A 238,909-nucleotide genomic window follows, 5' to 3' on the forward strand; every position below is an offset into this window, starting at 1 on the left:
GAAGAGGGATGATTAAGAGGACAGGTGGTAGGACTGGCCTTGTGCAGGAAAGGACCTCTCTCTCCAAGAAGGAAATTATATTTGTCAATATAATTTTATTAACAATTACGTACTTACTGGTCAAAGAACATAATCAAAATAACAGAAAATTTTAGAAAATCAATCATTTATTTTTCCGTGTTTCTTCCCAGTTCTAATCCTAATACTTTTATTATTTTTATGTGGTTGTAACCCCACCGCAAGTGAGAACTCAGGAATTCTCGGGTGGAGATGAGGGTTTCTTAATAGATGAGACCAGAGATGTGCCTTTTCCCCTTTATTCTTCAGTAACTAAAAGATGAGGTTGTCTGCAAACGAGGCTGCCCCCTTGGAGGTGAGGCTGTGCTATGAAGGCCTGGGGAGGGTGGCATATATGGATGAGGCTCGTGCGGGCACTGGGGCCTCTGCTGCGGGCCCATCTCGCGATGATGGGAGGGATGTTGCTGACGCAGTGAATTAAGGGTGAGAACAGGCCAAGTGCGGTGGCTTGCACCTGTAATCCCAACATTTTAGGATATCGAAGCAGGAGGATTGCTTGAGCCCAGGAGTTCGAGACCAGCCTGGGCAACATAGTGAGACCCTGTCTCTACAAAAAATAAGCAAAATTAGCCAGGTGTGGTGGCACACACCTGTAGTCCCAGCTACTTGGGAGGCTGAGGTGGGAGGATCACTGCTTGAGTCTGGGAGGTTGAGACTGGAGCAACCCAAGATCACACCACCGCACTCCAGCCTGAGTGAGGGAATGAGATCCTGTCTCAAAATCAAAACAAAACAAAAACAAAAAAAACCCAAAAAACAAAAAACAAAACAGTGAGAACAGTAGGATTTTATAATAAAGGAGTAAAAGGGAAAAGCTTGGGTTACCCCCAGGGATAATTTCTGAAGTATTGTCAGCTTAATTTTTGTCAATATAATTTTATTAATAATTATGTACTTATTGGCCAAAGAACATAATCAGAATAATAGAAAATTTTAAAAATCAATCATTTATTTTTCCATGTTTCTTCCCAGTTCTAATCCTAATACTTTTATTATTTTTATGTGGTTATAACCCAGTCAAAAATTGTGGCAGATCATATTTTCTAAGACTAGCCATAGCAGTATTTCCAGTCCTGTATGCTTTTCCAGAAACTTGTTGCTCTCCCATCTCCCATCACAAGGTGGCATCGCTTTTCTTTCCCTTTGAAACCGACAAGACTTTGTGACTCAGTGAATGGAAATGGAAATGACACTGCACAATTTCTAAGACTAGGTCATATGTGATTAACTGACTTCTACCTTGCTCTCTCGCTGAGATCTTTTGTCCTTGGAACCCAGCCACCATGTTCCGAGGAAGCCCAAGCCAAACAGAGGTGTCCTGGCCAACAGAGCCAGCTAAGGTCTCAGCAGATGACCAACATCAACTGCCAGACACGTAAATGAAAGAGCCTCATGTGAATCCAGCCCCTGACATTGTGGGCCCAGATAAGCCATACTGCTGTAAGCTGTCTGAATTTCTGACCCGTAATACATGGTTGTTTCATCCCACTAAGTTTTTGGGTAATCTTTATGCAGCTATAGTCACTGAAACACAAGAAGAGTTTTGTTTTATAACTTTTGCATTTGTTAGCATGAGGATTTTCTCCCGTTGCTTTATAGTCATCATAATTATTTTATTGGCTACAAAATATTTTGAGTTGATGTAGTATAGCTTATTTAAATATTGTGCTATTCTTGGCTATTTAGACTGTTTCTCGTTTTTCACTATTTAAGTAATGATATAAAAAGTTATGCATAGAGATTTTTCTTTTTCTTTGAATTGCTTCAGTGGGACAAATTCCCAGAAGTAGAATTACTTTTGGGTATGAACATTTTTGTGGCTTCCCAAACGTACTACCAAATTACTTCTCAAACAAAATTGCATTGATTCTGCCATTGGCTGTTTGGCAATATTGGTACATAAAACCACCTCAAATGTGTTTTGAATTAAAGAGGGTATAAATAAAAAACTGTATGAAAGAAAACCCTTTACTGTCTTTACGTCAGCATCAGACATCACCATCACTTTTAATTTTTTTGCTAATTTAGTCAATGGAAATTGTGTTTTTATCATTGTTATTCATTTGTGTATCTTGAGTGAGTACTGAAGTAGAGATTTTTCATATTTTAGAAATTGTTTTTACTCCTATCTGAAGCATCTATATATATTCTTTATGCAATAGTGTATTTATAAGAGCTCTTGACATCACTGTTTATTTAAATTATGTCATGATTTCATTAGTAGACTATAAAATATATTGTGGCTCATGACTAGTATTAAAGAAAAAAATAGAGTAGAATAAAATAGAAATATCAGAGCATTCTGCATATAGTAAGATTTTTTGTGTTAAAAAAATGTGTATACATTTCAGGGGTAAAAGTTCATCTTTTTAAAACGGATATATGGTATAGTGGTGAAGTCTAGGCTTTTCGTGTAGCTATCACCTGAGTGGTGAATACTGTACCCATTAAGTAACTTATCATCCCTTACCCCCTTCCATCTTCCCACCCTGCCACCCTTCCCAGTCTCCAATGTCTATTACTCCATTCTGTGTCCACGTGTACACATTACTTAGCTCGCACTGATAAGTGAAAGCATGTGGTATTTGCCTGTCTGTTGCTGAGTTATTTTACTTGAGATAATGACCTCCAGTTCCATCTACGTTACTGCAAAAGACATGATTTCATTCTTTTTTTATGTCTAAATAGTATTCCATTGTCTATACGTGCCGCATTTTCTTTATCCAATCACCCATTAATAGGCACTTAGGCTGATTTCATATCGTTGCTATTGTGAATAGTGCTGCAATAAACATACGCGTGTAGGTGTCTTTTTGATATAATGATTTCTTTTCCTTATACCCAGTTGTGGGATTGCTAGATTGAATGTTACGCTATGTTTAGTTGAGAAATCGCCATACTGTTTTCCATAGAGGTTGTACTAATTTACATTCCCATCAACAGAGTATAGTAAGGATTTTTTTTTGTATGAAACTTTTATTTTGATGTAAGTTTGTATTAAGTCGTGATACTCTTCTTCTTAGCAGAGATGCAACAAAGATGTTTTTAAAAGATGGGCCTTATAAAACATATTTATGAACCCCTTTTTATACTGATGTAAACATCTCCCAGGCTTCCCTTTTTGTATTGAATTATTTTTCTTTTGCAGTATTTTAATTTTTCATGTGGTTAGGCCCAACAATCTTTTGTAATTTCTTCTTTCAGTTGTAAACGAAATTCATCTTGTTTCTACAGAGGTGATAAATGATCTATCCTATTTTTTGTCAACTCAATTCTTAATGAAGCATTCTCTGGACACCTCGGAACTTCTAAAAATTCACGTTGGCTCAGCAAAATGCAAATGAAGAGCTCTGGCGCAAATGCTATTATGGAGTGGGTAAATCGAGAATGTGTGATAATCACGAGATCACGTGTCCCCATTCTCACTTCCAGTTGTCAGTTTATGCCGCATCAGCAAAATGAGTTTTGGGGCAAATGCTGTATAAGCAAATGTTATAATTGTTACCCAAAGATAGCTACCAAATGATGAAAAATATTGAAGAAGTCAAGTTGCAAATGCCTGAACACATGGAATAACTCAGAAAAAGACAAGAGAGATGAGTTCGGAGACAAAACTGTCAGAATAAAGACGAGTAAAATGATAACAACAATTGTTCTTGTTTATTGTGTATTTGCCCAGCTCATTTACTTGTCGCCACCATTATTTCCATTTTGCATTTTGCATTCCATTACCATTATTTCCACTTTACAGATGAGAAAACTGCAGTGCAAAAAAGCTATGTGACTTAGTCAAGGTCATCCAGCTTAAATAGGTGCCTGGAATTGGAACTTCAAACCCGGTTCTTAATCGCTGGCCCATGCCACCTCTGATGTGGGAGCTAGGGGTTGCAGCTAAGAGAAAAAGGTTAATACCTGGAGATAGCATCACTTACAACTCAAGAGTTATAAAGGGATATTTCGATTGTTCTATGGAAACTTTCCAGATTTCTCTCCCCATTCTGGAGAATTTATTTCAAATAACTGGATCTAGACATCTAGAATAAAAGCAGTTTCTGCCATGTACAGTGCTGGAGATAAAGACTGATATTTTGTATTCCAGCTGCGATTTTCCTGGATTCCATTCAGATCATGAAAATTCCTAACAAAGACATAGGAGAGACAGTGGGTCAGAGCACACAGGCAGCAGCCAGTGTGCTTGGATTTGCTACCAGCTCAGCCTCTTTGTAGCTGTGTGATGGGGGCACGTTTTCCTCATTTTTAAAGTGAAGACAATAATAGAACCAACTTCAGAGGGCTGTTGTAAGACAATGACTGTCCATAGCAAGTGATATACTAGTATTTATTTTATTATATGCTATAATTATTTCATTCGAAGCTGATATATTTCATATTAGTTATATTTTCTTCTGGTTGGATTTTAATCTAGTTTTATCAGTAGCATGTTTACAGATAGGGTGTTTCTATGTTGATTCTTGTAAATTACTTGGCATTTTCTTATCTAATTCTTCAGTTTCCAGAATACCTGATATTTGAGTGGGGTGACCATGTGTTCCTGTTTACTCTTGTTATGCTAGTATCGCTATCCATACTCAAATGTCCATGTTTGAAAGAGAAATCCTGTGGTCCTCCTATCTGGAGAAGTGCAACCCTCTTACCAGGGGTCACTGTTACATTATATGGGCTGGGTCATGAGGTGCAAAGCTGGCATAAAATCAATGATAGTGTGTTTTCTTTTAATCATTTTTCATGCCAGGATCCCCTTGGCAAGCTGCAGAAGCTTTTGGAGCCCTTCTAAGAAAAATGTTTTTAAGTATATAAAATGAAATGCACAAGATTACCAAGGAATTCCTTAGTTTTTGAAAGACTGCTATCACAATAATTTTTAAAACCAAATTTGTAATATGATAATATATAGGCTTTTTATTAATGATTAAATAACAGGTCTAGTGACAGGTTTAATAGCTCTGGTAATTTCAAAGTAGTGATGCACATGGATGACATCATGAGATATTCCTAGTAACAGCAATAGTATATAGTAAAAGCTGTGACTTTCTATTTGTGACAAAGTCACAGGCCCCACTTCTGTTTCTATATTCACAATATAATGTAATATTTTCCATGTCCATGTTCACAGATCTCTCGGATTCAATCCAGACCTTTTGTGGATGCCAGTTTAAGAACTGCTGCACAGGCCATGCACAGGGGCTCACACCTGTAATCCCAGCACTTTGGGAGGCCAAAGCGGGCAGATCGCCTGAGGTCAGGAGTTCAAGACCAGCCTGGCCAACATGGCGAAATCCCATCTCTACTAAAAATAAAAAAATTAGCCAGGCATGGTAGCAGGTGCCTATAATACCAATTATTCAGAAGGCTGAGGCAAGAGAATCGCTTGAACCTGGGAGGTGGAGGTGGCAGTGAGCGGAGATAGCACTGCTGCACTCCAGTCTAGGCAACTGCGTGAGACTCTATGTCAAAAAAAAAAAGAAAAAAAGAAAAGAAAGGAAAAGAACTACTGTGCAAGAGTGAATGTTTGAAGCAAGCAGGAGGGAGACAAATTGCACAAAGATCAGGAAGAAAAGAAAGGCTGGGATGGTCATAGATCTGCCGATAAGCACAACAAGTGAAGAGGAAAAATGACTTGGAAGATGCCGGGATGTGGACTCATGGAAGTGAAAAGGCAGGAATGGTGTGACAGATGTCTCTGTTGACAGAGGACACCCCACCCACAACACATCCTGTCAGAAACGGGAACGTTCACAGTGGCCCAGAGCGCGGACTTGGAAGCCTGACACACCTAGGCGTGAACCCCCGCCCTGCTGTGTTTATCAGCATGTATTTTACACAAGTCATTTAACTGCTCTGTGTCTTAGTTTGTCTTCTGTTTAGTGGGGATAACAATACATTCCTTACAAAATTGCTTTGAGCAGCGGTCCCTAACCTTTTTGGCACAGGGAACTGGTTTTGTGGAAAATAATTTTTCCACAGACCTGGGGGTGGTGAGATGGTTTCGGGATGATTCAAGTGCATTACACCTATTGTTCACTTTATTTCTAATATTATTACATTGTAACACATAATGAGATAATTATACAATCCACCATAATGTGGAATCAGTGGGAGCTCTGAGCTTGTTTTCCTGCAAATAGACGGTCCCATTTGGGGGTGATGGGAGACAGTAACAGGTCATCAGACATTAGAATCTGATAAGGAGTGCGCAGCCTAGAACCTTCGCATGCGCAGTTCACAGTGCGCTCCGAGGAGACGCTAACGCCGTTGCTGACCCGACAGGAAGCAGAGTTCAGGCGGTAATGCGAGAGGGGAGTGGCTGTAAATACAGATGAAGCTCTGCTCGCTCACCCACCGCACGCCTCCTGCTGTGCCGCCCCGTTCCTAACAGGCCATGGACTGGTACCTTTCTGTGGGACCCCTGGCTTTGAGGATTCAGTGAGACAGTGTATGTAAAGGGCTTTTTACTGCACCTGTTGTATTGTACCACTTCCATCAATAGCTGTGGCAACAGTATCATTGTCGTCGCTGTTATTAGGAAGGTCCACTTCCCAGCAGTAAGCAGGGACTCCCACCAAGGATTACCAGAAATCGTTGTTGACCATTTGTGGCCAGAAGGGGGAAGCATACACCACACTATAAGCTCAGGAGGCTAAGGACGGAGCGCGGCGAGCGTGGATGGAGACTTCCTTTTGTTCACACAGGCTGAACTCGATGACCGAGGCTTCCTTCGCCTCCTTTGCTTGGCCACGGTGCCCGTAAGCCAGCGGGTCCTTGCTGTAGGATCAGGCGCACCCAGACTGACTAGGCACTTTCAGGGATGTTCTGGTGAGGCAGGGGGGCCAGGGACCAGGCAGAGACCAGCTGGTGTGTATCCCAATCTAGCCAAGCAGCATTTGAATCACATACATCGAGAGGGCAGTTGCTGGGGTCAGGGAAGAATTCTACCAGACAGTAGTTGGAGCTACGTACTTCCGTCAACTCTTCATGTTGTCTAACTTTTCACCTGCCTTCTTTTTGGTAGGACTATCATCTGCTCTCCCCACAGTCCCAGGAACCAACCGGGTTTACACATGCTGTGCTCATCTTAGGAACATCCAACCTAGAATGGCCTGTTCTGTCCTCCCTCACACCACCATGAAGCAATTATTGCCCAGCCTGGGCCACATAGTGAGACTCTGCATTTAAAAAAAGAAAAAAGAAAAAAAGCCAGGTATGGTTGTGCACACCTATAGTCCCAGCTACTTGGGAGGCTTATGTAGGAGGATTGCTTGAGCTGGGGAAGTTGAGGCTGCAGTGAGCCATGATTACATCAGTGCACTCAAGTCTGGGTGACAGATCAAGACCCTGTCTCAAAAAAAAAAAAAAAAAAAAAAAAAAAAAAGGAAGAAGAGGAAGAAGAAGAAGAACAAGGAGAAGGAAAAAAAAGAGAAGGAGATTATTGTCGTATTTCTCCCTGTACAGAAAATTATGCAGTTTTTCACCTAGAGCTACCCATACACACATAGAAAGAAATCCCCTTTACTTTTGTGGCAGAAAATTAACAAGTTGCAGGGACCAAGATCTTATTGTATTATCCTTTTGCAACCCTTCTGCAGGGACATCCAAGAAAGGAGATGCAATTAAATAGGATGGTAGGAACATCGTATATGAAGCATTATATATAAAGCTGTTTCTAAGGGAAAATGCTACCGTTTTCCAAGGAACTACCCTATGAGTAATTTGCAGATCTGCACCTTGGGGAATAGAACAACTTCTTTTATTTATGTATTTATTTACTTATTTATTTATTTTTGAGACAAAGTCTTGTTGCCCAGGCTGGAGCGCGATGGTGCACTCTTGGCTCACTGCAACCTCCGCCTCCTGGGTTCAAGCAATTCTCCTGCCTCAACCTCCCGAATGGCTGGGATTACAGGTGCCCACCACCATACCTGGTTAATGTTGTATTTTTAGTAGAGATGAGGTTTCACTATGTTGGCCAGGCTGGTCTTGAACTCCTGACCTCAGGTGATCCGCCCTCCTCATCCTCCCAAAATGCTGAGATTACAGGCATGAGCCACTGCACCCGGCCAAATAATCTTTGTTTATGTCCCTTAGCATGTGCCACAATGCTAGGCATATAACTAGGACTCCAAGAATACTTATTGAATGGTACTAAAATCTGGGAAATGGACAGAGAGAGTTCAAGAGATCCAACTTGGTTTTCCATGGAATGGATTTTAATTTTTCTTAAAGTTTCTTAAAGGATCAGAACCCTTTTCACAAATAAAATCGTATATACAATTTCAACAAAAAAAGATAAAAAAGGAATTTGCTCTGGTTGAGGTGGTAAGGGGAGGGGGAGAGGACACCTATACCACCCCTTTCTTCCCCCTCAGCCCGGGGAGGAAATCCAGACCTTTTCAGAAACACAGTTTGAACCATATGGCCTCCCACTGGGTGACAAATTGATTTGGTCTCTAGTCCAGATTAGGCCACGAGTGGATGGCCTGGGGTTTTCAAAATCATGTGTTCAGACTAAAAGGTAGGTGACCTAGAGAAAAAGAATATTGGATAAATACCTGCAGAGTTCTAGCCCTGGCTGTTCTTGACAAAATCACCTGATCCTTCCTGTACAATGAAGGCTGGGACCATGTGGCCTCTGAGAACCCTGTCAAAATCCCAATCCGCTGATTTGCAGGGAGAGAAGGCCACACAATTCTCAATGCCCAGGTTTAGGCCCGGAAGCCTCTGCTGCAGGCCTGAGTGGATCTGTGCAGTGGGAGTGTATTAATGGCCTCCCTCTGCTTTCCTCCCATCGCTCGTTCCTGTCCTTTCTCCATGCTGTCCTGTGCCCTGTGGTCAGTACCCCATTCCCTGGTCCCCTTTGACTCTGTGCTCTATATCTAACAAAGCTTATCTGACTTTTGCCATGGGCCCCAAGGCTGGCTCTCCTTTCCCTGGGTCCCAGGTCTCTAACAGGTTGGGACACTCACAATTCTCATCCAAAACCTGTTGTCTTATCTCTGACTAACTCTCTAATACCACTGAAATTATTCCTGGCTTACAACTCTGGCAAACACCGTTTATCACTCCAAGCCAAGAATTGGAGACAAGATGAAAAGATAACTCTGTTGAAAGGACTTCACTTCTTTTGCTCAATGACAGGCAGTTGGGCAATCAAATTTTTCTGTATCTAGAGTTAAGATAGCAGCAGAGGTAGTCATAAAAAGTAGCTTCACTGTGATTCAGTAGAAAGGTCACGGAGTTTGGAGGTGAAACCGTTGACTAGCTGTGAGACATTTGGTATACCAAATGAGTTTTCTTGATTTAGTTTATCAACTATAAAGGAAGAATCACGTCACACACGAGTCTCACGGGACTGTTGTAAGGATCAAATGAGATAGTTTGCAAACATTTATTTATTATTATGAAATAGATCACATATAGGCCAGGTGTGGTGGTTCACGCCTGTAATTCCAGCACTTTGGGAGGCCAAGGCAGGCAGATCGCTTGAGCTCAGGAGTTTGAGACCACCCTGGGCAACATTAAATTGCCTTACGTAATTAATAAATGCCATATATAGTGTTTGCTGTTATTTTTTTCCTCTTTAACCTTTGAATTGATTGTAAATCTATTTCAAAATTTCCAAATTCATGTGGAGGGCAGTTTCCAGTTACTTTATTTTTTATAATTTTATGTAATTTTGACCAGAGGAATAATATTTATATATCAGTTCATTGAAATTTGTTGAGGCCAGCAGTTTGGCCTAGTATATCATTGATTAACATAAATGTTCCACATGTACTTAGAAATATGTGTTCTCCAAGAACAAGATTAGTGATTTTGCCATTTAAATCTGTACCCTTGCTAATAATTTTATCTGCTTGATCTAAAAAAGGTGCAGGCATTTTTAAAAGCAGGTAAGTAATCTAGGTGACATACTGGCTATTGTTTAGAAAGACCACTCTTACAAAGTTTTCTTTTAAGGCATTTTATTTTAGAATAGTTTTACATTTACAGAAAAATTGTGAAGAGATTTCCCATATATCCTACATCTACTTTCCTGTAATTAACATCTTATATTGCTATGGTACATTTGGTATAATGAACCAATATTGATGTTATTAACTCAAGTCCTTGCTTTATGCAGACGGCCTGAGTTTTTACCCAATGTCCTTTTTCCATCCCAGGATCCCATCCACATTACACTGAGGCATCCTGCCTCCACTATTCTTGGATGTGACCGTTTCTGAAACTTTCCTTGTTTTTGATTACCTTGATGGTTTTGAGGAATACCGTAGAATATCCCTCAATTGCAATTTGATGTTTCTCTCATGAGTGGACTAGGGTTTTGGTTTTTGGAAGGAAGATCGTAGAGGTCAAGTGTCATTCTCATGACATCATATCATGACTATACTATCAACATAACCCATCACTGTTGATGTTAACCTTGATTACTTGGCAATAAAGTTTTTTTCTTTTCCTTTTCCTTTTTTTTTTTTTTTGAGATGACATCTCACTTTGTCACTCAGGATTGGAGTGCAGTGGCGCGATCTCAGCTCACTGCAACCTCCGCCTCCCGGGTTCAAGTGATTCTCCTGCCTCAGCCTCCTGAGTAGCTGGGACTACAGGTGCACACCACCACGCCCAGCTAATTTTTGTTTTAGTAGGGAAGGGGTTTCATCACGTTGGCCAGGCTGGTCTCAAACTACTGACCTCAGGTGATCCATCTGCCTTGGCCTCCCAAAGTGCTGGGATCACAGGTGTGAGCCACTGTGTCCAGCCTGGCAAGAAAGTTTTATACATGTGTAAACTACTATAATTTTTATTATAATGGAATGTCATTGTAATAATATTATGATGCAATGCCACAGACTAGTTTCCACAGACCAAGATTCTAGCCCCCTTTCTGCCACTAAATTGCAGTGTGAGCTTTGGTTGGTCACTTCACCGTTCTGATCCTCAAGAGTTTTTGTTGTTGTAAATCTGAACATGTTCTTTTGAAGTATCATTTTCATGTTTACAGTTACTTCTGAAATGCCTTCTAAACAATGTGCAGTTTTCAGGTTACAAATTTTGGTAGTCACCCTCCGAGGTGTCCCCAGTGGCTAGGGCTGACCATTGTTACCAATAGGCTATTGTGGAGATGATGCTGTGTGACATCTGAGGTTAGATAATGAAAGACATTGTGGCTTCCACTTTGTGCTCTCTTTACTCACTCACTCGGAGAATCAGCCACTATGTCATGAACACTCTGACACCTCTAGGGAAAGGTACACATAGGAAGGAGATGAGGCGTCCTGCCAATACCCACTACTGACTTGCCAGTGGTTGAGTGAGCCATCTTGGAATCAGAGCCTCCAGCCCCAGTCAAGCCTTCATATAGAACCACCCAGCTAAGCTTTTCCAAAATTGCTGAACACCAGCAACTGTGTGAAATAAACCTTTGTAGGTATTAAAAACAAAACGCAAAGCGTTAGATTCCAAGACTTTGAAACTGTTCCAGCGTCCTCACGGGTGGAGGGGAATGTGGGAAGGGGTGCTGCTGGCTTGGCTCCCAGATTCCTCCCCCATGGAAACCACAGCAGCTCTGCCTGTATCTGTGTTACATATTGAGGACCCATGTAGATTTTCTTTTGAAGAATGGAGTCTGCTGCCAAAAATAAATTGGAAAACGCTGGCTTAGAGAAACAATGGATTAGATGACCTCTATAGTCTTTTCTGTCTCTCACATTCTGATTTCACCTATCAGTACGAAACAGATAACTCTTATAAGCCCATGGGCAGTATTTTCTTCTTGCCATGAAATACAATCCTAGGGGTAGGAAACAAAAACTGTGTGCTGCTCACTGATAAGTGTGTCAGGAGAATCCGTTCCTTTGTATGAGGATGGAGTGATGTTCCTGCGGAGAAAAAAGCCCCTCTCAGGGCATAGCTCTACCCTCTGGGGCACCACCTGCCAGCCTTGAGGGGCTGGATAGGTTTGCCTCTGTTGTCAATGTTTGATTATAATGATATTAACAATATCAACAATAATGGCTAGCATGTTTTGAGTGCTGTGTGCAAGGCCTTGGGACAGGGGGTTTTACATTCATTATCTCATGCAGTCTTCATGACCACGATGAGGTAGGCATTTTGTAGGATGAGGAAATGAAGGCTGATAGATTAAATGAATTAGAACTGCAATTAAGAGTCTATAGTCATAGAACTCTCGGCCACCATTCGGTGAATTATGGGCCAGGATCAGAACTGAACAGCTAGCATTTGTTAATATATGCTGATTTCAAAACTTGGGGGTTCTAATAGGCATTATAAGAAAAACTCTGCGTTTACTCACTTATTCATCAACTGACATTACTGAGAGTTTACTCTGTGCCTAGGTGGAATTCTAGAAACTGGATAGAAGGGTGTGGAAAACAGAAGCTGGCCCCTCAGGCTACACTGGGATTTGGAGCTGTAAGAGGACCTGAGGAGCCATCAGCTGCTTCCACTGCCTTCAAGGGACAGAAGGACTTGGTATAACCTAGGGGGCTGGATCCTAGAGAGCCGTGAATTCCCAGAACGCTCCTCCAGGGAAATCTTCCTGGGCTGAATCCAATACTGACTGTGCTCATCCTGGCTGGGCACCCTCCCAGGGTCCTGCCCATGAGCCCCGTGAGAAACCATGATAGACAGCAGCAAGGACATTGCACTATAGCAGTTTGTGCAATTTTATCAACATAAGGGACACAGTGTTGAGAAACCTTGTTCTTTGAAATCAGATCCTGAAAAATGATGGTTTGAAATCAAGTCTCTGGAGGCATTGTTCAGAGATTTTCCAATGCAGATCTTACTTGCCCATGTGATTTAATATTTAGTTCTGTCTTTTCATTGGTCTCATTATCTTAACAATTCTGCTCTTTGGAACATTATTTTGGTAAAATCTCAGTTTCATGAATGTATGTTGTACCCCCAACTTCACCAGAGGCAAAGGTCCCCAGAGATGAGGCCAGAACCATTGTTCTAACACTGCCACTGACTTTGCTCTCTGAAGGGTGACTTCATTCATCGTGACGAGTCCACCAGAGTCCTGAGGCTGGGCTGGAGTTTGTCCAGGAAGGTGTAGCGGTTTTGATTCCACAAGGGGAAGGAAGAATGGAGCTCTCCACTGGTGAATGAAGCAGCACCTGTTTTGATCCACAGACCTTCTTGCATCCATCTGCTCCTTGGATGAATTGTTAGTGGAATGAAGCTGGTCCCACTGAGCTCCACAGCCTCGCCTTCTGTTCCCTAAGCCACACTTTTCAGCATACAAGCAACAGGCCTTACCTGAGCCCGAGTCGCTGACTGCTGAAAATACGATTGCAGCTTCAAAATGCAGAACCAGCTGTTCTCCCTGTCATTTGTGGCATGACTTAATTCGCTTCCTCCTCCTCCACTGCAGGCAAGGCTCCTAAGGCACAGTCCTCAGAAAAATTCTGAGGGTTCTGTTGGAAAGTAGGGAGGGGAGGCAGCTTGCCTTTTATCTTGTTTATGCTCTTGGGCTGAGTCTCAAATTGTCATGCTATAATGGTCTATCCTAGGCAGAGATCTAGACGGCAGGTAACAGATTTAAACACTTACCAGTGACTACCTTATTTTTCCAAAGAGTGTTGAAGCCAACTGGGGACCAGTGGGGATCAGGTCAGATGATTTGATGTAACTGTTGTAACAAAACTAAAATCTACTCATCATCATGGTGACATAAGAGGCCTGCAGTTTAACTCGGGATAAGGTGTGACCTGCACACTCTGACAGGGGAACCTGGACCACTGTAATCAGCAGATGCCATGAGGGTCCCAGGCCCAAGGCTGCCAGGTAGTGAGGGCAGCCTGTGCAGTGGGGCTCTGGGTTCTCCACTGGGCTCAACCCCAGCTGCAGAAGGGCGAGGTGTGCCCTTCCATCCCTGGGTGAGGGCCAGGAACCACCACTGCCCAATTAACTATACCTTTAGAGGTACATCCTAAACACAGATCACCTGTAAAGCAGTTAATGTGACTTGATCATGGGGGTCCTAATTATCCAATAAACAAGGCCAGCCACAAAACAACCTAACTTGATGAAGTTTCAAGTCGGCACTTGTCTATTCCATTCCTTTCTTGGCCTTTGTCAAACTTAACTCTGGATAAAGAAACAGTAACAAAAACAACAGCATTCTGCCGCAAAGCCTTTACTTTTGCAGCCCTATTTCATCCTTATCCAATCGGAAGCTATTTATTTATGCTTGTCTTTCCTCTCGTCTAGACAACAGGCTTCAGGAAAGCAGTTTCTCTCAGGTTGTGATGCTTAGTAAACACCGACTTCGGCCTTCACACAGAGAAGGAGCAACCAAGGAATCTGTGGAATCGAACATGGGCTTACCCTAAAGCTGTGGCTCAGCCTTGGCTGCACACTGGAATCACCTGGAGAGCTGTACACTCCTGCTGTCCTGGCCATAGCCCAGACAATCAGATCAGCCTCCAGGGCGAGGTCCAGACATCACCAGCCTTAAACCCCCCGAAGGTGACCCGGTGTGCAGCCAGGATGAAACCCACGGCCCTAAAGCTAAATGGGTAAAGTACTGGGGTGGGGGCCCCCAACTTGTAGATGAGGACTTGTAGAAAAGCCAAGTCCTCACTCCTTTTGCATCACTGACGGGCCTGCTTTACGGGTTATCTGGAAAGTGATGGTTGAAAGTGAGTAGAAGGTTGCTATTGTTTTAAAAAACCAAAGCTCACAAAACCAAGCGCACAAAAGCACTTTTTATTTGAGGCAAAGAGAAGTCTTGCTGAAAGGATTACAGTTCCAAGCAGTCAAAACTCAACTGTTAGTAGCACTATTTTGACCTGGTAGATTTTGCTTCTCTTTGGTCAGAAAAGAGTATTCAGGTTGTACTTTCCCCAGCGGGGCAAAAAGAAGGGCAAAGCAAACTAGAAGAGACTTCTACTCTACTGACAGGGCTCTTCAGATCCAACATCAAGCTAGACACGCCCTCGCTGGCCACTCTACAGGTTGCTGTCCCGCTGCTGAGTGACAGAGGCCATACTACATTTTCAAGAAAAAAAAATGAGGCAGGAAACACAGGTATAGGTCACTTAGGGATGAGCAGGCATCCACAGCTTCAAAACTCCTCATGGAAGGGGTAATCCTTGTGGGAGGCACAGCTGTCAGGAGAAAGGAGAAAACAGTTGCTTTTTGAAGAGGTGATTTTGACTATACCCAACTCCCAACAGAGAAACGATGTGTCTCATTGAAGAAAGAAAACAGAACCTCAGAGGCAACAAGCTAGTTCTGAATCTGCAGATCACGGTTCTGCAGCTGGGGGAAGCAACTCACCCTGCAGACCCCTCTACCACTACTGTCACCAAGCAGCACACGTGTGAGGGACACCCCCTCCCCATGTGCCCAGCACTGCAGACCCCTCTACCACTACTGTCACCAAGCGGCACACGTGTGACGGACGCCCCTCCCCATGTGCCCAGCACTGTGCCTGGGCCATGCAGGATGGCAACACGATTTCTGCCTCCTAGTAACTCAGTCTAGTTGGCAGGACCAGACAGCATCTTGTGGTCTTAAACAATAAGAGGGTGTAATAATATCAGAAGGTAGGCCAGGCACAGTGGCTCACGCCTATAATTCCAGGCCGAAGCGAGAGGATCACTTGAGGCTAGGGGTTTGGGACTAGCCCGGGCAACATAGCAAGATTTCCATCTTAACAAAAAAATTTTAAAAATTAACCAGGCATGGTGGTGCACGCCTACAGCCCCAGCTACTTGGGAGGCTAAGGGGGGAGGATCGCTTGAGTCCAGGAGGTCAAGGCTGCAGTGAGCTGTGATCATGCCATTACATTCCAGCCTGCGTGACAGAGTAAGAGCCCATCTCAAAAAAAAAAAAAAAAAAAAAAAAGGGATGTTGAAACTCTGTATGTGACTGAATCTCTAAGGATAAGAGAAGCAACGGCAAGTGCTCTGAGGATGGAGGGAGCCTCCTTGTATCAGTGGGGGCTGAAGTGAGCACAATCAACGGTTGGAGATTTTATACTGGAAACAGGGCAGGGAGCACAGGTGCAGACGTCTTTGCCAAAGCTCACCCACTGTCCATCTAGTAAGGCCAATGGCTGTGCTGGGAACATAAAGGCAGGAACACTGGACAGATGGTTGAGCAAGGCATGCAAGGCCAGAGTTATGTAATCTGAGCTGGGTGCTTAGAGTCTGTAACTCTTATTCAAAACCATTCAAAAGTTCTCCATGGCCTGCCTTTTTTGTGTACCCAAGGAGAGTGACACTGACATCAGCAGGTCAGGCTCAGTAAAGCAGTATCTGCCAGAGGGGTGGCATGTGTATAGAGAAAACTCCCTGGGAGACCTGGGCATGTCAGGGCTAGTCTCTTCCTCCCACTCACCACCACACAACAGGATAATCGAACAGAAGTTTCTAGAACAATACTGGAGGGCAGAGGAGTCTAACTGTAAAGGGAGCAATGAGAAAACCACTGTGGTTCCTCAGCCCTAAGAGCTTCAATCCACTGTCTCAAGTGGGAGAGGAAAAGGAAGACGGATGAACGGGAGATTCTGAAAGGAGAACGAAAGTAGCTTGGTGACTGATTTATTCCTCTCCTCCTTGTCCACTAGATCCAAAAATGATTTCAATGTCTAAGGCTAAGTAGCATTAACAAAGACGTCTGAAAGGGTGCTGGCCTGGGGCTGCCTGTGACATGCTCTGTTTGTGGCCTGTTTTGAGTGTGAGGCCACAGTGTGGCAGCAGCAGGCTCTCCAGACACACGCATGCCTGAAGCAGGGCAAAGTTATTGTCCACGATGCAGGCTGGGCACACATCTGCCTGGGGCAGTGGCTGAAGCCACCAGCAGTGCAAACTCCGGGGAGGGAGAGGGGACAGACTGGAAAGGGAAAGCTGGTGGCCCACCCCATCTTAGGGAATGTTCAAATTTTGCTTAGAAGAGGAAGTACTAAAGGAGAGTGTGTGGAAACAGCTCAAATGAGAATAAGGGTAGTGAAAGAGAAACAGGGTCTTAGTCTCCACTGCAAAATGAGCAGTTCCTTCTTGAAAAGCAGGAAGTGACTTACACGCGTCACCTAGTTATTGTAATGGTAGGAAAAGAGAAAACCCCCAGAAAACCTTCCTAGGCAGCTCCTTCCAAACTACCACGCAGAGGAAACAGAACCAGAGGATGTATGGCTGGAGGGACGGAGGTGCCTGCTGCTCAGAGGGAGGGCCTGTTTTGGAGCCACGTGGCTTACCAGGGTCAGAGCTGGGACTGTCTCAAACCCCAGCCCCAGGGGCTTCCGACCAAACCCCTTTCATTAGGGTCATTAAGACAAAAAGTCACAGGCAAATTCTTCCAGAGTTTGATCCAGGGTCACCTGGGATCACCTGGTTTCAGATGAACCACTAGGATTTTAAAATTAAATGCCAAAATATGTAGTTACTTCAGGCCAGGCCAACAATGCCCCGTGGTTAGAAGAAGATATCAGGAGCGGATCTCTTGGCATCTTGGCTTCATGCAGTTCAGCTAATGTAAGGTCATGTGGCAGAGAAAGCAAGGTAATGTGCAAAGCAAGAACAGCTGTGACAGGAGCGCATGGGCGCTGAGGCCTGCAGGGATCACTCTTCTGCTCTGCAGTATCTGAGGATCTCCTGGGAACTGCTCCTCACGCTGGGGCTCACTCACCTCAACAAGGCACAGACCCTCCAGTTCCTGTTGTAGCTGAGTAAGGTGGTCATATCCTGGTTGCTCAGTTCAAAGTCAAAGACCTAAAAAACAAACAAAAAAAATCCAGTAAGCTCTGCAAATAAAAACAAAAGACGAAATACTGTGCAGGACCCAGATGTCTTCCATGGCTTTGAGCAGAGATGATAAACTGAACTTAGAAAAAGCTGATTATATTACTATTCAGGAAATGTGCATGTTGGGCTAGATAATATATGGAACGATGAAAACAGTCCTTCCTTTCCAGAACCTCCCAGGGAAATGATACATTTTATTTCATTTCAAAAAACACTACTGAGCACTTCTATTGTGATACGCTGCAGTGAGGAGTAGAATCATGGGTAAGATGTGTCTTTGCCTCTACTGATGAAGCAAACAAAGGGCAGAGGTATTTCTACAGCTGTGCCACAAATAACTAATCACACACTGTGTAAGGCACTCAACAGAGCACAGGAAGGGCAGAGGTATTCCAAATGCATTCCAGCTGGGGAACTGAACCACCACAGCCGAAGAGGAGGTGGTATTTGACATGGCCTAAGAAGCATAAGGTTCTGACAGGAAAGGCAAGAAAGGTATACTGGGAGAAGAGAAGCACCTGCATGAAGGCAGCAGATGGTACAGAACTCAGCTGGCATGGAGGCTGGGAGGGAGGCAGGCAGGCAGCACTGGGTGAGACCCACATGAGGCCAACACACACTCCCAGAGCCGAAGGGCTCTTAGCTTCAGATGATCACAAAATGTGCAGAAAGAGAGTCTGCTACAGGCTCTGTGATTACGATCACAGAAAAATGTGCAATAAGATGCAAAAATAAAATAGGTTAGCATTTTGAGATTAGTCATTTATTTTTTCTTTCCTAATTCCTTAAAAAATGAAATATGAAACAAAGGATGCATCTCCGGTGGGCTATGCCTTTCCCTCAGTGGCCACGGTTTTGCCACTTTATCTTGTGTACTCAGAACATCTACCTGCACGTAAGAAGAAAAACGTCTCCTCTACTCAACAATGGGCTCCACTTCCCGCTTCAGGGATCACTCTCATCCCTGTCTCACGCGTGACAGGTGGCAGGCATTAGGGCCACGGCCTCTGGGCAGTGGAATCAGGCAAAACCAGCTGCTCACCTGAGCTGGGGCCTGCCCAAGAGCCCCATGCCCATGGTTGTGCTGCATGCGGCACAGATCTTGGATAAAGACAGAGCTTCCCTGGCAGAGCCACTTCGCTCCATGAGAACAGAGCTTGGGCCATCAGGACTCCCCTGAGTTGCTCTCCTTTGGGCGTGCCCCCACCCCGACTCACCAAAGCTGCAAGGACGGGCGGGGAGGGAGGTGGTGCCCGGTAGCCTGAGCTGCTCCAGCTGCCACACTGAGCACTTTGCCTGTGCCCTGACACACGTCTAGGCTCTGTCCATCATCACATGAACTCCTTGCAGAGCTGGTGAGTGGGCTAAATGGTCCAGAGGGTCCTTTGCGGTCCCTGGGCTTATCAGCACAGCAACATTTCTCGATCACTTACTAAGGTATTAAGCACCATGTGAAGTGCTTTGATGCATCACTTAATCTTCGTAACAACCCTCAAAATGGGTATTATTTCATAGATAGGGAAGCTGAGGCACTGAGCAGTTAAGTGACTTGTCCAAGGTTATGCAGCTGGTAACTAACAGTTTCAGCGCAGGGCAGGTCCAGGCAGTGAAGCTCAAGAGCGAGATTTTCTCTGGGTAACCTCTCGGTGTGGTTGAAGGGCCTGAGCAAAGGTGTAGGTGTGTGTGTGCACAGCACGGGGCCCTGGAGGCACAAGGCCTGGCTCTGCACATGACCCCACCGGGGAGGTGTCCGTCTCAGTCTATGGCTCGCTCGCCATGGCTCCCTGGCCTCAGAGGAGAGGATGTGGGGATCCCACAGATGACACTCCAGGGACAGGATGAGCGGCTTCCTCCACCGCCCACTCCACGGAGGAGGGCCAGGCCTGACCAGCCAAGATCTTACCTTAAAGTTCTCAGCAATGCGTTCCGGTGTCACAGACTTGGGGATCACCACCAAGTTCCTCTGCATGGGGAACCGGATCAGGACCTGTGAGCCCAGGGAGACAATGAGTGTGTACACATGCCGGGCACTCGCACCATCATCACAGTGTCACACAACCCGCAGAAGGACATGCGAGAACTCCACAGGTGATCAGAGAGGGCCTCCAAGATGGCAGGTCACAGCTAGCAACAGGTAGGCGACGCATTCAGGTCCAGATCTGACTCCAGAGTCCTGCGCTAGCCACCGTGCCACATGCTTCAGTATCTCAGGCATATCACGAGACCACGTGAGGCCCTCCACTGGCTAGGAACGCACACTACCACTCAGGGGAAAGAACATTCCCTGCACAGCTGGTAAGAGCTCTTACATTTGTACAGAGATGAGCTTCCACATCAATGAACAAGTGCTGGCCCTCGTGGCAGTCACCCTTGGGATAGTGGGGGCAGGCACTATTACTCTAAGAGCCCATGCCACTCTTCTAAAGCCCCCATCTGTGCCCTGTCCACTCTGCACTTGAGGACCCTGAACCACACTTCCTGTGAGGGGGTAACAGGCTCAGTCACTTCCTCCTCTTGGCTAACAGGACCATCAGGAATGCAGGGAGTTCTGGAGAGTCAGGAACACCTGAAGTGGCTGTACCTGGGCTGTAGTTTTATTGTGCTTGGCTGCAATCGCCTTGATCCTGGGATCCTCCAGGAGGGAAGGGTCCTCGGGCTTGGCCCTGAGGATAGAAAGACAGTCCAGGTCACACCATCATGGCCGTCACTCATGGCAGCCAGAAACCCTAACCCTAATCCTCCCATCGACCTCAGAGGGCAGCCACCAGTCTCTTCCTCAGAGCTGGGTTAGGAACCCCCAATCCTTTGGAAAAAGACTAGGTGTCTTGCTACTAGAAACGCCAACCCTTCCAGGAAAACCAGCAAGAGACTCGGGGGAAATTTTGCAGATCAGCCCCAGAAACATCTTCCTTGAGGCTAAATTGTTCTTTTTAGTCATTTCTAATCTTCACCAAGTGACAAGGGAGCATGAGCCTGTGGGAAGCTCACCAGGGCCTGTCAGGAGAGCCGAGGGGGCTGTAGGCGGTCACCACGATGCCTTTGGAGTGGCAGTACTGGATTAACTTCTCCTGAGTGAGGTACGGGTGGCACTCAATCTGCAAATGCAAACACAAGAGCTGATGGGAGCACTGTGGCTACATGCTGATATGACACAGATGAAGCTTCCTATGCTAAAGTCCCTCCCTAGCCCATAGAGAAAACTATGTATAACAAACACCCTATTTCCCAGATAAGCTGTACCTTCCTACAATACCCAGGTAGTATCCCTGATGTTACCATGTTATTACTATCATCTTATTATAGATGTTCTCATGGGCCCTAGAGGCTTTTCCTGGCTTTAGCCACTTATCAGTTATCACAGGTCTGAGGATCTCATGGCTGCCTCTTTGTCAGAACCCAAATTGTCACAAGCCAGGCTCAAACCCTTTCTTTCCTGTAAATTTCCTCTCCCAGATGTGCTGTGTCATGCTGAATCATAACTCAGGACTCTGGAGCTGCCTCCTGGACACTCGCTGGGTGAGGTGGATGAGAAATCCCTACCAGCATCAGATAGTAAAACAGCATCGTTGCAATGCCAGTGTCCCTGGGGGACGTTTACCTGGTTAACTGCAGGCTTATATTTTAAGCCAGGTTTGTTTAAGATCGCCTCCACCTGGAGATGGTTGAAGTTGGAGATGCCAATAGCTTTCACCAGCCCTTCATCCACCAGCTCTTCCATGGCCTACAGAGAAACGTGTGTCTGTGTGGTGCAGAAACGAGCCCAGAAAGCACAGGATCAGAAGTGTCTTTTGCACCAGTTTAATGGGTCCTGCCCTCACTCTTCAGTGCCAGCGAATTCGACCTTTCAGAAGCCAAGAGACAGTGAGACGAAAGCCAGGCTGGCTTTAATGAGATAAGAAGAGCAAACAACAGGGACAGAATAACAAAATGCAATGTGAGAAATGGCAGGCAGATTGCTCCTAAGAGGAGGGAACCAGTCATGAAAACAAGGTCCAACCAGGGGCTGTCTTACCGCCCATGTGTCCAGAATGTTGGTGTCACTGGGAACCACATTGCCCGACTCATCCAATGGGAAAAATTCCTTCCCAGGCTGTCATTACAATAAAAAACAAACAGACAAAACAATCAGTAATAGTCCTTCACAGACCTGCTGAGGGAAGCTGGCATCTAAAACAATTCTAAACCACCACAGCTGGCTAGGGACCATCTGTGTGCCAGTATGAAAAGGAAATAGGTGGACAGCCAACACTTCTCTATCAAACGGGCTGGAGCTGGAGACACGGACACTACTTTGCCACAGAGATGAGCCCCGCCACTGACTGCAATGTGTGGATACAGGAAGGACTCAAGACCAGGACTCACGGGGCCCAAGGCCCAGCTGGTCACTGGCCTATAAAACTACCACCTGGCCCAGTCTCCCCGGCTTATCCCTAAAATCCAAAGATAAAAGTCAAGTCCCTCCAGCCCTGACATGCTGTGGTGCAATAAAACAGGGCTACAGGATAAAGCTAAATGCACACTTTGAACCCGGCTGACAGCAGAAAACTGAGGCAGCAGCTAGAAAAAAGGCAAAAGACATAATAACTCTCAAGTTCTTCTTGTGCAAAGAACCAGACAGCCAACAAATATTTATCAGGCCTCCACAGGATAGGGTATGTGTGTAGAATGTGGGTGGGGACTCATGTGTGTGTGGAATGTATGTGTGCACGTGCTTGGAGAGGAGGGCCAGGGTACTGACCGTGCCGCATGGCCATGTGCACTACAGACAACAGCCGTGTTCGCTGACAGTTTTAAATTGCACAACTAAAAACTGACAAAGAGCAGTGCTCCTCAAACCTGGAAGAAGTGTGCATGTGAGTCACTGCTGGTGCAGATTCAAATGACCTGGGTGGGGCCCGAGACTGTGATTTCTAAGACGCTCCCAGGTGATGCCAGTGCTGATGATTCACTGGCTATACCTTGAGCAGCAAGAACAGAAAGTCACCCACACATAACCTGCTAAGGGAGCTCAAAATACACCACAGGTTGCGCCTGAGCCCCGGGGGACCTGGTTTGCACCAGGCATCCCATACCTTAAAGCCAGTTGGCCAGTGAATAAGGTAGAGGTCCAGGTAGTCCAGCTTCAGGTCGCTGAGTGTCTTCTGGCAGGCTCCTTTCACCAGGCCCTTCTCATGGTACGTGCACCACAGCTAAGCCAGCGAGAGGGCACACGTCATCATTGCCAGCCACAAGGCAGCTTCCTGGCTGGAAGACAGAGCAGTCTCCTCTCCCCAAAACCCATTTGTTTCACCATGACGCTCTGAATGGTTGTGAGGGCATTTCCACTGTGTACTAGATCCTAACTTTCCAAAGGCAGGCAGGATGACCAGGTCACCGAGACCTCTTACAAGGACCAAACAGAGGACACAAAATGGAATGGACAGATTGGCCAGCCTGCCCTAAGCCTAAGCATGAACTCTCAGGGAAACTTCCCCCCCTGGCTGGTGTTTGTGGAGCCAGCCCCATTCTCCTGCCTCATATCCTTTGTGCATCGATATCTCAGGTCAAAGACAGTGGCCAGCAGTAGAGATTCAGCCTGCAGATGGGAACCAAGTTCCATCCTTGAAAGCGACTCCCTGGAGAGGGAGGGCCAATCCACAACCTCAGCCTCATCAGCATGGGGCTCTAAGCAATGGGCCCAGACGGAATGAACGTTCAACAGACAGCCAAGGATGGGCAAGCTCTGGAGCCCTGTATGGCCCTGAGTGACACGTTTCCCCTGGAAGAATCGCCCGTCAGTGAAAAGTGTAGCTGTATTGAGTGTGGACTTGGCTTTGGGCTGATGCACCAACAATGGGACCGAGAGACCCTTCCAGCCCCACCGTGGAACAATACCTTGCTGACAATGAAGAGCTCCTCACGCTTCACCACCTGCTCCCTGAGCTTCTCCTGAATGGCCACCCCCACCTCATTCTCATTCTGGTACACATGGGCACAGTCGATGTGGCGGTACCCGACGTCAATGGCCACCTTCACGGCCTCAGTCACCTGCCCTGGAGGGGACTGAAAGGAGAAAGTACATGAGCCCTGCAGAATGCAGAGTTTGCCCAGCAAGGAAGAGGGGCAGTGGCGGCCGCCGATCCCTGCTGACCAGCCTGCCGCTTTGTTCAGCGAAGACAGACCAGGTCACTTCCGCAGCATTCTGGACTACCAGCCTCAGATGTGGGGGATGGAGGTGAAAGGCCACACAGGATTGCCCTGTAGGAGAATCTGACAGCCACTGAAGCGCAGGTCAGATCACTTTTAAAAGATATGCTGAAGTCATCTCATTTTCTTGCTTCTTCACATCCACTGATTTGCAAACCACTGTATTAAAAACATTTCCCCACACTCTCAATGCTGAGATAGTAAGGGAAACCATTTCCTCCAAATATCTGAAAATATTTCAAAAAAAGCTGTCCTACGGACCCCAATTCCCACTTGGCCCCCCAGTTCAGCCAGCGAATGCCTGCCCCTTATGCTCTCTTTTCATGCATGGCTTCTGATACCAGCAATTGCTTGTTTTCAAGCAGTTCTGGGAGATTATCATGAGGTCAAGAACATCACTGATGTTGATTCAAAGGCCCATGTGTCAATTCTCACTGTATGAGGATCTGCTTCAAGAGGTATAGAGACAGGGGAGAGGGCCCCTCAGAGATATTAGCAGACAGAAATGAGTTAAAGGGAAACCAGGGGGAATGTGGATCATGGAAGATCACCAAATGGTTAGTGGTAGACCTGGCAAAATGACTGAATGGGTGTCCATGGCCAAGCCACCTGACCATCTGAGTGACCAGAACAGCTGTGGGGAGCCTGGCTACTGGAAGAGGAGGAAGTGCCTACAATGGCATCGTGCTTCACTGGCACCCAGACAGACTGCATGGACAAGTACCGCCCAACTTTCACTATCCTGCTACGATTACAGAGCTGAACAATAAACGTGCGCAGTGGGCTGTTGAATGAACAGAGTGCATTCCTTTGAAGAGCTGGGGTAGAAACAAATGAAAAGAAAACCCCCCCAGGGCCATGGCAGCTGCAGACATCTGTGTTTTGACATCAGCTATTTTCAACAGGTGTTGGGGAAGAAAGGCACCCAAATGAACAAGCCCATTACCAGAGCCTGTTAGCAAGGCGCTCACTCTCCACCTCAGAGGGACCAGCGAGGCAGGGTAGGGTTGCTCATCGAAGGTGTGGGTTAAGAGGAGACCTTTAGAGGACCTCAGAAGCTGCTCTTGCAGCCTTCCCCACTCTGCACGGTTGAAAGAACAGAGATTCTCAATTTCCGGAAAGAATGCCTTACCGCAGGCTCTGAGTGGTGTCCGGGCACAGTCACCACTGATGAGAGCAGGGAGAGCAGAGGACATCCCTACCCCAGAGAGAACAATTGGGGCCCAGGCAGGAAACTGCCCAGGACACATTGAACTTTCCCCAGGCTTGATGGTGCCTTGATTGATTTTTCTCTGAGGAGCTGCTGCAGCATGTACTATATATACTGTGCCTGCCCGATCCCTCGAAGCCTGGGACAGAGGGGAGGGCATACTCCGCAGGCTCGCCCTAGCCATGCACCGCCTGCCACGCAACTGGTGCGGGGGCAGGAACACGACTCAACCCAGGCCATGAGACTCAATCTTTGCACTTGAATTGGAACCACTAAGACCAGCCCTGGTTCTGCTGGGGTCACTGAGCTGGGAGAATGTCAGCCTGGAGCTGCTGGAGGGAAGCAGAGGGAGGCTGAATCCTGGTGACAACATTTAGAACCCTGAATCTCAGACACCTAACGTCAGCAGCTGTCATTTGGGAAGTCAATCAATCCCCACCCCAAACACACATTTTTTTTTTTTTCCTGCTTAAGATTAAAGTGGTTTTTCAGTTCTTTGGAATCCATAGAGCACAGACTAGGATAATCAAGGTTGTCAAACGGTTGGCACGAAATGAAAAAGAAAGTTGTGAGATGTTTTTCTAGAAAGTAAAGGACACAATGACTGCAAGAGGTCACGAGGAAGCTGCTGCCGATCGCTCCTTGGATATGTGCCATTCACTGAGACATGTATGCTGTGAGGCTGACCAAAGTGCTCAGGGAAAAAGTCACCTCTGCAATGAAAATGTAGGAGGATCCACAAGCACATTCAATGTTAATGATCTCAATATAGAGCCCTTCCCTGAGAGATACTAATTTGCCTTAGGACAAATGAAGCAGCCAACTTAAGCTATGGTGAGAAACTGTTCACTAAACTTGGGAATGCCAACACAGGATGACAACATCTCCCCATTCCACGTCAAAGAAGAGAAAATGCAAACAGAGGGAAGGGTCCAGATTGACTTCTAAAAAGAAAGTAAACTGAAAACATGCTGGGTGGCATCCAGGCACAGCCATTATTGATGAAGAGCTATAGAAATGCAGCATATGAAACACTCCAATTGCAACTCAATCATACAAATCCTACATGTTTCTAACCCGATCCTGCCACTAATCTGTGTGCCCTTAATGGGCAAAGCCATGCATGCCCATTCCTCCTGGAACTTCTGGCTCTGCAAAGCTCTACGTTGGGCAGTGACTTTGCAATGCTCTGGGCTGATGGCACCAAGTGATGGCAGTGAGAAGCCTCTGCCCTTGAGTCCTCCACCACCTCTTCAAGACAGGGGTCCCACTTCCTCCTTTGATAACACCGGTCGGCTAATACCAACTCTGAGACACTGATAACTAAAATCAGTGTCTCCCTCCTACACAGATACACACAACACTCCTTTTAAAACCTAGTCCTCTTCCCTTTTGCTTACAGGTCCTTGATAGTTACTTCAAGACACCCCTCGCTCTCTTCCCTCTGCAAGTCAAAAAGCAAGCCGCAGTGCCAAACAGGAAACCGTCACAGGACCGTGTTTATGGTAAAACCAAAGTATCTCGGAGACTGGATATTTTGCAATATTAACCACGGGATATCTGGGAAGAGGGAACTCTTCTTCGTCGTACGTTTTTGAAATGTTCTCTAGTTAGCAGGTGTTGCTACTGAAATGAAAGGGTAGGGGGACGGGGCAAAGGACACTTCACTTTGGGTAAAGGAACCGACCTGAGTAGGAAGCATGAGAATGGTATGCTGATAATCCTGGAGCAAGGAACAGGAAACCATCACTCAGAATCAGGTTTGGCAACAGAGATTAACTTCCTCCTGTTCTATTTTCATCAATTTGTCCCAAATTCTAAGACACTGCTATTTCTAACTAGTTGAGATGTGGATGGACCAGGACTGACCCTGTAGGGGCAGGGCTTATTTAAATATCTTTGGTCTTGAAGAGGAGGAGATGGGGGCTTTAGAGACACCAGGGAAGTGAACCGTAAATCTGGCTCCTGTGTTACTTCCATGCCCACAGCGCCTCAACCCTCACCCCATCCAAGGATCTTGGGCCATCACGAACTTACCCCACTTGGGGAAGGTGGAGCAAGTCTTTCTTGGCACATTTTCTTTTACCTCGTGCATTCTCAAAGTGGTTGCTATTGCCCCAAAGAGACAAAAATTAGTTCTTTGGGGCAAAAAAACCTCTCAGCTTATAGAATGGCTTGTGACCCTCTAGAAGGCTACTGGCCATAAGCAGAAGTACAATATTATCTGTGATATTATAATTTTATTTTGGGGCAACATTGCGGGGGAGTCACACAAGGCTCCTAGGTGGGAGGGAGGTAGTGATCATAGTAAAATATGGAGAAACATACTTGTACCTTCAGCCCTACGAGTATCCTGCGAGCATACATAAAAGACTTACAATGACTATTTACCTCCAACAATTTTTCAACTAGATTAAAAACTATCAGTAACAAGACACTGGCTGGCACCAGACACCATCTCTGTTTTAAAAGCTTCCTGGCTTTACAATGCTATGATGGTTTTTTGTTGTTGTTATTTGTTTCTGAGACGGAGTTTTTTTTTTTTTGCTCGTCACCTAGACTGGAGTGCAGTGGTGCCATCTCAGATCATTGCAACCTCCGCCTTCTGGATTCAAGTGATTCTCCTGCCTCAGCCTCCTAAGTAGCTGGGATTACAGGCACCCGCCATCATGCCACACTAATTTTTGTATTTTTAGTGGAGATGGGGTTTCACCATGTTGGTCAGCTGGTCTCAAACTCCTGACCTCAGGTGATCCACCCGCCCTGGCCTTCCAAAGTGCTGGGATTACAGGTGTAAGCCACCGTGCCTGGCCAGTGGCCTTGTTTACTATCCATTGTAGAAGGCAAGCCTGCCAGAAAGAAACCCTGTCCAAGCCACATGGGTCTGGGGCAGAGATGGTCTCTCCACCTGCCTGAAACCTCCACCTGAGGTGAGAATGGAATTTGAGGACCTTCAAGAGTAGAGACTACCAGAATCCTGCTGAGGGTCTGAAAGGTACAACACAGCCGCTACAGCATGGAAAGACCCAGGAAAATAAGGAACTGCACCTGCCTGCAGGGCCTTCTCCAGCTGTCACAAAGACAGGCAAAAGATCACCTTTTGTCAAGCATCTGTGAAAGAATACATACACACACACAAGGGAAAGGTTTTTCTGTTTTGTTTTGTTGTTTTTTTAGATGGAGTCTTGCTCCATTGCCCAGGCTGGAGTGCAGTGGCGGGATCTCAGCTCATTGCAACCTCCACCTCTGCAGTTCAAGCAATTCTCCTGCCTCAGCCTCCAGAGTAGCTGGGCCTACAGGTGCATGCCACCATGCCGGGCTAATTTTTTGTATTTTTAGTAGAGACAGGGTTTCACTGTGTTAGCCAGGATGGTCTCGATCTCCTGACCTCATGATCTGCCCGCCTCTGCCTCCCAAAGTGCTGGGGTTACAGGCATGAGCCACCGTGTCCGGCCCAAGGGAAAGGTTTTAAGTCATTAAAAAAGAAAAAAAGGAAGTTGCCTCCAAGTCCATCCTTATACCATTAATTTGACCCACGATTCCCTGCTGCCCCCACCATACAATTCTACACCAACCTGATCTCCTCATCCACAGAAATACAAGTGGGCGCTTTCACCATACAGCTATCTCTAAAGTCGTTTTACTTCTTCACGTGAATTCAACACATTAACTTTTGGATACCTACTACTATATTTGCCAGGCACTGTGAGAAGTGCTAGACATAATAATGAATGAAGCAGACATTATCCAAGTTCTCAATGAACTGTCTACTGGAATGCATAACCTAAATGTACAGATGTTATGATGTGATGCTATCTTAAACAAATACACAGCTTTTTGGGGCATGGGGTGCTCAAGTGAATGATCTGAAACCCTCTTCCATAAACTTTTACTCCTCCGCCTGGACAACATAGGGAAACCTGTCTCTATAAAAAATTAAAAACAAACTACCCGAGTGTGGTGGCATGCCTGTGGTCCCAGCTACTTGGGAGGCTGAGGTATGAGGACCGCTTTAGCCCAAGAGGTTAAGGCTACAGTGAACCATGATCATGCCACTGCACTCCAGCCTGGATGACAGTGAGCCCCTGTCTCAAAAAAAATAAACTTTTTCTCCTTATTTACCCTAGAGTAGTGATTTTCAAATGATGGGTCACAAAACTAGCTTCTAGAGTTACGACAATAATTTTTGGAAAAATGGAATAGAGTAAAAATATTGAAATGCTGCCCACATAGGTTCAGTACTGTCAGGTAATTTTTATTCCAGATACATGTATATATCTGTGTGCTGCATCATGCTTAGAAAGTATTTGCAATTGCCAAGAAAGCATCCTTCCGCATCCGTTCCAAGAGCATAACCTGCAACAGACGGAAATTAGCTTGGTGTCATGTTTGTAATTCAATTACACCCTCAGAGACACCACTGGACGTTTTGGAGGAAACAAATTATGTACCCTGATCATTCTGGCCAAGAAACACTCTCCCTGATGCAAATGACCTTTTTCTTACTCACCTCATATTTACTAATTTTCAACAGCAGGTTTTAGGGTACATGTAAACTCTTCTGTCCTATTTCAAACATCTCCCAGTTCACTCAGTCCTTTCTGTTGTTTTCTTCCCTTGGCTGTGTGTAAATATCCAGCGCCCAGGCCCATATTAAATTTTAAGAGAAAAACCTGGGACGTGGGCGTGCCAGATGGTTTACACCTGTATTTGGGAGGGGAGGTGGGAGGAGTGCCTTGAGCCCAGGAGTTGGAGATCACCCTAAGCAACAAGGGGAGACTGTCTCTGGGGGGGAGGGGAGAAAAAACATTAGCCAGGTGTAGAGGTGAGCACCGGTAGTCCCAGCTACCCGCAGGGCTGAGGCAGGAGGATCACTTGAGCCCAGGAGTTCTAGGCTGCAATGAACCATGATTGTGCCACTGCACCCCAGCTCGGGCAACGAGACCCTGTCACAAACAAACAACGAAAATAGAAACAGAGAGAAACCCAGGTTATGGCTGTGGAATATAATATACGATACTTAGTACTTAAAAATACTGGCTTTTGCCTCAGCTCCCATACCACCACATTTATTGCTCAATTTTCAGATAATTAGGCTATTATTTTTAGTTTTTCATATCATATTATCATCTGTTTCATATCCTATGGTGTTTCATGTCCTATTGTCATTTTCATCCGGCCAGGCACTTCTCCGGGACGCTGTGTGGCGTTGAGGTTTTCCAGGCAAAATGCTAAGCTTGGCGCCTGCTGAATTATCAACTGGCTATGGGGTGCCCAGATTTTGTCCCGAGCTCCAGGCCCAGGACATCCCGAGGCGGCGCCTGGCCGAGGAGCTCCGCACTGAGCCTTGTTAGCAGCTGGGTCCGGGCAAACTCGCCCCACCTAATTTAATTCTCTGCCCTCTACGCGCTTAAGATGCTTATTCCTGAGGGATGGCAAGAACGGAAACGACTGAGACAAACTATTTGCAAGTAAGGCAACGGGGCCACAGGTGCCGCGAGGGGGAGGAGGCTGGGGCCGCGCCCCCACACCTCGCCGACGGCTCCACGTCCCTGTTCTGCGCCGGAGGTCCACCGGTCTGCTAAGCCCACTTTCCCCGCCTCCCTTTCGCGTTGTGCCGCTTGGGGCGCCCGCTCGGACACCAAATGCGGACCGGGGGGCCGCCCATCAAGGGTTGCCCGCGGTGGGGCGAGGGCTCCCGTGAGCTGTTCCCAAACCCCACTCGCAGGATGTCTCCCCTGACGCCCAGGGCCAGCCCCGGGAGCCAAGGCCCGGGTCTCCGCAGGGCCGACCCCAGCCCGTTGGGGACCCTGCAAGCCGGCGCGAGTGACCCAGCAACCCGGGCGTCCGCCGTGCGGGTTTCTCAGGGTCACTCCGGGTCCCTCCCCGACACAAGCCGCGCGGAGAGTATGAGGCGAGCCCAGGGCCCGCGACCCCCAACCACCTACCTTCCAGGTGCCCAGCCCCAGGATAGGCATCTTGGCGCCGTTGTTGAGCACGAGGTGGCTGGCCATGGCTGCTGCGCTCCCCAGACCCCCGCCCAGAACGGTGCGGTCGTGGCCGCTGCCCGTATCTTTAAATAGCCCGTGAGGCCGGCAGAAAGGGCGCCTGCGGTTGGCGCGCCGCTACGCGAAGGACCCTTCTGATTGGTTGCGTCGAGGTTCCGCGGCCGCCTACCCCAGGGGTCGGCGGGGATGCCTCTTCCGCCAGGGATGCTTTTTCCGCCAGGTCCTAGTGGCACCGAATTCTTTCCGCCCCCATCGCTAGCCCCCGTCCCGCGTGGCAGAAAAGAGTTCCTCAGCTGCTGTATTTCGTGCGAAAGCGAATGCTTTAGCGAAAATAACAGGCATCCCATCAGTACATAGACTGGAAATAAGTTTTGGTTTCATTAAGAGCCCAGAAGAATGCCTTTGTCTATTGTCCAACCCCAGTTTGATGCTCTTTGGGAATTTGACGAATACCTTGTCCTTAATCTATGTGAATCATACTGACTACACATATAGTTTACCGTACTTTGTTCTTAGACAAAGGTGCATGCCAGAAAAATGGCTTGCAATCTTTTTGCAAAGCACCTTCACAAAATACAGGTTTGCCCAGCCTTTTTGTAGCCTTCTAGAGCTCTTTTTGCAGCCTTCTAGAGCTCTTTTTGCACCCCATTCTAACACAGCTAACAGGTGTTAGCTGTGTCTGTGCATACTAGGTGTGGTTCAGCAAGCCTTCCACCAAAAGCCAGCATCCTTTGATGCTCTTGAGGTTAGAAAGCCTTGATGAGCTTGATCCAGAACACTCAGAAGAATTTGGAAAGACTCTCCATTCAGAGTCAGTAAAACAAATTGCATCAGTCTTTGGAAACTGAGACTCTATCAAAGCAGTAACTTCCAGTACAGTAACTTAGCAAAACTCTCTAGAAGAAGAAAAATGAACTGACAGAAACCCACAGAAGAAAAAGTTAACTCTAATATTGTAGCTTCCAGTATTTCAAATTAGAAGGTACAAAATAATAAATTGATCAGCCCTAATTGGCAGGTAGAAAAACACATTTTTCCAAGATAGCCTCAGAAAAGTCACTTGAAGATCCTTGAAGACAATTTTGGTTTCTTTCCAACAAGCTCTCTTCATGATACTCTACCTCACCCCAACTGCTCTTTCTGCTCCATCACCCTCCAATCTTTCCCCTAATTATGCAAGTTTGGGAACTCCATCTGCCTGGTAATGACTCAAGCACTAGGCCTCTCTAAACTCCATGCTGGTGATTTTCCATTTAGTGCTTTCTTTAAAAGTGCTCCCTCCTGGAAAAATTTATACGGAACAGACTAGCCCAGATATTTTTCCATGTAACTTCTATAAAAATTGTTGCTACTGGGCAAATTCATTTGTCCCCAAGTAACAGAATTTGAACTTGAGCCTAAAACTGGGAACTTGCTTTGTGTAAAACAGCCAAGTTCCTTCTTCCATGAGAGTCCTCTTGACTTGGAGGTTGCTCTGCCAGTTGAAACTCCTGGGTCCAAATCCAAAGAGCTAATCTCTTGTGAAAATGATACACCTTGAGAGGCCAGGTTGGTACACACAGAAGGGTCATCTGTTAGGGACATGGACTCAATATCAGAGGCTTTGTTGCTGTTTTGATAATAATTGAGTATACAGCTTGATTACATGAAGGTATAACTGTGTCTAAAGTTGGAGTGATACCTATAGTCTCAGCTTCTCAGGAGGCTGAGGTGGGATGATTTCTTGAGCCCAGGAGTTAGAGACCAGCCTGGACAACATAGCAAGACCCTGTCTCTAAAATAAATAAATAAACCCAGAATATTTTGGCTGGGCCATGCAAATGTGAAAAGTTGTATCAGTGGAATTTCTATAGCAACAATAGCACTCTAGTTGAGACATGCTATTGTAATGGCCCCCAACATCCCCCATTGCCTCTGTAATCTTTGTAAAATGTACACATCTCAAGATTTTTGATCTCCCATCTTTTGATAAGTATACGTATCAAAATTTAGTTTGAAAAAGGGAAAAAAAATCTTCAATGGAATCCTCCTGAGAAACACTCTAGTAATTGGAATCTTAACATGCTCTGAACCAGTAATCTCCCATCATGGGAATTATTTCCCAAGGAAATAATTTAAAAGGAAAACACACACACACACACACACACACACACACACACACACACACACACACACAGGTATAGGGCTGGGCTGGGACCAAGGTAAGGCAAATGAGGTACACAGGTGCAGATTTTCATGCCAGAAGGTAGGAGCTTCCTTACATTTATGTCCTTGGCTCTTGCCTCCCCTTAGTCCTAGGCCTGCACACAGGTATACACATATATGTATGTATTTTTAAAATGCTGTATACGTAAAGTAAAACTATAAATATCCAACAAGAGCAAGAGATAAGGTGTAGCCATCAAAAGTAAAGATGATAAAGACACAGAGAAAAATATATATGAGGTAATGTTAAGGTGAAAGTGGAAAACAAAGTCATGTAACGATGACATGATGCTAAGAAGGAAAATACAACTTATAACATTTGGGAAAAATTAGGAAGAAGCCAGAAGCAAATGGGGAATACTCTTTGTCAGATTATTTCCTTAATAATCTGAACACATTTTGAATTAAAAGACAACTTCTTATGAACTGTCCAATTCACACAGGATAAAACTTAAACTCCTGAGCCTGGCATTCAAGGCCCTGCGAGATCTGGTACAAGTTTGAATATACAAAAAACCACCCAAATGTTTATTTAAAAAGGTAAATCATATGGTATGTAAATTATGCCTCAATAAAACTGCTATAAACAAACGAAGGTTACATGCTACATGTCCAACACAAGCTGGTGGAGCTGAGGGTGGCAGTAGGCTCTGTTCACATTGTCACTCAAGGACTCAAGCTATGGAGGTCCTACCACATTGTTTCCCTGCTGTCCCAACCTAAGGCTTCAGGGTTTGGCTTAGGAAGGCAAAAGAGAACCTGAGTGTCAAATGAGCAATCAATTGCTCAGGCCTGGAAGTGGCACACATCACTTCTACCTATAATCCTTTGACCAGATCTGGTGGTAGAGCCCAGTCAGGCCTATCTTCAATGGGATGGGGAAGTGTCATCCTCCTGTGTGCCAGAAAACAGAAGTGAATGGGTATGGTGAGCACCAGAAGTCTCTTCCACAATGACAAACCACTACTGAGTCTTTATTATCGTTCAGACACTGGATTATGGTTCAGCACTTGGCATATGTTATATGAAGGTGCTGCTGCTGCTGCTCATATATCTGTTGAGCTTTGTATATGGCCAGCACCATTCTATGAGCTTTATGTACATTAAATCATTTAATTTTCATAACCACCCCTTTCATGGATACCATTACCAATCCATCTTACATGTGAAGAAACTGAGATGCAGAGAAGTGAGAACAATTGCTAAGATCTCACATTAAGTAAATGTTAGGGTCAATATTTAAACCTAGGAATTTGACTATAGCACTCAAACTCTCAACTACTACCAGTAGCTTTCAAATTTTTAAACTGTGACTCACACTAAGAATTTTGGAATGAGTGATGTCAGGAAGAAGGTTGATTAGAAATGCCTAGTTCTTATCCCTGCCACAAGACAGGACCAAGGGAATGAATAAACCGCGAATATTTAACTGGAATTATGAAAAGAGAGCATTAAGGTGCAGTGGGGCAGTAGAGGGGAACTTGTAGTGATTGGAAGCCCAAGAGAGTACCATGGAGGCACATGGCATCTGTAGCCCCGTCTTGCCTGCCACAATTGCATCAGCCCAGAGACAGGAGGGAAGTCCCCTTGTAGGGAAAAGTTAAAAGAACTCCACCAGTCTCCATTGCCACTGTAAATGACCCCAGTCCTCATTATGAAATAATCCCACAGTCCTTGCAAGCCCTGTGCCCAGTTTGAAGAGCTTTTGGGAATCCATATAGCTGTATCACTCTGGATTAGGAGCACAGGGATGCACACACCCTTCCCGTAGTGAGCCAAGCTGCTGCAGCATGGCACCATCTTGAGATCAGAGCCATCTCTGGACTGTGCCTTGCTCTGGAGGCCATAGCCATTGCACTTCTCCAGCACTGGGGCTCCATCTTCATTCCACCAAGCCCACATGTGGGCCAACTGCACAAAGACTGGGCCCAGGATTGGCTGTGACTCTGGTCCTGCACCACAGTGAAACCAACCCCTGTCATCTGCAATACAGCTGAAGGAACAGTCTGGCAGTTTCACCCAGGGTGAACCTTCCTTTAAGCCAGCCAAATGGCTATGTGTCCTCCCTCAAGCAGGAGAGGGCCTAGCCCATCAAACAACTGACATGCCTACCCCTAGGCCAGCAGAGTGGCCATATGCAGATGTACAGAGCCTGAAAAAACAGGCCTATAGCACCTACTCCCTCCATGAACACACCCTTGGATTGCCTCACATTCACAACCAGGGCTTGGAGAAACGAGAAGCTGACTGAGTAGCTGTGTGAAGCCCACACAGGTGGCCGAATCCCACAACTCCAGCTGCATGGAGTCTGGGCCCAGGACTGCCTGTGACTCCGGTCCTGCACAGCAGTGAAACCAACCTACACACTGTCTGGTTTTAGAGTTGGAGGAAGAGTCTGGAAGTCTTGTCCAAGGAGAGCCTACACTTAAGCCAGCTAAACTGCTGCACACCCTCTCCAAAGTGAGAGGGGTCCTTGATCCACCTAACAGCCGACATGCCACTGGGCCCACAGAGCAGCTGTGTGCCCATGCCCAGGGCCTAAGACACAGGAGCAGCATGGGACCACACCCCTACCGTGAACATGCTGCTGACCTGCCCAAAGGACCTGCGTGTGTAATCAACACTTGAGAAACAGCTCTGTTGGCCACCCCCAGCAGACATGCACCCAGGCCAGCCAAGAAGGTGTGTGGCTGCATCCCATACCTGAGAAATGGCCCTGTGGATTGCCCTGGCAAACACACTTCCAAGCAGCTAAGCAGCCATGCACTCATATTTTGGGCCTGGGAGATAGCCCCATAGGCAATCCTTAGAAGGCAAGCAGGCGGGCCATCAAAGCAGCCACACACCTGCCCCCTCAGGCTTGAGAAACAGCCCCATAGCATGAAATCACAGTGAGCCAGACCCGAAGTTGGCCAACCCCGTGTGGTCACACATGCACTCAGACATGAGAAAGGCCTGGCAAGCCCACCATGGCAAAGCTACACTGCCACTGCCACAAAATCTCTCATCCTGGGACACTGAGATACTCATAAACATTGCAAGGAAAGAGTACAGTTGAAGAAACTATGCAGATGCTACATATTGCATCCACCTAGAAACAAAGCCAACACACTGCTCTGAACCTACTCCCCAAGACCGATCTATGAGAATAAATCTTTCCCTATAAAACCTACTCCATGAAATTGGAAGGGGTGACTGTTCCACCAGATGTGTAGAAATCAGTGTAGGGACACATTAAGCAAGAAGAAGCAAGGAAACATAATGCTTCCAAAGGAACACAGTAATTGTCTAGTAACAGACTGCAATAATAAGGAAATACACAAAATGCCAGGAAAAGAATTCAAAATAATAATCTTAAAGAAACTCAATGAAATAAAAGAGAATAAAGATAGAAAACTCAATAAAATTAGGAAAACAATTCATGATTTGAAAAAGAAATTCAACAATGAGAAGAACCAAACAGAAATCCTAGAGCTAAAGAATTCAATGAATAAAATAAAAATACAACTGAGAGCTTCAGTGATAGATGAGACCAAGCAGAAGAAAGAATTTCTGAACTTAAAGATAGGTCATTTGAAATAAAACAAGCAAATGAACAAAAAAAGAAAAAAAGAATAAAGGAGGCATACAGGAGTTATGAAGCACCATTAAGCAAACAAATATTTGGATTATGGCATTACAGAAGGAGAGTATAAAGGAAATGATATAAAAAACTTATTTAATGAAATAAGTCCAGGTGCGGTGGCTCATGCCTGTAATCCCAGCACTTTGGGAGGCCGAGGCAGGCAGATTTCTTGAGGTCAGGAGTTTGAGACAAGCCTGGCCAACATAGTGAAACCCTGTCTCTATTAAAAATACAAAAATTAACCTGGCATGATGGTGGGCACCTGTAATCCCAGCTACTTGGGAGGCTGAGGCAGGAGAATCACTTGAACCTGGGAAGTAGAGGTTGCAATGAGCTGAGATCATGCTACTGCACTCGCCTGGTCAACAGAGTAAAACTCCATCTAAAAAAGAAAAGCATATTTAATAAAATAATACCTGAAAACTTCCCAAGTGTTGGGAGAGAGACTGATATCTTGATTCAGAAAGCTCAAAGAATCACAAATAGGTTGATATGCCTCTCTGAGGCATATTATAGTCAAATTGTCAAAAGGCAAAGGCAAAGAAATAATTCTAAAAACAGCAAGAGAAAAGCATCAAATGACATATAAGAGAATCCCCATTAGACTAACTGTGGATTTCTTAGCAGAAATTGTACAGGTCAGGAGAAAAAGGGGTGATAATATTCAAAGTACTGAAAGAAAAAACAACCGCTCAAAAATTTTATACCCAGCAAATATATATTTTGGAAATGAAGAAGAAATAAAATCTTTCACAGGCAAGCAAAAATTAAGGGAATTCATCACCGCTAGACCAGGTTTACAAAAATGCTCAAGGGAGTCATACATCTAGAGGTAAAAAGACCCTAATCACCATAATGAAATCACGTAAAACTATAAAAGTCATTGGTAGGGCTGATACACAAAGGAAAAAGGGAAATCGAACCTTATCTCTACATAAAACCACCCAACCACAAAAATAAATAATAAGGGAGGAAATAAAGAACAGAGGATATACAAGACAACCAGAAAAGGATTAATAATGGCAGGAGTATGTCCTCAACTATCAATAATAGCCTTGAATGCAAATGGATTAAATTTCTCATTTAAGAGATATAGATTAGCTGAGTTAATTAAAAGAAAGAGGACACAACCATATGTTTCCTACAAGAAACTCATTTAACCAGCAAAGATGCACATAGAAAGTCATTGAAAAAGATACTCTACTCGAAAAGAAACAGAAAAATGAGCAGGAGTAGATACGTGAGACAAAACAGAATTCAAATAAAAAGCTAAAAAGAAAGGTAGATATTATGTAATAATAAAGGAATCAATTTAGCAAAAGAATATAACAATTGCAAATGTATATGCACCTAACACTAGAACACCTAGATATATAAAGCAAACATTAGATTGAAAGGGAGAGAGATACTCCAATAGAGTGATAGCTGAGGATTTCCAAATCCCACTCTTGGTATTGGATAGATTCATCTAGACAGAAAAACAAGTAAGCAACATCAAATTTAAATTGCACTATAGACTCAGTAGACCTAACAAATATTTACAGAATATTTTACACAACAGTTGCAGAATACACATTACTTTTATCAGGACATGGAACATTCTACAGTATTGACCATATGTTAGGACACAAAATAAGATTCTAAAAAAAAATTTAAAGGCCAGGTGCAGTGCTTCAGGCCTGTAATCCCATCACTTTGGGAGGCCAATGCAGGAGGATTGCTTGAGCCCAGGAGTTCAAGACCAGCCTAGGCAAAATAGTAAGATCCTGTCTCTACCAAAAAGCAAAAAAAAAAAAATAGCTGGGACTGATGGCACATTCATATGGTCCCAGTTACTCCGGAGGCTGAGGTAGGAGGATCACTTGAGCCCAGGAGTTCAAGGCTGCAGTGAACTATGATTGCATCACTGTACTCCAGCCAACCTGGGTGATAGAATGAAACCCTGTTACTATAAAACAAACATATAAATAAATAAATAAATAACTTTGAAATTATGTCAACTTTCTTCTCTGACCACAATGGAATAAAACTAGAACTCAATAACAAGCCCGGGGCCAGGTACCCGGGCAAGATTGGCAAGTAGACTTCACTCACATGCCACCCATAAAATGGTTCTTCTATCTTCTAGTCTTTGTCTGTACTTTCTCTGAGTGAGTAGAAACATTCACAACAACTTCAGAAGGTGCAAATATCATCACACACAAACTCTCATCATGTATATAATTCCCCATTTCAGGCTCCCAACATCCATCCAGTCCAATAACAGGCCCACCTTCATCAGTCAAATTACCCAAGGCATCTCTACATCCTTAGGCGTAAAATGGGTTCTCCACACACCCTACAGGCCTCAATCTTCAGGCAAAGTTGAAAAAGTTAACTCTGTCCTTAAAGCCCAACTCACCAAGCCAGCTCTAGAAACCCACCAGTCATGGACAAAAAACCTCTCTTTCACCCTCATGAGACTCCACGCAACACCAAAGTCACCCTCTTTTTATAGTCCCTTTGAAATCATGGATGGCTGAACTTTCGTCTTGGAGCCTCCATCCTTCCCAGACTCTGAGCCACTCGGGAATTACCTTCTCTCCTTAATCCAGACACTGGATTTTCATTCGTGAAGCAGCAAATGAGACCATGCCTCTCCCCGTCAACACCTCCTTGTCCTCTCAACATAACTGTCTTGCAGGCACAGACATGTTTATCTGCCAACCTGATGCTCGCAAAAAGCTACAACTGAAGTGGACAGGCCCCTACACTGTGGTACTCAGCACACCAACTGCAATGAGAGTCCAACGACTCCCCCACTGGATCCATCGCACCAGGGTCAAGCTCACCCCAAAGGCTACTTCTTCCTCTAAAACATTAACAGCTAAGTGGTCCTACAGGCCAGTTTCTCCTACCAAGCTTAAATTAACCCCCAAATTTTTCTTAAAACCAAAAGAATATAAAGCCTAAACATGAGGAAGACTAATCACCTTCTTCCAGAGATGGCCTGTATCTACCCAACCACTTGCTGTGCCTCACTTCCAACCAAAGGTCTTAATACAAGAATATCCCTCACCACAATCCTAATCCTGTCAGTAGCCACCCTGCTGTCCACAGCAGCCCCTCCAAGCTGCCGTGAGTGTTATCAGTCTTTCCACTATGGAGGAAAAATGCAACAGTCCTTTACTTACCATAATCATATAGAAAAATCCTGTTATGGAACCTTAGTCGAGGAAAGTGTTGAATCAGGGAAAAGTTATTATAAAGTAAAAAATCTAGGAGTAGAGTATCTGGCAGTTGTAATGGGGCTATATGTCCAAAAGGTAAGCAGTGGCTTTGCTTCACCAAAATTGGACAATGGGGAGTAAACACTCAAGTGCCAGAGGACATAAAGAGAGAACAGATTACAGCCAAAGCAAAGGCCAAAGCCAACAACTCCCCTCCAAAATAACCCATGGTATTTCCACCCCTGTATACAAAACTACAAGCAGGTGTATCCCTTCCCAAGCCAGGAAAAATACCTGTTTGTAGATCTGGGAGAATGCATCGTGCTTACCATGAATGCGTGCAATTGCTGGGTATGTGGGGGAGCTCGTACGAGTGAACAGTGGCCGTGGTATGGGATAGACATTCTCCCCTACTTACTAGCATCCCAAGACTCCAGCCTCACTTTCACTCCTCAGGAACACCCGCAGTCCTGGACACTTACCAACCCAGTAAGAGGGATGGCGTGCATACCGCAAGTGGACTAATAAAACCCATTGCACCATAGGTGAAAGTCCCTGTCACCAAACCCTAACAGTCAACACCTCCGCAGCAGAGTGGTGGCCAAGGTTACCCCACGGAGCCTGGTCTCCTAACTTAAGCTACCTCAATTGTATCTCGTCAAAAAGGGCCTGGAACTGTACAAACACCACTAACCCTTATGCCACATACCCCGCCTAAGTGCACTATGGGACAATCCTATGAACACCAGCCTACAATGGATTGCCCCTGATGGATTCCTTTGGATATGTGGAACCCAGGCTTACTTGTGGCCACCTTGTCACCGGCAAGGTACTTTCTTCCTAGGAACAACTAAACCTGGATTCTTTTTACTTCCAAAGCAGGCAGGCAACACCCTCGGAGTCCCTGTGTATGATAACCTAAACAAAGAAAAATGATCCTTAAAGGTAGGTCGAAGCCAAAGATGGCAAGAGGATGAGGGGCCTCCACAATGGATCATCGAATATTACGGTCCTGCCACTTGGGCTGAGGATAGTTATCGCACTCCCATATATATGCTAAATAGAGTAATTAACTACAGGCTGTTCTAGAGATAAGCACTAACCAAACCGCCTCAGCCCTGGAAATGCTCACGCAACAACAAAACCAAATGTGCGCGGCAATTTATCAAAACAGGCTGGCACTAGACTACTTATTAGCAGAAGAAGGTGGGGTCTGTGGTAAGTTTAATATCTCCAATTGCTGTCTTAACATAGACGGTAACAGAAAAGCAGTTCTAGGAATCACTTCAAACATCAGAAAAGTAACCCATGTACCAGTCCAAACCTGGAAGGGATGGGAACCGACAAACCTAGGAAGGTGTTTCTCTAATTTAGGAGGATTTAAAACGCTGGTAGGGGCAGTGATCTTCATCATTGGGTTCCTCCTGTTTCTCCCCTGTATTATCCCACTGATAATAAAAGCCATTAAAAGTCTTATTGAAACTACAGTCAACTGCCAGACAATCCTGCTACAACGACACAACAGATACCAACCCATCTCTCAAAAATACCTCAAAATTAAGTTTTTCTTTTTTCCGAGGTGCCCACACCACCCTCTATGTCATGCCTGAAGTCGTTATTTAAAAAGTCATCCCTTTTCCCTTTTTCTATAACCAAATAGACAGGAATGAAAGACTTTCCCCAGGTCCTGAAAGCTTGGGGGAATGAATAACTCCTCCTTTCTCAGGTCCAGTGCCAAGGCACAAGGTCACCTGCGCCAGCAGTGTGCGTCAGCAAGATAGCAGAAGCAGGAAGAGAGCTGGCCGGAAGACACATACCCCTTGAAGACCGAGAGAGAGGCCATGGAGGTACCACAGAGCAGTTACATCAGACTGGGACGCTTCCTGTTTACAGGAGACTATAAAACCTCTGCCCCATCCTCATTTGAGGCTGACACCATTTTAGGCCTCAGCCCATCTGCACCCAGGCGCTCATTAAAACAGCGTGTTGCTCCACACTGCCTTGTGCTGTTTGTTGGCGAGCTCTCGGGGTTCCGACCGATATTAGAATCTTGAACTTTCTGGCCACCAGCTCCTGTTTTCCTCTTTGATGGCCAGATCCATGCCTTTCATGAAGCATTCTAATATTGGGAGCAACTTTTGGAAACTGCTAGGGCCATGGCTACCTTTGAGATAGTGAAAATTTACTTTGCTAAGCAAACCTCCTGGAAGAAAAGATTTCTGTGCACAGGTGAGGAACCTGTGGTATTAGCAAGTTTGGCACCTTTATGGAAGAGGTGCATTCATTCAATTATTCAGTAAATTCATTCACTCATCCCACAAGCATTCACCATTTAATATCAACAGGAACTCTTTTTGGCCCTAGGATTACAGAGATGAAGAGAATAAGTCTCCAGACTCAGCGCAGTGGCTCACACCTGTAATCCCAGCACTTTGGGAGGCCAAGGCAGGCAGATTACAAGGTCAGGAGTTCGAGACCAGCCTGGCCAATATGGTGAAACCCCGTTTCTACTAAAAATATAAAAAATTACCTGGGTGTGGTGGTGGGGACCTGTAGTCCCTGCTACTCGGGAGGCTGAGGTAGGAGAATCTCTTGAACCCGGGAGGTGGAAGTTGCAGTGAGCCGAGATTGTGCCACTGCACTCCAGCCTGGGCAACAGAGTGAGATTGCATCTCAAAAAAAAAAAAAAAAAAAAAAAATCCAATTATATGAGGCTTTCTTTCTAGAGACTGGCCAAGACATTGGTCACTGCCCTTGAGCTGATGACCAAGTGCACCACCTGAAGCTCTGTTCATTGGGAGGACTTCACCTTGGCATTGTCTTCCAAAGTTATTCCCAAGTGGGCCATCGTGTAGCTGCCATCCATTTTTGACTTGCACCCACATAACCAATTCACCAACTCAGAAACCAAGCTCAGGCTTTTTCCTCCTCCATTATCTAGTTATAAGGCATCCCCTGCACCACCACTCAGGTAAAGCGATGGAGAGGTGCTGGTGCAACAGTGGATGACATGGCTCTGAGTCACCTGCTCACACGGCTTACTTGTGCCCTCTGGTTTTGCTCATGCTTGATGTTGGAGATACACTTCTGTTTTGGATGCATTGTTACTGAGCCTAACCAACCTATGGACTTGGGGGGTCTGATAGAACCTAGGACATGATGTGAATTGTGGCTACATTGTCACTTCTGTCCTGTGATCAGGCACTCTGCCTCTATCTGGGTCTGGTAGCGCACCAAAAGTTGTTTTTCAAAAGACATTAAATGATCTGCTGCTAATGGCATGGACTTGCTCCAGAGTTCCAGGTCTTCATTGTGATTCTCCCAATTGAGGCTTTCCATAAGTTCTACACACATCCTTTCCCACCATTGGTACTCTGATACTGATACCATAGGGTCTGCTGGGTTTTATGGCCCGAGCAGCATTGCAACCTTATCTGGCTGCTGAGCTCTTTCTTCCACTGGGCCTCACCCAAAGCTGGCTGCCTTGGTGACATCTAGGATATGAGTTGGAGCAGTATTCACAAGTGTGAAATATGCTGCCACCAGGGCTTGAAGAGAACTACCAAGAGCTATACTTCCATCTTCATTTATGACAGTTAGATTTAGATAGGGAGATGCAATTTATCCTTCTTGTACTTGGGGAAAATGTCCCAGAAAGTGCCAACCACCGGACTCCTAAAGGTTTTATTGGTGTGACATACATCCTGAGTCTTAATAGGATTTATTTCACCCCTCTGGAGTATGTTTCTTACCAAAGTGTCCAATGTGCTACCCATTTCTTGCTCATATAATCCAGTTAGCATCATGTTATGAACATGATGGATCAATGTGGGACGTCCAGAGAGTCTAGATATCTTTGAACTCTGACAATAGGTAGGAAAGCTAACCTAGCCTTGGGATGAGGCTGTAAATGCATACTATTGTCTGTTCTATCTGAATGCAGACTGTCTCTGATCCTCTTTATTGATTGGAACAGAAAAAGATGATTTGCCAGCTAAACATAAATGTAAGGAGTAACTACTGTGATCAATTACAGCATCTTAACTGGATAAAGAGGGACAAGAAGAAGTTGATTGTCCAGGAAGATTGTGACAGACAGTAAAATGAGATAAGATTAGTGGATCAGAGATCTTAATGGTGTCCAAGAATTGATAAAGGATGAGTGTTACAGGGAACAAGATGGAAAAGTAAGAGGTAGTGGTCAGAATATGTTGCTTACATTTGAAACTCAATGGTAGTAGATTTGTTTGTAATGACAATAAAGAGAGGAAAAGTTCTTAACAATTGAGGGGGTACATTAACTGAGATAACAAAGTCACTGAGAATTATATGGATATGGAAAGTCCCCAAGAATGATTACAAAAGTGGTAGCGAAATGCGATAAAATCTCTGATGAATGAGCGTGACCTTAAGGTCATTTAAAATAATAGTAGTGTGTATAGTTTTGATGCTGAGTACTTCAAAGTATCTGGGATATTGACAAAAAATAAACTAAGAACTGCAATATCCAAAGAGAATATCTACCTTACTTGTAGGATCATTTGTATGAGGATGGACAAAGAAAAACAAGCCAATTTTTAAGAGAACAGCAGGTGAAGCAATGTCCATAAAGGAATGCATGTTATCAGTTATAGCAAGAACAGGAAATGAACACTCAGAGAAGAGATAGAAGATAAGGTATAAGGAATGTTGACAATGAGGATTGTTGGCAGTGGTCTGTTGATAAATAAAGTTTAACAATCAGTTCTTTGGGAGAGGTGGGGTGGAGTCCTGATAAGCAGCCCTTGCCAGTTTCCAGGGGATTAATGCTCCCACAGTGGCCTATTTTAAACTGTCTGACATTCAGTGCCAAGACTGGGGCTAGGACAATCTCAGTAATCATGAGGACTAAGGTTTTAATGCAATATTCTAAAAAACCAAAATCAATGCAAAAAATCCATGACAAGCAAAGTATCAAAACCTGGACTAAAGATGGGCTGCTGTTTGTGTTTTTGGACCCGCATGATTGTGTAATGGCAACAGTTGTTTCCAGTCAGCCCGGGGCTCCTCAGTCTTAGTGGCTTTTGAGTTACCCAACAGGGGGTTTTATGAGAGTTGACAGTGGCATGGGAACAGATTGAATTGGGCAAATTTATATTTCTACATATCTCTAATTTACTTATGCAGGACTTTATACATAATCATGGTCTTCTGTTTGTTTTTTAATTTTTTTTAAGAGATGGGGTCTTGCTATGTTGCCCAGGCTGGCCTAGAACTCCTGGGCTCAAGCCATATACCTGCCTCAACATTCCCAGTAGCTGAGACTACAGGTATGTGCCACTGTGCCTGACTAATCCTGGTTTTTTTTTCTTTTTTCTTTTTTTTTTTCTTGAGACAGGTTCTTGCTCTGTCACCCAGGTTGGAGTGCAGTGGCACCATCTCGGCTCACTGCAATGCCTGCCTCCCAGGTTTAAGCAATTCTCATGCCTCAGCCTTCTGAGTAGCTGGAATTACAAATGTGCGCCACCACACCCAGCTAATTTTTGTATTTTCAGTAGAGATGGGGTTTCACCATTGTAGGCCAGGCTGGTCTTGAACTGCTAACCTCAGGTGATCCACCCACCTTGGCCTCCCAAAGTGCTGGGATTACAGGCATGAGCCACCATGCCCAGCCTGTTTTTGTTCTTTATCATACTACTTAGTTTTTTCCACTTGGTTTACCACATGACAGGATATTTTGATAACTATATAGGGGTGCCTGTTTTTTCGTCTTGACTCAGGTTCCGATATGATTTCATATGGCACTGCTGGTTTCTCTGAACATGGAGTCAAGGAGAGACGAGCCCAGTTGCCTCTCGATGGCCTGTGCAATGGGCTCCAGCGGGCCGGTGAGTGATGATCCTCATGGGAATACAAATAACTCTGCACACAGCTACAGGCATTGGGCTATAGCATGGCCTCAGGGGAACTTCCATTCTAGTGGCAGAGATAGATAAATGCTAAGCAAAGTAACAAATTTATTAACCAAACAAATACAATGATTTCATAGAATGATTACAACATCGAAAGGGTTAAAACAGAATGATGGGGTGGAGAATGCCTGGGGACCGGGGAGGGAGTGAGGAGGCCTCGCATTTCATTAAAACATTTCAAGTACTCTGCGGAAATCTTGAAAGAAGTCTTGTTTACTGTTGTGAGAGTCATCAGTTTCATTAGAATCAGGGCTTTGAATCACCATTTTTTGAGAGGTTTTTTGTCAAGAAATGAGAGCAGACTTTAAGAAACTCACTGACTGTGCAGAGGCCTTCTGGAGGCACAAAATTGAACTTCAAGCACTTTTCTCTTTTGTTGAGAGAAAAGGAAAGGCCATTGTTAAAACCATTTGCCAAGCTTGAACATTTATTGGTGTCACAAATTATTGTAAATATGTTTTCTATAATTTTTGTGAAAGAAATACATTTCCAATGTAATAAAATCCATTATGACTATAATTTGGAGTATATGTTTTCATGTACATTCTCCCAGAGAAGAGTTCTAAGCTTTCTTTCAGATCCTAGAGTGGGTTTCTGACCCAAAAAGGTTAAGATTATTAGAGAGCAGCCTCTATAAAATGTACATGCTAAAAGTACACACTACAAGTCCATAGACTGCAACATGCCTCTCTCTTTGTCTCTCCACATACACAGACACACACACACACACACACACACACACACACACACTAACATACACATACATAACTTGTCATATATACATGTGGCAAAATGCTTACGTAAGCTTCCTATTTAAAAGTTGAATTGTAAGACTGTTAGTAAATCTTTAATACAGCTTGTGGGAAATGTTTCATGAAACTGTATACTTAGTTCTGATGATCAGTGCAGAAAAATTCCTAGTAAGTTTTAGAGGAAGTAAAATTATAGTTGAGAAATCTACTCTAATGCCAACCAAGCAAGGGGAACTGAGTTTTCTAAGAGAACATTTCTTAGTAAACCAAGAAATCAGCAAAGTGTTGTTTCAACCCTTCTCTACCACTTCTTCCTTTCTACTGCCTGGAATGTGAATGTAATGGCTGGAGCTCAAGCAGCCAGTTGGGATTATGAGATAGCATGGTTAAAGCAGCAGAATAGAAAGAGACAACAACCTAAAGAAAGAAACGAATGCAAAAATTAATGTAGATAATTTATTTGGGCAAAGGTTGAGGACAACTGCCTGGGACACACTTCAAGTTGCCTTGAGGAATGCTCATTTGGCCTTTGTTACAAGCAGGGTATTAAAGGCAAAGGGGGATGAAGAGTATGCTGATAAAAATGTTGTTTGACTGGAATTCTCATTGGTTTACAGAGATAACATTGGCTGGTGATTGGTTTATGCATTGTCGAACTATAGGGTGTGAGCTGTGATGTCCAGCATATGGTTTTTTTTTTTTTTTTTTTTTTGAGACTGAGTTTTGCTCTTGTTGCCCAGGCTGGAGTGCAATGGCACAATCTCATCTCACTACAACCTCCGCCTCCCAGGTTCAAGCGATTCTCCTGCCTCAGCCTCCCGAGTAGCTGGGATTACAGGCATGCACCACCACACCCAGCTAATTTTGTATTTTTGGTAGAGATGGGGTTTCTCCACGTTGGTCAGGCTGGTCTTGAACTCCCAACCTCAGGTAATCTGCCTACCTTAGCCTCCCAAAGTGCTGGGATTATAGGCTTGAGCCACTGCATCCGGCCAGCATATGGTATTTTATGGCTATTTGGCATCAGTTAGTCCAGAGCGCACGTAGCAAGTGGCTTCAAGAGGTAATTATCTAGCTCAAGGGGGAGTGAGAGGTTACAGCTGTTGCATTTCAATGCTTCCCTGGGCCTGATCATTAAAGGGGGCTACCATTCCTCAGAAAGAAAATTTATTTTCTTTCATAGAACCTAGATTCTGTTAAAGGATGCAGCTGCCATGTCAGACTTGCCTTCCTCCAATCTCCTTTTTGGAGATAGAAGGAAAAAAACTCTCATCCTACTAATGTTACTCTTTTGGTGTCTGTATTACAGCTGAAACTGACCCTAACCTTTGAAGGATTACAATAAACTCTGCACACATTATCTCACTTATGCATCATTATAACCCACAGGTAAGTATTATTGCACCAGTTTTGTAATTAAGGAAACAAGACCTACAGGGCTTGAGTAGATGACAGAGTCAGGCAGCCCGGCTTTAGAACTGGTTCTGTTAATCCATACCAGGCATTATTCCAAACACTTAAGAAGTACAGAGATATTGTGGGCTTGACTGCAGACCACATTAATAAAACAACTATCATGATAAATCAAGTCACATGACGTTTTTTGGTTTCCCAGTGTAAATAAAAGTTATGTTTACATTACACTATACAATATACATTGTATAATATAATTGTCCAATAGCATTGTGTCTAAAACACAATGTGTCTACCTTAATTTAAAAATACTTTATTCCAAAAAAAAAAAAAAAAAAGCTAAACCATCATCTGAGCCTTCACCCGGTCTTAATGTTTTTGCTCTTGCCTTCATGTTGATGGTTGCTGCCTGATCAGGGTAGTGGTTGCTGAATATCGGGGTGGCTGTGGCAGTTACTTATGATAAGAACAAAGTGAAGTTTACTGCATCGATTGACTCTTCCTATCACAAAAGACTACTCTATAGCATGCAATGCTGTTTGACAGCATTTTACCCACAGTAGAACTTTTTCACAATTGAAGTCAGTCCTCTCAAGCCCTGCCAGTGCTTTATCAACTAAGTTTATGTAAAACTCTACCTAAATCCATTGTCATTTCAACAACATTGAGGGCATCCTCACTAGGAGTAGATTACATCTCAAAAAAGCACTTTCTTTGCTCATCCACAAGAAGCAACTCTACATCCATTCAAGTTTTCTCATAGGATTGCAGCAATTCAGTCACATCTACAGGCTTCATGTCTAATTCTAGTTCTCTTGCTGTTTCTGCCATATCTGCAGTGACTTTCACCACTAAAGTCTTGAACCCCTCAGAGTCATCCATGAGGGTCAGAATCATCTTCTTCCAAACTCCTGCTAATGTTGATATTTTGATTTCCTCCCATGAAGCATGACTGTTCTTAATGGCATCTATAATGATGATTCCTTTCCAGAAGGTTTTCAACTTCCTTTGTTCAGACCCATCAGAAAATAACTATCTATGGCAGCGATAGCCTTGCGAAATGTGTTTCTTAAGTAATAAGACTTGAAAGTTGATATTACTCCTTGATCCATGAGCTGCAGAATGAATGTTGTGTTAGCAGACAAGAAAAAAACACATGAATCTCCTTGTGTATCTCCATCAGAGCTCTTGGTTGACCAGGTGCATTGTCAATGAGCAGTACTATTTTGAAAAGGATCTCTTTTCTTGTTCTGGGTAGTAGTTTTCAACAGTGGGTTTAAAATATTTATGCTGTAAACCATGCCACAAACAGATTTATTGTCATCCAGGCCTTGTTGTTTCATTTACTGAGCAGGCTGAGCAGATTTTGCATAATTCTTTGGGGCCCTAGAATTTTCAGAATGACCCATGAGCATAGGCTATAACTTAAAGTCGCCAGCTGTATTCATCCCTAACAAGAGAGTCAGCCTGTCCTTTGAAGTTTTGAAGCCAGGCATTGACTTCTCCTGTCTAGCTATGAAGAGTTCTAGATGGCATCTTCTTCCCATATAAAGTTGTTTCATCTACATTGAAAATCTATTGTTTAGTGTGGCCACCTCCATCAATGATCTTAGCTAGATCTTCTGGATAACTTGCTGCAGCTTCTGTATCAGCACGGCTTCATCTTGCACTTTGTTACAGAAATGACTTTTTTGCTTAAACCTCATGAACCAATCTCTGTTAACTTCAAGTTTTTATTTTGCAAGTTTCTTACCTCTCTCAGCCTTCATAGAATTGAAGAGAGTAAGGGCCTTGTTCTGGATTAAGCTTTGGCTTAAGAGAATGTTGTGGCTGGTTTGATCTTCCATCCAGACCACTAAAACTTTCTCCATATCAGCAATAAAGCTGCTTTGCTTTCTTATCATTTATGTGTTTACTAGAGCAGCACTTTTAATTTCCTTCAAGCACTTTTACAAAGAAACTTGGCTAACTATTTGGCACAAGAGACCTTGCTTTCAGCCTGTCTCAACTTTTGACATTCTTTCCTTGCTAGGCTTAGTTATGTCTTAATCGACTTAGCTTTTGATTTAAAGTGAGAGATGCGAGACTCTTCCTTTCATTTGAACACTTAGAAGTCACCGTAGGGTTATTAATTGGCCTAATTTTAATATCCTTATATCTCCCTCCTACCCGGGGAGTAGGGAGGCCCGAGAAGAGGAAGAGAGATGGGGGAACGGCTGGTCAGTGGAGCAGAACACACAACATTTATCGATTAAGTTTGCCCTCTTATATGGACACAGTTCATGGAATCCCAAAACAATTATAATAATAACATAAAAGATCACTGATCAGAGATGATAGCAGGTATAATAATGATGAAAAAGTTTGAAATATTGTGAGAATCACCAAAATGTGACACAGATACTCAAGTAAGCACTTACTGTTGGAATAATGGCGCCAGTAGACTTACTTGACTCAAGGCTGCCATGGAACTTCGGTTTGTAAAAATGAAGTCTGTGAACTGCAATAATAAAGTGAAGCATCATGAAATGAGGTGTGCCTGTACAAATGGATGAAAGGTAGATGCGAAACTGGTTAAATTCATGCCATTAGTATTTCTCTATTTTACAAGTACCAGAGCTTGTTTGACAAAAGAACACTCATTTCATGTTAGGCAAAATATAATGTATGTTCATACACATGGAAATCTCTGGAAAACCAAACATAAAATTAATAGTCAACATGTATTTATCACCCTCTACTGGCAGTTGAGCGGGACTGCTCTTCCTTTCTTAAATTGATAATGAATTGAGTAACAGACGCCAGGCACATGAAAATCAAAATATCAGCTTGGTTTCTGACAAAGCTGAACCGCAGAAGGTAATTTGGTCTTTGTCTATAGACTCAATCAAATGCCCCCATGGAATGAATGTGCCCACCAGTGTCAGGTGAAACTGGACCACTGTGACTCCCTCTCAGAGGCAGGTCACCTGGGTGGAAAGTATGTGCAACCTGAAGATAGCATTCTTTCTCAGAGAGAGAGAGTGAGCAAATCCAAAAGAGGCTGTGCCAAGTGCACACAATTCCTTTTTCTGATTTCATCAGATAAAACACTCCACCACCCTCAGGGAAGAGTAAGTGACGAGCTGGATGAAAGATAGTAGATGTTATCTTGTAACGATTTTCCCAAGAGCAGAACGTTCTACTTTATGGGGGTAAAGTAGAATCTACAGAAATGTAGCAGAGAAGTCCCATGAAATGGTTTTCATGAAGGACAATATGCTAAGTATTTCATATGGCAAAGTGACAGGTAGTGAGATACTCTGAGTCTAGAGACTCCATACAAAAGCCCAGGCTGCGTGGACACTTCCATACCCTGAGGAAGGGCAGTCACAAGGGGCCACCTTGGATGAAGGGGCTGATCTCATCACAGGAGTGCCACATACACATCGCCACTGAAGCATAAGTGATGTACCTTTCTCTCCACCTTTAATGTCTGGACAAAGATGTTCTAAAATGGAGGAGGCGTTTTGTGAAATTGGCTCTTCCATGCAGCCTATTTCCATTCAGGTTTCTCTAGTCCTCTTGATATCCTGAAAGGTGGGCATGGTTGCTGTCTTACAGATGAGACATTTAAAGCCCAGAAGGGTTCAGTAGGTTGCCCAAGACCATACAGAGCTATTCAGGGAATGGAGCCAAGATTGAATGACTTTAGAAAGCTCCTTCACTTTTCACGTTATCTCATTGCCAACTAGAGAATCCTTTCCCAAGAGCTTGAAACTGGTTGGAGAGTGTGACAATACTAACTGATCTATACCTTAAGTGGGATGGGTTATATGATCTATACATAGAGAAGCCCCGTGGTGAGGGAGCTATGCATATGTGATGAATTTAGAATTTCTTTCTTTGCCTGTTTCACCTAAGTGCCTAGAACAAAAATGTGTTTCTTCTTTCATGAAATCTTCAGAAAGACACTTTGTTAGTTGTGTCATAGTCTTGAGTGTCAGGTAGTCATGAGAATACAAATCTGTCAGCCATAAATCTCCAGAGCTTTTTTGTGATACTAGCTTGAGGGCCTGGTGTTTCACAGTTACAGGTCCTTGATGGGCCAAGAAGGACTCAAGAAGAGAAACTGTATTAAGCTGGAAGAGATGGCAGTGATGGATAACAGTGGAAGGTGAATGTGGATATGACTTGATAGAACTTGGGTGTGGGCAATTCTTCCATTTCTTATTTATTTAAAAATTCAAGTAACTAATGGTTTATTAATTTAATGAAGAGTTTTAATTTTATAGGAAGACAGAAGCCCATTCTTTGCTGAGATTTTTGCCAGACACTGTTCATATATTATCCTTCTTAATCCTCATAAGAACCTACAAAAGTAGGCTATAATAGCTCTGTCTCTGTCTCTCTTTCTTCCTGTGTCTGATCTTTAGCACATGAAAATGTTTAGGCTTAAAAAAGATTAAGCAACCTAAGTATACAGGTCTAAAACCCACATTACTTTCAACATATAATACATTCCAAAAACTTAGCTTCTTAAAACACTATAGAGTTACAATGAGCAGTTCACATACATTGTCTTCTTAAGCCTTCACCTGGTCCCTTGGAGTTAGTCTTTATATTGCTCACTTTGTTGATGCTAAAGCTGAAGCTGAAAAAAGTTACTTCTTACAGCCAGTAAAAAGCAGAGTTGGAATTCAAATGCAGGTCTTCTGACATCCAGTATCAAGCTCTGTCCCCACTGTTCCACTGAAATCAGCGACACATTCCTTTTCACCCACAGGAAGCCTTTCTGTGTGAGTCATAACTTTGCTTACAGAACAAAGCTGGCTGCCTAAGGACAGATGGGGGGTTCATGGCCTTAGACCTTGAAAATCAAAATCTGCAAAGTGAGGCCAACGTCATTATCATAAAAAAAACCCTTTGGGACAAGTTATTGTGGATAGCAGCTCCAGAGTGCATTGTTAAAGGAAACTAGAACCTTTGGCATCATCCCAAATCAATTACAGTGATATTAAGGAAGATAACCAGGATCTTTCTCCACATATACCTGGTTGCTCTTATGAGATACATAAATAGATAATCATTACATCTGTAAAGTCTAGACATTGGCACTGATTTTGTATCTTCTTTTTCTCTCCCTATTTATTTTCTTCACACATCCATCTCCTACATTAAGCTGCCTCATAATTGCACTTGGCAGCACCTGCCCTGCTAAAATTAAATTTCAGGCCAGGCATGGTGGCTCATGCCTGTAATCCCAGCACATGTGGAGGCTGAGGCAGAAGGATCACTTGAGCATAGGAGTTCAAGACCAGCCTGGGCAACAGAGCGAGACCCCACCTCTGAAAAAAAAAAAAGACTGAGCCTGCAGGTCGAGGCTGCAGTGAGCCATAACTGTGCCACTGCATCCCAGCCTGAAACTCTGTCTCAATAAAATAAATAAAATAAAATAAAGTTTCACTGATAACAAAAGGCAGCATGTTATGGAAATTGACAAGGATTCTTTGCTTGGCCAAACTTCAGTTAGGCTTCCAAATCTTCTACTAGGCCGATCTGTGCACTTCCTTGTAAAATCCAGTTCTAGCAAACAGCTCTATTAAGTCAGTTGTGCAAGAAACCCCCATCCTCAATATCTGATCAACTCAATATTTGATCAGTTTCCTCCACAGCCCCAGGTGATGTCTGATCACCCTGGCCAGGAAAACAGTCAAGAGTTCCTGAAAGAGGATGGGGGAATAAGAGACATGGTAAAAATCATTTTTTCACAATAAGAAACACTGGCCGGTTTTGGAAGGCTCCGCATTGTCTGACATGCACCCCTCAGTCCTAGCTATCTGAAAGAAAAGGAGAAAGAGCCTTCAAGGATCTCAAGGCACATAAAATGGAATCTTCTCTACTTCCTTGGATCAATTTCTCACATCTAGGATCAACTGTCTATAGGTAGGGAGGTAGGTTTACTTCATTAGGTGAGAAATGGAATATTTAAAAATATCTATTTTAAAATAAGATTCTATTTATTTCCTGTGTGGAAACCAGAAGCAAGAGGAATACAACTTTGATACAGAGTAGTTCTCATGGAACTTAAACTTTTAAAATGTTCTTATTCTTCTTCCACGTTTTAAATACATCACTTCATCCTCGTAAACGCAATTTTAAAAAGCTGCCACAGGGGTTAAAAGTATAGCAATACCATAGGAGTGTGCAAAGTGGCAGGCTTCATAAAGCTAAATGAAACCAAACCAGGTCAAGTCAGTGTAGTTCAACTAACATGTATTGCAGCATGTGCCGGCCTCCTGGGCCTCAACGAACTTACAACCTGGCTTAGAGCAAACGTGCAGAGTTAGCCTCATGTATTAATCAGCTCTTGTATTTCTCACAGTGCTGAAAGCTCGAAGTTAAGGATCAACGTGTCAGCATGGTCCAGTTCCAGTGAGGGTTCTCTTCCTGCCTTGCAGATGGCCACCTTCTCACTGTGTCTTCCCGTGACTGAGAGAAACAAAAAGAACGAGCTCTCTGGTATCTCTTCTTATAAGGCCACTAGTCCCATAATGATAGATCCACCCTCATAACCTCATCTAACTATGATTACCTCCCCATTAAAATCATTACTTGGGAGGCCATTAGGCTGAAACAGCTCTACTACCTTGGGTTTCTGCATCAGCAAACTGAAGCCTAACTCAGTGTAAACAGTAAAACAAAACTTAACTAATCAGAGATCACCAGCTAACTGCCAACTAGCAACTGTATCAATCAGAAACTGCCAACTATCCTCTAACTAGGGATTTTCCACTTGAATCAATTAAGTATTTTCTTTGTCTTGCTTCTATAAACACCTTACAAAAGTTTCCCCTGTGATCTCTCGGTAGAGCCCTGAACTGCTTGGGGTCTGGTGCTGCCCAATTCATGAATTGCTGCTTGTTCAAATAAATGCTTCAAATATTTTATGTATCTAAGCTTACCTTTTAATACCCCCAAGGCCCTACCTCCAAATACCATCATATTGGAGATTATGGCTGCAATGGGGACACGGGGGAGTGGGGGTGGAAGGGGACAGTTTTCACAGAGGGGTCCTATTTGTCCTAGCTTTTGAGTAACACTGTGCAAAGAGTTTGGGGACAGCATCTAAGAAGGTACTGGGCAAAGGGAGAAGAAAATATGGCCAGAAAAGTAAACTGGTACAGATTGTTTAGGTCTTGAGTGCCAAGCAAAGGAGCCTTAACTTCTTCTTGTGGATATGGAATATTCTGGGAATTACATCAGAAAATCAGAGTGTGTGCATTGCAGAGTAGTATCAGCGATGCTGCCCTGAAGAAACAGTGATGGAATTTTCACTAAGTAAATAGATGGTTCTGTTGACTCAGCACTGATTGGTGTGAGTGTACATACCATTGGTTATTGTAGGTGTCCTTCTCTTTGTTTGAATGTTGGGGCTATTTCTTTGTTCAATTCTCCCAATGTTTTCTAAGTAGCTGGCAATAATTTCTAAAATTCTTGCCTAGCTTAGCTATGCTAAGGGAATCCAAAAGAAAGGATATTTTTGTTTCAACTTGAGCTAGAATTGTAAACTGTACTCAGGGAAATCTGGGCATGGTAGTGATGGGGATGGGAACACTAAATATTAGTCCTCAAAGTGGGAGGAGAAGCCTAGGGGACAGAGGTAGCTTCTTGGTCAACTTCTCCTCCCTGTCTAGAGTTTCCATTAATTAATTAATTTATTTACTCCTCAATAAGTGTGTATAAATATATTTGTATTCAGTTTTATAAATAATTTATATTATTTATATATAATAAATATCAAAAATGCAACTTTGTGGTTTCTCTTCTCTTTGTTTCTTTCTTTTTTCTTTTTCTTTCTTTCTTTTTTTTTTTTTTTTTGGAGACAGGATCCTGCTCTGTTGCCCAGGCTGCAGTGCAGTGGCATGATCTCAGCTCACTGCAACCTCGACCTCCTGGGCTTAAGCAATCCTCCCACCTCAGCCTCCAGGGTATCTGGGACCACATGTGTTTGCCACCATACTCAGCTACAAAATTTTTAAAAACATGTATGTATGAGGCATCTTTTTCTTTATGAAAAATTGTGTGGTTTTCTGTTATTTTTTTATTTTTATTTTTATTTTTTGAGACGGAGTCTTGCTCTGTTGCCCAGGCTGGAGAGCAGTGGTGTGATCTTGGTTCACTGCAACCTCTGCCTCCCAAGTTCAAGCAATTCTCCTGCCTCAGCCTCCTGAGTAGCTGGGATCACAGGAGTGTGCCACCACACCTGGCTAATTTTTGTATTTTTAGTAGAGATGGGGTTCCAAAATGTTGGCCAGGCTGGTCTTGAACACCTGACCTCGTGATCCACCTGCTTTGGCCTCCCAGAGTGCTGGGGTTACAGCCACTGCACCTGGCCTGTTTCTTTCTTTTTTTTTTTTAATTGAAAACCACAACGAGAATCGAAACTATCCACATCTCACAGCTTATGTGAATATAAGTTAGATTTCTTCATTACCAAACTCCTTTAGGAAATTCTTGCTCAAGAAATTAAAAATTGCTGTTAACTTTATTGTTGATCCTTGGAACTTCCTAAATGACTCATTAACTCTTCATCAGAAGAATTTGGTTAGCAAAACAAATAATTAATTTGGTCCAGAGAAAGTCAATTATTACATAACCTGCACTCATATGGCTGGTTAAAGTGGTGGGAAACTGAGATATATATTATTGAGAAACTATATAAGGCATCAAATGTTAGTTTAGTTTACACTTCAAGATTCCTTGAACCCTCTCCTCAAAATCTTTGCCTTGCTGCGTCTACCAATTCTAATCTATTATGTCATGATGCTTATCTAATTTTAATCAAGCTCCAACCCTTGCTCCCTCTTCTACTGAGAGACCTGCCTTAAACCAGACTTCAAATATCTCAATACATTTCTTCATTTCGACCTTTCCCTCTAAGATGCTGGTAAGACGTCACAGAGGTAGCGTTGTCTTATCAGCAGGATCAATAGATTGTTTTGGTGTTATTTTGGGGATCCAGCATTCCACATATGCCCTTCTCTTAAAGTAGTAGAAATATTGTACAGAGCACCCTTGACATAACTAACTCCATCCTAGGAAAATACTCCATTTTGTATTTCATAAGGTACTTTGCCAACAAAGATATGATGTTTTGTTTAATAAACAAATAAAAAATAAAGACTGCATCCAACCAGATAAGGACACTCTTCCACTATCAGTTCTCACCAGAGGAAACTGTGACTATCAAAGATTAGCTCTTCAGTATCTCAAAACGGCCATCTTAACTGGCACCATCTTGCTGTCACTTGTGATGAGAACTTGGCATCTGACCCCGAAGGCTCTGCCACCTCAAAGACTCTTCCTTGCAAGACCAACGGACCACCTGGCCCAGATCAAGACTCCTTTTGTCTTCTTTGTTCTCTGTGCACTGCCTTGTTACTCTTTCTCTTGTCTCTTTTTCCTCTTAATGTTAAATGTTACTTAGTTTGTTGTGGGATGTTTAACCTATAACATTTACATATTGATTAAGTATACAATTATATATGGTGTGTAATGTTGACTGACTGTGAAGTAACTTGAGTCTGTGTGCCCACAGCTCTGACTGCAAGTCAATGGGAAGTACTAAGGAGAATTGCCTCCTTAGGAACTCCATGTAGCTCGTGGATTTTGTGATTGAAATAGCATCAATAAAAGCTTGACATTGTGGAAAGACACAAACATGTGTGGACCTGGTTATTTCTAACCTTGCACAGCTCAGGACAAAATTGACACAGTTGGCTTACTAGGCACAATGGGCACAGTTGTCTTACTTGGCATAATTGGCATAGTTAGTTGATTTTAAGGCTGAAGTCCCCACTTAAACTGAAATTGGAAATCATGTCATTTGGCAAAACAAACTGCCACCCTCTCTAAGAAGAAATAATCTCTCTTCACCTTGAAAGTCTGTCTCCCCGAGGAAAACCTTGGGTGACAGGGGACCTTGCCCAGGTCATGAAGATAATGATGGCTCACAAGGTCTTGACTGATGCCAAGCTAGGAAGCTGGTGGAGCCAGAAAGGCTCATACCAAGCAGGGTCTCAATTTATGAGATGACAGTTAGCAAAACAAATATTTAATTTAGCCTAAAGAAAGTCAATTATTACATAACCTGCACTCATATGGCTGGTTAAAGTGGGAAACTGAAATATATATTATTGATAAACTATATAAAATAGCTACCAATATTTCATAATGTGGGCCCTAGGAAAGAAACTTAAGCAAGCATGCTGGAGGGCTTGTCACCTAAATGCAGTACCCAGTGTTGAGGATCCTTGGTACCCAACAGAGTTGGAAGCCAGGAAAAGACTCTCTGTATAATCTCCTGAGGACATACAGTCAGACTTGAGGGACCCAAAAATTATTCAGCTTTTAATTACCAGAGCCCCCAAAGAAGAAATCCCTGCACTTTTAATGCAAAGTATCTTACAAATAGACAGGGGTCACCACAAAGGCAAAGAGCTAGCTCACAGAATCCTAAGGAAAAGTCAATCCCTTTCAGATGAAACTTTTAAGGAGGAAGCCCTGGATCTTAAAGACCTCCATCTAGAGGACCTAGGAGAATCTGATGATCCCTGTTGGAGGTGGGATCTATAAGTCAAGACCTATGATAACTAGAAAAAGAGTTATAGATTGTAATCATGGAAATGGCAGACCTCAGGACGAGAATACACCAGAGCAGAATTACAAACACGAAGAATAGATTTTTGCCAAAGACAGACCACAGATGCAGACTGGCTCCTCCATTTATGGGATAATTGAACACCATAACACTCTCAGGCAGAGAAATGCATCCCTCTGAGGAGGGATCCTAAAATTCCAGATAGTCTCCCCCACAACAGGGCTTTGGGCAAAAATTATGCCTGTCTTATTGGTGAGCCTGGGTGCCTAAAGAAAGGAACAGAGTCCTGAAGTTTATACTAGAAATCATTCTTATAGGAGAAACTAGAAAAGCACCAGAGACAGGGAGTGGTTTTTAGAAGCAGGACTAGTCTTGGAGAAGAGAGGTGGGAGAAAGTTTGCCTGACAGGCATTAGGACCCAGGAGGCAAGGGTCAGGATAGATAGGATAGATGGGTGAGTCTCGCTTGGGCAACATAACTTTGAGAGTTACCCTCATGGCTGAGCATAACTTTTTGTCAGGACCCCGAGGCTGAATGGCTCAGCTTGGAAGTACAGGAAAAGTGGAAGCTAGTTCCAGGCAAAACAACGCTCCCAACTGTGAAGAGTCAGAGGTTGTTAGAGAGTCCCTTCCCAGAAAGCCTGACACTCGTGTCTGTAGTCCTGTGGCTGTGCTAGTCGCTTTTAACTGTCTGACAGGAGCCCGGTGTTTAGCCCCTGAACTCTAAGGAAAATAGGACAGAATAGCAAGTGAAAGGGGTCCGATGGTATTCACCATGTGGCAATATCCCAGACAAGCCCCCAAGATGTGTACAGAGTTGGTTCCTTCTGCTGGGTTTGTGGTCTTGCTGACTTCAAGAATGAAGCGGCGGACCTTCGCGATGAGTGTTACAGCTCTTAAGGGTGACACGGACACAAAGAGTGAGCAGCAGCAAGATTTATTGTGAAGAGCAAAAAAACAAATCATCCACAGTGTGGAAAAGGACCAGAGTGAGTTGCTGCTGGTGGCTGGGGTGGCCAGCTTTTATTCCCTTATTTGTCCCAGCCCATGTCCTGCTGATTGGTCTCTTTTACAAAGTGCTGATTGGTCGATTTTACAGGGTACTGATTGGTCCATTTTACAGAGTGTTGATTGGAACATTTTACAAACCTCTAGCTAGCTACAGAGCACTGATTGGTGTGTTCTTACAGAGCACTGATTGGTGCATTTTACAAACCTCTTGTAAGACAGAAAAGTTCTCCAAGTCCCCATTTGACCCAGGAAGTCCAGCTGGCTTCACCTCTTAGTGGCACATGCCTGTAATCCCAGCTATTGAGGAGGCTGAGGCAAAAGAATCACTTGAACTTGGGAGATGGAGGTTGCAGTGAGCCAAGATCATGCCATTGCACTCCAGCCTGGGCGACAGAGTGAGACTTTGGCAACAGAGCGAGACTTCATCTCAAAAATAAATAAATAAGTAAATAAATAAATAAGATCACTAACTAGAATAAATAAGTAAATAAATAAGATAATAAATAAGAAATAAATAAAATAAATAAATAAGTAAATAAATAAATAAGATCACTAACTAGCAAATACTCTGTAACCATAGACATGTCAGACATGTTCTTTGCCACACCAATAGACCAAGAAGACCAGGAATATATTACCTTTATCTGGGAAGGCAAATAATACCAATTTAAAAGATTACCACATGAATATTTAAATAGTCCAATAACAGCTCACTCCATTTTATTATCACACATAGATCAATCAAAATACACAAACTAATGATATTATACATAGATGACATTACAATGGTAAACAATGACCAAGAAAAACTTACCCAAAAGAAATCTCAACACACTTGAGATCACTGAGATAGATTATTAATGTAGATACAAGTCCAGACACCAACTGCAAAGTTTTAAGAGTACAGTGGTTATCAGAAGGGATAAAAATTCTGACCACAGTGATAGATGGCTCAAAAGCCCGTAGGGCACCAAAAAATAAACAGGAAGCATAGACTAGTAGGCTTCCTTGGATACTGGAGACAGCCTATACCTTACCTAAACATCATCCTAAAACCAATAAGATAACTAGGAAATCCCAAGACTTCACATGGGGACAAGAACAAACACAAGCACTTGAAACACTCAAAGACTACATCACCACATTCCAAACATGACGTTACCCATCTCCAGATTCAGAACTTAGGTTGGAAATTTCAACGAGCAATGAACATGGAACATGGTCATCATAGACAAAGAAATCAGATTCTAAATCCTACTGGTTAGATTTTGGACAACAAAGTTTCCATATTCTAACAACAAATACAGCCCATTTGAAAAATATATATGGGGCTGGGTGCAGTAGCTTATGCCTGTAATCCCAGCACTTTGGGACACCAAGGTGGGTGGATCATGAGACCAAGAGATCAAGACCATCCTGGCCAACATGGTGAAACCCCATCTCTACTAAAAATACAAAAATTAGCTGGGCGTGGTGGCGTGCACCTGTAGTCCCAGCTACTCAGGAGGCTGAGGGAGGAGAATTGCTTCAACCTGGGAAGTGGAGGTTGCAGTGAGCTGAGATGGCGCCACTGCACTCCAGCCTGGCGACAGAGTGAGACTCTGTCTCTCAAACAAACAAACAAACAAACAAACAAAAAATATATATATGGCTTACATACGAAGCCCTCAAAAACACTGAGCCTCTGACTGGCAACAGCAATATTACCATTAGATACCATATGCCTCTCCTTCATGGAATAAAACTGAGTCCTGAAAAATAAAAAAAATTGACATGTATCCAAATTGATTCAAAGCTGTTCACATGAAAATGGTATATCCAGGATGGAGACACAGGCTTTAAGGGTCAACCAGGTCTCCTCACTGAAGAAATTCAGAACACAGAAATAGATGTGCCAACATTTATTCCGAGAGTAGGTACAATTTATGCTAACATAGGAAAACTGGGCCCAGGCTAGTCAAACTTCTTACTCAACACTTGGTTTATAGACAAAAAGTCCTCTGTGACCCAAGGCCAGGCCCAATGGACAGCAGCAGCACTCAGACCTCAGGACCAACCAGTCCTGAAGGAGGCAGGTCAATCACTCTCAGCAGAACTAATTACAGCTGTTCTAGCAGTCAGGCACTCAGAAAATCAAAATAAAATTTACATTTTTACAGACTTGTGGGCATAACCCTGCAGCCACATAAAAGAAGACAAAATAATTTCAAAATTAACTTCAAAAAGAAGACAAAATGGTAAAGGTATATGGTCCAAATCTTACTGGGAGCAACATATGAATTATCAAACAGAATTAAGATATTTGTGGCACATGTTTCAGCACACCAAAAAGTTAATTCAGAGTCCATAAAATTTAATAAATAGGTAGATACATTAACAAGAAGTATAACCATTGATATTCAAAACATACCCAAATTAAAACTACACAGAAATCCAGACAACTCAGGGAGACATTCATTACACCTCCACAACTCAGGATAAAAATCAGATAGTGAATGGGAGAAACCTTAAGTAACCCTGGTAACTACAGTGAAACAAGATATGACTCTAAAATTAAACAGACACCAGACACCATTCCACAAACACTCCTACCATTACATAAGTAAAAAGGACATTTAAGCACACAGTCAATGTATAGGTGGCTATCAGACAGAAATCAAAAAGTGACATGGCACCAAATTAAAAAGGCCAAAGCTAATTGTCAGCAATGTAAAACTAACCTAGACAAATATAGATATGCTAAATTCATAGATACATAGTAATATACACCTGATGTCTTTAATTTCCGCTTCAAGATAGATTTTATAGCATCATTAAATCACTCCTATCCACAAAAATATGCAGTAACGATGATGGATACATATACAGGAATTGGTGCAGCAATAGCAGCTAGCCACCCACTTGCTAAATAAACCATCTCACACTTAGAAAATTGGGCAGCTACTATAGAACCCCTAATAAACTGAACATGATCAGGGAACTCATCTTACATTAAAAACAACAAAAGCATTGGCAGATCGATGGGATATACAATGAAATATTACCTACCCTATAATCTGACAGCAGTGGGGTATAGAGAAAGACTGAACGGACTACTAAAAAGAGAATTAAAAACCTTCGACAAAATGAGTACATTCCAATAAGCTTTTAACCTGGCATGTTTCCATTTAAATCAAAGAGAAAGACTTAACAAAAGCAGCCCCCACTTATATCTTAATCAACTGACCTTAATGGTCACAAAAGATAAGGAAGGACGTAATGCAACTCTTATATCTTATAAGGCAAGCACTAAACTAAATGACAACACTATCTCCCAACAGGACATTGTGGCCAATGGACACAGAAACACTTATTGGACAAAATAATTTCAAAATTAATGGTAAAGGTGTATGGTCCAAATCTTACTGGGAGCAGAGGAGAGGAGCAGAGGAGAATCACAATTACATAAAATCTTCAACCTCTCTCCAGATTCTCACTAAACTTAGACATGTTATCACACTTTCTGCAGTATTGTTACACTGTTTTCTTCCAGTCATGCATTAATATTTTCCATAAGAATAAGTGAAGGCATGCTTCAATTCAATACAATTTTACTTGCCACTAACCTAATATTTTTAACTTCAACATCACTTCAGCTGGGCGCGGTTGCTCACACCCGTAATCCCAGCACTTTGGGAGGCTGAGGCAGGTGGATCACTTGAGGTCCAGAGTTTGAGACCAGCTTGACCTATATGGTGAAACCCCATCTGTACTAAAAATACAAAAATTAGCTGGCCATGGTGGTGGGTGCCTGTAATCCTAGCTACTCAGGAGGCTGAGGCAGGAGAATCATTGGAATCCAGGAGGCAGACATTGCCGTGAGCCAAGATCATGCCACTGTACTCCAGCCTGGGCAACAGAGTGAGACTCTGTTTCAAAAAAAAAAAAAAAAAAACACCCAAAAAAACCAATGATGACTTCTAGTCATCACCAAAATAATTAAATACTGTACCCACTTAAGACACCAAAATGGCTACAAATTTGTGTCACTTCTCAACTGGTCTTATCACCTTTCTCGTTCACTTCATACTAGCCGTCATAGTGACTTTGCTGTCTTGTTACTTACATTGTCACCAGAGAGACTGTAAACAGACAAATGAGACTAACACAAGTAAACACACCCCTTGCAGGCAAATTACAAATTACACTGTCTGCTTCTTAAGAGCGTCATTTGATTAACCATTTGCAGACTGACAGCTGTAGTGCACTCCCAGCATACGGATTTAGCCTCTCCAAGATCTCCATCACCCTCATGTATCCCGTCTTGCCCTCTTTCCTCTTCAGCTTCAGCCTCATCTTCACCACCTACAGCTCTCAGACCCACTTCACTGATTTCTTTCAGGAATTAGCTAAAGCAGACTGGCCCATGCAGGCTGGCAAAGACTGGAATTTCATACTAGACTTTGCAGAACCTAAGTGCCACTGCCACCTTCCTACTCCTTACATTTATGAATTAAATGCAGCATCAGCAGCCGTTCAAGGTTTAGCTGAAAGTGTACACCCCAATGATTGCATTGGTCTTGCTTGAATGCTAACCCTTTATAGAAGTTGTATTGTTAAACTGCTTAATAGGAAAGAACAAACTCCACATAACTACCTTACTTTGTTGGATCTACGCCAATCTAACCCAGCAGCCATACCACTGCTGGAAGCAAACCTTAACTATAATATTAAAGAAGGAAATAATGACAATGAGATTTATACATAGATTATCATATCTTTGTTTGCAGTTAATACTACTTTGTTTGCAGTTTAATGCCTATGTATCTGATCATTAATACCAAACACAGGATTGATACAAATAGCTTAAAATAGGAGGTATAGAAGGGAAATAGTAGATACTATTACTACTACTACTATTACTTCTACTTCTAAAGAGACCATTAAAATCCCTAAGCTTCAAACACACACATATCCAACAATGCCAACTTATACAGCACCTGAAATTATAGGATTAACAGAACACATTTCATAATATATACTTTATGAAAATATACCATTTTTGAACAATTGTTGGAAAATCAAGGAACTGATAAAGGAATACTTAGAGCTTCAATTAGACCATTTTATTCATATTTGTTTGACCAAAGCGATGCCTGAAGAATTTCTACACACGCATCGAATCAATGCATCTTTTTTTTTTTTTTTTGAGACAGAGTCTCACTCTATCACCCAGGCTGGAGTGTAGTGGCACAATCACTGGCACATTGCAGCCTTGACTTCCTGGTCTCAAGTGATCCTCCCACCTCAGCCTCCCAGGTAGCTGGGACTACAGGCGCATGCCCCCATGACCAGCTAATTTTTTGTAGAGACGAGGTTTCACCATATTGTCCAGGCTGGTTTCTAACTCCTGGGGTCAAGCGATCTGCCCGCCTTGCCCTCCCAAAGTATTGGGATTACAAGCATGAGCCACCACCCAGCCAATGCGTCTTTATAGAAGCTTTGCACACATTTCTAAACACCCCTTAGAAGAATGTATAACGTGACTAAATGTGACACACCCAATTTATGCAGCTACAACCAAGCATTCAATAACACCTCAAACCAATAGACAGCACACATAATGGATAGCGAAGTGCTAACAGAAACAGACATATCAATCAAGACAGATCACTGCATAAGAAGCAATAAATCAGACCAAACAGCAATAATGATACCACAGATGGAATCATATATTGCAGGATCTAACATGACATGCTTGAATATAACACACTTCTACAAGTAAGTCATCTGTTAATACTTGATATGAATTATGAAAGAAACGAAGAAACCCAGGCTTGAAGGAAATGAAGATGATGATTATGAAGTAGGTCCAAGGGATGATACTACACCAGATATTGCTACCACATGAACCACTACATGTTACATATACCGACATTTCATACCTCCACAGGAAAAAGTGCCACTGTTACTGGGATACACATGAGACTATGTCAGAACAACAAGGATATGATAAACAGCTAATTTTACCAAATTTATCTCCACTAGGTAAATATCATCCAAGAAAACAGCTACAGATATTTGTAGCAATTGGAATTATTTCAATTATTACTTCAATTCTTTCCACAGAGATGAAAGACATAAAAAGAGGATAAGACATATTGTAACTATTATCTAAGTAACTTTTGTTCACTTTCCATTTTTAGAAAGTTTTGCTTTCATCCACCCTGTTCATCTTATGATTACTATGCCAAAAGGCAAGATTATTTGACAGGACCACAATTCTTTAGTAAGGCAAAAATAATTCTTACCAGCAGAACTAGATTGTAAACAAAGATTGTACCCCATAATCTTAACTGATCCTATCACTTTACACACACTACTTGTGAAATACACACTAAAACAACTTAAGATTGTGTAGATAAAGCTTGTCCTGAATACAAGCATATTGCTTTCAAGCGTACAAGTTAAACACCACAACTGATGAACTTACAATGTACAGAATCAATGCTACCCAACAAGATATATATTTTGAAGCACAACCAGCATTAATATACTTTAAACTTAACTTACATACACCAAAGCTACATTTCATTATCCCATGGGTGAAAAATCTTAGCCTCATCCATTCTTCAGTATAAATTACTTATCAACATGGCTACAGATGCCAAGACCAACAGGCTTTAAAAACCAAACTGAACCAACAGACACAGCCCAATTCAGGCAGCTTTGGCATAACACAACACATACTAAATTTACACTAGATAGAAAACTTCGCTATGATATATCAAAACTACATTTAGGCAAAGAGCTTATAGAAAATGTAGACAGATATGTTACCATAACTGGAAAGTCTACTGTATCATGGGATGCAACGGAAACCAAAACATGCTCATTTTGGACACAATTGTGAAAACTACACTGGCTCCCCATCATCATAGTAGATACAGCAACATGCAAAATACCTGCTAAATTTACTGACTGTTGGAAGTCAACATCTTCTAGAATCCTGGGTGGTCCTGGACATCATTGGAAACAAGTATTTTTGATAAATTATGACAAACAAAATAGGAACAATTAATATTCACATGTACTCACAGACCAGATAACTACAACTTGCTATTATCTAAGTACTTGGACCATTTATATGCACATATGAAACAACAGAGATAATTAGCATATTCTTTACAGGAAATGAACCAAGAAATATGACTATATTAAACAAATTTACCAGCAAAACCAAATATGCACAAAATCAAGATATTTTTTCAATGTGTCCATTGAAAATTCAGGATGATTTAAACAACAATATATAATTTAAATCAATTGGTTGGAAACACTAGGAACCAAAATAAATATGAACAAAGTCATAAAAATAAACCTAGATATGTCAAATTACTTTTTCTCCATGATCTAGCCATCTAATGGATCGTGGAATAAAGTTACGTGGTCAGTCCAACATCCTATTTACCAAACTATAACCAGACTAGACTCCCACTTACCTATATTTGTAGCTAAAGACACCTCTTTTGCAAAATGCTCTGTTAAACCCTGGAACTCTGGACTATGCATAATTGACAGAGGATGCTGGAATGAGGCACATTGCTTATGAACATACCATTGAAAACCACAGTGGACCAAAGGCATAACAAACTCTCCACCTAAATTATTAGACCCAAATTTATTGAAACACATTCTAATTAACTCATTAAAATTAATTTACAAACCAACAGCTAGGAGAGTAAGAATAATTTTCAAAATAAAAGAATTTAAAGTCACATATGTCCAACCACAATGTATACAGTTTGAGGGACAAGGATATGACAAAAAGGGACAAGGTATGACAAAAAGCTCATTTTACCAAATTTATCTCCACTAGATAAATCTCACCTAAGAAAAGCGCTATGAATATTTGTAGCAGTTGGAATTATTTCAATTATTGATTGAAATTATTATGTCTACTATTTCCACAGAGATAAAAGACATAATCTACAAGTAACTGCCTTAGAAAATCTACAAATAACTGCCCCAGTCATTTCAGGAATACAAGAAGCAGAAATTCAGGAAGTTAAAACGGACCTATTTGATCTTTAACATAAACAACTTATACATAGAATAGCAATACCAAACACAAATAACATAGCATTTAAACAAGATTTAGATGGTTTACACAGAAGATGCACCTTTCCAAATGATTAAAAAGATCTTTAGCCATACCCGTTGTGAAGGCTCATGGTCAAATTGAAATTCAATGGATATATTAAAACCTGGATTCTGGAATTGGCCTAAATATATTTGGGAGCATTCACAGAACTTTGCCATCTTCATTGCAACCACCGTCTTTGCTTACTATTTACTTAAAACCTGCCTTTGTAAAACAAAATTTGTAAACAAGCTGCCAAGAGGAAATTAATTCCCATGATGACTTGTCATTTTCGATTTTTGTAACACTCCCTCAAACATTGTTTGCATTGTGTTTACTAAAATCACGGGGTGGATTGTGTAGAGCCTCCTTGACACAACTAACTCCACCTTAGAAAAATACTCCAGTTTATATTTCACAGGGCACTTTGGCAACAAGGGTAAGATGTAGGGGTTATTTCTTGGTTCAATTCTCTCAATGTTTTCTTAGTGGCTAGTAATAATTTCTAAAATTCTTGCCTAATTGAGCTATGCTAAGGGAATCCAAAGTAAGGGTATTTTTGTTCCAACTTGAGCTGGAATTGTAAACTGTACTCAGGAAAATCTGGGCATGGTGATGATAGAGACGCTAAAAGTTGGCATTCATGAGATCAACATTTTTAGCTCCCCACATGAGTGAGAATATGCAATAGAAATATAAAGCCTTGAGTAGAAAACATTTGTGGGAAAAATTTTAAAGTAATTGAAATGAAGTGCAGGGTTATTTAGAAATCAGATACTGGTAGTAGGAAAAATCAGATGACTAGGTATGAAAAGAACACGAGAGATACATAGAAACTGACAAAGTAGGAAACTGTTGGCAACAAATGAGGAAAAGCAAAATGAGTTTAGGAATTAAATTGTTTTGGAAAATGATTAGCTGGCTTCCACTTTTACTAAACCAATATTGTAATTGTTATCTAATTACAGGCTGTGGACTAGGCTATAAACTGGGTTTGTTTTGAGAATAATCTAAGTAATCTAAAAATATCAGTACTAAAAAGTAGAGAAAAGGATTTGTTTAGTTATCTGGCTTTTGTAAAGGTCTAAACACTAAACAACTAAACAGATCTAAACTAAATTTGAACTTACACAGTTGTGAAACAATATCAACCACGTAAGTTCAAATTTAGTTAAAATAATTTAGTTTGCGTTGCAGTGTTCTTCTTTTTCAATTGTAATTAACTTTGCATTTATTCCAACATGTCAGTAACATAATTATGATAAAGCTTATGTAGAACCGATAAAAAAGTAAAAATTACTTGGAGATTGAAAATTTCCCCTTTGGTTTTTTTTGGGCAACCTCACACGTAAACTTCCTCATAGATATATCAACTTTGACATGACCCATTATAATCTTTTCCAGATAGTTTTTTGCAGGTAAATAATAGGCTTTGCAGGTAAATAATATGATGCTGTCAAGAGTATCAAACTTTTAGCTGGGTGTGGTGGCTCACACCTGTAATCCCAGCACTTTGAGAGTGTTGGAAGCCAGGAGTTTGAGACCAGCCTCAGCAATAGAGCAAGACTCTATCTCTATTGAAAAAACAAACAAAAAATAGTATTGAACTTCTAGTTGAGGATTAATGAATCTTGATTATGGCAAAAAAAAAAAAAAAGAGAAAGTAGAATGATGCTTTTAGATTCTGATGAATTCACATGTCTATGCTTTGTACCCAAGTAGCGTCGTCTTAGCCCTGCCCTGAAAGGGGAGAGTGTGGCTCATTCATGCAGTATTATTAGGTTGATAAATTGGGTTGATGATATCAGACTACAAAGGGTTGAAGTGTATCTGGGATCTAGAGATGCTCTCAGAGGGATTCAGGAGACTAAAACCATTTTTGTAATGATACTAAAAGCATTTTTCTTTTTTATTGTCATTCTCTCACAAGTGTATAGTGGAGTTTCCAGAGGCCACATGGTGTGTGATATTCCAATAGAGTGAATAAAGAAGGTATGAAAATCCAGCTGTCTTCTATTAAGCCATACATTAATGAGTTTTATAAAAATGCAAAGTAATGTCATTCTTCTCACTAAAGTTTTGTTTTGGAAAATACAGTTGTATTTTCATAAAACGTTATTTGTATAACATATAATGCTTATTTTTAAAAATTATTAATACATAAATTTGTTTAAATTTCTGAGTTTTAGTTTTTAGTATGGTAAATATTGATATATAACCCACATTAAACAAAAGCTCTTTGGGGTCTTCAATAATTTTTTTTTTTGAGGTGGAGTCTTGCTCTGTACCCAGGCTGGAGTGAAGTGGTGCAATCTCGGCTCTTCTGCCTCCCAGGTTCAAGTGATTCACCTGCCTCAGCCTCCCCAGTAGCTGGGAGTACAGGCGTGTGCCACCAAACCCAAGTAATTTTTGTATTTTTAGTAGAGACAGGTTTCACCATGTTGGCCAGGATGGTCTGGATCTCTTAACCTCGTGATCCACCCACCTTGGCCTCCCAAAGTGCTGGGATTACAGGCATGAGCCACCGCACCTGGCCTCAATAATTTTTAAGAGTATAAAGTGGTCATGAGACCCAGAAGTTTGACCACTGCCGTAAAGTTCCACTGCTATTCCTCGTTCAATGAGGAAACATCCACAGCATCCCTAATAGTTGGTCACTCAACCTAGGAACAAGTAATTCCATTCTGTTTTTTTCTACTTTCAGATCTACAGTAATAATTAACCTTGTATTGTTTGATGCCAACTTTTGTGTTTTTACATGTAAGTAGATGAAGATGATTATTTATATACAATATGTGAATGTAATAGGACTCTTCAGGTAGTGGTTAATCTCAATATTCTTAAAACAGTATTATTAGTACTACTTTAAACATTTTTTAAAAAACTTTTATTTTAGCTTTGGGGGTATATGTGAAGATTTGTTATATAGGTAAACATGTGCCATGGGGGTTTGTTGTACATATTATTTCATCACCCAGGTTTAAGCCCAGTACCCCATAGTTATCTTTTCTGCTCCTCTCCCTCCTCCTACCCTCCCTGCTCAAGTAGATCCCAGTGTCTGTTGTTTCCTTCCTTGTGTTCATAAATTCTTATCATTTAGCTCCTGATATGGTTTGGCTGTGTCCCCACCCAAATTTCACCTTGAATTCCCATATGCTGTGGGAGGGGCCCATGGGGAGGTAATTGAATCATGGAGGCAGGTCTTTCCTGTGCTATTTTCATGAGAGTAAATAAGTCTTATGAAATCTGATGGTTTTAAAAAAAGGAGTCCCTGCACAAGCTCTTTTCTCTTGTCTGCTGCCATGTGAGACGTGCGTTTCACCTTCTGCCATGATTGTGAAGCCTCCCCAGCCATGTAGAACTGTAAGTCCATTAAACCTCTTTCTTTTGTAAATTGTGCAGTCTTGGATATGTCTTTATCAGCAGTGTGAAAATTGACTAATACAGCTCCCAGATACTTTCATTCTTAATGAGTGCATGGATTTGGGAGGCAGCTTGTCAGTTTGTCAGACAATCTTAATCATCATGTCTTTATTCCATGCCCCATAGAACTCCTGGAACCATCCTCTTTCTGGTCTTAGTGCTGTCATAAAAGTTTCATAACAGTCCTTCAAATTCTGAAGACAATATCATATCTCACCCAGTTGTTTATTCTCCAAACAAATCATTTCCTGTTGTTTTGACTGTTCTCCATCTGACATGACTTTTAATCTTCTCATTTGTCTGGATTTTCATGGTCCTGGCACACATAGCAAGAAGAGAATTTCTTTGGGAAGGATCTTACTGGAGTCAAGAGCAGTAAGAGTATCAGCTTTCTCAGTTTGTCATTCTATATTTCATACTATTGTTCTTACTTAATTACCGGTAGCAAAAACCTTATTTCTTTTTATTGAGTTTCTCCGAGGATTAAGTCTCTGCCATTCTGTTTGTACATTATTTATCAAATCCCAACTGTCATTCAGACCTTGGGTTTATTCCCAAATTTCAGCCTATCACATTTTAAGTCTCCCCCCAAATCAAAAGCGGTAAAACTTTCTTCTATCTTCTCCCATTCTTGGAATAAAGAACGTGAATATGACATTTTAGGGCAAGTAAGCCAAGTAAAAATTCAAAGTTATATTAAAAAGAGAAAGATGAAATAGTAATGATAATAATGGCCTACTTACTCAGTGCTTATAGAAAGGATAAAAGACAGAATGAAGAGCAATCTCACTTCTTTTAAGGAAAAGAACAAAACAATCTTTATTGTCTTTTAGGTGAACTGCCTGAAATGATTGCACATGAAAAAAAAATCTCTTATTGGCTTTTATCTCCAAAGAAAATGTTATGCAAATCACTGTCCTCAATTCCCCCATTCCTATATAATTTTAAGCACTGAGTATACCAAGTATTCATGGTTACTTTGGCCCCCAGATTAATTGATCTCATAGAAATTGTTAAATTAGCCTTTGAGTCTCATCAACTTTGTTGTGGGTCAAGTGGAAGTTATTCATTGCGCTCAACCGCCAAAGGCAAACGGCAAACTCTTCAAAGTGTCTCAAAGTGAATCCATTCAGGTGATTTAACAACTTCATTTTTGAAAGTGAAAATCCAAAACCTATGTACACACATTTTACACACACACACACACACACACACACACATATAGGTTCCTCTATATAGGTTAACATATATAGGTGATTATATGTGTGTGTGTGTATATATATATATCTAGAGAGAGAGAAATATTTAATACAACTATGTTTAAAACATAGCTAGTGTTCTATACTATTCACTTTTGAGTGAATTACTCTGAAGAATAGTCACTTAAAGATTTAAAGAGCCTGGCGCGGTGGCTCACGCCTATAATCCCAGCACTTTGGAAGGCCGAGGCGGGTGAATTACCTGGAGTAAAGAGTTTGAGACCAGCTGGTCAACATAGTGAAACCCCGTCTCTACTAAAAATAAATTAGCTGGGCATAATGGCGTGCCCCTGTAATCCCAGCTACTCAGGAGGCCGAGGCAGGAGAATCGCTTGAATTCGGGAGGCGGAGGCTACAGTGAGTCAAGATTGCGCCATTGCACTCCACCCTGGGTAACAAGAGTGGAACTCCGTTTCAAAAAAAAGAAAGATGTAAAGATGTTGGTAAATTTGAGTAAGCTAAAACCACATGAAAGTCTATAATGTTATTAATTGTTATGAATAACATGTTATAAAATGTTATTAATGAAAGTATTGAGAATTGCTGTTCTTAATTTTGATGGGGTCCTTTTTTTGAGATTGATACTGTCTCTATATTCACTGAACATCCTAACACATGTGTATGTGTTATATACATATACATATATATGCATTATAAATGCATACATATACATCTATAAGAGCATGTGTCTTAGTCAATTTCCTTTGCTATAAAGGAATACCTGAGGCTGGATAATTTTTTTAAAAAGAGGTTTATTTGGTTCATGGTCTGCAGGCTGTACCAGAAACATGGTGTCAGCATCTACTTTAAGGATTTCTGCTCATGGTAGAAGGGGAGAGGGAGCAGGCATCACATGGCAAGAAAGGAAGGAAAAGAGAGGGGAGGGAGGTGCCAGACTCTTCTTAGCGATCAGACCTCAAGGGAACGAATACAGTGAGATTTCACTCACCACCACAAGTATCCACCCCCATGACACAAACACCTCCCACCAGGTCCCACCTCCAACATTGGGGATCAAATTTCAACATGAGATTTGGAGGGGAAAATGTCCAAACTATATTAGGATTTTTAAAAACTTTTATTTTAGGTTCAGGGGTACCTGTGCAGGTTTGTTAAATAAACTTGTGTCGTATGAATTTGTTTTACAGATTATTTCATCACCCAGGTATTACCTGGGGAGAGGATGAGAGCTTTTGTCGTATTTTCTGAGAGGTGATGGCAAGGGAATGATACATGAAAGGCTGAAAGCTTGATAAAGGAAGTAGTGGACTGCGAAAAACGGCAAGTGATACTGCTTCAAAACTGAGACTTTGCCCTTAGTGCAATTTTCAAATCTATTTTGCAGCATCTAAAGATCTTTCATTTTAGAATTGGGAAATGTTAAGTCATTCAGCTCAGCCTTTCACAAGAAACCATGATGGTCTCAGTCATTCAGCCTCTGAATATCTCTAGTGATAAGGATGTTACTACTTCCTGTAGCTACAATATTCTTTATTATGTGAAACCCAAGTCTACCTTAACTAATCACCTTAACTAAGACTCATTGTCTTAAAGGGAGAGCATCAGGATAAATAGGGGCTTGATACTTAGGTGATGGGTTGAGAGGTGTAGCAAACCAGCATGGCATATGTTTACCTGTGTAACAAACCTGCACGTCTTGCACATGTACCCCAGAACTTAAAAGAAAATAAAATTAATATAAAAAGAAGGAAAAAAAGAAAAATCCTATCAGTTTTTTTTTTGGGGGGGTGGGGGGGTAGAAATTGACAAACCGATTCTAATATTTATATGGAAGGACCTAGAATGGCCAAAAAACTTTGAGAAAGAACATTATTGGAGGACTAACACTAACAATTTTAAGCTACAGTAGTTAAGGCAGTGTTGTATAGTTTTTAGAAGATTAAAAAAAGAGAATGTCTTCCCAATCTCATGTAAAAGAAAGCATCTTAGAGAAGATATAAAGAGCACTAAATGAAAAGATTGATAAATCTGATCCCATCAAAATCCAGCATATTTTTCATATGAATATACCGTAAAGAGCATACAAATTTGAGCCCCAGAATGTTTCAGGATATTCGCAACACATATATAATTAACAAAGGACTGTTACCAGAATATATAAAAGACTCCTACAATCATTAAGGAAACAATAACCAAATAAAAAAATCGGAAAAGACTTGAGCAGATATTTAATAAAACTGGAGACCCCAATGGCCAATAAACATATGAAAAAGTATTAAACTTTATTAGTCATCAGTGAAAGGCAAATTAAAATCACAACCAGATACCATTACAAACAGCCTAGATTGGGAAGAGTTACAGATGGTTTTTATTGTTTGTGAGCAACATAATTTTTCATATGTACTTGAGGAAAGCACATTGGTAATCATTTTGAAAAATTATTTGTTATTTAGGAAAGTTGAAGATATGAACATTTGTACTTCAGCAATTTCTGTCCTAGGGAAACTTACACATGTGTATCCTAGTGCCTATGTGTACAAAGATGTTCACAGCAGCATGGGTAGTAACAGCGAAAGCCTAGAAACCACTCAGATGCCTATCGGCAAGAGATTGGATAAGTACATTGCAGTATAGTTATACAATGGACTATCAAGATGAAAATAAAATTATTAAAAGAATTAAATTACAATTAAATGAATGAAAGAAACCTCATCTTTCATGATGAAATGAGGCTATTTATGCTGTAAATAATATAATGTAAATGTTAATATTAATATATAAATAATACATAAGTAAATAATATATTATATTTTAAATATTTAATAACATATTTAATATATGTTATATCTATCCTTTATATATTATATTAGGGTTCTCTAGAGGGACAGGATTAATAGGATAGATGCAAATATGAAAGGAAGTTTATTAAGGAGTATTGACTCAACATGATCACATGGTGAAGTTTCACAATAGGCCATCTGCAAGCTGAGGAGCAAGGAAACCAGTCCAAGTCCCAAAACCTCTGAAGTAGGGAAGCCGACAGTGCAGCCTCCAGTTTGTGGTGAAAGGTCCGAGTCCAAAAGCTGAAGAGCTTGGAGTCTGATGTTTGAGGGCAGGAAGCATCCAGCACAGGAGAAAGATGTAGGCTGGAAGACTAAGCCAGTCTAGTCTTTCCACGTTTTTCTGCCTGCTTTATATTCTGGCTGTGCTGGCAGCTGATTAGATGGTGCCCACCCAGATTGAGGGTGGGTTGTGCCTCTCCTAGTCCAACTGACCCAAATCTTAATCTCCTTTGGCAACACCCTCACAGACACACCCAGGAAAAATACTTTGCATCCTTCAATTCAATCAAGTTGACACTCAGTATTAACCATCACATATATTTGTATCTTTCATATATCTTCTTTTTATATACATATTTATATATATTTATATCTTCTATATATAGAATATCTTCTATATATCTTTCTATATATAGAATATCTTCTATATATCTTTCTATATATTTTTTCTCTATATATTCTCTCTATATGTTTTCTATATATATTTCTATATATCTATTTCTGTACATATCTTCTATATATATAGAAGATATAAATATATATTTAATTTTACTTTCTGTAGAACCCCCGAGGGTACCTCACAGCCCTTGCTGACTGTGTCAATGTCCATGGGCAACTTATTCCCAAAACCATCAGTCCTCAAGGAGCAGAGGGAAGCTGGGTTCCATACAAAAGTGGAGAGATAGTTCTCTACCCACTGTATTTTGTACTTTGTTACATAGATACCAAAGCACCACTATTTGAGCCCCAAGTCTTACAAAATCTCTCACCAAAACAACTTCTCCAATTTTTACTTCTAATTCCTTCCTCCAAAGGGGTTCAAAACAGTCCAACATGACTGAGGGTGAAGAGGGAGGCAGGCGGTGTGGTGAGGACAAGAGACAATGCCATCTTCTATGAACCTCATCTCCAATTGCCAATGAAAAACAACTGTCCTGACCCCAAATAAAATCAGCAAACCTTGCTCTCCTCTTTCTTTGTTCAACAACAACAGCAGCAGCAGCAATAAATATACTCATTCTTAGAACAGTTAGAATTTGCTTAATAATTTTAGAATTTGAGCTGTATATTTGCCTTGGTAAATTATCATACACATTTTCTCCCTGGCTGGATTTCCAGAGGCAGGCTCCCCAAACAAAATACATCTTTCTTGCTTCCTTTATTTTTATCCAAATATTCTCTGAGACTCACAGATTTCTTGTTCAGGTGTACTTTTTTCTTTCTTTAGCATCTAGTGTTTCCGTGAAATGTATTTCTTTATAAGAACGCACGCCCTTGATTAATCAAATTCCAATTGATTTGTATTAAACTGTCCTCTTTTTCTCCATGCAATACTATTTGGGTACCTGAGGTCCATAGGTAGGGTGGCCAACTCATCCTGGTTTGTCTGGGACTTTTCTGATTTTAAAAGCAAAAGTCCTGTGATTTGGGAACCCCTCAGGCTCAAGCTAGCAGGGAAAGTTGGTCACCCTAGTCAGGGTTTTTCCTAGTAGGTGATCCTATCCTGTTTACCCAAGAATTTTAAGTTCATCCCTTCTTCGATGCTTTCTGTCATTTTTGTTTTATTCATTGTATCAAATTTTTACTGGTTTCTCCATAAAGTTCCCTGTTTTTTCAAAATTATAAGGTTCACAATCCATTATATTTGGAGGAAACTTACATAATATCTGGTCAAACTCATTGATCTACAGATGATCAAACTGAGGCTCAGAGAGAAATAATCTGCTAAATTCAAACATCTTAAATCCAGAAGTGGTTATACATCACAATAATAGTATCTATAATAATAATAGTGACGAGGCCGGGCACAGTGGCTCATGCCTGTAATCCCAGCACTTTGGGAAGCCAAGGTGGGTGGATCACGAGGTCAGGCGTTCAAGACCAGTCTGGCCAACATGGTAAAACCCTGTCTCCATTTAAAAATACAAAAATTAGCTGGGCGTGGTGGTGCGTGCCTGTAATCCCAGCTACTCAAGAGACTGAGGCAGGAGAATTGGTTGAAACCAGGAGGCAGAGGTTGCAGTGAGCTGAGATCATGCCATTGCACTCCAGCCAGGGCAATAGAGTAAGACTCCATCTCAAATAAATAAATAAATAAAACAATAGTGATGAATACTTCTGTGTCCCGAAGTCTTCCTGTTTCCTGGGTACGACTTGTTCTTTAAGGCCAAGTAAAAATTTCCTCAAACTCAGATCTCATCTATGTCAAGTAACATGGCTCCTTTCCCATCTCTAGTATCCTTGGGGTTCTCACAGTTCCGCTGGGTACCTCTGGCACCGGGCCCTAGGCTCTGCTGATTTAGGATGCCTGACCTGCTTTCACCTTCTGCATGTGCTTTTTTCCACACAATGTTGCTGGAGCCCCACTGCAGGGGACCTTGGCAGCTGAGGCCCTAATTTCCCTTCCAGTATCCCTCCTTCCAAAGTTGTCATCACCATGGGTGACCAGGTCAGTGGACTAAGGTCCTCTTCCTACCATTGTTAACATTTAAAAAAAAAAATGGATCATACGCTATCTGGACTTGCACTCTTAGTTTTTTAAAACCATTTTTCTGGCTGGGCGCAGTGGCTTGCGCCTGTAATCCCAGCACTTTGGGAGGCCGAAGTGGGCAGATCACTTGAGGTCAGGAGTTCGAGAGCAGCCTGGCTAACATGGTGAAACCTCATCTTTACTAAAAATACAAAAATTAGCTGGGTGGGGTGGCACATGCCTGTAATCCCAGCTACTAGGGAGTTTGAGGCAGGAAAATCACTTGAACCCAGGAGGCAGAGGTTACAGTGAGCCGAGATCATGCCACTGCACTCCAGCCTGGGTGACAGAGCCAGACTCCGTCTCAAAAACAAAACAAAACAAAAAACAAAAAACCAACCAACCAACCAACAAACAGAAACACTATTTTTCTTTACCTCATCCTTCAGTGACACACAGGCACAAATCTTCCATACCTTGGAACTAGTTTCACTGGTCTAGGGTAGAGAACCATGTGAGAGGCTCCACAGAGCACCTTCCCTGGCAAGGCTCTGTGGCTCACGCTTGCAATCCCAGCACTTTGGGAGGCTGAGGCGGGTGGATCACCTGAGGTCAGGAGTTTGAGATCAGCCTGGCCAACATGGTAAGACCCTGCCCCTACTAAAAATACAAAAATTAGTCGGGCATGATATCACACACCTATAATTCCAGCTACTCTGGAGACTGAGGCAAGAGAATCACTTGAACCTGGGAGGCTGTGGTTGTAGTGAGCCCAGATCATGCCACTGCGCTCCAGCTTGGGCAACAGAGCGAGACTGTCTCAAAAAAAAAAAAAAAAAAAAGGCACCTTCCCTGAATCATACTTCAGGTACATATGCAAGCACACAACTCGTTGCTACCTTTAAGAGAGTACTCTGCCCACCCCACGTACTGTACAAGAAATGAGCAGTCATCTTTCCTTCTCTTTTTATACCTGGGTCAGAAGTCTTTGTTATGGGACTATTGCTTCCAACACATCCCATCATGGCTTTGTCCAGGAAATGGGTCAAATCCATGCAAAGAGGTTCCCAAGGCCCCTAGAATTTACCTGCACATCACACCTTCTCAGGATCCTCACTATGTTTAATTATCTATAATAATATTTAAAAATATCTATAATAATTCTTAGGACCCTACCTTAGTTGCACTGGTACAATTTTCATGATATTAGTATGAAGATAGAGCAATTTCTACCCCAAGCTGTGCTCATATGATTTATGTGGTATTAATATAAAGATGGGTGCCAGGTGCAGTGACTCATGCCTGTAATCCCAGCAACTTGGGAGGTTGAGGTGGGTAGATCACTTGAGGTCAGGAGTTTGAGACCAGCTTGGCCAACATGGGGAAACTCTGTCTCTACTAAAAATGAAAAAATTAGCCAGGCGTGGTGGCGCACGCCTGTAGTCCCAGATACTCGGGAGGCTGAGGCACGAGAATAGTTTGAATCCAGGAGATGAAAGTTGCAGTGAGCTGAGATTGTGCCATTGTACTCCAGCCTCAGCAACACAGTGAGCCTCTGTTTCAAGAAAAAAAAAAGATGGCTATTATAATTATGGAAATATGCTACAGTGATGATTTTCTTCCTCCCCTGAGGGAGAGGGAATGAGCTTCTTCTTTATTCTGCAATGAATACATGATTGTCTTGATCTCTGTACTGTTGCTTTTCTGTTAATTTTTAGATAATAAGAAAGTCTATGTTCAGCTCTCTCAAAGTGGGCCTAACCTGAGTGCACAGCAGCCTCCTGGGGAGCTGCAATGAGCACCCTGGTGGACTACAGAGGGAAGCTGGAGAGGATGGAGGGATAATGCTATGGTCTGACGGTTGGTGACCCCCCAAATTCATATGTTAGAACCTAATCCCCAATGCGATAGTATTAAGAGGTGGAGCCTTTTGAGAAGTGATTAAGTTAAGAGGGTTCCACCTTCATGAATGGAATTAGTGCCCTTTCAAAAGAAGTTCAAGCAAGCTCCCTTGCCCCTTTCTGCCATCTGAAGACATAGCAAGAAGGCAATATCTTTGGAATGGAAAGCAAGCCCTCACTAGATGCTGAATCTGTTGGTGTCTTGATCTTTGACTTTCCAGCCTCCAGAATTGTAAGAATACATTTCTGTTCTTTATAAATTACCTAGTCTGAAGTATTTTGCTATAGCAGGCCTCACAGACTAAAACAGATTCATGTTCCTTGTCACCCCTGGCTTTGTCCCAAGCTTTTAACCTTTATTCTATACCTAAACAATTCCCAGTGAATAAATCACAGCAACTTTTGGGACAGTGTCTCCCTGGGCCAGCCTGAGCCTGGCCAATGCATCTTCCCTCTGGAAGTCACAGCCAAGCACTTTTAGGGGCGTCCTGAGCCTTCTGTCTTAGTTCTGCTCCGCGTCTGGTGTTCTAGCAATGAGCAGACTTGGGCCTGGCTGCATGTAAATGTTTCTCCTGGGAGAGCATTTATTTTCAGTAACAAAGACACCCCCAGTGACAAGGTTCTACTTCAGTAAGTCTTGGGGCCATCCAAGGAGGTCTGGCTCCATGTCAGCTCCTGCCCACAGGATCACACTGTCTTCATCTTGAAGAACTGATGAACGACTCTGACGTATCGCTTGGAGACAGGCATTGGCAGAGGAAGAGGAAGATGTTCTTAAATATCATGTGCTATGCTCACCTGTGAACAAAGCTTTGCACATGCTGCGTGAGGTTTGGCCCATAAGATGAATGTTGTACAAGTCAGAAGTGATTAGGAGAGCCATCAAGATGCCATACTGAAATTTAGACACAGGCTGTGTCCATAAAGAAGCACAGGTTTTATTAAAAAGGACAAGTTGTATCTACCTCAAGTGTTTTTTGCTTTTGAAGAATGACCACTTAAATGGCTTGTCAACATCTTCTTGGTTCTCTTCTGTAAGGCCTTTAAAGGTCATCTGGAAAAGTACCCGTGGTCTCTCTCATTTTTACCCATTCTTGCCGTAGGAACTGTATCTGTTCATTTACTAATTAATTATTTACTCATCAAATAATACTATCTTCGCAAGAAACTGTGGTGAGAGAATATAACTGTGCTTGGTTCCTGCTCTTAGGAAGCTTTCAGACTCAAGGAAGAGGATAAACACTTATATAATGTATAATGGTACAGGTGGTCTGAGTAAAATGCTAAGAAAGCACTAAGGATTTCGTGATTAACTCCCGCATTCTACCTGCAGGGGTTGAAAAGGACTGTATTAGTCTGTTCTCACACTGCTATGAAGAAATACCTGAGACTGGGTAATTTATAAAGGAAAGAGGTTTAATTGACTCACAGTTCTGTATTGTTGGGGAGGCCTCGGGAAACTTACAATCATGATGGAAGATTGAAGGCAAAGGAGAAGCAAGCACCTCCTTCACTGGGCGGCAGGAAGCAGTGAGTGCAAGCAGGGAAAGTGCCAGATGCTTATAAAACCATTAGTTCTCCTGAAAACTCACTCATTATCAAGAGAGCAGCATGGGGGAAACCACCTCCCCATGATCCGATTATCTCCACCTGGTCCCACCCATGACATGTGGAGATTATGGGGATTATAAGAGATGAGATTTTGGGTGGGGACATTGCCCAACCATATCAAGGACTTCACAGGGGAAGGTAGACCTGGATAGATGAGAGGGCCTTGTCAGGCAGGGAAGGCAAAAACTGTTACAGAGACCACACCAATGGCAGGACCGACACTGTTCATGACCAGGCAGTCTCTAACCTCAAACCAACAGCAATGGTGTGAGCACACATGTGCCGTGTGGTGGCCAAAAACAATGGCTGCCTCCTCTTCCTCACACCTCTTGCTGTTAGGCATTTTTCTATCCTTAGCAGGCCAAAGTGACCCTTCCTGGAGAACATAGGAAGCAGATGATTTTGGATTCATTCATTCCACAGGGAACTGCACTTACTATATAATTACACTGTCCCAGGCCCTCTGGGGGAAACAAGGAAGCATTAGGGACTGTACTTGTGCAAGAAGAATTTATAGTCTTATTAGGAACAGCACAATACCAAGGCAAAGTTGAAAGTGTGAGTCACATAAACAAAGGCCAGAGCTTCTGTTCACTATGGGTATGTGAGGCCTTCCATATTTTATGAGATACAATACTGAACCTCATAAGCCCAAAAAATAGCTCTCTAAACTTTTCTCTAATTTTCTCTAGGAAATTAAGCTCAACTTATTTATAAAAATGTGCTCACACTGACTAAAGCTTGTTAGACTCTGAAATTCAATGATAATAGTTATGATGCTGATGGCAACATATACTAGTGATGAGTAACCAACCATCCCTGATGTTGTATCAATAATTCAATGTCAATAGCATCAGTTGTTTTCTTTTTCTATATATACCCAAGAACTTACCGTCACCATCACAGCTATAGTTTTGATGACACTATAAATTCCAACTTATTTTTTATTTGAAATATTGATTGTCTATCCTAGGTCCAGCACTTTTTCAGGTGGGAAAATTCAAAAGAAAATGACAGGAATAAGAAAATACCCTTTGGATGGGACATATTTAGTATCATCTCCGCATATACTCTACCTTGGGATGGAGACGTCTCTGTAATTGGAATAACAGAACCTCTTCCCTCACTTTCTACCAATTCACCTTCTCTACCAATTCACTCTCAAGATTTCAGTTCAGGTTCCAAGCTTTGAAATGGAAATGTCCTGAGGGAGGTAGCTGTTGGGTCTGGGTCATCAGGGACTCATGGATCATTTAGCTCCAAATGAATAAGTTTTCAATGGGCTTAATTATAAAGAAGGGAGCAGAGAACCCCCCTCATGGGGACTGGGTCTGGGCTTGGGAGACCTGAAACAGCAAGGTGGGTAGTGGAGCAAGGAAGGATTGGGGGAAGCTGTAGGTTGAGGCAGGCCCTGTGAATATAGTGAGTGTGTGTGTGTGTGTGTGTGTGTGTGTGTATATATATGAATGAGATGGAGCCTCACTCTGTCACCCAGGCTGGAGTGAAGTGGTGCAATCTCAGCTCACTGCAACCTCCACCTCCGGGGTTCAAGTGATTCTCCTGCCTCAGTCTCCCAATTAGCTGGGATTACAGGTATGTGTCACCATGCCCAGCTAATTTTTTAGTAGAGACAGGGTTTCCCCATGTTGGCCAGGCTGATCTCTACCAAGCGGGTAGTGATGCACCCACCTCGGCCTCCCAAAGGGCTGGGATTACAGGCATGAGCCACAGTGCCTGGCCATGAGTTTATATCATAATTGCTTCTTAGCACAGAGGAAACAAGAGAGTGCGCAGTATGCGCGAACAAGGTTGCAGAGAGGAAGGGAGAGTGCTAGAGCGAGAGTAACAGAGAGACAGAGGAGCTAGAGAATGCACTTATTTTAGAGATACCTCCAGGGCTAGATCTAGGGCAGGCCCTGGTATCAGTTCCTCCCCTTCTCCTCCTGCTTGTGGGTCCCTAAGGAAATTCACAAGAAATTCACATAGTGAATTTCTTCCTGTCCTATGCTCTGTTTTCTTTCACCTGTGAAAAAGGGAGAGGGAAAGTAAGATAGAGAATAAAGGCAGGGCCAAGGGTAATGAGGGAAAAAAAGAAAGCCTGGGGAGGCATCAGCAGGCCTTGGCCTCTGTTATCTGTTTCCTGAGAGCACAGAACGTCTCATTCCCATGGGTGCTCATGCCATTCTCTGTGGCCTTTATAAAGGCCGTGCAGTTTTTCAGGTCAGTGCAGTAGATTCCTACATCATTATCACAAGCTCCCACAGTGACGGCTGTTCTTCCCGAAGGGCATCTCACCTGGCCCTGGGCCCAGAGCCACCTTCAAAGACCTATCTGTGGGGCCTGGGAAGCCTTCTCTTCTCTCTCTCCTTTTTCTTTTTCTTTTTTTTTTTTTTTTTTTGAGACGGAGTCTTGCTCTGTCACTCAAGCTGTCTTGCTCTGTCACTCAGGCTGGAGCGCAGTGGTGCCATCTCCGCTTACTGCAAGCTCCGCCTCCTGGGTTCACGCCATTCTCCTGCCTCAGCCTCCAGAGTAGCTGGGACTACAGGTGCCTGCCACCGTGCCTGGCTAATTCTTTGTATTTTTAGTAGAGACGGGGTTTCACCGTGTTAGCCAGGATGGTCTCGATCTCCTGACCTCGTGATCTGCCCTCCTTGGCCTCCCAAAGTGCTGGGATTACAGGCATAAGCCACCGGTCCGGCCGCCTTCTCTTCTCTTACCAAAGCAACTCTGAGACGACGACTCAAAATGTCTTATTCTGCAGAAAGACAACTATCCCTCAGAGGCTTTGAGCACCAAGGAAGAGCATGGCTTCTCAGCCTTGGAACATGAGTGCACAGCTTCTCAGCTGACCTCGGTGTGTGTTTGTCACAGGCGACACATAAGACTTTCTTTCAGAGCCAGGACGTAGGCACGCAGCTTCTCCATCAGCCTCTCAAGTTTCTCAAACCTTGATTGTGGGTGTGGGGACTTTGTGCAAGCCAAGGGTATGCTCATGGAGCGGGTAGTGTTGAAGGCCTGTTTTTCAGACCCTGGACATCTGCACATAGCTGCTCCACTGGCCTAGGGGCATGTCAGGTGCTTGGTGGGTTGAGGACCTGTTCTCCTTGGGGGAGAACACATAGTCATTTGGCTGGCACAAGAGCAGGTTCTTCCTGGGTGAGACTGCTAGATTATTCTTCCAGCTGTATTGCAGATAGCATGGGTTTGTTTCACTGTTGTGCAGGACGACAGTCATAGCCCATCCTGGGACCAGCCTCTGTGCAGCTGGGTGCCATGCGGGCTTGGTGGAATGAAGATAGAGCCCTAGTGCTCGAGAGGCACAATGACTATGACCCCAGAGCAGGGCACACTCCAGCAGTAGCTCTGTTCTCAGGATGGTGTCATGCTGCAGCAGTGTGGCTCAGTGAGGTAAGGGGGAGTGTACACCTTATGCTCTTCACCTGGAGTGACACAGCTGAGTGAATTCTCAGCAGCTCTCCAAACTGGACTCAGGGCTTACGAGGATGTGGGATTCTTCCGCAGTAAGAATTGGATGTGTTTGCAGTGGCAAGGGGTGACAGGGATTCTACTGTTTACCTTTTTCCACTAAGAGGTAGTCCTCTTATCTCTGGGCCGGTCTGATCCAGGTGGGTGAGATGGGGCTGCAGAGGCCAGGTGCCTCCATCCTGTTCTCCTGGGCCTCCAACCACCTCAGAAGCATCTCCACTCCCCTGCTTCACTCCATCGCTCTCCTTTTGGCACTCCAGTCAAATTTTAGCTGTCTATTTATTGCCTCGGTCCTTTCTTGTAGGGAAGATAAGGGTCAGGTGTCTCCAGTCAGCCATCTTGCTAATGTCACTCTTCTATTCAATCAAAGTTGTATGTGAAACAGGAGCCTTCAGAAATAAAACCTCCAAAACCTAGGGAAAACTGTTTTTATGCTTAGGTTTGATGAAGAACAAACAGCTGTTTAGAAATGTGATTGCACAAAAGGATGTGCTCTAATGGCAGTATACTAAGAGCGGGTAGGAAGCCCAGCAAAGCCAGTCTGTTCAGATTCTTCTTGGCCACTCTGTTGAGCATTCCTTCCTCCTGGCCATATGGCAGGACCCCTACGGAATGAGTCTTATGGCCTACTATCTGATAAGGCAGATCAGCTCCTACACAGAAAGGCGGGAGAAAGGTTAGAGTAATATTTTTAGGTTTTATGACTCACCTTGGGGAGAGGAAATTCTGGTTCCTATGACTCACTTCAGGGGAGAATGAGAGGCAAGAGACAGGAGGGTAGGAGAAGATCAGAGAGAACTTGTTTCTGAGCCTGCTTTCAGCCCTTCCAATTTTCTTTTGTTCAAAGTGCTAAACTTGAGATATGGTTTTCTGAGCCCCAACAATCTTTTTGCGGCACGTCGCCCCAATGTTCCCTTGCTCAGCTGTCATGTGAAGACAAATATAGCAGGGTGGTTAAAAACACACTATGAGGTCCCTAATCACCTGAAGAAGAAATCTCAGGTCTGCGCAGCTAAGGCCATACGAAGTGCTTCCCCTTTGTGAAGGCTGAAATCAGCAGAAAGCTTCCCCTGTGGGGAGCCAGGCTGGCACAGGCTGAAATCAGCAGGAAGCTTCCCCTGTGGGGAGCGAGGCTGGCACAGGGAACAGGGTAGGTTTCCAGGCAGCATGTGTGGGTAGGGAAGGGGTGCTGCCATCGCTGCTTCTCAAACATCAACATGAACAGGTATCACAAGGGAATCTTGTGAAAATGTAGAGTCTGACTCAGAGGGTCTGGGGTAGGGTCTGAAATTCTGCTTTTCTGTCAAGTTCCTAGGTGATGCCAATGGTGCCAGTCCTCTAAACATACTTTGAGAAGCCAAAGAGGGACATGGAATGGGAAATGGTGAGGAGTCAAAGACTAAGTTTTCCTGCACTGGGAGATTGGCTTGGTCCACCTCTGCACCTGGGCTTGAGTTCCAGATTATGTTCTAAATGGATTTTAATTTTTGATGCCCATGTAGAGTTCGTTAAACCTTGTTCCCTTTCTCCGGAAAGCATGATCTCAGGGCAAGTTTTGTGACTTTCCTGGAAAGCCTGGGACATAGGTATGTGCTGCCCTCTGCTGGTTGTAGTCTGACATGCACACAATCCACCGCAGCTCTGGATTTGATATTGGATGGGGTTTCCCGATCACACCTGAAATTGTCAAGGCAGTTCTAGGCCAGGAAAGGGAATGGATTCACTCCTTTAATCTTGTAGGTTTGCTCTGTAACAAATCTTTATTTTGTTTTTTTGTCGTTGTTGTTTTTTGTTTTGTTTTGTTTTGTTTTGAGATGGAGTATCGCTCTGTTGTCCAGGCTGGAGGGCAGTGGCGAGATCTTGGCTCACTGCAACCTCTGCCTCCGTAATTCAAGCAATTTTCCCTGCCTCAGCCTCCTGAGTAGCTGGGATTATAGGCACCTGCCACCACGCCCAGCTAATTTTTGTATTTTTAGTAGAGATGAGGTTTCACCATGTTGGCCAGGCTGGTCTCGAACTCCTGACCTCGAGTGATCCACCCGCTTCGCCCTCCCAAAAGTGCTGGGGTTAGAGGTGTGAGCCGCCATGCCCGGCCTTGCAACAGACCTTTAGATACACACCTTTTCTGAGCTTCACCACAGTGGTGAGAACTTGTGAGCAATGGGTCTAGGGTGAATTGATCTAACGCAAAGGTCTAACACATCTTCAAACGATGTGTTAGATCTGTTAGGGCACTCGCAATCATCTAGTATTGGGTGTTTCAGAAATACTTTGAAAGTTTTTTTCGCCAAAGAGAAAAGAAATAATATGTATGCTGAAAAAGCATTTCACATTATTCTGGTATGCCATCCCTTTTCTCTGCTGAGAACCACCACAGTATCATTTTACATATGAAGAAACTGAGGCTCCAAGCGGCTAATCAATAGGTCACATTGATAGCAGAAAAGCTGCCACTAGGACCTAAGTCCTGGCACATGCTGCCTCCCTGGGATTCCCAGGTCACTTCCAATGCTGCCTCGCTCTGTGTGAGATGGTGATGACACTCCTTCAAGACCAGAATGGGTGACTCTCCAGAGCTTTACAACCCTCTCCTGCCCAGTAAGTCAACTTGGCAAAAGTAGCTTCTCTGGTCAGAAGGAGAAGAAAGAGGTGACAGCAGGGAAGACTACACCAATTATTTTTAATAGAAGTTCTGTAGGAATAGACCCAATTGTGGCTCTTTCCAGGCCTAGTTTGACAAGGATGATGCTGGTATATATATACAGCTCCCGAGAGACCCTAGAACTGGGAATTTAAGCCCAGTTCTTCTAAAAGAAGATCACTATGGAAGATAGGGATAAATGAGATGGTGAGTAGTGCCACCTCCATCCCCTTAGTAAGTAATAAAACAATATCCTTCCAGGTTCCATCTTAAAACAGACAGGGACTCCAGTTGTGACCTTAATACAGCAGGTTTCTTTACATAACCTAGTTAGTAGAGATTCATCAGCAGACCACTAGGGGGAGTGTGGTCTGATTATGGGGAAAAGCGCCAAGAAGAAAGCAAAAAACAACATGGCTACAAGTAGCCACCAGGAAAAGAGGGTGGAGAGTGATAGATAGATAGGGGGAAAAAATCTAAGCCGACAATTCTGCCTCTCTGTTCTTTACTGCCTGCCCTCCTCTGAAACAATTTTACATCTTCTTCAACACCTTCAAGTTCAGCTGAGGATTTCTTTGCATATTTCAAGATGTCAGACCCATCATGAAAATAGACAAGTGCCACCTACTCCTCCGACTGTCAATTCCACCACTTCCTTCCGTCCTCTGCTGTTCTATACACAAAAGAAGTTTTCCTCCTGTTACAGAAGGAGGCATGACCGTGGTCCTACCCAGGACTTTCTAAGGGATGGGGGAACAAGAATAGGTTCAGTGCATCTATTCTCAGATGCTCATGGAGTCTAAGCTGGTGCCTCTTATAACCTGCTGGTCATATAGACATATTCTTGCCATATAATCAGCCCCAGGGCCAGACTTCTCTGGCGAGAGGGGGGCGGGTCTTGCCCATGCCAGGTGCAAGTCATGCATCTCATCCGGGAGTTACATTTCTGATTTCAGTTAGACAGTTCAGGTGATTTCCAGGCCTGCCAGAAAGAACCCTAATAGTACAATCCACCCTAGACCCATGGTCAGCCTTTTTACAACAAAACAATTACTCTTAGTTTGACAGCAATGTCAAACTCTGCCTCTCTCCTCCACTTTATAAGGACCCATCTGATTACATTGGGCCCACCTCAATAATCTGGGATAATCCCCTCATCTCAAAGTCAGCAGATTGGCAGGCTTAATTCCATCTGCAACCTTAATTCTCCTTTGCCCTGTAACCTAATATGTTCACAGGTTCTGGGGATTAGGGCATGAACATCTTTGTGGCGGTGGCATTATTTTGTCTACCACACCCTGTGTTATTTCTCTTAAGAGTATAAACTTCACTTTGAGAGGCCAAGGTGGGTGGATCATGAGGTCAGGAGATCTAGACCATCCTAGCTAACATAGTGAAACCCCGTCTCTACTAAAAATACAAAAAATTAGCCTGGCGTCATGGCGGGAGCCTGTAGTCCCAGCTACTTGGGAGGCTGAGGCAGGAGAATGCTGTGAACCCGGGAGGCGGAGCTTGCAGTGAGCCGAGATCATGTCACTGCACTCCAGTCTGGGCGACAGAGTGAGACTCTGTCTCAAAAAAAAAAAAAAAAAAAAAGTGTAAACTTGAGGCTATATCTCTGTTATGTCTGGAGTACACAGGATTCAAAATGTTTGGAGTACAAGTCAAACTCCTTTCCTCTGGGTATATGGCTTTAACAAATATTGCTTCCCACGGAAAGAGGCTCTACAACAGGGCCCATCTATTCCCCATGGGAAACACTCTAATCTTTTCCAAATTTGTCAAATCACCATGAGTCACACTATAAAAAGAATGGTTTGCACTGAGTCATGGTGCTTAAGCCATGGAAGAACACGTTGGTAGGTTGCTTTCTCTAATTAAACATTTTCATTGACTGGGTGGCTTATAAGTCTTCCATAAGTATGTAACTTGAAATTCTGCTGTGAGATGCCCTGGTCATTGTGTCGGGGATACCTCAAACTCCGTTTGAATTAAGACATCTAATAACCCAGATGTGTTGGCATGCAGGCTCATTCCCATTTCTGGATTTGGGCATGTCATCTTAATAGCTGCTATAATTGTCAGTCCTGTACTGTCATGCCAGGTAACTTGCCATCTTTGTCCTTCATCCTGAAATAGGATGCTTCTAGTTTCTCTATTTATATTAGAAGGTCTGTTTCTTCAACAGTCTTTCCTTATTAAAAATGAATTCTGCCTGGTCAACGATTTCTAGCCCAGTTTGCAATCCTACCAAAGCTCTCTTTCTTTGGGTGGGCTGATGCTGTTTGAGCCACCAGACGCATTGTTGCCATTGATTACTCATTGCTTTAGTGCAATTTGGAAATAAAGTGGAGATCCAAAAATGTTGAATTCTTCAGGGTGAGGATGTATAAGTAGTAGTGACCCGTAGGTGAATTTTGGTTTGTATATATTGTAATGCTTCTCAGAACCATGCACGTCTAATTGCTGGCTTTTCATTCTCAGGAATGCAGGATCACCAAGTTGTATATCATTACTGTCTCTGTCAGTGATCCAAGTATTTTAATTGTGCCTTCACCTCTTCATGGATTTTCTTTTTCTACTCACAACAGCTTTTTTAAAAACATAATTTTATAACAGATGGAGCATTCAATGGATAATTTGTATCCCAATACCTTTCTTAAACCTTCACTAATCACAATTAATGGTCATGCAATGTTCATTCAAAAGATTATTGATCAGTGTTCTCTGAATTTGACAGGGGAAATATTCTGCTGCTTTCTAACATAAGTCCTTAGTAGGCTCATTAGTTTGACTTTGAAGCAGCTCACGTCTTGGTTTTTTAAAAAAGGAGGAGTTCTCAGCAGACAGAGTTCTCCCTCTCAAGGGGAATCTGGATCAAAACTTATGAGAAAATATTATTCTCTTGCTCTAGCCTCTGCAAGGCACCAAATTGCAGGTAGATACCACAATCATTTGTTGACTTTTTTCTCTCAATGACAATCTTACCTTTCTTTCATTTATCATTAATTTTCATCAAAACATTTTCCCACAAATGAGGTCCCTGTCTTCAGTCACTGGACAATTCCTGTTGTTGGTAGCAGTGTGGGACATGCCAGGGCTTCCCTTTACATTCATTTGCAATCACTGAGGGTCAGACTAAATAAGTACGGAGAAGAGGGCCATCTTTTCCACTAAGCAACAAAACAATTGCAATAGCCCCACTTTAGTGAGGTGTAAAAAAAGAATAATCCTTTTTGGTAATTCACACAAGGATAATTGTATCAATCCCTAGGGAATTCTTGCAATTAGGTTCTATTTTATAGGTATAGTCTCTTGTTTTGGAGTATTACATGCCTGTGGGACCCTTTGCTGTATGAATAGCTCTGGTTCAGGGACTAGCAGGTTTGACATTCAACAAAGGAATTGTGGTGAAGAAAGGAAGAGTTGGCTTCGAGTTTCTGTATTGTCTCCTATTTCCTAATCCATCACAAAAGTGTAGCAATTTATCTAATGGAAACTTGCCTTTAAATATTCTCATGTCAGCTTGCAAAACATATCGCTGAAGATTGTAGACCAGCTTTTCAATCCTTTTGAAAGCAGATGCTTTAGTTGTTCATTCGAACTTTCTATAAACCTATTAACTTGATAGTGATAAGAAATACAATAAATTCATTGAATGTGATGCTTCTTGGGCCCTTGTTGTACTGTGTGGGTAGTGAAATGTTTGCTTTAATTTGATGAAATATAACTAGGTGGGCAAAACTGATGTAGAATGCTTTTTTGTTGTTGTTAGTGTTCTTTTTTAAAATTGTAGGTCCTAAGGGAAAAGAGGCTACTTGCTGGTAAATAAAATGTATCCCTCCTGTGCTTTGCCTGATAACATGTTCCTGTATGTATCATTTCCCTTTCAAGATGGAACTTCTTTGAGCTTTGCACTCCTGTTGGAGTGCTTTGCTTTTCTTCTCTTCTCTCTTCTCTCTTCTTCCTTTCCTTTCATTTCCTTTCTCCTTTCCTTTTCTTTGTCCCAGGTCAGACTCTTGCACTGTCACCTTGGCTGGAGTGTAATGGCATGATCTCAGCTCACTGCAACCTTTCCGCCTCCCACCTTCAAGTGATTCTCCTGCCTCAGCCTCCCATGTAGTTGGGATTACAGGCGCCCGCCACCATGTCCGGATAATTTTTTGAATTTTAGTAGAGACGGGGTTTCACTACGTTGGTCAGGCTGGTCTCAAACTCCTGACCCCGTGATCTACCCACCTCAGCCTCCCAAAGTGCTGGGATAACAGGCGTGAGCTACCACGCCCGGCCAGATTGCTTTTCTGACGTCACCCATGGCATGATGGGTATTTCCAGTCTTTATGTTCTTCAGTTATTTGGGTTATCTCAATGCCCAGTAACAAACAAGTAACTGTTTTCCAGGAGTACAGCAGAGAGCAGCATTTGGTAATGCTCTAGTCCCCCAGTTCAAAGTTGGAGAGTAGCAGTCATGGACTTCCGCTGGAGAGTTCACACAGCTTGAATATGGGGAGCCAATAGTCATATCATTTTAGCATGATGATTGTGTGTTCCCAGTGGAACCACTGCCTCCTGCAGTCATAAGAAGGCTGTTTTTTGGGTTCCCAATCAAATACATCCTTTTCCGCAGTGATTTGATGTATTGGGACCAGCAGTGTTCATAACTCAGGGATATGATTTCTCCAAAAGTCAAATAGACCCCCTGGGCACTGAGCCTCTTAGTTAGTCTGAGGGTTAGTAATTTGTTTTTGGTGGTCTGTGGTATGTTATGGGTTATTCCAGCACATATTATCTCCCCAAAACTTCCACAGTCTGTGCATGGCCCCTCGATTTTAGCAATCATCTCCAATTAGAGATATGCTTTATACGCTTAATTACTTTTTTCTTAGCTTGATCTTCAGTTTCAGAAATAATCATGTCATCAATATAATCTATAATTAGTATATTGTCCAATTGTATTAGATTTCACTAACAGTTAGTGAAAATACATGGGAGAGGCTGGGCATGGTGGCTCATACCTGTAATCTCAGCACTTTGGGAGGCTAAGGTAGGTTGATCACGTGAGGTCAGGAGTTCGAGACCAGCCGAACCAATGTAGTGAAACCCCGTCTCTACTAAAAATACAAAAAATTTAGCCAGGTGTGGTGGCATGTGCCTGTAGTCCCAGCTACTAGGGAGGCTGAGACAGGAGAACAGCTTGAACCCAGGAGGCAGAGGTTGCACTGAGTCGAGATCATGCCACTGCATTCCAGCTTGGGTGACAGAGCGAGACTCTGTCTCAAAAAAAAAGAAAAAAGGAAAGAAACAAAAGAAAGAAAGAAAGAAAGAAAAGAAAGAAAGAAAGAGAAAGAAAGAAAGAAAGAAAGAAAATACATGGGAGAGTTGAAATATTTTTGAGGTAGTACAGTAAACACATGAGGGTGATCATTCTACATCAGAGAAAATTGTTGGCTCACCTTGGTGACTGATATGGAGAGAGGCGAATTAGCCAGATTAATTACAGATCAGTTACCAGTTGTCTTTACTTTGTTGTATCAGTAGAAGAGTCTGGACCAGGTAGGGCATTGGTAAGGCTGTTGGGGACACAGTTTTGCTTTTCCTCTACTCTATTGTGCAGTGAACTGCCATGCCATGAACAGGTCAGCCTTTCTTACTGAGCACGCCAGGCTATTATACATGGTGTTTGTGTACACTAACACATGTGCATCTAGTATTTCCCTAGTTAGGGCTGTCGTCTTTTATTGTTTGTTGATATTGTTTCAGATTTACTATTTGAGTTGGCTTAGGCAACTCTCAAGGCTCCCAGTTTCCATGTCCAATTAATACTGAACAAAACCAAATCTACAAGTTATTTTTTTTAATCTTACCCAGTAGGGGGAGGAATTTCCTTTTAGAGATTATATCCATACCAGTTGTATTTTCCGATAACAGAAATACCAGTATTCCATGCATTTTATCATATATTCTGATATTAATCAGAGTTTAATTTGCATTCTTTCCAGTCACATCCCCATGTCTCCCTAAATGAATTCTATTACCCCAAACAGCTCTTTACCAGGGCTAGACAGTAATATACAGTGTGCCCTTGCATCGAATAGAAGTAAAAGAAGTTGAACAATAAGAACACAAAGACACAGGGAGGGGAACATCACACGCTGGGACCTGTCGGGGGTTGGGGGGCTAGGGGAGGGGTAGTATTAGGAGAAATACCTAATGTAGATGATGGGTTGATGGACGCAACAAACCATCATGGCACATGCATACCTATGTAACAAACCTGCACGTTCTGCACATGTATCCCAGAACTCAAAGTATATATATATATATGTGTGTGTGTGTGTGTGTGTGTGTGTGTGTGTAAAGAAGTAAAAGAAGAGTTTCTTCTCCATCCCAGGCCACTTTCACATTTGTAAAAGGCCTTGGGTTCCACAGCTAGATGGGATTCAAACGCTAAGCAAGGCTCTCATGATCCAAAATGGCAAGGCTTACAAATCTACAGGTGACTATAGGAAAAGAAAACAATAGAGAAACAGCCTAGAAGTGAGACTGTTTGTAATAGTCAAAGGCTGTCTCCAGCAAGGGGTCTGGAGGAGCTGGTTTGGGCTCCAAGTTTTCTTCCTTTCTCCAAGGGTTGTACCAGGACATTCTTGAATCAGAACCACAAATATATGTACAGAATCCATTGGAACTAAAGAGTCAAAAATGGAATCTAATCTTTCTGCCTACATCAGAATTTTCTTGTTACATAACTAGAAAGAAGGACAGAGCCCTGTAAGAGTTTATACTGAGATGCACATCACCAATTTCAATGTTATCAACAACAAAACTGACACAAACTGCAACTCCTCAGACCCAAAGTCACAAAGAAACACCGCTAATCATTATGGTTCACAGCGTATGCCAGGGAGTTGCCTTTATTATTTTAATAAAATGTATCAGGCTAATTCAGGCCTGATGAAGTTAACTCTTACAGCACTTGCAGATATAAATTAATTTTTTTAAAAAATCTCCATTTATGTTACATAGAGATAAAGTTCCCGTGGAATTTTATATTAGATGTTTAATGGTTTATCAAAAATTTAAGTATTTATGCTTAAAAATTATTTTTGTATAAATACTCATTTTAATAACTTGATTCAGAAGAAAATATTTCTAACCCCTAGAACCTTATGATCACAGGAAATAAAGCATAAACATTTTAATGATTGTAAGTCATTGCGGGATAAATTTTCTGAGGCTTTCATGTGTATGAATATTATTATAGTCTCCCATTTAAATGGCAGTTTGGCTGGATAGAAAATTCTGAGTTTAAAGTTCTTTTTCTTCACGACTTAAGAAAAATATTTCTCCATTGCCTTTTTGCATTCAGTATTCTGACAGGGGTAAGAAGCAGACTGCTCTGAAAATAACCTGATTTGTATATTTGAATTTGAAACTATGCATATTTGGCTTTGGAACATAATTCTAAAACAAAACATTTGAAAAGGAACCCCTGGAATTTAAAACCAAAATAGAATTGTCAAAAAAATACACCTTAGGCTCCTGAAATCACTAGGCTAAAGGGAAATGCCAAGCTGGGAACTGCTAAGACAAACCTGCCTCCCATTCTATTCAAAGTCACCCCTCTGGGCCCGGTGTGGTGGCTCACATCTGTAATCCTGTCACTATGGGAGGCCGAGGCAGGTGGATTACCTGAGGTCAGGAGTTCGAGACCAGCCTGACCAACATGGCGAAACCCCCGTTTCTACTAAATACAAAACATTAGCCAGGCATGGTGGCACATGCCTGTAATCCCAGCAACTTGGGAGGTTGAGGCAGGAGAATCACTTGAACCCAGGAGGCAGAGGTTGCAGTAAGCTGAGATCGCACCATTGCACTCCAGCTTGGGCAACAAGAGCGAAACTTCATTTCAAACAAACAAAGCCACCCCTCTGCTCACTGAGATAAATGCATATGTGATTTCCTCTTTTGGAGAGGCTAATCAGAAACTCAAAATAATGCAGCCATTTGTCTCTTATCTACCTATGATCTGGAAGCCCCCTCCCTTTCTGGATGGAACCAGTGTTCATCTTACATATGTTAATTGATGCCTCATGTCTCCCTAAAATGTATAAAACCAGGCTGTGCTCTGACTCTCTTGGGCACAGGTCATCATGACCTTCTGAGGCTGTGTCGTGGGTGTGTGTCCTCAACCTTGGCAAAATAAACTTTCTAAATTAACTGAGACCTGTCTCAAATTTTCAGGGTTCACAGAATAAATAAGCCTAAAGGCTCTTAAACTGTTTTCAATACTTTAAAATTGTTTTCAGTAATTATAATGTGTAGGTTGTGTTGTGTTTTTAGCACTATTGCATGTACATTGTGAAATCAAGCAAATTAGCAATTATGTTTGTATCTTTGGGAAGTGAGATAGTCAGTGTGAGAGAATGAAGAAACATAAGACAGGTGAGATTAAGCCTTGCAGTTCTTAACTTGAATCAGAAATGTCCATTTGAAGTCATGATTTTTTTTTTTTTGAGATGGAGTTTCACTCTTGTTGCCCAGGCTGGAGTGCAGTGGTGCGATTTCGGCTCACCGCAATCTCCACCTCCCGAGTTCAAGTGATTCTCCTGCCTCAGCCTACCAAGTAACTGGGATTACAGGCGTGCACCACCATGCCTGGCTAATTGTTTCTTGTATTACTAAACATACATGGTAGGTTTTTAAAAAGTTATTTCCTACCTCTTTCTACTGAAAAGGCCTGGAAGCAAGATTCGATTCAATTGCAAAGAATGGTTCTAGTTCCCAAATTGTGGTTTCTAAATATGTTTCCACTAAAAGGAACCAAGTCTCCTTGGATAAATGTAGGTCTGGAACAGGAAAGCAATGAAGTTACCAAAGACTATAAAGAGTACATGAAAAGAATGCAAAAGCCAATTTGAAGTGCTCTTAGTGGCAAAGAGGATAATTTGAGCATCAATAAGAACAGCATTAGATTATAACATTGAATATATTTAAATTCATGAATTCAAAGAACACTAAATGACAACTAATCGGTCATCTTGGAGGGTGCTTGGAAACCTCATTTTAAAAACTAAAATAAAAGAATGAATCAATCATTATTCAGTATTCCTATACAAACTATACCTCAGGGTAGCCAAATAAATTTCTCCTTAAAGAAGTATGCCAGCTAATACATGAAGAAAGAATGGTGGAATTAGTATTTCGCTGTTTTGTAATGTAATGAAATAATGGATTTAAGGAATGATCATCAATGACTACTATAAATAATACAAATAAATAAATACAAACAAAGAGGCAGCCAGTCATTCCACCAGAACAGAAGAACACAGCATATAGGAAGTAGCCAAAAAACAAAACAAAACAAAAATTGGATCTGAATTTTATCAAGCCTCTAGGTCTTATTAAGTGTTGCCAAGACATTCAGGGGATAGAGTGACATGATAAATAAATTTCTGGGAATGCAATAATCAGCAGAATCTAGAGGGTGGGAAACTAGAGAGAGAAAGTGATTTTTTTTTTTTTTTTTTTTTTTTTTTTTCAGACAGTGTCTTACTCTGTTATCCAGGCTCCCGGGCTCAAGCAATCATCTGGCCTCAGCCTCCTGAGTGACTGAGACTACAGGCATGTGCCACCATGCCTGGCTAATTGTTTATTGTATTTTTCATAGAGACAGGGTCTCACTATGTTACTCCTGGCCTCAAGTAGTCCTCCTGCCTCAGCCTCCCAAAGAGCTGGGATTATAGGTGGTGTGAGCCACCACACCCAGCTATGATACGATTTTTAAAACAAATAGAGCACAAGGAGAGAAAGTGAGGACCTTGCATATTTTCAAAATATTTCATAATAAAAAGATTTTTGAAAAATAAAAAGCAAAACTTTGGTGCTCTCAAATAAAGACAAAAAATGTTAACATACAGGTGGATTCAGATTTTGTGATCCTGATGTTGTATAATTAGGGTTTTCTTTTAAAGAAAAAGAATACAAAATTAAGAATTCAATGTTAGGTACAAAGTCTAAGATGGTGCTCAGGCAAGTGAGGGCGACTGAAGGTCAAGTTTTGTTAGTTTCATGGTAAATCCACCTCCGTGATCACAGCTTTGCAGCTCCTGACTCTCTGGTACCTGCATACCACTCTAGCTTTAACTCTGCTGGGCACCCCGTAAGTCCACTCTCTGATTGTCCCCACACTGGCTTCCTCCATTCTTCCAATGTATCATAGTCCCTTCCACCCCTTGGTTCACATTGTTCTGCCCAGAAACTTCTCTTCACTCCCACAATTCTTGGAATTGTTCTTTTCCTCCCTGTTTCGGATATATTCATTGCTGTTTCCTCTGTTTCTTAGAGAAATGGATGTGAGAATGAAAAGTGGTACTACTCCTCATTCATTTTCCTTCTACAAAATAATTGTCTCTCAATTTGTATATATTTCTTTTTAACAAAGTAAAACTTCTTATGCACATAGATTCATCGGATTGAAAAAATGAGAGTTTCTTAAAGGTAGAAAACCAGGAATACATTGGTAAATTCATGAAGCTAGAAAGTAGCTAATCAAAACTCTTATGACAACTTCTGGGGTTGATTAAGAATAGCCATAATTCTTTGTAACAAATCCCCTCAAGAGGTGGAATCTATTTCCTTACTCCTTGGCCCTGTTCTGGCCTTGAGACTTGCTTTGATCAATAGAAGGTGACAGAAGTGACTCTGCACACATTCCGAGAGTAGGCCTTCTACGATGCTGCTACCTATGAACAAGTCCAAGTTAGCCTCATGGAAAACGAAAAACATGTGAAGAGGAGTTCCTGCCTTCCCTGACATCCCAGTCCACCCCACTGAAGCACACAGAGGTGAGGAAACCCAGCTGATACCATGTGGTTCTGAGACCAGCTTATCAGCTGATTCCTGCCCAAATTGCCAACCCACAAAATCACGAGCAAATAAATGGTTGCTGTTATAACTAGTTGGTTTGTTACACAGAAACAGCTAATCGATATGCCTTCTTAATCTCAATTATCTAAAAAAGATCTCCCTCCTCACTGATTCATAGCTAAGTGGTTCTCCAAGAAATATTATTATGAACAATACACATTTCTTTCTTTTGTGCATCACGTGAAAATGGTCAGAATCAAAATGGAGTCACTAATATTAAAAAACAAACAAAAGACTCTAGCAAATACAGCTGGGAAGGCCATGAAAGGAGGGTTCTAATGTTGTACACCTGAAAGCCAAAACTACCAAGACTGCAAAAACCACAACCTTGAACAAAGCCCACTGCAACTGAACACAAAACACACTCTGCAAGGACCTCTGAACAACTGCGTGTCCAACCTCACACTAACACTTTCATGACCGATCTTTGTAGCCAAGGCTAATTATTTCAAAGCAATTAGATAATCCTCATTTTTTCCTTGAAAAATTTTTATCTTCCTTTATTTCCCCAAAAATACACATACTTTCCTCTGGCATGTGTATTCCCATTGCAGTGCTCTACTCCCAGAGAAATATTTTTCTTTTAGGGACCTCTCTCTGTTATTTAGCTTGACAGTCACTAAGGATTTACTATTTCAACAATACTAGCCCTGCATGTCATCCAGTATACACTGGGAAAATAAGGTGCCCCATGTGCAGATCCAGGAGACTTTGTGGCCACCAGATGATGAGGCATGTGTGTATTTATGTATCTATTTTTGGGACAGTCTCTCTCTGATGCCCAGGCTGGAGTGCAGTGGCACGATCTTGGCTCACTGTAATCTCTCCCTCCCAGATTCAAGTGATTCTCAGGCCCCCCAAGCAGATGGGACCACAGCTATGTGCCAGCATGCCTGGCTAACTTTTGGATTTTTAGCAGAGACAGGGTTTCACCATGTTGGCCAGGCTGGTCTCAAACCCTGGAGCTCTAGTGATCCACCTTCCTCGGCCTCCCAAAGTGCTGGGATTACAGGTGTGAGCCACCATGCCCGGCCCATGCATGTATTATTAATGTTGAAGTAGATAATTTAACAAACATCAATGAAGTGTAAGATCTTTCGCTCATAGGTGCAAAATATCATGCCAATGGCCCTCTATGAGCTGTCACAAGCCACAGCCCAGAGATTCAAGTCCATTTCAATTTTCAAGCCAACCCACCTCATAAACAAGAACGCGAAAAAAACAGAAAAACCCACTACCCGCAAGCCGAAGGTGATGCTGTGACGTGGCCCTGGCCTGTCACGGCGTGTTACAGCATGGCCCAGGCCTGCATCATGTTCCCTAGATTGCTGACTACCAACTAGTTACAGCTGACTCTAATCAGCCCAGGATTTGACCATCTCTGCATTGAACCTGGAATTGCCACTTTTAAAATGGAAACACTGCTTCTTACCTCTCCTCCCTACACTCCATTTCACAGAGGAAAGCATCACGAGGAAAGAAAGTCGCTGTTTCTTCTTCCTTCTTTGCTTTTGTCTCTTTCTTTTCTCTCTCTCTTCTCTCTCTTTTACGTTCTTTCTCTTTTTTTGAGATAGGGTCTCACTCTCTCGCCCAGGCTGGAGTGCAGTGGCACAATCTCGGCTCACTGCAACCTCCGCCTCCCAGGTTCAAACAATTCTCCTGTCTCAGTCTCCCAAGTAGCTGGGATGACAGACATGTGCCACCGTGCCTGACTGATTTTTGTAGTTTTAGTAGAGAGGGTTTCACTGTGTTGGCCAGGCTTCTTTCCCTCCCTCCCCCAACTCTTCTTTCCTTCCTTTCTCTCTCCTGCCTACATTCCAACTTTTGGGTGTGCTGAATTTGTTGAGTCATGGTGAACAAGCAGAAACTCCAATGATACTGTTACTGAACAGAGAACTTTGCACAATGTTGCGGTGATTAATAATTCATTCATACAATCCTTAATCTCACAAAAGCCTGGAATGGATTTCCTGTTTGCTTATGGCAGGAAAGCTACTGTGGCCAGGCTCCAACTCCTCCCACTGTAGACAACAACAGCCTTCATAAGCAGCATGTAGCCGGGCCAGTAGCTCACGCCTGTAATCCCAGCACTTTGGAAGGCCGAGGTGGGCGGATCACCTGAGGTCAGGAGTTTGACACCATCTCTACTAACAATATAAAAATTACCTGGAAGTCGCAGTGGGCGCCTGTAATCCCAGCTACTCGGGAGGCTGACACAGGAGAATTGCTTGAACCGAGGAGACAGAGATTACAGTGAGCCGAGATCGCACCACTGCACTCTAGTCTCGGCGACACAGCAAGACTGCCTCAAAAACAACAACAAAAAGCAGGATGTGAGACTGCTACCTGCTCACTCAGAATCATTTCTGCACCAACCATGGCCACCTTTGTGGAGCTCAGTACCAAAGCCAAGATGCCCATTGTGGGTCTGGGCACTTGGAAGGTAAATATGCAACTCTTTGCGCAGCCTTCTTCCCTGGAGGGGCGTTTGGGTGTTTTCTCTTTCTGCATTCAGCCAGGAAAGCCTGCAGGTTGGGCAGGGGTTTGGAGAGGTGAGATTCAGTCCTGGAGCCGGGACTCCGGTTGCTTTCTTTTCTCAGAGCTGATTCAGGCTGCAAAGCTCCAAGGCTGGCTTTCCCAGCAGCGCTGAGAGCTTCTCTAGCAAGTATCAAAGTTCAAGGAGCTGTTGGACCTAAAATTGTATTCCAGGGCAGTTTCTCTCTCTGGCTCTAGGACACTTAATTGGGCTCAACATTTCCCCAGAGTCTTGGCTGTGGCTTTGTTGTGGGCTGGGTGGTTGCGGAGAGGATGCAAAGCCGGAAGTCCCTGGCATCCCTTTGCAGATCAGGGTGTGGGACTTGGGCTAGCAGAATCCATATGAGCTGGGAGCTTGTTAGAAATGCAGAACTGGCCGGGTGTGGTGGCTCATGCCTGTAATCCCAGCACTTTGGGAGACCCAGACAGGAGGATTGCTTGAGCCCAGGAGTTGGAGACCAGTCTGGGTAAGATGGTAAGACGCCATTTCTACAAAAAATAAATAAATTAGCTAGGCATGGTGGAATGCACCTGTAGTCCGAGCCACTTGGGAGGCTGAGGTGGAGATTGAGTGTTGAGCCTGAGAGGTCAAGGCTGCAGTGAGCAGTGATTGTGCCACTGCCCTCCAGTTTCAGCAACAGAGTGAGATCCAAGAAAGAAAGAGAGAAAGAGAGAGAGAGAAAACACAGAGTCTCAGACTCCACCCCAGGCTACCTAATGGGCATGGGCACTTTAACAAGATCCCTAGGTGGTTCCTGTACACACTGAAATCTGCAACGTGCTGGGGCTGCCGAGAGCCTGGGCTGGGAGTCCTGGGCTCCACCCAGCTGCGTTAATGTCAACTGGCAAAACATCATAAGGCACATCCAGGACTCAGTGAGGCAGGTTCCTGAGCCTCTCTTAGGCTAAGTTTGAAGTGGTTCCATCACCACCTCACTCTGCCTTCTTTGCCATTTCCATCCATGATGGCACTACCGTAACTAGCGACCGGAAGCAGTCTTTGGAATTCCTCTTCTCTCCTGTGCCTTGTGGCTAATGTCCCTGCGGGGTCTTCTGCCTACGGCGCTCTTTCCTTTTGTGCACCCTGATTTTTCCCCTCTCTTGTGCCGAGCTGGAGGGTAGGACACTCTGTTGCCACACTGGGTCATTCTCAGGATACATTCTAGGTGTATCTGGACGAACAGATCACTTCCAGCTTGATTCATGCACAGCGTCTCTTGCTTGAATAGCAAGATTTGCCCAAAATCGGATCTTCAATCCTAAATAAATGGAACAAATAATCACTTCCAGAATTTCAGGGAATCTGCCCACCCTGGGTAAGTTCACCAGACAGTTTCAGAATTTTGGTATTGAAAGTAAAAATTATGAAAAGAGCTGTCTTCAACACGTGGAGATGATAGATAAAGGATTATGAACTTAGCGGTGGAGGTGAAGGATGGTGTAGCATAGCGGTTGGGGGCACAGGGGTGTTTCTGGATGCCTGGCAGAGGCCTGTTTCTTGTCCAGGTGGTAGGGCAGCTGTGCATCTCGGTTTTGTGTTCTTTTCAATGTTTGTTATCTCACAATAGAAGAGGATTAAAAGACTATTCCGTGAGAGATCAAGTTTTAAGTGCTTTTTGCCCCCATCATTGGTTTGGTTAGGTTAGAACAAATATGTGATAATTCTATTGCCTTTCTTTTCTTTTTTTCCTTTCTTTTCTTTCCTTCCCTTCTTTCTCTCCCTGTCTCTCATTCTCCCTCTCTCCCTCTTTCTTCTTATAGGAATGGAAAACAAACTCTATTCCTATAAGGTTTTCTATTTCTCCTTTTTTTCTGAAAGGATCCTTATATAATGAACGGCCTCTACTGAGCCTTACTGTGTGTCAGGTGATGTGCTTAACTTAACATTCATTGCAGCATGTCATCATCACAAAGGCCTCATGAGGCTGGTGCTATTATTTTCTTTTTCCATTTTGCAGACAAGGTTTAGAGAGATTGAATCACCTGCTTAGGCCCACACACCCAGTAAGTATTGGAATCCGAATTGATGCTGTAATGACCATTATCCAGATCCTTATCACCATTTGGGGATATTGTCTGAAAATTCCTCTGGGTAATTTAGAGTCAAGGTTTTATCTGGGTCTTCAGAAAGTTGCAGTGGAGCCATCTGCACTCCCCGACACACCTGAAGACATTTCAGGACTAACCTGGATGAAAGGGAAATGACTTTTACTAGGACAAGACATAAGGACATAATCATAAAATTAATTCACTTTCCTCCATTTCTTTTGAAAACTTTTCTAAAGTGTGTATCCTCCCGGATATCCCCTGGCCAAGGAGACCCCAGTGAGGCCTTGGTTTGGAGAAACTGAGCCATGTGGGGCAGCCTATTGAAGGTGATCTGGGGATAAGAGAATATGTTGGTTGCTGAATGTGGTGTAATTCCAGCTACTCTGGAGGTGGGAGGATTGCTTGAACCTGGGAGTGAGAGGCCAGCCTGGGCAACATGGCAAGACCCCATCGCTTAAAAAAATAATAATACATGTGTGATGGGCTTTTCTTTTGCTATTCAGTCTCCTCTCGGCAAAGTGAAAGAAGCGGTGAAGGTGGCCATTGATGCAGGATATCGCCACATTGACTGTGCCTATGTCTATCAGAATGAACATGAGGTGGGGGAAGCCATCCAAGAGAAGATCCAAGAGCAGGCTGTGAAGCGGGAGGACCTGTTCATCGTCAGCAAGGTGCACATGGCGCATTGGGTGGGAGGCCTTCACTTGAGGGCAGGCAGAAGTGTCTGGGTCGGGTCAGCAGCCAGAACTCTGTCAGCCTTTTCTACATTTAGCCCTTTTCATCCCTGCCTTGACAACATCTGTGGATACAATTCTATCCATACTCCAAGCCGCTATTGATATTTGAACATGTCGTTGCTGCGCCACCTGCCTGGGGGTTGGTTTTCCCACAGTGGGCTTGTCTCCATGGAGCCCTGCACTGCCCTGGGCCTCCCTGTTCCCCATCAGAGGGATCCACCATCTGCCCAGAGGCAGTCAGAGGCCAAGGGTGCAGGCAGGGCTTGATGTGTGGCCTCCCAGTCAGCACTGTGGTCTCAGCAACTGTGACCCTGAGGTTGTCAGCCAGAGGGCATTTTGGAAACAGTAGGAGCATTTTTCTATTGCCACATATGATTTTCTTCATTAAGTCTATTGAAAGGTGAGGTACACAATGTTATAAAAAAGAAGAGGGTGTTGGGTGTGAGGGGGTTGAGAATCACTGGATTTACATTATACACAACTTGCTGAGAAAACACTAGTTCTAGGTACGTGGATATTGCATACATCTGGTGGGACAAATAGACCCCACTGTGTAGCAGCCAAGTGTGGATAAAGCCCTTATAAAGTTATCACTTGGGGCCTGACAGGCTTCATAAGGGACCTATCAGATAGGTCAGATAAAGGACCATCTTTTCCTGAAGGCCTAGGAATGCTTGACATTTAAAAGTTACACACAAGTCCCCCTCTCAGAGAGCCCACAGTTGAGGACGAGACTGAGACAGGTAAACACATTTCAAATCTGTGGCCATATTTACTTAAATGATCTGAGAGACATATAAAGTACTAGGAGAGTTGAAAAAGTAAATTGGTTTTAACACTTAAGACATGTCATTGACGTGCTGAGCCCTGGTGATCTTCCACACTGTGTCGTGGATTTTAATCAGCTTTGTTATAAATGGCCTGTGCCAGGTTAGCTCAGGGTGCAAATCAAAAGGCAGGGACAATGGGTATAACGTGGCCCTTCCTTCTCCAAATATTAACAGCCTATTGCTACACTCTTGCAGTTGTGGACCACTTTCTTTGAGAGACCACTTGTGAGGAAAGCCTTTGAGAAGACCCTCAAGGACCTGAAGCTGAGCTCTGGACCTCTATCTTATTCACTGGCCACAGGGATTCAAGGTTTGAGCGACTCCCTTTCTCAGCCTCTAGATTCTGAGCAGCTGCCGGAAAATAGTAGCTGTACCAGGGCTAGGGGTGGTGTGGACTGGGGCAGGAGACCTTGTAGTTCATAATTGGGAGTGTCAGGTGGTCAGGAAGAGACCTTGGAGCAGAAAGATGCTGGCGTGGAAGGGAGGCTGAGGCCATGTGTGCTGCTGAGGTGGCCACATGCCTGCGTTTTCTTGCAGTTATGTCTGAGAGAAGCCATGATTTCTGGCAGCCCAGACAAGTTGCACCTGCCCTATCACCTTTGTCTTGATTTTGCACCCCAGAGTTGCCCTCCCAGCAAATCCCTTGGATTAGACTTGCATAACTATATTCCAGGGCCTAATTATCTTATTAAGCAAAGCACACCCTGGGAGTGGCATCTTGGAGAAAAGCCCAAGTGCAGTGATGCTGGAAGGAAGCCAGTAGTCATCGCGGCTCCCATTGCCTGGGGCTCTGCTCTACCTGCTCCTGAGGGGTGGGAGAGACAAATTTCCAGCTCTCTCCCCTCCTGACCAGCGGGAGTGCTGATGGCCTGCCATCCCTTATTCCATGTCTCTTGTAGAGGCTGCAAGGATAGAAGCTGGCCAATATCTTCCCCAGAAAACCACACCCTGGAGATCTAATCCTTATCCAGTGATACTGAAATGAAAGTTTGCCCTTGGGTGTACACAGGATCTAGGTGTATGAGGTGAATGTCCATGGTGATAAAGGTGGCTTCTGGAATGTACTAACAGCAGATCTGAACATCAATCCAGTGGTTTCTAAAATATATGGATTAATATGCCATAGTAGAGATAGAGATATTATTTTATTTTATTTTATTTTTTATTTATTTATATATTTTTTGAGACGGAATCTCGCTCTGTCGCCCAGGCTGGAGTGCAGTGGCCGGATCTCAGCTCACTGCAAGCTCCGCCTCCCGGGTCTACGCCATTCTCCTGCCTCAGCCTCCCCAGTAGCTGGGACTACAGGCGCCCACCACCTCGCCCGGCTAGTTTTTTGTATTTTTTTTAGTAGATACGGGGTTTCACCGTGTTAGCCAGGCTAGTCTCAATCTCCTGACCTCGTGATCTGCCCGTCTCGGCCTCCCAAAGTGCTGGGATTACAGGCTTGAGCCACCGCGCCCGGCCGATATAGAGATTTTATTTAAACTCACCTTCTTGTAGTATGTACTATACAGAGCCTGAAAAACTGGTATGCACATGTGGTATTTAGCAAGAGTTAGGACCCTGAAACCTTGTTTAACAGAACCAAGTGTCCTGATAAAGATTCCAGTAAACTTTTCATTCTGTATTTACAGTCTGGAGATGACTTTTACCCCAAAGATGATAAAGGTAATGCCATCGGTGGAAAAGCAACGTTCTTGGATGCCTGGGAGGTAGGTTCCAGCTTCCTCTAAGTGTGCTGGGAGAGAAATCTTCAGTTATCCATGAGACTTCCCATTGACATGAAAGAGGCCGTGTGCCTGATGCTTTCTAATTTCATCATTGTGATTCTCTAGCTCTTCTAATATCTTCCTCATCACCTTTGGCTTTTGGGTGCATCTGATACTATTTAGATTTCAAGTCTAGAACTGAGTCTTCAAATAAGACTGAAAATACAATGTACCCCACTTTGGGGAATATACACGCTGTTCTCAAACCAGAGCGAGCCATTTGGAACAGGAGGTTTGGGCCTGGGTATGCTCATAGCAGCTGAGTAACCTAGGGTCAGTTTGTAACGTTTTTAGGGCTCAGTTTTCTCTTCTTAAAAAAGAAGTCTTATAACACATACTACTACTATGTATTTTTGAGGGTGCGATAATGATTAAGATGGTTTACATGCCAGGAACATTAGTCACAGTAGCCATTTAATCATCTAAACCTATAAGACAGGGTTAACATCCACCTTTATAAATAATGACATTTGAAGCCTAGATTGATTGGTGACTTGCGCAGGTCATGTCACAATGTGTGTGGCAGAGCTGGGATTGGACCCAGACTCATCTGAATCACAAGTCCAACCACTAAAGCCATCAGCGTGGTGCTTGGCAGGCAGTGAACACACATCCAGAAATCAGGGAACCTGAGTGCCCTGCTTCCCAGATCACATCATGACCTGTTTCACATCATTCACATTCAAAGTGAATTAAGGGATCAGTGTTTTCTCTGATCATTTTTTATTACACCATTCTATCCTTTTGCAAATGCTAGTAGAGAACGAAGTGGAAGAATGAGTTATAAATGATCAGTGGCATCTGACTCCAAGAGTTAATGGTGTCATAGTGGCAGCTGTCTGTGTAGGGGTACATGTAGTTGCGAGTTTGTATTGTGTTTTACAAGGGAAAATATATTAAGCCTCACCTTTCTGAAATGCTTAGAATGGACAAGATTCAATTAAATGTAGCTTTTTCTGTGTATTGTTGGTTCAAAAACATTAATCCACAAAACACAGCATTCTTTTTTAAAGACAGAGTCTCACTTTGTCGCCCAGGCTGGAGTGCAGTGGCTTCATCTTGGCTCACTGCAACATCCCTCTCTCGAGTTAAAGCCATTCTCCTCCCTTAGCCTCCTGAGTAGCTGAGACTACACATGCATACCACCATGCTCAGCTAACTTTTATATTTTTAGTAGAGACAGGGTTTCACCATTTTAGCCAGACTGGTCTCGAACTCCTGACCTCAGGGGATCCACCCATCTCAGCTTCCCAAAGTGCTCAGATTACAGGTGTGAGCCACCGCAACTGGCAGTTTGGGTTACATTTGATCAGTTTTGTTGCCTTAGCTCCTATGATGATACTAAGTATGGCAAGTATGTAAGTATAGCCTGTGTCTCACAGTGCTATGTTTTCTGAATGAATACGAGAATGACTGTTAAATAAAACATTTGAAAGGCATGAAAAGATATCGGTGATCAAGGTCAGAGGCTCTGATTTGAAACGAGCAGGCTTGAATATGAAAGCGCTGGATGTTTCTGTAGACCCACAGCCAGTTCAGTAGAAACCTCATTGACCACCCTGAAGCAGACGGGAGGAAAAAGTATAAAGAAGTCAAGTGGGAAGACAGGCAAACTAACCTGACCTATGATGTACAATAGCTTTTAAATTATCTAATTGCTCAATCGGAAGTTTTGGGGAACTTTATGATTTCATAGCTTTTAAACTCTACTACCCAATTGAATAACTTCGTCTACGCTAGTGGTTCTCAATGTCGGCTGAGCATTAGAATCACCTGAGGAGTTTACAAATCCCAATGTCTAGGCTACAACTCAGACAAAATCTGTAAGAAACTCTGGGGGATGAAATCTAGCCACCGATATTACTTTTTTTTTTTTTTTTTTAATTTAGACAGAGTCTTGTTCTGTTGCCTAGTCTGCAGTATAATGGCAAGATAATAGCTCAGTGCAGCCTCGGACTCCTGGGCTCAAGCAATTCCCCCAAGTAGCTGGGATCAGAGGCACATGCCACCACATCCAGCTAATTAAAAACAATTTTCTCGTAGAGACAGAGTCTTGCTATGTTGCCCAGGATGGTCTGGAACACTTGGCCTCAAGCAATCCTCCTGTCTCAGCCTCTGATAATGTGTATCAGAAAGATATATATTATTAGTATGTATTATAAGACTTTTTTTGAGAAGAGAATACTAAGGCCTACAAGAGTTAAAAACTTACCCTAGGTTGCTGAAACCCAGGCCCAAACCCCCTGTTCCAATCCTATCCCAAAGTGCTGAGATTACAGTCATGAGCCACTGCATCCACCGGTAGTTTTTAAACTTCCCTGGTGATTCCAAGTTGCAGCCAAAGTTGAGAAGGGCTGGATTAAGAGTTCCCTGAACATGTCATGTTCATCCCTGCCTCTGAGTTTGCTATTGCCTTCCTGTCTCATATGCTCATATTTTTCCCCTCTTATCTCTCTCTCTCTTTTTTTTTTTTCTGAGGTGCAGTTTAAACTCTACCTGAAGGTCTGCCCTGACAGCTGCAGGCTGTGTGAATCTCTTCCTTCTCTTTCCTTTCTGACTCTGTCTATGCCACGGTCATGTTATCTGAGGCAGCCTCACGGTCATGGTTGATGGTTCCACAGAAGGGAACCCTAGCACTTTAATTGGACTATAAGAATCCCAGAAGAAGGAAGCACATTGTATACTTTTACATCCTGACAACTTCTGGAACATGTAATAGATGGCTAATAAATACATGTTGCATTGGAGGCTGCTGCTAACATATATGATATCTTTGGGCAAGTTTGGAAAATGCCCAATATAGGCTAAAAGTTATACAAAGATTCCCTTCCTTGGGGGTCCCTGTAGTTTCTGTACCGGGAAGCATGGCTGGATATGCAGACGGTGGGTCAGGTTTCAGCCCCACACAACCCCTTGCCCAGGTGCCCCTGCCAGGGCATAATCTATATGCATGACCTTCCTGCAAACCCAAGCACGGTTGGTGTGGGAGAAAGTGACTCAGGACCCACAAGTGAGGCTTCTCCACATGCTGCAGCCTCTTCCTGACTAACACAGCTTGCCTAGGTTTGGGTGTACAATGCACACAGCAGTAGCTAACCGCTGTCATTTGGATTCATTAAAAATAAAATCATCTCATAAGCTTGCAAATGTTCATTTTTTATTTAGTTTTTTATTTTTTGCATTACAAAACTTTCATATTTCCCCTGTGTACAGAAGTATATTTTGAGTGTGTTTCTTTACGTGTAAGGTGAGAGTGGCAAGAATATAAATCTTTACCTGTTACTCCTACTTTTTCTTGGGCTGGGGACGGGCAGTAGGGCTGGAACCAATCACTGATGGGCACCCAGGCCCTGGACTGAAATTTCCTGTGAATGCTTCGGCTAACCCTGTTGTGGTGGATCCTTTAGCAATTTCTGTCCCAGGGAGGACTGAGGCAAGCCAGGGTCCCTATAGTCCCTCTGGGGCTGCCCAAAAGGTCTTCCTTTCTATGACAGGCCATGGAGGAGCTGGTGGATGAGGGGCTGGTGAAAGCCCTTGGCATCTCCAATTTCAACCACTTCCAGATTGAGAAGCTCTTGAACAAACCTGGACTGAAATATAAACCAGTGACTAACCAGGTAAATTCTGTTTAGTATAAGGGTAAATAAAGGTCTTGCCCTATTACTTCTTATACGTTGGGAGGAACGTTCAATGCTATACCCTGAGTCTCATCTCAGGGGTCAGTGATCAGGACACTTTCGGGAGCTGTGAGGCTGATCTCATGGGTGTGTTAGCAAGAATCTCAGTGGGTAGATGTTTGGCCTTTGCTTGGTGGTCTTTGGGTGTCTGTGTAGAACTCCCTATGAACAACTCAAAAAGCCAGAGAGCTTTCCCCATGATGAGGATTGTTTGCTGTTGCAGGTTGAGTGTCACCCGTACCTCATGCAGGAGAAACTGATCCAGTACTGCCACTCCAAGGGCATCACCATTACGGCCTACAGCCCCTTGGGCTCTCCAGATAGACCTTGGTGAGGCTTCCAAGCAGTGGATCCTTCTCTTGATAATCTTAAAAACATTATTTTATGTTTGGTAAATATTGGTATGAGACCATAAGTCACTCTAAAGAAAAACATGTGTAAAGTAATGCGTTTAGTACAACCAAATGGGATGACAGTGGGAACAAATGGGAATTGAAAAGCAACAACAACAGCAACAACAAAAACATGGGCGACGTGTTTGACCCTCTGGGAATATTTCCAGTTCAGCCACCCAAGCATGAACCAGGCTTTGCAACATACTGAGGCTTCAGAGCCCAGGGGAAGGACCCAAGCTTCCAGGTCCTCCTGCCTGTCTCCCAGATGGAGAGGCTCTGATGATCAGTCTTGAGACCTTCATTGAAGTGGTGTCCATCTGTACATGGTAGCCATGGTGATTGTTCACATCAGCATCTTTCTGCCTCTAGGGCCAAGCCAGAGGACCCTTCCCTGCTGGAGGAGCCCAAGATTAAGGAGATTGCTGCAAAGCACAAGAAAACCACAGCCCAGGTGCCATATTTTTATTTTTCTTGTTATCCAACAACTCTTTTGTCCAGTCTCATGTTTCATTTCTTGTGTTGTCCTCAACTAACTCCTTAAAGGGGAAGAACACAGGAGCTGAAGCCCTCTAAAGTGTTTCCTTCGAAGTCTGTTGGAACCTCCAGGAAACATAAGAGCTGTCACTGAAACAAAGATAGCCTCTGCCTCACAGCTTCCTGTTAAGCCCTACAGCCAAGTCGTAAAGCATGGCTTTGAAGTCTAGGGATATGGGTGCAGATGCCAACTCCACCTCTGATCAGCCTTATGATCCAAACTGCTTTCTTTATTCCTAAAAAATGAAGATCACAGAGTTGTCCCTAAGATGAAGGGAGAGAATGAAGCGAGGGGCTGGCACAAGTCTAATAGCTGCAAAGGGCTCAGTCAGTATCAGCGATTGTACCTGAAGCCACAGTGAGCTGCAGGGATGTTTTATTCTTCCTTTCCATAAAAGGAGGGGTCCTTGTAGCTGAGTGAAAACATGATGTCCCCTTTCCGCACAGGTTCTCATCCGTTTCCATATCCAGAGGAATGTGATTGTGATTCCCAAGTCTGTGACACCGGCACGCATTGTTGAGAACATTCAGGTAAGATCCCGGCTGGTTGGCCCTGGTACTTCTCCGTGGGGTGGGGCAGAGGCAGACCCTCTCGCCAGGATTCTTAGCTCATTCCTGCACTGTCTTTGGCCCCCTCCGTTCCCACTACCCTATCATTTTCCAGTCTAGGGTGCTAGGCTCAGTATACCTGAGATGAATGATCCATGGGCTGAGGACATGCTGGGGACAGTGCCTGCTGAAGCCCTGTCTAGTGTGAGCACAGCTGTGCCTCACACCACTGAGAAGACCCTCAGTTGCCCCTGAGCAGCTAAGCCCTGGGCCACCACATAAGCAGACTGTCCTGGCCTCCCTGCTTATCTACCGGCAGCAGAGGAGGTGTGAACTGTCCTTGGAGAACTGTCTTCTAGAAGGGCGCATCATGGAGCACAGGGCCTGTGCACACCTGGGGCTTAGTGCCTGTGAACCTGGTCTCCCTCCCCTAGAACACTGAGCAATACAAATACTGTGGTCTGTGTGTAGGACTTAATTTAGAGAAAAATTTATACCCTGTGGATATAATGGGAAAAACACCTGTGACCAGTTTGTGCTGCTAGAACTCCCTGCTAGCATGAGCGGCAGTCTCCAGTCACAGCAGTAACGGCCTTACTGATGATGTCCTGGAACTCCTATCTTTCCAGGTCTTTGACTTTAAATTGAGTGATGAGGAGATGGCAACCATCCTCAGCTTCAACAGAAACTGGAGGGCCTGTAACGTGTTGCAGTAAGTGGCATGGAGTTAACTAGGAGCATTGCCAGGAGTTTTTCTAAACTGGTAGAGGGTTAGTTGGAAGAATTAGAAGGCTGCTGGGACTACTTGTGTCTTCAAGTACAATTTTGGGGCAGTTCTGAAACTAAAATTGGGGTACCTGGGAATCACTGCGAGGGACACATCTCTAATTGCTGCTCATTGTCTGAACTTCTGGATGTAGAGCTAGAATTGTAACAGAAGGTGTGTTGTCAATAGGCAGAAGGTGAGCATTCATTTATTCCTACATTCAATAAATATCTAGTGGTCCTCTATGTGCCAGGCATCTTCTAGGTGCTTGGGTTATCATACTATGCAAAGCTGCTGCCTCCACGTGCTTATGGAGGGAGGGAAGAAGACAGAACAGAAATAAATCAAATCAAAATACATGTGACAGACAGTAACAAATGCTAGACAGAAAAATAAAGTAGGGCAAAGTGGATAGGAAGTGGTGGGTGGTAGTGGGACGGATCCTTTATACAGGGTGGTTCAAGGGAGGCTTTGCTGTGAGGGATATGCCATATGCATATTTGGGGGAAGAGCATTCTTGGCATTGATAACAGCAGGTGCCAAGGCCCTGAGGTGGGATTGTGTTTAGAGCATTCAAGCAAGAAGGCCGGGGAGGCTGGATTAAATAATCTCCAAATGCCTCTTAAAGGAGGTGGTGGTAACTCTAATTTAAATGTCAGATAAATGGTTGAAAGAAAGTTTTCACTCTGGCTAGGTGGGAATCCTAAATCATCTCTTTACAATCAATACTTTCTGATTAATGTATCTAATTAAATATATCAAAGAGAGTTGTCTGGCATTTATTACTTCGAGGTCTGTAATTCAATGCCAATTTGAATTTCTGCCAATGTTTCTATAGCCAAAATGATTTTTCAGCTTTTAAAAATGGTTTCAGTATCTCAAGCACAGCTTGCTTGTCATGATATTCCATATCTATCCTGCCCACCTTTAGTATCACAGAAGCCTTTCCTCATCTTATAATGGCTTATTTTTATCAGTGTTTAACAAAGTAGCAGCTGCTTAGTGTAAAAAGGCAGGGTGAACATAAAATGGGACTCTCCCCCAAACTGAACGGCTGACCTTCCAATGAACATATCCAGTGGAGGCAATGGGTTGGTGGCTCAGGAGTAAGTGCACCTGGCCTCAGATCCAACACTAACCCTGGTTTCTTAGCTGTGTGACGTTGGGTAAATTTCCTAGCTTTTCTTAGTTGGTTTCTTTACCTATAAAGTAGGATGATAATATGAGTAGCAGCTAACATCCATTGAACCTTCGCTGAGAATGTGCCAGGGTCCTGAGCCCTTTGCCAGTGCTATTATCTCATTTACTACTCATAACAATCCCCAAGCTGTCAATTCTGCTGTTGTTTCCTACCTCAGCATGTTGTGACAGTGGATTGGGACAAGACTTGTCAGTTGCCTCACCTGACACCAGGCTAACCATGAGTTGTCATTCCGAGTTGTTTCCCGTGCCCTGGTCACTGTCTGTCCTCCTTCCTAGCAAAGCCCTCGTATCAGTTTGAGGGAAGATCAAGGTGTGAGCACCCTTCTTGTGTTCTTGCAGGGAGGAGGCTGAGAGAGCGCAGATATGATAGAGTCCACCAGAGAAGAATGCCTTCTCAACGAGAGTTTTTGCTGTGATGGAACAGAGTTTCTCTCTTTTTTTGTTTCTGCAGATCCTCTCATTTGGGGGACTACCCCTTCCATGCAGAATATTGAGGTTGAATCTCCTGGTGACATTACACAGGGGATTCTCTTTCTTCGCTGAAGTGTGACTATCTCCACTCACGTCCTATTTTAGCCAAGCTTATCTGAGATCACAGTGAACTTCGTCCTGCTGTAGACCAGAATCGAGGTGCTGTTTTAGACATGTATTTCTGTATGTGCAACGAGGATCAGAATATCACAGAAAAACATGGCTTGAATAAGCAGAGGACAATTTTTTCCACTTCTCTGATCTGAAAAAATATTTGTTAAGCACAAGAAATTCTGCCAACACTGAGGATGTAAAGATCAATAATAAACAATAATGATGGTAACCAAGATGGATTGAGAGTGGACTATGTTCCCACACAACGTGAAGTGTTTTCCTGTGGGGGAAGTCACTGAATCCTCAAAATAACCCCACTGTGGTAGGTACTCTTAACATCTTAGGAGGGAGAGAGGAGGAACTTGTCAATGCCACCCAGGTAATAAGTGATTGAACAAAGTTTGAAAGGCAGGCAGGCTCTGGGAGAGCTCACAGCGATCGATGGTCATCCTCTTCCTCCTGAGTCTTTTCCTGCCACCTTTCCTCCTTGCCTGTCTCCACTCATTCCCTGTCTTGCTCTCCTACCTTGTCTTCAATACACCATCATGCCAAAGAGTCAATGGCACAGCCTGCAAACTCCACAAAGATCCTACTCTTCACTGAGAGAGATGTGGCATTTCCTTGGAAAGCAGGGTGGAAATACAATAAAGATGCTTACTGTTGCCATTAATCTGGAACATTTCTGTTTGTCCTATAATAATCGCTTCTTATGAAATATTCCAACTATATAGAAATGTACAGAAAATAAAGTAATGAGCCTCTGGTCACCCACATTATAATGTTATCAGGTGTTAGCTGGGTGTAGTGGTGTGCACCTTAGTCCCAGCTACTAGAGAGGCTGAAGTGGGAGGGTCGCTTGAACCCAGGAGGTGGAGTTTGCAGCGAGCCAGACTTGCACCACTGCACACCAGCCTGGGTGACAGAGAGAGACTCTGTCTCAAAACAAAAAACAAAAACAAATGCTAACATTTTACCATATTGTCTCCAAACCTTTAAAAAAAATTAAAGAAATTAGGAGTTACCAATATAGTCAAAGACCACTTTGTGCACATTCCCCTGACTACCTCTCCAGAGGCAAATGCCTATCCTAAATTGGCGAGTCCCCTCACCTTCTGATTGGGGCTGGGGGGTACACCTACATTCCCAGGCTTCCTTGCTATGTTATAACTTCCCCTGGGTTTGCTCAGTGAGAGGTACTGTTAGGAGCTTGAAGGGCTGGAGAAGGGAAGAGTCAGGCATTTCTCTCTCCCTCCCTCCCTGTCTCTTGACCTTGAGTGGCATCTCCAGTAGAAAGCACATTCCTCTGTGGGCCCAGCTTTTTCCAGGCAGCCTCCACCATGATTCTATCTCTTACCAGACAAAGCTTCTGGGTTGAGGGAGCAGCACCCTTTCTTTGTCCTTCTTCCTTAGGAGCGAGGATCTCTTCCTGCTGCTGCTAAACTGAGTTGCCTCTTCTCCTTTCCATAGCCCAGCTATTCCATCACGTGTAACTGATCACCTATTATAACCAATTATTTGAATCAAACATCCAATATTTAAAAATCTTAGCACAGTTTCTTTTCTCCTGGCTAGACCTTTCCCTGGTATACTTCCCATCCACATTTTTGTATTTTTAGTATATATGTTCACATCCATACACAGTGTCATAGACGGGGTACTTTTACAATGTATATGGAGGCACGCCCATGATGGCTGAATAGGAACAGCTCCAGCCTCCAGCTCCCAGCATGAGTGACACAGAATATGGGTGATTCTGCATTTTCAACTGAGGTACTGGGTTCATGTCACTGGGTTGGGTCGGACAGTTGGTTCTGGTCTGTGGGTGCAGCCCGAACAGCAACAGCTGAATCAGGGTGAGGCATCGCCTCACCTGTGAATCGCAAATGGGAAGTGAATTCCTTTTCCTAGCCAAAGGAAAATGAGACACAAAACACCTGGAAAATCGGATAACTCCCACCCTAATACTGCGCTTTACCAAGGGTCTTGGCAAACGGCACACTAAGAGATTATATCCCATACCTGGCCCAGAGTGTACCACTCACATGGAACCTCCCTCGTTGCTAGCACAGCAGTCAGATCTAACTGCAGGACGGCAGCAAGGCTTGGGGAAGGGCACCCGCCATTGCTGAGGCTTAAGCAGGTAAACAAAGCCACCAGGAAGCTCGAATTGGGTGGAGTCCATCACAGCTCAAGGAGGCCGGCCTGCTTCTGTAGACTCCTCCTCTGGGGAGAGGTCATAGCTAAACAAACAGCAGCAGAAACCTCGGCAGAGGTAAATGCCCCTGTCTGATAACTTTGAAGAGAGCAATGGATCTCCCAGCATGGAGGTTGAGATCTGAGAAGACAGACAGCCTGCTCAAGTGGGTCCCTGATCCCTGAGTAGCCTAACTGGGAGACATCCTCACTAGGTGCAGACCAACACCTCACACCTCACACGGTGGACTATACCCCGGAGATGAAGCTTCCAGAGCAAGAATCCGACAGCAACACTCACTGTTCAGCAATATTCTATCTTCTGCAGCCTCCGCTGCTGATACCCAGGCAAACAGGGTCTGGAGTGGACCCCAAGCAAACTCCAACAGACCTACAGCTGAGGGTCCTGACTGTTGGAAGGAAAACTAATAAACAGAAAGGACACCCACACCAAAACCCCATCAGTATGTCACCATCATCAAAGACCAAAGGCAGATAAAACCACAAAGATGGGGGGAAAAGCAGTGCAGAAAAGCGGGAATTTCAAAAAATCAGAGCGCATCTCCCCCTCCAAAGGAATGCAGTTCATCGCCAGCGATGGAACAAAGCTGGAAGGAGAATGACTTTGATGAGTTGAGAGAAGAAGGCTTCAGTCAATCAAACTTCTTAGAGCTAAAGGAGGAACTACATAACCAGTGCAAAGAAACTAAAAACCTTGAAAAAAGATTTGACGAATGGCTAACTAGAATAACCAATGTAGATGAGTCCTTAAAAGAACTGATAGAGATGAAATCCATAACACGAGAACTACGTGACAAATACACAAACTTCAGTAACTGACTCGATCATCTGGAAGAAAGAGTATCAGCGATTGAAGATCAAATGAATGAAATGAAGTGAGAAGAGAAGTGTAGAGAAAAAAGAGTAAAAAGAAATGAACAAAGCCTCCAACCAATATGGGATTATGTGAAAAGACCAAATCTACATCTGATTGGTGTGCCTGAAAGTGACGGGGAAAATGGAACCAAGTTGGAAAACACTCTGCAGGATATCATCCAGGAGAACTTCCCCAACCTAGTAAGGCAGGCCAACATTTGAATTCAGGAAATACAGAGAATGCCACAAAGATACTCCTCGAGAAGAGCAACTCTAAGACAAATAATTGTCAGATTCACCAAAGTTGAAATGAAGGAATAAATGTTAAGGGCAGCCGGAGAGAAAGGTCAGGTTACACACAAAGGGAAACCCATCAGACTAACAGCTGATCTCTCGGCAGAAACTCTCCAAGCCAGAAGAGAGTGGGGGCCAATATTCAACACTCTTAAAGAAAAGAATTTTCAACCCAGAATTTCATATCCAGCCAAACTAAGTTTCATAAGTGAAGGAGAAATAAAATCCTTTACAGACAAGCAAATGCTTAGAGATTCTGTCACCACCAGGCCTGCCCTACAAGAGATCCTGAAGGACGCACTAAACATGGAAAGGAACAACCAGCCATTGCAAAAACATGTCAAAATGTAAACTCCATCAATGCTAGAAAGAAACTGCATCAACTAGCGAGCAAAATAACCAGCTAATATCATAATGACAGGATCAAGTTCACACATAACAATATTAATCTTAAATGTAAATGGACTAAATGGTCCAATTAAAAGACACAGACTGGCAAATTGGATAAAGAGTCAAGACTCATCAGTCTGCTGTATTCAGGAGACCCATCTCACATGGAGAGACACAAATAGGTTCAAAATAAAGGGAGGGAGGAAGATCTACCAAGCAAATGGAAAACAAACAAAAACAAAAAGCAGGGGTTGCAATCCTAGTCTGTGATAAAACAGACTTTAAACCATCGAAGATCAAAAGAGACAAGAAGGCCCTTACATAATGGTAAAGGGATCAATTCATCAGGAAGAGCTAACTATCCTAAATATATATGCACCCAATACAGGAGCACCCAGATTCATAAAGCAAGTCCTTAGAGACTTACAAAGAGACTTAGACTCTCATACAGTAGTAATGGGAGACTTCAACACCCCACTGTCAACATTAGACAGATCAACGAGACAGAAAGTTAACAAGGATATCCAGGATTGAACTAAACTCTGCACCAAGCGGACCTAACAGCCATCTGTAGAACTCTCCACCCCAAATCAACAGAATATACATTCCTCTCAGCACCACATCCCACTTATTCCAAACTTGACCACACAGTTGGAAGTAAAGCACTCCTCAGCAAATGAAAAACAGCAGAAATTACAACAAACTGTCTCTCAGACCGCAGTGAAATCAAACTAGAACTCAGGACTAAGAAACTCAATTGAAACTGCTCAACTACATGGAAACTCAACAACCTGCTCCTGAATGACTACTGGGTACATAACGAAATGAAGGCAGAAATAAAGATGTTCTTTGGAACCAATGAGAACAAAGATACAACATACCAGAATCTCTGGGACACATTTAAAGCAGTGTGTAGAGGGAAATTTAGAGCACTAAATGCTCACAAGAGAAAACAGGAAAGATCTAAAATTGACACCCTAGCATCACAATTAAAAGAACTAGAGAAGCAAGAGCAAACAGATTCCAAAGCTAGCAGAAGACAAGAAATAACTAAGATCAGAGCAGAACTGAAGGAGATAGAGACATAAAAAATCCTCCAAAAAATCAATGCATCCAGGAGCTGGTTTTTTGAAAAGATCAACAAAATTGATGGACTGCTAACAAGACTAATAAAGAAGAAAAGAAAGAAGAATCAAATAGATGCAATAAAAAATGATAAAGGGGATATCACCACCGACCCCACAGAAATACAAACTACCATCAGAGAATACTATAAACATCTCTACGCAAATAAACTAGAAAACCTAGAAGAAATGGATAATTTCCTGGACACTTACACTCTCCCAAGACTAAACCAAGAAGAAGTTGAATCCCTGAATACACCAACAGCAGGCTCTGAAATTGAGGCAATAATAGCCTACCATCCAAAAAAAGTCCAGGACCAGACGGTTTCACAGCCAGTTCTACCAGAGGTACAAGGAGGAGGTGGTATCATTCCTTCTGAAACTATTCCAATCAATAGAAAAAGAGGGAATCCTCCCTAACTCATTTTACAAGGCCAACATCATCCTGATACCAAAGCATGACAGAGATACAACGACAAAAGGGAATTTTGGACCAATATCCCTGATGAACATCGATGCAAAACTCCTCAATAAAATACTGGCAAACCGAATCCAACAGCACATCAGAAAGCTTATCCACCATGTTCAAGTGGGCTTCATGCCTGGGATGCAAGGCTGGTTCAACATATGCAAATGAATAAATGTAATCCAGCATATAAACAGAACCAAAGACAAAAACCACATGATTATCTCAATAGATGCAGAAAAGGCTTTTGACAAAATTCAACAGCCCTTCATGCTAAAAACTCTCAATAAATTTGGTATTGATGGAACGTATCTCAAAATAATAAGAGCTACTTATGACAAACCCACAGCCAATATCATGCTGAATGGGCAAAAACTGGAAGCATTCCCTTTGAAAACTGGCACAAGGCAGGGATGCCCTCTCTCACCACTCCTATTCAACATAGTGTTGGAAGTTCTGGCTAGGGCAATCAGGCAAGAGAAAGAAATCAATGGTATTCAGTTAGGAAAAGAAGAAGTCAAATTGTCCCTGTTTGCAGATGACATGATTGTATATTTAGAAAACCCCACTGTCTCAGCCCAAAATCTCCTTAAGCTGATAAGCAACTTCAGCAAAGTCTCAGGATACAAAATCAATGTGCAAAAATCACAAGCATTCTTGGCCGGGCACAGTGGCTCAAGCCTGTAATCCCAGCACTTTGGGAGGCCGAGGCGGGTGGATCACGAGGTCAGGAGATCGAGACTATCCTGGCTAACATGGTGAAACCCCGTCTCTACTAAAAATACAAAAAACTAGCCGGGCGTGGTTGCGGGCGCCTGTAGTCTCAGCTACTGGGAGGCTGAGGCGGGAGAATGGCGTAACCCGGGAGGTGGAGTTTGCAGTGAGCCGAGATCACGCCACTGCACTCCAGCCTGGGAGACACAGCGAGACTCCATCTCAAAAAAAAAAAAAAAAAAAAAAATCACAAGCATTCTTATACACCAGTAACAGACAAACAGAGGGCCAAATCACGAATGAACTCCCATTCACAATAGCTTCAAACAGAATAAAATATCTAGGAATCCAACTTACAAGGGATGTAAAGGACTTCTTCAAGGAGAACTACAAACCACTGCTCAGTGAAATAAAAGAGGACACAAACAAATGGAAGAACATACCATGCTCGTGGATAGGAAGAATGAACATTGTGAAAATGGCCATACTGCCCAAGGTAATTTATAGATTCAATGCCACCCCCATTAAGCTACCAATGACTTTCTTCACAGAATTGGAAAAAACTGCTTTAAAGTTCATATGGAACCAAAAAAGATCCCACATTGGCAAGACAATCCTAAGCCAAAAGAACAAAGCTGGAAGCATCAGGCTACCTGACTTCAAACTATACTACAAGGCTACAGTAACCAAAACAGCATGGTACTGGTACCAAAACAGAGATATAGACCAACGGAGCAGAACAGAGCCCTCAGAAATAATACCACAGATCCACAGCCATCTGATCTTTGACAAATCTGACAAAAACAAGAAATGGGGAAAGGATTCCCTATTTAATAAATGGTGCAGGGAAAATTGGCTAGCGATAAGTAGAAAGCTGAAACTGGATCTTTTCCTTACTCCTTATACGAAAATTAATTCAAGACTTAAATGTTAGACCTAAAACCATAAAAACCCTAGAAGAATACCTAGGTAATACCATTCAGGACATAGGCATGGGCAAGGACTTCATGTCTAAAACACCAAAAGCAATGGCAACAAAAGCCAAAATTGACAAATGGGATCTAATTAAACTAAAGAGCTTCTGCACAGCAAAAGAAACTACCATCAGAATGAACAGACAACCTACAGAATGGGAGAAAATTTTTGCAATCTACTCATCTGACAAAGGACTAATATCCAGAACTTTTAAAGACCTCAATCAAATTTACAAAAAAAAAAAAAAAAACCAAAAAAACAAAACAACCCTATCCAAAAGTGGGCAAAGGAAATGAACAGACACTTCTCAAAAGAAGATATTCATACAGCCAACAGACACATGAAAAAATGCTCATCATCACTGGCCATGAGAGAAATGCAAATCAAAACCACAATGAGATACCATCTCACAACAGTTAGAATGGCAATCATTAAAAAATCAGGAAACAACAGGTGCTGGAGAGGATGTGGAGAAATAGGAACACTTTTACACTGTTGGTAGGACTGTAAACTAGTTCAACCATTGTGGAAAACAGTGTGGCAATTCCTCAAGGATCTAGAACTAGAAATACCATTTGACCCAGCCATCCCATTACTGGGTATAAACCCAAAGGATTATAAGTCATGCTGTTCTAAAGACACATGCACATGTATATTTATTGCAGCACTGTACACAATAGCAAAGACTTGGAACCAACACAAATGTCCATCAGTGACAGACTGGATTAAGAAAATGTGGCACATATACACCATGGAATACTATGCAGCCATAAAAAAGGATGAGTTCGTGTCCTTTGTAGGGACAAGCATGCAGCTGGAAACCATCATTCTCTGCAAACTATTGCAAAGAACAGATAACCAAATACCGCATGTTCTCACTCATAGGTGGGAACTGAAGAATGAGGTCACTTGGACACTGGAAGGGGAACATCACACACCGGGTCCTATTGTGGGGAGGGGGGAAGGGGTAGGGATAACATTAGGAGATATACTTAATGTAAATGATGAGTTAATGGGTGCAGCACACCAATATGGCACATTATACATATGTAACAAACCTGCACGTTGTGCACATGTACTCTAGAACTTAAAGTATAATTTTTGAAAAGGATATAAAATGTATACAATTGATACACAGGAAGCAATTTCACCCCAGAGCCCAGTGATATCTCCTTAGTGAGCATTTGGTGAAAATTTTCTTCTTCATGTGACTGTGATTATGACTTGCTTGATAAAACGTTTAGGTTATAGGAGAAAATGATTGGGTTTCTATTAAGTGGCATTTTTTTGTTCGTTTGTTTCACTTGAATTTAACCAAACAGAGGTAAATTTGAAAAGCTAATGTGGGCCGGGCGCGGTGGCTCAAGCCTGTAATCCCAGCACTTTGGGAGGCCGAGACGGGTGGGTCACGAGGTCAGCAGATCGAGACCATCCTGGCTAACCCGGTGAAACCCCATTTCTACTAAAAAATACAAAAAACTAGCCGGGCAAGGTGGATGAAGGGTGGGTGGAGGATACATGGATGAGGGTTAGATGAATGATGGATTGATGGATGGATGGATGGATGGATGGATGGATGGATGGGTGGATGGATGGATGTGTGGGATATGATGAGGTTTCTCTTCAAATAATGTGATCAATCTTTTATTCTCTAATTCATAGTAACCCCTACACCTTTTTTCCTTTTTCTCCTTTTTCCCTTTTTGCCTTTTTTAGATGCCCAGGCATGACACAGTACCAGGCATTATCAGTAGTAGCTCACATTCCATTCCCTATTTGGAAGGAGGACTAACTTTTGAGGTCTTTACAGACACTCCTTCCCCTTTATTCTCTGCTTTTTTCTTTACATGCTCACTTTATCTTAAAAAATCAAATGTTTAGTCAACCAGGATGAGTTTAGATTGTACAACCCGACTCTGGCCAATGGAGGAAGGGTACAGGGGCAGAACTTGTGTCAGGAATAAAGGCTCTCATGCCCTTTTGTTCTTGTGTGCTCTCATGGCGACTGCCCAAGGAGGCAACCCTCGGTGCAGAAGTAAAATTGCTTTGCTAAGAATCCTTTGTTCAAGTGTTCAATTTCCTTAAGGTTTTGAGCATTACTCCTAACAGTTCTGGCGCCCAACTTTGGGGCTCGAATATTCTCCTTAGGGAGGGAGGCCTACGGTCACCCCACCCAAAGGGGATGCATCCTACTGTCTAGTTACCATGCCCCTAGCATGAGGGAGATCACGGCCCACCTGTTATAAGGAATAAATCTGGATTCTCAGCAAAGTGGTGAAGAGAGCCTTGCAAGACCGTGGCAATAAGAGGAGCAGGTAATTCTTGTGCACGGAAGAAGGTAGGAGACTTCAAGAAGGTGACAAAGTATTTTCTAGGTGGTCGGGATAAATTGGAGGCTGAGAGTGTGTTAAGGGAGGAGACCACCCCTCATATTGTCTTATGCCCAATTTCTGCCTCCAAAGAAAGAAGAAGTGAAATCTAAAAGGCAGAAATGAAATCCACAGGCAGACAGCCCGACGCCGCACCCTGGACCTGGTAGTTAAAGATCGACCCCTAACCTAATTGGTTCTGTTATCTATAGATTACAGACATTGTATAGAAATGCACTGTGAAAATCCCTATTTTGTTTTGTTCCGATCTAATGACTGGTGCACACAGCCCCCAGTCATGTACCCCCTGCTTGCTCAACCAATCAGGACCCTCTCACATGCACCCCCTTAGAGTTGTGAGCCCTTAAAAGGGACAGGAATTGCTTACTCCGGGAGCTCGGCTCTTGAGACAGAAGTCTTGCTGATACCTCTGACGGAACAAACCCCTTCCTTCTTTATTTCGGTGTCTGAGGAGTTTTGTTGGCAGCTCGTCCTGCTACATTTGGATGAGACTAAGTATGGTGGTTGTGTGGAGTGAGTGAGTCTTGTCCGTGGCCTCATGCTGCCATCTATCAACTAGAGGCAGGAACAGACAGAGCAGACCAAGAGGAAGGGGGAGGGTAGAAAATCCAAACAGGTGGGGTTGGAGCCTTTCCCCAAAACCTCAGTAAGCCTCCAGGAAGGGGGAGGGTAGAAATCTCTAACAGGAGGGGTTGGGCCCCCTCCCATAATCCCTAAGACGGAGAACGTTTCAAGTAAGATGGAAAAACTAGAGAGTCTAGAGAGGATGAAATTCCTTCTGATAGCCCCTTGGGGCTTCTGCTAAAGTCTTGAAAAGATAATAAGAGAACCAAGTAAAAACAAAAACAGTAGATGATAAAATATTGTTGTTTTATTTTAGTTCGAGAATCCACCCTTAAGCCTTCACTTTTCTGGCCAAAATTTAAGTCTGAAGAAGAGCAGATTTGTCATCTCCAAATCGAACATGTTAATGACAAGAGCCCTGTCTCTCAGGAAAAATCGATTCCGCCCTCTGCTGGCGGCAGGGACCAGTTCTCCTTTACCCTTCAGACTCTGGAGGGAGAAAGTCAGAAGCTAATGCTTCTAAAAGGGAAAGAGTTCCCATGCCTAGACAACCCACACCTACTAACCCATGGGATCCTGTAAATCATCTTCCTTCCTTCAGCGCCCCCAATCCCGCCCCTGCGGTTCCTGTGTCAGGTCCCTCTGGCTGCGGTTTCAGGTTACTCCACAGCCTTTTCAGGCCATGCTCCAGGCTGTGCTGTCCCTCCAACTGCGGTTTTAGGTTACTCCCCAGGGGCTTCAGGCCACGCCCCACCAAGTTACAACTGTATTAAATCAAAAAGCAAGGAGGTAGATCACTAACTCGAAAAATTTAAAATATGAGGCTATCTTACTGGAAAAAGAGATGATTTAATATTAACTACTAATAATGCAGTTCATCCAGCAGGCTTTTTAACGGGGGATCCAAACTTAAAATGAGAACATGCATGTTTCAATCTAATTAATTACCATACCAAAGTTCAAGCAGACTTAGGAAAAACTCCCTTCAAGACAGGAGGGCACTGATTCATAGGTAGATCCTCCCATGTGATTTAAAAAAAACATAATAGGTATTCAGTGATTAATGGAAAGACGCTTGCAAAGTAAAACCAGGAAAGTGGCCTGATAATTGGTCTGCCCAAGGGTGTGAACTGTTTGCACTCAGCCAAGCTTTAGGACATTTACAAAACCAAGGAAACACTCTCTGTACTGACTCTAAGTATGCCTTTGGGGTGGCGCACACATTTGGAAAAAATTGGATGGAGAGGGGTCTAATCAATAGTAGAGGCCAAGATTTAGTTCAAATAGAACTGATGCTCGTGTCCTCAACAATCTCCAACTGCCAGAAGTGACGGCTATTGTACATGTCCCAGGGGACCAAAAGGACTTGCCTTTCACAAGTCGAGGAAATAATCCTGCAGATCAAATAGCAAAACAAGTTGCCATTTCTTCCATTTAACTCCATGCCTTCCTTCTCCTACTGCAACCCCCGTTTTCTCTTCCATTGAAAAAAAGAAGTTGATAAGAATAGGAGCTAAACAAAATGCAGAAAGGAAACGGATATTACCAGACCAAAGGGGAATGTTGTCAAAACCTCTCATGAGGGAAATCTGTCTGAATTATGTCAAGGGACCCATTGGGGACCCCAAGCAATGTGCGATGCAGTTCTCCGGGTTTATGGGTGTATAGGAATTTATACCCAGAACAAACAAGTTATAGATAGTTGCTTAATATGTAAAAAAACTAATAAGCAGGTTCTAAGTAAATGTCCCTTTGGAAGAAGAAATCCGGGGCTGAGACCATTTCAAAATGTTCAGATTGATTACACTGAAATGCCTCCAGTTGGTCGGTGTACTTATTAGTAGTAATAGACCACTGTACCCACTGGGTAGAGGCAATCCCCTTCTCACGTGCAACTGCCAGCAATGTAGTGAAAGCATTAAGTGAAAACATTGCACCCAGATTTGGACTAATAGAAAATATTGATTCAGATAATGGAACCCATTTCACTGTGCATGTCATTAAGAAGTGAGCCCAGGCACTAGATATACATTGGGAATACCATACCCCTTGGCATCCATCTTCCTCAGGAAGCCTAGAGTGGATGAATCAGACTCTAAAAAACCACTGAAGTTAGCTTTAGAAACTTGATTGCCATGGATTAAATATCTTTCTGTTGCTTGTTAAGAATCCGGACTGCCCCTCAGAGAGATATTGGCCTGTCACCTTATGAAATGCTCTATGGAATTCCCTACTTACACTCCACTGCTGACATCCCTACGTTCGAAACAAAGGATCAGTTCGTCAAAAATTATATGCTTGTTCTATCCTCTACCTTCTCTTTCCTTAAGACTGAAGGTCTCCTAGCACAGGCGTCGCCCCTGGAGTTTCCAGAACATCAGCATCGGCCTGGAGACCACGTTCTCATCCAAGGTAGAAGGAAAGGAAGCTCAAACCAGCCTGGGAAGGACCCTACCTAGTGCTCCTAACTACTGAGACTGCAGTCTGGACAGCAGAAAGAGGATGAACTCATCACACCTGAGTCAAGAAGGCGCCACCACCTCCAGAGTCATGAACTGTCACTCCAGGGCCGACCCCCACCAGTTAACTCTAAAAAGAGCTTAATAATCACTTATTTATTCTCTTTTTTTTTTCAACAGAAGGTCATCCTGTCATCAGTGTAACTCAGGCTAGTCATTTCTTAACCCTTCTGTTCCATGCCTGTTCAGTCATCCATGTGGAGAGGAGCAGGTTCAAAGGAAGCTATCCCATGTTGATAAGTGTCTATGTCCATACCACAAAACATCAAGCAAGTATAAGTATGGAGATTAAAAAGTCCCTGTGGTGACTGGGCAGATGTTTGGTGGACTACTAAGTACAAAGGGTGGACAGCCGAGACCCCTGCTTCAAATAAGTTATGAGGACTGAAACAAAAAACTCCAATTAGTCTGTGGTCCCACCCCACCAAATTGTAAGCCATTACACTGTAACCCCTTGTGGCTGATTATAAATAATCCCCAGAACATGACCAACAGCCACGTATATTCGAACAGTATGGGTTAGGAACAGATGTTGAAGGACAGATCCATTTCTTAGAGAAATGGATGTGAGAATGAAATATGACAATACTCATTCATTTTTCTTCTACAAACTAATTTTCTCTCAATTTTTTATGTATTTATTTTTAACAAAGTAAAGCGTCTTATGGACATATATTCATCAGATTTAAAAAATGAGAGTTTCTTAACGGTGCAAAACCAGGAACAGATTGGTAAGTTCATGAAGGTAGAAAGGAGCTAATCAAAGTTCTTATGAAACCTGGGGTTGATTTAGAATAGCCAAAATTCGGCCAGGTGAGGTGGCTCACACCTGTAATCCCCGCACTTTGAGAGGCCAAGGCAGGCAGATCGCAAGGTCAGCAGATTGAGACCATCCTGGCCAACATGGTGAAACCCTGTCTCTAATAAAAATACAATAATTAGCTGAGTGTGGTGGTGTGCACCTGTAGTCCTAGCTACTTGGGAGGCTGAGGCAGGAGAATCACTTGAACCTGGGAGGCAGAGGTTGTAGTGAGCCGAGATTGTGCAACGGCACTCCAGCCTGGGTGACAGAGAGAGACTCTACCTTTAAAAAAAAAATTAGCCAAAATTCCCTGTAACCAATCCCCTCAAGAGGTGGAATCTATTCCCTTACTCCTTGGCCCTTTTCTGGCCGTGAGACTTGCTTTGATCAATAGAAGGTGACAGAAGTGACACTGTTCACATTCCAAGAGTAGGCCTCCGACAATGCTGCTACCTATGAACAAGTCCAAGAAAGCCTCATGGAGAACGAAAAACATGTGAAGAGGGGTCCCTGCCTTCCCTGACATCCCGGTCCACCCCACTGAAGCCCACAGAGGTGAGGAAACCCAGCTGACACCACGTGGTTCTGAGACTGCCTTATCTGCTACTTCCTGCCCAAACTGCCAGCCCACAAAATCACCAGCAAATAAATGGTTGCTGTTATAACCAGTTGGTTAGTTACATGAAAACAGCTAATCGATATAGCTTCTTAACCTCAATTATCTAAAAAAGATCTCTCTCCTCACCGATTCATAGTTAAGTGGTTCTCCAAGGAATATTATTATGAATAATACACATTTCTTTTTTCTGTGCATCATGTAAAAATGGTCAGAATCAAAAGGGAGTCACTAATGTTAAAAAACAAACAACAAATACAGCTCAGAAGGCCATGAAAGGAGGGTTCTAATGGTCGTACAACTGAAAACCAAAATTACCACGAAAGACTGCAAAAACCGCAACCTTGAACAAAGGCCATTGCAACTGAACACAAAACATACTCTGCAAGGACCTCTGAACAACTGCCAGTCCAAGCTCAGACTAACACTTTCCTGACCGATCTTTGTAGCCAAGGCTAATTATTTCAAAGCAATGAGATAATCCTCATTTTTTCCTTGAAACATTTTGTCTTTCTTTATTTCCCCAAATATACACATACTTTTCTCTGGAATGCGTATTCCCATTGTAGTGCTCTATTCCCAGAGAAATATTTTTCTTTTAGGGACCTCTCTCTGTTATTTAGCTTGATGGTCACTAAGCATTTACTATTTCAATAATACTAGCCCTGCATGTCATCCAGTATCCACTGGGAAAATAAGGTGCCCCATGTGCACATCCAGGAGACTTTGTGGCCACCAGATGATGAGGTTGCGTGTATTTATGTATCAATTTCTGGGACAAAGTCTCTCTCTGTGGCCCAGGCTGGAGTGCAGTGGCACGATCTTGGCTCACTGCAATCTCTCCCTGCCAGATTCAAGTGATTCTTAGGTCCCCCAAGCAGGTGGGACCACAGCTATGTGCCACCATGCCTGGCTAATTTTCAGATTTTAGCAGAGACTGGATTTCACCATGTTGGAGAGGCTGGTGTCAAACCCTGGAGCTCAAGTGATCCACCTTCCTGGGCCTCCCAAAGTGCTGGGATTACAGGCATGAGCCACCATGCCCGGCCCATTCATGTATGGTTAATGTTGAAGTAGATAATTTAACAAACATCAATGAAGTGTAAGATCTTTCACTCATAGGTGCAAAATATCATGCCAATTGCCCTCTATGAGCTGTCATAAGCCACGGCCTAGAGATTCAAGTCCATTTCAATTTTCAAGCCAACCCACCTCATAAACAAGAACGCGAAAAAAACAGAAAAACCCACTACCCGCAAGCCGAAGGTGATGCTGTGACGTGGCCCTGGCCTGTCACGGCGTGTTACAGCATGGCCCAGGCCTGTATCATGTTCCCTAGATTGCTGACTACCAACTAGTTACAGCTGACTCTAATCAGCCCAGGATTTGACCATCTCTGCATTGAACCTGGAATTGCCACTTTTAAAATGGAAACACTGCTTCTCACCTCTCCTCCCTAGACTCCATTTCACAGAGGAAAGCAACACAGGGAAAGAAAGCCGCTGTTTCTTCTTCCTTCTTTGCTTTGCTTTGTCTCTTTCTTTTCTCTGTCTCTCTCTCTTCTCTCTCTTTTTTGTTCTTTCTCTTTTTTTGAGATAGGGTCTCACTCTCTCGCCCAGGCGGGAGTGCAGTGGCACGATCGGCTCACTGCAACCTCCGCCTCCCAGGGTCAAGCAATTCTCCTGTTTCAGCCTCCCAAGTAGCTGGGATGACAGACATGTGCCACCGTGCCTGGCTAATTTTTGTAGTTTTACTAGAGAGGGTTTCACTGTGTTGGCCAGGCTTCTTTCCCACCCTCCCCCAACTCTTCTTTCCTTCCTTTCTCTCTCCCTGCCTACTTTCCAACTTTTGGGGGTGTTGAATTTGTTGAGTCATGGTGAACAAGCAGAAACTCCAATGATACTGTTACCGAACAGAGAACTTTGCACAAAGTTGGCGTGATTAATAATTCTTTCACACAATCCTCATTCTCACAATAGCCTGGAATGGATTTTCTGTTTGCTTACGGCTGGAAAGCTACTGTGGCCAGGCTCCAACTCCTCCCACTGTAGATAACACCAGTCTTCATAAGCAGCACGTAGCCGGGCCAGTAGCTCACGCCTATAATCCCAGCACTTTGGAAGGCCGAGGTGGGCAGATCACCTGAGGTCAGGGGTTTCAGACCAGCCTGTCTCTACTAACAATATAAATATTACCTGGAAGTTGCAGTGGGCGCCTGTAATCCCAGCTACTCGGGAGGCTGACGCAGGAGAATTGCTTGAACCCAGGAGACGGAGGCTGCAGTGAGCCGAGATCGCACCACTGCATTCTAGCCTCGCGACACAGCAAGACTGTCTCAAAAACAACAACAAAAAGCGGGACGTGAGACTTCTACCTGCTCACTCAGAATCATTTCTGCACCAACCATGGCCACCTTTGTGGAGCTCAGTACCAAAGCCAAGATGCCCATTGTGGGCCTGGGCACTTGGAAGGTAAATATGCAAATCTTTGCACAGCCTTCTTCTCTGGAGGGGTGTTTGGGTGTTTTCTCTTTCTGCATTCAGCCAGGAAAGCCTGGAGGTCGGGCAGGGGTTTGGAGAGGTGAGATTCAGTCCTGGAGCCGGGACTCCAGTTGCTTTCTTTTCTCAGAGCTGATTCAGGCTGCAAAGCTCCAAGGCTGGCTTTCCCAGCAGCGCTGAGAGCTTCTCTAGCAAGTATCAAATTTCAAGCAGCTGTTGGACCTAAAATTGTTTTCCAGGGCAGTTTCTCTCTCTCGCTCTAGGACATAATAGGGCTCAACATTTCCCCAGAGTCTTGGCTGTGGGTTTGTTGTGGGCTGGGTGGTTGTGGAGAGGATGCAGAGCCCCAAGTCCTTGGCACCCCTTTGCAGATCAGGGTGTGGGACTTGGGCTAGCAGAATCCATATGACCTCGGAGCTTGTTAGAAATGCAGAACTGGCCGGGTGTGGTGGCTCATGCCTGTAATCCCAGCACTTTGGGAGACCCAGACAGGAGGATTGCTTGAGCCCAGGACTTGGAGACCAGTCTGGGCAACATAGCAAGACTCCATTTGTACAGAAAATAAATAAATTAGCTGGGCATGGTGGGACACACCTGTAGTCCCAGTCACTTGGGAGGCTGAGGTGGAGATTGAGTGTTAAGCCTGAGAGGTCAAGGCTGCAGTGAGCAGTGATTGTGCCACTGCCCTCCAGTTTTGGCAACAGAGTGAGATTTAAGAAAGAAAGAGAGAAAGAGAGAGAGAGAAAACGCAGAGTCTCAGGCTCCACCCCAGGCTACCTAATGGGCATCTGCACTTTAACAAGATCCCCAGGTGGTTCCTGTACACACTGAAATCTGCAACGTGCTGGGGCTGCCGAGAGCCTGGGCTGGGAGTCCTGAGCTCCACCTGGCTGTGTTAATGTCAGCTGGCAAAACGGCGTAAGGCACATCCAGGACTCAGTGAGGCAGGTTCCTGAGCCTCTCTTAGGCTAAGTTTGAAGTTGTTCCATCACCACCTCACTCTGTCTTCTTTGCCGTTTCCATCCATGATAGCACTACCCTAACTAGCGACCAGAAGCAGTCTTTAGAATTCCTCTTCTCTCCTATCCCTCATGGCTAATGCCTGTGCTGAGTCTTCTGCCTCTGGCTCTCTTTCCTTCTGTGCACACTGATTTTTCCCCTCTCTTGTGCCGAGCTGGAGGGTAGGACACTCTGTTGCCACACTGGATCATTCTCAGGATACGTTCTAGGTGTATCTGGACGAACAGATCACTTCCAGCTTGATTCATGCACAGCGTCTCTTGTTCAATAGCAAGATTTGCCCAAAATCAGAGCTTTAATCCTATGTAAATGGAACAGATAATCATTTCCAGAACTCCAGGGAATCTGCCCACCCTGGGTAAGTTTACCAGACAATTTCAGAATTTTGGAATTGAATGTAAGAATTATGAAAGGAGCCTCTTCAACACGTGGAGATGATAGATAAAGGATTATGAACTTAGCGGTGGAAGTGAAGGATGGTGTAGCATAGCGGTTGGGGACACAGGGGTGTTTCTGGATGCCTGGCAGCAGCCCGTTTCTTGTCCAGGTGGTAGGGCAGCTGTGCATCTATGCTTTATGTTCTTTTCAATGTTTGTTATCTCGCAGTAGAAGAGGTTTAAAAGACTATTTTGTGAGAGATCAAGTTTTAAGTGCTTTTTGCCCCCATCATTGACTTGGTTAGGTTAGAACGAATATGTGATAATTCTATTTCCTTTCTTTTCTTTCCTTCCCTTCTTTCTCTCCCTCTCTCTCGTTCTCCCTCCCTCCCTCTTTCTTCTTATAGGAATGGAAAACAAACTCTATTCCTATAAGGTTTTCTATTTCTCCTTTTTTTCTGAAAGGATCCTTGTATAATGAACGGCCTCTACTGAGCCTTACTGTGCGTCAGGTGATGTGCTTAACATTCATTGCAGTATGTCATCATCACAAAGGCCTCATGAGGCTGGTACTTTTTTTTTTTTTTTTTTTTCCATTTTGCAGACAAGGTTTAGAGAGATGGAATCAACTACTTAGACCTACAAACCCAGTAAGTGTTGGAATCTGGATTGATGCTGTAATGACCATTATCCAGATCCTTATCACCGTTTGGGGATAATGTCTGAAAATTCCTCTGGGTATTTAGAGTCAAGCTTTCATCTGGGTCTTCAGGAAGTTGCAGTGGAGCCATCTGCACTCCCCGACACACCTGAAGACATTTCAGGACTAACCTGGATGAAAGGGAACTGACTTTAACTAGGACAGGACATAAGGACATAATCATAAAATTAATTCACTTTCCTCCTTTTGAAAACGTTTCTAAAGTGTGTGTCCTTCCGGATATCGCCTGGCCAAGGAGAGCCCATTGAGGCCTTGGTTTGGAGAAACTGGGCCATGTGGGGCAGCCTGTTGAAGGTGGTCTGGGGACAAGACAATATGTTGGTTGCTGAGTGTGGTGTAATTCCAGCTACTGGGGAGGTAGGAGGATTGCTTGAACGTGGGAGTGTGAGGCCAGCCTGGGCAACATGGCAAAGCCCCATCACTTAAAAAAAAAAAAAATACATGTGTGATGGGCTTTTCTTTTGCCTTTCAGTCTCCTCTCGGCAAAGTGAAAGAAGCGGTGAAGGTGGCCATTGATGCAGGGTATCGCCACATTGACTGTGCCTATGTCTATCAGAATGAACATGAGGTGGGGGAAGCCATCCAAGAGAAGATCCAAGAGCAGGCTGTGAAGCGGGAGGACCTGTTCATCGTCAGCAAGGTGCACATGGCGCATTGGGTGGGAGGCCTTCACTTGAAGGCAGGCAGAAATATCTGGGTCGGGTCGGCAGTGAGAACTCTGTCAGCCTTTTCTACATGTAGCCCTTTTCATCCCTGCCTTGATAACATCCGTGGATACAATTCTCTCCATACTCCAAGCCACTATTGATATTTGAACATGTCGTTGCTGCGCCACCTACCTGCGGGTTGGTTTTCCCACAGTGGGCTTGTCTCCATGGAGCCCTGCACTGCCCTGGGCCTCCCTGTTCCCCATCAGAGGGATCCACCATCTGCCCAGAGGCAGTCAGAGGCCAAGGGTGCAGGCAGGGCTGGATGTGTGACCTCCCTGTCAGCACTGAGGTCTCCCTGTCAGCACTGTGGACATGCAACTACGTCCCTGAGGCTGTCAGCTAGAGGGCATTTTGGAAACAGTAGGAGCATTTTTCTCTTGTGACATATGATTTTCTTTATTAAGTCTATCGAAAGGTGAGATACTCAATGTTTTAAAAAAGAAGAGGGTGTAGGGTGTGAGGGGGTTGAGAATCACTGGATTTACATTATACACAACTTGCTGAGAAAACACTAGTTCTAGGTACGTGGATATTGCATACATCTGGTGAGACAAATAGACCCCACTGTGTAGCAGCCACGTGTGGATAAAGCCCTTATAAAGTTATCATTTGGGGCCTGACAGGCTTGATAAGGGACCTATCAGATAGGTCAGATAAAGGACCATCTTTTCCCGAAGGCCTAGGAATGCTTGACATTTAAAAGTTACACACAATTCCTGCTCTCAGAGAGCCCACAACTGAGGATGAGACTGAGACAGGTAAACACATTTCAAATCTGTGGCCACATTTACTTAAATGATCTGAGAGACATATAGAGTACTAGGAGAGTTGAAAAAGTAAAATGCTTTCAACACTTAAGACATGTCATTGACGTGCTGAGCCCTGGTGATCTTCCACACTGTGTCGTGGACTTTAATCAGCTTTGTTATAAATGGCCTGTGCCAGGTTAGATCAGGGTGCAAATCAAACGGCAGGGACAATGGGTATAACGTGGCCCTTCCTTCTCCAAATATTAACAGCTCATTGCTAACCTCTTGCAGTTGTGGCCCACTTTCTTTGAGAGACCGCTTGTGAGGAAAGCCTTTGAGAAGACCCTCAAGGACTTGAAGCTGAGCTATCTGGATGTCTATCTTATTCACTGGCCACAGGGATTCAAGGTTTGAGCAACTCCCTTTCTCAGCCTCTAGTTTCTGAGCAGCTGCCGGAAAACAGTAGCTGCACCAGGGGTAGGGGTGGTGTGGACTGGGGCAGGAGACCTTGTAGTTCATAATTGGGAGTGTCAGGTGGTCAGGAAGAGACCTTGGAGCAGAAAGACGCTGGCGTGGAAGGGAGGCTGAGGCCATGTGTGCTGCTGAGGTGGCCACATGCCTGCGTTTTCTTGCAGTTATGTCTGAGAGAAGCCATGATTTCTGGTAGCCCAGACAAGTTGCAACTGCCCTATCACCTTTGTCTTGATTCCGTGCCCCAGAATTGCCCTCCCAGGAAATCTCTTGGATTACACTTGCATAACTATATTCCAGGGCCTAATTATCTTATTAAGCAAAGCTCACCCCGGGAGTGGCATCTTGGAGAAAAGCCCAAGTGCGGTGATGCTGGAAGGAAGCCAGTAGTCATCGCGACTCCCATTGCCTGGGGCTCTGCTCTACCTGCTCCTGAGGGGTGGGAGAGACAAATTTCCAGCTCTCTCCCCTCCTGACCAGCGGGAGTGCTGATGGCCTGCCATCCCTTATTCCATGTCTCTTGTAGAGGCTGCAAGGATAGAAGCTGGCCAATATCTTCCCCAGAAAACCACACCCTGGAGATCTAATCCTTATCCAGTGATACTGAAATGAAAGTTTGCCCTTGGGTGTATACAGGATCTAGGTGTATGAGCTTAATGTCCATGGTGATAACAGTGGCTTCTGGAATGTACTAACAGCAGATCTTAACGTCAATCCAGTGGTTTCTAAAATATATGGATTAATATGCTATAGTAGATATAAAGATTTTATTTAAACTCACATTCTTGTAGTATGTACTAGAGAGCCTGAAAAACTGGTATGCACATGTGGTACTTAGCAAGAGCCCGGACCCTGAAACCTTGTTTAACAGAACCAAGTATCCTGATGCAGATTCCAGTAAACTTTTCATTCTGTATTTACAGTCTGGGGATGACTTTCGGCCCCAAGATGATAAAGGTAATATCATCGGTGGAAAAGCAACATTCTTGGATGCCTGGGAGGTAGGTTCCAGCTTCCTGTAAGTGTGCTGGGAGAGAAATCTTCAGTTATCCATGAGACTTTCTGTTGATATGAAAGAGGCCATGTGCCTGATGCTTTCTAATTTCATCATTGTGATTCTCTAGCTCTTCTAATATCTTCCTCATCACCTTTGGCTTTTGGGTGCATCTGATACTATTTAGATTTCATGTCTAGAACTGAGTCTTCAAATAAGACTGAAAATACAATGTACCCCACTTTGGGGAATATACACGCTGTTCTCAAACCAGGGTGAGCCATTTGGAACAGGAGGTTTGGGCCTGGGTATGCTCATAACAGCTGAGTAACCTAACGTCAGTTTTGTAATGTTTTTAGGGCTCAGATTTCTCTTCTTAAAAAAGAAGTCTTATAACACATACTACTACTATGTATTTTTGAGGGTGCGATAATGATTAAGATGGTTTACATGCCAGGAACATTAGTCACAGTAGCCATTTAATCATCTAAACCTATAAGGCAGGATTAACATCCCCCTTTATAAATAATGACATTTGAAGCCTAGATTGATTGGTGACTTGCGCAGGTCATGTCACAATGTGTGTGGTAGAGCTGGGATTGGACCCAGACTCATCTGAATCACAAGTCCAACCACCCAAACCATCAGCATGGAGCTTGGCAGGCAGTGAACACACATCTAGAAATCAGGGAGCCTGAGTGCCCTGCTTCCCGGATCACATCATGACCTGTTTCACATCATTCACATTCAAAGTGAATTAAGGGATCAGTGTTTTCTCTGATCATTTTTTATTATACCATTCTATCCTTTTGCAAATGCTAGTAGAGAACGAAGTGGAGGAATGAGTTATAAATGATCAGTGGTATATGACCCAAGAGTTAATGATGTTATCTTGGCAGCTGTCTGTGTAGGGGTACATGTAGTTGCGAGTTTGTATTGTGTTTTACAAGGGAAAATATATTAAGCCTCACCTTTCTGAAATGCTTAGAATTGACCAGATTCAATTAAATGTAGCTTTTTCTGTGTATTGTTGGTTCAAAAACATTAACCCACAAAACACAGCATTCTTTTTTAAAGACAGAGTCTCACTTTGTCGCCCAGGCTGGAGTACAGTGGCTTCATCTTGGCTCACTGCAACATCCCTCTCTCGAGTTAAAGCCATTCTCCTGCCTTAGCCTCCTGAGTAGCTGAGACTACACGTGCATACCACCACTCTCGGCTAACTTTTATATTTTTAATAAAGACAGGGTTTCACCATGTTAGCCAGAATGGTCTCGAATTCCTGACCTCAGGGGATCCACCCATCTCAGCTTCCCAAAGTGCTCGCATTACATTCATGAGCCACCGCACCTGGCAATTTGTGTTACATTGGATCAGTTTTTTTGCCTTTGCTCCTATGATGATATTAAGTATGGCAAGTATGTAAGTGTAGCCTGCGTCTCACAGTGCTATGTTTTCTGAATGAATACGGGAATGACTGTTCAATAAAACATTTGAAAGGCATGAAAAGATATCAGTGATCAAGGTCAGAGGCTCTGATTTGAAACGAGCAGGCTTGAATATGAAAGCGCTGGATGTTTCTGTAGACCCACAGCCAGTTCAGTAGAAACCTCATTGACCACCCTGAAGCAGACGGGTGGAAAAAGTATAAAGAAGTCAAGTTCGAAGACAGGCAAACTAACCTGACCTATGATGTACAATAGCTTTTATATTATCTAATTGCTCATTCGGAAGTTTTGGGGAACCTTATGATTTCATAGCTTTTAAACTCTACTCCGCAGTTGAATAACTTCCTCTGTGCTAGTGGTTCTCAATGTCGGCTGAGCATTAGAATCACCTGAGGAGTTTACAAATCCCAATGTCTAGGCTACAACTCAGATAAAATCTGTAAGAAACTCTGAGGGGTGAAACCCAGCCACTGATACTACTTTTTTTTTTTTTAATTTAGAGAGTCTTGTTCTGTTGCCCAGGCTGTGGTACTATGGCAAGATCATAGCTCAGTGTAGCCTCAGGCTCCTGGGCTCAAGCAATCCTCCCAAGTAGCTGGGATCAGAGGCACATGCCACCACATCCTGCTAATTAAAAATTTTTTTTCTAGTAGACACAGAGTCTTGCTATGTTGCCCAGGCTGGTCTCTAACAACTGGCCTCAAGCAATGCTCCTGTCTCAGCCTCTGATAATGTGTATCAGAAAGATATATATTATTAGTATGTATTATAAGACTTTTTTTGAGAAGAGAATACTAAGGCCTACAAGAGTTAAAAACTTACCCTAGGTTGCTGAAACCCAGGCCCAAACCCCCTGTTCCAATCCTATCCCAAAGTGCTGAGATTACAGTCATGACCACTGCATCCACCGGTAGTTTTTAAACTTCCCTGGTGATTACAAGTTGCAGACAAAGTTGAGAAGGGCTGGATAAAGAGTTCCCTGAACATGTCATGTTCATCCCTGCCTCTGAGCTTTGCTATTGCCTTCCTGTCTCATAGGCTCATGTTTTTCCCCTCTTTTCTCTCTCTCTCTCTCTCTTTTTTTTCTGAGGCTCAGTTTAAACTCTACCTGAAGGTCTGCCCTGACAGCTGCAGGCTGTGTGAATCTCTTCCTTCTCTTTCCTTTCTGACTCTGTCTATGCCACGGTCATGTTATCTGAGGCAACCTTGGTGTCATGGTTGATGGTTCCACAGAAGAGAACCCTGGCACTTTAACTGAACTATAAGAATCCCAGAAAAGGAAGCACATTGTATACTTTTACATCCTGACAACTTCTGGAACATGTAATAGATGGCTAATAAATACATGTTGCATTGGAGGCTGCTGCTAACATATATGATATCTTTGGGCAAGTTTGGAAAATGCCCAATATAGGCTAAAAGTTATACAAAGATTCCCTTCCTTGGGGGTCCCTGTAGTTTCTGTACCGGGAAGCATGGCTGGATATGCAGACGGTGGGTCAGGTTTCAGCCCCACACAACCCCTTGCCCAGGTGCCCCTGCCAGGGCATAATCTATGTGCATGACCTTCCTGCAAACCCAAGCACGGTTGGTGTGGGAGAAAGTGACTCAGGACCCACAAGTGAGGCTTCTCCACATGCTGCAGCCTCTTCCTGACTAACACAGCTTACCCAGGTTAGGGTGTACAATACACACACAGCAGTAGCCACCCGCAGTCATTTGGATTCATTAAAAATAAAATCATCTCATAAGCTTGCAAATGTTCATTTTTATTTATTTTTTATTTTTTGCATTACAAAACTTTCATATTTCCCCTGTGTACAGAAGTATAATTTTGAATGTGTTTCTTTATGTGTAAGGTGAGGGTGGCAAGAATATAAAATCTTTACCTGTTACTCCTAGTTTTTCTTGGGCTGGGGAGGGGCAGTAGGACTGGAACATTCACTGATGGGCACCCAGGCCCTGGACTGAAATTTCCTGTGAATGCCTCGGCTAACCCTGTTGTGATGAATCCTTTAGCAATTTCTGCCCCAGGGAGGACTAAGGCAAGCCAGGGTCCCTGTAGTCCCTCTGGGACTGCCCAAAAGGTTTTCCTTTCTATGACAGGCCATGGAGGAGCTGGTGGATGAGGGGCTGGTGAAAGCCCTTGGCATCTCCAATTTCAGCCACTTCCAGATTGAGAAGCTCTTGAACAAACCTGGACTGAAATATAAACCAGTGACTAACCAGGTAAATTCTATTTAGTATAAGGGTAAATAAAAGTCTTGACCTATTACTTCTTAAACATTGGGAGGAACGTTCAATGCTATGCCCTGAGTCTCACCTCAGGGGTCAGTGATCAGGACACTCTCGGGAGGTGTGAGGCTGACCTCATGGGTGTGTTAGCAAGAATCTCAGTGGGTAGGTGTTTGGCCTTTGCTTGGTGGTCTTTTTTTGTGTGTGTCGAACTCCCTCCCTATGAATAACTCCAAAAGCCAGCCAGCTTTCCCTGTGATGAGGATTGTTTGCTGTTGCAGGTTGAGTGTCACCCATACCTCACGCAGGAGAAACTGATCCAGTACTGCCACTCCAAGGGCATCACCGTTACAGCCTACAGCCCCCTGGGCTCTCCGGATAGACCTTGGTGAGGCTTCCAAGCAGTGGATCCTTCTCTTGATAATCTTAAAAACATTATTTTATATTTGGCAAATATTGGTATGAGACCATAAGTCACTCTAAAGAAAAACATGTGTAAGGTAATGCGTTTAGTACAACCAAATGGGATGACTGTGGGAAAAAATGGGAATTGAAAAGCAACAACAGCAACAACAAAAACATGGGCGACGTGTTTGACCCTCTGGGAATATTTCCAGTTCAGCCACCCAAGCATGAACCAGGCTTTGCAACATACTGAGGCTTCAGAGCCCGGGGGAAGGACCCAAGCTTCCAGGTCCTCCTGCCTGTCTCCCATATGGAGAGGCTCTGATGATCAGTCTTGAGACCCTCATTGGTGTGGTGTCCATCTGTACATGGTAGCCATGGTGATTGTTCACATCAGCATCTTTCTGCCTCTAGGGCCAAGCCAGAGGACCCTTCCCTGCTGGACGATCCCAAGATTAAGGAGATTGCTGCAAAGCACAAGAAAACCACAGCCCAGGTGCCATATTTTTATTTTTCTTGTTATCCAGCAACTATTTCTTCCAGTCTCATGTTTCATTTCTTGTGTTGTCCTCAACTAACTCCTTAAAGGGGAAGAACACAGGAGCTGAAGCCATCTATAGTGTTTCTTCGAAGTCTGTTGGAACCTCCAGGAAACACTAGAGCTGTCACTGAAACAAAGATAGCTTCTGCCTCACAGCTTCCTGTTAAGCCCTACAGCCAAGTCGCAAAGCGTGGCTTTGGAGTCTAGGGATATGGGTGCAGACGCCAACTCCACCTCTGATCAGCCTTATGACCCAAAATGCTTTCTTTATTCCTGAAAAATGAAGATCACAGAATTGTCCCTAAGGTGAAGGGAGAGATGAGGCGAGGGGCTGGCACAAATCTAATAGCTGCAAAGGGCTCAGTCAGTATCAGCGATTGTACCTGAAGCCACAGTGAGCTGCAGGGATGTTTTATTCTTCCTTTCCATAAAAGGAAGGCTCCTTGTAGCTGAGTGGAAACATGATGTCCCCTTTCCGCACAGGTTCTGATCCGTTTCCATATCCAGAGGAATGTGATTGTGATTCCCAAGTCTGTGACACCGGCACGCATTGTTGAGAACATTCAGGTAAGATCCCGGCTGGTTGGCCCTGGTACTTCTCCGTGGGGTGGGGCAGAGGCAGACCCTCTCACCAGGATTCTCAGCTCATTCCTGCACTGTCTTTGGTCCCCTCCGTTCCCACTACCCTATCATTTTCCAGTCTAGGGTGCTAGGCTCAGTATACCTGAGATGAATGACCCATGGGCTGAGGACATGCTGGGGACGGTGCCTGCTGAAGCCCTGTCTAGTGTGAGCACAGCTGTGCCTCACACCACTGAGAAGACCCTCAGTTGCCCCTGAGCAGCTAAGCCCTGGGCCACCACATAAGCAGACTGTCCTGGCCTCCCTGCTTATCTACCGGCAGCAGAGGAGGTGTGAACTGTCCTTGGAGAACTGTCTTCTAGAAGGGCGCATCATGGAGCACAGGGCCTGTGCACACCTGGGGCTTAGTGCCTGTGAACCTGGTCTCCCTCCCCTAGAACACTGAGCACTACAAATACTGCGGTCTGTGTGTAGGACTTAATTTAGAGAAAAATTTATACCCTGTGGATATAATGGGAAAAACACCTGTGACCAGTTTGTGCTGCTAGAACTCCCTGCTAGCATGAGCGGCAGTCTCCAGTCACAGCAGTAACTGCCTTACTGATGATGTCCTGGAACTCCTATCTTTCCAGGTCTTTGACTTTAAATTGAGTGATGAGGAGATGGCAACCATCCTCAGCTTCAACAGAAACTGGAGGGCCTGTAACGTGTTGCAGTAAGTGGCATGGAGTTAACTAGGAGCATTGCCAGGAGTTTTTCTAAACTGGTAGAGGGTTAGTTGGAAGAATTAGAAGGCTGCTGGGACTACTTGTATGTTCAAATACAATTTTGGGGCAGTTCTGAAACTAAAATTGGGGTACCTGGGAATCACTGCGAAGGACACATCTCTAATTGCTGCTCATTGTCTGAACTTCTGGACGTTGAGCTAGAACTGTAACAGAAGGTGTGTTGTCAATAAGCAGGAGGCAGAGCATTCATTTATTCCTGCATCCAATAAATATCTAGTGGTCCTCTATGTGCCAGGCATCTTCTAGGTGCTTGGGTTATCATACTATGCAAAGCTGCTGTCTCCACGTGCTTAGGGAGGGAGGGAAGAAGACAGAACAGAAATAAATAAAATAAAAATATATGTGTCAGTAACAAATGCTAGACAGAAAAATAAAGTAGGGCAAAGTGGATAGGAAGTGGTGGGTGGTAGTGGGACAGATCCTTTATACGGGGTGGGTCAAGGGAGGCTTTGCTGTGAGGAATATGCCATATGCATATTTGGGGAAGAGCATTCTTGGCATTGATAACAGCAGGTGCCAAGGCCCTGAGGTGGGATTGTGTTTAGAACATTCAGGGAAGAAGGCCGGGGAGGCTGGATTAAATAATCTCCAAATGCCTCTTAAAGGAGGTGGTGGTAACTTTACTTTAAATCTCAGATAAGTGGTTGAAAGAAAGTTTTCACTCTGGCTAGGTGGGAATCCTCAATCATCTCTTTACAATCAATACTTTCTGATTAATGTATCTAATTAAATATATCAAAGAGATTTGTCTGGCATTTATTACTGTGAGGTCTGCAATTCAATGCCAATTTGAATTTCTTCCAATGTTTCTATAGCCAAAATGATTTTTCAGCCTTTAAAAATGGTTTCAGTATCTCAAGCATAGCTTTCATGTCATGATATTCCATATCTATCCTGCCCACCCTTAGTATCACAGAAGCCTTTCCTCATCTTATAATGGCTTATTTTTATCAGTGCTTAACAAAGTAGCAGCTGCTTAGTGTAAAAAGGAAGGGTGAACATAAAATGGGACTTTCCCCCAAACTGAACGGCTGACCTTCCAATGAACATCATTTCCAGTGGAGGCAATGGGTTGGTGGGCTCAGGAGTAAGTGCACCTGGCCTCTGATCCAACTCTAACACTGGTTTCTTAGCTGTGTGACATTGGGTAAATTTCCTAGTTTTACCTAGTTGGTTTCTTTACCTATAAAGTAGGATGATAATACTAATGGCACTAAACATCCATTGAACATTAGCTGAGAATGTGCCAGGGTCCTGGGCCCTTTGCCGGTGCTATTATCTCATTTAATACTCAAAATAATCCCCAAGCTGTCAATTCTGCTGGTGTTTCCTAGCTCATGATGTTGTGACAGTGAATTGGGAAAAGACATGTCAGTTGCCTCACCTGACACCAGGCTTACCATGAGTTGTCATTCCGAGTTGTTTCCCGTGCCCTGGTCACTGCCTGTCCTCCTTCCTAGCAAAGCCCTCATATCAGTTTGAGGGAAGGTCAAGGTGTGAGCACCCTTCTTGTGTTCTTGCAGGGAGGTGGCTGAGAGAACACAAATACCATAGAGTCCACCAGAGAAGATTACCTTCTCAACCAGAGCTGTTGCTTTGATGGAACAGAGTTTCTCTCTCTTTTTGTTTCTGCAGATCCTCTCATTTGGAGGACTACCCCTTCCATGCAGAATATTGAGGTTGAATCTCCTGGTGACATTACACAGGGTATTCTCTTTCTTCGCTGAAGTGTGACTATCTCCACTCACGTCCTATTTTAGCCAAGCTTATCTGAGATCACAGTGAACTTCATCCTGCTGTAGACCAGAATCAAGGTGCTGTTTTAGACATGTATTTCTGTAAGTGCAACTAGGATCAGAATATCACAGGAAAACATGGCTTGAATAAGCAGATGACAATTTTTTCCACTTCTCTGATCTGAACAAATGTTTGTTAAGCACAAGAAACTCTGCCAACACTAAGGATGTAAAGATCAATAATAAACAATAATGATGTTAACCAAGATGGATTGAGAGTGGACTATGTTCCCAAACAACGTGAAGTGTTTTCCTGTGGGGGAAGTCACTGAATCCTTAAAATAACCCCTCTGAGGGAGGTACTCTTAACATCTTAGGAGAGAGAGAGGAGGAACTTGTTAAGGCCACCCAGGTAATAAGTGACTGAACCAAGTTTCAAAGGCAGGCAGGCTCTGGGAGAGCTCACAGCGATCGATGGTCATCCTCTTCCTCCTGAGTCTTTTCCTGCCACCTTTCCTCCTTGCCTGTCTCCACTCATTCCCTGTCTTGCTCTCCTACCTTGTCTTCAATACACCATCATGCCAAAGAGTCAATGGCACAGCCTGCAAACTCCACAAAGATGCTACTGTTCACTGAGAGAGATGTGGCATTTCCTTGGGAAGTAGGGTGGAAATACAATAAAGATGCTTACTGTTGCCATTAATCTGGAACATTTCTGTCGTCCTATAATAATCGCTTCTTATGAAATATTCCAACCATATAGAAATGTACAGAAAATAAAGTAATGAGCCTCTGGTCACTGACATTATAATGTTAACAAGTGTTAGCTGGGTGTAGTGGTGTGCACCTTAGTCCCAGCTACTAGAGAGGCTGAAGTAGGAGGGTCGCTTGAACCCAGGAGGTGGAGTTTGCAGTGAGCCAGACTTGCACCACTGCACACCAGCCTGGGTGACAGAGAGAGACTTTGTCCCAAAACAAAACCCAAAAACCAAATGCTAACATTTTGCCATATTGTCTCCAAACCTTTAAAAAAAAATTAAAGAAATTAGGGGTTACCAATATAGTCAAGGACCACTTTGTGCACATTACCCTGACTACCTCTCCAGAGGCAAATGCCTATCCTAAATTGGTGAGTCCCCTCACCCTCTGATTGGGGCTGAGGGGTACACCTACATTCCCAGGCTTCCTTGCTATGTTATGACTTCCCCTGGGTTTGCTCAGTGAGAGGTACTGTTAGGAGCTTGAAGGGCTGGACAAGGGAAGAGCCAGGTATTTCTCTCTCCCTCTCTCTCTGTCTCTTGACATTGAGTGGCATCTCCAGTAGAAAGCACATTCCTCTGTGGGCCCAGCTTTTTCCAGGCAGCCTCCACCTTGATTCTATCTCCTACCAGACAAAGCTTCTGGGTTGAGGGAGCAGCACCCTTTCTTTGTCCTTCTTCCTTAGGAGTGAGGATCTCTTCCTGCTGCTGCTAAACTGAGTTGCCTCATCTCCTTTCCATAGCCCAGCCATTCCATCACATGTAACTGATCACGAATTATAACCAATTATTTGAATCAAACATCCAATATTTAAAAATCTTAGCACAGTTTCTTTTCTCCTGGCTAGACCTTTCCCTGGTATACTTCCCATCCACATTTTTGTATTTTTAGTATATATGTTCACATCCATACACAATGTCATAGACGGGGTGCTTTTAAAATGTATATGGAGGCACACCCATGATGGCTGAATAGGAAGAGCTCCAGCCTCCAGCTCCCAGCGTGAGTGACAGAGAATACGAGTGATTCTGCATTTTCAACTGAGGTACTGGGTTCATCTCACTGGGTCGTGTTGGACAGTTGGTAATGTAATCCAGCATACAAACAGAACCAAAGACAAAAAACACATGATTATCTCAATAGATGCAGAAAAGGTGTTTGACAAAATTCAACAGCCCTTCATGCTAAAAACTCTCAATAAATTTGGTATTGATGGAACATATCTCAAAATAATAAGAGCTATTTATGACAAACCCACAGCCAATATCATGCTGAATGGGCAAAAACTGGAAGCATTCCCTTTGAAAACTGGCACAAGGCAGGGATGCCCTCTCTCACCACTCCTATTCAACATAGTGTTGGAAGTTCTGGCTAGGGCAATTAGGCAAGAGAAAGAAATCAAGGGTATTCAGTTAGGAAAAGAAGAAGTCAAATTGTCCCTGTTTGCAGATGACATGATTGTATATTTAGAAAACCCCACTGTCTCAGCCCAAAATCTCCTTAAGCTGATAAGCAACTTCAGCAAAGTCTCAGGATACAAAATCAATGTGCAAAAATCACAAGCATTCTTATACACCAGTAACAGACAAACAGAGGGCCAAATCACGAATGAACTCCCATTCACAATAGCTTCAAACAGAATAAAATATCTAGGAATCCAACTTACAAGGGATGTAAAGGACTTCTTCAAGGAGAACTACAAACCACTGCTCAGTGAAATAAAAGAGGACACAAACAAATGGAAGAACATACCATGCTCGTGGATAGGAAGAATGAACATTGTGAAAATGGCCATACTGCCCAAGGTAATTTATAGATTCAATGCCACCCCCATTAAGCTACCAATGACTTTCTTCACAGAATTGGAAAAAACTGCTTTAAAGTTCATATGGAACCAAAAAAGATCCCACACTGGCAAGACAATCCTAAGCCAAAAGAACAAAGCTGGAAGCATCACGCTACCTGACTTCAAACTAAACTACAAGGCTACAGTAACCAAAACAGCATGGTACTGGTACCAAAACAGAGATATAGACCAACGGAGCAGAACAGAGCCCTCAGAAATAATACCACAGATCCACAGCCATCTGATCTTTGACAAATCTGACAAAAACAAGAAATGGGGAAAGGATTCCCTATTTAATAAATGGTGCTGGGAAAGTTGGCTAGCCATAAGTAGAAAGCTGGAACTGGATCTTTTCCTTACTCCTTATACGAAAATTAATTCAAGATGGTTTAGAGACTTAAACGTTAGACCTAAAACCATAAAAACCCTAGAAGAATACCTAGGTAATACCATTCAGGACATAGGCATGGGCAAGGACTTCATGTCTAAAACACCAAAAGCAATGGCAACAAAAGCCAATATTGACAAATGGGATCTAATTAAACTAAAGAGCTTCTGCACAGCAAAAGAAACTACCATCAGAATGAACAGACAACCTACAGAATGGGAGAAAATTTTTGCAATCTACTCATCTGACAAAAGGCTAATATCCAGAACCTTTAAAGACCTCAATCAAATTTACAAGAAAAAAACAAACAATCCTATCCAAAAGTGGGCAAAGGATATGAACAGACAGTTCTCAAAAGAAGACATTCATACAGCCAACAGACACATGAAAAAATGCTCATCACACTGGACATCAGAGAAATGCAAATCAAAACCACAATGAGATACCATCTCACACCAGTTAGAATGGCAATCATTAAAAAATCAGGAAACAACAGGTGCTGGAGAGGATGTGGAGAAACAGGAACACTTTTACACTGTTGGTAGGACTGTAAACTAGTTCAACCATTGTGGAAAACAGTGTGGCAATTCCTCAAGGATCTAGAACTAGAAATACCATTTGACCCAGCCATCTCATTACTGGGTATATACCCAAAGGATTGTAAGTCATGCTGCTATAAAGACACATGCACATGTATATTTATTGCAGCACTGTTCACAATAGCAAAGACTTGGAACCAACACAAATGTCCATCAGTGACAGACTGGATTAAGAAAATGTGGCACATATACACCAGGGAATACTATGCAGCCATAAAAAAGGATGAGTTTGTGTCCTTTGTAGGAACAAGCATTAAGCTGGAAACCATCGTTCTCAGCAAACTATCGCAAAGAACAGAAAACCAAATACCGCATGTTCTCACTCATAGGTGGGAACTGAAGAATGAGATCACTTGGACACAGGAAGGGGAACATCACACACCGGGTCCTATTGTGGGGAGGGGGGAAGGGGTAGGGAGAGCATTAGGAGATATACCTAATGTAAATGATGAGTTAATGGGTGCAGCACACCAACATGGCATATGTATACATATGTAACAAACCTGCACCTTGTGCACATGTACTCTAGAACTTAAAGTGTAATTTTTGAAAAGGATATAAAATGTATACAATTGATACACAGGAAGCAATTTCAACCCAGAGCCCAGTGATATCTCCTTAGTGAGCATTTGGTGAAAATTTTCTTCTTCATGTGACTGTGATTACGACTTACTTGATAAAAAGTTTAGGTTATAGGAGAAAATGATTGGGTTTCTATTATGTGGCATTTTTTTGTTCGTTTGTTTCACTTGAATTTAACCAAACAGAGGTAAATTTGAAAAGCTAATGTGGAGAAATGCGGTGTTTCAAAAAGCAACTTCTTAGTTATTCTGTTCTCTGTCTTTGTAGAGAAGGAGTCTTGCTCTGTTGCCCAGGCTGGAGTGGAGTGCCGTGGCATGATTACAGCTCACTGCAACCTTCAATTCCTGGGCTCAAATAATTCTCCTGCCTTAGCGCCATGAGTAGCTCAGAGTACAGGCACAGGCCACGACCTCCTGCTAATTAATTTTTGTAGAGACATCATGTTGTGATGTTGCTATGTTGCCCAGGCTGGTCTTGAACTCCTGGCCTCAAGTGATCCTCCCGCCTTTGCCTTCCAAAGTGATGGGATCACAGGCATGCACCACCTCACCAGCCAGTTATCTGATTATATTTTTGGCATTTATATCTCGAGTAATGAGAACCTTGCAGGTCTCATGGTCCTCAATGTCACAACTGTAATAAACACAAGGCATCCATCCTAAAATTTGTTCACTATTTTGTCCCAGTTGGTCAGAAATAAAGCCACCATCCTCTACAACTAAACCAAGGCTACTATTAAGGGGAGAGAATCTAAGGTATACACTACTGATATGTGTTAAATAACTCTTATGATAATGTAGGGAACTTGCCTTATGAAGAGAAAGGAAGGGGCATAACCACAGAGAGGAAGATGGTAAGGTCAGTGTGGAAAAGGAAGGGAGCTCGTCGTGGGAAGTAGGGAGGCAAGGAGTGAGGCTCTTATGTTTCAAGTATTCTCTCCACTCATTGTCTAAGAGAGGGCTAGAAAGATGGGTAGCATCTACCACGGAGATTGTGGAATCACTGTGACTGTCCTGCTGTGCCCAGGTAGTCCAGAGGGCTAGACTTCCCCTGTTGTATTGAAGTGAGATCTGGCAAATGCTGGCCAGATGATGCCAAACTATAACTGGGACCTAAAGGGATTTGGATCTCCCAGCCAGACCCCTTAATGCCTGACTGTCCAGGGCTGCTCCAGTCATTTCAACAACCTTGCAACAACTCTGCATTTTACATGATTAAAAATTTGGACCTAGCTGGGACTGGTGATTCACACCTGTAATCCCAGCACTTTGGGAGGCTGAGGCAGGAGGATTGCTTGAGGCCCAGAATTTGAGACTAGCCTGGGCAACATAGTGAGACTGTTGCTATATGAAATATTATTTTAAAAATGTTGAGCCTACTTATTGCATTATTGTGATTTTAACTGTACATTATAGTTAAGAATGTACAGATGAAAGAGGTTTCTGTAGAAAATATTTTTCAGTAAAATTTGAAAGAACCCTGAAGAGTGAAGATTGTTGGAAGTAAGTTTTTTTTTTTTTGCTTTAATGAGCATGCAAGACTATAGCAATGTAAACTCTGAACAGACAATTATGCAAAAATATGCCAGAGGCAGTGGCTCACGCCTGTAATCCCAGCACTTTGGGAGGTTGAGGAGGGTGGATCATTTGAGGTCATCATGGCAGAACCTGGCCATGATGGCAAAACCTAGTCTCTAACAAAACTACAGAACTGATCTAGGAATGGTGGCACACCCCTGTATTCCCATTCAGGAGGCTGAGGCACAAGAAACTCTTGAACCCAGGAGGCGAAGGTTGCAGTTAGCCGAAATTGTGCCACTGCACTCCTGCCTGGGTGACAGAGTGAAACTCCATCTCAAAACAAAAACAAACAAACAAACAAACAAAAAATAGGAAATAAACAGACTTGGACAAACCATTTGGCAATTTTCTCATAATCAATAGAGCTTATTCATGTCAGTAAGAGAAATCTAAGATGCCCAAAACAAAGTTTTGGCAAAACATCCACTGGGAAAACCAAATGAAAAATACACTTTTATTTCAAATTATTCTCATTTAACAAGTCTTTCGATTTTCAAAAATACGTATTCTGAATGTACAATGCAATGGAATTTGATTATATTTAATTTTAAATTCTACCTAATTCATTTGTTTTTCCTCATTTGTTGTCAGTGTTTTCCCAGAAACTTCATGAAAGTTTTGCACCCTTAAAATCTTAAAGTGTTGCCTTCCAGCATTTTTATTGGTTCAAAAATGTCAGGCCCCAAATAAGTTAGGGAGAGTTGGTGGGACCAAGAAGACCTTGACCATTACTGAAAAATTACACAGGAGAGGTACTTGTGCCTCAGGGTTTTGCCCTTGCTATTCTCACTGCCCGAGATGCTCTGCCCTCAGGTATTAGAATAATTCTCTGACTTGTATTTTTAATTTCCTTGTTGATTTATCATCTTCTCAGAGACACCCTTCTTCATCATCCTATTTAAAATTAACCCATCTCCTCTGATATTTCCTCTTGGCCTTCTGTGTTTTCTTCTTCTCCATAGCATTTGTTTATCCATATGTTATATATTTTATATATTTGCTGTTTGCTTGCTTACCCTGCTTCTACCCACTAGAATGTAAGCTCTGTGAGAGAAAGGATTTCTGCGTTTTGTTAATTATTATATTCCCCTGCCTCAATGATATCTGGTGAATAAATGGATAGATGGAATGTATGGAACAATGGATGGATGAATGGATGGATGGAGGGAGGGAGCCATGGATGGATGGATGGAAAAAGGGAAGGAAGGATGGAAGGATGGATGGAAGGTTGAATAGAAGGAAGGATGAGTAGAAGGATACATGGATTGGGGTTGGATGAATGATGGATGGATGGATTGTTGTGTGGGATATGATGAGGTTTCTCTTCAAATAATGTGATCAATCTTTTATTCTCTAATTCATAGTAACCCCTCCACCATTTTTCCTTTTCCTCCTTTTTTCCTTTTTGCCTTTGTTAGATGCCCAGGCACGCCACAGTACCAGGCATTATCAGTAGAAGCTCACATTCCATTCCTTATTTGCAAGGAGGACTAACTTTTGAGCTCATTAGAGACACTCCTTCCCGTTTATTCTCTGCTTTTTTTTTTACATGCCCACCTTATCTTAAAAAGTCAGATGTTTAGCCAACCGGGATTAGTTTAGATTGTACGACCTGACCCTGGCCAATGGAGAAAGGATAGAAGGGCAGTATTTGCGTCAGGAATAAAGGCTCTCGTGCCCTTTTGTTCATGTGTGCTCTCATGGCGACTGGCCAAGGAGGCACCCCTCGGTGCAGAAGTAAAATTGCTTTGCTAAGAATCCTTTGTTCAAGTGTTCAATTTCCTTAAGATTTTGAGCGTTATTCCTAACAGTTCTGGCGTCCAACTTTGAGGCTCGAACATTCTCCTTTGGGAAAGGGGCCTTTGGTCGCCCCACCCAGAGGGGTGCATCCTACTGTCTAGTTACCATGGCCCTAGCGTGAGGGAGACTAAGGCCCACTTGTTGTAAGGAATAAATCCGGATTCTCAGCAAAGCGGGAAGGAGAGCCTTGCAAGACCACGGCAATAAGAGGAGCAGGTAATTCTTTTTTTTTTTTTTTTTTAATCTTAGTAATTTAAATTTATTTATTTATTTATTTTCTTTTTTTATTTATTTTTTTCTTTTTTATTATACTTTAAGTTCTAGGATACATGTGCACAATGTGCAGGTTTGTTACATATGTATACATGTGCCATGTTGGTGTGCTGCACCTATTAACTGGTCATTTACATTAGGTATATCTCCTAATGCTATCCCTCCCCCCTCCTCCCACCCCACAACAGGCCCCAGTGTGTGATGTTCCCCTTCCTGTGTCCAAGTGTTCTCATTGTTCTGTTCCCACCTATGAGTAGGAACATGTGGTGTTTGGTTTTTCGTCCTTGTGATAGTTTGCTGGGAATGATGGTTTCCACCTTCATCCATGTCCCTACAAGGACATGAACTCATCCTTTTTTATGGCTGCATAGTATTCCATGGTGTATATGTGTCACATTTTCTTAATCCAGTCTGTCATTGATGGACATTTGTGTTGGTGCCAAGTCTTTGCTAAGGTGAACAGTGTCATAATAAACATATGTGTGCGTGTGTGTTTATAGCACCATGACTTAAAATCCTTTGGGTATATACCCAGTAATGGGATGACTGGGTCAAATGGTATTTCTAGTTCTAGATCCTTGAAGCAGCTAATTCTTGTGCACGGAATAAGGTAGGAGACAAAAGATGATTTAATATTAACTACTAATAATTCAGTTCATCCAGCAGGCTTTTTAACGGGGAATCCAAACTTAAAATGAGAGCACACATGTCTAAATCTAATTAATTACCATAACAAATTCAACAAGACTTAGGAAAAACTCCCTTCAAGACAGGACGGCAGTTATTCATAGATGGATCCTCCCAGGTGATTAAAAGAAAAAGACATAATAGGTATTCAGTGATTAATGGAAAGATGCTTAAAAAGTAAAATCAGGAAGGTGGCCGGATAATTGATCTTCCCAAGGGTGTGAAGTGTTTGCACTCAGCTAAGCCTTAGGACATTTACAAAACCAAGAAAAAACTATCTAAGTATGCCCTTGGGGTGGCACACACATTTGGAAAAATTTGGATGGAGAGGGGTCTTATCAATAGTAGAGGCCAAGATTTGTTTCAAATAGAACTGATGCTCGTGTCCTCAACAATCTCCAATTGCCAGAAGAGACAGCTATTGTACATGTCCCAGGGCACCAAAAGGACTTGCCTTTCACAAGTTGAGGAAATAATCTTGCAGATCAAATAGCAAAACAAGTTGCCATTTTTTCCATTTAACTCCATGCCTTCCTCCTCCTACTGCAACCCCTGTTTTCTCTTCCATTGAAAAAAAGAAGTTGATAAAAATAGGAGCTAAAGAAAATGCAGAAAGGAAATGGATGTTACCAGATTAAAGGGAAATGTTGTCAAAACCTCTCATGAGGGAAGTCTGTCTCAATTATGTCAAGGGACCCATTGGGGACCCCAAGCAATGTGCGATGCAGTTCTCCGGGTTTATGGGTGTATAGGAATTGACACCCTGGCCAAGCAAGTTATAGATAGTTGCTTAATATGTAAAAAATCTAATAAGCAGGTTCTAAGTAAATGGCCCTTTGGAGGAAGAAATCCAGGGTTGAGACCATTTCAAAGTGTTCAGATCGATTATACTGAAATGCTTTCAATTGGTCGTTATACTTATTAGTAATAATAGACCACTGTACCCACTGGGTTGAGGTAATCCCCTTAATAATCACTTGTTTATTCTCTTTTTTTTTTTTTTCAACAGAAGGTCATCTTGTCATCAATGTAACTCAGGCTAGTCATTTTTTAACCCTTCTGTTTGATGCCTGTTCAGTCATCCATGTGGAGAGGAGCAGATTCAAAGGAAGCTATCCCATGTTGATAAGTGTCTATGTCCATACCACAAAGAATCAAGCAAGTGTAAAAGTCCCTGTAGTGGCTGGGCAGATGTTTGGTGGACTACTAAGCACAAAGGGTGAACAGCCAAGCCTCCTGCTTCAAATAAGTTGTGAGGACTGAAACAAAAAACTCCAATTAGTCCGTGGTCCCACCCCACCAAATTGTAAGCCATTACACTGTAACCCCTTGCTGCTGATTATAAATAATCCGCAGACCATGGCCAACAGCACTCTATATTCAAACAGTATGGGTTAGGAGCAGACATTTAATGACAGATCCATTTCTTAGAGAAACGGATGTGAGAAGGAAATATGACACTACTCCTCATTCATTTTTCTTCTACAAAATAATTTTCTCTCAACTTTTTATCTATTTATTTTTAACAAAGTAAAGCGTCGTACGGACATATATTCATCAGTTTTAAAATATGAGAGTTTTTTAAAGGTGCAAAACCAGGAGTAGATTGGTAAATTCATGAAGCTAGAAAGGAGCTAATCAAAGTTCTTATTAAACCTTCTGGGGTTGATTAAGAATAGCTAAAATTTGGCCAGGCATGGTGGCTTACGCCTGTAATCCCAGCATTTTGGGAGAGCAAGGAAGGCAGATCTCAAGGTCAGCAGATTGAGACCATCCTGGCCAACATGGTGATACCCCGTCTCTAATAAAAATACAACAATTAGCTGAGTGTGGTGGTGTGCACCCGTAGTCCTAGCTACTCGGGAGACTGAGGCAGGAGAATCCCTTGAACCTAGGAGGCAGATGTTGTAGTGCACCGAGATTGTGCAACTGCATTCCAGCCTGGGTGACAGAGCGAGACTCCGTCTCAAAAAAAAAAAAAAAAAAAATAGCCAAAATTCCCTGTAACAAATTCCCTCAAGAGGTAGAATCAATTTCCTTACTCCCTGGCCCTTTTCTGGCCTTGAGACTTGCTTTGATCAATAGAAGGTGACAGGTGACTCTGCACACATTCCGAGAGTAGGCCTCCTATGATGCTGCTACCTATGAACAAGTCCAGGTTAGCCTCATGGAAAATGAAAAACATGTGAAGAGGGGTTCCTGCCTTCCCTGACATCCCATTCCACCCCAGTGAAGCCCACAGAGGTGAGGAAACCCAGCTGACACCACGTGGTTTTGATACCAGCTTATCAGCTGCTTCCTGACCAAACTGCCAGCCCACAAAATCACTAGCAAATAAATGGTTGCTGTTATAACCAGTTGGTTTGTTACATGAAAACAGCTAATCGATATACCTTCTTAATCTCAATTATCTAAAAAAGATCTCCCTCCTCACCGATTCATAGTTAAGTGGTTCTCGAAGGAATATTATCATGAATAATACACATTTCTTTTTTCTGTGCGTCACGTAAAAATGGTCAGAATCAAAATGGAGTCACTAATGTTAAAAAACAAACAAAAAACAAAAAACAAATACAGCTCAGAAGGCCATGAAAGGAGGGTTCTAATGGTTGTACGACTGAAAACCAAAATTACCACGAAAGACTGCAAAAACCACAAAGTTGAACAAAGGCCATTGCAACTGAATAAAAAACATACTCTGCAAGGACCTGTGAACAGCTAACTGCCTGTCCAAGCTCAGACTAACACTCTCATGATTGATCTTTGTAGCCAAGGCTAATTATTTCAAAGCAATTAGATAATCCTCATTTTTTCCCTGAAAAATTTTTGTCTCGCTTTATTTCCCCAAATATACACATACTTTCCTCTGGCATGCGTATTCCCATTGCAGTGCTCTACTCCCAGAGAAATATTTTTCTTTTAGGGACCCTCTCTCTGTTATTTAGCTTGACGGTCACTAAGGATTTACTATTTCAACAATACTAACCCTGCATGTCATCCAGTATCCACTGGGAAAATAAGGTGCCCCATGTGCAGATCCAGGAGACTTTGTGGCCACCAGATGATGAGGCATGCGTGTATTTATGTATCTGTTTTTGAGACAGAGTCTCTCTCTGTCGCCCAGCCTGGAGTGCATGGCACAATCTTGGCTCACTGCAATCTCTCCCTCCCAGATTCAAGTGATTCTCAGGCCTCCCAAGCAGCTGGGACTACAGCTATGTGCCACCATGCCCGGCTAATTTTTGGATTTTTAGCAGAGACAGGATTTCACCATGTTGGTCAGGCTGGTCTCCAACTCCTGAGCTCAAGTGATCCACCTTCCTCGGCCTCCCATAGTGCTGGGATTACAGGCGTGAGCCACCATGCCCGGCCCATGCATGTATTATTAATGTCGAAGTAGATAATTTAACAAACATCAATGAAATTTAAGATATTTCACTCATAGGTACAAAATATCATGCCAATTGACCTCTAAGAGCTGTCATAAACCACAGCCCAGAGATTCAAGTCCATTTCAATTTTCAAGCAAACCCACCTCATAAACAAGAATGCGAAAAAAACAGAAAAACCCACTACCCTCAAGCCGAAGCTGATGCTGTGACATGGCCCTGGCCTGTCATGGTATGTCACAGCATGGCACAGGCCTGTATCATGTTCCCTAGATTGCTGACTACCAACTAGTTACAGCTGACTCTAATCAGCCCAGGATTTGACCATCTCTGCATTGAGCCTGGAATTGCCACTTCTAAAATGGAAACACTGCTTCTTACCTCTCCTCCCTAGACTCCATTTCACAGAGGAAACCATCACAGGGAAAGAAAATCCTTGTTTTTTTTTCCTTCTTTGCTTTGCTTAGTCTCTTTCTTTCTTTCTCCCCTTCTTTCTTTTTCAGACAGGGTCTCACTCTGTTGTCCAGGCTGGAGTGCAGTGGCATGATCTCTGCTCACTGCAACCTCCACCTCCCAGGTTCAAGCGATTCTCCTGTCTCAGCATCCCAAGTAGTTGGGATTACAGACATGGCCACTGTGTCTGGAGTTGGTCCCTTCCGGTAGGTTCCTGATCTCACTAACTTCAAGAATGGAGCACACATCTTCGCAGTGAGTGTTACAGCTCTTAAAGATGGCACAGACCCAAAGAGTCAGCAGCAGCAAGATTTATTTTGAAGAGTAAAAGAACAACGTTTCCACAGCATGTAAGGGTACCCAAGTGGGTTGCCTCTGCAGGCTGGGATGGCCAGCTTTAATTCCCTTATTTTTCCCTGACCACTTCCTGCTGATTGGTCCATTTTACAGAGTGCTGATTGGTCCATTTTAAGGAATGCTGATTGGTCCATTTTACAGAGCACTGATTGGTCCATTTTACAGAGTGCTGATTGGTCCATTTTATAAACCTCTACTAGCCACAGAGCACTGATTGGTGCATTTTACCATCCTAGCTACAGAGTGCTGATTGGTGCATTTTACAATCCTCTTGTAAGACAGAAAAGATCTCCAAGTCCCTATGCAACCCAGAAGTCCAGTTGGCTTCACCTCTCACCACCATGACCAGCTAATTTTTGTATTTTTAGTAGAGATGGGGTTTCATCATGTTGGCCAGGCTTCTTTCTTACCCTTTCATTTTTCTTTCTTTACCTCTCTTTCTTTCTTTCTCTTTCTTTCTTTCTTTCTTTCTTTCTTTCTTTCTTTCTTTCTTTCTTTCTTTCTTTCTTTCTTTCTTCTTTCTTTTCTTTCTTTCTTTCTTTCTTTCTTTCTTTCTTTCTTTCTTTCTTTCTTTCTTTCTTTCTTTCTCTCTCTTTCTTTTCTTTCTTTCTCTCTCTTTCTTTCTCTTCTTTCTTTTCTTTCTTTCTCCTTCCTGCCTGCCTGCCTGCCATTCTGCCTTCCTGCCCTCCTGCCTTCCTCCCTACCTTTACTCTCTTTCGTTTTCTTTCTCTTTTCTCTCTTCTGTACTCTTCCCTCATTCCTTCCCTCCCTCCCCCTACTCTTCTTTCCTTCCCCTCTCTCTCCCTCACTACTTTCCAACTTTGGGCTGTTTTGAATTTCTTGACTCATCATGAACAAACAAAAATGCCGATGATACTCTTATGTAAGAGAACTTTACACAAGGTTGCCATGTGTAATAATTCATTCACACAATCGTCAATCTCACAAAAGCCTGGAAGGGATTTCTTGTTTGGATAGGGCAGGGAAGCTACTGTGGCCAGGCTCCAGCTCTTCCCACAGCAGGTAGCACCAGCCTTCTTAAGCAGGATGTGGCCACGCACAGAAGCTCATGCCTGTAATCCCAGCACTTCGGAAGGCCGAGGTGGGCGGGAGGTCAGGAGTTTGAGACCAGTCTGTCTCTACTAAAAATACAAAAGTTAGACTGGAGTGATGGTGGGCACCTATAATCCCAGCTATTCGGGAGGAGAGTTGCTTGAACCCGGGAGATGGAGGTAGCAGTGACCCGAGATCACACCACTGCACTCCAGCCTGGGAGTCAGAGCAAGACTCCGTCTCAAAAACAAACAAACAAAAAGCAGTGAATGGTGAAGCCAGCTGGACTTCCTGAGTCGAGTGGGGACTTGGAGAACATTTCTCCCTAGCTAGCAGATAGTAAATGCACTAATCAGCACTCTGCAAAAACGCACCAATCTTTCATCCCATCTCATGCCATCTTTCAAGCACTCTCTTGAATGGTTCCTAGTAGATACAAACTGTTTTTTTCTCCAATGGGAAAATAGAACACAGAGAGCCATTCAGTTTGCTCCCAACACCCCTTTCCGGACACTCACTGTATTTACCTTGGCAAGTCCTCTAGGAGTATGGGAAAATGAAAACAACAAACTCACACACCTTTTTAATATACATACCCTGTTCTGACTATACAGCAAGGCATACTCTTCTTCTGTGTAACGTCAACCTATATCTGCCTCCCCACTAAGTGGACAGGCACCTGCACCTTAGTCTTCCTAAGTCCCAACATTAACATTGCCCCAGGAAATCAGACCCTATCAGTGCCCCTCAAAACTCAAGTCCATCAGTGCAGAGCCATATAACTACTACCCCTACTTACAGGGTTAGGAACAGCTACTGCTACAGGAACTGGAATAGCCAGTTTATCTACTTCATTATCCTACTATCACACACTCTCAAAGGATTTCTCAGACAGTTTGCAAGAAATAATGAAATCTATCCTTACTCTACAATCCCAAATAGACTATTTGGCAGTAGTGACTCTCCAAAACCGCCGAGACCTTGACCTCCTCACTGCTGAGAAAGGAGGGCTCTGCACCTTTTTAGGGGGAGAGTATTGTTTTTTCACTAACCAGTCAGGGATAGTACGAGATGCCACCCGACGTTTACAGGAAAAGGCTTCTGAAATCAGACAGTGCCTTTCTAACTCTTATGCCAACCTCTGGAGTTGGGCAACATGGCTTCTCCCCTTTCTAGGCCCGTGACAGCCATCTTGCTATTACTCACCTTTGGGCCCTGTATTTTTAACCTCCTTGTAAATTTGTTTCCTCTAGGATTGACACCATCAAGCTACAGATGGTCTTACAAATGGAACCCCAAGTGTGCTCGACTAACAACTTGTACCGAGGACCCTTGGACCGACCTGCTGGCCCTTTGACTGGCCTAAAGAGTTCCCCCTCTGAAGGACACTACAACTGCAAGGCCTCTTGTTCATCCGTATCCAGCAAGAAGTGTCTAGAGTGGACATCGCCCAATTCCCAACAGCAGTTAGGATGTCCTGTTTAGAGGGAGGATTGAGAGGTGAAGCCAGCTGGACTTCCTGGGGCGACTGGGGACTTGGAGAACTTTTCTGTCTAGTTAAAGGATTGTAAATGCATCAATCAGCACTCTGTAAAAATGTACGAATCAGCGCTGTGTCTACCTAAAGGACTGTAAATGCACCAAACACCACTCTGTAAAATGCACCAATCAGTGCTCTGCAAAATGGACCAATCAGTGCTCTGCAAAATGGACCGATCTGCAACGCATGGGCGGGGATAAATAATGGAATAAACAACCTGCTCGGGTTCCCTTCCAGCTGTGGAAGCTTTGTTCATTCCCTCTTCCTAATAAATCTTGCTGCTGCTGACTGTTTGGATCTGCACCACCTTTAACAGCTGTAACACTCGCCACGAAACTCTGTGGCTTCATTCTTGAAGTCAGAGACACCACGAACCCACCAGAAGGGAGAAACTCCAGACACATCTGAAGGAACAAACTCTGTACACACCATCGTTAAGAGCTGTAACAATCACTGCGAAGGTCTGTGGCTTCATTCTTGAAGTCAGCGAGACCAAGAACCCACCAGAAGCAACCAACTCTGGACACAGCAGGACGTCAGACTTCTACCTGCTCACTCAGAATCATTTCTGCGCCAACCATGACCACCTTTGTGGAGCTCAGTACCAAAGCCAAGATGCCCATTGTGGGCCTGGGCACATGGCAGGTAAATATGCAAATCTTTGCGTAGCCTTCTTCTCTGGAGGGGCGTTTGGGTGTTTTCTCTTTCTGCATTCAGCCAGGAAAGCCTGGAGGTCGGGCAGGGGTTTGGAGAGGTGAGATTCAGTCCTGGAGCCGGGACTCCGGTTGCTTTCTTTTCTCAGAGCTGATTCAGGCTGCAAAGCTCCAAGGCTGGCTTTCCCAGCAGTGCTGAGAGCTTCTCTAGCAAGTATCAAATTTCAAGCAGCTGTTGGACCTAAAATTGTTTTCCGGGGCAGTTTCTCTCTCTGGCTCTAGGACACTTAATTGGGCTCAACATTTCCCCACTTGGCTGTGGGTTTGTTGTGGGCCGGGCGGTTGTGGAGAGGATGCAGAGCCCCAAGTCCTTGGCACCCCTTTGTAGATCAGGGTGTGGGACTTGGGTTAGCAGAATCCATATGACCTGGGAACTTGTTAGAAATGCAGAACTGGCCGGGTGTGGTGGCTCATGCCTGTAATCCCAAATTAATTCACTTTCCTTCTCTTCTTTTGAAAACTTTTCTAAATTTTGCCAGATATTCCCTGGCCCAGGAGACCCCAGTGAGGCCTTGGTTTGGAGAAACTGGGCCATGTGGGGCAGCCTGTTGAAGGTGGTCTGGGGATAAGAGACTATGTTGGTTGCTGAATGTGGTGTAATTCCAGCTACTCGGGAGTTGGGTGGATTGTTTGAACCTGGGAATGTGAGGCCAGCCTGGGCAACATGGCAAGGTCCCTTCTCTTAAGGAAAAAAAAAAATACATGTGTGATGGGCTTTTCTTTTGCTTTTCAGTCTCCTCTCGGCAAAGTGAAAGAAGCAGTGAAGGTGGCCATTGATGCAGGGTATCGCCACATTGACTGTGCCTATGTCTATCAGAATGAACATGAGGTGGGGGAAGCCATCCAAGAGAAGATCCAAGAGCAGGCTGTGAAGCGGGAGGACCTGTTCATCGTCAGCAAGGTGCACATGGCGCATTGGGTGCGAGGCCTTCACTTCAAGGCAGGCAGAAGTATCTGGGTCGGGTCGGCAGCGAGATCTCTGTCAGCCTTTTCTACATGTAGCCCTTTTCATCCCTGCCTTGATAACATCTGTGGATACAATTCTATCCATACTCCAAGCCGCAATTGATAATTGAACATGTCATTGCTGCGCCACCTACCTGCGTGTTGGTTTTCTCACAGTGGGCTTGTCTCCATGGAGCCCTGCACTGCCCTGGGCCTCCCTGTTCCCCATCAGAGGGATCCACCATCTGCCCAGAGGCAGTCAGAGGCCAAGGGTGCAGGCAGGGCTTGATGTGTGGCCTCCCTGTCAGCACTGTGGTCTCCGCCACTGTGTCCCTAAAGTTCTCAGTCGGGGGCATTTTGGAAAACAGTAGGAGCATTTTTCTATTGCCACATATGATTTTCTTTATTTGATCTAGTAAAAGGTGAGGTACACAATGTTATAAAAAAGAAGAGGGTGTTGGGTGTGAGGGGGTTTAGAATCACTGGATTTACATTATACACAACTTGCTGAAAAAACACTAGTTCTAGGTACGTGGAAATTGCATATATCTGGTGGGACAAATAGACCCCACTGTGTAGCAGCCAAGTGTGGATAAAGCCCTTATAAAGTTATCACTTGGGGCCTGACAGGCTTCGTAAGGGACCTATCATATAGGTCAGATAAAGGACCATCTTTTCCTGAAGGCCTAAGAATTCTTGACATTTAAAAGTTACACACAAGTCCTCCTTTCAGAGAGCCCACAGTTGAGGAAGAGACTGAGACAGGTAAACAGATTTCAAATGTGTGGCCACATTTACTTAAATGATCTGAGAGACATATAGAGTACTAGGAGAGTTGAAAAAGTAAATTGGTTTTAACACTTAAGACATGTCATTGACGTGCTGAGCCCTGGTGATCTTCCACACGGTGTCGTGGATCTTAATCAGCTTTGTTATAAATGGCCTGTGCCAGGTTAGCTCAGGGTGCAAATCAAAAGGCAGGGACAATGGGTATAACATGGCCCTTCCTTCTCCAAATATTAACAGCCTATTGCTACACTCTTGCAGTTGTGGCCCACTTTCTTTGAGAGACCGCTTGTGAGGAAAGCCTTTGAGAAGACCCTCAAGGACCTGAAGCTGAGCTATCTGGACGTCTATCTTATTCACTGGCCACAGGGATTCAAGGTTTGAGCGACTCCCTTTCTCAGCCTCTAGTTTCTGAGTAGCTACCAGAAAATAGTAGCTGCACCAGGGCTAGGGGTGGTGTGGACTGGAGCAGGAGACCTTGTAGTTCATAATTGGGAGTGTCAGGTGGTCAGGAAGAGACCTTGGAGCAGAAAGACGCTGGCGTGGAAGGGAGGCTGAGGCCATGTGTGCTGCTGAGGTGGCCACATGCCTGCGTTTTCTTGCAGTATGTCTGAGAGAAGCCATGATTTCTGGCAGCCCAGACAAGTTGCAACTGCCCTATCACCTTTGTCTTGATTTTGCGCCCCAGAGTTGCCCTCCCAGCAAATCCCTTGGATTAGACATGCATAACTATATTCCAGGGCCTAATTACCTTCTTAAGCAAAGCACACCCCGGGAGTGGCATCTTGGAAAAAAGCCCAAGTGCGGTGATGCTGGAAGGAAGCCAGTAGTCATCGCGGCTCCCATTGCCTGGGGCTCTGCTCTACCTGCTCCTGAGGGGTGGGAGAGACAAATTTCCAGCTCTCTCCCCTCCTGACCAGCTGGAGCCATGATGGCCTGCCATCCCTTATTCCATGTCTCTTCTAGAGGCTGCAAGGATAGAAGCTGGCCAATATCTTCCCCAGAAAACCACACCCTGGAGATCTAATCCTTATCCAGTGATACTGAAATGAAAGTTTGCCCTTGGGTGTACACAGGATCTAGGTGTATGAGGTGAATGTCCATGGTGATAAAGGTGGCTTCTGGAATGTACTAACAGCAGATCTTAACGTCAATCCAGTGGTTTCTAAAATATATGGATTAATATGCTACAGTAGATATAGAGATTTTGTTTAAACTCACATTCTTGTAGTATGTACTACAGAGTCTGAAAACCTGGTATGCACATGTGGTATTTAGCAAGAGTCAGGACCCTGAAACCTTGTTTAACAGAACCAAGTATCATGATGCAGATTCCAGTAAACTTTTCATTCTGTATTTACAGTCTGGGGATGACTTTTACCCCAAAGATGATAAAGGTAATATCATCGGTGGAAAAGCAATGTTCTTGGATGCCTGGGAGGTAGGTTCCAGCTTCCTCTAAGTGTGCTGGGAGAGAAATCTTCAGTTATCAATGAGACTTCCCGTTCATATGAAAGAGGCCATGTGCCTGATGCTTTCTAATTTCATCATTGTGATTCTCTAGCTCTTCTAATATCTTCCTCATCACCTTTGGCTTTTGGGTGCATCTGATACTATTTATATTTCAAGGCTAATACTGAGTCTTCAAATAAGACTGGAAATATAATGTACCCAACTTTGGTGAATATACATGCTGTTCTCAAACCAGGGCGAGCCATTTGGAACAGGAGGTTTGGGCCTGGGTTTTCTCATAGCAGCTGAGTAACCTAGGATCAGTTTTGTAACTCTTGTAGGGCTCAGTTTTCTCTTCTTAAAAAGAAGTCTTATAACACATACTACTACTATGTATTTTTGAGGGTGCAATAAAGATTAAGATGGTTTACATGCCAGGAACATTAGTCATAGCCACCATGTAATCATCTAAACCTATAAGGCAGGGTTAACATCCACCTTTATAAATAATGACATTTGAAGCCTAGATTGATTGGTGACTTGCGCAGGTCATGTCACAATGTGTGTGGCAGAGCTGGGATTGGACCCAGACTCATCTGAATCACAAGTCCAACCACCAAAGCCATCAGCGTGGCGCTTGGCATGCAGTGAACACACATCCGGAAATTAGGGAGCCTGAGTGCCCTGCTTCCCAGATCACATCATGACCTGTTTCACATCATTCACATTCAAAGTTAATTAAGGGATCAGTGTTTTCTCTGATCATTTTTTATTATACTATTATATCCTTTTGCAAATGCTAGTAGAGAACGAAGTGGAGGAGTAAGTTATAAATGAACACTGGCATATGACTCCAAGAGTTAATGGTGTCATAGTGGCAGCTGTCTGTGTAGGGGTACATGTAGTTGCGAGTTTGTATTGTGTTTTACAAGGGAAAATATATTAAGCCTCACCCTTCTGAAATGCTTAGAATTGACATGATTCAACTAAACGTAGCTTTTTCTGTGTATTGTTTCTTCAAAAACATTAATCCACAAGCACAGCGTTCTTTTTTAAAGACAGAGTCTCACTTTGTTGCCCAGGCTGGAGTGCAGTGGCTTCATCTTGGCTCACTGCAACATTCCTCTATCGAGTTAAAGCCATTCTCCTGCCTTAGCCTCCTGAGTAGCTGGGACTGCACGTGCATACCACCACGCTCGGCTAACTTTTGTATTTTTAGTAGAGACAGGGTTTCACCATGTTAGCCAGACTGGTCTCAAACTCCTGACCTCAGGGGATCCACCCATCTCGGCTTCCCTGAGTGCTCGGATTACTGGCGTGAGCCACTGCACCTGGCCATTTGCAATACATTTTATCAGTTTGCCTTAGCTCCTACGATGATGTTAATATGGCTCGTGTGTCAGTGTAGCCTGCGTCTCACCGTGCTGTTTTCTGAATGGGTACAAGGATGACTGCTAAATACAACATTTGAAAGGCATGAAAAGATATCAGTGATCAAGGTCAGAGGCTCTGATTTGAAACGAGCAGACTTGAATATGAAAGCGCTGGATGTTTCTGTAGACCCACAGCCAGTTCAGTAGAAACCTCATTGATCACCCTGAAGCAGAGGGGAGGAAAAAGTAAAAAGAAGTCAAGTTCGAAGACAGGCAAACTAACCTGACCTATGATGTACAATAGCTTTTATATTATCTAATTGCCCCATCAGAAGTGTTGGGAACCTTATGTTTTCATAGCATCTAAACTCTACTGCCCAATTTGAAATACTTCATCTCCACTTGTGGTTCTCAATGTGGCTGTTCATTAGAATCACTTGAGGAGTTTAAAAATCCCAATGTCTAGGCTATAACTCAGACAAAATCTGTAAGAAACTCTGGGGGGTGAAACCCAGCCACCGATATTACTTTTTTTTTTTTTTTTTTTTAAATTCAGAGAGTCTTGTTCTGTTGCACAGGCTACAGTACAATGGCAAGATCACAGGTCAGTGCAGCCTCGGACTCCTGCGCTCAAGCAATCTTCCCAGGTAGCTGGGATCAGAGGCACATGCCACCACATCCAGCTAATTGAAAAAAATTTTTCTGGTACAGACAGAGTCTTGCTATGTTGCCCAGGATGGTCTCGAACACCAGGCCTCAAGCAATCCTCCTGTCTCAGCCTCTGATAATGTGCATCAGAAAGATATATATTATTAGCATGTATTTATTATAAGACTTCTTTTAAGAAGAGAATACTAAGGCCTACAAGAGTTAAAAACTTACCCTAGTTTGCTGAAACCCAGGCCCATGATTTTCCCCTCTTTTCTCTCTCTCTCTTTTTTTCTGAGACGCAGTTTAAACTCTACCTGAAGGTCTGCCCTGACAGCTGCAGGCTGTGTGAATCTCTTCCTTCTCTGCCCTTTCTGACTCTGTCTATGCCACGGTCATGTTACCTGAGGCAGCCTCACGGTCATGGTTGATGGCTCCATAGAAGGGAACCCTGGCACTTTAATTGGACTGTAAGAATCCCAGAAGAAGGAAGCACATTGTATACTTTTACATCCTGACAACTTCTGGAACATGTAATAGATGGCTAATAAATACATGTTGCATTGGAGGCTGCTGCTAACATATATGATATCTTTGGGCAAGTTTGGAAAATGCCCAATATAGGCTAAAAGTTAAACAAAGATTCCCTTCCTTGGTGGTAGTTTCTGTACCGGGAAGCATGGCTGGATATGCAGACGGTGGGTCAGGTTTCAGCCCCACACAACTCCTTGCCCAGGTGCCCCTGCCAGGGCATAATCTATATGCATGACCTTCCTGCAAACCCGAGCACGGTTGGTGTGGGAGAAGGTGACTCAGGACCCACAAGTGAGGCTTCTCCACATGCTGCAGCCTCTTCCTAACACAGCTTGCCAAGGTTTGGGTGTACAATTCACACACAGCCGTAGCTACCTGCTGTCATTTAGATTCATTAAAAATACAATCATCTCATAAGCTTACAAATGTTCATTTTTTATTTTTTATTTTTTGCATTACAAAACTTCATATTTCCCCTGTATAGAGCAGTATAATTTTGAATGTGTTTCTTTACGTGTAAGGTGAGAGTGGCAAGAATATAAAATCTTTACCTGTTACTCCTAGTTTTTCTTGGGGTGGGGAGGGGCAGTAGGGCTGGAACCAATCACTATTGGGCACCCAGGCCCTGGACTGAAACTTCCTGTGAATGCTTCAGCTAACCCTGTTGTGCTGGATCCTTTAGCAATTTCTGTCCCAGGGAGGACTAAGGCAAGCCAGGGTCCCTGTAGTCCCTCTGGGGCTGCCCAAAAGGTTTTCCTTTCTATGACAGGCCATGGAGGAGCTGGTGGATGAGGGGCTGGTGAAAGCCCTTGGCATCTCCAATTTCAACCACTTCAAGATCGAGAGGCTCTTGAACAAACCTGGACGGAAATATAAACCAGTGACTAACCAGGTAAATTCTGTTTAGTATAAGGCTAAATAAAGGTCTTGCCCTATTACTTCTTAAACATTGGGAGGAATGTTCAATGCTATCTATGCCCCGAGTGTCATCTCAGGGGTCAGTGATCAGGACACTTGTGGGAGGTGTGAGGCTGATCTCATGGGTATGTTAGCAAGAATCTCAGTGGGTAGGTGTTTGGTCTTTGCTTGGTGGTCTCTTTGTGTGTGTGTGTGTGTAGAACTCCCTATGAACAACTCAAAAAGCCAGCCAGCTTTCCCCGTGATGCGAATTGTCTGCTGTTGCAGGTTGAGTGTCACCCGTACCTCACGCAGGAGAAACTGATCCAGTACTGCCACTCCAAGGGCATCACCGTTACAGCCTACAGCCCGCTGGGCTCTCCGGATAGACCTTGGTGAGGCTTCCAAGCAGTAGATACTTCTCTTGATAATCTTTAAAACGTTATTTTATGTTTGGTAAATATTGGTATGAGACCATAAGTCACTGGAAAGAAAAACGTGTGTAAGGTAATGCATTTGGTACAACCAAATGGGATGACAGTGGGATCAAATGGGAATTAAAAAGCAACAACAACAGCAACAACAAAAACATGGGTGACGTTTTTGATCCTCTGGGAATATATTCCACCCAAGCATGAACCAGGCTTTGCAAAATGCTGAGACTTCAGAGCCCTGGGGAAGGAACCAAGCTTCCAGGTCCTCCTGCCTGTCTCCCAGATGGAGAGGCTCTTATGATCGGTCTTGAGACCCTCATTGGAGTGGTGTCCGTCTGTACATGGTAGCCATGGTGATTGTTCACATCAGCATCTTTCTGCCTCTAGGGCCAAGCCAGAGGACCCTTCCCTGCTGGAGGAGCCCAAGATTAAGGAGATTGCTGCAAAGCACAAGAAAACCGCAGCCCAGGTATCATATTTATATTTTTCTTGTTATCCAACAACTATTTCTTCCAGTCTCATGTTTCATTTCTTGTGTTGTCCTCAACTAACTCCTTAAAGGGGAAGAACACAGGAGCTGAAGCCCTCTAAAGTGTTTCCTTCGAAGTCTGTTGGAACCTCAAGAAACACAAGAGCTGTCACTGAAACAAAGATAGCTTCTGCCTCACAGCTTCCTGTTAAGTCCTACAGCCAAGTCGCAAAGCATGGCTTTGAAGTCTAGGGATATGGGTACAGATGCCAACTCCACCTCTGATCAGCCTTATGACCCAAACTGCTTTCTTTATTCCTAAAAAATGAAGATCACAGGGTTGTCCCTAAGATGAAGGGAGAGAATGAAGCAAGGAGCTGGCACAAGTCTAATAGCTGCGAAGGGTTCAGTCAGTATCAGCGATTGTACCTGAAGCCACAGTGAGCTGCAAAAATGTTTTATTCTTCCTTTCCATAAAAGGAGGGGTCCTTGTAGCTGAGTGGAAACTTGATGTCCCCTTTCCACACAGGTTCTGATCCCTTTCCATATCCAGAGGAATGTGATTGTGATCCCCAAGTCTGTGACACCGGGACGCATTGTTGAGAACATTCAGGTAAGATCCTGGCTGGTTAGCCCTGGTATTCCTCAGGGAAGTGGGGCAGAGACAGACCCTGTCATTAGGCTTCTCACCTCATCCCTGCACTGTCTTTGGTCGCCTCCGTTCCTACCACCCTATCATTTTCCAGCCCAGGGATCTAGGCTCAGTATACCTGAGATGAATGATCCATGGGCTTAGGACATGCTGGGGACAGTGCCTGCTGAAGCCCTGTCAGGTCTGAGCACAGCTGTGCCTCACACCACTGAGAAGACCCTCAGTTGCCCCTGAGCAGCTAAACCCAGGGCCACCACATGAGCAGACTGTCCTGGCCTCCCTGCTCATCTTCCGGCAGCAAAGGAGGTGTGAACTGTCCTTGGAGAACTGTCTTCTAGAAGGGTGCATCATGGAATACAGGGCCTGTGCACACCTGGGGCTTAGTGCCTGTGAGCCTGGTCTCCCTCCCCCGGAACACTGAGCACTACAAACACTGCGGTCTTTGTGTAGGACCTAATTTAGAGAAAAATTTGTATCCCGTGGACATAATGGAAAAACACCACTGACCAGTTTGTGCTGCTAGAACTCCCTGCTAGAATTGCTGGTAGTCTCCAGTCACAGCAGTAACGACCCTACTGATGATGTACTGGAACTCCTATCTTTCCAGGTCTTTGACTTTAAATTGAGTGATGAGGAGATGGCAACGATACTCAGCTTCAACAGAAACTGGAGGGCCTGCAAGATGTTGCAGTAAGTGGCATGGAGTTAACTAGGAGCATTGCTAGGAGTTTTTCTAAACTGGTAGAGGGTTAGTTGGAAGAATTAGAAGGCTGCTGGGACTACTTGTGTCTTCAAATACAATTTTGGGGCGGTTTTGAAAGTTAAAATTGGGGTACCTGGGAATCACTGTGATGGACACATCTCTAATTGCTGATCATTGTCTGAACTTCTGGATGTAGAGCTAGAATTGTAACAGAAGGTGTGTTGTCAATAGGCAGGAGGCAGAGCATTCATTTATTCCTGCATTCAATAAATATCTAGTGGTCCTCTATGTGCCAGGCATTTTCTAGATGCTTGGGTTATCATACTGTACAAAGCTGCTGCCTCCACGTGCTTATGGAGGAAGGGAAGAAGACAGAACAGAAATAAATCAACTCAAAATTTGTGTGTCACACAGTAACAAATGCTAGACAGAAAAATAAAGTAGGGCAAAGTGGATAGGAAGTGGTGGGTGGTAGTGGGACAGATCCTTTATACAGGGTGGGTCAAGGGAGGCTTTGCTGTGAGGGACATACCATATGCATATTTGGGGGAAGAGCATTCTTGGCATTGATAACAGCAGGTGCCAAGGCCCTGAGGTGGGATTGTGTTTAGAACATTCAAGGAAGAAGGCCGGGGAGGCTGGATTAAATAATCTCCAAATGCCTCTTAAAGGAGGTGGTGGTAACTTTACTTTAAATCTCAGATATGTGGTTGAAAGAAAGTTTTCACTCTGGCTAGGTGGGAATCCTAAATCATCTCTTTACAATCAATACTTTCTGATTAATGGATCTAATTAAATATATCAAAGAGATTTGTCTGGCATTTATTACTGCGAGGTCTGCAATTCAATGCCAATTTGAATTTCTTCCAATGTTTCTATAGCCAAAATGATTTTTCAGCTTTTAAAAATGGTTTCAGTATCTCAAGTGTAGCTTGCTTGTCATGATATTCATATCTATCCTGCCCACCCTTAGTATCACAGCAGCCTTTCCTCATCTTACAATGGCTTACTTTTATCAGTGCTTAACAAAGTAGCAGCTGCTTAGTGTAAAAAGGCAGGGTGAACATAAAAGGGGACTATCCCCCAAACTGAACCACTGACCTTCCAATGAACATCATATCCAGTGGAGGCAATGGGTTGATAGCTCAGGAGTAAGTCCACCCGGCCTCAGATCCAACTCTAACACTGGTTTCTTAGCTGTGTGACATAGGGTAAATTTCCAAGTTTTACCTAGTTGGTTTCTTTACCTATAAAGTAGGATGATAATACTAATCGCAGCTAACATCCATTGAACCTTCGCTGAAAATGTGCCAAGGTCCTGAGCCCTTTGCCGGTGCTATTATCTCATTTAATACTCATAACATTCCCCAAGCTGTCAATTGTGCTGGTATTTCCTACCTCATGATGTTGTGACAGTGGATTGGGACAAGACTTGTCAGTTGCCTCACCTGACACCAGGCTTACCATGAGTTGTCATTCCGAGTTGTTTCCTGTACGCTGGTCACTGTCTGTCCTCCTTCCTAGCAAAGCCCTCGTATCGGTTTGAGGGAAGGTCAAGGTGTGAGCACCCTTCTTGTGTTCTTGCAGGGAGGAGGCTGAGAGAACACAGATACCATAGAGTCCACCAGAGAAGATTACCTTCTCAACCAGAGCTGTTGCTTTGATGGAACAGTTTCTCTGTTTTTGTTTGTTTGTTTGTTTCTGCAGATCCTCTCATTTGGAGGACTACCCCTTCGATGCAGAATTCTGAGGTTGAATCTCCTGGTGACATTACACAGGGAATTCTCTTTCTTCACTGAAGTGTGACTATCTCCACTCACGTCCTATTTTAGCCAAGCTTATCTGAGATCACAGTGAACTTCGTCCTGCTATAGACCAGAATCGAGGTGCTGTTTTAGACATGTATTTCTGTATGTGCAACTAGGATCAGAATATCACAGGAAAATATGGCTTGAATAAGCAAATGACAATTTTTTCCACTTCTCTGATCTGAACAAATGTTTGTTAAGCACAAGAAACTCTGCCAACACTAAGGATGTAAAGATCAATAATAAACAATAATGATGGTAACCAAGATGGATTGAGAGTGGACTATGTTCCCACACAACGTGAAGTGTTTTCCTGTGGGGGAAGTCACTGAATCCTCAAAATGACCTCTCTGAGGTAGGTACTCTTAACATCTTAGGAGAGAGAGAGGAGGAACTTGTCAAGGCCACCCTGGTAGTAAGTGACTGAACCAAGTTTCAAAGGCAGGCAGGCTCTGGGAGAGCTCACAGCGATCGATGGTCATCCTCTTCCTCCTGAGTCTTTTCCTGCCACCTTTCCTCCTTGCCTGTCTCCACCCATTCCCTGTCTTGCTCTCCCACCTTGTCTTCAATACACCATCATGCCAAAGAGTCAATGGCACAGCCTGCAAACTAGACAAAGATGCTACTGTTCACTGAGAGAGATGTGGCATTTCCTTGGAAACTAGGGTGGAAATACAATAAAGATGCTTACTATTGCCATTAATCTGGAACATTTCTGTTTGTCCTATAATAATCGCTTCTTATGAAATATTCCAACTATATAGAAATGCACAGAAAATAAAGTAATGAGCCTCTGGTCACCCACATTATAATGTTAACAGGTGTTAGCTGGGTGTAGTGGTGTGCACCTTAGTCCCAGCTACTAGAGAGGCTGAAGTGGGAGGGTCGCTTGAACCCGGGAGGTGGAGTTTGCAGTGAGCCAGACTTGCACCACTGCACACCAGCCTGGGTGACAGAGAGAGACTCTGTCCCAAAACAAAAAAGCAAAACCAAATGCTAACATTTTGCCATATTGTCTCCAAACCTTTAAAAAAAAAGTAAAGAAATTAGGGGTTGCCAATATGGTCGAGGATCACTTTGTGCACGTCCCGATCCCCATTCCCCTGACTCTCGCTCCAGAGGCAAATGCCTATCCCAAATTGGTGAGTCCTCTCACCCTCTGACTGGGGCTGAGGGGTACACCTACATTCCCAGGCTTCCTTGCTATGTTATAACTTCCCCTGGGTTTGCTCAGTGAGAGGTACTGTTAGGAGCTTGAAGGGCTGGAGAAGGGAAGAGCCAGGCATTTCTCTCTCCCTCTCTCCCTGTCTCTTGACCTTGAGTGGCATCTCCAGTAGAAGGTACAATCCTCTGTGCGCCCAGCTTTTTCCAGGCAGCTTCCACCTTGATTCTATCTCCTACCAGTCAAAGCTTCTGGGTTGAGGGAGCAGCACCCTTTCTTTGTCTTTCTTCCTTATGTGCGAGGATCTCTTCCTGCTGCTGCTAAACCGAGTTGCCTCATCTTCTCCTTTCGATAGCCCAGCTATTCCATCACGTATAAATAATCACCTATTATAACCAATTATTTGACTCAAACATCCAATGTGTAAAAATCTTAGCACAGTTTCTTTTCTCCTGGCCAGACCTTTGCCTGCTACACTTCCCATCTATGTTTTTGTATGTTTAGAAAATATGTTCACATGCATACCCAATGTCATAGACTGGGTGCTTTTTAAACGAATATAAAATGTATACAATTGATACACAGGAAGCAATTTCAATGCAGAGTGCAGTGATATCTCCTTAGTGCGCATTTGGTGAAAATTTTCTTCTTCATGTGACTGTGATTATGACTTGCTTGATAAAAAGCTTAGGTTATAGGAGAAAATGATTGGGTTTCTTTTATGTGGCTTTTTTGTTTGTTTGTTTCACGTGAATTTAACCAAACAGAGGTAAATTTAAAAAGCTAATGTGAAGAAATGCTGTGTTGTAAAAAGCACCTCTTAGTTATTCTGTAGAATAACTTTGTCTTTGTCTTTGTAGAGAACAAGTCTTGCTCTGTTGCCCAGGCTGGAGTGGAGTGCAGTGGCACGATTATAGCTCACTGCAATCTTCAATTCCTGGGCTCAAATGATTCTCCTGCCTCAGCGCCATGAGTAGCTCGGAGTACACGCACAGGCCACGACCTCCTGCTAATTAATTTTTGTAGAGACATCATCTTGTGATGTTGCTATGTTGCCCAGGCTGGTCTTGAACTCCTGGCCTCAAGTGATCCTCCCGCCTCTGCCTTCCAAAGTGATGGGATCACAGGCAAGCGCCACCTCACCAGCCAGTGATCTGATTATATTTTCAGTATTTATATCTCGAGTAATGAGAACCTTGCAGGTCTCATGGTCCTCAATGTCACAACTGTAACAAATACAAGGCATCCATCCTAAAATTTGTTCACTATTTTGTCCCAGTTGGTTGAAAATAAAGCCACCATCCTCAACAACTAAACCAAATCTGCCATTATGGAGAGAGAATCTAAGGTATACACTACAGATGTGTGTTAAATAACTCTTATGATAATGTAGGGAATTTGCCTTATGAAGAGAAAGGAAGGGGAGTAACCACAGAGAGGAAGATGGTAAGGTCAGTGGGAAAAGGAAGGGAGCTCGTCGTGGGAAGTAGGGAGGCAAGGAGTGAGGCTCTTATGTTTCAAGTATTCTCTCCATTCATTGTCTAAGAGAGGGCTAGAAAGATGGGTAGCAACTACCATGGAGATTGTGGAATCACTGTGACTGTCCTGCTGGGCCCAGGTAGTCCAGAGGGCTAGACTTCTCCTGTTGTATTGAAGTGAGATCTGGCAAATGCCGGCCAGATGATGCCAAACTATAACTGGGACCTAAAGGGATTTGGATCTCCCAGCCAGACCCCTTAATGCCTGACTGTCCAGGGCTGCTCCAGTCATTTCAACAACCTTGCAACAATGCTGCATTTTACATGATTAAAAATTTGGACCCAGCTGGGACTGGTGGTTCACACATGTAATCCCAGTAGTTTGGGAGGTTGAGGCAGGAGGATCACTTGAGGCCAGGAATTTGAGACTAGCCTGGGCAACATAATGAGACTGTTGCTATATGAAATATTATTAAACAAAATTTGGACCCTAGTTATTGGATTATTGTGAGATTTAACTGTACATTATAGTTAAAAATGTACAGACCAAAGAGGCTTCTGTAGAAAATAGTTTTCACTAAAATTTGAAAGAACCCTGAGGAGTGAAGATTGTTGAAAATAAGTGTTTTATTGTTTTTTTGTGTGTGTGTTTTTTGCTTTAATGAACGTTCATGACTATAGCAATGTAAACTCTGAACTGACAATTATGCAAAAATATGCCAGTGGCAGTGGATCACGCCTGTAATCCCAGCACTTTGGGAGGTTGAAGAGGGTGGTTCATTTGAGGTCAGGAGTTGGAGACCAGCCTGGCCATCATGGCAAAACCCGGTCTCTAATAAAACTACAAAACTTATCTAGGCATGGTGGCACACCCCTGTAATCTCACTCAGGAGGCTGAGGCAGGAGAATTGCTTGAACCCAGGAGGCGGAGGCTGCAGGGAGCCGAGATTGCGCCACTGCACTCCTGCCTGGGTGACAGAGTGAAATTCCATCTGAAAACAAAAACAAACAAACAAACAACAGGAAGTAAACAGACCTGGACAAAACCATTAGGCAATTTTCTTATAATCAATAGAGCTTATTCATATCAATAAGAGAAATCTAAGATGCCCAAAAGAAAGTTGGTACATAAAAATTGACCATTCAATGACATGAAAAATTGTACAGACTAGTAATAAAAACGCAAATTAAAATAAGCCTTTTTCACTATCAAACCAACAAAACTTAGAAATACAAGGCAAATCTATCTAGAAAGATATGAATATTTGTGTAACAGAGATTTTTCTATGATGTTTGGCAACAAGTTTATTATTGTTATACTTTTATATAATTTTCAAAATTTCTACAATAAGAAATGAACTTTTACATTCTAGAAAGGCATTAAGGATTTTAAAAATAACAGATTTACCTCAATTAGTTATTTTATACATCCACTGGGAAAACCAAATGAAAAAGACACTTTTATTTCAAATTATTCTCATTTAACAAGTCTTTCCATTTTTGAAAATACGTATTCTGAATGTACAATGCAGAGGAATTTGATTACATTTAATTTTAAATTCTATCTAATTCATTTGTTTTTCCTCATTTGTTGTCAGCGTTTTGCCAGAAACGTCATGAAAGTTTTGCACCCTTAAAATCTTAGAGTGTTGCCTTCCACCACTTTTGTTGGTTCAAAAATGTCAACCCCTAGATAAGTTAGGGAGAGTTGGTGGGGACCAAGAGGACCTTGACCGTTACTAAAAAATTACACAGGAGAAGTACTTGTGCCTCAGGGTTTTGCCCTTGCTGTTCTCACTGCCCGAGATGCTGTGCCCTCAGGTATTAGAATAATTCTGACTTGTATTTTTAATTTCCTTGCTGATTTATCATCTTCTCAGAGAGGCCCTTCTTTGTCATCCTATTTAAAATTAACCCATCTCCTCTGATATTTCCTCTTGGCCTTCTGTGTTTTCTTCTTCTCCATAGCATTTCTTTATCCATGTGTTTTATATTTTATATATTTGCTGTTTGCTTGCTTACCCTGTTTCTACCCACTAGAATGTAAGCTCTATGAGAGAAGGGATTTCCGCATTTTGTTAATTATTATATTCCCCTGCCTCAATAATATCTGGTGAATAAATGGATAGATGGAATGTGTGGAAGAATGGATGGACGAATGGATGGATGGATGGAGGGAGGCATGGATGGATGGATGGAAATAGGGAAGGAAGGATGGAAGGATGAATGCAATGAAGGGTGGGTGGAGGATACATGGATGAGGGTTGGATGAATGATGGATTCATGGATGGATGGATGGATGGATGGATGGATGGGTGGATGGATGGATGTGTGGGATATGATGAGGTTTCTCTTCAAATAATGTGATCAATCTTTTATTCTCTAATTCATAGTAACCCCTACACCTTTTTTCCTTTTTCTCCTTTTTCCCTTTTTGCCTTTTTTAGATGCCCAGGCATGCCACAGTACCAGGCGTTATCAGTAGTAGCTCACATTCCATTCCCTATTTGGAAGGAGGACTAACTTTTGAGTTCTTTACAGACACTCCTTCCCCTTTATTCTCTGCTTTTTTCTTTACATGCTCACTTTATCTTAAAAAATCAAATGTTTAGTCAACCAGGATGAGTTTAGATTGTACAACCCGACCCTGGCCAATGGAGGAAGGGTACAGGGGCAGAACTTGCGTCAGGAATAAAGGCTCTCATGCCCTTTTGTTCATGTGTGCTGTCATGGCGACTGCCCAAGGAGGCACCCCTCGGTGCAGAAGTAAAATTGCTTTGCTAAGAATCCTTTGTTCAAGTGTTCAATTTCCTTACGGTTTTGAGCGTTACTCCTAACAGTTCTGGCGCCCAACTTTGGGGCTCGAATATTCTCCTGTGGGAGGGAGGCCTACAGTCACCCCACCCAAAGGGGATGCATCCTACTGTCTAGTTACCATGCCCCTAGCATGAGGGAGATCACGGCCCACCTGTTGTAAGGAATAAATCTGGATTCTCAGCAAAGTGGTGAAGAGAGCCTTGCAAGACCGCGGCAATAAGAGGAGCAGGTAATTCTTGTGCACGGAATAAGGTAGGAGACTTCGAGAAGGTGACAAAGTATTTTCTAGGTGGTCGGGATAAGTTGGAGGCTGAGAGTATATTACGTGAGGAGACCACCCCTCATATTGTCTTATGCCCAATTTCTGCCTCCAAAGAAAGAAGTAGTAAAAACTAAAAGGCAGAAATGAAATCCACAGGCAGACAGACCAACCCGCACCCTGGACCTGGTAGTTAAAGATCAACCCCTGACCTAATTGGTTCTGTTATCTAAAGATTACAGACATTGTATAGAAATGCACTGTGAAAATCCCTATCTTGTTTTGTTCCGATCTAATTACTGGTGCACACAGCCCCCAGTCACGTATCCCCTGGTTGCTCAACCAATCAGGACCCTCTCACATGCACTCCATTAGAGTTGTGAGCCCTTAAAAGGGACAGGAATTGCTTACTCGGGGAACTCGACTCTTGAGCCAGAAGACTTGCTGATACCTCTGACGGAACAAACCCCTTCCTTCTTTATTTCGGTGTCTGAGGAGTTTTGTTGGCAGCTCGTCCTGCTACGTTTCGAATGAGACTAAGTATGGTGGTTGTGTGGAGTGAGTGAGTCTTGTCTGTGGCCTCATGCTGCCATCTATCAACTAGAGGCAGGAACAGACAGAGCAGACCAAGAGGAAGGGGGAGGGTAGAAAATCCAAACAGGTGGGGTTGGAGCCTTTCCCCAAAGCCTCAGTAAGCCTCCAGGAAGGGGGAGGGTAGAAATCTCTAACAGGAGGGGTTGGGCCCCCTCCCATAATCTCTAAGACGGAGAACGTTTCAAGTAAAACGGGAGAACTAGAGAGTCTAGAGAGGATGAAATTCCTTCTGATAGCCCCTTGGGGCTTCTGCTAAAGTCTTGAAAAGATAATAAGAGAACGAAGTAAAAACAAAAACAGTAGATGATAAAATATTGTTGTTTTATTTTAGTTCGAGAATCCACCCTTAAGCCTTCACTTTTCTGGCCAAAATTTAAGTCTAAAGAAGAGCAGATTTGTCATCTGGTAATTGAACATGTTAAAGAGCCCTGTCTCTCAGGAAAAATCGATTCCGCCCTCTGCTGGCGGCAGGGACCAGTTCTCCTTTACCCTTCAGACTCTGGAGGGAGAAAGTCAGAAGCTAATGCTTCTAAAAGGGAAAGAGTTCCCATGCCTAGACAACCCACACCTACTAACCCATGGGATCCTGTAAATCATCTTCCTTCCTTCAGCGCCCCCAATCCCGCCCCTGCGGTTCCTGTGTCAGGTCCCTCTGGCTGCGGTTTCAGGTTACTCCACAGCCTTTTCAGGCCATGCTCAAGACTGTGCTGTCCCTCCAACTGTGGTTTTAGGTTACTCCCCAGGGGCTTCAGGCCACGCCCCACCAAGTTACAACTGTATTAAATCAAAAAGCAAGGAGGTAGATCACTAACTCGAAAAATTTAAAATATGAGGCTATCTTACTGGAAAAAGAGATGATTTAATATTAACTACTAATAATGCAGTTCATCCAGCAGGCTTTTTAACAGGGGATCCAAACTTAAAACGAGAGCACGCATGTTCGAATCTAATTAATTACCATACCAAAGTTCAAGCAGACTTAGGAAAAACTCCCTTCAAGATAGGACGGCACTGATTCATAGGTGGATCCTCCCAGGTGATTAAAAGAAAGAGACATAATAGGTATTCAGTGATTAATGGAAAGATGCTTGAAAACTAAAATCAGGAAGGTGCCCTGATAATTGGTCTGCCCAGGGGTGTGAACTGTTTGCACTCAGCCAAGCTTTAGGACATTTACAAAACCAAGGAAACACTCTCTGTACTGACTCTAAGTACGCCTTTGGGGTGGCGCACACATTTGGAAAAATTTGGATGGAGAGGGGTCTAATCAATAGTAGAGGCCAAGATTTAGTTCAAATAGAACTGATGCTCGTGTCCTCAACAATCTCCAACTGCCAGAAGTGACGGCTATTGTACATGTCCCAGGGGACCAAAAGGACTTGCCTTTCACAAGTCGAGGAAATAATCCTGCAGATCAAATAGCAAAACAAGTTGCCATTTCTTCCATTTAACTCCATGCCTTCCTTCTCCTACTGCAACCCCTGTTTTCTCTTCCATTGAAAAAAAGAAGTTGATAAGAATAGGAGCTAAACAAAACGCAGAAAGGAAATGGATATTACCAGACCAAAGGGGAATGTTGTGAAAAACTCTCATGAGGGAAATCTGTCTCAATTATGTCAAGGGACCCATTGGGGACCCCAAGCAATGTGCGATGCAGTTCTCCGGGTTTATGGGTGTACAGGAATTTACACCCAGAACAAACAAGTTATAGATAGTTGCTTAATATGTTAAAAAACTAATAAGCAGGTTCTAAGTAAATGGCCCTTTGGAAGATGAAATCCGGGGCTGAGACCATTTCAAAGTGTTCAGATTGATTACACTGAAATGCCTCCAATTGGTCGGTGTACTTATTAGTAGTAATAGACCACTGTACCCACTGGGTAGAGGCAATCCCCTTCTCACGTGCAACTGCCAGCAATGTAGTGAAAGCATTAAGTGAAAACATCGCACCCAGATTTGGACTAATAGAAAATATTGATTCAGATAATGGAACCCATTTCGCTGTGCATGTCATTAAGAAGTGAGCCCAGGCACTAGATATGCATTGGGAATACCATACCCCTTGGCATCCATCTTCCTCAGGAAGACCAGAGTGGATGAATCAGACTCTAAAAAACCACTGAAGTTAGCTTTAGAAACTCGATTGCCATGGATTGAATGTCTTTCTGTTGCTTGTTAAGAATCCGGACTGCCCCTCGGAGAGATATTGGCCTGTCACCTTATGAAATGCTCTATGGAATTCCCTACTTACACTCCACTGCTGACATCCCTACGTTTGAAACAAAGGATCAGTTCCTCAAAAATTATATGCTTGTTCTATCCTCTACCTTCTCTTCCCTTAAGACTGAAGGTCTCCTAGCACAGGCGTCGCCCCTGGAGTTTCCAGAACATCAGCATCGGCCTGGAGACCATGTTCTCATCCAAGGTAGAAGGAAAGGAAGCTCGAACCAGCCTGGGAAGGACCCTATCTAGTGCTCCTAACTACTGAGACTGCAGTCCGGACAGCAGAAAGGGAAGGACTCATCACACCTGAGTCAAGAAGGCGCCACCACCTCCAGAGTCATGAACTGTCTCTCCAGGGCCGACCCCCACCAAATTAACTCTAAAAAGAGCTTAATAATCACTTGTTTATTCTCTTTTTTTTTTTTTCAACAGAAGGTCATCTTGTCATCAATGTAACTCAGGCTAGTCATTTTTTAACCCTTCTGTTCGATGCCTATTCAGTCATCCGTGTGGAGAGTAGCAGGCTCAAAGGAAGCTATCGCATGTTGATAAGTGTCTATGTCCATACCACAAAACATCAAGCAAGTATAAGTATGGAGATTGAAAAGCCCCTGTGGTGACTGGGCAGATGTTTGGTGGACTACTAAGTACAAAGGGTGGACAGCCAAGCCCCCTGCTTCAAATAAGTTATGAGGATTGAAACAAAAAACTCCAATTAGTCTGTGGTCCCACCCCACCAAATTGTAAGCCATTACACTGTAACTCCTTGTGGCTGATTATAAATAATCCCCAGACCATGACCGACAGCCACGTATATTCGAACAGTATGGGTGAGGAACAGATGTTGAAGGACAGATCCATTTCTTAGAGAAATGGATGTGAGAATGAAATATGACACTACTCATTCATTTTTCTTCTACAAACTAATTTTCTCTCAATTTTTTATGTATTTATTTTTAACAAAGTAAAGCGTCTTATGGACATATATTCATCAGATTTGAAAAATGAGAGTTTCTTAACGGTGCAAAACCAGGAACAGATTGGTAAGTTCATGAAGGTAGAAAGGAGCTAATCAAAGTTCTTATGAAACCTGAGGTTGATTTAGAATAGCTAAAATTCGGCCAGGTGAGGTGGCTTACACCTGTAATCCCCGCACTTTGAGAGGCCAAGGCAGGCAGATCGCAAGGTCAGCAGATTGAGACCATCCTGACCAACATGGTGAAACCCCGTCTCTAATAAAAATACAATAATTAGCTGAGTGTGGTGGTGTGCACCTGTAGTCCTAGCTACTCGGGAGGCTGAGGCAGGAGAATCACTTGAACCCGGGAGGCAGAGGTTGTAGTGAGCCGAGATTGTGCAACGGCACTCCAGCCTGGGTGACAGAGAGAGACTCTACCTTTAAAAAAAAAATTAGCCAAAATTCCCTGTAACCAATCCCCTCAAGAGGTGGAATCTATTCCCTTACTCCTTGGCCCTTTTCTGGCCTTGAGACTTGCTTTGATCAATAGAAGGTGACAGAAGTGACACTGTTCACATTCTGAGTGTAGGCCTCCTACAATGCCACTACCTGTGAACAAGTCCAAGTTACCCTCATGGAAAATGAAAAACATGCGAAGGGGGGTCCCTGCCTTCCCTGACATCCCGGTCCACCCCACTGAAGCCCACAGAGGTGAGGAAACCCAGCTGACACCACGTGGTTCTGAGACTGCCTTATCAGCTGCTTGTTGGCCAAACTGCCAGCTCACAAAATCACCAGCAAATAAATGGTTGCTGTTATAAGCAGTTGGTTTGTTACATGAAAACAGCTAATTGATATACCTTCTTAACCTCAATTATCTAAAAAAGATCTCCCTCCTCACCGATTCATAGTTAAGTGGTTCTCCAAGGAATATTATTATGAATAATACACATTTCTTTTTTCTGTGCATCATGTAAAAATGGTCAGAATCAAAAGGGAGTCACTAATGTTAAAAAACAAACAACAAATACAGCTCAGAAGGCCACGAAAGGAGGGTTGTAATGGTCGTACAACTGAAAACCAAAATTACCACGAAGACTGCAAAAACCGCAACCTTGAACAAAGGCCATTGCAACTGAACACAAAACATACTCTGCAAGGACCTGTGTCAACAACTGCCTGTCAAACCTCAAACTAACACTTTCATGATTGATCTTTGTAGCCAAGGCTAATTATTTCAAAGCAATTAGATAATCCTGATTTTTTCCTTGAAAAATTTTGTCTTCCTTTATTTCCCCAAATATATACATAGTTTACTGCCGCATGTGTATTCCCATTGCAGTGCTCTACTCCCAGAGAAATATTTTTCTTTTAGGGACCTCTCTCTGTTATTTAGCTTGACGGTCAATAAGGATTTACTATTTCAACAATACTAGCCCTGCATGTCATCCAGTATCCACTGGGAAAATAAGGTGCCCCATGTGCAGATCCAGGAGACTTTGTGGCCACCAGATGATGAGGCATGCGTGTATTTATGTATCTATTTCTGGGACAGAGTCTCTCTCTGTGGCCCAGGCTGGAGTGCAGTGGCACGATCTTGGCTCACTGCAATCTCTCCCTCCCAGATTCAGGTGATTCTCAGGTTCCCCAAGCAGATGGGACCACAGCTATGTGCCAGCATGCCTGGCTAATTTTTGGATTTTAGCAGAGACAGGGTTTCACCATGTTGACCAGGCTGGTTTCAAACCCTGGAGCTCAAGTGATCCACCTTCCTCAGCCTCCCAAAGTGCTGGGATTACAGGCGTGAGCCACCATGCCCGGCCCATGCATGTATTATTAATGTTGAAGTAGATAATTTCAAAAACATCAATGAAGTGTAAGATATTTCACTCATAGGTGCAAAATGTCATGCCAATTGCCCTCTATGAGCTGTCATAAGCCATAGCCTAGAGGTTCAAGTCCATTTCAATTTTCAACCAAACCCAACTCATAAAGAAGAACGCAAAGAAGACAGAAAAACCCACTACCCGCAAGCCGAAGCTGACGCTGTGACGTGGCCCTGGCCTGTCACGGCGTGTTACAGCATGGCACAGGCCTGTATCATGTTCCCTAGATTGCTGACTACCAACTAGTTACAGCTGACTCTAATCAGCCCAGGATTTGACCATCTCTGCATTGAACCTGGAATTGCAACTTCTAAAATGGAAACATTGCTTCTTACCTCTCCTCCCTAGACTCCATTTCACAGAGGAAAGCATCACAGGGAAAGAAAGCCGCTGTTTCTTCTTCCTTCTTTGCTTTGCTTTGTCTCTTTCTTTTCTCTGTCTCTCTCTCTTCTCTGTCTTTTTCGTTCTTTCTCTTTTTTTGAGATAGGGTCTCACTCTCTCGCCCAGGCTGGAGTGCAGTGGCACCATCGGCTCACTGCAACCTCTGCCTCCCAGGTTCAAGCAATTCTCCTGTTTCAGCATCCCAAGTAGCTGGGATTACAGACATGTGCCACCGTGCCTGGCTAATTTTTGTAGTTTTAGTAGAGAGGGTTTTACTGTGTTGGCCAGGCTTCTTTCCCTCCCTCCCCCAACTCTTCTTTCCTTCCTTTCTCTCTCCCTGCCTACTTTCCAACTTTTGGGTGTGTTGAATTTGTTGAGTCATGGTGAACAAGCAGAAACTCCAATGATACTGTTACCGAACAGAGAACTTTGCACAAAGTTGACGTGATTAATAATTCATTCACATAATCCTCATTCTCATAAAGCCTAGAATGGATTTCCTGTTTGCTTATGGCAGGAAAGCTACTGTGGCCAGGCTCCAACTCCTCCCACTGTAGATAACACCAGCCTTCATAAGCAGCACGTAGCCGGGCTGGTAGCTCATGCCTATAATCCCAGCACTTTGGAAGGCCGAGGTGGGCAGATCACCTGAGGTCAGGGGTTTGAGACCAGCCTGTCTCTACTAACAATATAAAAATTACCTGGAAGTCGCAGTGGGCGCCTGTAATCCCAGCTACTCGGGAGGCTGACGCAGGAGAATTGCTTGAACCCAGGAGACGGAGGCTGCAGTGAGCCGAGATCGCACCACTCCACTCTACCCTCGGCGACACAGCAAGACTGTCTCAAAAACAACAACAAAAAGCAGGACGTGAGACTTCTACCTGCTCACTCAGAATCATTTCTGCACCAACCATGGCCACCTTTGTGGAGCTCAGTACCAAAGCCAAGATGCCCATTGTGGGCCTGGGCACTTGGAAGGTAAATATGCAAATCTTTGCACAGCCTTCTTCTCTGGAGGGGCGTTTGGGTGTTTTCTCTTTCTGCATTCAGCCAGGAAAGCCTGGAGGTCGGGCAGGAGTTTGGAGAGGTGAGATTCAGTCCTGGAGCCCGGACTCCGGTTGCTTTCTTTTCTCAGAGCTCATTCAGGCTGCAAAGCTCCAAGGCTGGCTTTCCCAGCAGTGCTGAGAGCTTCTCTAGCAAGTATCAAATTTCAAGCAGCTGTTGGACCTAAAATTGTTTTCCAGGGTAGTTTCTCTCTCTGGCTCTAGAAGACAATTGGGCTCAACGTTTCCCCAGAGCCTTGGCTGTGGCTTTGTTGTGGGCCAGGTGGTTGCGGAGACGATGCAGACCCCCAAGTCCTTGGCATCCCTTTGCAGATCAGGGTGTGGGACTTGGGCTAGCAGAATCCATATGACCTGGGAGCTTGTTAGAAATGCAGAACTGGCCGGGTGTGGTGGCTCATGCCTGTAAACCCAGCACTTTGGGAGACCCAGACAGGAGGATTGCTTGAGCCCAGGAGTTGGAGACCAGTCTGGGCAGCATGGTAAGACCCCATTTCTACAAAAAATAAATAAATTAGCTGGGCATGGTGGGATGCACCTGTAGTCCCAGTCACTTGGGAGGCTGAGGTGGAGATTGAGTGTTAAGCCTGAGAGGTCAAGGCTGCAGTGAGCAGTGATTGCGCCACTGCCCTCCAGTTTCAGCAACAGAGTGAGATCCAAGAAAGAAAGAGAGAAAGAGAGAGAGAGAAAACGCAGAGTCTCAGGCTCCACCCCAGGCTACTGATGGGCATCTGCACTTTAACAAGATCCCCAGGTGGTTCCTGTACACACTGAAATCTGCAACGTGCTGGGGCTGCAGAGAGCCTAGGCTGGGAGTCATGAGCTCCACCCGGCTGTGTTAATGTCAGCTGGCAAAACGGCGTAAGGCACATCCAGGACTCAGTGAGGCAGGTTCCTGAGCCTCTCTTAGGCTAAGTTTGAAGTTGTTCCATCACCACCTCACTCTGCCTTCTTTGCCATTTCCATCCATGATGGCACTATCCTAACTAGCGACCAGAAGCAGTCTTTAGAATTCCTCTTCTCTCCTATCCCTCATGGCTAATGTCCCTGCTGAGTCTTCTGCCTCTGGCTCTTTCCTTCTGTGCACCCTGATGTTTCCCCTCTCTTGTGCCGAGCTGGAGGGTAGGACACTCTGTTGCCACACTGGGTCATTCTCAGGATACGTTCTAGGTGTATCTGGGCGAACAGATCACTTCCAGCTTGATTCATGCACAGCGTCTCTTGTTCAATAGCAAGATTTGCCCAAAATCAGAGCTTCAATCCTATATAAATGGAACAAATAACCACTTCCAGAACTCTAGGGAATCTGCTCACCCTGGGTAAGTTTACCAGAGAGTTTCACAATTTTGGAATTGAATGTAAGAATTATGAAGGGAGTCATCTTCGACATGTGGGGATGATAGATAAAGGATTATGAACTTAGCAGTGGAGGTGAAGGATGGCGTAGCTTAGTGGTTGGGGACACAGGGGTGTTTCTAGATGTCTGGCAGCAGCCCGCTTCTTGTTCAGATGGTAGGGCAGCTGTGCATCTATATTTTGTGTTCTTTTCAATGTTTGTTAATTCACAGTAGAAGATGTTTAAAAGACTATTTTGTGAGAGATCTAGTTTTAAGTGCTTTTTGCCCCCATCATTGACTTGGTTAGGTTAGAACAAATATGTGATAATTCTATTTCCTTTCTTTTCTTTCCTTCCCTTCTTTCTCTCCCTCTCTCTCGTTCTCCCTCCCTCCCTCTTTCTTCTTATAGGAATGGAAAACAAACTCTATTCCTGTAAGATTTTCTATTTCTCCTTTTTTTTCTGAAAGGATCCTTCTATAATGAATGGCCTCTACTGAGCCTTACTGTGTGTCAGGTGATGTGCTTAACTTAACATTCATTGCAGCATGTCATCATCACAAAGGCCTCATGAGGCTGGTGCCATTTTTTTTTTTTTTTTTTTTTTCCATTTTGCCGACAAGGTTTAGAGAGATGGAATCAACTACTTAGACCTACACACCCAGTAAGTGTTGGAATCGGGATTGATGCTGTAATGACCATTATCCAGATCCTTATCACCATTTGGGGATATTGTCTGAAAATTCCTCTGGGTTATTTAGAGTCAAGCTTTCATCTGGGTCTTCAGGAAGTTGCAGTGGAGCCATCTGCACTCCCCGACACACCTGAAGACATTTCAGGACTAACCTGGTTGAAAGGGAACTGACTTTAACTAGGACAGGACATAGGACATAATCATAATAAAGTGTGTATCCTCCCGGATATCGCCTGGCAAAGGAGAGCCCAGTGAGGCCTTGGTTTGGAGAAACTGGGCCATGTGGGGCAGCCTGTTGAAGGTGGTCTGGGGACAAGACAATATGTTGGTTGCTGAATATGGTATAATTCCAGCTACTGGGGAGGTGGGAGCATTGCTTGAACCTGGGAGTGTGAGGCCAGCCTTGGCAACATGGCAACTCCCCATCGCTTAAAAAAAAAAAAAAAACCTGTGTGATGGGCTTTTCTTTTGCCTTTCAGTCTCCTCTCGGCAAAGTGAAAGAAGCAGTGAAGGTGGCCATTGATGCAGGATATCGCCACATTGACTGTGCCTATGCCTATGAGAATGAACATGAGGTGGGGGAAGCCATCCAAGAGAAGATCCAAGAGCAGGCTGTGAAGCGGGAGGACCTGTTCATCGTCAGCAAGGTGCACATGGCACATTGGGTGGGAGGCCTTCACTTCAAGGCAGGCAGAAGTATCTGGGTCGGGTTGGCAGCGAGATCTCTGTCAGCCTTTTCTACATGTAGCCCTTTTCATCCCTGCCTTGCTAACATCCGTGGATACAATTCTATCCATACTCCAAGCCGTTATTCATAATTGAACATGTCGTTGCTGTGCCACGCAGGTTGGTTTTCCCACAGTGGGCTTGTCTCCATGGAGCCCTGCACTGCCCTGGGCCTCCCTGTTCCCCATCAGAGGGATCCACCATCTGCCCAGAGGCAGTCAGAGGCCAAGGGTGCAGGCAGGGCTTGATGTGTGGCCTCCCTGTCAGCACTGTGGACATGTGACTATGTCCCTGAGGCTGTCAGCCAGAGGGCATTTTGGAAACAGTAGGAGCATTTTTCTATTGTCACATATGATTTTCTTCATTAAATCTATCGAAAGGTGAGGTACACAATGTTTTAAAAAGGAAGGGGGTGTTGGGTGTGAGGGGGTTGAGAATCACTGGATTTACATTATACACAACTTGCTGAGAAACACTAGTTCTAGGTACTTGGATATTGCATACATCTGGTGGGACATATAGACCCCACTGTGTAGCAGCCAAGTGTGGATAAAGCCCTTACAAAGTTATCATCTGGGGCCTGACAGGCTTGATAAGGGACCTGTCAGATAGGTCAGATAAAGGACCATCTTTTCCCGAAGGCCTAGGAATGCTTGACATTTAAACGTTACACACAAGTCCTGCTCTCAGAGAGCCCACAGCTGACAAAGAGACTGAGACAGGTAAACACATTTCAAATCTGTGGCCACATTTACTTAAATGATCTGAGAGACATATAGAGTACTAGGAGAGTTGAAAAAGTAAATTGCTTTCAACACTTAAGACATGTCATTGACGTGCTGAGCCCTAGTGATCTTCCACACTGTGTCATGGATCTTAATCAGCTTTGTTATAAATGGCCTGTGCCAGGTTAGATCAGGGTGCAAATCAAAAGGCAGGGACAATGGGTATAACGTGGCCCTTCCTTCTCCAAATATTAACAGCTCATTGCTACACTCTTGCAGTTGTGGCCCACTTTCTTTGAGAGACCGCTTGTGAGGAAAGCTTTTGAGAAGACCCTCAAGGACCTGAAGCTGAGCTATCTGGACCTCTATCTTATTCACTGGCCACAGGGATTCAAGGTTTGAGCAACTCCCTTTCTCAGCCTCTAGTTTCTGAGCAGGTGTCAGAAAATAGTAGCTGCACCAGGGCTAGGGGTGGTGTGGACTGGAGCAGGACACCTTGCACTTCATAATTGGGAGTGTCAGGTGGTCAGGAAGAGACCTTGGAGCAGAAAGACGCTAGCGTGGAAGGGAGGCTGAGGCCATGTGTGCTGCTGAGGTGGCCACATGCCTGCGTTTTCTTGCAGTTATGTCTGAGAGAAGCCATGATTTCTGGCAGCCCAGACAAGTTGCAACTGCCCTATCACCTTTGTCTTGATTTCGCGCCCCACAGTTGCCCTCCCAGGAAATCCCTTGGATTACACTTGCATAACTATATTCCAGGGCCTAATTATCTTATTAAGCAAAGCACACCCCGGGAGTGGCATCTTGGAGAAACGCCCAAGTGCGGTGATGCTGGAAGGAAGCCAGTAGTCATCGCGGCTCCCATTGCCTGGGGCTCTGCTCTACCTGCTCCTGAGGGGTGGGAGAGACAAATTTCCAGCTCTCTCCCCTCCTGACCAGCGGGAGTGCTGATGGCCTGCCATCCCTTATTCCATGTCTCTTCTAGAGGCTGCAAGGATAGAAGCTGGCCAATATCTTCCCCAGAAAACCACACCCTGGAGATCTAATCCTTATCCAGTGATACTGAAATGAAAGTTTGCCCTTGGGTGTACACAAGATCTAGGTGTATGAGGTGAATGTCCATGGTGATAAAGGTGGCTTCTGGAATGTACTAACAGCAGATCTGAACATCAGTCCAGTGGTTTCTAAAATATATGGTTTAATATGCTATAGTAGATATAGAGATTTTATTTAAACTCACATTGTTGTAGTATCTACTGCAGAGCCTGAAAAACTGGTATGCACATGTGGTATTTAGCAAGAGTCAGGACCCTGAAACCTTTTTTAACAGAACCTAGTGTCCTGATGCAGATTCCAGTAAACTTTTCATTCTGTATTTACAGTCTGGGGATAACATTTTTCCCAAAGATGATAAAGGTAATATCATCGGTGGAAAAGCAACGTTCTTGGATGCCTGGGAGGTAGGTTCCAGCTTCCTCTAAGTGTGCTGGGAGAGAAATCTTCAGTTATCCATGAGACTTCCCGTTGATATGAAAGAGGCCGTGTGCCTAATGCTTTCTAATTTCATCATTGTGATTCTCTAGCTCTTCTAATATCTTCCTCATCACCTTTGGCTTTTGGGTGCATCTGATACTATTTAGATTTCAAGTCTAGAACTGAGTCTTCAAATAAGACTGGAAATACAATGTACCCCACTTTGGGGAATACACATGCTGTTCACAAACTAGGGCGAGCCATTTGAAACAGGAGGTTTGGGCCTGGGTTTGCTCATAGCAGCTGAGTAACCTAGGGTCAGTTTTGTTACTCTTTTAGTGCTGAGTTTTCTCTTCTTAAAAAAGAAGTCTTATAACACATACTACTAATATATATTTTTGAGTGTGCAATAAAGATTAAGATGGTTTACATGCCAGGAACATTAGTCACAGTAGCCATTTAATCATCTAAACCTATAAGACAGGGTTAACATCCACCTTTATAAATAATGACATTTGAAGCCTAGATTGATTGGTGACTTGCGCAGGTCATGTCACAATGTGTGTGGCAGAGCTGGGATTGGACCCAGACTCATCTGAATCACAAGTCCAACCACCAAAGCCATCAGCGTGGTGCTTGGCAGGCAGTGAACACACATCCAGAAATCAGGGAGCCTGAGTGCCCTGCTTCCCGGATCACATCATGACCTGTTTCACATCATTCCCATTCAAAGTGAATTAGGGATCAGTGTTTTCTCTGATCGTTTTTTATTATACCATTCTATCCTTTTGCAAATGCTAGTAGAGAACGAAGTGGAGGTATGAGTTATAAATGATCAGTGGCATCTGACTCCAAGAGTTAATGGTGTCATAGTGGCAGCTGTCTGTGTAGGGGTACATGTAGTTGCGAGTTTGTATTGTGTTTTACAAGGGAAAATATATTAAGCCTCATCTTTCTGAAATGCTTAGAATGGACAAGATTCAATTAAATGTAGCTTTTTCTGTGTATTGTTGGTTCAAAAACATTAATCCACAAACACAACATTCTTTTTTTAAAGACAGAGTCTCACTTTGTCGCCCAGGCTGGAGTGCAGTGGCTTCATCTTGGCTCACTGCAACATTCCTCTATCGAGTTAAAGCCATTCTCCTGCCTTAGCCTCCTGAGTAGCTGGGACTGCACATGCGTACAACCACGCTCGGCTAACTTTTGTATTTTTAGTAGAGACAGGGTTTCACCGTATTAGCCAGACTGGTCTCGAACTCCTGACCTCAGGGGATCCACCCATCTCGGCTTCCCAGAGTACTCGGATTACAGGTGTGAGCCACTGCAACTGGCAGTTTGCCTTACATTTGATCAGTTTTTTTGCCTTAGCTCCTATGATATTAAGTATGGCAAGTATGCAAGTGTAGCCTGCGTCTCACAGTACTGTTTTCTGAATGAATACAGGAATGACTGTTAAATAAAACATTTGAAAGGCATGGAAAGATATCAGTGATCAAGGTCAGAGGTTCTGATTTGAAACAAGCAGGCTTGAATATGAAAGCACTGGATGTTTATGTAGACCCACAGCCAGTTCAGTAGAAACCTCATTGACCACCCTGAAGCAGACGGGAGGAAAAAGTATAAAGATGTCAAGTTCGAAGACAGGCAACCTAACCTGACCTATGATGTACAATAGCTTTTAAATTATGTAATTGCTACATCGGAAGTTTGAGGGAACCTTAAGATTTCATAGCTTTTAAACTCTCCTCCCCAACTGAATAACTTCGTCTACGCTAGTGGTCTCAATGTTGGTGGAGCATTAGAACCTGAGGAGTTTACAAATCCCAATGTCTAGGCTACAACTCAGATAAAATCTGTAAGAAACTCCGGGGGGTGAAACCCAGCCACCGATATTACTTTTTTTTTGTTTGTTTTAATTTAGATAGTCTTGTCCTATTGCCTAGGCTGCGGTACAGTGGCAAGATCATAGCTCAGTGCAGCCTCGGACTCCTGGGCTCAAGCAATCCTCCCAAGTAGCTGGGATCAGAGGCACGTGCCACCACATACAGCTAATTAAGAAAAATTTTTCTGGTAGACACAGAGACTTGCTATGTTGCCCAGGATGGTCTCGAACACCCGGCCTCAAGCAATCCTCCTGTCTCAGCCTCTGATAATGTGTATCAGAAAGATATATATTATTAGTATGTATTATAAGACTTTTTTTGAGAAGAGAATACTAAGGCCTACAAGAGTTAAAAACTTACCCTAGGTTGCTGAAACCCAGGCTCAAACCCCCTGTTCCAATCCTATCCCAAAGTGCTGAGATTACAGTCATGAGCCACTGCATCCACCGGTAGTTTTTAAACTTCCCTGGTGATTCCAAGTTGCAGCCAAAGTTGAGAAGGGCTGGATAAAGAGTTCCCTGAACATGTCATGTTCATCCCTGCCTCTGAGCTTTGCTATTGCCTTCCTGTCTCATATGCTCATATTTTTCCCCTCTTATCTCTCTCTCTCTCTTTTTTTTTTTTTTTTTTTTTTTTTTCTGAGGTGCAGTTTAAACTCTACCTGGAGGTCTGCCCTGACGGCTGCAGGCTGTGTGAATCTCTTCCTTCTCTTTCCTTTCTGACTCTGTCTATGCCACGGTCATGTTATCTGAGGCAGCCTCAGGGTCATGGTTGATGGCTCCATAGAAGGGAACCCTGGCACTTTAATTGGACTGTAAGAATCCCAGAAGAAGGAAGCACATCTTATACTTTTACATCCTGACAACTTCTGGAACATGTAATAGATGGCTAATAAATACATGTTGCATTGGAGGCTGCTGCTAACATATATGATATCTTTGGGCAAGTTTGGAAAATGCCCAATATAGGCTAAAAGTTATACAAAGATTCCCTTCCTTGGGGGTCCCTGTAGTTTCTGTACCGGGAAGCATGGCTGGATATGCAGACGGTGGGTCAGGTTTCAGCCCCACACAAACCCTTGCCCAGGTGCCCCTGCCAGGGCATAATCTATATGCATGACCTTCCTGCAAACCCAAGCACGGTTGGTGTGGCAGAAAGTGACTCAGGACCCACAAGTGAGGCTTATCCACATGCTGCAGCCTCTTCCTGACTAACACAGCTTGCCCAGGTTTGGGTGTACAATGCATACACAGCAGTAGCTACCCGCTGTCATTTGGATTCATTAAAAATAAAATCATCTCATAAGTTTGTAAATGTTCATTTTTTATTTTTTTATTTTTTGCATTACAAAACTTTCATATTTCCCCTCTGTACAGAAGTATATTTTGAGTGTGTTTCTTTATGTGTAAGGTGAGAGTGGCAAGAATATAAAATCTTTACCTGTTACTCCTAGTTTTTCTTGGGCTGGGGAGGGGCAGTAGTACTGGAACATTCACTGATGGGCACCCAGGCCCTGGACTGAAATTTCCTGTGAATGCCTCGGCTAACCCTGTTGTGCTGGATCCTTTAGCAATCTCTGACCCAGGGAGGACTGAGGCAAGCCAGGGTCCCTATAGTCCCTCTGGGGCTGCCCAAAAGGTCTTCCTTTCTATGACAGGCCATGGAGGAGCTGGTGGATGAGGGGCTGGTGAAAGCCCTTGGCATCTCCAATTTCAACCACTTCCAGATTGAGAGGCTCTTGAACAAACCTGGACTGAAATATAAACCAGTGACTAACCAGGTAAATTCTGTTTAGTATAAGGGTAAATAAAAGTCTTGCCCTATTACTTCTTAAACATTGGGAGGAATGTTCAATGCTATCTATGCCCCGAGTGTCATCTCAAGGGTCAGTGATCAGGACACTTGTGGGAGGTGTGAGGCTGATCTCATGGATTTTTTAGCAAGAATCTCGGTGGGTAGATGTTTGGCCTTTGCTTGGTGGTCTCTTTGTGTGTGTGTGTGCGTAGAACTCCCTATGAACAACTCCAAAAGCCAGCCAGCTTTCCCCGTGATGCGGATTGTTTGCTGTTGTAGGTTGAGTGTCACCCGTACCTCACGCAGGAGAAACTCATCCAGTACTGCCACTCCAAGGGCATCACCGTTACGGCCTACAGCCCCCTGGGCTCTCCGGATAGACCTTGGTGAGGCTTCCAAGCAGTGGATCTTTCTCTTGACAATCTTTAAAACATTATTTTATGTTTGGTAAATATTGGTATGAGACCATAAGTCACTTGAAAGAAAAACGTGTGTAAGGTAATGCATTTGGTACAACCAAATGGGAAGACGGTGGGAACAAATGGGAATTGAAAAGCCACAACAACAGCAACAACAAAAACATGGGCAACGTGTTTGACCCTCTGGGAATATTTCCAGTTCAGCCACTCAAGGATGAACCAGTGTTTGCAAAACGCTGAGGCTTCAGAGCCCGGGGGAAGGACCCAAGCTTCCAGGTCCTCCTGCCTGTCTCCCAGATGGAGAGGCTCTGATGATCAGTCTTGAGACCCTCATTGGAGTGGTGTCCATTTGTACATGGTAGCCATGGTGATTGTTCACATCAGCATCTTTCTGCCTCTAGGGCCAAGCCAGAGGACCCTTCCCTGCTGGAGGATCCCAAGATTAAGGAGATTGCTGCAAAGCACAAGAAAACCACAGCCCAGGTGCCATATTTTTATTTTTCTTGTTATCCAACAACTCTTTTTTCCAGTCTCATGTTTCATTTCTTGTGTTGTCCTCAACTAACTCCTTAAAGGGGAAGAACACAGGAGCTGAAGCCCTCTAAAGTGTTTCCTTCGAAGTCTGTTGGAACCTCCAGGAAACACAAGAGCTGTCACTGAAACAAAGATAGCTTCTGCCTCACAGCTTCCTGTTAAGCCCTACAGCCAAGTCGTAAAGCGTGGCTTTGGAGTCTAGGGATATGGGTGCAGATGCCAACTCTACCTCTGATCAGCCTTATGACCCAAACTGCTTTCTTTATTCCTAAAAAATGAAGATCACAGAGTTGTCCCTAAGGTGAAAGGAGAGATGAGGCGGGGGGCTGGCACAAATCTAATAGCTGCAAAGGGCTCAGTCAGTATCAGCGATTGTACCTGCAGCCACAGTGAGCTGCAGGGATGTTTTATTCTTCCTTTCCATAAAAGGAGGGGTCCTTGTAGCTGAGTGGAAACATCATGTCCCCTTTCCGCACAGGTTCTGATCCGTTTCCATATCCAGAGGAATGTGATTGTGATCCCCAAGTCTGTGACACCGGCACGCATTGTTGAGAACATTCAGGTAAGTTCCCGGCTGGTCGGCCCTGGTACTTCTCAGTGGGGTGGGGCAGAGACAGACCCTCTCATCAGGTTTCTCACCTCATTCCTGCACTGTCTTTGGCCCCCTCCGTTCCCACCACCCTATCATTTTCCAGTCTAGGGTGCTAGGCTCAATATACCTGAGATGAATGACCCATGGGCTTAGGACATGCTGGGGACAGTGCCTGGTGAAGCCCTGTCAGGTCTGAGCACAGCTGTGCCTCACACCACTGAGAAGACCCTCAGTTGCCCCTGAGCAGCTAAACCCAGGGCCACCACATGAGCAGACTGTCCTGGCCTCCCTGCTCATCCTCTGGCAGCAGAGGAGGTGTTAACTGTCCTTGGAGAACTGTCTTCTAGAAGGGTGCATCATGGAATACAGGGCCTGTGCACACCTGGGGCTTAGTGCCTGTGAGCCTGGTCTCCCTCCCCCGGAACACTGAGCACTACAAATACTGCGGTCTTTGTGTAGGACCTAATTTAGAGAAAAATTTGTATCCCGTGGACATAATGGAAAAACACCACTGACCAGTTTGTGCTGCTAGAACTCCCTGCTAGAATGGCTGACAGTGTCCAGTCACAGCAGTAATGGCCTTACTGATGATGTACTGGAAATCCTATCTTTCCAGGTCTTTGACTTTAAATTGAGTGATGAGGAGATGGCAACCATCCTCAGCTTCAACAGAAACTGGAGGGCCTGCACCGGGTTGCAGTAAGTTGCATGGAGTTAACTAGGAGCATTGCCAGGAGATTTTCTAAACTGGTAGAGAGTTAGCTGAAAGGACTAGAAGGCTGCTGGGACTACTTGTGTCTTCAAATACAATTTTGGGGCAGTTTTGTAAGTAAAAATTGGGGTACCTGGGAATCACTGCGAGGGACACATCTCTAATTGCTGCTCATTGTCTGAACTTCTGGATGTAGAGCTAGAATTGTAACAGAAGGTGTGTTGTCAATAGGCAGGAGGTGAGCATTCATTTGTTCATGCATTCAATAAATATCTAGTGGTCCTCTATGTGACAGACATCTTCTAGGTGCTTGGGTTATCACACTATGCAAAGCTGCTGCCTCCACGTGCTTAGGGAGGGAGGGAAGAAGACAGAACAGAAATAAATCAACTCAAAATACATGTGTCAGACAGTAACAAATGCTAGACAGAAAAATAAAGTAGGGCAAAGTGGATAGGAAGTGGTGGGTGGTAGTGGGACAGATCCTTTATACAGGGTGGGTCAAGGGAGGCTTTGCTGTGAGGGATATGCCATATGCATATTTGGGGGAAGAGCATTCTTGGCATTGATAACAGCAGGTTCCAAGGCCCTGAGGTGGGATTGTGTTTAGAGCATTCAAGGAAGAAGGCCGGGGAGGCTGGATTAAATAATCTCCAAATGTCTCTTAAAGGAGGTGGTGGTAACTCTACTTTAAATGTCAGATAAGTGGTTGAAAGTTTTCACTCTGGCTAGGTGGGAATCCTAAACCATCTCTTTACAATCAATACTTTCTGATTAATGTATCTAATTAAATATATCAAAGAGAGTTGTCTGGCATTTATTACTTCGAGGTCTGTAATTCAATGACAATTTGAATTTCTTCCAATGTTTCTATAGCCAAAATGATTTTTCAGCTTTTAAAAATGGTTTCAGTATCTCAAGCACAGCTTGCTTGTCATAATATTCCATATCTATCCTGCCCACCTTTAGTATCACAGAAGCCTTTCCTCATCTTATAATGGCTTATTTTTATCAGTGTTTAACAAAGTAGCAGCTGCTTAGTGTAAAAAGGCAGGGTGAACATAAATGGGACTCTGCCCCAAACTGAACAGCTGACCTTCCAATGAACATCATATCCAGTGGAGGCAATGGGTTGGTGGCTCAGGAGTAAGTCCACCTGGCCTCAGATCCAACACTAACCCTGGTTTCTTAGCTGTGTGACATTGGGTAAATTTCCTAGTTTTTCTTAGTTGGTTTCTTTACCTACAAAGGAGGATGATAATATGAATAGCAGCTAACATCCATTGAACCTTCGCTGAGATTGTGCCAAGATCCTGAACCCTTTGCCAGTGCTATTATCTCATTTAATACTCATAACAATCCCCAAGCTGTCAATTCTGCTGTTGTTTCCTACCTCATGATGTTGTGACAGTGGATTGGGACAAGACTTGTCACTTGCCTCACCTGACACCAGGCTTACCATGAGTTGTCATTCCGAGTTGTTTCCCGTGCCCTAGTCACTGTCTGTCCTCCTTCCTAGCAAAGACCTCGTATCAGTTTGAGGGAAGGTCAAGGTGTGAGCACTCTTCTTATATTCTTGCAGGGAGGAGGCTGAGAGAGTGCAGATATGATAGAGTCCACCAGAGAAGAATACCTTCTGAACCAGAGCTGTTGCGTTCATGGAACACAGTTTCTCTGTTTTTTTGTTTCTGCAGATCCTCTCATTTGGAGGACTACCCCTTCGATGCAGAATATTGAGGTTGAATCTCCTGGTGACATTACACAGGGGATTCTCTTTCTTCGCTGAAGTGTGACTATCTCCATCAAGTCCTATTTTAGCCACGCTTATCTGAGATCACAGTGAACTTCGTCCTGCTGTAGACCAGAATCGAGGTGCTGTTTTAGACATGTATTTCTGTATGTGCAACAAGGATCAGAATATCACAGAAAAACATGGCTTGAATAACCAGATGACAATTTTTTCCACTTCTCTGATCTGAACAAATATTTGTTAAGCACAAGAAATTCTGCCAACACTGAGGATGTAAAGATCAATAATAAAAAATAATGATGGTAACCAAGATGGATTGAGAGTGACTATGTTCCCATACCATGTGAAGTGTTTTCCTGTGGGGGAAGTCACTGAATCCTCAAAATAACCCCACTGAGGTAGGTACTCTTAACATCTTAGGAGGGAGAGAGGATGAACTTGTCAAGGCCACTCCGGTAGTAAGTGACTGAACCAAGTTTGAAAGGCAGGCAGGCTCTGGGAGAGCTCACAGCGATCGATGGTCATCCTCTTCCTCCTGAGTCTTTTCCTGCCACCTTTCCTCCTTGCCTGTCTCCACTCATTCCCTGTCTTGTTCTCCCACCTTGTCTTCAATACACCATCATGCCAAAGAGTCAATGGCACAGCCTGCAAACTCCACAAAGATGCTACTGTTCACTGAGAGAGATGTGGCATTTCCTTGGAAAGTATGGTGGAAATACAATAAAGATGCTTACTGTTGCCATTAATCTGGAACATTTCTGTTTGTCCTATAATAATCACTACTTATGAAATATTCCAACTATATAGAAATGTACAGAAAATAAAGTAATGAGCCTCTGGTCACTGACATTATAATGTTAACAGGTGTTAGCCGGGTGTAGTGGTGTGCACCTTAGTCCCAGCTACTAGAGAGGCTGACGTGGGAGGGTCGCTTGAACCCAGGAGGTGGAGTTTGCAGTGAGCCAGACTTGCACCACTGCACACCAGCTTGGGTGACAGAGAGAGACTCTGTCTCAAAACAAAAAACAAAAACAAATGCTAACATTTTACCATATTATCTCCAAACCTTTAAAAAAAAATTAAAGAAATTAGGAGTTACCAATATAGTCAAGGACCACTTTGTGCACATTCCCCTGACTACCTCTCCAGAGGCAAATGCCTATCCTAAATTAGTGAGTCCCCTCACCCTCTGATTGGGGCTGGGGGGTATACCTACATTCCCAGGCTTCCTTGCTATGTTATGACTTCCCCTGGGTTTGCTCAGTGAGAGGTACTGTTAGGAGCTTGAAGGGCTGGACAAGGGAAGAGTCAGGCATTTCTCTCTCCCTCTCTCCCTGTCTCTTGACCTTGAGTGGCATCTCCAGTAGAAAGCACATTCCTCTGTGGGCCCAGCTTTTTCCAGGCAGCCTCCACCATGATTCTATCTCTTACCAGACAAAGCTTCTGGGTTGAGGGAGCAGCACCCTTTCTTTGTCCTTCTTCCTTAGGAGCGAGGATCTCTTCCTGCTGCTTCCAAACTGAATTGCCTCATCTCCTTTCCATAGCCCAGCTATTCCATCACGTGTAACTGATCACCTATTATAACCAATTATTTGAATCAAACATCCAATGTTTAAAAATCTTAGCACAGTTTCTTTTCTCCTGGCTAGACCTTTCCCTGGTATACTTCCCATCCACATTTTTGTATTTTTAGTATATATGTTCACATCCATACACAATGTCATAGATGGGGTACTTTTAAAATGTATATGGAGGCATGCCCATGATGGCTGAATAGGAACAGCTCCAGCCTCTAGCTCCCAGCGTGAGTGACACAGAATACGGATGATTCTGCATTTTCAACTGAGGTACTGGGTTCATCTCACTGGGTCGGGTCGGACAGTTAGTTCTGGTCTGTGGGTGCAGCCCGAACAGCAACAGCTGAATCAGGGTGAGGCATCGCCTCACCTGTGAATCGCAAATGGGAAGTGAATTCCTTTCCCTAGCCAAAGGAAAATGAGACTCAAAACACCTGGAAAATCGGATAACTCCCACCCTAATACTGCGCTTTACCAAGGGTCTTAGCAAATGGCACACTAGGAGATTATATCCCATACGTGGCCCAGAGCGTACCACTCACATGGAACCTCCCTCGTTGCTAGCACAGCAGTCAGATCTAACTGCAGGACGGCAGCAAGGCTTGGGGAACGGCACCCGCCATTGCTGAGGCTTAAGCAGGTAAACAAATCCACCAGGAAGCTCGAATTGGGTGGAGTCCACCACAGCTCAAGGAGGCCGGCCTGCTTCTGTAGATTCCTCCTCTGGGGACAGGTCATAGCTAAACAAAAAGCAGCAGAAACCTTGGCAGAGGTAAATGCCCCTGTCTGATAACTTTGAAGAGAGCAATGGATCTCCCAGCATGGAGGTTGAGATCTGAGAAGACAGACAGCCTGCTCAATTGGGTCCCTGATCCCTGAGTAGCCTAACTGGGAGACATCCCCACTAGGTGCAGACCAACACCTCACACCTCACACGGTGGGCTATACCCCGGAGACGAAGCTTCCAGAGCAAGAATCCGACAGCAACACTCACTGTTCAGCAATATTCTATCTTCTGCAGCCTCCGCTGCTGATACCCAGGCAAACAGGGTCTGGAGTGGACCCCAAGCAAACTCCAACAGACCTACAGCTGAGGGTCCTGACTGTTAGAAGGAAAACTAATGAACAGAAAGGACACCCACACCAAAACCCCATCAGTATGTCACCATCATCAAAGACCAAAGGCAGATAAAACCACAAAGATGGGGGGGAAAGCAGTGCAGAAAAGCGGGAATTTCAAAAAATCAGAGCGCATCTCCCCCTCCAAAGGAATGCAGTTCATCGCCAGCAACGGAACAAAGCTGGAAGGAGAATGACTTTGATGAGTTGAGAGAAGAAGGCTTCAGTCAATCAAACTTCTCAGAGCTAAAGGAGGAACTACATAAACAGTGCAAAGAAACTAAAAACCTTGAAAAAAGATTTGACGAATGGCTAACTAGAATAACCAATGTAGAGAAGTCCTTAAAAGAACTGATAGAGATGAAATCCATAACAAGAGAACTACGTGACAAATACACAAACTTCAGTAACTGACTCGATCATCTGGAAGAAAGAGTATCAGCGACTGAAGATCAAATGAATGAAATGAAGTGAGAAGAGAAGTGTAGAGAAAAAAGAGTAAAAAGAAATGAACAAAGCCTCCAACCAATATGGGATTATGTGAAAAGACCAAATCTACATCTGATTGGTGTGCCTGAAAATGATGGGGAAAATGGAACCAAGTTGGAAAACACTCTGCAGGATATCATCCAGGAGAACTTCCCCAACCTAGTAAGGCAGGCCAACATTTGAATTCAGGAAATACAGAAAATGCCACAAAGATACTCCTTGAGAAGAGCAACTCTAAGACATATAATTGTCAGATTCACCAAAGTTGAAATGAAGGAATAAATGTTAAGGGCAGCCAGAGAGAAAGGTCGGGTTACACACAAAGGGAAGCCCATCAGACTAACAGCTGATCTCTCGGCAGAAACTCTCCAAGCCAGAAGAGAGTGGGGGCCAATATTCAACACTCTTAAAAGAATTTTCAACCCAGAATTTCATATCCAGCCAAACTAAGTTTCATAAGTGAAGGAGAAATAAAATCCTTTACAGACAAGCAAATGCTTAGAGATTCTGTCACCCCCAGCCCTGCCCTACAAGAGATCCTGAAGGAAGCATTAAACATGGAAAGGAACAACAGGTACCAGCCATTGCAAAAACATGTCAAAATGTAAAGTCCATCAATGCTAGGAAGAAACTGCATCAACTAGCGAGCAAAATAACCAGCTAATATCATAATGACAGGATCAAGTTCACACATAACAATATTAATCTTAAATGTAAATGGACTAAATGGTCCAATTAAAAGACACAGACTGGCAAATTGGATAAAGAGTCAAGACTCATCAGTTTGCTGTATTCAGGAGACCCATCTCACATGGAGAGACACAAATAGGTTCAAAATAAAGGGAGGGAGGAAGATCTGCCAAGCAAATGGAAAACAAACAAAAACAAAAAGCAGGGGTTGCAATCCTAGTCTGTGATAAAACAGACTTTAAACCATCGAAGATCAAGAGACAAGAAGGCCATTACATAATGGTAAAGGGATCAATTCATCAGGAAGAGCTAACTATCCTAAATATATATGCACCCAATACAGGAGCACCCAGATTCATAAAGCAAGTCCTTAGAGACTTACAAAGAGACTTAGACTCTCATACAGTAGTAATGGGAGACTTCAACACCCCACTGTCAACATTATACAGATCAACGAGACAGAAAGTTAACAAGGATATCCAGGATTGAACTCAACTCTGCACCAAGCGGACCTAACAGCCATCTATAGAACTCTCCACCCCAAATCAACAGAATATACATTCTTCTCAGCACCACATCGCACTTATTCCAAACTTGACCACACAGTTGGAAGTAAAGCACTCCTCAGCAAATGAAAAACAGCAGAAATTACAACAAACTGTCTCTCAGACCGCAGTGAAATCAAACTAGAACTGAGGACTAAGAAACTCAATTGAAACTGCTCAACTACATGGAAACTCAACAACCTGCTCCTGAATGACTACTGGGTACATAACGAAATGAAGGCAGAAATAAAGATGTTCTTTGGAACCAATGAGAACAAAGATACAACATACCAGAATCTCTGGGACACATTTAAAGCAGTGTGTAGAGGGAAATTTAGAGCACTAAATGCCCACAAGAGAAAACAGGAAAGATCTAAAATTGACACCCTAGCATCACAATTAAAAGAACTAGAGAAGCAAGAGCAAACAGATTCCAAAGCTAGCAGAAGGCAAGAAATAACTAAGATCAGAGCAGAACTGAAGGAGATAGAGACACAAAAAATCCTCCAAAAAATCAATGCATCCAGGAGCTGGTTTTTTGAAAAGATCAACAAAATTGATGGACTGCTAACAAGACTAATAAGGAAGAAAAGAAAGAAGAATCAAATAGATGCAATAAAAAATGATAAAGGGGATATCACCACCGACCCCACAGAAATACAAACTACCATCAGAGAATACTATAAACATCTCTTTGCAAATAAACTAGAAAACCTAGAAGAAATGGATAATTTCCTGGACACTTACACTATCCCAAGACTAAACCAAGAAGAAGTTGAATCCCTGAATACACCAACAGCAGGCTCTGAAATTGAGGCAATAATAGCCTACCATCCAAAAAAAGTCCAGGACCAGACGGTTTCACAGCCAGTTCTACCAGATGTACAAGGAGGAGGTGGTATCATTCCTTCTGAAACTATTCCAATCAATAGAAAAAGAGGGAATCCTCCCTAACTCATTTTACAAGGCCAACATCATCCTGATACCAAAGCATGACAGAGATACAACAAAAAAAGGGAATTTTGGACCAATATCCCTGATGAACATCGATGCAAAACTCCTCAATAAAATACTGGCAAACCGAATCCAACAGCACATCAGAAAGCTTATCCACCATGTTCAAGTGGGCTTCATGCCTGGGATGCAAGGCTGGTTCAACATATGCAAATGAATAAATGTAATCCAGCATATAAACAGAACCAAAGACAAAAACCACATGATTATCTCAATAGATACAGAAAAGGTGTTTGACAAAATTCAACAGCCCTTCATGCTAAAAACTCTCAATAAATTTGGTATTGATGGAACGTATCTCAAAATAATAACAGCTATTTATGACAAACCCACAGCCAATATCATGCTGAATGGGCAAAAACTGGAAGCATTCCCTTTGAAAACTGGCACAAGGCAGGGATGCCCTCTCTCACCACTCCTATTCAACATAGTGTTGGAAGTTCTGGCTAGGGCAATCAGGCAAGAGAAAGAAATCAAGGGTATTCAGTTAGGAAAAGAAGAAGTCAAATTGTCCCTCTTTGCAGATGACATGATTGCATATTTAGAAAACCCCACTGTCTCAGCCCAAAATCTCCTTAAGCTGATAAGCAACTTCAGCAAAGTCTCAGGATACAAAATCAATGTGCAAAAATCACAAGCATTCGTATACACCAGTAACAGACAAACAGAGGGCCAAATCACGAATGAACTCCCATTCACAATAGCTTCAAAGAGAATAAAATATCTAGGAATCCAACTTACAAGGGATGTAAAGGACTTCTTCAAGGAGAACTACAAACCACTGCTCAGTGAAATAAAAGAGGACACAAACAAATGGAAGAACATACCATGCTCGTGGATAGGAAGAATGAACATTGTGAAAATGGCCATACTGCCCAAGGTAATTTATAGATTCAGTGCCACCCCCATTAAGCTACCAATGACTTTCTTCACAGAATTGGAAAAAAGCTGCTTTAAAGTTCATATGGAACCAAAAAATATCCCACATTGGCAAGACAATCCTAAGCCAAAAGAACAAAGCTGGAAGCATCAGGCTACCTGACTTCAAACTATACTACAAGGATACAGTAACCAAAACAGCATGGTACTGGTACCAAAACAGAGATATAGACCAATGGAGCAGAACAGAGCCCTCAGAAATAATACCACAGATCCACAGCCATCTGATCTTTGACAAATCTGACAAAAACAAGAAATGGGGAAAGGATTCCCTATTTAATAAATGGTGCAGGGAAAATGGGCTAGCCATAAGTAGAAAGCTGAAACTGGATCTTTTCCTTACTCCTTACACAAAAATTAATTCAAGATGGATTAGAGACTTAAACGTTAGACCTAAAACCATGAAAACCCTAGAAGAATACCTAGGTAATACCATTCAGGACATAGGCATGGGCAAGGACTTCTTGTCTTAAACACCAAAAGCAATGGCAACAAAAGCCAAAATTGACAAATGGGATCTAATTAAACTAAAGAGCTTCTGCACAGCAAAAGAAACTACCATCAGAATGAACAGACAACCTACAGAATGGGAGAAAATTTTTGCAATCTACTCATCTGAGAAAGGACTAATATCCAGAACCTTTAAAGACCTCAATCAAATTTACAAGAAAAAAAAAAAAAAAACCCTATCCAAAAGTGGGCAAGGGAAATGAACAGACACTTCTCAAAAGAAGATATTCATACAGCCAACAGACACATGAAAAAATGGTCATCATCACTGGCCATGAGAGAAATGCAAATCAAAACAACAATGAGATACCATCTCATACCAGTTAGAATGGCAATCATTAAAAAATCAAGAAACAACAGGTGCTGGAGAGGATGTGGAGAAATAGGAACAATTTTACACTGTTGGTAGGACTGTAAACTAGTTCAACCATTGTGGAAAACAGTGTGGCAATTCCTCAAGGATCTAGAACTAGAAATACCATTTGACCCAGACATCCCATTACTGGGTATACCCAAAGGATTATAAGTCATGCTGTTCTAAAGACACATGCACATGTATATTTATTGCAGCACTGTTCACAATAGCAAAGACTTGGAACCAATCCAAATGTCCATCAGTGACAGACTGGATTAAGAAAATGTGTCACATATACACCATGGAATACTATGCAGCCATAAAAAAGGATGAGTTCGTGTCCTTTGTAGGGACAAGCATGCAGCTGGAAACCATCATTCTCTGCAAACTATCGCAAAGAACAGATAACCAAATACCGCATGTTCTCACTCATAGGTGGGAACTGAAGAATGAGATCACTTGGACACCGGAAGGGGAACATCCCACACTGGGTCCTATTGTGGGGAGGGGGGAAGGGGTAGGGATAGCATTAGGAGATATACTTAATGTAAATGATGAGTTAATGGGTGCAGCACACCAATATGGCACATGTATACATATGTAACAAACCTGCACGTTGTGCACATGTACTCTAGAACTTAAAGTACAATTTTTGAAAAGTATATAAAATGTATACAATTGATACACAGGAAGCAATTTCACCCCAGAGCCCAGTGATATCTCCTTAGTGAGCATTTGGTGAAAATTTTCTTCTTCATGTGACTGTGATTATGACTTGCTTGATAAAAAGCTTAGGTTATAGGAGAAAATGATTGGGTTTCTATTATGTGGCATTTTTTTGTTCATTTGTTTCACTTGAATTTAACCAAACAGAGGTAAATTTGAAAAGCTAATGTGAAGAAATGTGGTGTTTTAAAAAGCAACTTCTTATTCTGTTCTCTGTCTTTGTAGAGAATGACTCTTGCTCTGTTGCCCAGGGTGGAGTGGAGTACAGTGGCATGATTATAGCTCACTGCAATCTTCAATTCCTGGGCTCAAATGATTCTCCTGCCTCAGCGCCATGAGTAGCTCAGAGTACAGACACAGGCCACGACCTCCTGCTAATTAATTTTAGTAGAGACATCATCTTGTGATGTTGCTATGTTGCCCAGGCTGGTCTTGAACTCCTGGCCTCAAGTGATCCTCCCGCCTCTGTCTTCCAAAGTGATGGGATCACAGGCAAGCGCCACCCCACCAGCAAGTTATCTAATTATATTTTCAGTATTTATATCTCGAGTAATGAGAACCTTGCAGGTCTCATAATCCTCAATGTCACAACTGTAACAAATACAAGGCATCCATCCTAAAATTTGTTCACTATTTTGTCCCAGTTGGTCGGAAATAAAGCCACCATCCTCAACAACTAAACCAAAGCCACCATAATGGGGAGAGAATCTAAGGTATATACTACAGATGTGTGTTAAATAACTCTTATGATAATGTAGGGAATTTGCCTTATGAAGAGAAAGGAAGGGGAGTAACCACAGAGAGGAAGATGGTAAGTAAGATCATTGTGGAAAAGGAAGGGAGCTTCTCGTGGGAAGTAGGGAGGCAAGGAGTGAGGCTCTTATATTTCAAGTATTCTCTCCACTCATTGTCTAAGAGAGGGCTAGAAATATGGGTAGCAACTACCATGGAGATTGTGGAATCACTGTGACTGTCCTGTCGGGCCCAGGTAGTCCAGATGGCTAGACTTCCCCTGTTGTATTGAAGTGAGATCTGGCAAATGCTGGCCAGATGATGCCAAACTATAACTGGGACCTAAAGGGATTTGGATCACCCCGTAAAGCCTGACTGTCCAGGGCTGCTCCAGTCATTTCAACAACCTTGCAACAACGCTGCATTTTACATGATTAAAAATTTGGACCCAGCTGGGACTAGTGGTTCACACCTGTAATCCCAGTAGTTTGGGAGGTTGAGGCAGGAGGATCCCTTGAGGCCAGGAATTTGAGACTAGCCTGGGCAACATAATGAGACTGTTGCTATATGAAATATTATTAAACAAAATTTGGACCCTAGTTATTGGATTATTGTGAGATTTAACTGTACATTATAGTTAAAAATGTACAGACCAAAGAGGCTTCTGTAGAAAATAGTTTTCACTAAAATTTGAAAGAACCCTGAGGAGTGAAGATTGTTGAAAATAAGTTTTTTTTGTTTTTTGGTTTTTTTTGCTTTAATGAGTATTCATGACTATAGCAATGTAAACTCTGAACAGACAATTATGCAAAAATATACCAGTGGCAGTGGATCACGCCTGTAATCCCAGCACTTTGGGAGGCTGAAGAGGGTGGATCATTTGAGGTCAGGAGTTTGAGACCAGCCTGGCCATCATGGCAAAACCCGGTCTCTAATAAAACTACAAAACTTATCTAGGCATGGTGGCACACCCCTGTAATCTCACTCAGGAGGCTGAGGCAGGAGAATTGCTTGAACCCAGGAGGCAGAGGCTGCAGGGAGCCAAGATTGCGCCACTGCATCCTGCCTGGGTGACAGAGTGAAATTCCATCTCAAAACAAAAACAAACAAACAAACAATAGGAAGTAAACAGACCTGGACAGAACCATAGGCAATTTTCTTATAATCAATAGAGCTTATTCATATCAATAAGAGAAATCTAAGATGCCCAAAAGAAAGTTGGTACATAAAAATTGACCATTCAATGACATGAAAAATTGTACAGACTAGTAATAAGAACGCAAATTAAAATAAGCCCTTTTCACTATCAAACCAACAAAACTTAGAAATAAAAGGCAAATCTATCTAGAAAGATATGCATATTTGTGTAACAGAGTTTTTTCTATGTTGTTTGGCAACAAGTTTATTATTGTTATACTTTTACATAATTTTCAAAATTTCCACAATAAGAAATGAACTTTTACATTCTAGAAAGGCATTAAGGATTTAAAAAGTAACAGATTTACCTTAATTAGTTATTTTATACATCCACTGGGAAAACTAAATGAAAAAGACACTTTTATTTCAAATTATTCTCATTTAACAAGTCTTTTAATTTTTGAAAATACGTATTCTGAATGTACAATGCAGAGGAATTTGATTACATTTAATTTTAAATTCTATCTAATTCATTTGTTTTTCCTCATTTGTTGTCAGCGTTTTCCCAGAAACATCATGAAAGTTTTGCACCCTTAAAATCTTAGAGTGTTGTCTCCCAGCACTTTTGTTGATTCAAAAATGTCAACCCCTAGATAAGTTAGGGAGAGTTGGTGGGGACCAAGAGGACCTTGACCGTTACTAAAAAATTACACAGGAGAGGTACTTGTGCCTCAGCGTTTTGCCCTTTCTAGTCTTACTGCCCGGGATGCTCTGCCCTCAGGTATTAGAACAATTCTCTGACTTGTATTTTTAATTTCCTTGCTGATTTATCATCTTCTCAGAGAGGCCCTTCTTCATCATCCTATTTAAAATTAACCCATCTCCTCTGATATTTCCTCTTGGCCTTCTGTGTTTTCTTCTTCTCCATAGCATTTGTTTATCCATGTGTTATATATTTTATATATTTGCTGTTTGCTTGCTTACCCTGTTTCTACCCACTAGAATGTAAGCTCTATGAGAGAAGGGATTTCTGCATTTTGTTAATTATTATATTCCCTTGCCTCAATAATATCTGGTGAATAAATGGATAGATGGAATGTGTGGAAGAATGGATGGACGAATGGATGGATGGATGGAGGGAGGCATGGATGGATGGATGGAAACAGGGAAGGAAGGATGGAAGGATGAATGGAATGAAGGGTGGGTGGAGGATACATGGATGAGGGTTGGATGAATGATGGATTCATGGATGGATGGATGGATGGATGGATGGATGGATGGATGGATGGGTGGATGGATGGATGTGTGGGATATGATGAGGTTTCTCTTCAAATAATGTGATCAATCTTTTATTCTCTAATTCATAGTAACCCCTCCACCATTTTTCCTTTTTCTCCTTTTTTCCTTTTTGCCTTTGTTAGATGCCCAGGCACGCCACAGTACCAGGCATTATCAGTAGAAGCTCACATTCCATTCCCTATTTGGAAGGAGGACTAACTTTTGAGTTCTTTACAGACACTCCTTCCCCTTTATTCTCTGCTTTTTTCTTTACATGCTCACTTTATCTTAAAAAATCAAATGTTTAGTCAACCAGGATGAGTTTAGATTGTACAACTAGACCCTGGCCAATGGAGGAAGGGTACAGGGGCAGAACTTGCATCAGGAATAAAGGCTCTCATGCCCTTTTGTTCATGTGTGCTCTCATGGCAACTGCCCAAGGAGGCACCCCTCGGCGCAGAAGTAAAATTGCTTTGCTAAGAATCCTTTGTTCAAGTGTTCAATTTCCTTAAGGTTTTGAGCGTTACTCCTAACAGTTCTGGCGCCCAACTTTGGGGCTCGAATATTCTCCTGTGGGAGGGAGGCCTACAGTCACCCCACCCAAAGGGGATGCATCCTACTGTCTAGTTACCATGCCCCTAGCATGAGGGAGATCACGGCCCACCTGTTGTAAGGAATAAATCTGGATTCTCAGCAAAGTGGGGAAGAGAGCCTTTCAAGACCGCGGCAATAAGAGGAGCAGGTAATTCTTGTGCACGGAATAAGGTAGGAGACTTCGAGAAGGTGACAAAGTATTTTCTAGGTGGTCGGGATAAGTTGGAGGCTGAGAGTGTATTAAGGGAGGAGACCACCCCTCATATTGTCTTATGCCCAATTTCTGCCTCCAAAGAAAGAAGAAGTAAAAACTAAAAGGCAGAAATGAAATCCACAGGCAGACAGCCCGACGCCACACCCTGGACCTGGTAGTTAAAGATCAACCCCTGACCTAATTGGTTCTGTTATCTATAGATTACAGACATTGTATAGAAATGCACTGTTAAAATCCCTATTTTGTTTTGTTCCGATCTAATTACTGGTGCACACAGCCCCCAGTCATGTATCCCCTGGTTGCTCAACCAATCAGGACCCTCTCACATGCACTCCATTAGAGTTGTGAGCCCTTAAAAGGGACAGGAATTGCTTACTCAGGGAGCTCGGCTCTTGAGACAGAAGTCTTGCTGATACCTCTGACGGAATAAACCCCTTCCTTCTTTATTTCGGTGTCTGAGGAGTTTTGTTGGCAGCTCGTCCTGCTACGTTTCGAATGAGACTAAGTATGGTGGTTGTGTGGAGTGAGTGAGCCTTGTCTGTGGCCTCATGCTGCCATCTATCAACTAGAGGCAGGAACAGACAGAGCAGACAAAGAGGAAGGGGGAGGGTAGAAAATCCAAACAGGTGGGGTTGGAGCCTTTCCCCAAAGCCTCAGTAAGCCTCCAGGAAGGGGGAGGGTAGAAATCTCTAACAGGAGGGGTTGGGCCCCCTCCCATAATCCCTAAGACGGGGAACGTTTCAAGTAAGTCCTGAAAACTAGAGAGTCTAGAGAGGATGAAATTCCTTCTGAGAGCCCCTTGGGGCTTATGCTGAAGTCTTGAAAAGATAATAAGAGAACGAAGTAAAAACAAAAACAGCAGATGATAAAATATTGTTGTTTTATTTTAGTTCGAGAATCCATCCTTAAGCCTTCACTTTTCTTGCCAAAATTTAAGTCTAAAGAAGAGCAGATTTGTCATCTGGTAATCGAACATGTTAATGATAAGAGCCCTGTCTCAGGAAAAATCGATTCCGCCCTCTGCTGGCGGCAGGGACCAGTTCTCCTTTACCCTTCAGACTCCGGAGGGAGAAAGTCAGAAGCCAATGTTTCTAAAAGGGAAAGAGTTCCCATGCCTAGACAACCCACACCTACTAACCCATGGGATCCTGTAAATCATCTTCCTTCCTTCAGCGCCCCCAATCCCGCCCCTGCGGTTCCTGTGTCAGGTCCCTCTGGCTGCGGTTTCAGGTTACTCCACAGCCTTTTCAGGCCATGCTCCAGACTGTGCTGTCCCTCCAACTGTGGTTTTAGGTTACTTCCCAGGGGCTTCAGGCCACGCCCCACCCAGTTACAACTGTATTAAATCAAAAAGCAAGGAGGTAGATCACTAACTCGAAAATTTTAAAATTCGAGGCTATCTTACTGGAAGAAGAGATGATTTAATATTAACTCCTAATAATTCAGTTCATCCAGCAGGCTTTTTAACAGGGGATCCAAACTTAAAATGAGAGCACGCATGTTTGAATCTAATTAATTACCATACCAAAGTTCAAGCAGACTTAGGAAAAACTCCCTTCAAGATAAGATGGCACTGATTTATAGGTGGATCCTCCCAGGTTTAAAAGAAAAAGACATAATAGGTATTCAGTGATTAATGGAAAGACACTTGAAAAGTAAAACCAGGAAAGTGGCCTGATAATTGGTCTGCCCAAGGGTGTGAACTGTTTGCACTCAGCCAAGCTTTAGGACATTTACAAAACTAAGAAAACACTCTCTGTACTGACTCTAAGTATGCCTTTGGGGTGGCGCACACATTTGGAAAAAATTGGATGGAGAGGGGTCTAATCAATAGTAGAGGCCAAGATTTAGTTCAAATAGAACTGATGCTCGTGTCCTCAACAATCTCCAACTGCCAGAAGTGACAGCTATTGTACATGTCCCAGGGGACCAAAAGGACTTGCCTTTCACAAGTCAAGGAAATAATCTTGCAGATCAAATAGCAAAACAAGTTGCCATTTCTTCCATTTAACTCCATGCCTTCCTTCTCCTACTGCAACCCCTGTTTTCTCTTCCATTGAAAAAAAGAAGTTGATAAGAATAGGAGCTAAACAAAACGCAGAAAGGAAATGGATATTACCAGACCAAAGGGGAATGTTGTCAAAACCTCTCATGAGGGAAATCTGTCTCAATTATGTCAAGGGACCCATTGGGGACCCCAAGCAATGTGCGATGCAGTTCTCCGGGTTTATGGGTGTATAGGAATTTACACCCTGAACAAACAAGTTATAGATAGTTGCTTAATAATTTAAAAAAACTAATAAGCAGGTTCTAAGTAAATGGCCCTTTGGAAGAAGAAATCCAGGGCTGAGACCATTTCAAAGTGTTCAGATTGATTACACTGAAATGCCTCCAATTGGTCGGTGTACTTATTACTAATAATAGACCACTGTACCCACTGGGTAGAGGCAATCCCTTTCTCACGTGCAACTGCCAGCAATGTAGTTAAAGCATTAAGTGAAAACATCGCACCCAGATTTGGACTAATAGAAAATATTGATTCAGATAATGGAACCCATTTCACTGTGCATGTCATTAAGAAGTGAGCCCAGGCACTAGATATACATTGGGAATACCATACCCTTTGGCATCCATCTTCCTCAGGAAGCCTAGAGTGGATGAATCAGACTCTAAAAAACCACTGAAGTTAGCTTTAGAAACTCGATTGCCATGGATTGAATGTCTTTCTGTTGCTTGTTAAGAATCTGGACTGCCCCTCGGAGAGATATTGGCCTGTCACCTTATGAAATGCTCTATGGAATTCCCTACTTACACTCCACTGCTGACATCCCTACGTTTGAAACGAAGGATCAGTTCCTCAAAAATTATATGCTTGTTCTATCCTCTACCTTCTCTTCCCTTAAGACTGAAGGTCTCCTAGCACAGGCGTCGCCCCTGGAGTTTCCAGAACATCAGCATCGGCCTGGAGACCATGTTCTCATCCAAGGTAGAAGGAAAGGAAGCTCGAACCAGCCTGGGAAGGACCCTACCTAGTGCTCCTAACTACTGAGACTGCAGTCCGGACAGCAGAAAGGGAAGGACTCATCACACCTGAGTCAAGAAGGCGCCACCACCTCCAGAGTCATGAACTGTCTCTCCAGGGCGACCCCCACCAATTAACTCTAAAAAGAGCTTAATAATTACTTATTTATTCTTTTTTTTTTTTTTTTCAACAGAAGGTCATCTTGTCATCAATGTAACTCAGGCTAGTCATTTTTTAACCCTTCTGTTCCATGCCTGTTCAGTCATCCATGTGGAGAGGAGCAGGCTCAAAGGAAGCTATCCTATGTTGATAAGTGTCTATGTCCATACCACAAAGAATCAAGCAAGTATAAGTGTGGAGATCTAAAAGTCCCTGTGGTGACTGGGCAGATGTTTGGTGGACTACTAAGTACAAAGGGTGGACAGCCAAGCCCCCTGCTTCAAATAAGTTATGAGGACTGAAACAAAAAACTCCAATTAGTCTGTGGTCCCACCCCACCAAATTGTAAGCCATTACACTGTAACTCCTTGTGGCTGATTATAAATAATCCCCAGACCATGACCAACAGCCACGTATATTCGAACAGTATGGGTGAGGAACAGATGTTGAAGGACAGATCCATTTCTTAGAGAAATGGATGTGAGAATGAAATATGGCACTACTCATTCATTTTTCTTCTACAAAATAATTTTCTCTCAATTTTTTATGTATTTATTTTTAACAAAGTAAAGCGTCTTATGGACATACATTCATCAGATTTGAAAAATGAGAGTTTCTTAACGGTGCAAAACCAGGAACAGATTGGTAAGTTCATGAAGGTAGAAAGGAGCTAATCAAAGTTCTTATGAAACCTTCTGGGGTTGATTTAGAAAGATTGGTAAATTCATGAAGCTAGAAAGGAGCTAATCAAAGTTCTTATGAAATCTTCTGGGGTTGATTTAGAATAGCCAAAATTTGGCCGGGCACGGTGGCTCACACCTGTAATCCCCGCACTTTGAGAGGCCAAGGCAGGCAGATCGCAAGGTCAGCAGATTGAGACCATCCTGGCCAACATGGTGAAACCCCATCTCTAATAAAATACAATAATTAGCGGAGTGTGGTGGTGTGCACCTGTAGTCCTAGCTACTCGGGAGGCTGAGGCAGGAGAATCACTTGAACCCGGGAGGCAGAGGTTGTAGTGAGCCGAGATTGTGCAACGGCACTCCAGCCTGGGTGACAGAGAGAGACTCTACCTTTAAAAAAAAATTAGCCAAAATTCCCTGTAACCAATCCCCTCAAGAGGTGGAATCTGTTCCCTTACTCCTTGGCCCTTTTCTGGCTTTGAGACTCGCTTTGATCAATAGAAGGTGACAGAAGTGACACTGTTCACATTCCGAGAGTAGGCCCCCTTCAAGGCTGCTACCTATGAACAAGTCCAAGTTAGCCTCATGGAAAACGAAAAACATGAGAAGGGGGGTCCCTGCCTTCCCTGACATCCCGGTCCACCCCACTGAAGCCCACAGAGGTGAGGAAACCCAGCTGACACCACGTGGTTCTGAGACTGCCTTATCAGCTGCTTGTTGGCCAAACTGCCAGCTCACAAAATCACCAGCAAATAAATGGTTGCTGTTATAACCAGTTGGTTTGTTATACGAAAACAGCTAATCGATGTATCTTCTTAACCTCAATTATCTAAAAAAGATCTCCCTCCTCACCGATTCATAGTTAAGTGGTTCTCCAAGGAATATTATTATGAATAATACACACTTCTTTTTTCTGTGCATCATGTAAAAATGGTCAGAATCAAAAGGGAGTCACTAATGTTAAAAAACAAACAACAAATACAGCTCAGAAGGCCACGAAAGGAGGGTTGTAATGGTCGTACAACTGAAAACCAAAATTACCACGGAAGACTGCAAAAACCGCAACCTTGAACAAAGGCCATTGCAACTGAACACAAAACATACTCTGCAAGGACCTCTGAACAACTGCCTCTTCAATCTCAGACTAACAGTTTCATGACCGATCTTTGTAGCCAAGGCTAATTATTTCAAAGCAATTAGATAATCCTGATTTTTTCCTTGAAAAATTTTGTCTTCCTTTATTTCCCCAAATATATACATAGTTTACTGCCGCATGCGTATTCCCATTGCAGTGCTCTACTCCCAGAGAAATATTTTTCTTTTAGGGACCTGTCTCTGTTATTTAGCTTGACGATCACTAAGGATTTACTATTTCAACAATACTAGCCCTGCAGGTCATCCAGTATACACTGGGAAAATAAGGTGCCCCATGTGCAGATCCAGGAGACTTTGTGGCCACCAGATGATGAGGCATGCATGTATTTATGTATCTATTTCTGGGACAGAGTCTCTCTCTGTCGCCCAGGCTGGAGTGCAGTGGCACGATCTTGGCTCACTGCAGTCTCTCCCTCCCATTTCAAGTGATTCTCAGGCCCCCCAAGCATATGGGACCACAGCTATGTGCCAGCATGCCTGGCTAACTTTCGGATTTTAGCAGAGACAGGGTTTAACCTTGTTGGCCAGGCTGGTCTCAAACCCTGGAGCTCTAGTGATCCACTTTCCTGCGCCTCCCAAAGTGCTGGGATTACAGGCATGAGCCACCATGCCCAGCCCATGCATGTATTATGAATGTCGAAGTAGATAATTTAACAAACATCAATGAAGTGTAAGATCTTTTACTCATAGGTGCAAAATATCATGCCAATTGCCTTCTATGAGCTGTCATAAGCCACAGCCTAGAGGTTCAAGTCCATTTCAATTTTCAACCAAACCCAACTCATAAACAAGAATGCATAAAAGACAGAAAACCCACTACCCCCAGGCTGAGGCTGATGCTGTACGCGGCCCTGGCCTGTCACGGCATGTTACAGCATGGCCCAGGCCTGTATCATGTTCCCTAGATTGCTAACTACCAACTAGTTACAGCTGACTCTAATCAGCCCAGGATTTGACCATCTCTGCATTGAACCTGGAATTGCTACTTTTAAAATGGAAACACTGCTTCTTACCTCTCCTCCCTAGACTCCAGTTCAAAGAGGAAACCATCACAGGGAAAGAAAGCCGCTGTTTTTTCTTCCTTCTTTGCTTTGCTTTGTCTCTTTCTTTTCTCTGTCTCTCTTCTCTCTCTTTTTCTGAGACAGGGTCTCACTCTCTCGCCCAGGCTAGAGTGCAGTGGCACCATCAGTTCACTGCAACCTCCACCTCCCAGGTTCAAGCAATTCTCCTGTTTCAGCCTCCCAAGTAGCTGGGATGACAGACATGTGCCACTGTGCCTGGCTAATTTTTGTAGTTTTACTAGAGAGGGTTCCACTGTGCTGGCCAGGCTTCTTTCCCTCCCTCCCCCAACTCTTCTTTCCTTCCTTTCTCTCTCCCTGCCTACTTTCCAACTTTGGGGTTTGTTGAATTTGTTGAGTCATGGTGAACAAGCAGAAACTCCAATGATACTGTTACCGAACAGAGAACTTTGCACAAAGTTGACGTGATTAATAATTCATTCACATAATCCTCATTCTCACAATAGCCTGGAATGGATTTTCTGTTTGCTTACGGCTGGAAAGCTACTGTGGCCAGGCTCCAACTCCTCCCACTGTAGATAACACCAGTCTTCATAAGCAGCATGTAGCCGGGCCGGTAGCTCATGCCTGTAATCCCAGCACTTTGGAAGGCCGAGGTGGGCAGATCACCTGAGGTCAGGGGTTTGAGACCAGCCTGTCTCTACTAACAATATAAAAATTACCTAGAAGTCGCAGTGGGCGCCTGTAATCCCAGCTACTCGGGAGGCTGACGCAGGAGAATTGCTTGAACCGAGGAGACAGAGATTGCAGTGAGCCAAGATCGCACCACTGCACTCTACCCTCCGCGACACAGCAAGACTGCCTCAAAAACAACAAAAAAAACAGGACGTGAGACTTCTACCTGCTCCCTCAGAATCATTTCTGCACCAACCATGGCCACCTTTGTGGAGCTCAGTACCAAAGCCAAGATGCCCATTGTGGGCCTGGGCACTTGGAAGGTAAATATGCAAATCTTTGCACAGCCTTCTTCTCTGGAGGGGTGTTTGGGTGTTTTCTCTTTCTGCATTCAGCCAGGAAAGCCTGGAGGTCGGGCAGGAGTTTGGAGAGGTGAGATTCAGTCCTGGAGCCGGGACTCCGGTTGCTTTCTTTTCTCAGAGCTGATTCAGGCTGCAAAGCTCCAAGGCTGGCTTTCCCAGCAGTGCTGAGAGCTTCTCTAGCAAGTATCAGATTTCAAGCAGCTGTTGGACCTAAAATTGTTTTCCAGGGCAGTTTCTCTCTCCGGCTCTAGGACACAATTGGGCTCAACATTTCCCCAGAATCTTGGCTGTGGGTTTGGTGTGGGCTGGGTGGTTGCGGACAGGTTGCAGAGCCCTCAGTCCTGGCACCCCTTTGCAGATCAGGGTGTGGGACTTGGGCTAGCAGAATCCATATGACCTGGGAGCTTGTTAGAAATGCAGAACTGGCCGGGTGTGGTGGCTCATGCCTGCAATCCCAGCACTTTGGGAGACCCAGACAGGAGGATTGCTTGAGCCCAGGAGTTGGAGACCAGTCTGGGCAGCATGGTAAGACCCCATTTCTACAAAAAATAAATAAATTAGCTGGACATGGTGGGACGCACCTGTAGTCCCAGTCACTTGGGAGGCTGAGGTGGAGATTGAGTGTTGAGCTTGAGAGGTCAAGGCTGCAGTGAGCAGTGATTGCGCCACTGTCCTCCAGTTTCAGCAACAGAGTGAGATCCAAGACAGAAAGAGAGAAAGAGAGAGAGAGAAAACGCAGAGTCTCAGGCTCCACCCCAGGCTACCTAATGGGCATCTGCACTTTAACAAGATCCCCAGGTGGTTCCTGTACACACTGAAATCTGCAACGTGCTGGGGCTGCAGAGAGCCTAGGCTGGGAGTCCTGAGCTCCACCTGGCTGTGTTAATGTCAGCTGGCAAAACGGCATAAGGCACATCCAGGACTCAGTGAGGCAGGTTCCTGAGTCTCTCTTAGGCTAAGTTTGAAGCTGTTCCATCACCACCTTACTCTGCCTTCTTTGCCATTTCCATCCATGATAGCACTACCCTAACTAGCGACCAGAAGCAGTCTTTAGAATTCCTCTTCTCTCCTATCCCTCATGGCTAATGCCTTTGCTGAGTCTTCTGCCTCTGGCTCTTTCCTTCTGTGCACACTGATGTTTCCCCTCTCTTGTGCCGAGCTGGAGGGTAGGACACTCTGTTACCTCACTGTTCTCAGGATACGTTCCAGGTGTATCTGGACGAACAGATCACATCCAGTTTGATTCATGCACAGCGTCTGTTGCTAAAATAGCAAGATTTGCCCAAAATCAGAGCTTCAATCCTATATAAATGGAACAGATAATCACTTCCAGAACTCCAGGGAATCTGCCCACCCTGGGACAGTTTCAGAATATTGTAATTGAATGTAAGAATTATGAAGGAAGCCTCTTCAACACGTGGAGATGATAGATAAAGGATTATGAACTTAGCGGTGGAAGTGAAGGATGGCGTAGCATAGCGGTTGGGGACACAGGGGTGCTTCTGGATGCCTGGCAGCAGCCCGTTTCTTGTCCAGGTGGTAGGGCAACTGTGCATCTATGCTTTATGTTCTTTTCAATGTTTGTTATCTCGCAGTAGAAGATGTTTAAAAGACTATTTTGTGAGAGACCAAGCTTTAAGTGCTTTTTGCCCCCATCATTGGCTTGGTTAGGTTAGAACAAATATGTGATAATTCTATTTCCTTTCTTTTCTTTCCTTCCCTTCTTTCTCTCCCTGTCTCTCGTTCTCCCTCCCTCCCTCTTTCTTCTTATAGGAATGGAAAACAAACTCTATTCCTATAAGGTTTTCTATTTCACCTTTTTTTCTGAAAGGATCCTTGTATAATGAACGGCCTCTACTGAGCCTTACTGTGTGTCAGGTGATGTGCTTAACTTAACATTCATTGCAGCATGTCATCATCACAAAGGCCTCATGAGGCTGGTGCCATTTTTTTTTTTTTTTTTCCATTTTGCAGACAAGGTTTAGAGAGATGGAATCAACTACCAAGACCCACACACCCAGTAAGTGTTGGAATCCGGATTGATGCTGTAATGACCATTATCCAGATCCTTATCACCATTTGGGGATATTGTCTGAAAATTACTCTGGGTATTTAGAGTCAAGCTTTCATCTGGGTCTCCAGGAAGTTGCAGTGGAGCCATCTGCACTCCCCGACACACCTGAAGACATATCCGGACTAACCTGGATGAAAGGGAACTGACTTTAACTAGGACAGGACATAAGGACATAATCATAAAATTAATTCACTTTCCTTCTTTTCTTTTGAAAACGTTTCTAAAGTGTGTATCCTCCCGGATATCGCCTGGCCAAGGAGACCAGAGTGAGGCCTTGGTTTGGAGAAACTGGGCCATATGGGGCAGCCTGTTGAACGTGGTCTGGGGACAAGACAATATGTTGGTTGCCGAGTGTGGTATAATTCGAGCTACTGGGGAGGTGGGAGGATTGCTTGAACCTGGGAGTGTGAGGCCAGCCTTGGCAACATGGCAAGTCCCCATTGCTTTAAAAAAAAAAAAATACATGTGTGATGGGCTTTTCTTTTGCTTTTCAGTCTCCTCTTGGCAAAGTGAAAGAAGCAGTGAAGGTGGCCATTGATGCGGGATATCGCCACATTGACTGTGCCTATGTCTATCGGAATGAACATGAGGTGGGGGAAGCCATCCAAGAGAAGATCCAAGAGCAGGCTGTGAAGCGGGAGGACCTGTTCATCGTCAGCAAGGTGCACATGACACATTGGGTGGGAGGCCTTCACTTGAAGGCAGGCAGAAGTATCTGGGTCGGGTCGGCAGCGAGATCTCTGTCAGCCTTTTCTACATGTAGCCCTTTTCATCCCTGCCTTGATAACATCCGTGGATACAATTCTATCCATACTCCAAGCCATTATTGATTATTGAACATGTCGTTGCTGCGCCACCGGCCTGCGGGTTGGTTTTCCTACAGTGGGCTTGTCTCCATGGAGTCCTGCACTGCCCTGGGCCTCCCTGTTCCCCATCAGAGGGATCCACCATCTGCCCAGAGGCAGTCAGAGGCCAAGGGTGCAGGCAGGGCTTGATGTGTGGCCTCCCTGTCAGCACTGTGGCCTCCCTGTCAGCACTGTGGACATGCAACTATGTCCCTGAGGCTGTCAGCCAGAGGGCATTTTGGAAACAGTAGGAGCATTTTTCTATTGTCACATATGATTTTCTTCATTAAGTCTATTGAAAGGTGAGGTACACAATGTTATAAAAAAGAAGAGGGTGTTGGGTGTGAGGGGGTTGAGAATCACTGGATTTACATTCTATACAACTTGCTGAGAAAACACTAGTTCTAGGTACGTGGATATTGCAAACATCTGCTGGGACAAATAGACCCCACTGTGTAGCAGCAAGTGTGGATAAAGCCCTTATAAAGTTATCATTTGGGGCCTGACAGGCTTGATAAGGGACCTATCAGATAGGGCAGATAAAGGACCATCTTTTCCCGAAGGCCTAGGAATGTTTGACATTTAAAAGCTATACACAAATCCTGCTCTCAGAGAGCCCACGGGTGAGGAAGAGACTGAGACTGAGATTTTAAATCTGTAGCCACATTTACTTAAATGATCTGAGAGACATATAGAGTACTAGGAGAGTTGAAAAAGTAAATTGCTTTTAACACTTAAGACATGTCATTGACGTGCTGAGCCCTGGTGATCTTCCACACTGTGTCGTGGATTTTAATCAGCTTTGTTATAAATGGCCTGTGCCAGGTTAGATCAGGGTGCAAATCAAAAGGCAGGGACAATGGGTATAACGTGGCCCTTCCTTCTCCAAATATTAACAGCTCATTGCTACACTCTTGCAGTTGTGGCCCACTTTCTTTGAGAGACCGCTTGTGAGGAAAGCCTTTGAGAAGACCCTCAAGGACCTGAAGCTGAGCTATCTGGACGTCTATCTTATTCACTGGCCACAGGGATTCAAGGTTTGAGTGATTCCCTTTCTCAGCCTCTAGTTTCTGAGCTGCTGCCAGAAAATAGTAGCTGCACCAGGGCTAGGGGTGGTGTGGACTGGAGCAGGAGACATTGCACTTCATAATTGGGAGTGTCAGATGGTCAGGAAGAGACCTTGGAGCAGAAAGACACTGGCATGGAAGGGAGGCTGAGGCCATGTGTGCTGCTGAGGTGGCCACATGCCTGTGTTTTCTTGCAGTTATGTCTGAGAGAAGCCATGATTTCTGGCAGCCCAGACAAGTTGCAGCTGCCCTATCACCTTTGTTTTGATTTTGCAGCTCAGAGTTGCCCCCCCAGAGAATCCCTTGAGTTGTACTTGCATAACTATATTCCAGGGCCTAATTATCTTCTTAAGCAAAGCACACCCCGGGAGTGGCATCTTGGAGAAAAGCCCAAGTGCAGTGATGCTGGAAGGAAACCAGTAGTCATCGCGGCTCCCATTGCCTGGGGCTCTGCTCCACCTGCTCCTGAGGGGTGGGAGAGACAAATTTCCAGCTCTCTCCCCTCCTGACCAGCGGGAGTGCTGATGGCCTGCCATCCCTTATTCCATGTCTCTTCTAGAGGCTGCAAGGATAGAAGCTGGCCAATATCTTCCCCAGAAAACCACACCCTGGAGATCTAATCCTTATCCAATGATACTGAAATGAAAGTTTGAATTGGGGTACACAGGATCTAGGTGTATGAGGTGAATGTCCATGGTGATAACATTGGCTTCTGGAATGTACTAACAGCAGATCTTAACGTCAATCCAGTGATTTCTAAAATATAAGGATTAATATGCTACAGTAGATATAGAGATTTTATTTAAACTCACATACTTGTAGCATGTACTGCAGAGTCTGAAAAACTGGTATGCACATGTAGTATTTAGCAAGAGTCAGGACGCTGAAACCTTGTTTAAAGAACCAAGTGCCGTGATGCAGATTCTAGTAAACATTTCATTCTGTATTTACAGTCTGGGGATGACATTTTACCCAAAGATGATAAAGATAATGTCATCGGTGGAAAAGCAACGTTCTTGGATGCCTGGGAGGTAGGTTCCAGCTTCCTCTACGTGTGCTGGGAGATAAATCTTCAGTTATCCATGAGACTTCCCATTGACATGAAAGAGGCCATGTGCCTGATGCTTTCTAATTTCATCATTGTGATTCTCTAGCTCTTCTAATATCTTCCTCATCACCTTTGGCTTTTAGGTGCATCTGATACTATTTATATTTCAAAGCTAATACTGAGTCTTCAAATAAGACTGGAAATCCAATGTACCCCACTTTGGGGAATACACATGCTGTTCTCAAAGCACGGCGAGCCATTTGGAACAGGATGTTGGGCCTGGGTTTGCTCATAACAGCTGAGAAACCTAGGGTCAGTTTTGTAACTCTTGTAGGGCTCAGTTTTCTCTTCTTAAAAAGAAGTCTTATAACACATACTACTACTATGTATTTTTGAGGGTGTGATAAAGATTAAGATGGTTTACATGCCAGGAACATTAGTCATAGCCACCATGTAATCATCTAAACCTATAAGGTAGTGTTAGCATCCCCATTTATAAATAATGACATTTGAAGCCTAGTTTGATTGGTGACTTGCGCGGGTCATGTCACAATGTGTGTGGCAGAGCTGGGATTGGACCCAGACTCATCTGAATCACAAGTCCAACCACCAAAGCCATCAGCGTGGTGCTTGGCAGGCAGTGAACACACATCCAGAAATCAGGGAGCCTGAGTGCCCTGCTTCCCAGATCACATCATGACCTGTTTCACATCATTCACATTCAAAGTGAATTAAGTGATCAGTGTTTTCTCTGATGATTTTTTATTATACTTTTATATTCTCTTGCAAATGCTAGTAGAGAACGAAGTGGAGGAGTAAGTTATAAATGAACACTGGCATATGACTCTAAGAGTTAATGATGTTATCTTGGCAGCTGTCTGTGTAGGGATGCATGTAGTTGCGAGTTTGTATTGTGTTTTACAAGGGAAAATATATTGAGCCTCACCTTTCTGAAATGCTTAGAATTGACATGATTCAATTAAACGTAGCTTTTTCTGTGTATTGTTTGTTCAAAAACATTAATCCACAAGCACAGTGTTCTTGTTTTAAGACAGAGTCTCACTTTATCGCCCAGGCTGGAGTGCAGTGGCATCATCTTGGCTCACTGCAACATTCCTCTATCGAGTTAAAGCCATTCTCCTGCCTTAGCCTCCTGAGTAGCTGGGACTACACGTGCGTACCACCATACTCAGCTAACTTTTGTATTTTTAGTAGAGACAGGGTTTCATCATGTTAGCCAGACTGGTCTCGAACTCCTGACCTCAGGGGATCCACCCATCTTGGCTTCCCAAAGCGCTCAGATTACAGACGTGAGCCACTGCACCTGGCCATTTGCAATACATTTTATCAGTTTGCCTTAGCTCCTATGAAGATATTAATATGGCTCGTGTGTCATTGTAGCCTGCGTCTCACAATGCTATATTTTGTGAATGAATACAAGGATGACTGCTAAATACAACATTTGAAGGGTATGAAAAGATATCAGTGATCAAGGTTAGAGGCTCTGATTTGAAACGAGCAGACTTGAATATGAAAGCGCTGGATGTTTCTATAGACTCACAGCCAGTTCAGTAGAAACCTCATTGACCACCCTGAAGCAGAGGGGAGGAAAAAGTATAAAGAAGTCAAGTTCGAAGACAGGCAAACTAACCTAACCTATGGTGTACAATAGCATTTATATTATCTAATTGCCCCGTCAGAAGTTCTGGGAACCTTATGTTTTTATAGCATCTAAACTCTACTGCCCAATTTGAATAACTTCATCCACACTAGTGGTTCTCAACGTGGCTGTTCATTAGAATCACCTGAGGAGTTGAAAAATCCAATATCTAGGCTACAACTCAGATAAAATCTCTAAGAAACTCTGGGGGGTGAAATCCAGCCACCAATATTAGTTTTCATTTTTTTTTTAAATTCAGAGAGAGTCTTGTTCTGTTGCACAGGCTGCAGTACAATGGCAAGATCACAGCTCAGTGCAGCCACGGACTCCTGCGCTCAAGCAATCTTCCCAGGTAGCTGGGATCAGAGGCACATGCCACCACATCCAGCTAATTAAAAAAAATTTTTCTGGTAGAGACAGAGTCTTGCTATGTTGCCCAGGATGGTCTCGAACAGCTGGACTCAAGCAACCTCCTGTCTCAGCCTCTGATAATGTGTATCAGAAAGATATGTATTATTAGTGTGTATTATAAGACTTTTTTTGAGAAGAGAATACTAAGGCCTACAACAGTTAAAAACTTACCCTAGGTTGCTGAAACCCAGGCCCATGATTTTCCCCTCTTTTCTCTCTCTCTCTCTCTTTTTTTTTTTTTTCTGAGGTGCAGTTTAAACTCTACCTGAAGGTCTGCCCTGACAACTGCAGGCTGTGTGAATCTCTTCCTTCTCTTTCCTTTCTGACTCTGTCTATGCCACGGTCATGTTATCTGAGGCAGCCTCAGGGTCATGGTTGATGGCTCCACAGAAGGGAACCCTAGCACTTTAACTGGACTATAAGAATCCCAGAAGAAGGAAGCACATTGTATACTTTTACATCCTGACAACTTCTGGAACATGTAATAGATGGCTAATAAATACATGTTGCATTGGAGGCTGCTGCTAACATATATGATATCTTTGGGCAAGTTTGGAAAATGCCCAATATAGGCTAAAAGTTATACAAAGATTCCCTTCCTTGGGGGTCCCTGTAGTTTCTGTACCGGGAAGCATGGCTGGATATGCAGACGGTGGGTCAGGTTTCAGCCCCACACAACCCCTTGCCCAGGTGCCCCTGCCAGGGCATAATCTATATGCATGACCTTCCTGCAAACCCAAGCACGGTTGGTGTGGGAGAAAGTGACTCAGGACCCACAAGTGAGGCTTCTCCACATACTGCAGTCTCTTCCTAACACAGCTTGCCCAGGTTTGGGTGTACAATGCACACACAACAGTAACTACCCGCTGTCATTTAGATTCATTAAAAATAAAATCATCTCATAAGCTTGCAAATGTTCATTTTTTATTTTTTGCATTATAAAACCTCATATTTCCCCTGTATAGAGCAGTATAATTTTGAATGTGTTTCTTTATGTGTAAGGTGAGAGTGGCAAGAATATAAAATCTTTACCTGTTACTCCTAGTTTTTCTTGGGCTGGGGAGGGGCAGTAGGGCTGGAACCAATCACTGATGGGCACCCAGGCCCTGGACTGAAACCTCCTGTGAATGCTTCGGCTAACCCTGTTGTGGTGGATCCTTTAGCAGTTTCTGCCCCAGGGAGGACTAAGGCCAGCCAGGGTCCCTGTAGTCCCTCTGGGGCTGCCCAGAAGGTTTTCCTTTCTATGACAGGCCATGGAGGAGCTGGTGGATGAGGGGCTGGTGAAAGCCCTTGGCATCTCCAATTTCAACCACTTCCAGATTGAGAGGCTCTTGAACAAACCTGGACTGAAATATAAACCAGTGACTAACCAGGTAAATTCTGTTTAGTACAAGGGTAAATAAAGGTCTTGCCCTATTATTTCTTAAACATTGGGAGGAACGTTCAATGCTATGCCCTGAGTCTCACCTCAGGGGTCAGTGATCAGGACACTTTTGGAAGCTGTCAGGCTGATCTCATGGTTGTGTTAGCAAGAATCTCAGTGGGTAGGTGTTTGGCCTTTCTTGGTGGTCTTTTTGTCTGTACGTGTAGAACTCCCTATGAACAACTCAAAAAGCCAGTGAGCTTTCCCCGTGATGCGGATTGTTTGCTGTTGCAGGTTGAGTGTCACCCGTACCTCACGCAGGAGAAACTGATCCAGTACTGCCACTCCAAGGGCATCACCGTTACGGCCTACAGCCCCCTGGGCTCTCCGGATAGACCTTGGTGAGGCTTCCAAGCAGTGGATCCTTCTCTCGATAATCTTACAAACATTATTTTATGTTTCGTAAATATTGGTATGAGACCATAAGTCACTGGAAAGAAAAATGTGTGTAAGGTAATGCGTTTGGTACAACCAAATGGGATGACTGTGGGAACAAATGGGAATTAAAAAGCAACAACAACAGCAACAACAAAAATATGGGCGACGTGTTTGACCCTCTGGGAATATTTCCTGTTCAACCACCCAAGGATGAACCAGGCTTTGCAAAATGCTGAGACTTCAGAGCCCAGGGGAAGGACCCAAGCTTCCAGGTCCTCTTGACTGTCTCCCAGATGGAGAGGCTCTGATGATCAGTCTTGAGACCCTCATTGGTGTGGTGTCCATCTGTACATGGTAGCCATGGTGATTGTTCACAGCAGCATCTTTCTGCCTCTAGGGCCAAGCCAGAGGACCCTTCCCTGCTGGAGGATCCCAAGATTAAGGAGATTGCTGCAAAGCACAAAAAAACTGCAGCCCAGGTACCATATTTTTATTTTTCTTGTTATCCAACAACTATTTCTTCCAGTCTCGTGTTTCATTTCTTGTGTTGTCCTCAACTAACTCCTTAAAGGGGAAGAACACAGGAGTTGAAGCCATCTATAGCGTTTCCTTTGAAGTCTGTTGGAACCTCCAGGAAACACAAGAGCTGTCACTGAAACAAAGATAGCTTATGCCTCACAGCTTCCTGTTAAGCCCTACAGCCAAGTCGTAAAGCATGGCTTTGAAGTCTAGGGATATGGGTACAGATGCCAACTCTACCTCTGATCAGCCTTATGACCCCCAAACTGCTTTCTTTATTCGTAAAAAATGAAGATCACAGAGTTGTCCCTAAGATGAAGGGAGAGAATGAAGCGAGGGGCTGGCACAAGTCTATAGCTGTCAAGGGCTCAGTCAGTATCAGCGATTGTACCTGAAGCCACAGTGAGCTGCGAAGATGTTTTATTCTTCCTTTCCATAAAAGGAGGGGTCCTTGTAGCTGAGTGGAAACATGATGTCCCCTTTCTGCACAAGTTCTGATCCGTTTCCATATCCAGAGGAATGTGATTGTGATCCCCAAGTCTGTGACACCGGCACGCATTGTTGAGAACATTCAGGTAAGATCCCGGCTGGTCGGCCCTGGTATTCCTCAAGAGAGTGGGGCAGAGACAGACCCTGTCACTAGGCTTCTCACCTCATCCCTGCACTGTCTTTGGTCCTCTCCATTCCCACCACCCTATCATTTTCCAGCCCAGGGATCTAGGCTCGGTATACCTGAGATGAATGACTCCTGGGCTTAGGACATGCTGGGGACAGTGCCTGGTGAAGCCATGTCAGGTCTGAGCACAGCTGTCCTACACACCACTGAGAAGACCCTCAGTTGCCCCTGAGCAGCTAAGCCCTGGGCCACCACATGAGCAGACTGTCCTGGCCTCCCTGGTCATCTTCTGGCAGCAGAGGAGGTGTGAACTGTCCTTGGAGAACTGTCTTCTAGAAGGGCGCATCATGGAGCACAGGCCCTGTGCACACCTGGGGCTTAGTGGCTGTGAGCCTGGTCTCCCTCCCCTGGAACACTGAGCACTACAAATACTGCGGTCTTTGTGTAGGACCTAATTTAGAGAAAAATTTGTATCCCGTGGACATAATGGAAAAACACCACTGACCAGTTTCTGCTGCTAGAACTCCCTGCTAGAATGGCTGACAGTCTCCAGTCACAGCAGTAATGGCCTTACTGATGATGTACTGGAACTCCTATCTTTCCAGGTCTTTGACTTTAAATTGAGTGATGAGGAGATGGCAACGATACTCAGCTTCAACAGAAACTGGAGGGCCTGCAACATGTTGCAGTAAGTGGCATGGAATTAACTAGGAGCATTGCCAGGAGTTTTTCTAAACTGGTAGAGGGTTAGTTGGAAGAATTAGAAGGCTGCTGGGACTACTTGTGTCTTCAAATACAATTTTGGGGCAGTTTTGAACGTTAAAATTGGGGTGATTGGGAATCACTGCTAGGGACACATCTCTAATTGTTGCTCATTGTCTGAACTTCTGGATGTAGAGCTAGAATTGTAACAGAAGGTGTGTTGTCAATAGGCAGGAGGTGAGCATTCATTTATTCATGCATTCAATAAATATCTAGTGGTCCTCTATGTGCCAGGCATCTTCTAGGTGCTTGGGTTTTCATACTCTGCAAAGCTGCTGCCTCCACGTACTTAGGCAGGGAGGGAAGAAGACAGAACAGAAATAAATCAAATCAAAATATATGTGTCAGACAGTAACAAATGCTAGACAGAGAAATAAAGTAGGGCAAAGTGGATAGGAAGTGGTGGGTGGTAGTGGGACTGATTCTTTATACAGGGTGGGTCAAAGGAGACTTTGCTGTGAGGGATATGCCATATGGATATTTGGGGAAGAGCATTGTTGGCAGTGATAACAGCAGGTGCAAAGGTTGAGGTAGGTTTGTGTTTAGAGCATTCAAGCAAGAAGGCAGGTGAAGCTGGATTAAATAATCTCCAAATTCCTCTCAAAGGTGGTGGTGGTAACTTTACTTTAAATCGTAGATAAGTGGTTGAAAGAAAGTTTTCACTCTGGCTAGGTGGGAATCCTCAATCATCTCTTTACAATCAATACTTTCTGATTAATGTATCTAATTAAATATATCAAAGAGAGTTGACTTGCATTTATTACTGTGAGGTCTGCAATTCAATGACAATTTGAATTTCTTCCAATGTTTCTATAGCCAAAATGATTTTTCAGCTTTTAAAAATGGTTTCAGTATCTCAGCGTAGCTTTCATGTCATGATATTCCATATCTATCCTGCCCACCCTTAGTATCACAGCAGCCTTTCCTCATCTTATAATGGCTTATTTTTATCAGTGCTTAACAAAGTAGCAGCTGCTTAGTGTAAAAAGGCAGGGTGAACATGAAATGGGACTTTCCCCCAAACTAAACCGCTGACCTTCCAATGAACATCATTTCCGGTGGAGGCAATGGTTGGTGGGCTCAGGAGTAAGTCCACCTGGCCTCAGATCCAACTCTAACACTGGTTTCTTAGCTGTGTGACATTGGGTAAATTTCTTAGTTTTTCCAAGTTGGCTTCTTTACCTATAAAGTAGGATGCTAATACTCATCTCAGCTAACATCCATTGAACCTTAGCTGAGAATGTGCCAGGGTCCTGAGCCCTTTGCCAGTGCTATTATCTCATTTAATACTCATAATAATCCCCAAGCTGTCAGTTGTGCTTGTGTTTCCTACCTCATGATGTTGTGACAGTGGACTGGGACAAGACTTGCCAGTTGCCTCACCTAACACCAGGCTTACCATGAGTTGTCATTCCGAGTTGTTTCCCATGCCCTGGTCACTGTCTGTCCTCCTTCCTAGCAAAGCCCTCATATCGAATTGAGGGAAGGTCAAGGTGTGAGCACCCTTCTTGTGTTCTTGCAGGGAGGAGGCTGAGAGAACACAGATACCATAGAGTCCACCAGAGAAGAATACTTTCTGAACCAGAGCTGTTGCTTTGATGGAACACAGTTTCTTTGTTTGTTTGTTTCTGCAGATGCTCTCGTTTGGAAGACTATCCCTTTGATGCAGAATATTGAGGTTGAATCTCCTGGTGACATTACACAGGGGATTCTCTTTCTTCTCTGAAGTGTGACTATCTCCATCAAGTTCTATTTAGCTAAGCTTATCTGAGATCACAGTGAACTTCATCCTGTTGTAGAACAGAATCAAGGTGCTGTTTTAGACATGTATTTCTGTATATTCAACTAGGATCAGAATATCACAGAAAAACGTGGCTTGAATAAGCAAATGACAATTTTTTCCACTTATCTGAACAAATGTTTGTTAAGCAAAAGAACCCTGCCAACACTGAGGATGTAAAGATCTATAAAAAAAAAATAAGGATCGTAACCAACATGGATTGAGAGTGGACTATGCGCCCACACAATGTGAAGTGTTTTCCTGTGGGTGAAGTCACTGAATCCTCAAAATAACCCCTCTGAGGTAAGTATTCTTAACATCTTAGGAGACAGAGAGGAGGAACTTGTCAAGGCCACCCCGGTAGTAAGTGACTGAACCAAGTTTCAAAGGCAGGCAGGCTCTGGGAGAGCTCACAGCGATCGATGGTCATCCTCTTCCTCCTGAGTCTTTTCCTGCCACCTTTCCTCCTTGCCTGTCTCCACTCATTCCCTGTCTTGTTCTCCCACCTTGTCTTCAATACACCATCATGCCAAAGAGTCAATGGCACAGCCTGCAAACTCCACAATGATGCTACTGTTTACTGAGGGAGATGTGACATTTCCTTGGGAAATAGGGTGGAAATACAATAAAGATGCTTACTGTTGCCATTAACCAAGAACATTTCTGTTTGTCTCATAAAAATTGCTGCTTATGAAATATTCCAACTATATAGAAATGTACAGAAAATAAAGTAATGAGCCTCTGATTGCCCACATTATAATGTTAACAAGTGTTAGCCGGGTGTAGTGGTGTGCACCTTAGTCCCAGCTACTAGAGAGACTGAAGTGGGAGGGTCATTTGAACCCGAGAGGTGGAGGTTGTAGTGAGCCGGAATTGCACCACTGCAGTCCAGCCTGGGTGACAGAGAGACACTCTGTCTCAAAACAAAAAATGAAAAATAAAGGCTAACATTTTACCATATTGTCTCCAAACCTTTAAAAAAAATTAAAGAAATTAGGGGTTACCAATATAGTCGAGGACCACTTTGTTCCCGTCCCAATCCCGATTCCCCTGACTCCTTCTCCAGAGGCAAATGCCTATCCTAAATTGGTGAGTCCCCTCACCCTCTGATTGGGGCTGGGGGGTACACCTACATTCCCAGGCTTCCTTGCTATGTTATAACTTCCCCTGGGTTTGCTCAGTGAGAGGTACTGTTAGGAGCTTGAAGGGCTGGACAAGGGAAGAGCCAGGCATTTTTCTCTCCCTCTCTCCCTGTCTCTTGACCTTGAGTGGCATCTCCAGTAGAAGGCACATTCCTCTGTAGGCCCAGCGTTTTCCAGGCAGCCTCCACCTTGATTCTATCTCCTACCAGACAAAGCTTCTGGGTTGTGGGAGCAGCACCCTTTCTTTGTCCTTCTTCCTGCTGCTGCTAAACTGAGTTGCCTCATCTCCTTTGCATAGCCCAGCTATTCCATCACGTGTAACTGATCACCTATTATAACCAATTATTTAAATCAAACTTCCAATATTTAAAAATCTTAGCACAGTTTCTTTAATCCTGGCTAGACCTTTCCCTGGTATACTTCTCATGGACATTTTTGTAATTTTAGTATATATGTTCATATCCATACACAATGTCATAGACTGGGTGCTTTTAAAATGTATATAAAATGTATACAATTGATACACAGGAAGCAATTTCAACCCAGATCCCAGTGATATCTCCTTAGTGAGCATTTGGTGAAAATTTTCTTCTTCATGTGACTGTGATTATGACTTGCTTGATAAAAAGCTTAGGTTATAGGAGAAAATGATTAGGTTTCTATTATGTGGCTTTTGTTTGTTTGTTTGTTTCACTTGAATTTAACCAAACAGAGGTAAATTCGAAAAGCTAATGTGGAGGAATGCTGTGTTTTAACAAGCAACTTCTTAGTGATTCTGTTATTTGTCTTTGTAGAGAACAAGTCTTGCTCTGTTGCCCAGGCTGGAGTGGAGTACCATGGCATGATTATAGCTCACTGCAATCTTCAATTCCTGGGCTCAAATGATCATCCTGCCTCAGCGCCATGAGTAGCTCGGAGTACACGCACAGGCCATGACCTCCTGCTAATGACTTTTTGTAGAGACATCATCTTGTGATGTTGCTATGTTGCCCAGGCTAGTCTTGAACTCCTGGCCTCAAGTGATCCTCCCACCTCTGCCTTCCAAAGTGATGGGATCACAGGCATGCGCCACCTCACCAGCCAGTTATCTGATTATATTTTCAGTATTTATATCTCGAGTAATGAGAACCTTGCAGGTCTCATAATCCTCAATGTCACAACTGTAACAAATACAAGGCATCCATCCTAAAATTTGTTCACTATTTTGTCCTAGTTGGTCGGAAATAAAGCCACCATCCTCAACAACTAAACCAAAGCCACCATTATGGGGAGAGAATCTAAGGTATACACTATAGATGTGTGTTAAATAACTCTTATAACTCTTATGATAATGTAGGGAACTTGCCTTATGAAGAGAAAGGAAAGGGAGTAACCACAGAGAGGAAGATGGTAAGGTCAGTGGGAAAAGGAAGGGAACTTGTCGTGGGAAGTAGGGAGGCAAGGAGTGAAGCTCTTATGTTTCAAGTATTCTCTCCACTCATTGTCTAAGAGAGGGCTAGAAAGATGGGTAGCATCTACCATGGAGATTGTGGAATCACTGTGACTGTCCTGCCGGGCCCAGGTAGTCCAGAGGGCTAGACTTCCCCTGTTGTATTGAAGTGAGATCTGGCAAATGCCGGCCACATGATGCCAAACTATAACTTGGACCTAAAGGGATTTGGATCTCCCAGTCAGACCCCGTAAAGCCTGACTGTCCAGGGCTGCTCCAGTCATTTCAACAACCTTGCAACAACGCTGCATTTTACATGATTAAAAATTTGGACCCAGCTGGGACTGGTGGTTCACACCTGTAATCCCAGCACTTTGGGAGGCTGAGGCAGGAGGATCGCTTGAGGCCAGGAATTTGAGACTAGCCTGGGCAACTTAGTGAGACTGTTGCTATATGAAATATTATTTTTAAAATTGTGGAACCTACTTATTGTATTATTGTGAGACTTAACGGTACATTATAGCTAAGAATGTACAGATGAAAGAGGCTTCTACAGAAAATAGTTTTCAGTAAAATTTGAAAGAACCCTGAAGAGTGAAGATTGTTGGAAGTAAGTTTTTGTTTTGTTTTGTTTTGTTTTTTGCTTTACTGAGACTGCATGACTAAAGCAATGTAAACTCTGAAGAGACAATTATGCAAAAATATGCCAGCGGCGGTGGATCACGCCTGTAATCCCAGCACTTTGGGACGTTAAGGAGGGTGGATCCTTTGAGGTCAGCAGTTTGAGACCAACCTGGCCATCATGGCGAAATCTGGTCTCTAATAAAACTACAAAACTGATCTAGCAATGGTGGCACACCCCTGTAATCCCACTCAGGAGGCTGAGGCACGTGAAATGCTTGAACCTAGGAGGCGAAGGTTGCAGTGAGCCGACATTGCACCACTGTACTCCTGCCTGGGTGACAGAGTGAAACTCCATCTCAAAACAAAAACAAACAAACAAACAAAAAATAGGAAATAAACAGACTTGGACAAACCATTTGGCAATTTTCTTATAATCAATAGAGCTTATTCATGTCAGTAAGAGAAATCTAAGACGCCCAAAACAAAGTTGGTACATAAAAATTGACCATTCAATGACATGAAAAATTGTACAGACTAGTCATAAAAAAGCAAATTAAAATAAGCCTTTTTCACTATCAAACCAACAGAACTTAGAAATGACAGGAAAATCTCTCTAGAAAGATATGAATATTAACAGTTTTTTCTATGTTGTTTGGCAGCAAGTTTATATTTGTTATACTTTTACATACTTTTCAAAAGTTCCACAATAAGAAATGAACTTTTACATTCTAGAGAGGCATTAAGGATTTAAAAAGGAACAGATTTAACTCAATTAGTTATTTTATACATCCACTGGGAAAACCAAATGAAAAAGACACTTTTATTTCAAATTATTCTCATTTAACAAGCCTTTCGATTTTCGAAAATACGTATTCTGAATGTACAATGAAATGGAATTTGATTACATTTAATTTTAAATTCTGTCTAATTCATTTGTTTTTCCTCATTTGTTGTCAGCGTTTTCCCAGAAACTTCATGAAAGTTTTGCACCCTTAAAATCTTAGCATGTTGCCTTCCAGCACTTTTGTTGGTTCAAAAATGTCAACCCCTAGATAAGTTAGGGAGAGTTGGTGGGGACCAAGAGGACCTTGACCGTTACTAAAAAATTACACAGGAGAGGTACTTGTGCCTCAGGGTTTTGCCTTTGCTATTCTCACTGCCCGAGATGCTCTGCCCTCAGGTATTACAATAATTCTCTGACTTGTATTTTTAATTTCCTTGCTGATTTATCGTCTTCTCAGAGACGCCCTTCTTCATCATCCTATTTAAAATTAACCCATCTCCTCTGATATTTCCTCTTGGCCTTCTGTGTTTTGTTCTTCTCCATAGCATTTGTTTATCCATATGTTATATATTTTATATATTTGCTGTTTGCTTGCTTACCCTGCTTCTACCCACTAGAATGTAAGCTCTATGAGAGAAGGAATTTCTGCGTTTTGTTAATTATTATATTCCCCTGCCTCAATGATATCTGGTGAATAAATGCATAGATGGAATGTATGGAACAATGGATGGATGGAGGGAGGAAGGCATGGATGGATGGATGGAAAAACGGAAGGAAGGATGGAAGGATAGATGGAAGGTTGAATAGAAGGAAGGATGGGTGGAAGGATACATGAATTGGGGTTGGATGAATGATGGATGGATGGATGGATGGTTGTGTGGGATATGATGAGGTTTCTCTTCAAATAATGTGATCAATCTTTTATTCTCTAATTCATAGTAACCCCTCCACCTTTTTTCCTTTTTCTCCTTTTACCCTTTGTACCTTTGTTAGATGCCCAGGCATGCCACAGTACCAGACGTTATCAGTAGCTGCTCACATTCCATTCCTTATTTAGAAAGAGGACTAACTTTTGAGCTCATTACAGACACTCCTTCCCCTTTATTCTTTGCTTTTTTTTACATGCCCACCTGATCTGAAAACATCAGATGTTTAGCCAAACGGGATTAGTTTAGATTGTGCGACCGACCCTGGCCAATGGAGAAAGGGAACAGGGGCAGTACTCGCGTTACTGGAATAAAGTACTGGAATAAAGGCTCTCCTGCCCTTTTGTTCATGTGTGCTCTCATGGCGACTGGCCAAGGAGGCACCCCTCGGCGCAGAAGTAAAATTGCTTTGCTAAGAATCCTTTTGTTCAAGTGTTCAGTTTCCTTAAGATCTTGAGCGTTATTCCTAACATTTCTGGTGCCCAACTTTGGGGCTCGAACATTCTCCTTTGGGAAGGGGGCCTTTGGTCACCCCACCCAGAGGGGTGCATCCTACTGTCTAGTTACCGTGCCCCTAGGGTGAGGGAGATCATGGCCCACCAGTTGTAAGGAAAAAATCCGGATTCTCAGCAAAGCGGGAAGGAGAGCCTGGCAAGACTGCGGCAATAAGAGGAGCAGGTAATTCTTTTTTTTTTTTTTTTTAATCTTAGTAATTTAAATTTATTTTCTTTAAAAAAATTTTTTTTTATTATACTTTAAGTTCTAGGGTACATGTGCACAATGTGCAGGTTTGTTACATATGTATACATGTGCCAAGTTGGTGTGCTGCACCCATTAACTCGTCATTTACATTAGGTATATCCCCTAATGCTATCCTTCCCCCCTGCCCCCATCCCATGACAGGCCCCAGTGTGTGATGTTCCCCTTCCTGTGTCCAAGTGTTCTCATTGTTCAATTCCCACCTCTGAGTGAGAACATGCGGTGTTTGTTTTTCTGTTCTTGTGATAGTTTGCTGAGAATGATGGTTTCCAGCTTCATCCATGTCCCTACAAAGGACATGAACTCATCCTTTTTTATGGCTGCATAGTATTCCATGGTGTATATGTGCCACGTTTTCTTAATCCAGTCTGTCACTGATGGACATTTGGGTTGGTTCCAAGTCTTTATTATTGTGAACAGTGTCGCAATAAACATACGTGTGCTTGTGTCTTTATAGCAGCATGATTTATAATCCTTTGGGTATCTACCCAGTAATGGGATGGCTGGGTCAAATGGTATTTCTAGTTCTAGATCCTTGGAGCAGGTAATTCTTGTGCACGGAATAAGGTAGGAGATTTCGCGAAGGTGACAAAGTATTTCCTAGGTGGTCGGGATAAGTTGGAGGCTGAGAGTGTATGAATGAGACTAAGTATGGGGGTTGTGTGGAGTGAGTGAGTCTTGTCCGTGGCCTCATGCTGCCATCTATCAACTAGAGGCAGGAACAGACAGAGCAGACAAAGAGGAAGGGGGAGGGTAGAAAATCCAAACAGGTGGGGTTGGAGCCTTTCCCCAAAGCCTCAGTAAGCCTCCAGGAAGGGGGAGGGTAGAAATCTCTAACAGGAGGGGTTGGGCCCCCTCCCATAATCCCTAAGATGGGGAACATTTCAAGTAAGACGGGAAAACTAGAGAGTCTAGAGAGGATGAAATTCCTTCTGAGAGCCCCTTGGGGCTTCTGCTAAAGTCTTGAAAAGATAATAAGAGAACCAAGTAAAAACAAAAACAGTGGATGATAAAATATTGTTGTTTTACTTTAGTTCAAGAATTCAACCTTAAGCCTTCACTTTTCTGGCCAAAATTTAAGTCTAATGAAGAGCGGACGTGTCATCTCTTTTTTTTTTTTTTTTTTTTTTTTTTGAGACGGAGTCTCGCTGTGTCTCCCAGGCTGGAGTGCAGTGGCGCGATCTCGGCTCACTGCAAGCTCCGCCCCCTGGGTTCACGCCATTCTCCCGACTCAGCCTCCCAAGTAGCTGGGACGACAGGCGCCCGCTACCACGCCTGGCTAATTTTTTTTTTTGTATTTTTTAGTAGAGACGGGGTTTCACCGTGCTAGCCAGGATAGTCTCGATCTCCTGACCTCGTGATCCACCCGCCTCGGCCTCCCAAAGTGCTGGGATTACAGGCTTGAGCCACCGCGCCCGGCCACGTGTCATCTCTTAATCGAACATGTTAATGATAAGAGCCCTATCTCAGGAAAAATCGATTCCGCCCTCTGCTGGCGGCAGGGACCAGTTCTCCTTTACCCTTCAGACTCCGGAGGGAGAAAGTCAGAAGCCAATTGTTTCTAAAAGGGGAAGAGTTCCCATGCCTAGACAACCCACACCTACTAACCCATGGGATCCTGTAAATCATCTTCCTTCCTTCAGCGCCCCCAATCCCGCCCCTGCGGTTCCTGTGTCAGGTCCCTCTGGCTGCGGTTTCAGGTTACTCCACAGCCTTTTCAGGCCATGCTCCAGACTGTGCTGTCCCTCCAACTGTGGTTTTAGGTTACTCCCTAGGGGCTTCAGGCCACGCCCCACCCAGTTACAACTGTATTAAATCAAAAAGCAAGGAGGTAGATCACTAACTCGAAAATTTTAAAATATGAGGCTATCTTACTGGAAAAAGAGATGATTTAATATTAACTACTAATAATGCAGTTCATCCAGCAGGCTTTGTTTTGTTTTGTTTTTGTTTTTGTTTTTGTTTTTGAGAGTTTCACTCTTGTTGCCCAGTCTGGAGTTCAAAGGCACGATCTGGGCTCACTGCAACTTCTGCCTCCTGGGTTCAAGCGATTGTCGTGCCTCAGCCTCTCAGGTAGCTGGGATTAAGGGCTTGTGCCATCATGCCTGGCTGATTGTTTTGCATTTTTAGTAGAGAGGGGGTTTCCCCATGTTTGTCAGAGTGGTCTTGAACTTCCGACCTCAGGTGATCTGCCCACCTCGGCCTCCCAACGTGCTGGGATTACAGGCGTGAGCCACCGCACCCGGTCATCCAGCAGGCTTTTTAACGGGGGATCCAAACTTAAAAGGAGAGTACGCATGTTTGAATCTAATTAGTTACCATATGTAAGTTCAACCAGAGTTAGAAAAACTCCCTTCAAGACAGGACGGCACTGATTCATAGATGGATCCTCCCAGGTGATTAAAAGAAAAAGACACAATAGGTATTCAGTGATTAATGGAAAGACGCTTGAAAAGTAAAATCAGGAAGGTGCCCTGATAATTGGTCTGCCCAAGGGTGTGAACTGTTTGCACTCAGACAAGCTTTAGGACATTTACAACACCAAGAAAACACTCTCTGTACTGACTCTAAGTATGCCTTTGGGGTGGCGCACACATTTGGAAAAATTTGGATGGAGAGGGGTCTTATCAATAGTAGAGGCCAAGATTTAGTTCAAATAGAACTGATGATCGTGTCCTCAACAATCTCCAACTGCCAGAAGTGACGGCTATTGTACATGTCCCAGGGGACCAAAAGGACTTGCCTTTCACAAGTCGAGGAAATAATCCTGCAGATCAAATAGCAAAACAAGTTGCCATTTCTTCCATTTAACTCCATACCTTCCTTCTCCTACTGCAATCCCCGTTTTCTCTTCCATTGAAAAAAAGAAGTTGATAAGAATAGGAGCTAAAGAAAATGCGGAAAAGAAATGGATGTTACCAGATCAAAGGGGAATGTTGTCAAAACCTCTCATGAGGGAAGTCTGTCTCAATTATGTCAAGGGACCCACTGGGGACCCCAAGCAATGTGCGATGCAGTTCTCTGGGTATTTGTTGAGTGTCACCCGTACCTCACGCAGGAGAAACTGATCCAGTACTGCCACTCCAAGGGCATCACCGTGACGGCCTACAGCCCCCTTCTGTTCGATGCCTGTTCAGTCATCCGTGTGGAGAGTAGCAGGCTCAAATGAAGGTATCCCATGTTGATAAGTGTCTATGTCCATACCACAAAACATCAAGCAAGTATAGGTATGGAGATTGAAAAGTCCCTGGGCCGGGCGCGGTGGCTCAAGCCTGTAATCCCAGCACTTTGGGAGGCCGAGGCGGGCGGATCACAAGGTCAGGAGATCGAGACCACAGTGAAACCCCGTCTCTACTAAAAATACAAAAAATTAGCCGGGCGCGGTGGCGGGCGCCTGTAGTCCCAGCTACTCAGGAGGCTGAGGCAGGAGAATGGCGGGAACCCGGGAGGCGGAGCTTGCAGTGAGCCGAGATCGCGCCACTGCACTCCAGCCTGGGCAACAGCGTGAGACTCCGTCTCAAAAAAAAAAAAAAAAAAAAAAAAAAAAAAAAAAAAAGAAAAGTCCTTGTGGTGACTGGGCAGATGTTTGGTGGACTACTAAGTACAAAGGGTGGACAGCCAAGCCCCCTGCTTCAAATAAGTTATGAGGACTGAAACAAAAAACTCCAATTAGTCCATGGTCCCACCCCACCAAATTGTAAGCCATTACACTGTAACCCCTTGTGGCTGATTATAAATAATCCGCAGACCATGGCCAACAGCCCTCTATATTCGAACAGTATGGGTTAGGAGCAGACGTTGCATGACAGATCCATTTCTTAGAGAAACGGATGTGAGAATGAAATATGATACTACTCCTCATTCATTTTTCTTCTACAAAATAATTTTCTCTCAATTTTTTATGTATTTATTTTTAACAAAGTAAACCGTCTTATGGACATACATTCATCAGATTTAAAAAATGAGAGTTTCTTAAAGGTGCAAAACCAGGAACAGATTGGTAAGTTCATGAAGCTAGAAAAGAGCTAATCAAAACCTTCTGGGGTTGATTTAGAATAGCCAAAATTCGGCCGGGCACGGTGGCTCACACCTGTAATCCCCGCACTTTGAGAGGCCAAGGCAGGCAGATCGCAAGGTCAGCAGATTGAGACCATCCTGGCCAACATGGTGAAACCCCATCTCTAATAAAATACAATAATTAGCGGAGTGTGGTGGTGTGCACCTGTAGTCCTAGCTACTCGGGAGGCTGAGGCAGGAGAATCACTTGAACCCGGGAGGCAGAGGTTGTAGTGAGCCGAGATTGTGCAACGGCACTCCAGCTTGGGTGACAGAGAGAGACTCTACCTTTAAAAAAAAAATTAGCCAAAATTCCCTGTAACCAATCCCCTCAAGAGGTGGAATCTGTTCCCTTACTCCTTGGCCCTTTTCTGGCCTTGAGACTCGCTTTGATCAATAGAAGGTGACAGAAGTGACACTGTTCACATTCCGAGAGTAGGCCCCCTACAATGCTGCTACCTATGAACAAGTCCAAGTTAGCCTCATGGAAAACGAAAAACATGTGAAGAGGGGTCCCTGCCTTCCCTGACAACCCAGTCCACTCCACTGAAGCCCACAGAGGTGAGGAAACCCAGCTGACATCACGTGGTTCTGAGACTGCCTTATCAGCTGCTTCCTGCCCAAACTGCCAGCCCACAAAATCACCAACAAATAAATGGTTGCTGTTATAACCAGTTGGTTTGTTACACGAAAACTGCTAATCGATATACCTTCTTAACCTCAATTATCTAAAAAAGATCTCCCTCCTCACCGATTCATAGTTAAGTGATTCTCGAAGGAATATTATTATGAATAATACACATTTCTTTTTTCTGTGTATCACGTAAAAATGGTCAGAATCAAAATGGAGTCACTAATGTTAAAAAACAAACAACAAATACAGCTCCGAAGGCCATGAAAGGAGGGTTGTAATGGTCGTACAACTGAAAACCAAAATTACCACGAAAGACTGCAAAAACCGCAACCTTGAACAAAGGCCATTGCAACTGAACACAAAACATACTCTGCAAGGACCTGTGAACAACTGCCTGTCCAACCTCAGACTAACACTTTCATGATTGATCTTTGTAGCCAAGGCTAATTATTTCAAAGCAATTAGATAATCCTCATTTTTTCCTTGAAAAATTTTTGTCTTCCTTTATTTCCCCAAATATACACATAGTTTCCTCTGGCATGCGTATTCCCACTGCAGTGCTCTATTCCCAGAGAAATATTTTTCTTTTAGGGACCCTCTCTCTGTTATTTAGCCTGACAGTCCCTAAGGATTTACTATTTCAACAATACTAGCCCTGCATGTCATCCAGTATACACTGGGAAAATAAGGAGCCCCATGTACAGATCCTGGAGACCGTGGCCACCAGATGATGAGGCATGCGTGTATTTATGTATCTATTTTTGAGACGGAGTCTCTCACTGTGGCCCAGCCTGGAGTGCAGTGGCACGATCTTGGCTCACTGCAGTCTCTCCCTCCCAGATTCAAGTGATTCTCAGGCCTCCCAAGCAGCTGGGACTACAGTTATGTGCCACCATGCCCGGCTAATTTTTGGATTTTTAGCAGAGACAGGGTTTCACCATGTTGGTCAGGCTGGTCTCCAACTCCTGCGCTCAAGTGATCCACCTTCCTCGGCCTCCCAAAGTGCTGGGATTACAGGCATGAGCCACC

General features: G+C 43.5%; 5 protein-coding genes and 2 pseudogenes across 26 annotated transcripts; 6 read left to right on the forward strand and 1 right to left on the reverse strand.

Annotated features, from left to right (window-relative positions):
- Positions 1–14,809: 14,809 nt before the first annotated feature.
- Positions 14,810–214,192, reverse strand: AKR1B1 (aldo-keto reductase family 1 member B). Of its 15 annotated transcripts, XM_077995019.1 has the most exons (14): positions 129,943–130,302; positions 115,927–116,070; positions 101,107–101,246; positions 54,789–54,897; positions 50,876–50,926; positions 23,742–23,909; positions 22,940–23,056; positions 21,880–21,957; positions 21,466–21,588; positions 20,856–20,962; positions 20,449–20,530; positions 19,771–19,854; positions 17,752–17,834; positions 14,810–15,227 (listed from the first exon to the last, which is right to left on the reverse strand). In XM_077995019.1, the coding sequence occupies exons 5-14, from the start codon at positions 50,891–50,893 to the stop codon at positions 15,185–15,187; spliced, it is 903 nt and encodes a 300-aa protein (XP_077851145.1). In that variant the 5' UTR covers positions 50,894–50,926; positions 54,789–54,897; positions 101,107–101,246; positions 115,927–116,070; positions 129,943–130,302; the 3' UTR covers positions 14,810–15,184.
- LOC114677134 (suppressyn pseudogene) lies at positions 40,053–46,185 on the forward strand (annotated as a pseudogene).
- Positions 101,249–114,805, forward strand: LOC144329399 (aldo-keto reductase family 1 member B10-like; annotated as a pseudogene). The gene is made up of 10 exons (XR_013415618.1): positions 101,249–101,383; positions 104,028–104,195; positions 105,287–105,401; positions 106,729–106,806; positions 110,358–110,480; positions 110,764–110,870; positions 111,305–111,386; positions 111,917–112,000; positions 112,648–112,730; positions 114,439–114,805. The product of XR_013415618.1 is annotated as an aldo-keto reductase family 1 member B10-like (transcript).
- Positions 130,540–144,036, forward strand: LOC713150 (aldo-keto reductase family 1 member B10). 3 transcript variants are annotated; one of them, XM_077997428.1, is made up of 10 exons: positions 130,540–130,966; positions 133,584–133,751; positions 134,862–134,978; positions 135,965–136,310; positions 138,326–139,712; positions 140,000–140,106; positions 140,538–140,619; positions 141,148–141,231; positions 141,879–141,961; positions 143,670–144,036. In XM_077997428.1, the coding sequence occupies exons 5-10, from the start codon at positions 139,593–139,595 to the stop codon at positions 143,710–143,712; spliced, it is 519 nt and encodes a 172-aa protein (XP_077853554.1). In that variant the 5' UTR covers positions 130,540–130,966; positions 133,584–133,751; positions 134,862–134,978; positions 135,965–136,310; positions 138,326–139,592; the 3' UTR covers positions 143,713–144,036. The 3 variants fall into 3 exon arrangements, with proteins under 3 accessions (XP_077853554.1, XP_077853553.1, XP_014990439.3); XM_077997427.1 differs by having other exon boundaries at positions 135,965–136,296; XM_015134953.3 differs by having other exon boundaries at positions 135,965–136,042; positions 139,590–139,712.
- On the forward strand, positions 158,790–170,756 carry LOC706293 (aldo-keto reductase family 1 member B10-like). 2 transcript variants are annotated; one of them, XR_013415617.1, is made up of 10 exons: positions 158,790–159,721; positions 160,523–160,690; positions 161,782–161,898; positions 162,884–162,961; positions 166,297–166,419; positions 166,713–166,819; positions 167,246–167,327; positions 167,420–167,940; positions 168,587–168,669; positions 170,390–170,756. XR_013415617.1 is itself a non-coding variant. In XM_077997434.1 (10 exons), exons 1-10 carry the CDS (start codon positions 159,656–159,658, stop codon positions 170,430–170,432), a joined length of 951 nt encoding a protein of 316 aa, XP_077853560.1. In that variant the 5' UTR covers positions 158,790–159,655; the 3' UTR covers positions 170,433–170,756. The 2 variants fall into 2 exon arrangements, 1 of the variants encoding a protein (XP_077853560.1); XM_077997434.1 differs by having other exon boundaries at positions 167,857–167,940.
- Positions 182,799–196,259, forward strand: LOC106996453 (aldo-keto reductase family 1 member B10). Its single transcript, XM_028846310.2, has 10 exons — positions 182,799–183,226; positions 185,818–185,985; positions 187,069–187,185; positions 188,172–188,249; positions 191,806–191,928; positions 192,222–192,328; positions 192,763–192,844; positions 193,374–193,457; positions 194,104–194,186; positions 195,894–196,259. The coding sequence occupies exons 1-10, from the start codon at positions 183,161–183,163 to the stop codon at positions 195,934–195,936; spliced, it is 951 nt and encodes a 316-aa protein (XP_028702143.2). The 5' UTR covers positions 182,799–183,160; the 3' UTR covers positions 195,937–196,259.
- On the forward strand, positions 214,151–228,177 carry LOC144329348 (aldo-keto reductase family 1 member B10-like). Of its 4 annotated transcripts, none has more exons than XM_028846312.2 (10): positions 214,151–214,904; positions 217,512–217,679; positions 218,783–218,899; positions 219,883–219,960; positions 223,299–223,421; positions 223,706–223,812; positions 224,247–224,328; positions 224,860–224,943; positions 225,590–225,672; positions 227,381–228,177. In XM_028846312.2, exons 1-10 carry the CDS (start codon positions 214,839–214,841, stop codon positions 227,421–227,423), a joined length of 951 nt encoding a protein of 316 aa, XP_028702145.2. In that variant the 5' UTR covers positions 214,151–214,838; the 3' UTR covers positions 227,424–228,177. The 4 variants fall into 4 exon arrangements, with proteins under 4 accessions (XP_028702145.2, XP_077853558.1, XP_077853557.1 ...); XM_077997431.1 differs by lacking the exon at positions 214,151–214,904 and adding an exon at positions 215,235–215,468; XM_077997433.1 differs by lacking the exon at positions 214,151–214,904 and adding an exon at positions 216,924–216,963.
- Positions 228,178–238,909: the final 10,732 nt, after the last annotated feature.

This window comes from Macaca mulatta, chromosome 3, assembly GCF_049350105.2.
Source record: "Macaca mulatta isolate MMU2019108-1 chromosome 3, T2T-MMU8v2.0, whole genome shotgun sequence".
In the NCBI taxonomy this organism is placed as follows: Eukaryota; Metazoa; Chordata; class Mammalia; order Primates; family Cercopithecidae; genus Macaca; species Macaca mulatta.

Coding starts and splice junctions, on each gene's coding strand:
- AKR1B1 (XM_077995028.1), bottom strand. Junction 21,958..22,939: donor ACTGGCCAACTGGCTTTAAG/GTATGGGATGCC, acceptor TTGTAATGACAG/CCTGGGAAGGAATTTTTCCC. Junction 17,835..19,770: donor GCATTGCTGAGAACTTTAAG/GTAAGATCTTGG, acceptor TTTGTTTTTTAG/GTCTTTGACTTTGAACTGAG.
- LOC713150 (XM_015134953.3), top strand. CDS start 130,901: ATGGCCACCTTTGTGGAGCTCAGTACCAAAGCCAAGATGCCCATTGTG. Junction 141,232..141,878: donor GCATTGTTGAGAACATTCAG/GTAAGATCCCGG, acceptor CTATCTTTCCAG/GTCTTTGACTTTAAATTGAG. Junction 141,962..143,669: donor AGGGCCTGTAACGTGTTGCA/GTAAGTGGCATG, acceptor TTGTTTCTGCAG/ATCCTCTCATTTGGAGGACT.
- LOC706293 (XM_077997434.1), top strand. CDS start 159,656: ATGACCACCTTTGTGGAGCTCAGTACCAAAGCCAAGATGCCCATTGTG. Junction 161,899..162,883: donor ACTGGCCACAGGGATTCAAG/GTTTGAGCGACT, acceptor CTGTATTTACAG/TCTGGGGATGACTTTTACCC. Junction 168,670..170,389: donor AGGGCCTGCAAGATGTTGCA/GTAAGTGGCATG, acceptor TTGTTTCTGCAG/ATCCTCTCATTTGGAGGACT.
- LOC106996453 (XM_028846310.2), top strand. CDS start 183,161: ATGGCCACCTTTGTGGAGCTCAGTACCAAAGCCAAGATGCCCATTGTG. Junction 192,845..193,373: donor ACAAGAAAACCACAGCCCAG/GTGCCATATTTT, acceptor CTTTCCGCACAG/GTTCTGATCCGTTTCCATAT. Junction 194,187..195,893: donor AGGGCCTGCACCGGGTTGCA/GTAAGTTGCATG, acceptor TTGTTTCTGCAG/ATCCTCTCATTTGGAGGACT.
- LOC144329348 (XM_028846312.2), top strand. CDS start 214,839: ATGGCCACCTTTGTGGAGCTCAGTACCAAAGCCAAGATGCCCATTGTG. Junction 217,680..218,782: donor ACCTGTTCATCGTCAGCAAG/GTGCACATGACA, acceptor ACACTCTTGCAG/TTGTGGCCCACTTTCTTTGA. Junction 225,673..227,380: donor AGGGCCTGCAACATGTTGCA/GTAAGTGGCATG, acceptor TTGTTTCTGCAG/ATGCTCTCGTTTGGAAGACT.